This window comes from Apus apus, chromosome 13, assembly GCF_020740795.1.
Source record: "Apus apus isolate bApuApu2 chromosome 13, bApuApu2.pri.cur, whole genome shotgun sequence".
Classification (NCBI taxonomy): Eukaryota; Metazoa; Chordata; class Aves; order Apodiformes; family Apodidae; genus Apus; species Apus apus.
In genome coordinates, this window is record NC_067294.1 from 11,965,280 (window position 1) to 12,253,637 (window position 288,358).

Genomic DNA, 288,358 nt, shown 5'->3' on the forward strand with positions numbered 1-288,358 from the left:
TAAAATAATATTCTTACAGTCTTCTATTAGTGAAGCACAAAGACATTTGTCTATTTTTTGTCTCTTAGTTCTTCTATGGTAACAAGTTTTGTATTTTCTTGAGTTGCAAACACAAATTATATTTGGCTGTTATACAATTAATTGACTAAATAATAAAAGATAACACAGGTCACTTGTGAACAAGCCACAGGCAGTTGTCTGACAAAATCCCAATCATTTTGGGCTGTAAATAAAAACAAAAAGGTAAGAAAAATTGTGAAGGAAGTAGAACTATGAATGACTGGAGATCTCAATCATTTCTCTACAGGAGTAAGTGAATTGACAAAAATTGCCTTATACATGATGGCTTCACCATTCAGGAAGGGTAGACTCTATTTTCATGCCACAGATGCAATTTTTAGAGGCCTTGAGTAATACAAGGGCATTGATGGACACGGTCAGAATAGGCTCACACAATGTCCTAGGCTTCTCTCCCAGACATTTTATAGCTTTTTTGTTCAACAAGGACACTAATTTTCCATTTATAAAACCATCTGCTGCTTTAATATAAGGTGATAGGAAATAAAGGCATCTCAGGTCCAATCTATAAAGGGTAGGACAGAAAAAGTGTAAGCATATAATATTTTCTTCTTCATATATGTACACCACTGAGCCAACTTTTTTGCTAACATCAGATAAGAGTTTAAACAGCCTGTATGATAATAGCCTGTTTCTCAAAGAGGGAAAAAAAGGAGGCACAAGGCAGTATAAGTTTTTTCAAGAGCTCTAGTGCACGTCAGAGTAGAAGTAGTAAATACCCCACTTCAGTTCCCAGATCTATACTTAGCTTGTTTGATTTGGCCTCCTGACTGGACACAAGGCAAGTCAATCCCTTTCAAGAAAATACATTAAGAACAGGCTCGTAGTAGGCGCTGTTGTTCCTGCTAAAAAAGAAACTATAAAAATCTAAGGCTCACAAGCAGTTTCAGTCAACTGATGATTGCCAGGTAATAAATATCTTGTTCTAACATTGGCATCCTTAAGCACTTTTCAGTGAGTTGGGTAGAACCTTATTTGTTTAAAGTCACTGATGTGGTGGGAATTGTCATTCTTGACATGCCATCAGTATAGGTCAAGTTAGTTTAGAATAGTTTGGTACTTAGCTTTGGGCTTTTTGTGATCCATTATTATTCTGAACTGAAAAAGAAGCCAACAACCCCTTTTCCTGTGTTATCTGGAAATAATGAGCTTCATAAGAAAAACAAAAATGAAGTTCACCTTAAAAATGCTTTTGGGGAATGGAAACTTTGATTCAAAATGACAATTCTAATAATATTTCCCCATTTTATTTTTAGCTTTCTTCAGGCTATGGAAAAAACAAATTAAAAACAACAACAAGAAAAAAAAAATAAAATTATTTGAGCGGAAAGAATATAGAGAAATTGCAAATAAAAGGGCAGAAAGCAGCGTTTGCAACCCAGAAACCAAGCAAACATATGACATGAATGATATGTTCATACACTTTGTATTTAATAAAAATTAAAGTTAATAAACTTTTTGTGTCATAGATTTTAAAGCAGCTACAGAGCAGACTAAAGTTGTGGTTAACCACTTTCATAGTTAAAATTCTGTGAGAGAGGAAGGGACCAGCATTTTCAGAGACAAAGTTCAGAGCAAATGACACAGTATTTATGCAGTATTTATGATGCACATCACAAGCACAGAATCAGAGGATTAAGCAAGTTCTGAAAACAGTGTCTCATACTGATCTAGGAATTTGTCATGATGATGAGGAAAAACAGAATGTAAAGTTTTATGTACTACAGATCAGACAGAGGTATTGTCTTTCCTTGGAAAGTAAATCTACTCAGAAGCCATGAAGTTAAAGGAACACTGACCAAGTTATTTATTTAAGGAAATAACTGGGTAGGATAAGATTTTTGTCACATGAATCTAAGAGCACTCTAATTAGACATCTGTTTACAATTCAAGGTGAATGGCAAAATGTAAAAAAAAGTAGATCTATTTCTCAATGTATAAATGTATTTCCATAGAAAGACATGCTGTTTGGAATTTTATGTATCCACCAGAAGGAAGAAGAGGAGTAGGAAATTCATGACTCCATTAGTCAGGGTACTAGATTGTTAGCTTTTGTCTGTTTATTACTTTCAAACCTGAATGAAATGATTTATAATCTAATCTCCATATTTTATTATTTTGCCTTGCACATCTTTCACTCAAGTGGCTGACCGTAATTCCCTGCAGTCATTCTAATAATAAAAGAAGTCTGTTAATATGATTTCATCCATAGATCATTTAATATTCATCACATCTGGAAAACATAAATGATTTATGTTGTGAAAGTGGAAGAAAGAAGCCTGCAGCTCAGTTCAGAACTGAAATTTTCAGGTATTTTTAACAGTGCCTTATTATATCTTTATTATGCCAACTGACCTATTTTGACTTCAGATCATCTGGTAGAAAATGAGCTTTTGGGCAAACTAAAGAGCAAGAATTCAATATCGTATACATAAATTAGAATTTTGGCTGTTCATGATGTGCTTTCTTTATGTAGGTCTGATTTCATGACAGTAACTTGATTAATATACAAATGGGAAAGAAAAGAGATTCTATAAAGATGAAACACCAGAATGAAATCCTACTTCCACTGAATTTAATGAGGCCAGGATTTAATCTCTATCCTTACATTTTCAAGATTAACCTCTTAAAAATATTTAAAATATTTAGGCCTGATGGAATGCTGGATATTTTATATGTGCAGAAAAACCTCCTTCATACCTTGAAAAAATGTAGCTATGTTAAATACAAGCTCTGAATCCATCTTATAGGAAATACAGTATATACTGCAGGAAAAGGTTTGGATTACACATTCCTACTTAGATTCAATCATACAAAACAAGATAATAAAATGCATGGAAATAAGAGACAACAGTGGAGGTCATTGTGTGCAGGAATGGGTACGATAAATCTAACACTGAAAGCTGAACCTAGAAGTAAATTTGGAAAAAAAAATCTGAAACAATAATATATTTTGGTGGACATCAATCTAAATAATACTGTAAAATGTTTTTGTTGTTTGTTTTCTTTTTAAGTGCCAACTTTCTCTTTGGTGACTTTCTAATATTTGAATAAATATTAGTGGTGTTGTTATCCACATATCTGTACAAATAAAGGTAAAATAAAGCACATGGCCCAAGAATTCTAGGGCCGAACTCTTGCCTTAGTGATCATAGAGGTTTATTTCTGAAAATTAACAGTATCATAGGCCCTTGTATTTTCTCTTCACAGAGGGGATCTCAAGTAAATATAAGAAATGTGACTTTAATTTTGTATATAAACCTTTTTTCTGGGCTATGATTTAGTTATGATGTGAACTATTTTAATAAGCTATGTTTCAGAATATACTTGTGATTGTAGTTTTATGCACACATAGAATTCCTTGCATCATGTCTGTAACAATAACAAAAAACTGAGATTTGCCTCTCTGTATTCTTATACTTCAGATATATGCCCACCCTTTGATTCAATTTGCCAATGAGACAATAAAGATTACTGTTCCATTTTTTAGGTAGCCATAATTGAGACACAAATGTCAAGGTGTACTAAGCGATTTAGAGAAGTTATGTGTATATATTCAGATTATATATTTGCTAAATACATTTCTAATCAATAAACTTATGACAACATAGCTTACATCTGGACTACATCTCTGTTACAATAATACATCCTTACCTTCTCAATTTTGCCTCTTGACATGAAATATGCTGATAAGAACAAGTGGACAGCCAAGTAGTGTAAATTGAAATAGTAAATGTCAACATGATTCAGGCAATGTGAGCTATCATTAGCTGTCTTTAAACTGTTGATACAGAAAAACTGAATAAAGCACAGCAAGCATGTGGAAGAACCAAAAAGTGGATTTAGGCCTTCATGATCGCAAAAGTCTTTTCCAACCAAGGTGTTTCTATGATTCTGTAGTCCCTGAGCAATGTTATACCAACAAAATAATTCCTGATAAATGATATGGAGTCTGATCTGAAAAAGCCCTTAATTTTTCATAAACCTATGGTTTTTTTCTCAAAGATGGGTATAGACAAAGATTCAGATATTACAATTGCTTTCAATTAGAAACAGCTATAAGGGTATCTTGACTACCTACCACTGCATGTGAACTAAATCAGCTGAAGAACCTGTGGTTATATTCCAAAGCCTGTGAAATTTTGGAGAATATTGAGGACTAAAAAAAGGAGTAGGAGATGCTGACATCAAATGGAAAAGTTTATCAGATACTAAGGAAGAATAGGGAAAATACTAGTGGTTCTCATTTATGAGCTAAATTTCAAGTGGAAAATATTTGTTTTGCATTAGCCAGAAACACATGTAGCTCCGTGTTTCACAGCTTTCACTGCATGTTCAAAATATTTTAAGATTTTCAAATTATTAAGGAAGTCAAAAAAGGTTAATAAACTCACTTGTTTTTTTCAGTGTCATGTTCAGTATTTTCACTGGACCAAACTACAAGCTTCTGCATATTTTACAACTACACAAATATTACCTTTGCCAAGGTGGGTACTTTCTTTCTTACCACGTTCACTGAAACAACCTGAGCTTCATGTCATGGTTGCCAGCTAGCTGGGAGTAAAGATACTTCTTCACTTTCATACCTACTCCTCCCAAAGTCTTTCTATGGCTCACCATGTTAATCTGCTTCAGAGGAACTATCTGGAAAGAATGGACAGCACTAATAATAGGGTATAAATCATTCCATCCAACAAGAATGGTTGAGTTTGGCAGCTCTTTTTCATCCTCAAGTGCTTGACAAGGGTCTAAGTCAATGGAAATGCCATACAATGAGCTTTTGTTTACACCTTACATTTCCTAATTTGTAAAATACCAGAAGTACCAACAGTACAATTCTTTTCCATTTCCTAATTTGTAAAATGCCATAAACACAGGCAGTACAATTAATTTATTATTTTATTTATTTATTATTGTTATTCTCAATATCTGAGATCTCTAACAAAATAGGATGTAACATATGGCTTTTTGAGCAGTAATAAACTTAGCCTGGGGACTGTGTTTTGACTTGACATGTAAACATAAATCAAGAGAATAAGTGTAAAAAAAAAATTTGTGTGTAAAAAACCACACAGACTTGGAGAATGTTTTCAGATGCCGTAATTTTAGCTACTAATATATTAGAGTGTACTTAAGTTAGGATCAAACTTTAGAATCAAGTCAAGAATTTAATTTTTTTTTTCACTAATTTAATGTATTTTGAGAAAATCAAATGGGTGTGTAATGTAGTAATCACTAACCCTGAGTAATTAAGGCAGCCACAGTAGCAAGACCTTCATTCTGTCACTTTCAACTTGTCAGGACACTGTAGTCTTTAATTTCAGATTTCATTGGAGAGACCTACACTCAACTGGATTAAAATTCAGTTGGACATAAGTATTTTGCAATTTGTTATTTGGAAAGATACACAACTAACAAGCACAAATAACAATTTCTGAGGAGTCTCACAGTTCAGTTTCTTAGTGAGAAGAGGCAGCAATCTCTCAGTATACTGTTTTTCTGGACACAACTTTGGCTCCTTTATACTGTAGCACTTACTAAAGCAGTTGTACTTTTAAAAAACCACTCTATTAATAGGAAATATTAAGGACTCTGGAAATTAGATAAAGGGAGTTGTTTGATCAAGAACCCTGGACAATGCAACATTTCATAGAAAAAGTCAATGCCAAGAACTGAAGAAATTTATGATGAGTGGGTTCATTTTTGTAAAAACCTCCTGCAAAAATCAAAGATGGTAACTTAAATAATATTCAATATATAAAATATTTGTAACAAAATAGGAACTATGATTTAAGTACCTCAAAAGTCAGGAAAATTCATATTTCTCTACAGATACTTAATGTATTTTTATTAGAACATAAAAGAATACATACCTTTGAACTAATTCAAATTTAATTTTATAACTGCATATTATTAGAATATATAATTCAGTCAGTATAATAACCAAGGTTTAGCAGTATTTAATGGAAAGCAGGGCGGAAAACCTCTTGCTTAAGAATCCTAAGGGAAAAAATAGTACTTCTATAGTGAAGATGGTTCACCTGATCTCTAGAGCAAATTTGCACTATTACTGATATTTCTGATGTTTTCCCATTAGGTTACAACATACCTTAGGCCCTAGTGCTCCATCACCTTCAGATATGCTTTTCTCAGTGAAGATAACTGAATTCAGCTTTTTAGTAGAATGTAGTTGACTTACAGTAGACTTACTTTAAATTTTTTGAAGCAGATTTTAAAGTAGATTTTTATTTTTACTTTTAAAGTAAATATTTTTCTTATTTTTTTTTTAGTTGACTGTCAGAATTTTTTTTAGGAATTTTTTTTTAATCTAATTTTGAATGTGTTAAAAATTCTGTTGAGGAAAATATTTACTGACTTTTAAATATCTTTCTTCATAAAATGTAAGGAATGCAAACCTTCTGGTCTGTTTGAGACTGTGCAAGGCTTTGTCCTTTATCAAAGCTTGTGGCTTTGAAAGTCCTTTGCACAACACTGGGCAACTTACTATCCTTCAAGAAAATTAATTAATAAAGCTCGGCCTGAGATAATATAGCTTCCAAGATCACTCTTTACTCTACTGACCATTGCAGATTTTATTTATTGACCCTGTTTAACAACAAACTTTCAGTTTATGCACCTAGTTTAAAGGGTGGTGGTTCAAACCAGTAGCTCCCATTCAGCATCTGAGGTTTTAGACACGGATGCTTGGATTCACAGATGTAAGGTAACTCCAAGGATAGAAAACTTCATCTATAAGAAATCACTCACATCACTAGAGCCTAAGTATGTTTATTTACCAAAATGCAGGAAAAAACCCTATACTAAAAGTCATGTTAACACAGCTCAGAAAGAGATGGAGACTTCTTGTTTGGGAATAAAAATTTCAGAACCTTCATTGATATAATTAGTGGCGCTACATTAGTTACTGAAGACTCATTAAATTTACACTTTAGAATGCAGGAGTACATTGGACTTCAAAAATAATGTTAATAATTCTGAAGCCAGTGGATGAATTAACAGAAGGTAAAAATAAAAGTAGAATAGAAGAAGAATAAAATTGGATGTATGGAGAAATACCATAACGAGTAGAGTATGGAAACTCAAATATTTTTTTTTATATTGGAATAGACAAGCCAATGATAATTTCAAAGATATGTTTTGGTAAAATGCGGTGTTTAAGTAAGAGTAATTTTAGTTATAAACCTTAGTTCCAACTGTAGCATCCACTTTCACAGAGGATAATACCTGGAAAAACTGTAAAATGCTGGTTTTGTTTGATCCAATAGGAATCAGGAGTACTAATACGTAACGTTGTGAGAAGTAAACACACACTGCTTGAAACAGCTGCTCTCACCTGTTTTTTCTTACTTCTGTGTTCAAGTAGCCTTTAACCCCAATAACTATTTTAATTTTCCCTAAATAGACCTCAGAGTAGCTCAGTTAGCCAAAAGCCCCTGCTTTTACCTTCAAAGTTATGGCCTAACCACCTGAAACAGAATACTTTGAAAGCAAATCCACAATTTTTTAAGAACCCAGAGAGATTTAACTCTAAATATCATTGTAGCTGACTCATAAGAGAAGCTTTTCATGTTCAATTATGCTCTTAATTTCCTTATAATTAACAAAGATAAGAAGGGGAAATACATGCTAACATTAATTAGTCAAAACAGGAAAATGAAGCCACAAGTTTTCTGGCTTTCAAGCCAGACCAAGACTGAGGAGAGATGATGGTCATTTGTTTTTACTTTCTTGAAATACTCAGATGCCTGAACAGTTATTGGACCCCATTAAAAAAAAGATTGCCTGAGGAACATTACATTTGACTTGTCAAATTGGTACAGCAAGATGATGAACATGTTTGGTGTGAACTTATTAGCAGCATCTAATGAACTTTCTCATGTCTTCCTGAGCACCAACACTTATTGATGTATAAAGACCTGTAAACCAGATTTGAAGAAACTCTTATTCTGTACCTATTGGTAAAATATATGATGTTTCTGCCAAAAAAAGCATCACAAGTTGACATACCAGCTGGAAATACTTCAGTTTAGTATATTAAGTGCAACCCTGAAGAGCTTTTATAGATATGACTAATTCAGTTTAACTTCACTGTAAATTAATGCATTGGGACAGCCAATAGTAAAGCTATTAAAAGAATGAAATGGTGGCGGAATTGTGAAAATTCCTCCCTTAGCTGGCATTTAGGAAGAAAATTTCAGCTGCATGGGTCTCCAGTCAGTGTCAGAGAGAGTCATACATTACATTCAAATGGGCATGAGGTTTTTGGGGAAAGGACTCCAGGAAAACAGTTTCTCTTACCCACTGAACAGCATATGAAATTTACTTTAGTTACCATGACAAAAGGGATAATACTGCAATTAGAGAAAGAATGCCCCCTATCAGGCAAAAGCCTGTCCAAACAGATGGGCTTTCCAACACCCTCGAAGGTCAGCAAATCCTGAGTGTGTCAGCAATCATGATAGTTTTCTGCATTGCATTTAATGGACCTAACCTGTACATATATCAACAATTAAAAGAGAAGGCCTGTAAAGCAGCTATCCAAGCAAGCTGAAAAAAGAAACTAGATCCTCTCTTATTAAAGAAAAAAGGAATCTTTTTGGCCCTGACTGGAAGAAGGTTAATAGGGAGATTTAGGTCCACTGCATGCTATTTGAATTTTGTCTATAATCACAGAAAGCCACATTCCACATAGAATATTGATGGTTTCATATGATCTAATAGATGCTCCAGATTTATAGTCAAAGCAGGAAATTAATATTTAAGACAATTTACATATACGTGAATAGGAGACTGGGTTTGTAATTCTGAATCTTATTCTTTGGTCAGACTGAATGTGGTGATTTAATGAGCTAGATGTGAGCAATGCCTTTTAAGAGAGTTCATATGATGCAATCTTGCTGGAATAAACTCTCAAAGGCACAGGCGGCAGTAAATATTTAACTCCAAATACTGCCTTGATATTATAGTTTCAGTAAACAGAGCAAAATGTTGTTTTGGTTGCATTGATATAAATCTTATATAGCATTATTAAAATCAATGACATCAAGTCCACTGTAAAAACTATAAATAAAAACACAGTTAAAGGCTTTCATAATAGAGTTCTCCAGAATTAAGTATACAAAGGGTACCAGAAAAAATCTGGTATTTTCCAAACTGTAGTGATTTATAAATTTGTATTTTCAATATACCGCTTTTTTTAAACTTTATACCTTCGAATCAATTTTGCACCATTTCCTTTTTATAATGTTCTCCCTGGAGCTTTAAAAGACTTCATTTGAATGAAAACACCTACAGAACATGATGCTTAAGTCTGTTGCTCTAAAGTGAGGTTTTCTTGTCTCTTATTCTGTTCCTCTTGGTTAATCTGTCCTTACTTTCAGCCTATCTTTTTCTCCTCTCGTTTTTTCCATGTTCTTCCTTCATTTGCAGGAAAAAAAGAAAATAAAAAGAGTTCCTTGAACGACTAAAAACCAGCCTGACATCTCTGATAATTTACCATCATCTAAGACTCAATGAAGGCTGGAAGAAAATGGTAATCAACTGGGTACACTCTCTTAGGGAAATCTCTTACTCTGTTAATCAATACCATCCTTACGGTGTGGTCTGAAGAAAGTAAAAGGAAATTATTTCCATTTCTTAGCTGTCTGAAAGGATGCTCCCCTCTATATCTGTTTCTTCTCTCAACAGCTTGCTTCTCTTTTTGTCACAGGGAACCTTTGGATCTACCAAGCTTAACTTGGACATGTTAAAGGACGCACACTCACACCCATCCCTCCCACCTGACTGATGGAAAATAAGGAGGTGAATATGAACACTGGTGACAATATGTGTCACTCAATCTTCTCCAATATATGCCATCTGTGGTACAAAATATTTTCACTACTGGACCTTATTTCCTGATTTCTAGCCTAAATCTCAAAGCTATCATTTGTTCTGAGACAGAATGATTGTCACCAGCTTGCTTAATAACACCTTTGATTTGATTTACTGCACTAACTCATAGTAGTATCTCTGCTCTCTGTGTCTGTAAAGAAAAACAAGAGGGATTTATGTTTTATAATAATGGAAGTATCTCTGCATGCCTGATATCTCAAGCCAGGAATAAGGACTGATGTCCTTTAAAAGATTAATCCCTTCTGGTGACTCAGCACGAGGATGCAGTGCAGCCCAAGTTTTCAGTCCAATAAAAAGTCAGCTTTTTCCTTTTAATAAAATAAATCAATTGTACAGAAAACACTTTTGTACAGTAGTAATCAGATGTACTTTGCAAGGTTCAGATTGTTCACAAAAAAAAAAAAGACAGGAAGAAATGGCTCTGACAGATGAAAATAATGGCCCACAAACAATATTAGTGTCTTCTAAAGGAATCAGTAAATATCTAAGAGAACTCCTCCTGATGTAGAATATGTGGTCTTCCAAACACTTTAGACAGTCCTTAGTAAAGGCTAAAACCAGCTGTGCCTTCATTTGGAAGAAAATGCTTTTGTCTTGAAAGCAGAATGAACATCTTTATGTTAAAGTGTTAAACAGGAAAGCAAAGGCAGAAATTAATTGTAAGATTGTACAACGGAGGAGTTTAGTGGTAAAGTCTCAAAGGAAAACATCCTGGACCTGTGTTGCTGATCCACATACATATATATACATATATATATATATAGAGAGAGAGAGAGACACTGAAAATATGGTTGAATAGTAAAACATCTGTGCTAAATGTCTCATTGTAAATGAATGGGGGTGGGGGGATCCTGTGATGAGACCTTTCAGGGACAATACTGGGTTTAACTATTTGCAAAAAAACCAGACTAAGTAGATCATGACATTTCACCTCCAAAAAACCAAAAAAACCCAAAAAAACACCCAGAAAAAAACAAACAAACAGCTGAGGAGGGATATAAAGATAACAAAAGAAAAATATGCTATTTTAGTGTCTACATAAAGTTTTGCCAAAATCATAACGGAAGGGAAGAAATTTTTGCTTCACTTGATTTTTCAAAATCTGGTGAGTCCCAATTTACAATTATCTGACAATTCCCTCTGTACAACACTGTTCATTCTTCAGACATTATATTGTGTTAATTAAAATGTATGAATTAGCCTACAAAACAACTTGTCAAATTCAGGAAAGGTTTAAATTAGTTCTTTTAGTCACACAGCTGTTTTAAAGGAGGGGAAATTTACTTTGCTAATTTGATTGTCTCTGACTGAGAGAGATAAAATGGCTTCAAGTATTTTTCTTAAATAATTACAAATTTTGGTAAATACTTTCATATTTTGATTTACATCTTGCACTTCCCCTACTTTTCTCCCTTGCAAGAGCATAGACAGTGAAAAAAGAAAAGGCAACTCTGAGAAATTAATGAAATAATGAACTGGAATGGATACCTGAAATTCATAACAGATACTCTCTTCAAAATTCTTTCAAGTTAAAATACTGATGACTTTCTTTTATCCTTCCTTTACACAGAGGTAGCTTATGTTTAAAGTTCCATCCATAACAAATTCAGTAAAATATGTGAAGTTGTTAAAGCCTGAACATATTTGTGATGTCAATTAAAAATCTGGAAGTTACTTGTTCTTTATTCCACTTATTACAATGCTTTGTTTAGTTACAGATGGTATTAGCAACAGGTTTTAATATCATCCTCATCCTAGAATGGGGCAAAGACAACGTTTCAGTTTTCCCAAGATGGTTATGCCCCTAAAAGCTCAGAAGAGAAATACACCTTCAAAGTGGAAATATAAGTTAGAAATCAATCTGTGATGAGCAATCATTAAAACCCACTGATCCTCACTGAAGGTGACATTTAGTGACAATTCCACAAAATTTAGAACTGAGTCTTGAAACCAATTTTCCTTATGGTGTTCCAGGCACATTTTGCTGCTTGAGGGAAAATAAACTTGTGGCCCAGCTACAAGATAGCACATAAACTTGTGGCTCCGAAATAATATAAAGTAAACAATTACCATTCTCCTTCAGTTTTTTATCTTTCCCACTTCATTAAAAAAATTACTTCAAGTAAAAAATGTTAATAACTGAGGTTCTTCAGCCTATGAAAAAGTTACATAATAACTCAGGGAAACCCATATGGCAAAAGTTTCAGAGTTGAACGGTAGTTAAATTTGAATCACCCGAGATATCCTGAAATAAAATTAGTGAGAGAAAGACTGTTAAACATCACAAAGGGCTATTTCTGCTCTAGTGTGATTCATGCCAGACAACTCTTTTTTACTAAAACTAAATCAGGCCTAGCACAAAGCCAGATGAATTAGGCCAGCACCCTGGTGAAGGAAGGCTCCATGTGGCTGGTATTGATGCACAGGGTAATAAGGGTACACAGGGCGTACCATTATTATAATCTAAGCAAGGAAGGAAGAAGGTGAGTCAATGCACATGACGTGTCACAGTCACTATATATTAAAGCTTTATTATCAGGAAGGATTTTTCACACAATTGTAGAAAGACTTAGTATAAAACATTTTTTTTTTGTTTAAGATTTGTCTGACAAATCATTTTAAAGATACTTAGGGATCCAAAGGCATCCTGGTTAATATAGAAGAATGCTAGGGACAGCATTCAGACGATCCAGTAGCAGAATGGTATGTGTAAAGCTATACCAAAATAACTGTTTGACAGTAGGAACAGAATTGTTTGTCTGGGGTTCAGAAGGATTAAAACCCACCATATCTTGGTGGATCACTGCTTTAACTTCTCACTAAGAGTTTCAGCTAGAATGTCCCAAAGCACACATACAAAAATGCTAGACATGGCTTACACTTGTGCAGACAGATCTACCCAAATAGTTCTAGGTAAAAGATGAAGCATAATTGAATTTACTCACTTAGTGCAGTGTCACACCTTGACCCATGTCAGTCAGCCTCATACACTGTGGATCTTAGTCCCAAGCAAGCTGCAGACCTGAGCTAAATAAACACATTTTAAAAAGCAAAATGTTATAGGGCTGATTTTGTTTCCTACAAAATCCTCAACATTATTCATGCTCCAGTCTGAGTACAGTGAAAACACCTAACTAAAGTATATTTTCTTTCTATAGAAAATTGGACAAATTCCAGGATCACTTACAAAAATAATAATAATTTTTAAAAAGGATAAGGAAAAACAAAACAAAGAGGATAACTGATACAGAGAATTGGGGGATAGAATCATATTCTCTTGTCTTTTTATGTAAACAATTTTCAGTTTCTGCAAGTTATTACAAAACAAACCTTTTTCACTCTCCCTTGACCTGACCAGGGAGTTTATTTCAGTCTCCAATGAAAGGATAATTTGTATTAGAACACAGTCATTTTGCACATCACTTTGGCCTCCCTACCTCTTATTTCATGTTTCACACACCTACTTATACTGCCCCCTTCCTCTCACTTCCCTTTTTTTGAATGAGACTTCCAGATCTTGAAATCTCTCTCAGAAATGCACCAAGAACATATTCCTTGGCAACATGACTCACTCCAGTGTCTTAGTCTCATTAGTAAGCAAGGCAGATGCCCCTATACCAATGCTGTCTGTAGCACATACACTTTTATGTAACATCTCATTATTTATAAAAAATTGTATAATATCTTGTCTTGGGAATACAGCATAAATTTTTGGTTGAATGTAAGATTTGCTCATAAATGTCTTGTTTATTTTAGTTCGTTTCATGGTTTTCTTTAAATTTTGTCATGAATTATACTTATTTAGAAGAAAGTAAACCCCCTTTGGGACATTTTCCCCTGAATGCATTGCATATTACAAAATGTCAATGGCAGAATCTCTTACAGTGTAGCAGCTGACAGTCTGCATACTTTAATCAAGCCAGAAAGTTTTAATTATGCTGCTAGAGGCATCATATTAACATTTATTTTCTCTAATAGGAACTCTATGAGAATAAAAGAAAAAAAAAAGAAGAAAAAAAAAAAAAAAAGCAGAGCTTGCAGTTCTTTGCAAAAGAGAAGGAGGGCACTCCTTTGTTTTTTGAACGCAGCCAAATCTGGACACTATCACAATGAAACAATTATATAACTTTTTTCTTGTACAGCAAGGATGAGAAAATAATATGTTTGATACCATTAATTATAATGTTTTTGGATACTGTAACTATTCTAACAATAGCATCACCTTTAAATAAAATTCTCGTCCATACCCATTTCCCCTTTTCTGGCATTTAACACTAGGAGTGGGTAGCCCCATGCAGTTGGGAGCCATGCACCTGAACAAATACAGCTGTAAGAACAGCATGTGTCTTGCCCTATTTAAGCTCACCTTGAACAATGTCAAGGCAGGAGATTTTAGTTTGGGAAATGGAGCATCAAATATAAGGCCTCCTCAGATGCCTGCTTTGGAAAAGAAAGGGACTGTTACAAAATATCTGTTGGCCTTTGAAACAGATTAAAGAAAAAAAGCAAAACTCTGCAGTCGTCTATTGAGACAGATTTTCTCCTTGTCTGAGAAGGGTAGTAAAATATCTCATATGAACTTATTTTAGATTTAAACGTTATCCTATAATTGTAATGTAAGTCACAACTTCAAATATTGTTGAATAACATTTTTTATTATTATTTTGTGAAATATATGGAATTTATTATCTGCTTTTGATGGCCCATACGTTTCAGCTGGAGTTCATAATTTGCCTTGTGGGTTTTTTGTGAGGATGAGCTCATTAGCCACAGGGTTCCTGACTTCATTCCAAATCAGGTAGTTCTTCCTCTACGAATTCTCTTTAATCTTCATGGATACACTGTATTTCTCTCCTGGCCTGAAAGTACTATTTATGTAGCACTAATGTTACAAGCTTTTCCTCCTTGTTTCTGCACCATAGGTGGCAGCACTGTTTGAGTGAGAAAAATTATCTATATGTGATCAGTGATGGCTGAGGAGTTACAACTGGAAGACATATGATATTTAGGACTATTCATGTATGTCACAGCAGCAGGATAACTGGCAGTTTGGCTGAAACTGCACTTTTCATAGGCTTGTTGTTTGACTGAGTAAATAGATATAGCACATTTAAAATGGTATAATCACCCCAAAACAGGTAAGATACCACTGCTTGAAAAAGGCACTTAAATGCATTGTAAATAAATTACATAAATAAATTACATGGACTTTAAAGTCCCAGTTCCAAAGACACAACCTTGAAACTATACACTTGGGTTAAAGGGACTCTAGGTAGCACATAAACTGAAGAAAGAGTTCTTCAGACTAAAAAACAAAACAAAACAAAACGACAAACAACAACAACAAAAAACCAAACAAAACAAAAACAAAAAACCCTACATTTCTCTAAATTATGACAAACAATTAAGTCCTGAATAGTTAAGTGTCTTGTACCTTACTGCAGATGGCAAACCTACGCATTCCTCTGGCTACTCCTCTAAAGGTCTTCACAGAGTAACAGAATGTTACAGTTTGGAAGGGACCTCTGGAGATCATCAAGTCCAATCCTCTTGCCAGAGCAGGGCCACCACAGTATCTAGGGCAGGTCACACAGAAATGCATCCAGATGGGTCTTGAAATTCTCCAGAGAAGGAGACTTCACAACCTCTCTGGGCAGCCTGTTCCAGTGCTCTGTAACACTTAAAGAAGTTTCTCCTCATGCTGAGGTGGATTTTCCTGTGCTCTAGTTTGCATGCATTGTCCCTTGTCCTCTCACATGGCACAACCGAAAAGAGATTGGACCCTCCTTCTTGACACCGACCTGTCAGATCTTTATATATATTAATAAGATCCCTTCTCAGTCTTCTCTCCTCTAGACTAAACAGCCCCAGGTATCTCAGCCTTTCCTAATAAGACAAGTGTTCCAGTCCCTTAATCATCCTTATAGCCTCTGTTGGTCTCTCTTAAGCAAATCCAAGGTGTCTTGCACTAGTAGGTTTTAAAGCATACTGCTAGTAAACTAATTTCTTCTTCATAAAGAAATAAATAGATAAATAAACACATAGCAAATTACTAGAAACTGTTTTCTTTTTCAGGTTGGCCAGAGAAATATGGAGGTTTTTTTCCCCCTTGCTTTTAGACAAAAATTTAGTCATTGGAAAAGTGACCCAGATGTCATTCTCTTTCCTTCTATAAAGGTGGTGTTCAAACCTGTGTATCAATCATCAAAGAAAAATGCACAGATGCAAAGACAGAAGCATTTTCAAGCTTCCTATGGAAGCCGTGGCATTTTCCATATAAGAATTAAGAGATTACTTGTTGGGGGTTAGGGGGCAAAGAAAGGCTGAATACCGCTCTCTGGCATATGAATTACAGCAGGCAATCGGGAAGAGTAGTTCCTAGGCTGTCCTCCTGAATAAAAGCACAAATGTAATATAAAACAGTAAGAAAAAAAGTGAAAGAAAATGGATCCTTACTTAACTGTTGTCCATTTCTCTTCTTTTTCTTTCCATTCAAATGGAACAAATTCTCCAGCTCAGGCTGACTCCTGAGTCAAGTACAGTACAGGAGAGTGCAGTAACTGCTTACATAACAAACTATTTACAGCTGTTCCTATCTGGAACACAGGTGTCCCCTTTCGATATTTTTGTGGCTAGACAGACAGCATAATAATTTTTTGGAGATCATCCACAGCCATTTCATAAAGAGAATTTTTCATCTTCCCTGCCACTAATCATAGTAATCATCTTCCTCAATAACAAGCCAAGAGCTTGTGCCAGAGCAACTAAATTTGCTTTTACTCCTGACTCCAAATTGCTACTATGTTGTCCAACCTTCACTCAATCAAAACTTGTCTAAATGTTTAGTTGGACTTAAAGCAGAGCAAGGAATAATATTTTCTTCAAGATGTAGACTGGTTTCCAGATGTTGATTGTTAAGCAACACTGGATTCAACTGTGGAGAAGAACTACATTTTGAGATGTTTCTCAGGAGAGTGGGTGACAGTTATGGTGTAATATCATGTTTACAAAAAACCTAATCCTTTTGCTTAAGAAGTACCTCAAAAACACTGGTTATGTCAATGACAACATTTAAAGCGGCCCTCAATATTATCTCAGTTTTGATGAATTAAAAAGGAGGACTGAAAAAGTAATCTATGCTCGTAATGTATTTTTAAAAGGTGTCAAAAATAGCATTAATCTATTTGAAATGAATCCCCACTAGGGAAGTATAAGAACCAAAAAAAATAAAGTGAGTAAAGTCTTGATAGATTTGAAATTTATCTGTGACATTGAAAACTACAGTATATATAGGAGTATGTAAAAAACTGGATACTAATCAAATAAATTAAAATAACAGTGATAATATAACATAATTATTGTCTACAGTAACTTCCTTGTGCAATGTTCTGTATTTTTAAGAATAAAGATACTTAGTTTGTCCTAGAGGTATCATGTCTGAAGTCATGCTAGCTCAATTCTGTTCCATCCCTTACTGATTATAAATATTTTGTGATTTTCAAGTTATTTATCCCAATGCAAACAAGACATTTTCAAGTAGTACATAATTCATTGCCTCTGCATAGAATATATGGCTGCATTCTCTATAGGCTGCTTGAGATACATCTCTATTAACTGGGTTAGGAACTGAATTTTTGAACTCAGAAAATCTTAGTTAAACACACAGTGTGGCACTGAGATGGCTTAACTCAGACATCTAAATGCTAGATGTGTAAGTCTGAGATAGTCACTCCCAATCCCTTTAATAATTGAAGAACAGGCATCTTTAAATGTTCATAATTAGATCAGATAAATTGCATATCTCTGTCTCTCCCCTTTCCCCCGACACTCTACAAAGAAAGGAATTATCCTTGAACACTAGACATGTGATTGTCTTAAAATAATTACAATTTTACGTGTCACCATTATGCAGTGTTTTGTCCACAGTGTAAATTGAGAGACTACAATGACAGTGATTTTTTTTTGTTGCACAATAGTGCAAGAATGTCTCCGTATCTTTTCTATACTCTTCACTGTAAATACCAAATGTCAAAATGTTGAACTTACTAGCTGTGTCTTCATAGCCTTGGTGTCCTTAAGTGTTTTTGAGAGATTAGGATAACATTGAGAACAAAAGAAAAAGCTGAAGTAATTTATTGCAAGCATTAAAACTGCAGAGGGTATTACGCTGATAAGGGAATAGCCCTGGAACGTGACAAATGCAAACAAGGCAGGCAATAATGTAATTCAGATTTAAGAAATATTTATATGATAGGTAAATACTGGGGAAATTCTTTCATACCTAGTATGGCAGCTTTTGATATATTTTGCAAAGACCAAAAGGCCATTCTTGGAGATGAACCACTGCTCATCAATCCTCCATCCATCCCTCACATTTGTAAAAAAATTATTAATAAGAACAGGTAGAATCAATTGAAATAAACTATTTTATATATTTTTAAAGAGTGTACATTATGGGATGAATTTTAAGTAAGACAGCCAACTCAGAGAGGAGAAGGTTCAGCAACCTCCTGGGAAAGTGTACAGGAAGTGTCCTGATCAAAGATGGGACCAGGCTTTTATAGAATAGAGTGGATTGACTCCTGTCATTTAACTGTTTTGTGTAGCTCCAAAATCTCTTATTGGAGAATAAAAGAAAAACAGCAGAAAAAACAAGGAAGGCCCTGTTCTCACCAAACAAACTCTTCTGTTTATCTGTTCATTCTTACTTTAACTCCATTTTGGGCCTCCTTGTGGCTGGGCTGGGCTCCGTGTTCTTCCACACTGGAGAGCAGCTGGTGTTATGAACATCAACTTGGCCTCTGTTCGTACCTTGCAAGGCTGTCACCAGCTCAGAGCTTGCTAGGCCCTTTCCTTTCACAGGGGAATCCTTCCACTCCAGGCCTGGACCTGCAAAATTGAGAGATAAAAGCAGTTGAATCACAGAGGGAAACTGAAGCTGGCATATTGAGAGATGGAGTGTCCTGCTACACTAACAGAAGAAATTTAAAAGGTAGAAAATTCAGAAAAATACAAAACATACAAAGAAATTCTATCAGAACTCAAATGTTTTGCTTAATTGATAAAAAATCACAGAATAAATAAGTCTTTGAATTTCTGTCTGTCAGTGGTACTTCTAACAGCAACATCAAAACATCTCATCCACATCAATTAGCTGAAGCTCATGACACTATCCCTGCAAATGCAGAAAAGGATTGAACATGAGTGTTTTATAAATAGAAGCTGAGGAAACAAAGTAGTTAAGGATCTGGAGTTCCAACATACTGACTGCTGAAAATGCAAAAAACCTTTAACTTCACTGTTTAATTCATTTTTGTGCTGAGGTGAAAGGGCCGGTACTCTTCTAAAGTGATTTTTGGTCAGGTATGTAGCTTATTAAGCAGTTTTCTTCATTCCAGCCAATCATATTTCCATATTCTAATCTCTATGTAAGAAAGCTTATGTTTAAGAAAATGTGGCTATTGGTATTTGTATTCCCCACACAGTCAGAGAGCCCACATTATCTAGCTCATTACTGAAAATTGCTTTAGAATGTCTTCAGTATGAAAGGTGTCATTATACTATCAAATCTTACTCTAGTCTGCATTTCAAATTCTTGATTAAAACAGTATTTTGGGCTAACAGGTTCTCCATTAACATCTCACCTATATACTTTACCCTGAATAATTCTAAATAACTTCTTACAGCTAAGGAAGTTTAAGGCTGCCTAGAGTAATAGTCTGCTATTACTGCTCTAAACAAGGTATTTATTGCAAGATTGGATTCTATATTATGAAATATCATAATCAATCCATTACTGACAGTGATAGAATCTCCTAAACTTCCGTGGTGAATGCCAGCTATATGACTGGGGCATTCTTATCCATGACACACAGGTATCATAACTATACGTTCTTTAAACATACAAGCAGTAGATTTAGAATTTATTTATTCATAGAATGAAATAAAATTTTGATTACGCTAAAATATCATCAAATGATGCCTGTACAGACTGTCTTTGCAGTAAGCATGATACTTGCTTGCAGTTGCAAGAGCGTTGCTCTTAGTTTTGGGAATCCAATCACATGCGCAGCCTTAATGTACGTGTCTCCATTACAGGCTACCACAAAGATATGCCCAAAATAAATTAAGAAGTTTTTGACAGAAGATGAAGACCTGCTTGTGTATCAGTTTACTTGGTTTAAAATCATTTACTGTGGACTAGAAAAAGTTAAGTACCCCGAAGGACACAGTGCTAAAGACTGCCTTTGTTCTGTCCCTTGACAAAAAACTCCAAAAGCACTAATGAAACATCAAGCGTTTTTTTGGTTAAGAAAGCAAAGACCTAATTTAATTACCTGAACTCAAGTCTAGATGCTCGGAAACCCTGAATACCCCTGTATCTCAGCCCTACAGTTGAAGTTAGGCTTGTAGGCCGTTAAAACCAGGCTGCTAGGAGAGGCTCTGTGGTGAAGAGCTGCGGGGAACCTCCCCGCGCCTCAGTCCCGGGCTGCGCAGGGCGGTTACCTCAGCCCTCAGCCCCGGCCGAGCAACGGCCGCCCCACACCTGCCCTGGCCTGGCGCTCGGCTGACAGGGCCTCCCAGCCCGCTCTCCTCCGGGCCAGCCTGGGGACTGACGCTGCTGGCTCCGCTCTCCCTGCCAGGTGCAGAGGGTTGCAGACCCCCCAGCTGGGCTCCTTGCCTCACCTTCCCGCCGCTCGCTGCCTCTCCCGCAGGGCTGTGTGAGGGGCACGAGGGCTGCTACCTGTCCCAGGGCCTTGACGCAGGCCATGCCTGCCGCGTGCCTCCCGCTCACAAGAAGTGGCCCAAATATTCCAGGCTGTAGAAGATCCCCCTTTCAGCAGTAACGCAAAGGATTTTAATTCTAGGTAAAACCAAAGTGCCAGAGCACCCCAGACACTGCGATGCACCTCACAAAATTGCTTTCCTCTGCACAGGGGAAGCTGTAAGGAGGAACCTCAATTACGTTAGAGATTGGATCTCCGTATAGAGAAAGGCCCACATCCTGAAACACACAAGTATAAAAGCAGTACATTTGCTTAAGAAGGGTTTAATGCTCAATACAGCAGTGAGTAGGCAGAGGCAAAGCAGCTTCAGAAGTGATCTACAAAGTTAGGTCAGGCTTAGTTACCATTAGGTAAACATTAAGTAACTTAAATATGCATGTAAACTGTTTATCCAAATACTTTCCTCGTAACTTTACACAGAGAATGGTTTCTACTATTCATACAGTTGATTTCCAAATCAAATCAAAGGTGGATTTCAAAAATCAAATATGTGAATTCTAAAGGACAGGCCTTTTCCTCTTAAATAACAAGTCCCAGCTCTCCAAAGGAAAGAATTATCAAACCTTCAGGCAAATGTGCAGGGATGGCTGATAGCCAGGAAACTGCAGCTGTAGGGACGGTCAATAGTGGGAAGACTGTAGAATTGCATCTACACAGGTAAATATCTGATACCTCAGGAACAGATCTATAGAAAGAAAAAATTAGACATGCATTTAGCCTTGTAACATCACTTACATCAATAAACTTAGAAAATAGTACAGTTAGTAGGAACGTATCAGAGACATTTTGATCTATATCTGAAAAAAATGACACCAAAGATAAAAAATGTGTATAAATTTATGGCAGATCATAACATTCCAAAATCAATTCTTGCATATCTCAGATGAGATTTGCATTTTCAAAGGACTTTATGAATTAATAATTTTAAACACTTCACAACCTCTGGACAACAGTGCAGACTGGTTTTCACTGCCTATATGTGGCAAGGAGATCTATTTGTTTCAGGGTTAACTGAGGTTATAATATTTTTTGATAAAAGTACAGAGCAAAATATTTTCAACACTGAAGAAAGTTAAAAAAAAAGCTTACAAAATTTTTTTATGAGTTCAGCCTTGGTTCTGATGACCTTGCTCTAAGCACCTCAGTCTTTGAAATGGAGAACACAACTTAAAAGGAATGACAAATAAGTTGAGTCTTGTTGAGGTTCAAAGCTTAAAAATGCATATCTTTCAATACAAAGTGAAACATGGCATTTACTTGGTTTTGCATTATATTGCCACTGTACTGTTAATGTTTTCTGGCAGAGATCTTCACAATAAATAATTGATCTATAGATTTTAGTCAGAAGCAAGCAAAATATATTCAAACCATAATTCAAACCAATCAGATCTACTTTGTCCTTTGTTCTCAAAGCTAAGACATTTTTCTCCTCTCCGTAAATCCCTAGGTGCAGCATAGGAGCTAAATTCCCAAAGATTTACCTTGCCCAAGCAGACTCTTAGTGCTGACTAAACCCTGTGCCCTGTTTTGCACTGAGTTTGCACTGTGACTTGGTTCCAATTTGGTCTGAATTAAAATCCAGTGTAGCTGTGTAGTGAAGGAAGCAAGGCCAGCTGCTCACTGAGTATTCTATACATAAAATACAGTCAGACAGAAGCAAAGGAATCAAGGTTGCTGCTGTGAGAAAGCAGGGAAGGAACTAACAGTGCATAAGGGAGCTGAGCTGCAATTGTATTGCTACAGACTTTTGAGATTTCAGAATATTCCCACTACAGATTGCAAGAAACTAAAGCTCTCACAAAGCTTTTCATGACAAAGGAAAAAGGGGAGAGGAAGGAAAAAGACCAAATCTATATCTGTACTTTCTATTTGGTTGTTCGCTTAGGCTGGAGGGAACGTGCACTGCGGGTTTCAGTCCGCTAGATTGAGAGTTGGAACTTTGAAGACGGTTTTCCTTTCATAGCAACTACAATGACTCTGGGTAGGGAAATCCTTTGTTTTGCTCAGAATGAATCCCTTGGATAATCAGAATTTAGCTTCAGTACAGGAAAAAGGATCTTTGCACAAAAAATAAATGGTGTATTCCAGCAGAAAGATTCTGTTTCTATAAATTGCTCTCCTTAAAGAAAAAAATATTTAATCAGAAAATTCCTACTCACTTCTAGGAAAAATATCTTTCTTCATTCTTTTGTTCCAGTGGCAAACTTTGTCACTATAATTAAATGATTTGTTTCACAAGATAAAGCTCTTCTAGAATCTAGTACTGTATTTGCATTTCTATTAATTATTCTGATTACATGTTATCTTGAAAACACACTGCCTAAATTACAGCATTTATTTTTTTCCTACTGTTCATTTTGAAGGCATAATGCTTTATCTGTACAGATATCTGTGGAACTTCTAATAAGTAATTAAAATGTTTGGTTATTAAATGAAACTCATTGGTTCTACATTAAATTCAGAATTCAGCATTTGGTCATGTCCCTGATTCAGCGTTCAGAATCAGTTTGCTCTGTCCTGACACATTGTTTATTTTATGGCTGACCCTGAAAAAAGAGGTTCTGCAACAATTTCTATCAAGTACCTATAGAACAAAATTTCAACCTAACCTATATTTTAGTGTTTGCCTTCTTCTGACCATGAAGTAAAAAATCACAGTTCTCAGGATTAAATACAAGCAATCTAGGTGGCAAGGTATAATATGACATACAACTTACCTTATCACCCACCTCAAGCTTGAATAGCAATAGATGTAAAAACATGGACAAGTGAACACATTTATATACATCTCTTAACATCTTGAGTTGCTAACCTGGCAAGAATCAATAGCATCAAAACACTGACTGAAACTTTGATGAGAGTAACTATCATGGTTACATGGTATCAGTGATACTCTGCCATAGAAGATGTCCTCTCCCAGCAAAGTGAGAAAGACGGAAAGTATTATACATATGCCCACACTTCAGCCTTTGAATATAAAGTTGCATTTACCTGCAACTTAAATCAAATGTCCAAAATATGCCTAGAAAGAGTGGAAACATTATTGAATTTTACTGACTCTGTTAATAATAGACACCAATCATTTCTGATGTAAGGGGAAATTACAAACACTATATGAATATTTTTGTTTGTTTTATGAAAGATGAATACTTGACTCCTTTAAAAGAAGCTAGATTTTAAAAATACTCATGTTATTCTATGAGCAGAAGTCAAAGTATACACAATGTCTGCCTTTGTGTATAGTATTTCATAAAGTGATATTTACATCAAAATCTGAGCAGGGAACAAAAGCCTAATAGCCACTGTTGCAGCTCTCTAGAAGAACAAATATGGTGGTTACCCTGCTCCAAAGAATGCAAGAGGTATCACAGTCAATAAAAGAACTCAAGAATGTAACAGAAAATTAAGAACATTTAATAGAGTTGTTAGCTCTGCATGGGAATAACTGCAAAAATGTAAGGAGGGCATAATCACAATAATTCCTTTGCTCAGGTTATGTCTTTGCTAGCCTATTTCTTGATGTTTTCTTCATTATATGATTCTATGATTTTGTTTAGTACTTTAGAGCTTGGAACTCCCATGTCAGCCACTGAAAAGCAAGTTTTAGAAAATGAAGTGGGAACTTTGCTTGTCTGAATCAGAATCTGTTTGAAAGGCCACTTTTCTTTTTCTAAACTCTTCTAAACTTAGAAGTTAGTTTTACTAATTTTCTTCTTTCTCCCATTGAAATGTGGCAGGTTTTGAAGTACTGAACAAGTTGCTGCTTTCTGGAATTCTGAGGACAAAATCTCTCATTGCTAGGACAAATTAAATCAAGATTATCAACCAGGATGATATGTACAAAGATTTTTTTCCTTGACCTACTCTTGCTCATAGGAAGTTATTTACACAAGAGGATTATATTTACACAAGTGTATTCATTTTGCAGAAAAAGGTTTGGAGAAGCTTGCATACAAATAGTACCTATTGTTTGCTCCCCATATCTTAAATGCTAGATAACTCTGCTTTTACTAGTTATTTCTTGAATTATTACTGAGTAAATATTATGGCAGTGCAGATGTCTCTCTTAGTGTTAAAAAGCCTTTTTTTTTTCCTGGCTTAATGTTTTGTCACATTTCCAAGAGCAACTGGGAGATCCTGTGCAGTGGTGCCCTGACAATGGTGTCTCATAATACACAGCTGTTTGCTTCATTAGCTCATAATAGGGAAAAGATCTAAAAATATCTTTCCAAAGTAAAACCAAGTCAGGTGAAGTAATGAGTTTTTGTAATTGAAAATTTCACCTCAATTCCACACAATTTGCTTTTTAAAAACTAGTTCTTATACGATTTTATTTTTTTTTTAATTCAGCATAATGGAAAATTGAGATACATGGGAGAAGATAAAGAGACAGCCTCCCTTTAATTCTGGCAAAGTAAATTGAAACTTCTTGGCATCATCATTTATTATTATTTCATGAGGAAAACAAAGCATCTATGATTTTTTTTAATTTTAACAAATTATGAAAAGCTCTAAATTATTATTAATAAAATTACTTACAATTAAATAGTAGTGAGGTAAAATTGCCTAGATATAATAGTAGATATAATGTTACTAAATACCTTTCTATGTTTATTATTTCAGAATGTAAGCATTACTTCAGATTTTCAAGCTATTACCTGATATTAACATACGAGAGCCACTATATTATCTTTTTTGTGTAGCTGTTCTGGCATTGGCAAGTTACCCTCCACTTTAACAAAAAAATAATTTTGTTTGGTTGATTTTCAGGAATTTTTGTATCTTTCTTACATACTCAGTTATTTGCTAAATAACATATTTGGCAGAGGTTTCTCACTACTGTTCTAATAAGGAGTGAAATAGAGTTCCTGTGATTAAATTTGCTTGTAAGAGGATATTATTTTGTAAATCAGCAGCAATAAGGTCCATTGCAGGAATTAAATGACCACTTTATGAAAAACATTTCATGAATCATGGAAAGTAATCTCATTAAGGAGATAAACATAAAAAAAAAAAAAGAAAAAAAAAAAGAGTACAGCTGCATGTAACTAAGGTTCCCCATAATTTTAAAGGAAATATATAAAGCAATAATGAAAATGGACATCCACATTAAGTCAGGCATACATTTCAAGGGATTTACTGTCATGTATTAACATAATTTGTATTAATTCTTAGCGTAAAACAAAATTAGTATCAATAATCAGTTAAATCTTATGTAAATATTACAACTCAATCTCTGTGTTTTAAAACACTCTATAAGAAACCAACCTCAAATCATAATCAAACCACTTTAGCCTAACTTACAAAAAATAAGAGCAGGTAAGACATAAATGGTTGTAAATTGGTGCAGTCTGTCTGCAGGATGTGAGATCACACTATCACATATTTCTGAAGATGTGGTCTTTGTCTATCTTTCTTTAGGAACAGTGTGTGATATACCTATTTATTATAAATAGCACATAGCTCTTTGGTTTTCTGCAGAAACTATCTAGAATTCCAGAATGAAGTCAGGGAAAGCTATTTGTGAGAAAACAGAAAAGAGTAGCCCAATAACAAAGATAAAGCCTTCACATCGAAAAAGGACCTCTCTGTACATGCATGTGCAATTAATTACTAGTTCTGTTATGGTCAGCATGGCTGACAAAGTCTTCTCTTTTTAAAGCTAATACATCCCAACAGATTAAAGCTTTTGAATCTGAGGTAATCAGATAATGGTGAGAGAGAGCAGGAGGGTAGTGGAGAGTTCACAGGGCTGAGAAAAGCTGTCCTAACTCTCCTTCTGTGTGGAGAACACCCTACTAGTGTCCTCAACAATTCTAGTCTTTTTGCATTATCTTCCTTTCTGAAGAGCAAAAAAATACTATGTTTGATTGGAAAAGGTTATGAATCTTTTTTATCATGTATAGTCATAGACACCTAAAAAGAAAGATTTGTAATTGCTGAATTTACCTGGTCATGCCGTGTTTAACGCAGTCTGGGCATAAAAGACAAGTTCCATACTGCATCTAAATGCAGGGCTACTCAACTGCAGATAATAATTTATGTTTATATGTTATCTACCAAGATAATTGCTCTCTTTGCAACAATATTAATCATTGGTGTAATAAAATAGCTCAGTGTAAAATAAATATCTCAGTTCAATGGGAAACCATAAATAGGATAGCTATTAATTATTGTAAGTAAACTGGGCCTAAATTTCCCCTCTCTCTACATTCATTTTTTTTGTTTGGATTTAAATAAAGTAATTTTTCTCTACAATACATTCTAACTTCTTCATGTTCACTTGAATAAATTTGTCCTTTATTGTCAGCTTCACTGAGATCTTAGTGCTCTGCAGATCCTTCTGAGTCTCCAGGTGAACATTATGATAACTGCCAAAAGCTCTTTCTGGGGTTTTAGTAGCAGCAATAATATCAGCAGTAAATCAAAGATAATCCAGGAAATTCTTCTCAATGATCTGTTCTCCCTTGAAGATTTTGGGCAGGAGGTGAAATAATGGTTGGGACAGTGTCTTCCTATCTTATATATCATTTTAACTTGTTATCTTCACTTCTCTTGTCAAGTTTAAAAGTTGTTAGGCCAGTCAGATAGATTCAGCTGAATTCAGTTTCACTTAGTTTAGCTTTATCTTATGCCTTTCATATAAGAATGTCAAACTGCTTCAGAGTTGAAGATAAGAAATGAGAATGGAGTGTTACAATAAATTGGGTACAGTTACTCTCATACAAATAGAATATAGATGATTTCTGAAGATTTACTAGAGTCTGAAGAATGGGGGTCGTAATTGGGCACAGCAGGAAACAAAGAGAAGACAGAGATTTGAGAAAATCTTTCCAGAGCTACATGTGTGAATTTTTGTGCTAATACCTGTTCATTCTCCACTCGGAAACACACAGCTCCCATCTGTACTAACAATTCGTAATTTGGTCTTCATATTGGTACTGAAAACTAAGTAACACAAAATACCAGGTAAGAAAATTGCATTAATGTCACCATACACACCTCAATACAACATATATTTTGATTTTTTTTTTTCAGTAAAGTTCAGAACACAGTGCAGAAACTTCAAAATTTTGCCTTTCGCAAAATTAACTTCCACAAATCACTATCCTGTTGGTATCCTACTAATGCAACAAAGTTGTAAAATTCTGTTCTTAGAATTTTTGTGAAAAATAAAACTTGGTAAAGGAAAAATGAAAAAAAATAAAGAAGAGAACAATTAAATTGATATGGAAGCAAAAAAATTCTTTTTCTTGGTGTCCAATTGTAAATACTAAAAATAAAATAAAAATACTTACTATAAAAAAATACCGGAAGTAAAGAAACACTTCAGAAACTGATAGGATCATGAATGGAAAAAAATAAAAAGAAATGGGATTCAGAAATTGTAGGCACAGAGTCAAGGATTATTCTTAGGATTCTGAGAAAAATTAGGAAATCAGAGAGGAGGGATTTGGAATTTCTATAATGGCTGTTACTGTCAGTAAAGACAGCTTTGCAAAGGATATGAATGTGCACTGCTGCATGACAATCTCTAAAACATAATTAATTCTCCTTGTATAATTCATATTTGAGCAATTAATTCAGAACATTGTTATATATGTCTTAAACCTTCAAGAATTTTGTAGTACTAGACATCATTAATACTTCCTTTCTTACAGTTGACTATCCAGGAATAAGCCAAAGCTGAGTAAAAGCCCCAGGATTTGTCCATTTACTTACAAAAGTAGCTCTTCAGAAAGAGAATCCTGAATCAAAGGCCCTGCTCTGTGCTTCTCTAAGAAGCCTTATCTTCGTTGACATATTAGTTCAGGTATTAAATTTTATCACTGGACTTGCAATTGTTTCTAAATCTTGGACTTAGTTTTGGGTATTAGTTGTAATCCTGATCAGATTTCTTCTTTGCTTCAAAGTAAAAATAAGAAGAAATACAAGATTCAACAAGAAGAGGTAACACAGAGACATATCCAGCTGGCAGGTGGAATGAGCATGTTAATACCTTAAGGATGTTGATTCCTTCCTTTCCTACATCCTTTATCAGTCTTAGCTCCACTGGTGCCTCAATTTACCAGTTACTTGAAGCAACTTTGAAATGTGAGTTTTTGTTAAACAGACCTAAACCTCAAATCCCAACCAATGAAATTAATGATCTATCAGTCAGCACTGAATACCTCAAAACACAGGAAAAGGGGTTATACATTCAAGATGAAATACATGGAAATCTATGAAGAAAGTGTTTTATTATTTGAAGACTTACTGCAAACAGTTATTCCCAGGAATTGTGTTTGTTGCTCTACCTATTCTCATTGCTTTACTTAAATGAAACACATCCTAACTACATGTGTTTCCAACAGCTCTATCACTTTTCCCTGTTCTAAAAGATGAGTAATAGATAGAGAAATAATAAGTGTTTGTTCTGAAAGATCCTGCATCTTCATTGTTGTAAGGGACTTTGTGTGACATAAGCATGAAAGATAATGAAGACAGGTCACGGTTAAAATAAAGGATGAAACGTAGACAAATGTTCTAGAAAATACATTAAATGGAAACCAAAGTTACCTAACATGCCCATCAACCCTTGGATACATTATGAACTAGGTAGAAGATCACTTGATAGAAAATTGCAAGTAGAAATACTGATATAAAATTTCAATGCTAAATGGCTAAGTCTAAAGTGAAGTTTATAATTTGAACTTCAGGAATAAACATTCTGAGAAATTATGCACTAAAGCTGTTCCTGCTGCCAGAAGGTGTCTGTATTATTTCTGGGATCCTCAAGATAAAAGCTCCATTCATAAATCATTGTTTGAACAATTCTTGAATGAATGTACTTTGAAGTGGATTAATTTGTCACAAAGAAAACATGTAGAATTAACAAGCTAATACCATTTGAAGAACATGACTTAGCACTACTTGAAAGCAGAGCCATCCCTCCTAATACACAGTAGGGCATTTTTACATTACAGATTCCATTTTGGGTGTAATAGAATCAAGAGAAGATCAGGAAGTGAAAGAAGGAAAACAGCTGTGAGTGTAACTGCTCCTTTGATTTTAAAATGACAATATTTTAAAATTAAGCTATAACTTTCTATAAAAGAACAACTGAGCTGAAACATACTGGAACAAAGGTTTTGCTACAAAAGTGTGTCTCTTGAGTAGCCAAGGAGTTCTAACTGTTAAAAAAGAGGAACAGGAAAATTATTTTTCTTGGAGGGAGAGGTAAGTGAACATGGTGACAAGCCTTGACCTTTAATGCGTGGCTAAAAAAAATCTTCTAACCTTATAATAAATGTGGCTTAAGTAAACGATGAAAAACATTATATAAAGAATGTTCTTTCATCTTCCTTCCCGTTTTCACATATCAGTAAAATTTTATTTTTCTTTCAAAATACCTCTTAAACACCTCCACAATATTTTTATTTCAGTAATTCCTATAACTCCCACTTATACATTTAACACATACAGACTCTTTCTCCATTCCTTATGTACATACCTAATTCTCTCTTATCCCATAATTATTTCGTACTGTTCAATATTCTCACTATTTGTCCCAGCAGAAAACTCAATGTTGTGATTTAATGTCAGCTTAAGGTTAGACTTAGATTGTCAAGCCATGACTTCTACAGTATCATTTTTCTTACATAATTGGAAATTCAGTGTAATTTTTGCTATTATTTTGGTAAAACCACCTCTAGTGCATTTTGTTATGTAGCTGTGGCTCTTCAATGAGACAAGTTGGGAAGTTACCAAAAAAAACCCCTTGCTATAAAAGGAATACTAAAGTTAGCAAACTTTAAAAGGATTTGAAGGGGATTTGTTTGTATTCACATCGATGATTAATTTGCAACAACAGTATGAGACCAGTAGAACAAAACAATTGGTGTTGAGATCTAAACTTTTATACTACACATGCTCTGTGAGTTTTATTTTAGGCAAGATTCAGTCTGGCCCTTGGGACCACGTATCTACCATTCATGTGTAAAGATGTTAGCAGTTGTTTCTTTTCAGTACAATTTAAAAAAAAAACACAACAAGACAAAAATAGACTTAATAGGCTGGATGAAAGATGGTATTTCCAACGAGGGAGGAGGGAACCACTGAAAAGTGAACTGGTAGAATTTGAGCTTTTCTGTAAAAATGACATTCGGCAAACAATGTTAATGTTTAAACCCGATATGAAATAAAAGAAGCAGATGGATGTAATAATTCAGGTCCATAGGCATACAGAAGCTGCATGGCATTTTGGAAAATGTGCCGTTTGATAGTTTTTACACTTCTGGCTGCCTGTACAGGCTGAGAAAATCATAACACCAAGGCCCATCTCTAGAAATGATCCATATCCATGGCCACAAAAATCCCCATCAACAGTCAACTACAACTCTAACTATCAGGAAAAATAATAAAACAGTTCTAAGGCATTCACTGAAAAGCAAAAGAAAATTTATGATACTACTACCAAAGAAACAGCGTGTAGTTTTATAAAATAAGAAAATGGTTAATGTTATGAATATGAAGAAACTTGTTCAATTATTTCCTGGTGTCCTTTCCCCCATAGACAATCTTCTGGTTAATGCCCATTACTGCAAAACATTTCTGCAAATGTTGTAACTCAGAACTACAAGATTTCAAATTACTGCTATTTACTGGAGGAGGCTCCCCAGGAAGGGAATATCTGAATTTCCAATTTCAAGAGGTATCAGTTTCAGCTAGTTAGAATATTTTCAGGGTGTTTACAAAGCACTCAAAAACTTACGCATGAACACCTTCTGCCTGGATGTTGTTATCACTGACCAAAGATCTTGATGAGAACACACAAGTATCTGTAGGTAGAGTCTTCTGGGGGTCTCTTTTATCATAGAATCATAGAACTATTCAGGTTGGAAAAGACCCTTGGGATCACCAAGTCCAGCCATCATCCCTACTCTACAAAGTTCTCTCCTAAAACACATCCACCAACACCACATCCAAACAACCCTTAAAACATGTCCAGGGATGGTGACTCAACCACCTCCCTGGGCAGCCTATTCCAGTGTTTAACCACACTTTCTGTGAAAATTTTTTCCTAACGTCCAGTCTAAACCTGCCCTGTTGCAGCTTGAAGCCATTCCGTCTTGGTCTGTCGCTAATTACCTGTGAGAAGAGACCAGGAGCAACCTCTCTACAATGACCTTTCAGGTGGTTGTAGAAACTGGTGAGGTCTCCCCTCAGCTTCCTCTTTCTCAAACTAAACATTCCCAGCTCCTTCATGCTCCTTCTTCATAAGATTTTTTCTCTAGGCCCTTCACCAGCTTTGTTGCCCTCCTCTGTCCTCACTCCAGCACCTCCATATCTCTCTTGAATTGAGGTGCTCAAAACTGGACACAATACTCCAGGTGGGGCCTCACCAGTGCTCATTATATTTATAGCTGACCCCACAAGGAGAAGCTGAAATTTGTAAGCTTGAAAATTACTTCAAAGTACAGGTTTTAACACTACAACAGTTCACTTTTTTCCAACTTTAAATGTAATACATCCCTTCAGAGTGACTAGACAATCATCTCCTGAGTGAAACAAGAATTTACTGGTGTTTCTACAGTACTGACATGAAACCTCAGGATGTTTTTCCACAGCACTTAATCCTGATCTAAATCAGTGCTGCCATAACTCTGCCTTGATCTGGCTGTGCATTCTTGCTTATTCCTAGATGTCAGCACTCATGACTGGTCAATTGTGAGACGGATAAATTCAGACGCTAAAGGAATGTGGGGGGTATTTCTCAGCAATTTTAACTCTCACCTGGTACAATGCACAGACAACACAGAGGCAAGGACTGCTTGCCCAGAGACAAGGCTAGTTGGTGAAACTACAGTAACACATACAGTCTTGAAGAACTGCACACTTGGTGTGCATCTTTGCTCTTTATAAACAGAAAACCACATGTGGACGGCCAGTTAGAGAATCAGATCCAAAACAATGTACCTCCTTACAAATGCTAGCAATTTGGGTTGATATAGGGTTTAGGGTGAATTTATAGATTTAGATTTCACAAATCTCAGCAATCCTGTGATGGACCAGTGATATATGTGATACTTTTCAAAACACCTGGGAAAACTATTAGACATGTTATCAGAGGTGTTCACCTGTCTTGGATTAAGTTAAAGAGGTGACATGACAGAACTGTACAGGAAAAAGTTGAGGATGTAATGAAGGGATTCGTGGTCTAGAAAATTTTTTTACTCTGTATTTAATTACAGGCCTCTAAATAAGCTGACTACAGCAGTAAGACACATGTTACAGGTTTTTGGCTGTTGCTGTTTTCTGGAATGATGTTTCAATTGTTACAACAAAGCTTAGGGAGCTGACAGGCCAGGCAGAGCACAATCTATCTCAATATCTTCCTAAACAGTGGCAGCAGATGGAGGGCAAAAAAAACCTCAACATAAAATATTAAACATCACATGGCAGGAGCTTGAGAAAACCAGAGCCTTAAGGTGGATCTGCCCCACATTTCCTTGCAATAAGTATGCCCCCTACTCTGCATTCCAGTCTCTGAAGGCATGTTTTATTGGAACACAATGAACCAGAATAAAATAATTCTTGAAATAATGATGCCTTGTGGTCAGCTGGGTGCAACTGACTTTGGAAGAGCCAATCTGCCTTCTTCCCTGTGTCCTCATAAACCAGCTCCTTTTTTTTTTGCTGTTTAGTGGCTTTGAGGGCTGAATGAGTCCCACAGGGTTGCTGGTCCCTGGCAATGTCCCTAGCAACGTCCCTCTCTCACCTTAGGGGCTCGGTTGTGTATTTACCTCCTTGTTGCTGGTAGGAACCCTGCAGTCACCTCCTATGCAGCATCCTTTCCTAGTTTGATTTTTTAAAAACGTGCAAAAACCAGAGCATGCTCTATTTGTCTAAGGTAAAATTCCACCCCAACCTTCCTCCTTACTAGAATAGATGATCCATACCACGACAGCCACGGTTTCCTGCACAGCATCATCTTCTCTCCTCTTTCCTACCCAGCTGAGTCCTTTGTGCATCTGCTGCACATTAGACTCTGCGTCACAGTGTACACAAAAGGTCTAATGCCTATGTCAAGCAGCAGTGAGTCCTAAAAATAATAATCACAGATCTGCTTGGTTTGGGTTGGTTTATTTTGTCACTAGGGTTTTTCTTCTTTTTATTATTTTTTTTTTCCTAAACAAATAATCATATGGAAGGAAATCAAACAGATTAAATTATGAGCTAATTATATAAATATAGTTTCATTAAATAACAAAAGAAACAGAAAAAAAAAACAACAAAGAAAAAAACAAATTACTTTAAGGCAAATCTGTCAGTTTTTCACTGCAGGGAGCCACTTGAATCTGTGGCATTTTACCACCATATTTGATTCTATATTTATGTTTATTATTCCCAGCAAACAGGAGTTTCCCTGTTCTCAGCAAAAAAATGATTAAATTTATATTCTTGTAACATACCAAATGCAAAAGGTGCTAATCTTAGGGGGAAGGGAAGAATTTGAAAAAGAAGAGGGCTTAAAATGAACTCTGCCCTTCTGCTCTTGTTTTGTCCTCCAGCCAAGCATCCATTTTTTAATACCTAGTTAAAGGCTTCCCACTGCTGCTTATGCCTGGACCACCTGTTCCCATAATGCTCTCAAATCAGCAGGTTTTGGCACTGCATTAGATAGTTCATAAAAATACTAGTTCAACATCGGGCATTTAGGGTGAGCAGTCTAAACCACATGAACTGAGTACTGCTTCATTTCCATGAAAAAACCAATTGTTATAACTAGGAGGAAAAGAAGGGAAAATATTGAATAAATTTGATCATAGGTCAAGTTGGTGAAGCTGAAGAAGAGACCTGGAAGAAATGCCTGAAGTTTTTTTGTAGCATGAATGTTGCAGGGAGGGAGAAGGGGGCAATGAGGAGGAAGGAATGTAGATCACAATTTGTGGAGTTAAAGGAGTATTGGTGATATTGAATAAAGAAAAGGAAGAGGCAACTTGTCTACGGATAGATAAGACAGGAAGAGCAGGTGATAAATCATCTCGTACGAAGAGGCAATGAATGGTGTGTAAAAGAACAGAGTCAAGGGGGGAGGCAAATGTAAGTAATAGATGGCAAGCAGATTGAAAAAATCAGATAAATCTTGAGTGCTAGCTTTAAAAGTTCTCTGAATTATAATTTTAAAATCAACCTTCACATTTGGCCTCTGACAAAACTTTGTTATCCATAGGTATGTATTCACATCTGGAAGAGAATGTCCTTAAAGACAGTTACAAGTCTTTTATATTTAGCTCATGAGAAACTGTTCTAGCTGCAAAGTTGGAGCTTTCTTTAACTTCCTCTCTTTGCTCCCAATATTAGACTCTGTCTAACCACTCAAATCTCAGGCAGTAAGATAGTATTGCCATTCCAGGAGGAGAGGAGAAAGGGGGGCTCTTCCTGGAAGGAAGAGCTTTTCATTAATGCCAGTTACAGCAGCAGATTCCGATCTTTAGCACTTGACATCATCATGAAGAAAATACAATATTCCATATCTGAACACTCCAGTGTTCTTTGACATTCTGTCCACAGTGGTATTACCCCGCTGAAAACACTGTACACTGCCTGAACCCCAGCCTTTTAAACAAGCAATACCATGTCTGAAAGATTTCATCCACTAAATCTGAAAAGATTTTTTTACATACTTTCACAGCTTGAAACTGAGCTTACAACTTGATCAACTGCATACTTCCTGGTAAATTGAGAACTTTGCTTGGACAGAGGTAGCTTTCTCTGAAAAGAACATGATACTTAGAAAAGAGGTATGCTTGTTCTGAAACTTGAAGAGCGGTTGAGAGATGGATTAAAAAGACAGTTCTTTGTATAAAGTAGTTCAGGAAGGTGGAACCAAATGAACGATGGAAAACAATAAGGCTTTTATAAGCCATCTTGTACATGGCAGGGTTGGTACAGATCCAGAGCATATAAAGGCCAATTATCCCCTTGGTCATTCACTCCTGTGTCCCTGCTTGGAGACTCAGGATTATGGGCAAAAGGCAGGTCCAGTATACACAGGTGTGCACTGAGCTGGCTCAGATCCATGATGCTCAACAGTTTCATAATATGCTTCATGGTGTCTTCTTAGCTTAAAAAGCATTTGTAGTCCAAATGTTTTGTTATCCATGGGGACTTGCAATCCAGAAGAAATGAGGGACTTAGAATATCTTTTAAAACTGTTAAAAACTTTTTTTTTTTTTTAATGCTAGTTAAAGCAGAAAACTAAGTTTTTAGTAAAGATGTAATGAAACTAACACAACAGGAACCTAAACAAGTATTACAGCAATATACCTCCTACTTCAGATACACACCTTCCTTTGGCATTCTGCTCACATAAATACCATCACTTTATTTTTTTTTATATTTCACTATGCATCTGAAGTGGATGAAAAGAAGCATAGCTAAGTTTCAGAGAAGTTACTGAAAGAAATTCATGCAGGTTTGAGCCCTTTGTAACAGTGCATTTGCAGTCTCTTGTTATCCTGCAGAGAGTTACATTTATTGTGTGATCGCCATTTCTCAATGAAAATAGAGCTACAATACTGTCTTATTTTACTGAGGCTCAGCTGATACATGGTCATTTTGTTTGTCCCACTGCAGGGGAGACAGGACTTCTGCCCCTGTATTTCCTTTGGTTCCCATCCCTCAACTAATCCTGAACACTTGCACATTTCCTACACTTTTTGACATCGACAAACTACCAACTGTCTTATCCAATTTGCTGGAGCAAACCAAGGTGCTGGCAAGGCTTTCTTGAGTGGTAAATATCATCTCTGAGTGTATAACAGCTGAGAAGGGTGCCTCTAGCATCTGCCCACATGCTTCAGGACTATCTGGCACATCCACAATCAGTCTACTAGCAGGAAAATAAAATAAAAATTAAAAAACTCAACACCACAAGCCACAACACACACACAAAAAACAAGCATAGAGCTCTAATTGAAGTTAACTCTTTCTTTTAAAAAAAAGACAGAAATATCACCGTATCTGTTTCAAAAAGTAAGGTTAGCAATGAGAAAATCACTTATGCTACCCACACTCTGCCCCCTCCAAAGCTGCAAACATGATACAGTTATAGAGGAAGAAATTCTGTCAAATTTCATGTGGTTACTGTTGCTTGGGAAACCACTTCCTTGGTAACTACAATGCATTCTCAGCACGTCTCAATATCAATTTCTCTCTGGCTCTGAGACACACAAACCTGCAGTATGGTGTGAAGAGAGAAGAAGAAAAACAAAAAAACAATAACAAAACCAACCCGAAGGAAAAAGGAGAGAATGAGCAACAGATTTGTGGTTGCTGTAGTTTCAAATATGTCTAACTGAAAAATAATGTAATTGAAAACACATCTGGAAGTTGGTTTTAACATTGTTTGGAAAAGAAATAGGTGACACACATCATTAAATGTGTCTTGAATCATAAGTATGAAGTTGGAGATAAGTGCTCACGTGGCTCTGGAGTACCAGCACTCTGAGCCTGGTACAGATACTTGGCTGTCACTAATATTTTCTCTTCTCTGTTTCAGTTTATTGGGGCATTTTTTGCTGAATCCACACTATGCTTTAGAATTGATCTTCAGAAAACACCTGTTAAAAAAACCTCATTATTATTTTAAAAACCAGTTCAAAATAACATAATTGTAAAAAGAAGAGCTTGCAAACCCTTGAGATCTTTCACAGCCTGCTCCAGAAGCGTGGCTCCAGGAAGCCATGACACCAGGAGTTACTGTTGCTAAATCAGTGACAGTTTTATCATTGGTAGCAGCACATTTATCTTTCTTTTCAGAAGTATTTATTGGAGCTCTTTGCAGAGAATGCAAAACTTTACTTATGCATCGTTCTGTACCAAAAACCTTGCCTTCTGCTTACCTGGAACTCCCTGGTCACGCTGACATCAGGGCCGTGCAGGCAGCTCAGCACAGTTGTTCATGTAAACATACAGGAAATCCAATTTTTTATATCAAACAAATGGAAGGAATGCTCTAGTGATAGTCTTTTCAGTTTTGCTTTTCTAGGCCTTCTACAGAATTATTAGCGTGTCATTCTAGCAGCCCAAATTAACAAACAGGGAGAAAGAGAGAAAAGAAGGCTCTGAGAATCAGTGCCACGTTGTGTCCTATGCAAGATTCTTACAAGACAAAGCAGAGTCAGCAGCCTGGACAGTACATAAATGTGTGTGTAAAGGAGGTTTCTTTTTGCACAGACAGAAATGATCAGGATAGCAAAGAGGAGGCCAGCTCTCATTTGTTTTCATTAGCTTAGGACTGTGCGTACATCTAAGCAATCATGGAAAAAATAAGTAAGGGTAATATAGGAAGAATTTAAATAACGCCTGCTCTCACTGTAATAAACTATTCTTTTTATTTGCTTCTGTGCAAGTATATGGATGTGTATGGGTACAGAGACACAGACACACTCCTGCCTTTCCAAGGACAGTAGTGGGTCCTTGGGTTACTTTTTTGCAGACAAAAACATCAACTGGCAGAAGTTATTTTGCTCTTTTAGGAGGACCATCATCCAAAACCATTAATAGTGTTATTTTAACACCTTCAGTTCAAGAATGTCTTCCACCTACACACCAAATGCTGGAGAATACATTTAAAACATACCTCTTCCAGAAATCCAGTAACTTACTGAGTCAATGGAAACATTGGTGCTAAATTGTAATAATATACTTAATCCCTTTCCTGGTGCTGTTGCCTGGATTAAATACAGCAACAAATTAAGAAATCTGAAAATGGAAGACTAGATTTTAAAGCTTATTCTTTGGGAATACAGCAGGAAATCTGCAGTGTAATGTGGCTGGGGGGAGGGCAGGAGGGTTATTCCCATTCTGAGTACTAGAAAAGAAATGATGGAGGGATACAATAGATCTGCGTGACAGTAATGGAAAGGGCAGTATCTCTTTCCATGATCACTACTTGGGCCAGCATCAGTTTCTCATGAAGTATAGTCTCTAAGTTAGAAAAATAAAAGAGAATGTTCAGAGGAGTGGAGCTGATAGTATATTGTGGTACTGTTCCCATGTACTTGAAATACTTCTTCAGCATATGTTTGTGGTACCTCAGGAATGAAAAATGACAGTGGGAAATGCCAAGTCTTCCACATTGCTGAGATAGCACTTAAAATGTTTTGGCAGGTCTCCTTTCTCTCCCTGTGAAGTGTAATTCCTCTATCCAAAAGCACCAACTAGCCATTATGATCAACATTATTCAAATACCAATGACACAAAACCTCCAGCCTTGAACGATATTAATCTTCTGATGCAGAATTATTGATACTAAATTATTCTTTGATGAAAAACCTGTAGTTACATATATGCAAAAAAAACCTCCACAAAAATGCCAAAACCACAAAGGGAATGGGGATAACTGAGTATTTCTGATTAAAAATTAAAAAAAAATATATATTTACAAGGGTTTAATTCAATATTCCACAAGAGTCTCCATTCCTCTCCTGTCAGTACTGCTCTAGATTGAATTTAAATACTGCAGTCAGACTCCTTCCTGGGGCTGAACGAAAGAAAAATGCTTGGGTATATGAAGCTCATTTGTAAAAGTTTATCACTGTGATTTCATCTATAAATTTGCATCTTATGGAATAATTACATACTCTTGAGTAACACAATAATCTATTAATATATCAATTAATATATGACATAGGCTTCCAAAAGCATTTAAAACTTACCTCTGTGCCTACAGTTTATGGAAAAAAAATGCCATTTAGTTCATCATTAACAAAATAATGTCAGTATTAAACACACGAAAATACGCATCCAGTGTCATAAGATGTTAGAAATGCACCTTGCATGTGGCCTTTTTCAGTAAGCAACACACAAAATCAATAAAATCCAAGAATTCCTAATTATTTTACATTATCAGTTCCTAACTCACATAAAAAAAGTTTTGTTGGTTGTTACAAAATCAGGGTTCTAGGTTTTGCTGAACAATTGACGCACAGGGACATCGTGTGAAAGCTGCTGTTACAACCTTCTTTGTGGGTTATGAAATGAGGTGACAACAGGTACAGATCTGTGCAATAATCATACCATGTACTGACTGGTACTGAAGTTTATCAACTTGCAGGGATTTGAAAAATCTGTACTTAGAGACCTGTGTCATTGGTTATCAGAAGCCTTCTCTGTGTGGTTCCTAACGTCTTTCATTCTGGTATTTAAATGAAAATGAAAAAAATTATGTCCTCAAGACTGCAAAAAATTTATAGAAGATGAACCAAATCAAGGTTACATCTTTGAAGTCTCTATACCATGACATTCAACTTTCCCTGTCTCCAAATACCAGCTAAATTAGAAATTGCCAATTTCATTTAGACTACATTCTGTTTTTCTCACAGCATATTGAGTAATATCTTACCTCAAGATGGCCCCATCTAGTCTGGGTGGGAAGACTTACTAGAAATGCTTCCAACAAAAAATAATTTGGAAAAAAATAGAAGATTTAAAAAATCACTCTAGTATTATCTCACATAGAATCAGATTCTCTCTCTGTCAGTCTGCCTTTAAAGAGATAAATATTGCTACTTCTTGCATATTGCTGGCTGCATATTCAAACAAATCCATCTAGCTTCTTAAAAGTCAGTGTTTGTATTTAATTTCTCAGAGGATTCAGTCGTGTCTACAGTCCATGGAATTGAATTGAGATCATTATTCTTGCCTTCCAAACATTCATTTGCAGGCACATCAGGTTTTCTGGAATTTTTTTAAAAAGATGTTTGAGCGAGGAGCTCTTTCACCATGGAACGAATAATAAACTGTTCTTTATCTTTTACATGCTGCAAATCAAGGTATTAATTTATGTGACCTCAGTGAGCATTCCTTTCAGATGAGGTGCAATGTAATCAAGCCCATTTCCAACATTGACAGTTCCTGTTTGTGAAGCTTTCCACAGCAACCACAGAAATCTATACTGCTCGCTCTTCGATATTAGAATACAGTGATAAATTGTCAAAAGAAACATTTTTAATATATGAAAATCTTCTGAAGCATATTTGCACAGAGACAAATAATTAAGAAAGGTTGTTCAGAGCAAAACTGTGATGGAATAGTGGGGACTTCTAGTGGGAGGGAGGATGTATACAGAGCAGGGACAAATGTAATCTCTTACCTTTGGTGGAAATACTAATTGCTGGGATATTGGTATTCTGTGCCACTTCCCATACTTCTTTAAATATTCAAGCTAATGAAGGGTGATTTGGAACATTGCCCATGACATTAACAAATCAGGAAGAACAACATCTCAGACCTGGGGCTCCCAGCAGCTATTCCATTGTTGCTCTCTCTGATGTTTTCACAAACTTAATTTGCATGGTCTTAATTTGTTTCAGTGCAGAATAAAGAACAAATGTCAAAACTCTGCAATTTGAACAGAGCTTCTATTTTTCAGGCAGTCTTCCTATCATTTCTAAAGACTTCCCCTATGGCCCAGAGGAGTCCCATTCACATAGACAAAACCCAAAGACTGTCCCCACGGAGTACAGGTTTCCTCCAAACTAGGATAAAATGCAAGCTAAATGCTTGTCTAAATGCTAATTAAACCTTTCCCTGCAGCCACAATGAGCTCAAGCAAAACCAGTTTCAGGCAAGGAATGATTTGCACTGGACCAAGACCCTGTATGTCTAAACTGCAGCCAAGAAGCCACAGGTGGTACCTTAGAATCATCAAGAAAAGTAACGTGGAAAGTCCGGAGAAGACCACTGGGCAGTGGAAGCAATTTTTGCAGTGGTAAAGCAGGCATCTTGCAAGGAAATAGCCACACAGTTTTAATAAGACTTTCAATATCTTCTTCCCATGACCTCACCTGTTTTGACACTTGCCTCTCACCACCACACCACAGCTTCTTCTCTCTAGTCTCTATTAAAATGAATTTCCCTGTTGTCTCTACTCTGTGGCCTCCCTTTGGTTTTCTTCCCACTTGGGTGTACATTTCACCTTTCTCATTGATAAGTTTAAAGCAAAGAAAGTATAGTTGTTACATTTCTGCCCCTTTTGTTTTTCATACACTCTATCCATTACCATAAACCCTATAATTATTAGTAGGTAAAAATAACTAGTTTTTCTGCTGCAGCTAACTGAAGTGCAGCTGATCTGGTGGCACCTATAGGAGGCAGGTTTTTAAAAAATAATCATAATAACTAGCTGAAAGCATTCCAAACAATGGAATCTGCTTCTCCTTTGATGAGTGAAAATTGTCACCCCAGTTGGCCTAGCACACCCTGCCCTCTCTTTCTGAGTTAATAGTCTCAAAGGTCTCTTCGTGTCTGTTTGATTCAACACAATTTCATATAACTGGTGGCTCAGACCATCAAATATTATCAAATCACTTTCTGAAGCAAATACTTAACGCAAATAAGGCTGCTGCTAAGTATTATGTCTACCATTAGTTTATTTGCCTTTTTTGTTTGTTTGTTTCCAGCTTCCTGAATAACTCCATTAGAGAGCACTCTTATGACTGGACGTGTATATGACACTTCTGTTTTCTAACACAAATACTGAATGTACAGCAGAAAGTCAGCAATCTCTCCTCTGATATTTTAAAACTTCAGTAGCAGCCAGCTTAGATAAAGAGTGAGGAAAGGGAGATACAATAGAGACCTATAAAATTAGGCATCCTATGGAAAAGCTTAACAACAACATTCATTGCTTGTTGTAATAAAGTGACTAGGAGACAAATTCAAACCAGACCTGCAGTCAGCTGCTTGTCCCCAAGGTCTCCCAGGCCCTCTCTGTAAGCTTTCCAGTGGCAGAAAGCTACTACACACAGCAAAAGAATGCTGCCAAACCTGAATTTCTTATTGTTATCCCCTTCTACAGTACTGATACTTATGAAGGCTGAAAAAAGCCCTTTTTAGCATTCTTCTGGATTATTTTAAGTACTTCCTGTGTAATCATCAGATCTAGGAAAGAAAACCTTGTGTTTCTGAGCCTGACAAGATGGTTGAAAATGTTGACCTATTTTCCTACCCACGAGTAGTCCAAACAAAGAAGCAAAATGGTATTACATATCCAGTTGACTCCTCAGATCAGTAACTGCAGTCTACATTAACCTTTTTTTCCATTCAAAAGCTAACCTATGAAAGCTCTGGTTCTTCATTAAAATCAGCTAAAAAAAGCCCCTTTTTTACTATTCATGAACCTTCAGGTCATACATGAACTTTCCTGATGTCCAGTGGACTAAGAGGAGCTTATTAGCTCCCAGAATTAACACAGCCTGCAAGGAATGGTTCAGATTTTAATTCCTCAAAAGTTTTTGCCCCAGACTCTTGACATTTTCACTAACTTCATTTGAAATGGTGATATTTATATTGTACATTTCTTTGAATCTCATTTGGGTCTATCTTCTCAGTGCAACACTCTAAAGCCAAAAGGAAGTTGCAAACACCTGCATGTACCAAAGGGTTTTATTTTAGACAAACACAGAAATATATGATTAGGTAACTGCTTTAGTATGAAAATTATTTGTTACAGAGTTTGGCTTAACATGTATGTTACTACCCCTTCAGGTCTTCATATAAGCAAAACTTATTTAGACCCTACATTTTGAAAGCATGCTTTAAGTTCAATTCCAATGCACCTCTTTCTGTGCATCCCTGGTAACTTAAGTCTATTTAAAAAAAAAAGAAAAGTGGATACACAATGTTGGAAAAAGATCAGGATAACTACTGTGAGTTTGGAATTTTAAATGAAGATACTGAGATGTTTTAGATTCACCTTTGCCCTCGATTGGATGGTGAAAGAGAAGAAGAAGCATTCAGAGACAGTGAGGTGTCCTTCCCTTTGGTTTCTTACCTAACTCCTCAGTCCTCTTCTGTTCTAGAAAGAGAGAGGATTACTTTCTCAAGAAGGATTCCAATGGAAAACAAAGAAATAGGAGCTGGGACACCTTGATGTTTATTATTGCAAAGACCATCATTGTAGCGTAATTCTGCCTTAACATGCAGGTAAATGTAATATGTGGTGCCAAGACATATGGAAGGAAAGGACATACTTTAATCACCCATCTCTGTTTGTCAGAGAGTGGAAAATGAGCTTATGGCCCAGAAAAGTCCATTACCACTGCAGATCACTTTAATTACACAGTTTTCAGGACCAATGGATGCCATTCCACTTTCTCAGGACAAAAATTAGAACATAATATCATATAATATTTCAGTTTGAAGGGACCTATGACAATCATCTAGTTCAGCTGCCTGGATTGTTTTGAACCACTTACAACCAAGGAGATGCTTCTTGCCTGAAAGGAGCATAATTGCTGATGAGCATTTGCCCCCATCTTAAGACGAGTTAGGAAAAAATCCTTTCAATTTTAATTTGCCTCTCTTTTTTCCCTGTGTTCACTTATAAATGTCTGTTGCGTGGAATATTATCAGCTATTTAACCTTCAAAGGAAGCCACATAAATGAGCAGTATAATAGCCTTGCCATATATTTTTCTTATTATATATTAAAGCTTCACTGCAGAATTCCTGTAGATGTCTTGTATTTATTTATTTGTACTATATAGTAACCTGAAGGCATTTTGAGCCTAATTCTGATCTCTTTCTTCCCTCTAAGATGGAGAAACTTTAACAGGAAATCAGAAAGTTATGCTTTGTTTTAATTTCTTTTTAAAAAACCAGCTGGAATTTGGAAGGATTCTTATTCTCAGTGTACTTTAAAAATAAATAAATAAGGTCACATTTTGAAACTATACAAGCAAAGTGCCACTAGCTATATGTTAGGGTAACTTGTGTTTCACAGTCTTTTCTCTCTACTTGCTGTGCAAACTGCTTAGGAGCAAAAAAATCATAAGCTCCAGGAGCCAATCTGCCACTGTTGTCTATTTATGAAGTCTGATAGAATTTACATGGGCTGGCAGACAAAATTGCCCTTTGCATGCTTTGTCTCTGGGGGAATTTGGAAGTATGTCCAAGTTTTATAAAATAATGATAATCATACCATACAACAAGCACAAATAACAGATTTTCCAAGGGCTTTTTCTGAGCAAGTTAAAATGGTGGATGAATCTTAAAACAAAAAGAAAACAACCCATTTATGCATCTGAGTTAAAGTGGGTCACTCTGCAATGTAAAGCACATTTTTAGTGGATATAAATTTAGCAGCTCTCTGCAACATTATGCATGATAGCAGTCTTGTGATATTTCAAGTACAGAACAGGTCCCAGGAGACACCATGTAATTTATAATGGAATAAACATAATAAACTGTAGCAGTCAGAAAAGGATCTGGTTCCAGTGAAATAAGGCATATTGGTCTGTTTATCTTATGGGAATGTCCTGTTGAAGATTTAACTTGCCTGACAAAACAATGGGGAGGTAGGTTGGTTGGTAGGTAGGTAAAAGAAGTAGTCAAAATGAAATCTCTCCTTGGTCTTCAAGAGAGTAAGAAACAAAAAGGAAGAAAACAAATATGAAGGATCACAGTACACTTCTTCAGCTGACCCACAACTAGCATTCCTTTCCTCCAAGTGCATAGCAAATGCTTTACTGGTTTTTCTTCTGGCAATGCTTTATCACAATTGGTGCAGTAACAAAACCCAGTAATACCTGCAGGGCCACAGGCACTGCCTTCCTCAGCTATCTTGCAAATTAATTAGGCACCAGCTGTCTACAAAGGCACTATTTTCTGACATATCTGTTACTTCATTATTTCACACAGTCCTTGCAGGTAGACTTGGGGTCTGTTTGCTCTGCTCATAGCTACTGAGGACTGATACCTAAAAACATGCACAGAAAAATGAGAAATGATAAGCAGATTCAACATGCTCATTTCCAAAACATAGGTGTATTTAAGCAGGTCCACTCAGTGCAGAGGTCTATACATTCTACAGTTAATGAAAAAATTAAGTTAACCTGTTGCTACTTAAGGCCTCTAAACTTCATTTCTAGATCCTGACTTCTTATGGGCCCTTGGATCTCTGAAGGGAAAGTTCTGTTCAACATTCTCCTGTTCTGCCACTTTGTCCTTTGAAATAAGAGTAAAAATGCTCCTGTTACATCACATTTTTCAGTTATCAATTAATGATACAATTAAGGTGCAATGTGATGGGTTGACCATGGCTGGATGCCAGGTGCCCACCAAGCTGCTCTGTCACTTCCCTCCTCAGCAGGATGGGGCACAAAGCAATTAAGATGGAAAAATCTCACAAGTCAAGATAAAGGCAGTTTAATAAAGCAAAAGCAAGGGCTGTGCACAGAAGCAAAGGAAAACAAAAGATTTATTCTTTACTTCCCATCAGCAGTCCATGTCCATCCTCTTCCTGGGAGGCAGGACTTCTGGGGGCATAGTGGTTGCTACAGAAAAGAAACATAATAACAAATGCCTCTCCCAGCTGCCCTTCTCTGGGCTTTTCTTGCTGAGCAGACTTCATATGGCATGAAAAGTCCCTTTAGCCAGTTTGGGTCAGGTGTTCTGGCTATGTCCCCTCCCAAGATCTCGGGGGGGGGGGGGGGGGGGGGGTGCTGGAGAGACAGCCTTGATGCTGCTCCAGCTCTGCTTGGCAGTAACCAAAGCCCTGGTGCATTATCAGCACCTTTCTGGCTTCCAACAGAGCACAGCACCGTGAGGGCTGCCATAGGGAAAGTTAACTCCAGCCAGCCAGCCCCAATGCACACAGGTATTACAAAACTATCAGTGTGATCCTTAGCATCTAATTTAACAACAGTTGAGAGGTAAAGGGCCACAGTAAATCTTGTATAACCACCAGTTGCAAATTGTTTCCAGGTAAGCCTGCCCTAGACAGTGCCTTGTCCTTGATGTGTGTCTACAGGGATTTTGCTGCCTTCACTCTGCCACATAACAGCCAACCATTCTGGGAAAGCAGGAGACTTTCCTCACCAAGGAAAGAAGAGAGGGATGCCACTGCAAACATGAGGGAAATCCCTATCTGCCAGCACACCTGTCTAGCTGACAAATGTATTTAGAAATCCCAAAGCATCCTTCTAAAGTCACAATGTACAGAAGTGAGGGTAACCTTCATTTAATTCCTCACAGCAAAACAACCTGAGTGCAACAAACATAGTGCAAAGGGACTGGCAGTTTCATCGCCATTTGTGTTCATGGGTCCTACCTGTTGTAGCAAGCAGAGTTAAGGAGTCCAAGTCTGAAAAGAGATCACCAGGTGAGAACCTCTCAGAAAAGAAAACAATTTGCACTCAGATATTAAAATAGCATAAAAAAAAAAAAAATAGTGTTAAAACTGTTAAATAATGTACTAACATTATAGCATCATTTTTGCATTGTGGAAAATTTTTGTTTGCTTGTTTTTTTAAAGTTTTCTTTACATAAATATTTTATCCAGTTTTAAATCCAAATACAGTTTACAATAGTATAAAATATCCACATAAAACAAATACTATGCTTTCACGAGTAAATACCCAAAATGAAAAATATTTACCATACCTACAGTTCCAATGCATATATTTTCCATACATATTTTTGCTAGAACTAGGCTCACCCAGTAGCGTAAAGAACATTATGTTTTGTCCATGCAGCCACAACAGGAGAAAATAATTTAGTGTCTTCAAAAACCAAAGTAGTATCTGGAAAGGTCAAGTTTAGACATTTTGTTAATGAGACAAAATCAAAACTCATATATTAATTTTATGTATTATGAATTGCTGACAAAAACATGCTATCATGGTCTTTTAAGCTAGAAAAGTACTGGCACACAATTCTCATCCTCTTTCAGAAGTGGGTCTGAAACACAGAAACTAGCAGGAGGAATTCTGCATCTCTTACCAGCTACACAAGAATGGTGTGAGGCACAACACTACTTTTTATATTTTTCCAGTGTCCATATCACTGCTTCATTAGAACTGAATAATTCAGTTTAATTCTGGGACAAATGAGCAAAACAGACCCTGTTGTCAGCACCACACAGATTTTGCATCCAGTGCAGTTTCCAGGTTAGCAACACAGGAGTGCTTGCAAAGTTTGAACAAAACGTTTGCATTTACAGCCCAACAGATTTATCTTGTTATCACAGTTATTAAAAGAGAAAGATCTTCCCGCTCCTCTTCTCTCATTTCAACTACCCAAACATTTTTCAGGCTACACACAGCAAATAGAAGTACTTGTTTTTCAGCAAGGTGCTTGTTGTTCACCTTGTGAAATCCTTTGGAGCCTGAGCCTGCTCACCTGAGTAAAGGGAGCAGGATTTGGTATTTGGTTTCAAGCATCATCAGATTTTAAATGCTCAGAAGAAGTATAGACTTTTGCTGGTCATCCTTTACTTTCATCAACAGAAAGAGATTTTGCTCACCTGGCTTCCCTGGGAGCAACCTGAAATGGGAAAACCAGGTGATGGATGGTTTGGCTGCAGTTAAAAGACAGAGACATATACTATGCCAGAAAAGCAGCTTTCATTTACTTAAAAATCTGGTAGCATGTGTGAGAAAACATCCTTCACTTTCCATCTGCCTGTCCTTTCCATTTTTTTGTTTCTTCCTTCTGTAAATTTTTGTTTGGATCTCATATAGAGGGTTTTCCCCTCCTTCTCTCATCCTTAATTAGTTTGAATGTCAAACCTGTGCAGTAAGCACATCACTTTGGGTAGTAATGAAGGCAAATAAATAATGCATAACCTTTCTTAGAGAGATCTGGAGACCCTTCCAAAACCAATTAAGGCTTTTATGATTCCCTGGAATTAGCCAAGATCTTAATGCTAAATTTCTAAACTTGTGTAAGAAAGTAAATCTTAAAATTAAGAGGGGAAGAGGGAAGAAAAAAACCCTGTCCTACAGTCTTGAACCCTTCTAATTTTAAAGTGTGTTCTGAAAGGGGAAAAAGAGAAGAAAATGAAGTATGCAAGGCAGATTACACTTGTTGCTGACTGGGAGGGTATTAGCTGGATCTCCCCACACTGGGGTTCTTTTGCTTTTTGCTTTTTTGTTTTTTTTCCTATTTCTTTACTTTTTTTTGTTTTGCACGTTTTGACTTCAGATACCTTTTGAATGGTGACTAACAACAACAACAACAATAAAAAGCCTCAATCTTTCATAACATACAACACAGAAGAAAAGCAAAACCAATTCTATTTGTCTGCAAATCTTGCACCTTAATCTTGCTATCCTGACATGTAAGTTTAAGCCTGTTTATTATCCACATTCCTTCTCCTGTCAATGTCCTCTCACCACCAGAAACAATTTATTCACATGACACGTAAGGGGAAATACCCTCAAAACCAGAATGCCCTGGTATTTCCAAGACTAAATCAGCTTTTGTGCTGTCTTTATCACTGCATATCTTGCCCTTCTTGCTGCTGTCACAGAGCACAGACAGGAGTTCATTTCCTCTAACCTGTATAACATTGTGCTCCTGCACTGGCCTGTGATCTCTCTTTGGAGTTCCTTCATAAACATCAATGCCATAAAATTTCCACAACAACTTGAAGATCAGAGAATGATACGATCAATCAGACTCTTCAGAAAAGATCTTTGGAAACATTTAACAAGGAGATCTCAAAGCCACCAACCAGTTTCATGTGTGCTTTGAAAGCAGCAGTCTTCAGACGTATCAACCAAGCTCAGCAATGTGAGCATGTGAGGCTACACATCCCCACAGATGTACACATATCTAGCACCAAAGCAGTGACACAATTTAGTTTTTGTAGCATTTGTAAAGGAACCAAAGTAAGTAAATGGAAGACCCAGAACCTTAGGAAGATTTTTTTTATCTTGGCTATATTCTTTCTAGAAAAGAGAAAGTCTAAAAAAAAGTGAGCCCATCTGGAAGCATGCCCTTAGCCATCTGAGTGCCAAAATGAATGCAGTATGTCAGCTCTGACAAGCTGTCAGAAAGAAGGAAAAAATACTTTTGTTCCAAGAATAAGAGGCATTCAAAAGTTTTGCCCTGAAATAAAAACAAAACACTAAACACAAAAAACAGTAACAGGAAAAAACAGTAACACGAAAAAACAAGCACAGACCAAAGACCTGTCTGGGCCAGAGTCTCAGCCAAGGCACGCATAGCATTTACATAAGTAATTTACATCACCTGACCACCCAGCTCCCACTTCTGTGCATATCCATAATTTTTTAAAATTTATTTCTTGCCTACACTCATATGAACATCATAATAAATCAGTCACTCCAAATATCCTTTAAGAATAACAAGCATTACAAATTGATAATGTCATGCTGGTCATTAATTTTAATAACCAAATCATTTGCATTAGTGAACATACTTGCTATGTGGTTGCTTATGTTACATTTATTTAATGCTCAACAGCTCCAGAGTGTCAGAAGCCAGTGTCCATTATTAGATTCTTTCACAACTGTTCAACTGTTGACAGATGCATAACTTTATTCTTTAAAATAGCGATTTTCCTTTTGGAAGTTGAGAACTGTGTTGTTAGATAATTTCTGACACGTTTTGTTAATTTTATATTATCATGATATATTCCACAGCACAATTTACCAATAAAAACCCTATATTAATGTTTCAAATTTTCATTCAGGTAAACTGAATGAAGGCAAGGCCATGTTACACAAGTCATGAAGTAAGTGTTAAGCCTCAGAATAGAAGAAAAGGAATAAATTATTCAAATACTTGGCAGCACTAGTCTTATTATCGTGCAACTGGATTTGATGTAACACCTATTAGGATGTGATAACATGAAATGCATTTACAGATACAGAGACAGGTGAAAAGGTAGATAGACAGTTTGCTAGATTTCGATTTGGGAAGGATACACAGCAATGAGCATAAATATTTTTAGACCCTAAAATCACAAACCAGTCATAAAATTGAAATATTTTGCTTTCTAGCTTGTAATAATCCCTTAAAATAAGGACCAACAGTAGATCACACCTTGTAACAAAGCAACTGTCTGATACTTCAGTCTTTTTTCAGAACTTGGATCTACTGTTCAGAAGCTTTAGAGGAAGATGTGTTTTATTTTCAACAGTGAAGAGATGAAGTCACACTGACAGTCTGCAGTATTTTACTCCTCCTGTTCTGTGTCTCCTGACACAGAGCCAGCATCCTGCAACCAGCTCAGTACCAGATGTAAGACTCGTGGCTCTTCCCATCTTCAGTCTCTGCTCCTTCTCTGCAGAACTGGTGCTCTTTATCCACAGAAAAGCGAGACAGAACAGATAGTCATTAAAGCACTGCTGTTGTGGGGCTGGGAACAGAGAGTAGCCAGGTGAGCAACTTCAAAAGGAATTACCAACTGCTGTCTGCGTTGCCAGACAAAAAGGACGATCTGGCAGTTTTAGCCTTTGGCAGCTTTTTGCCTGATGGCCATTTGTTCCCTTTTCTGTGCTCCATCTGCTCCCCCTGGTTGGAGCAACCAAAGAACCAGGTTGTGGCAGAACCTGGGGGTATGTACAGCTAAGGCTACGAACAGACATCCTGCCACCTCCCCCATGTAGTGAGACTTGGGGTTTGGAATCACAACTATGAATCCCCTCTTATTAGAGCTGGGCTGGCATAGAAAAACAAAGAAATGAACAAACACAAACAAAAACCCAACATAAAACCAACTAATGGACATGAACTGTTCCCTCAGAAGAGCAAACAAACAAGTCTAATTCTGAAGCCTTTTTAATACTCAAGATCCCTTAGGACAGAAAGCAGGAGCAAGATCATAACATTTTATATCTTAGGAGCAGAAGAAGACACCTGGCTTCTGGTCCCTGCCACTGCTAGCAAAGTTCCCTACAAAACCTTCAGCAGATGGAGTACAGCAATACAGAGGCCTCATGACCATGTGTGACATGCTGCACACTCCTCCTGCTCTGTTAATCTGGGAACTTTTTATGCCACAGAACTGCTCCAATGGGAAAACTTGTTGAATCCACCATCCTAAAAGGGTCAATAATTTGGTCTTCCAGGATCTTTCCTGTTAGATGCTACCTAGGAAGAGCAAGGACTGGAGCTTGGGTCTTCCATATCTTAAGTCCAAATAGACATAAGACTGTTCAGAGTTTTTCTGTAAAAGGAAATGTCATCCCACTGCCAACAGCTGCCACTGTATTTCTCTAAGGAGGGCACCAGTAACAGATTCACAAGAGCTGACTCTGAGAAGGAGTTACCCAACTTCTGAGATTTTTCAGCTGTTCCCCTCCTTTCTGTATGTTCTTACTGACCAGCACTAAGCACCTCACTGTACCTGACTCATATTCCCCATACACTCAGCTCCCCCTGACTGCTGTAGAGGCAAATTAAAACCATGTTACAGCTGCCCCTTTGCATATTAACCCTACACCTCAAATGTCTCAATGCCCAACTTCCTGGTGTTCCTTTATGACCCAAATTCATAGATACTCACTTCAGATGAGAACTGTAATCTGCAACTTTGGCAAAAGAACCTGCCCAACATAACACAACTACATATACATCTTTTAGGTTTTCTTTATTTATATTTTTTTAGTTCAAGAATTACACACTAGCCAACATTATTATATATTTACATGCTGAAACTGGCTGCAATAATTTTAAATTCAAGAAAATATCTCTTATGTGCTACTCATTTACAATCATCATTTTACTACCTCATATATCCCAGAGGTTAGCAGTCCTTTTGAGAAAGACATGAAGATCTGATGCAATGATATCCACTAGTATTTTGCATTTTCTAGCCATTGGAAAATGTGCATTATGTGCATATAAGAAAGGCTACAAGGTCATTAGTAAGGCTGATGATTACTACATTATGAAGTAAATAGTACTAAGTAAAAAAAGATAAATCAGAACTGTGCAAAGACAGTACTAACAGAACCATTTAAACACCCATGCAAATAAAAACGTGATAGAAGTCAAATCATAGTCAGCTTGCTAGAATTAATCATGTTTCAAATGTTTTTTTTGTCTTCAACTGAAAGTAACAAAACAGACCATGAGCAACACAGCCTGGTGAGGATCTGTCAAATGGTGGTAACAGTGAAAACATACAAAACGTTATCAAATTGGAATAGATGACCTCATGTCTGAAAAACATTAAAAAAATACAACCCTTAGTATGAAAGTAGAGGTGAGATTTTTCATCATTTAAGTTTCTTTTTTTGTCAAAGCACTTACAAAGAAAATAATTTCTTACTTATGAAATGTTAGTGTTGCATATTCTTGTAGAGATTATCTATTTCAATTTTATATTAATGGATATTTAAATTAGTACTATTTTTACAAAGTAGAACAGGGCAGTATTTTTGATCAACATTCCGTTTGCTTCTTAAAAATTTAGACAAAGTTCCTAGTGCATTTTATTAAGCTTTACCTTTGGTGTTAAGCAGTGACTCATTAGATTTCCCTTTTAAACAATTTCTGGAGTGAAGATTCTTTGGCTTTGGGGGACTATGCTTTCTAACAACAGTCAAACTTCCTTTTTTTTATTTTTGTAAAGAAAAATATACGTCTACTATTAGATACCATAGGAGATACAGATTTCAGAAACAGACAGACGCCACATGCAGGCTTTCTGTAATGAAATCACCAACAGCTCCAGTTTTCACTTACCCTGGATTCCTTCACCTCTCCACTCACTGGAGCAACATAAAAGTGCCTTATTGTAAGTGAAAACCAGCCCCGTTTGTTTACGCTGAGTCCTGAGTGCCAAGCTCCCATCGTCTGTTGCCTGAACATTTTAACCACACAAGAATTGATTGTGCTAGCAATAATATTGCCACAACGGCTACTTCACACCACAGCACTTTCTGTACTGGTTTTATCTCTGGAATCCAAATCTGTTTATGCAAAAGGGTGTTTAAATTACTCTGCTAGAGCACTGCTATTATTGTACTTAGTAAAAAAAAGTCACTAAACAATTACTGTATCTATCGACTGCTCATTTACAGCTTATTTAATTATTTACATAATTTTAGGACACATTAACCTAAACCATAAGTAGAATTAGCTTTTTGCCTTACCATAAAGTACAAATTAGAAGTTAAAAATGTTTAAGAAATCTGATAATATTTACACACGTTCAGCTTAAGTTATGGTTGCTCACATTGTATGGTCTATGTACACATAGCAAAATGTTATGACCACTACTGATATAGTATTGTACCCTGGCCATCCCACTCTAGAAATAGTCAATACTTTTGCCTTTTTTTTTTTTCTCGGCTCCCCAAGGAATCTGTTGATTTTGAAAACTTACTAGTGGAAAATGTTGTTATAAAAAGAGAGAGAAGAAATAGGCAAGCAATGTGAGGACTAGTCTAATTTCAGATGCTAGGAGGTACAGTACTATCATCATGTCAAACGGTGCAATGCTCCTTATGAATTATAAGCACTGATCTGCTGATATAGAAATGCCCAGTTACCCTGTATAGTAAGTCAGTTGTTTTGTTTTTTTTGTGTTTGTTTTTTTTTTAATACATTATTATTTTTTTTTTGTCAAAAATATATTGATACACTGGTTGATGGCAGAAACAAAACTATCATCAGCTTATTCCTTTAACACGCCCACATGTGAATGTGTGTGCACATATACCCAGGAGGTGTATATACACACACATATGTGCATATAGACGTTTGGGTCTCTGTCCATATGCACACAGAGCTGGATAATGTTTAACATCTGTTCACATCTATTTAGTACCGTGTATAGTACAGAATTGGAACACAGTCTGATCATTATAGTGAAAATTAATTGAGCTTTAATTTGAATGCATATTTTTCTGAAATCAATAGGACTTGTTTCGCAGGTGTAAGACCACCACTCATTTTCTGTATACATTGTGCTTTTGTACCTTCCAGATTTTATGTCCTTGGTATTAGAATGTAAAAACTCTCTGAAGAATTCTGCTACATGTTGTTAGCAAAGACTCTTGTTTTCCTGCCCTGGGAATGAGAAAAGAAATGGTCACAATGTCATTGCTTGAGTCCTTCTTCCCAGTCATTAAACTGTGATAGGATAGAAACACAACATTCCTTATGCAAACACAGAAATATGTTGCATGAATTTCCAGTCCTGAAAATGTGTATCATACTTATTAGCAGTCATGTACAGTATATATTTACAGGTTGATCTCAAAGATTTCATTAAAACTGTGCCATGTTATAGTCATAATTTGCCCATGAATTTCACAAAGATGAAAAACACCTTAATTGCTGGCTATCATGTCTAATAGAACAACAAAATCTGCAACTATAATTATATTACAAGATTCATCTAAATTATTAACTTTGATATTTTGCTTATTGAAAATAATAGCAATTAACATGATTAAAAGGATCTAGAATATTATTTTTTACTCAATTCTAGACTAAAAGCAAATTTATTCTAGTTTACCTGGATGGAAGCACACATAGCAAACCCAGTACCTTGTGTATGTTGACAAAATTTCTCACTTTCACTCAAGTATCTCAGAAAAGGAGTAAGTGCTCACTGTGGGCTCCAGTTACACCACTTCCCTGACAGTGCCTCACCAGTTTTTCTCACCCCCACCTTTTTGTATCACAGTGTTAAGCCTTAGTACAAAATGATAGAATCCTTCTCTTTCACTAATTTTATACACCACAATCATAGCCAGAAGGACATAGTAAAACCAAAAGTGCTCCTTCCCCCCAGAAAATATAACTTTCTTAGTGACACCTGAGCAGAAACCATTTTCTTTCACTCTCTGAACAGCAACATCAGAGAGTATTATGGCTTGTTCTGTAACTTCAGACACATTAACAAGCAGTTCCAGGATTCAGTCTCTGTGGTTTTCACAATAGCTGATGCAGGAAAGCAATGCAGAGAGTCAACACACTCTCTGCAAGGTTTTAGACTGAAGTGTATCAACCACAAGCAGGCTGTGAGCTCCCTGGAGTCACACAACACTGCTGTGAAATTAAAAAAGGAGTTGGCAGCAATTTGTGAAATGGAAAAAAAAAAATAAAAAGCTTGTACAGAAGAATACTAGTAGATTACTTTTATTTATGATAAAAGAACTGACTTTGAAGAGAAAGATTGCATTGTGATGTGGCTACTTTACTTAGAATTGGGAAAAAATTCCAACATGATTCACACCTGTCAGTTGAAATTCCCAATGTATCAACAAAGCTTATTGCATTATGCATCAAATGCAGTCAGAAATTAAGTATATGAACAAAAAGCAACATTTTCACTTGGCAAGTGAATCCCATTAAGAAAGCCTGTCTCTACATATTGCAGAGTCTGAACCTGGAAGCAGCAGGTGAATGTACACACAACTCCCTTGAAAACAGCAGGACGTGTGTATGCCTGGCAAACCCCATTTCAGGCTTAAAATTATTCTCTCCCATTTGAAGCAAAAATAACTACATGTTATGCTTAAAAGAAAGTCAGAAATTTGGTGTATTAGTTCCCAGGACTGTTTTCCTCCTTTCACTGTCATTGTCTATCAAATGGGGAAAATAAATAAATAAATCCTACAGACACTTGTAAGGAAATTACTCTTCTAAAGCAAGAACAAAAAATTCAAAGAAAAATACTTTAGAAAATTCCAAAGGAATACCTTAATGAGGAAAAACTATCTGCCTCAAAAAAATCTCTTTGCTGTTTGGAAGATACTTGAATTCTTGTTTATTTCAGAAATTTGTACACAGATGAGACGTAGCATAGATACAACAGATGTGGCTTTTGCTTCATGAAATATTTTGTGTCAAACAACACTGGGGATCTGAATTAGTAAAAGCCATCAGGATTTTATATTCCTTATACAGTCCTTTCAATATCTTTTTCAATACAGAAGAAGGTTCCACAATGGATTAAATGGCAAAATCTACTTTGCCTATAACACTGAATTTCTTGTCTGTTATATTTTGGCTATAAAATTAAAGCTCTATGGAATAAAAAAACCCTTTTATTTAAAAAGTTTCCTAAAGCCAAACTGAAATTTGCTAGTTTTTCAATGGAAATCACCCTCAAGCAGGAAATGCTCAAGAGTGTAACTGAACTCCTGAAAGGATGGATACCAACTTTTTCACTTTAAAACAGTGCATTAAGGAGGGGGGGAAGGGAAAGTGAACTGGTATTGCCTTATCCAGACTGAAAAAATACCCTGTCATGTACTAAAGTACATATGCTCAGCTCTTCAGTGCTGAAAGAGGTACGATACCATTAATCCAACTGGATGTGAGGTGTTAAGCACAACAACAGGGGGAAGCACAACACTGAAAAGATTGCAAACTTGGAAGAAATCATACAACTCCACATAAGTATTTCAGTCTAAGTTATGTACTGTAACTGACAACATTCATCTGCACACACTTTGACATATTTATAGCCTTTCCTCTCCTTGGCCCTGTATTTATACTGGTTCTCTAGCTCTCCCTACCCTAGAAAGGCAGAGTACCATCCTTCAGCCACCTAAAAAATTACTATTTGGCCAACCAGTTTTGGCACTTGGGACAGATTATTTCCTTTTCCCAACACAAAACACCAGCATATCTACCCAGACTCAATGCATTTTTATACCATTGCTACATTCCTCTGTTGCTCACAACTACAGTCACGGTGACTGTAGGTATAAGTTCTCTCTTTAAAATGCAAACAAAACTAGTGCTTTTTGCTTCAGCTTCTATGCAAACACCCAACCCTAATATTATGAGTCAAAGGTTTAGTTCTTTCAATAAATACCAAGAAATACCTGAATATGGTTGGGAAACCTCTGACCAGCTTCATCTAGGAAAGATGATAGGCACTGCGCATTTTCAAGTTTACACATTTAAATTGTATCTGTTTCATAAACATGATAGCTTAGTGAACTCTCTTGAGTGTAGATGCATGTCTCAGAGATGCATGTTTTCCTGGGAATGGTACGAACTGCCGTTGAAACTAGAACTTGTTTCTCAAATGCCACTCTACAATTTGCATCACTGAATTCGAATACTCATTAAAAGAAAAAAAAAAAAAAAGAAAAGAAGAAAAACAAAAAGAGAGTGAGGGACAATGAGACAGAAGCGATTGTCAAAATCCTATTTTCCTTCACACTCAAAACGCACTTATATTTTGAGAAGGGAATATGTCCATACTGCTACTTAACATATTTAGGATTGAGCAGATACAACCCAAACGTTATGCAAACAGACCATAGAGTGGGCCAGCAACTAAGGTGTTTTAAAATAACTTTTGTCCTGAATAGAATTTTTCTAAGTCCCACTTTTGGCTGTACAACCGATTTGAAGAGAAATCCAGTTCTTGTTTTCCGCGTGGCTTTGTTTCTTAGTTCACATAATAAAGCCAATAGACAATATTGAAGAATGAAAAAACAACTGGGAAGAATATGCGTGACCATCGATCTATGGCATTGACATCAGTCAAGTCAGGGATGGTGATTTTCAGCTGAGACGCGCGTCTCCGTAGCCTGCTCTTCTTCTGTGCCACGTGTCGCTCCAGCGCGTTGCGACCAAAGCTGTGCCTGGGCAAGCCAGCTTTCCGGTACTGGATGCTTGAAGTGTCATAGGCCAGCATAGTGCTCCTAGGGTCCCCAAGCCCCATCACAGCCTCGGAGGCAGCCATCTCATTTTTAATTTCAAGTGTGCTCAACAAAATATTTTCATGAGGATCCATCTGTAAAATATAAGAAAGCGGATTTAACAGGAGAGAAAGGAAGCCCCGTGGGTTGCAAGCTGAAGCCATGCTGACAAGGGCTAGATCTAACATGACTGATTCACTGGATTTCAGCCTGTCTAAAAGACTTTAAGCATCGCCAAAACGGTATTTATTGCCATTGATCTGTGAGCTCAAGGAGCAATAAAGGCCAGTACACTATAATGGAATAAATAGCATTTCCCTAAACTCCGCATTCTGTGAGCAGAAGCGATACCTGGAAATGGAATGTATGCTCAGCTCCTGGAAGGAGGATTCTGCCACTGGGTAGGATATCTGGGACAAACAGTGAAGTTTTCTGGGGTTTTGGAGGGAAATAAAATGGAAAAGGGTCTGTTTTGTTGTTGTGTTTTTTGTTTTTTTTTTTTCTTGTTTCAAACGATAACTTCTGCTCTGACAATATCTTCAGGAATTCACAAGGTCTCTCTGCCTCACTGAAATGAGGCCCAGAGCACTGCACAAGAAAATGCAAATTACCAGTCCCTATATTCCAAAGAGGACTGCTGGCCCCTTGGCTATGTCAATACCTAGTCTGACTATGTGGAAACTCCACTCCCCAGGGCTAATGAATTTCCTGGAATAGTAGATATCTGCAATTTAGAGCAAAGGAAAACACATACAGTGTGTAATCACATCAAATGTACTCTGAACAGTTGTTTCAATGGGTCGCTTTAGCTACTATCTCTTTTTTAAAGGCAGTTAACTGAAAAAAAAAGAAGACTAATGCAATTTTGGAAAAATAAAAACCAACCACCTTATTCAAAGATGAGAAATTAAAGTCTACTCTTTGGCAATCTGGAGAAGATCTAAAGTATGGTAGGATAAATTCAAAATAATCCATTTATACAAAACAAAAATAAGGTTATTCAGTAAGTTCTAATTCTCCACCTTCCCTCTAAGTATATATTCTGAGTTGCATGATTACAGAGTATAATTAAATTTATTTTAAAAGCAACAATGGCTAATGAGCAGCTAATTAAATGCACTGACTTAGTGATGGTAATGCAGAAATACTCCAGGCCAAAGGAACGATAAAACTGTAACTTTTAAGAATAACTCATCCACATTATTAATTTATAATGTTCATAATACAGACTATGACTATGGAAAGTGCACAAACTGTGATTTTTGTGAATTTCTTAACAATAATATGGGCTTAGTCTATTCTGTAATATTTAGAAGCCAGCAGTCAGCAGCAGGTACCTCACTGCACTACCCAATAAAGCACCATATGTGCCATTATTAAAAACATCCGATGTAATACTTCACATGGCACGGTGAGAGAACCGGGTTGAAAACCAAACAGTTGGGTTTTAGTAGCATCCACCTCATAGTATTATGAACTGGTTATGAACTGGGAGGTCAGATACTCATAAAAGTACTTTGGACCTACTGAAACACTGCCATTTGAGTGATTACATATGTTCAAGTGATGCATAAAAATTGGCGTCACTGAGATGCCAGGTTTCCTTTTTTATTTTTATTTTTTCCTTTCTTTTTTTTCCCTCCAGTCTATGTGAGTTTGCACCCCTCTAATTTAATTAGATTTTAGATATAGGTTAAATGTACTGACTCCATGTGAAGCAGCCAAAATCATTTGGTTTCGCTTCCTTCCCATCAAAGCCACATTAAAACTTTCAATTTTCTAGTATGTGAGGGAAATAAATGTGGGGTTTTTTTGAGAAGCAGTGGCAAAATGGGAAAGTTGAGTTGGAACTCAAGCAAAATTCCTTTAAGAACTCTATAGCATGATGCTGAGCATGGTGAAGAAATTATGTGTCCTAGGCAGGAAAGCCATCAAATCAGTTCTCACCTGCATTAGACAAAACTAAGGCAAAAAGAGTGTTCTGCTATTGCAACACAAACAAAAGCAAATATGTGCAAAAGCTTTCAAATACATTTATGAAAATTCTCAAAAGAGCTTTTAAACTTATCTTATAATGAATGCAGGCATTTAGATAATTCTTATGTGATTTTTGGGTAAGGCAAAATTAGCTGTCATATTTGTTAGAAAATGTTGGAGAAATGATAAGACTTTCAGTATCCTGAAAACAAAAGCAATGATAGGAACTTGGCTTTTGTTGATCCAAAGGATGTCTAAAAGCAGTTAGGGGAAGTGTCTTACAAGAGGGGTGCAAAGCCATTTGGAAACAATGTTTTCCATAGTTTCACATAGCCTTAAGAACGGAACTTTGGTTGCAATGACATTAGGGGAGGTTTGAAATAACATCCACTAATGCAATGGGTTTTATCCCTTAGCCCACAACCTGGGCTGTTTTCACCTCAATGTTGTGCATTCTAAGATACTATCTTTGGAAAGATTTTAGTACCAACAAATTTGTTCACATCTTAAATCTTCTTAGGATGACTCTACTTTTGATCTACAATGATATTAGATATGTGAGTGCTGTTTATACACTCATTAAGTTTCTACACCTCAAAAATGCAGAAGTTACTTTGGTCTACTAGAGCTAGCTACAGACATGTTTTAGTGACAGGTACCACTCCTTCAGTTAACTTCTTGCTTTGATTCATTTGTCACTTGTTTTTCTCATTTCAGCAAATTTCTTAACACAGCAAAGTGCTGCAGGTATCTGGTAGCCCTGGCAGTAGTTAGTAAGGTTAGTGATGCTGAGCAGAAAAAACATTTAGCAATATTGTAAACTATCTTCTAGTGTCTTCTTCTGCACATATTGCACCAATATCAGGAGTTGGAACAAAGCCATTTTCAATTTTATAATGATTTTTCAGAAGAAATAATACAAAATACAGTAAAAATTAGTGATGGGCGAACCTTGAAGTACTAGAAAAGCCAGGTAAGGACTACAAAGTTCAGGTGCTTGTCAAAAACTAGTCTGGCCCTCCTGCACCTGGAACAGTGGATTGACCATAACAAGAACTGCATTTTTCATGGTATTTTGAATCCCCAATCTGAAAAATATCTGAAATTTCCAATCCAGAAGGTATAAATGAATATGAAAATAAAATAAAAACCCCAAAACAAACAGTAACTAAAAAACAAAACAAACAAACAAAACCCCTAAACAAAAGAAAATGCAAAATCCCAGACAGAAATTAACCTGACTTTTCAACCTTTGACAAAAGGTTCCTTGTCAGATTAGAAAGAGATGGGAATGTTATTTCCACCGAGCTGATTCACCCAACTCTAAACAAAACATGCTTTTGTTCCTAAGTGAAACCCGAGCTAGAAGGACAATCAATGACACGTTCTGTGCACAGCACCTCCCCTTCAGAAGGATCCCAAAGCGCTTTAGAAGCTTTAGAAAGAAGAACCACTTCAGTTCCCAGTGAAGTGCAATCACCTCTGAGGCAAAATGTGGTGACTGACAGTGCAGAACAACACACTATATTTTAGTTGAGGAAATGGAGAATGCTGTAGCCAATTGAAACTATGGGGTGGGTGAGTGGTGGTGGGGAATGTTAGGTAAGCAGAACAGTTACATAAATTGGTATTTGGCCAGATGCTTTGGGCTGAGATGGCGACGCTATAAAAAAGTGCCATGGGATCTTTAATGACTGTAAGTAGTCAGGACCTGAATTTTAAGTCTCTGAGGATAAAAACATTAGAAAACAGTGAAAGATACCTTTGTTGAATACATTTCTGGACAATGATATGTGCCAATTATTCTTCTGTCCTGTAAGTTAATAAAATCAAGACCAGTTTCCTTAGAGATAAGGCAGCTATTATCTTTCATTTAAAATTAAAGCACTCTAGGGTAATAATAGGACAGCTAATTAAAAGTTATAGGGACCTCTAAGCCAACAAATAGCATAAGAATATTCTGGCTTTAGAGGTGGTATTACAGTCTTGCCCTGCTCATCAAGGTAACATAACTTCATGATGTATATGTATTTTTTCCAACTGGTCAATTGACCAAGGAAGATATGATGATATGAAAACAACTGTTAAAATTATTCTGGGGGAAAAGTAAGTGCAAAAGTGGTTTCAAAAGGAGGTGGGAAAAGGTTAAAAAGATCTCTAGGTGCTGAGGGATTGTTCAACCATAGAACCAGACTCTTTATGGTGAACAGGAGAGTTCAAACTTAATGAAGAAATTCCCAGGGACAAGGAAGGGAGGGAGAATGTGAAGATGAAGAAAAAGCAGCAGCAAGTACCATGGAAATAAAAGGTGAATGCAGAATAGGAGTAGAAATGACCAGAGCTCAGCAACCATGCAAGAGGGTGGGTTTTTAATAAATCAATCTTAAAGGTGGATGGCAAAATATATGATGGACATGATATTCATTTATAGGTCCAGGTCAACTGCAAAAAAAGCTGACTCTGGAGCCTTGAAAGAGGCCATGACCATTTTGATGGCCTCAAATAATGAGAATACAGAGCGAAGTGTAGAAATGTTACCATTATATATTCCTCCTGCTACCTAGAAACTCCAAAATGATGGCTTTTTTTGAGGAATTCCTCTTACATTACTACTTCAGAAAGTGCAAAAATCCAGAGCAATTACAACTCACACACATATTCATAAGTACATCAGGAATCCTGCAAAGATGACCAGATCTTTGAAACTACTAACGTCTAGTAAATCAGCATCTTGGTGATTATGCTCTACTGTTATGCCAAACACAGCTCTATATGTATGAGGTAAATTTATATTGATTAATTAAAAAGATATAATATTGACTTGTTCACTTCCTCACATACTGTTAGTTTTCTGCTATAACCTTCAATTACAGGCAGGTACTGATGGCTCATTTTATGGCAGAATGGTGCAGAAGTCATGGATAAAGTAGACAGTAGGGCTGGAATTTCAGATGGAAAAATCTTGTGAAACAAACCAGCTGTAAATTCAAAGGAAATATTCTTTAGTTAAGTAGGGCTGCCACTAGCCACAAGCAAAATACAGTGAGTTAAACCAGGAAGGGAGAGCAGAAGTACCCAGTCAAATACAAAGATTAACACACACCTGAGATGAGGCCTCAGCATTTTTAGGTCCTGTGAACTGACATTCTTAAGAATTAAAGACAGGAATAAAGATCTCTTTCATAATGAAGACCAACATGACATGCCTATAATTTAATTCTTTTAGCAATTAACACCTTAGCATTATCTATAGCATAGTTTACCACCTCTTCCAGCTGACCTTTGCTTGTACACCAGTAACATCCTATTCCTGACTAGTCACAGTAGGTCTGGCAAGATTAGGTGAAAGTACAAAATGCACTTTATGTATAAGATAGACCTCACACCTCATCAGCAAGGTCTAAATTATTGATTAGGAACCACTGATCTGTGGGGTCTGCACTGCCTGCACAAGGCAATGTGTGGAAGGTAGACAGTCCTGTATGAGCTGCTGCTAGGTTCACTCTGGAGAAGAAAAGAATTCATGATTTTCAAATGGCACCTGCTTAAAGCTATACGATCATTTTTGACATGAAAAGCAAGTCTGCTGAGATAAAGCTATATGAATTCATAAAGCACAAATGCCTGATATTTCAAAACATCCATATGTGAAACAATGTCCTTAAGAATGTACCAAACACTGCATTTCCATCATCTGTACAAAACAATTTATTTGAACACTGTCATACCTGTTCATGAAACCACACTAGCGTGCACTGCCTCAGATTGCATTATACACCTAAAATTTGGGTCAGGCTGTAAAATAGGCAGTTAGAGAAGAGTAAAATCAGGCTGATTTATAAGTTCAGGTTACTTCGGTTTCAGGTCAGAAAATCCATAAAAACTGTAAATTCAATCAGCATTTTCTTTAGGTTCTTGAGCTTTTTAAAGCCTACAAATCTAAGCAAAAAAACCCCACAAGAGACCTGTAAGAATTAAAAAGAGAAACTGAGAAAATATGCAAGATCTGAACACAGAGCTTTATCACTGCTCTACTTTTAATTAAATTTCTAGGCATTCAGGTTTACCCTTTGATGTATGTTATTTCTCAATTATTATCATTAGGAACACATCAATAACTTAGTCCTAAGTATTGCAGGATTCTGAAGAAATGGTTGAAAAATATTATTTCTTTTGGCATCCATTACTTACACATAATATTCCATGTTTAAAGCATTGCAGAATGAATGTTGAGATAAAATGAAAGAGGGTAAAGTATCTTTGACTTGATGACCTTTGGATAACCATATCAATTTTTTTCAAACTGCTGCACAGAATCCCACGTCCTACACCAAAAATCAACAAGTGAAATAGGCAATCAGGACTGATGTTTGAATTATGGCACAAAATAGGAAAAATGGGTATATGTTTTACAAGTGGCCTGTCCTCAGCTTGAACCTTACCCCAACATCTTCAAAAATACCACAAAAACACCCCTGAGGTTCTTGGAGTAAAGAGGGCTAAATCACCTTAGCCAACCAAGAAAGAAACCTAGAGAGTGCACTGTGATTCTGTAGAAAAACATCTTCCTCCATTTCACTTTTGGCCAAGACAATTCAGTTCAATGGAATCTCTAGGAAGTGCAAGGAATAAATCCAGTAAGACTTTGACAGTATGTATGTAGTTTCCATTCTAGTTTGGCAAAATAGTTGACCATAACCTGGAAACAGATATCTGATTCAAGACATCAGCTTGTAACTTTACTGAAACAGATACTTTATTTAATGGGAGATAAAGAAATATTAAGGTTACTCATGTTTTCAAGTGATTTTTTTTCTTTTTTTTAGTAATTTTTTTTTTAATATTGGGAAAATCTATAGAATATATTCTAACACAACAATTCTGAGGTTTTTTAACTGTGTTGAATGTATTAAGTTGTTTCAGTTGAGGTAATCTTACAGCCTAAAGAGCAAACAACAATAAAGACAAAGCTTCGTAACTAACAGTTACTGAGAGACTAAAAGATAGGCAAAATCAATAAAAGAGGGATTTGAAATATGTATCCTCCTTCTTACCAGCCTCTGATATGAAGTTTGGATTACCTGAAATCAATTTCCCCTAAATTAGATATAACAGTGTATTGCTATCTGCAAAAAGAAACCAAACAGATGGTTATTTTAGACGCTATACATAAAGCAAAGGGCTTGACAAAGTCATCTTCTACATTATAATAACATTTTATCACTTAATGCCACTTGGTGTACACAACCCAGTGATCTCAAGATTCATGAGCACAACTAGGTTACATCCCCCAGCATGTAACATTTACAGTTACAATTTATTGTTAGGATAGAAATTGGCTGACTCCTGGCCATTCAATTAAACCTTGTCAACGTCTTTAGAGCTGATCTGTTTTGGGAAATCAATCCTCCAGGCAGACACGCCCTCTGCACTGCAGCTACATGCATTGCTTCTATTTCACTGTACAGCATTTGCCTTTTTTGTGCCTTATTTCCCCACAATCTGAAAAAAAATGATATAAACTGCAATAATGGATTTTTTTTTACAACCAAAAGCGTGTTGAATTCCGGGTCACTGGTGGGTAGCAGGTTTGTAGCTGCACTACAAAAGCAAAAGGGGTATTGTGCTTTAAGCACAGGGAGTGCAGAGGCACTGATCTTGCATTAATCAAACATGGCATTGGAAGGAGCGCAGCTGCAGAAAGAAAAGCTCACGCAGTTGAATTGACCTTTGTTCAGATGTCATGTGGAATACCACCATGGGTTGTGGAAATAAATCACCTTCTGACTGCTTCTGCAAAGTGCTGCAGGCTAAAACTGGAACTTCCTCAAACTTCACTGTCCTACAAAAACTCAGATTTCAACAAAACACAGAGGCTGGCCAAGCTCTCCGTGCAGTCATTGCTGATAGTTTCTTATGCAAGTCGTTCCTTAATAATGTACAAAAATAAACTTAGGAGAAAAGCCGAGCTTTTATAATCCATGCCTACTTTTATCATGTCCTTCAGTAAACTTCTGTGCTAGGAATACTTTCTGACCCTGGATCAAGAATCAGTCCTGAAGCAGTTTAAACTGTACTGCAAAGAAAAGCAAAAATCTCCTTGGAGGAGAAAGAGGATGAAGGCTTTCATTGAAATCTGGGCAGTGGCAGCATTAGCTCCAACGACATAGAGCTGTGGGGATTTGAGATTTTAGACTGGAACTTTAAGAGCTTCATGTTGCCTTAGTGTTTTAATATCTGTTCACTTTATAAACTGAGTCTGTGCATGTAGCCATTTAAAAAATCCCCTCTTTTTCTCAAAGTGTTCACAGATTTCTGCTTACACTCCATTTATACTAGAAGTTCCTCTACTGCACAGGGTGTAAAGTGCACTCCTATGCATCAATACTGGTTTAAGGTACCTTTGCAATAATTTCTCCTCACTATAGGTACATTTGAATGATTTCTTTAGATAAAAATGAACAAACATCACCGTGAACTGAAAAGGCTGGAGGCAAGCCAGCAGTAAATCACAGGGGAAATAAAAGCATGAGCCAAGCGTAAGCTAATGAGCATTGCTTTGGTGCAAGGTATATTATCCAGGGCCTGCAGCCCTGTTAATGTGTATTTACACCTCAGTCTGAAAATAGAGGAGATAAACCTTAGTAAAGTGGTGAAAAGAAATTTGGAAGCTGTCCTAGGAAATGGCAGGTAGCAAAGCAACACCCAGCCTGACTCTCTATGCCACTTCAAATTCTGCCATTGGCACAAAAAAACAGAAAATACTCAAGTCACTATGTTCCAACAGCACACATACGTGAGACAGTGAATCTGAAAAAGGGCACCTGGAGAAGGACGAAGCTGTGAGTTCCCTTTCCTTGCTAGACTTTGCAAAAGCCAGAAACTGTCCATCCTCAGCCTGCCCAGCTGCACAGGTGAAATAACTAGGTGTGCTCTCTTGTGAAAAAGGCAACTTCACAGTCTTGTTTGTCTTTGATAATGCAGTGGAGTCCTTTAAGAATGAAACATCTGAGAAGTGTTCAGCTTTTCTGGTTAAACTTGGTAAGACAGTTTTCCTTGGTTAAAAAGGTGTAAGGGGGAAACACAGCAGCTGAGAACTTCAAGGGGTAGAAAGTTAACATGGTAAGTACAGCCTAGGGCAGGTTAAGCTTCTACTTATTCTTTCCTTGTTATTTCCTCTCCTTTAGCAACTGTGTTCTAATTTGGATATAACAACAGTGGGTCAGCAGGGCAATGAATTGCAAAGATGCCTATATTTGTTTAAACTTTCTTAGCTTGCTACACTCTACATTCATTCTTCAAGTGAGCATTCCTATTGTGATTCAAATCTATTAAGATGCTGTTTCATCTCATTATATTATAGCTCCTTTTTCTCTACTTGGTAACCACATTTCTGATAGAAAAACATCATTAGTGTGATAATTTCCCTTGGTTGTGGCTTGGCACAGTGAGGCAGCAATACACTCTTAACTTTCAGGCGTGCTGACTGAACACCTTTCACAATACAAAGTACAGAGTAAATAATTACTCATTGTTTTAAAATAAACTCACTATGCTTTAAAAAAGTCTGTGTACAGAAAAAAACCACAACAAACACCCTTATCTAAATATGCAGAGGTTGGCCATGTTGGTTCACTTTTTTTTTTTAAGAGTGAATAAATCTGTATAAACATACTTTTGAAGTGTTGCATAGTGTCCTGACAGTTTTCCCCACTTTTCCAGAGGGAAATTTCTTTATTAATGCTCACAATAACAACAGCATGATTGTAAAATTAGAGACAGAGTGTTATTTATGTGACTTACATTACCGTGTACTTCAGGTACATGACCTGTACACTTACAGCATCTCTGTGCTTTAAGCTAGATGGGAAACACCTTGGCTTCAATTAGTACTGCAACTGTGGGCATTCTAAAACCACGTTCAGTGATGTGTTTACATTATGCAGACTGGATTTGAAAGAATAAAACAAACACAGAGTGTATTTTAAAAGTTAATTTGTGGTAATTAACTGTTCTAAATGTAGTTAAACTATAAATAATAAAAGAAAACCCAACACTAAATAATTTAGCAATAACTTGAACACCACCTGAATAACAAGCATGTAAGAACTAGAAAGACAGGGCTAGAAATGGAAGGCAATACGCACCAAATCATTATATTGTAATGCCTCTATAAGGTTCAATATCTGGGTTGAAAAAATGCAAGTATGACATCCTGTTTCTAGCTAATATTCTGGTAAGGAAACCATACTGATGTCTAAGACAAGACTGACAAGGTGCTCCCGTAAGAGATGAACCTGTAGCCCTTCTTTTAACAAGAGTCTTGATGTAGGAACTGATAGCAATACTCACAGTGAGTATCATCTCTGCTGCCTGACACACTTCCAGTCTCTCTTGCTTTGGAAGAAGATGGCATACAGCTGCTTTTCCATGCTAGTCACCCCTTGTCAAATGCACAGCTGGCCAGATGCAAGTAGCACTTCTTTACAGAGGAAGAATCAGCCTTTCACGCAGCCCAGTAAATTTACCATTGTCTTTACTGTGATACTTCTGGTTTCCATTAAATTACCACATAGCTGTAGCAGAGGTCTTCTGATCTAGCCAGAATAACAAATATGCAGATATTGAACTGCATTTTCACCTTACTTACACCTCCAGAGAAGTCAATTAATGTATGCAGTAGTCTGAAGTAAATGATGAGCAACTGTGGAAAAAACAGCAATGGATCCAAAAAGATGCAGCAACAGCATAAGCAGCAGGCTGACTGGGAATTTAGTAACACAGGAAAATATACTGGAAATACAGAGTGTGGGAGGAGATCAGACTGCAAATCCTCAACAACACAGAGACTAGAAGATCCATAGATCAGACACATAACAGTGATCAGCAGCAGCAAGCCCATTTAACCACAGTTCCAAGATGGAAACATCCAAGGTAAAAATATTGGATCCAACACCAGAAGCTAAAATTTTGAAATTAATAAAAAAGACACCTTGGCTACTGGAGTCTAGATGAAGCTTCTGTGGAATAAATCAATACTGAGAACAGCAAGAAGCTCATTATTTGAATTGCAATAAAAGAAATTAAATAAGTTTAAATGGCTGGAGGTCTACACCAGAAATGATTTGCTCTACACTGAGATCCTGGTTAGGCTGAACAGCTCCTTGAAGAAAAAGTCAGGCCTCAAAAAGTAGAAAACTTGAAGGGCTGTATCACAGTAGCTTGTTTTCCTGCCCCTACTTCCTTCTATCCCAAAAGGAAACAGAAACCAAAATTACAATTAGAAGACAAAAACCCTTCACGAGGCTTCTAGATCAAGTCAATCCAGACCATTTTTATATGATTACAGAATTGTCAGATTAAAGTTAAGGATTTTAGTAAAGTCTTTGATACATTATCTTAGAAGTGCAGACATCATATGTCCCAGTTATATGTACAACAGCCTTCAGGAAGACAAGCAGCTGGATGATATTGTGAAGCCAGAAGTGAGAATTTAGCCCTATAACATACCTGTTAATCATATGGAAGAAGCACTGACAATTAGGTTTTTATTAGATTAGCACCCTGAGCTTAAAGGAACAATAGCAAGAAATGTGCCTACAAAGGATCAAAAAGATGCTGATTATAGACAACATTAATTTTTTAAAATAGAAAAGTCCACACAATATAACTGCATAACCATGGTTACAGTATATATAGCACACTTTATGACACGTGGTAGGTTTTCAGGCAGAAATATGGCACTCCCAGGTTACCAATCCTTATGTCTACACTTGCAGTATTATGCCATTCAGAAGAGATTAAAAACCCTGGGACTATAAACATAATAAAGGCTTTTGAAGAAAAAATGCAAGACATGAGGCTCAAAAGGAGAGGTGAGGAAATGATGTGAAGGCTACCTCCAGTAAATGAAAGATGTCTAGAATAAGAAGAGTGCCAGTGAATTACCAGTAAGCAATAATATGACTGTTTACAGAGAGAACAACTAGGCTTGGCAAAGGCAAAAGGTGATGAGTTAGACTAAAGGAATAAACTGCTGAATGCAGTTTGAGAACCTTTAAGTGTGGGATGACCACACACACAGCTATTTTAACCTGGACCCACTGTAAAGAAAATTGAGCATGTCCAATAAGATTTAACAAGTCTGCGATAACGGATCTGCTGGTAATCAAGTCTGAATCTTCCCTGGGTTGTTTTAAATTTCTCCATGATTATTCAGGTTTCAGAATTCAAGAAGCAAATAAAGATTTGGGCCAAATCCCTCCTCTTTCTTTCCCTTACCCCAGCCAGGGTCAACAAGCTTTGAAAATGAGGGAGAAGATGAAGTATATCAAGTCACAATCTTCTGTGGGGATTCAAACAAAATATAAGCAAGATACTTTTTTTTAAGATTAAGGAAGTGAAACAAGGCAACAAGTTGTTCACAGAGGTGAACACAGAGGTGAGGAGATGCCTCATCCCTGGAAACATTCAAGGTCAGGTAGGACAGTGCTCTGAGCAACGTGACCTTGTTGAAGATGTCCCCACTCACTGCAGGGGGGTTGGACTAGATGATCTTTAAAGATTCCTTCCAATCCAAACTACTTTATGATTTAAAAAAAAAAAAAAAGCACCACATTATTGGACATTTAACACAACTATGACATGAAATTTAAAGAAAGATTTGGCCACAGTTCCATGTGGAATAGCCCAAGGGAAGCTCTGCAGCAAGCCTGATGGTGTTCACTTAAATGGGAGAGGCAGGCCATTCTCCTCCAATCCTCCAAGGGATTACATTGGCTTCAGCAGATACCACAGCCATGGAAGAACAGCTTCTGTTGTGCTTCTGTACTGTTCTGTAGGCTCTCTAGTATCTTCTGAATAATACTGAGCAAAACCAGAGAGACAACCAATGTCTGTGCCTACCCTGGAACACATCTATATCAGAGAACTCAAAAGCATATAGGGAGTATTTACTAACTTTTATTTTGCAAGTAGTTGTGGATGGATGGACTATTCCACACTTCTTCTCTCACAGCATTTACTAGTTTACAAAAGTTGTAAGAGGCTGTTAAATTATTTTTTTATTGGAATCTGTAGATATCTTGTAGAGATTTGCTGGTCTGTAATGTCAAAACAAAGATGCTGCCCTGCAAGCAGCAATTCCAACAACCATTCACCAGCCTTTTTTCAGTGTCTGTGCTGGATGCTGTGCAGAGCTGTACAGAAGTTTTCATCTTCATGTTTTAAGGTTTATTACTCCTGGTATTAATGCATTCTCACATAGAATCTGAAGTGACAAACATAAATTAATTGCACTGCATGTGCAATTACTAGAGGAATCTAGTAATATCACAAAAGAATACTCATTTAAATTAGTCCTTTAATGTTGGATCCCAATTTGAGATGAAGTCTTTGCTTAGTGCCATTTCTAAAATGCCTGCATTTTCATGGAAACCTCTATCTGAAGTAAATTCAACATTTCGGACCCATTTTTTTCTTGTACATTAAAACAACTATATAATACTTAGCCCTCTTTCACAGATAAAATATTCAGGTCCATTAAATATGAATCTGTTTTCTGACTGCTGGTCAAACAGTACGAGCAGTTGTCAGTTCCTTTCCTCCTTGCTAGAGCAGACTATGTACAGCAGGACAACGTTCTGTGATCACTAATATTTTCTCATCCTCTGTTTGACTATCTAATTGCTTAAGGGATTGAAAACCTGATTATCAGATACACTTATCTGGATACCAGAGCAGAACTGCCATGAACCTAGTATACTAAGCAAAAGGCTCAGTATAAAAAAAAATACAAATAACGTAAAGTTGTTCCCAGTACACTTTGTGTTAATCCTGTAGGCTGCTGAATTTCTGTAATAGTTATGGAAATTAATTTATCACAGGATTGGATTAGGATACTAGTCAGTGCTTTCAAATTCTACTTCCTGATTAGCAATTTGCCACTAGGCTTTGGCTATTCTGTTACATGGCTTCATGATTACATGAATAACTATATAGCAAATATCACAAGTGAATTGTATTAAAAAAATACCTAGAGGTGATACTCTGACATCTATGGACCTTAAATTTCCACTGATGTGTGAGGAAAGACTTCAGGTAAACAGATCTGGTCTCATAAAATTACCTACAGGGTTCCTTAGTTAAAAGCTTTGATTGTTTAAAGGGAAACTGATTTTTAAAAAATAAACTTGACAAATTAAATAAAAGCTTGCAACTTTTTTTACATTGCTGAAAAACCACCAACAGAAAGAAAAATATTTTAGGGTCTTCATAGACTTTTCAATGATAAAATGTGATCTATGGTACCGTAACATCAAAATTCATCTCATCATTATGTATTTGCCTTCTTTCATGTTTCTCTCAACAATTAAAACAAATAACAAAAAATAATTAATGAGTGAAATCTGAGCCATGACAGTGTAATCCTCCATCTTAAAAGACTATAAATTGTAACCTATAAAACTAAGTGTTTTATGCTAGCAACATAATAGATAGATTCTTCTTGTTCCAGAAAAAAAGGAATAAAATATTCTGTCCACAGGTACACTGTGGTAGTATAGAAATTCTAAACAAATATGAGAAATTCCACCACTAGAGCTGTATGAAACTTACTATTTCCACTTCATAAATAATCACTTGGGCTTTTTTTTATTTCAATTCTATTTTTTTTTTTATTCTGGTTTTGAGTTTCTCTTAAGAGCATTATGCTGAATTAGAAATTTAAAAAAACCAACATGTTCTCATTAAAAAAAGAAACAAAGGCGCCTCAAAAAAACCCAACCAACTGAAAAAGAAAACAAAAAAGCACAATAAACTTTAACTTCCCAATTTTTTTATGGTTGTGAAAGCTTAGAGATTTCACACTGAGAACATTCTAACATTCAGCACAGATTTGCCACTCTGTGAAGCTCATCCAAAATGGTAAACATGAAAAAATAACAAATGCTTTGTAAGTCTTCCATTCATTAAGGATCATCTCGGCAAATGTATTTTATGCCTCAATTCTCCATCCCCAGGGAATCATTTTTAGATTAAAAATTAAGTGCACAGCAAGTTGATGCTTTATTCCTGAGCAGTTTCTCATTTAGTATCCTGGGCCATTATATGCTGAAAATATACAAACTTTTCAAGCTTTAAACACTTTTGTATCTCAAAGATTTAAGAAAGCAGGTTAAATTCAGGTTTTATTTCCAATGTTCCATACAGCTCTTTCTGGAGTACCAGTTATAGCCATCATTTTGGATTTGTTCCTTTGGAAACAGATTAGACACATTTAACCCTACATCCTGACTGAGAAAACATCTCCCAGTAAAGCTTAACTGAGCACATGCTTCAGAAACAAGTCATGCAGTTGCCCAGGCTAGAGGGCAGCATTCCTGGCTCAGGCAGCGGAGTTCACTGCTCTGCAGAGCTCAGACAAAATCATCATAATCCCTCTCCACTCATCTTCTACAAGAAATTACATTTTAAATCTCTGTCTGGCAGAAGTGAAAGCCTGCCTTCCTGGGACAATATTAAAAATATATCCCCGTTTCAATGTACCTTATTAACATCCATTCGCAGCTTCTCGTTGTTGGCACTTGCAGCTTTTTCTGCCGCTTTCTTTTGACGCTGAGGGCCCCTGCCAAAGAAGATGTAGTTGACCAGTGCATACTCCAGCAGAGCCATGAAAACGAAGACAAAACATCCCATAAGGTACATGTCAATGGCTTTCACGTATGGAATTTTGGGAAGAGTCTCTCGAAGATGGGTGTTAATTGTAGTCATTGTGAGCACAGTTGTGATTCCTGAAAAAAAGAATTGGCAAATCTATTTCTTGAATCAATTTTAATTTTCTACCATAGTAGCTCGTAATTGCCAAATGCTAGAGCTGAAAAATTCTAGTTGTTTTTTCCTGGTGGAAAAACCCACCCTCGACTTCTGTTTATATTTCTTCTCTTTGACTTTATTTTTTTTGTACAGCAAAGATTACACCTGTAACAAACTGCATTCAAACAGTAGTTGGATTCTATGAGTATATTCATAACCAGCTAAACTGTAACCTTCTCTAACATGTCTAAGTTATGAGTTGCCAGGCTAAGGTCACTGTTACCTTACTTTCCTCCAGCATTTTCAGGATGTCTGCAGTCTTGTATTTTGGGAAATTGCTACATAGAAAGGCCTGGTAAAACTCAGCCAGTATCCAATAAAGTTAAAACGTCAAATTCTTGACTGTATCTTTTATGCTGATCTACTTATTTTATCTACATGAAGGCTGTACTAGCAGGAACTGGGCTGATTGATACAAAATTTGGTAACAGCTACTCATATTTATTTTTGTAACATGCTTCAGTCCTCTGATGAGGGGCACAGTGTACATGTGGGGTTAGCAATGAGATATAAAAGTACTCAAGAGACTAATTAAGGAAATGGTTTTGCTTTCAGAACGTAAGGCAACAGTAAGGAAGAAACTCCTAAATTTAAGGAAAAGTTAACTATACAAGCCTAGCAAAACATTATTTAATTCATACCTGAAAGGAAAAGCAATTTATAATCCATAACAGAGCTGAATGTGTATTCTGGACTGCCATGGGCAAAAGGAAACTAAATGAATTCTCTTTGGAGAAAAACAAGCAGTAAAAGAACAGAAAATGATGAGACAATTAGGCTAATTCTGGTTACAATGATTATACATTTAGCTAATTCAGACATGAAATCACTTTAATTTTTATTTAAACTGCAAAGATTTAAATGCTGATTCAAATAATACAAAGCTTAACAAGCCAGACATAAAAAGATCTAACAGATTTATTTTTCAAATCATGCACTAGCCACTAAGCCAGAAGCAAGAGAAAGCATCCAGCTAATGCACACTGCATGAGATGTGTAAAAATGCCTACCTAAAGCAACTCTTGCAGCTGAAGCATCATAATTAATCCAGAAGGAAACCCAGGACAGGATAGTGATCAGAATGGAAGGCATGTAGGTCTGCAGAATGAAGTAACCAATGTTTCTCTTAAGTTTAAAGCTGAGAGACAGCCTTGGGTAGGCACCTAAAAGAGAATATTTGGTATGGCCATAATTTGCTTGTAAAAAGCCTGGAAACATTTTCTGTCATTTTGGTTTTATTGTTTCATGCAACATCGAGTACACACAGACTTGAAAGATCCAGGATAATCAGCTGCAGAATTTCCAGCAAGAGTTTGGATTAAATAATGTCTTATTCTAAGGGTAAAAGGATGCTCTTGGTGCGTATCTGCTGGTAATCATAATATTCAATGATCATCAGCCAAAATACATTCCAGAGCATCGAAGCATAGAAATGGCTCTTCCCTGACAAGCTGTGCTTTCCCTGTTTCAGTGTGATCCGTATTCTAACCTTCTCTCCAAGCAATGCAACAGCTGCCCTTTGTCACTGGACACCAGAAATATTTTGATGTATGAAACACCTGTTGAATATGTGCCTAGAGATCACTATTCAAGTCCCACTTCTGCTTGTTTTTGAAGAATTTGGGATGCACAATCCTTCTATATCTATATATAGATATACTTCTATCAATATCTAGATAGTGAGTTTTTAAGCCTTTTTTTTTTTTCTAATATAGCTAGCAGCTTCAAGTAGGTAGAAAACATCACATAATAATAGCTTGATCCAATTCCTGTCTCTCTTGAACTGAAATGTTCTAAATGTTTCTTTTTTGGTTCTGTTTTTTTAAAAAATTATTGTTTATTTTATGAAATTAAATTTTATTTTCTACTCCTTCTCACAAAGCATCTTTTCAGCCTTCAGAAAGTCATATACTTGCTAGCATACACTAAACTACAAATCCTGTGGAACAAGGATTTTAAAGGTTTTACAGTGAAGACAAAATAATTAATCAAAAATACCCACAGCTTGGCACAAGGAGCAATCTAGGAAACAGTGAGAGAAAGATTCCTAGATTTCCTACAGGCTGGGTTGTTTGTTGCTGGGTTTAGGGTGCTGGGGTGTACAAGTGGCTTAATCAGTTTTCACAGAAAAGCAGAAAATACAGCTTATTTGACTGAGCCTTAAGATGACAGATTACTGTATCTTATTCATATGTTAATGAGTGATGCCTTAAACACTGTGAAAGCTGTATTACAACTTGTTCCTTTCAAAATTTTCAGTTGCTGCTCTAATTCATTCCTGTTTCTAAAATTTTTGCTCAGATCCTGAACTGTACATTAAGAATGGACCTGTTTCTAGAAGTCTTCCCCATGAATTCCCCTTTTAGCTTCCCCTCCACAAACCTGTAGAGAAAACAACATTCTTGGTGATAAGCTTGTAGTCTACAATGGAGAACTGTGGCAGTTCAATCTTTGTCACTCCTGTGACTGCATTATCACCTCCACGCCAGTAAAATTCAATGTCATCTGTTGTATAGCCATCTATAAAAACAGGAGTAAACAGTTAAGATCCACATCTCTTCTGACATCACGGAGAACAGTCCAGAGAATTAATTCAGAAATTAGACTCAAATATGTCTCTGAAACGAAATTGTTAATAACAGATATAAACATAAACCAGACACAGGTAGTTATAAATACTATTTCCAATGACAACGCTAGCTGTATTTTAACTTTGGGGACTTTAAACATCTATTATATCCATATATTAATAAACAAACCTTTAAAAACAAATTAAGACTATACACATCCCATATACAGACAGTAACTGTACATGCATCTTAAGGTAACTTCTGATCCCAAGGCTGGCTAAAACAGCATGGGTTTGCTGTCATTTCAGCCCCTGGGCTGAAAGATCAGCACTGGTAACAAACATCACCAGGTCACCAGGAGAGGCTTGGGTAAAGAGGCTGTTCAGACTTGTGCACCATGATCAGTGTAGGAAAGAGGACAGTGAAAGTAACACAGGTAAGACAGAACTTCAGCATAGAGCTATCTCATGGTATTTCCTCTTTATGCTCTGTAATGTGGCTATGAATGAAAAGGACCAACTCTAGTTTAAACCCATTTATATTTTACTTGTAAAACCAGCATAATTCTTTTTCTGAAAATGGCTTGAATGTGATAAAACAGAGGCACATTCAGTGAGGCTCTTGTAAGAAGCAACTGCAGGAGACATGACAGCCATTACTATGACTGGCAAAAAACCCACACAAACAAAAACCAAAACAAAAACCAAGAAGACAAAGACAGCACATGTTCACACATTTATAAAACATTTGCATTAAATATGAATCTGGGTTTGTCAAAGGGCAGCTGAGCTCACTCTCATTTTCCAGGGCTGATATAGAGAACTGATCAGTACACATCAGAAATGAATCTGCTGCAAAACCAGGAAATACGATATTAATGGTTTGTAGCCTTTTAGAGGTTTTTGTGGTTGAAAATAAAAATAATAACTCAGAGACAGAATAATGCCTATGACATTTTAGGAAACTGACATAATAAAATTATACATATTTGGCCTTGACTTTCAGTTTTCATCCACAGACAAAGGAAAAATGTATATAATAAACAGCATTTTAGAGTGATCAAATAGCACTTAATTTCAAGGAAGAATGCAGATTATTTATGTTGTGATAACTTAGAAAAAACAAACAAGAAACAGTAGCAGTGTGTGAGTTTGAAGATACGAAAACAGTAATTGTAAAAACACTGAAATAACTATAAAAATCTATTGACACACAAGAAGTTTTGAAATATTTTGGCAGTTACGTTCTTAGAGCATAGTGATAGCAATTTCAATTTTTGTATACATGACTCTCATTCTGTTTTTTCATGGAGCTAGCAGCAGATCTAAAGTATTTTGAGGGCAGAAAATGGAAAACTAATTTCAGGAATCAGAGCCATCTCATTCATATGTGACAGATTTTTAACAGCTCACCAACATCAAGAATTCAAGGTGGAACCTGCTCTTCTTTCCAAGTTGCTGACACTGACAGCAAAGCTGATGAGAGATTATATTTTTATAATTTTTTGTGAAATAAGTTCTTCCTTAATCTTTCCATTTACCCAGAAGTTCACTAGCTCTAGCTGATTACATCAGCCAAAGAAAAAAGAAGCTTGCTTGTATCTTCTAAATAAGCTTCAACAGGTGAGGGAGAAAAAGCTCTACAATGTGGAACATGATGTACTTGTGACATATTCAGAACCCCTTAAGAAACAGTTTAAATTCACATCAACAAATAGCTTCCATCAATGGTCACTGCTTTGTTTCCCCTCATTCTTTCTCTCTTGCTTCTCCAAGAGGAGAATTATAAAGGAATAACTGAACACAACTTGAGCTAATAACTTCCCATAATATTTAGCTCCCCTCCTCTGTTTGGACAGTGCTAGGAGAAAAAAAAAAAAAAAAAAAAAAAAGGCTAAGTTCCTCTGTACTGATTTTTTTTGAAACAAAGAATCTCACAGATATCATAACCTTTGCATTTGCTGTATGTTATTTGTTCAGAGTCTAAAATATGACAGGCCTGAAAAGGAGCCACAATTTCTGCTGACAGTAGAAGGCCCGTCCTCTGTAATCAAACAAGCACTAACCATGACTCCACAGTGTACTGGTGCCTCTTGCACATTTGTGATACAACAAAATATGTTCAAATCTGAATTATTAATCATCAGAATTCATAAACTTGTAGTCTCATGAAGATGTGTCAACATGTGACTGAACTTTGCCTTTCACTTACTGCACCTTTGCATAGGAAAATCTTCAGCACCCCACACAGAACTGTCTCAGATGAAGTTTACAGCACAAAATATTGTTGTATGTTGACCAAGACATGCTCTACTTAGAAATACACACTATTTTAGCACAATAACTTCCATTGGCTACACAAAGCATCCTTAGTTCAGCCAATTTTTCTATAGTATCATTCAATTTATGTCTCAAGAGTCAAATTAGAGACCTACCCAGGAGATTAGAATTGGTTTGTTCTCATGAGGAAACAATGTATTTTGCTTCTTAATTATGATTTTCTGAGACTGCCTAATTATATGAGAGCCTTCTTTCCCATCTCTCATTTCTTCAGTTAACCTTGTTCTCGTTTCTCCACAATATAAAAATAGCAAATGGTACATGATGGAAGACAAGAATACTTGAAAAGTTACTTTCCTTCCAAAGTGACCAGAAATGCTGAGACACTTCTAACCATTTAACATTTTAAGAAACAAGGAATACTTAGCCACATAATTGAGATTACCATGGTTTCTGAACTAACAGACATGAGCTGTGTAATAAAACATGAAAACCTTTGATGATACACTGTAATCTTAACTTGAGCTTTTTTGCATTTACTACTTCTTGCAGTACAAATTTATACTAAGTTCTGGCTCTGACACTGTTAATGTAACACCTTGCTAATGCCTCTCCTCTGCCCTAGGCTGTGGGCATGAATGTTTCATCCTGCCTGGCCCCATCCTCTGGTTCTCCAGTAGATACCTGCAAAAGCTGTATTCCAGCAAATGGACTTTGTTTCTGCAAATTGTCACCCCCTGAATCCCCTAATAATGGGAACTGGTGTCATGGGGCTTAACACTGCATGGAATGGAGCCTCTCTGCCTTTCTTGTGATGTACATAGAACAGTCAGACCTATTGGTGCAGCTTCTCCCAATGCTCCCAATGGAGAAGCTGTTTGACAGGAAGGGCAATTACTGCTAGCACTGGTGCACTGGCTGTTGACAAGTCGTTTCTACTCTCCGTAGGGTACTAGATTTTAAGCACTGCTGGATCTACTTCTTTTGCTTTTAAAGCAACTTTTTTTCAGGAAAATTGTAGAATAGGTATGATTGGAAGGGACTTTTAAGATCATCAACTTCAAACCCCCTGCATGGGCAGGGACATCTCCCACTGGACCAGGTTGCTTCAAGCCCCATCCAACCTGCCCTTGAACACTTCCAGGGAGGGGGCACCCACAGCTTCCCCAGGCAACCTGTTCCAGTGTCTCACCACCCTTACACTAAGGCAAATGGTACATGGATGGAGGTCATTAAAGACTGTGCTCATGGCGAGACAGGCTCACATCAATAAGACATTTAAAGGAAACACATTTCTTTCAGTAATTTGTCACACTTCTCACATTTCTCAGCTGAGAATTTGACACTGTGTGACAAGACCTGTTGGCAGGTATCAATACAAACAATTTCAGGAAGTCTCTTCAAGCTTTCATGAAGAGATTTCTCTCTCTTTCCAAGGCAGATAAATTATCCCAATCATTTCATAACATGGAGACAGACAGAAAACAATATTGTAGCAATCTGCTAAATGAACACTATTGTGTACTGCTAAAATACCCAAATTTAACTGGTTATAAGGCTAATATCTTCAAAACATCTGCCAGAAGAGAGAATGGGCCTATTCATGTCTCTAATGGATGTTTTACAGATATTAAAGTTCAGTTACTTGGAGCTATAATAAACTCCATCTGCAGGTATTTGTAACTCAAAACAACCCTACGTACAAGTTAACATTATTTAAAGACCAACCAACATAAAGCAGAAATAAGCAGTCTAGAAAGAATCTGTGGCTCTTGACAAGAAAAAGACAGAATTAACGTCAGTTTAATATGCCTAAATTATCAGGTCACATGTCAATAATGTAGAAAGTAAAGCATACTAAACCCAAAAATGCTGCAAGTCACTTTTGCAAGAATCTGAGTTTAGCACAAAGCACTATCTAATGCAGATTGTAAAAGAACTGTTGTTTTACTGTGCATTCAATTGTACGCAGAACTGCTAACAGGATGGGGAAGCTGATTGATTGCTCTTTCTTAAATCATTTCTGTATCAGCAGCAGCACAATCTACTTCACATTCAGAAAGTTCAGTTTCTCATTTCTGTCATGCATCACACAGCAGCAGCCAAGCCAATCAATACACTGTCCTGGTCATACGGCACCAATCCTGAGAGAAGCAAAGCATTCCCCACTCCAGTTAACAAGGACAGTGTGTTTGTCATGGCCTGTAATTCAAGGAATGACAGATGATGAAGCACTGTAGAATAAAAATAAACAACTAGTAGAACACAAAATACTTTTCATACAGAAGCCACAAAACCAACTATTTTTTTTCTAGTCTGTATAAGAGAAGGCAAAATTTGGAAATTATTTCAACAAAAACAACCTAAAAGGAAAGCTGCAGCATTAGTGGCTGAGCATGAAAGTATTTCTACACAAGATGGTCACTGGAAACACCAGGCAATGGAAAAAAAATAATCCAACTTTCAAAAAAAGCCTCAGGATTTTTCAGTAGGATTCACTGACTCACAATGCTTTTGTACACCACAGCTGGGCTATATTTTAGGCTGATACACAGATACACATCTACAGCGTGCACCCTATCTAGGAATTCAAGTGGTCCATGTTACTATTACTATGGCAGCAGCTGGAGACTAGAGACATTTGCTGATTTGTGGCAAAAAAATAATGACACAAACATGCAAAACTGTGAAAATGTGGCTGAACCATGGAGGATTTGGAGGCCATATATTAACTTCACTCTGCTCTGAACCATCAGCACATTGCCTGAGCATAGGTGGAACAGCATTTAGCAATACATGCATAGAACCAGCAGCACACCTGAGAGAAGGAGAACTACTTCAGCATTAACAACGAGACAGAAGGATCCTGTAGGGACCTGTCTTAATGCTAACCCTTTCTGCTCAAGCTTATCCAAAACAGTGTCCCTCTAGTTCCATCTTCTATCAGCCATTCTGGACATTGCCAGCATGCAGCACAATTTGGCCACCTCAATGAGATTTTTTTCTCAGCAGGTCTGGAGGGAGGCTCAGTGAAAGCAGCCATGGCACAACCTTTCAGATCACCTGTGGCCTTCAGCTCACCACTACAAAATATGAGAACACAGCTTAAAGAAGAATCTAGAATTAAACACTGGTACAAAGCAACCATTTACAAGAAGAGTAGCATATACTTTGTGGAGAATAGCACAGACTATACCTTACAATAAGCAAAAACCTATGGACTCCCCAGCAGGGAGTAAGTACCAAGCTACTTAATCTCTCCTATCTCTGCTGCTATTATTTGGATTTTCTTTGTCTAGCCACTGACAGTACAGTAGCATCCCAAAGTAAAATGGAGAAAGGTGCTGGATATATATAACAGAGGGAATGTTTTGATTAACAATATACAAAATATTCCTAGCTGACAGTCTTAAGAGATTTTTTAAAACTGCAGAGCACAGACTATCAGACTAATTGAGACACTTGACACCTACAGGTCCTGTACCACGAGATGAATGCTATACAGAAATACTAAACAAATGGTTAATCCTGGTTATGTAACAGCTCATGGAACACCTCTAGTAGCAATATTTATGTATTTTATTTATTTTTAAACATAGAACCACCAATTTCTCCTTTTCTCAATATTTTCCTGTACAGTTTTGCATTTGCACAGAGCAAACAGCAAAATTACTTATAAAACTATATGTATCATACACAGAACAATTTCAAATTCCAAAACCTTTCAGAATATTCAAACCTGGTTCACTTAGTCACTTCATTCTTCACTATCCACTTTTTAATTCAAAAACATAGCCAAAAAGAATAAGGTATAAGTGTTTCTTTGAATTTGCAGAGACCTTCAAAGCTTAGGAAAACACAAGACACTGAAACCAATGGGGTGACATGAAGGGGAGAAGGAAAGGCAGAGTTTTGTACAGCTGAACCAACTCAGCATCACAGCAACTGGAAAAAGCACACTGTACTTCTTGTCTCCTCTTTCTCACCCCTCCAAAATCCTGTCTTTCTGCATAAAATATTAAAAATCTTTTTACATTTCACTTCAAAGACTTTTTTCCCTAAGGCTCTGAAGATTTGGATACCAAAGAGGATGGAGAGTTTTCTGGCCACAGGGAAGCTCAGCTGATTTTTAGATTAAATCGGTAACATCCTCAAAAAACAATCATTGTCAAGTTGTACCATTGATTCCTTACTGGAGAGGCTGGCTGGGAAGAAAGAAATGTGACTCCATAATTACTGTAGGACAGTATACAGCTATTAAAAAAAGGGTGTTTTGATGGACAAGTGAAATTACAAAATTTATTCCAGGTTCAGAGTAGGCTCTTCATGGTGTTAGCAAAGTCAGCTTTAATTTTCATGTAGGCACTTCAGGCTGATTCTTGCTTACAATAAGCCTGGTAACTTCCAGAATAGGTGTCCTGGTGAAGCCCATTAAATGTCATTGCTGGCTTTTTCCCTAATGATCTCAGTGAAAATCTTTTGTACATTAAGACACTTGCTGCAAAATGCTTCAGTAAATAAATTTCCATTATTACAATTCTTCTAGGAAAAGAAAGAGAGGTCAGAAGCAGATAGGGAGACCTGTATCAGTGCAATAATACTCAAAAAACCTTCTCTCTCTTAGAACCTGGCAATCTTTCTGGTCCCATAAGCTCAGTTACTTCCACCAGTATGAATGATCTAAAAAGTCATTGGGTTTAACACCGTGGAGATCTTGCAAGTCGGTGTGTTCCTCACATAAAAGAGAGATGAGTGTGTGCAGCACAGTGGTGCCTGGTGATATGAAGCTGATGACACCTAATTAGGCAAAAGCAGGTGCAATATCATCAGAAGTATGCTCTTTCTGAGACTACAGCAACAACTGGCCATCCAGAGCTAGTCTCTGCAGAGCTATACACTGGCACTTTCTGTGTAGCTAGGAGTACAGACCTTTCCCAGATCTATGAGAACTGGCAAATCACACACAAGAATGCTTTTACTCTTTTTCTTCTGATCCTCATCACTCAGTTACCCTTAGTGCTTCCTGCAGACCAAATGTTATGTTTATGTATGAAACATCTGGTCCAGTGTTGTGGGGTTTTTTATTTGAAAGTCTACATTTCAGGAATTTCCACCACTATTGAAATTACTTACCTGACTTCTGTGGGGAAAAAAAAAATAATGTTAGATTATTCTACATTACATTCTACAGAGCACCTAGAAACATCCTATCCCAGAGCTGTGTCACAGTTTATATTGTCTAACCCAACTACTCATGTAGCAGAGGACCTCTTCTGAGGATAGGGTTGACAACAATACGCCAGTTTTGTGCATTGATTAAGTCTGGATCATCTTTGAAGGGAATTTTACTGTAGCTCAGGTGACATTAAAAAAATGTTACGTGATGAAAACATGGGTGGTGACTTGCTGATATGCAGACAGCACTAGACATACTTCTCACTTCCACTAATACTGAAATTATAAAGAAAAAAATCCTTTAATCTGTAAATTTCAAAAAAGCAAATGAGTAGACATTACGATTCTGCAGTCAAATTTTCCATTTCTGTATTAAACATACCACATTAAAAAGGGGTTCATGAACAGACACGACATTAAATATTAATATTAATAAATATTAATCAATTAAACATTAAAATTTTCAATGAGGCAGGGGAGGGGGAAGCTTAATTTAATTTGTAATTAAAAGTAGAATATGGTAGAATATAAAGAAGCTGAATATTAAGAAGCTCTGCATAATGGTCTATTTTCTTGCAGCTCAACTTGACTATCAACTATAGAGAAGAACCAAGAAATTTACTCTCATAAGAACAGATCTTCAAAGATGCAGTAGGAGGTTGCAATATAGAACCATCAGAATTATATCAATTGTTGCTGAGGAAAGAAACATTTAGGCATAAAAAACAAATTCCTATTTAAATGTGAATGGCAGCTGAAGTAAATATGACAAAAATGAATGCATCAATTCTTAAGTGACCTATTTCAAAGCCATTAAATCACAAAATGAATGGAACCCACGTGAAAACAACCATTTTGAAAAGACAAGTGCAATCACTATAAGCAGACAATGGATTTTTTCAGAGTAAGCTACAAAGTTAAAATATGAAGAATTTACTATGTTTTGTGGCCTAAGTAAAAGTCACTGCATCATCCATAACTATTTTCTTCCACGTTTAAGTCAATGAAATAAAGTCAAAGTTAAACAAAAATAATAAATATCATGCTTTGGCATCAAACGCTGCTTACAGGAAAACGTTTGTTTCACCCAGTTCATGAGATTTAACCTTTATGAGAATGTAAACACATCTCAGGCAGCTGGACTGTGGTAAACACACTGAAGGGCCAACTCAGAATGCCAAGAGATTACTCAAGGCCTACTTGGTCCTTCTACCATACACAAAAACCTGCAGTGGAAAAAGGATTATAATTAAGTGCACATAGTTGATACACAGGGCTGAAACACCTGAACAAAATTCAGTAATCATACGTCTCTGAAATATTTTTTAGATTATTATATAAAATCCATAAACAAAGAGATCGACAAGAGCTCTGTTTGACTGTGATATTTCCAGTGGGCTTGTGCAGTGTTCTGTTACTTCCTACAGGTCTGAACCATTAAAAACATGCATAGTATACAAAAATCAGCTTTATAGGTCTTTTAAAAGATCCACACTACCTTTTTCTTTTGCATAAGCAGCCTGTAACAACTGGATAATCTGACTGAGTTTAGTGAGGGCAACATCACCCATGAGAAGTCAGTCAGAGCTGTTCTGAATGAGTGGAAGGAAGCCACAACCATCTAAGGTAGTAAACACCACCATTCTGGTCTTACGCTATTGTCCTGGCCTCCTTGTTCTGTTGACAGCACATACCCTCAACCAAAGCCATTCTGAAGACCTGCCAGTACCTTGAAACTTATCTGCCTGTTTCAACCTCTGCTTAGGCTTCCCTGGGCAAGTTTCCTCTGCCATGCTTATGAATATCTGAGAAAATTAATTTGGTGGTATCTAACCTGCAGATTAGAGGAAATACCTGTATTAATAAGGACACATTTTCAAAATAACTAAACCCAGAGATTTTTGCATGCAGTCTTATCAACCGAAGAATCAAACAGGAAATCGTTTATGTGGTTTTAAATCAGGCATATGTGTAAGTAATTATTCAATTTGAAAGTACTGTTATCTTTTTGCATAATATTAGCAATCCAACTTGAGTGCAGAGGGAATGATTTTTGTACTTTGATGCAAATATATACTGAATTTCTTAACTGTATTACAAAAAGATAGTTCCGAGGATTGATCAAAATGCCCCAAACCTCAACTTTTTGCATAAAACTGAGAACTGTTTCTGGTGTTTGAAAGCAATTCTTAGTGACTGTATTCTACTCTGGAGTAGGCCACATTTCCAGGAACAGAACTTCTATAGTAAAATGTACACTGAGTGGGTGTAAATGAGAAATTATTTTTACTCTCACCTTTTATTAAGGACAAAGATTATGCGGGGAAAACAAATACTTACATTTGCACCTACCATTGATCTCATCATTGTAATCTGCAGTCAACCTCACGTTTTGAGCTGATCCCTACAATTTTATCTCATTTGGCTACATTAACTTGAAATTTATGCAGAGGAAAATTTGTGTTCAAAACAATTATATATACTCTGGAAGAGATAAAGGGGCTCAGACATTTCATATTGTTTTCTAACAGGTAAATAAATCTCCCAGTTTTCTTACTAAAGAGAAGATTTCATTGAAAGACTATGTAAGTTGGACTTCTGCCCTTTGATCTGTTTCAATAAGTTGGCCTTTTCAAAATTGGAAACAGAAGAAAGGGGTATATCCAAACATGAATCAATAAAGCATCATCTACATAAGCTCAATTTTTAATATTTTACAACATTTGATCTTTCATATAAGTTCTCCACAACCCATGATCAGCCTCCATTTTGGATGTTGATGCATATTAAAAAAAAAATGAAAGGAAAAATTAACAACCTGTGGCAACCTTAAGGTATTTTTATAAAACTGCATTAATATTCCACTCTGTTTAATTATTACATTGATGTATTAAATATCCAAGGACACAAAGAGAAAAATGTAATTTGAAGAAATCCCTGCTGTCAGGTGCCTGTGCCATTTGTTCTATTTAGAAAAATATTTATTCATTAAGATAGGTTAGCTTGCAATGTAGTATGAGGCAATGCTCTGAAATTTCATCTTCACCTGCAGTACCAGAAACATCACAGTATCTAAAAACCCCTCTACTTTTAAGTACAGATATGATTACGAAAGAATAAAACATTGCCCTTATTGACTGTCCAACAACAACATGCTAAAAGATGTCCTTGATAAGAGCTAGGCATCACTAAAACATTAAAAAATATGTTTTCACACATGTAGAATTAAGGTTGGTTTTGGACACTTAACTGAGCTTGCAAAAGTCAGCTTTATCTTAGCAATGAGAAAGTTACAATGAATGACTCTTTCTGAAGTCATCCACATATATAAATATATATATTTGGGAACTTTTTCTTAACATAGTTTCCTGTCTGAATAAATTCTCTGTCTTCTAGAAGGTTTTTTGAGGACGATTACATTTACCTTTGCTATGGACAACTATTCCTACAGAACCATGTGAATGAAGTTTAAAAGAATGTTAATTAATCACCCTGATCCTGTTAGAACTACATTAATATCTTCCCAAAGTTGCAATAGACCTGTAACATTCCTAGATGTCCTTTACACAGCCTGGTTCTCAGAATATTTTAGTGGGAGCTCAGAGGACTTTTCTGTAGGAAACCCTGTTGTGACACCTACATCAGAAAAGACAGCACAAGTTTGTTGGCACTATCCCAGCTACTTTTCTAGAATGCTGAAAGAGGCAAGAATAAATTATTTTGACACCCAACCCTCCAGGTTGTAGAAATGGTAAGCAAAGAAAAGTTGCTTGGTGGGTAACAAAATGCAAGTGTTTTAACAGGAGATCAAACAAGGCCAAAGAAGGAGAATGCATTTCAGCTCCCTGCATTTAACTGGCACAGGAGACTAGCCCTGAAAAGCCTCAAACATGCTGTTAAGCGGCCACCTGCTGTGAAACCCTCGGCAGAAGCAATCTTCTTTCACATTTCCTCATTAGAAGAGCTCCCTTACTGTAGCCCACTTTAAAGTTTTGGCTTATGTACCACTAAGCCACGTTAAATCCTACTCTCTGGGCAATATCCTCTTTTACTTGGTATTCTGCATTCCTCTGTGGTTCCCAGGTACCATCATACCAACAAGACTGCATTATAACATTTCACATTTCAGAAGTTTTTAAAGTTAACAAAATTGTCTATAGCTTTTCTAACACTCACTTTTCTTCTGAGTAGCAATAGGCTATGCTTCTTTCTTGAAGTAGCTGTGACTGAGATGACATAAAGACAACCCTCAAAGGAATTTCTCCCTGCAAGCAGAGTTTAACACTGTTGACTTTTTTTCTGTTTTCTTCTAGCTCTAGAATTGTAACTGTGTCAGAATGCAAATACGTATTACATAAGGTTGCCTCTTGGGCTGGAAAAGCAGGATATCTGCATGTAAATGTTCATTTAAAAGAATTCAGTACAATATTTTAACATACATAAAAGGGAATCTGCCTCAAGTCAGAAGTTAGAGCACTACAGTATTATTCTGAGATGCCCATGTGGACTATACCTCTCTCGTGCCTTTGAAAGAAACACCCTTCTTCAAAAAAACTATGAGAAAAATACATTAATAATACAATAATATATAATACACAATGCAGCAATGGAAAATGCTATTATTAGTAATTCATAATCACTATATTTTTCTGACACTTAAAACTGCACAGCTTCATTCTTGTAGGAATTATGACTCAAATACTGTTCCAAACTAAAAAAACAAACACAAACAAAAAACCCCGAAACAAACAATAAAAACAACAACAAAAAAAACCAAAACCCACAAAAAAACAAAACCAAACAAAACCCACCAAAAAAACCCCACCTAATCCAACAAACAAACAAGCAATTTGAAAATATTTTCACATGAGCCTAAGGTATTCCACACATGCTTTTGTGTTCCCTCTTTAAACTGCCTTCTTGCCTGCACATTTACATTCCTAGCATTTCCTTACAAGGCTTATTTGCATCATGCGTGTCAGTATCTGCATTTATATTCCTATTTGCTAACTTTGGAAACTGTTATCCTGGTGCATCTATGGGATTCATGAATCATAAAATTGTTATTTGCAGGGAACATACTGCTTCTGCATAGAAGCAAGAAGCTGAAAGTGCACTAAGCTCTGGTACTGTAAACATGAAAATTGGATTCCTCCCCTGCTCTGTAGCATCCTCAGTCTCTGTGAGGATGTCACAGCTCAGGAGCACATCAGTGCTCCTGGTATCTAACAGCCACCTTATCAACAAGCTTATTAAGCCATTTTCCTACCTGTGGTGCTTCCAGCTTTGTATGATATTTGAATTACTGCTGCAGACTCTTTATGTTACAAGTACATATCTTGTAGTATTTATGAGGAAATATTTTATTACTACTACCATCTAAGGAAACTATTTGTCTAATAGTTAGAATGAAAGGCCTGTTTTGTAGCAAAGAAGAAATGGGAATATGTAACACGTACCGTTGGAAGGCACAGAGCTGAAGATACTGGTGTGTCTCGTGAGACTTTTATCATGTCATTTTGTCACAAGTTAGAAGTAGGAACACTGAAAAGCTGAACTGTCCCAAGTGGTTTTAACAGCCTCTATAACTTGGAACATCTCAGAGAGCTGTTAGATGACTGCAAAGGCTGCAAATTCAATGCTTTCCTGGGCACAAGGTCTGTAGTTACATTCAATTTGTACTTACAGTGGTGAAATGGCTAAGAAATACCTTATTACCTTCCCTTTACCAAGCACTCATACAGGAAAAAAAGTTCCAGTGTGATTCCTGTTTTGTAAAGTACTAAGAGTTACTGAAACTAAAAAATTGCTGAGTCAAAGGGGAAGAAATAGGACACTTTTTCTTCAAGCAAAACAAAAACCATTCTGGTCCACAAACTTGCAACAATTAAGTGCTGTTTACAAATTGTGAGTAAAGACAGATACAAAGACATAGCTAAAAGGTTTCAAGTGAAGTAGCCCTTGCTGGAGGACCACATAGGCTAGACTGTTCCTTTAGATGGAACTCTCAGTAAACACTATACTACATATCATAAACATAAATACATGGGAACATAAAGGAGAGGGTCATTCCCAACCTTGGAAAACACAAAGCACCCGTATTCCTGAGGTCACAAGCACAGCAAATACCAGAAGCCCAGGAGAAACCCAGGAGCAGGATGGTGAGCAGCATCTCTCTGAGGGGATGCACCACTGAGTTTAAGCTCTGTGCTCAACCTCTGCATCTCCTGGAGCACACCCCAAATTCTCCTGCAACCTTACTGTACATAGAGCTGGAGATCACTGACAGAAAAACCTTCCAATACCAGAACCACCAGCATGCAATAGATTGACATCTGTAGAACAATTACAAGGACAAATGGGAAAAAAAGGGACTAATAGAATTAAATGCTAAGCAAATAGCAACTTAACCACAGGTAGGTATTCATAAGGGACAGTTTCTCAGCTTAAATTGTAAAAAAAAAAAAAAAGTCTATAGTGCACTAATCAAACTGTTGCCCTGTTCAATAACGCAAATGTATTCATGGCCCTGTTCAGTATAACTATTTGACTCATCATTAAATATGGAAAATAGCTTAAGTCAGTTATATCTCAACTGCATTTTCACTGCCTTTGTTGAAAACAATCTCTTAAGTGTGTACAGTTTTAACATGAGTGGAGCAGCAATTACACTTGTTTCATCTGTGTTCTGCAGTTACTACATGTCAATACTTCAGTCATTGGTGTTGACTGTATAACAATACTTACAAGTTACAAGGGTTTACACCTTTTAAAGATCTACCAACAGGCATTTTTCAGCTCACAAATGTGATCAGGAAGAATGCCACCCAGGCTAACACTGGGTACTTGCTTTCATTTGCTTTTACCATCACGACGACACTAGAAAGCATTAATAATAATCATCATCATATGAAAAACAGAATTATCAATGGAAAATTGCTTTCAGTTCAGAAAAGACTAGAAGTATTTAAGCACTTAAATTACAGGAAGACAAAAATCAAAACCAATTTGGGAAAAAAATAAAAATCATTACAACAAAGAAAGCTTGTCTTAAAAAGGAAAATGTATTAGAATCACATAGGGAAAAAAACAGAGGAAATAATTTTGCTTTCAAGCTGTCTGCCTCCAGCTTTGGTGGGTATGAAGTGTTTATGGCTCTATTATTACCCAAATCCAGTTCAATTACATATTCACAGTAAGTGCAAATTTATCTGTAGCATGTTACAAAGTGCTAATCTGTGAATGGTCTAAAGCACAGAGAAAAACAATTTTTGGTAGCATACTTCCAAAATATGTCTGCCTCATGAGAACAATGTTTCAGCTCAGTTCATTTTATAATCTGTCTTTATACTATATTCTCTTTTTGAATCAGTTTTCAGCAGGGATTAATTTGGGTTTTCTTTTTTTGAAGGAAATACTTTACAGTTCTACCTGTACATTCTCTTAAGACAATTCTCTAACAGTTTTTAGCCAAATAAAATCACTTAAAAAGACTAGGAGAAACCAAGAATGAGTTTTGTCCAATGGAGATTTCAAGGATTGTAGCTACCAGCATTAATCAGTTTTAAATCACTTCACAAATGATAAGACACTCTTTAGGGGATAAGGAGTATGTCACTTACCAATTAAATGCAACCATTTAATAGCACAAAGCAGCCTCACACAACAATTTATGGCATACAGCGAGTAACACAAAATCCAATTAAGAATTCAGGGAGAATTTAGCAGGGCAGAATTTAATTAGCAAAGATACAGTTTTGCCAGGAGACTGTGGCTAACACCTGTTCTGAAGTGCAAAGTGACAAGAAATGTGTACTAACAAACATTTGGGTTGTAATTTATATTATGTTTGCTAGATCCTTGTTTCCCTTAGACAGAGAAGCACTGCCTCACTGCCTCCTTGGACACTAGTCTCTCACTCATTCCAAAATTCTAATCCAACAGAAGCAATAGTGTTGAAATACTGAAATATGCTTTTCATATTTCTGCACACAGTTTTAACCCCACTTCTTAGCATCTTTAACTTTGCTAGTTTGTCCCTCTTAGAAGAAAACAAGGTCAAACAAGCAGAGAAGGTGAGCAGTGAATGCAATTGGCTTTCTCATTGGGATTCAACTGGAACGCCTCATCTAAGAGGATGGCCAAGACTACATTCTTAGCAACTTATACAGAACCACAAAGACTCCATTCCACTCTATTTGTAAAGTTCACTTGATATGAGACTTTTTTGAATCCCACTATTTATCTTTCACATTCCTGAAATAGCAATTAGAACATTGATTTACTTAAAGGCATTGGAACAGCACCTGAAATACAGATCGCTAATTTGTTTAAGTTTTCCCAAGAGCAGAAATCTTAGCAATGAACTGAAACAAATCACAAACAGAAACACCATCATTTTCTGTTATATTCTTCTGGTATTTTTTACTTGCTTAGGAGAAAGTTGGTATGTGTTTGATATGTATGCAAAACATCCATGGGAACACCATTCACAATTCTGGAAGTGATACCTTGTGAAGTCAAATAAGAGCACTTTCTACATCTGTTGTTACAGTTACCAACATCGTGAATTAAAATCCAAATTCAATTCTACTCTCTTAAACTACTGCAGGTCATGTTTTTCCCTAGATCACTCACAACTTCATTAGCATTAACAGCAAGTCACTGGACTGCCTCACTGGTGAAAAGATGAAGTCACCGATTAAGGCATTCATTATATCCATCAACATTATACTTACGAGTTAAAATCCTACCCTATTAACGATGAAAGGAAAAGATATCAGAAACCCAGCATTAATAAACCCCACTGTTAGTAAATCCACATGTAGCTGCAGTGCAGGACAAATAAAGCATCAAGATTAAAGCTTTGATAATTGCATAAAGAGAGAGAGAATGATTTTGAAAACCACACTCAGAGATTCAGGCAGCGTCTCTCAACAGAAATGCAAAGAGTCTTTCAAAAATGTTCACCCTGCCTCAAGGCTGTATTTTAAACAACGGAAATAAGAAGCACCATTACTTTCATTCTCCTTCAGCATTTTTTATTCAATATTGAAAATAACATTTAATCATAAAATGAAGGAATATGCTCTCTATTTCTTACAATTACTTTTACTGAAGGGAAAAGAAAGTCTTGTGATTTGGGAAACTGATTAAGTCTATATATTACTGATTCCCCAAACCAACTTCTATGACTTAAGGCTTTAATATAAGAAAAAAAATATTTAGAAATATGAAAAAAATAATTGAGAAATTATGTGGCTAGTTCACCAGTATATGAACATGCTATAGCCAGATTAATAAGCTTTCCTTTTTGGAAAAGTGGAAAAAGAGAAATATCTGGTACTAGGTATCATTTGATCTAATATACTACACAGAGTAGTGCTGAAGAAATAAAAGGGGAAGATGACACTGTTTATCATGAGGAAGGGTAGAAGCAGTTAATCCTTCAGCTAACATGTACAAAATCCCATGTGTTAATTATGACAGTGAAAATGCATTAAGGATCTATTAAAAAAGTTTCACAATTTCAGTGCAGCAATAAAACACGAGGCACTTTGTCTTCTTCTAGCAAACAAAAGGATACTGAAGATGTCAAACTATCTGGCTTTGCCTTATATGAATTTATGCATTATGTTCTGACACTTCAATGGAGAAGGTGTACATAGTGTCTAAGTGGAGTAGGAACGACTACAGACAAGCCTTTCTGCCTACAATATGACACAAATAATCATGTTTGTAACCTCTTTTCCATGTGGCATAAATAGGGAGAAATAATGCAAAAGGCCCTTGCAGAGGGGAGAAAGAACATGAACAATCAGATAATAATAGTGAAAAACATTTAGAGTATCATAAATAGCTTGGCTGGAATACAAGTGATCACAGGTACAGAGGATCTTGAGTGAAAATCAGAATGTTTTTTAAGTCCATCTCACAAAAGCATGAAAACTATAGAAGTTACTGTGTTTTCAGTAGTGGGTTTATTAAATATATATACAGTTTCAACAGATTTATTTTGTAGACATATTAGCTTTGTGAAGTCGCTTTTAAACTGGCATGAAAGTCTCCAGGGCACAAGGTGCTGCCTGAATGCTACTTGTTTGTGCACTGTGGGTTTTCTTCCCAATCCACTTCTCTCCTAGAGCATTTGGTTACCCTAGGTCTGCTCTCACTCAGCAAGTGACATTAATTAGTCACTGTAAAGTGGCTGAAAGCTGTTGATTAAAGAAATGACTCAATTCCTGTGTGTGCACCTAGCAAAAATCATAACCTGCATCTATAAAATCAGGTATTTTAACTCTTCCCAGAACAGAACTGCTTCTAAAACTGCAATATGTAGGAATCAACACTTTTAAGAGACTATCATGTGACTTAAAATTCCTTAAATAGAATTTCAGTTCCAAAACCTTGATTGCTAAGGAACTTCTGAAGAACAGGTATCTCAAAAGCTCTGTGGGGTAATACCTGTTTTGAGTAAAGACAAGAATCTAGCACTGGCAGTCCTCCTTCTGAAAAGCCCTCTCTAGACTTATTTTCCATTTGTCTATTGCAGACTTCTTTTAGAAGTTGCAATTTTGACTCCAGCTTTGCTCCAAATCTGACAAAACACACATCAAATAAAGAATTACAGCATAGGCTTCAATCTACACTTGCCATTATTGCCTTGTCTCCCACAACAGGAGGTTTATGTGGTGCTGATCACTATTGCTACCCTTCCCACTGTGCTCTCAGTCTGTAGCCACCCAGGTCACAAAGGGCTGTGACAGGAAGCCAAGACAGACTGTTGGTAACAGAGATCAGAAATTCTACTGTGTGCAACACACCACTCTGGGAGTTAATGCAACTAGGAACATATGTAGTTGCTCTGAGAGAAACATGTTTCTGAGGCTCAGGCTGGGAGTCACAGACACATGAAACAATTTCTACATATTTCTGTGCAATGCTTGAAGCTTATCTACAGACTGATACAGGCATAACCAGAGAGAAACCATAGACATATAAATATTTTTAATTGAGATGTAACTTCAAAGGGAAAGGTAAGAACATACAGACTCTTAACATTTCTTTCATCTAAGCTGAATGAATATAAAATAAAAATTCCTGGAAAAATCTCTCTCATCTAGTTCACCTTATTTTAACAAATCATGTGTTTCTTACACGCTTTTAGCTTTGTTGAAGATGGCTGGAGTGGATGCTACCCAGCAGTGTACTTTTAATGCTTTTAATTGCATGCAGTAACAATAGCATAATGACAAAAAAATCTCTCACAGTTCACTTTGACTGGTCAATAGTTTAAACAGCAAATAAATGCTTCTGTGGGAAGACAAAAGAACAATGAGTCACTTACACAAGGAGATCACCCTCAACTTGATTGACATACAAGGCTGTACTTAATAACTGAGCCTTTAAGGCAGTCATTCCACCTCTTCCATTTATTTTCTGTGCATTAAATTTCATAACACCTAGATTCCTGTATTAGTACACATATCATTCACCTAGTACTTTAAATAGACAACTCATGCTTCAGAAGAAATGAAAATGCTACCTCATGTTAGCTTACCTACATATATCCAGACACATATACACTGCATATATTTGAACAGACCAATTTTAAAGGTGTTTTTTTTTCCTATTGAGTATTTACAAATTCCTCTTGTTTTCTTAAGACATATAATGAACTACAGGAATAGTTTAAGAATTTGCAATAACTGCAAAATCAACAGTCCCCCACACTCACACCTCTCCCACATCCTAATTGATGTGCTTGAAAAAAACCACAAACTTGATTAATAGAAAAGAGTACTAATTCCAACTGTTGTGGTTGTTTTGTTGTGGCTTTTTTTCTGTCTAGGAGCAGCCACAATTAAGCTGGATCAGCTGTTACTGGAGATGTCCCACCTTATGTTACTTTTTCACATATATTTTTCTTCTTCCTCCTAATAATGCATTCCCTTAATAAGAAAAGGTTTATAAATGAAATGGGCCAAAGTGCTGTAAGAAAGCTGAAAAAATGCACAAGGAATAGCCTTGCATACATTTCTTTGGCTTTAACCATCACATACTTATCCAAACTATCAGATTTAAGCAATAAAAAAAATATTGGTACATGACATAACTGCATTGATCAGTACTCTTCCTTTTAGCTTTACTCTTTTGTAAAGAACTTAACATTTGTGGCTTTCACATACTGAAGAAGCAAGCTATATAAAATTCAGCCTCTCTGAAATAATATTTAAGTACCAGTGATCTCAAGTAAATATACTCTGCATATTCCACATCAGTTTGATATTTAACTCAGTAAAGAAGCAGGTAATAGCATAATCTCACTATTTAAATTTATCATCAAGTATCAAACAGAAAACATCATACACTATCTTATCTTATCTCATCTGTACCTTTAGTCCTGATTAGTTCTGACCTCTCACCTTTGCTGTCAGGGTTTACACTTCAGGAGAAGGAAAATAAAAGAACAACCAACACCAAACAAAAAAACCAAGCCCCAAAAAACAGAGCTCAAACCCAGACTAGAAATCAGACAAAAGCCCTGGCTGGCTGGTTGCGAAGATGACAAAATAACTGCAGCATCCAAACCAGTATGAGCTTGTTGCTCAAGTTGTGCTGCAAACTCTGACCTGAGGGTCCCTCATTGAAATATTCTAGATCCTTCAGTCTCTTTGAGCTCTGCTGTTATCAACAACATGTGCAACAGGGTTTATTCTGCTCCCCATTGTGCCTTTTTGATTTGTTTTTATGGCTTTTTTTTGAATTTCTACAAAGGAACGTCTGTTCCCTGTGACAAACATTTATTCTCTTACTTGATACTCTACAGTTTTAAAAGAAAAGACAAAACATTCTATGCCCTTGGTGAAGATCAGTTGTGACACAAATGCAACATTTTTTATTCCCCACTGCACTCACATTCTGATGTGCAAATGCCCTCAATATTCCAAGTGTTTAGTCAAGGTCAACTTCCTCCCCAGTAAAAAAAAAAATAAAAATAAATGCCCCAGTAGAACCATTTCAAATAGAAGGAGGCTGGACTAAGTGTTTCTGAAAATTACACTCTCTTAACTAGCGAAATTCATAGTATTTCTCTGTTTTGCAAGATTAAAACAAGACTTACACAGTCAAAGAAATGAAGAAGGGGACCAGTTCATGCCTCTTTTACATAAATGCAATCAGATGAAATGCGTTTGATCCCCTGGACTTCAAGATACCTGCTCTGTTCTTCAAATCTTGCTGATATTGATTGCTCGAAAGAATTTACTTGCCTTGAAAATATATAAAGAATACTGAATTACTCTTTTTAAAATGTTGTATGTGGTACTGATAGGATATAAACATTTTTAAGTAAATATATCAAAATATCATCTGTTAATTTTGTTCAAGCAGGACAGAGAGCATATATAGCCAATAAACTTCAGAGACTAATCAGATCAGTGTACTCCCATATAGTGCCTGGTGCTATCAATTTCTGCTTGGAATCTGTAAGAAAAGCAAGAAATATTCAGCTAAAAATAATGTATCAGAGACTCCAGTATTATCTTACTAAGCTGTTTGCACTAATGGGGCTGATCTGTACACAGTGTGCTTTCTCCTGGGGAATCATTGGGTGCCCACATCATAAAACATGATGTGGAAGAAGAGATTTTACAAAACCCACTTTATTTAAAGAGATAATTAGATGTAAAGGGCATAATGCTGATAGCAAGTATTGCTGATAATCTGAAAATACAATGAACTTCAGTAATTACTCCAGGGTAGTACCTTTCTCTATTAGATGCTACATTGTATTTCACTTATATTTCTCTTACTATGAGCAGCTTCTTTCTAATATTCTATACTGCTAACAACCAAATATTTCTAGACTACAACAGCTTCAAGTCTTACACAGGGTTTGTTAGCCAGATAAATACTGATACAGCAGAAAAAGAAACTATAGCACAGACAGACATCTTCACAGGTCACAGAAGTGACCAAATTAGTAGTAAATGTAGAATAAGAAATCTTGATCCATAAAAAGAAATGCATCTACTCTGAGACCTTACAACCTTATAGACATTGATTTATCTCCCACTATTATTAGCTAAAAAAAAAAAAAAAAAAAAAAAAAAGAGAGAGGAAAGTAAGAAAACATGAAAGAAGTGTAATATTCAGGTGCATACAGGGTACTCAGAAAATCACTCAGAACAAAAGTGATCTGCACACATATGCAGTAATAACTTCCACACTTTTTTAAAAGAACTAATCTTCTCTAGCAATGTATCAGATAGGATTTCCTCAATCCTGGGATGTATTTAAAATAATTATGAAATGCAAAACTTAACTTTTTAAAATAGGCTGGAATATGCCCTCTTAGACCATTATAACAGTGACCAGGACAAAGAGTGCCTGATAATTTGTGAAGATCTGAGCCCTTCCAACTCCTCTTCCTAACAGCATAAGACTGATGACAACTTTCCCTCCTGGGCACTGACACTTCCCAGGTGCTGGAGAGCCCAGCACAGTGGAATGGCTTTCATGTCTCCCCAGAGAGCACCAAGCTGTCTGGGACATGCCATCCCTCTCCCATGCCTACACTTGCTCAGCCAGAGACCTGCTGGGAAATGCCACTTCACCATCACATGCAAACGCTGCCTTGCTGTGGCAGCAACTGCAGCAAAGCTCTTCAGGCACAATATTTAGCACCAGTTTATCTTTTGAGAAAAAAATCTAGTAAAGAGACGTCTGCTTCCCTGTCCCAGGGTTTGATTAATTGCTGTAAGTATAGACACTGACATAAAGTATACTAGAAAGTATTTTAACTGCATCACCTGTGCAATTTTAACAAAATCAGATACATTTTTATGTGACATGAGTGATTTAATATAGCTTGCCACATGACAAATCACGTTCATCAAAAAAATAGTTGGATGTAAAACCTTCCATAACACAGAAATTATTTACACAGACAACCAATATGAATACTAGAAATTCACTGTGACTCAAACATTTTTTCACATAATAGCACGTCTATAACACCAAGCAGCACAGTAATCAAGTCCCTAGTTTATAGACTGCAACACATTGAAAGAATTTAGGATTCTTCTTCAGTGTTATGGGCAGGGCTTTTCAAATTCCAGTTCCACTGGAAATTACCTTGACTTGATAATTCCTGTATGAAATTCTTTCCCTCAGAGCTTCATCTGAACAAAGTTTTGTCTTCCCACTTGGGCACATCAATTGCAGTTTATATTGTATTTCTATAGTGTCTCTTTGCTGGGCTACACACACTAATGCCCAGAGCAGCAATCCATGAGAACAGAAGACAGCAGCAGTACAGATTTCCATACGAAAGGCTGCCAATCTTCAGCATACTCCAAACCGGATGCATAATTTCTCTTTTCATAAAAGTTTATAGAAGGAAAAGAAGTGCTCTGGTTCCAGCACTGATTGATTTTGAGTAAAACTTGTTCTTTGCATTGTTCTAAAAAGACTGTGACTTTCATTATCCTAATAAATTAACAAGGACATTTCTGTTGCAACCCCGTTACATAAACATCTCACCGGTAGAGATATATCATTAGATTATATTTTAAGCTCCCATATGTCACTAGAATTCATACGGAAATCAATGCAATCTTTGTGACAGATTTCTGTGGATTAACCAGTTTCCAGTTTTCTCTGACATTTTGTTAAAATTTTAATACTCTAAGCACTGTCGTTTGACATGTTTTCTGCCCCTACTTTTGCCAGCACGAGCATATGTTGCAAAACAGTAAACGTTGCTCTTTGTTTTATGACTTTTAGCAAGAAAAAAATATTTTGCACTGCTACTGCATATTGTTTTAAAAGTACTAAGCTGAATAATACTTTATACACGTGTGACACTTTTATAACAATCTTTTTAGATAGAACATGCTAATATTATGAAACTCACTGACTGTTTAAATACGCCATCTCTACCTTTCCCTATAACCACCACCAGCTGCTGACATTAATCACAAGACAGACAACTCCTTACAACTAAGGGGCAGGACCGAGTACAACACATACCAGAGAGGAATAAAATTATGTTTGAAGACAGAAAACAGACAGCTTCTTTCCACTTTCTGGACATAGACCACAGCTCACCCATTACTCAAGTGCACTGGCAGGGAAGATCCCAGGCATATCCATGTTTGAAGCAATAGTCTTATTCTGCCTTCGTGCTGAAGGCTGAAGTTTTTTCTTGAAAAATCTTAGTTTAAGAAAGATGACTCCCAGATTTGAAACAATGGATAATGAGAAACCATGTGGCACAAAGAATCCAAAACTAGATTTCTGTTTCATTCCTACATGCTCATCTTTAAATGCTGGAAATACTTGCTGCAATATGGCATCTTTAAACGATGCAGCACAGCATTCCCTCCTCTGCTGAGTCCATTTTGTAAAGAGAAACAGAACCATAAACATCACCATTTCTTCTTCATTCTGGCTTTCTTTGAGATATAAGGACCAGCTACAGTTAATACATAATTCCCAAATTATGATGCCCATTAAGCAGTAATATCAGGAGAAACCAGAAGAACATAACAAGAAAAACAAACAAACAACAAAAACAAAACAACCACACAAATTCTTATTTCCAGAGCAAGACAGCAAAACAGGCTTAACAGACATACATTCGTTCCTAAACAGCAATCCAGAACATTGCCAATTTCATGAGCACCCAATGCCAGGAGTAATAACAATCTGACATTGCTCAAAACCCAGAAATGCAACTATTAGTTCCAGAGAACATTAAACAACCATCTTTCAATAAGGTTTCATGGATTATAACATCATATGTTTTTATGAGCTTTCTCTTTCACCATCATATGCAACAGACACTGAAGCCAGCCCATGTCTGCAGGTAGCAATTTCTCCCTCAGAAAAAAAGAAACTGAAAAAACCCCACAACAAACCAAACCAAAAGAAACCCACAAAGAACACCTGTGTTCATTCTCTTTTAAGTTACTTTCGTAGCACAGCATAGCACAGAAGTTACACCCGTGATACCTTCTTCCCAGTGCTATCCTAGACAAAGACCTAACACAAATTTACAAATTCCAAGCCTAAAATGCTCAACCTGTTCTGCAGCTGCAACTGCCAAAAGATGTCCTCATTATGCATATTTAAATACTAGCCAATATGAACAGCAGTATACTTATTACTTCCTGGTCCTTGTATGCATCTCAAGGGAAAGTGTATGCCATCACATGCAGAAAGTGTAGTTGATGTTTGATTAGAAAATCAGTCAAATCAACCTTTACTCTTCTTGAGATCTGAAAAGGGAGGGGAGAGAAGGGAGCAATCACATAGGTTACATGCTGAGATACTTATTCTGGCTCTGCTTCAGACTGGTAGGAGGGGAAAACAAATACAGTCCTGGAGTAAAACATGTCAGCTTCTTGAACTGTTTTGGTTTTTAATCAACTGTTTATACAACAATAACTTCATGCTAGTGTATCCATCTGCCATTCATGCAAACACTATTTATCTGTGTTAAATAAATAAATAAAAATAAACAAATAATTATTAAATAAATAATAAATATATTAAATAATAATAAATAAATATTTAAATAAATAGCATTTTATACCTTCTTATATTTGATTCTAACAATGTGAAAATTTAAATAATCCATATCAAGCATATATGACATTTGAACTAGCTAGGTTAGTCTTCAGGAAGATGCTAACTTTTCTTCATGTTCAGAAAAGTAAATTCTGTGTAAGGCTTAAACTCCAATAGGCCACCTTTTCTTTCCTAAAATACCCTTAAAGTTACAGAACTTTTTTTTTTTTCTATTCTTTACTATCATCAGTTTTCAGAGCAGTCATACAGAGCATACAGATAGCTAAAAAATGGAAGAGGAATGAACAATAACCCTGTCCTATAGATGAAATATTCTACCATTAGCAAGATTTATGGAAGCACAATCAAGCCTTCATAAGCCAGCATATCCATCCTTGCAAAACAGAAAATTCCAAGATGTCTTTCTGATCATACAAGGATTTTTTGCTCTAGCTCAAACAACTTAAAATGCCACAATATGTAACTGAGCTGCAGACACCCTGTAAATAACAGCAAATAATTACCTCATTAAGAAAAACAGTTAAAAACAAAGAAAGCCTAAATTATATTTAAATGTGTTTAATAACTGTTGCATTTAATTTGAAAAGCAGACTAAACAGTTATACAAATTAGTATTTAGTTTTGCATTTCTTTTGGTATTGTAATGCTCTGTTGCCAAATGTGGCTACGTTGATCACTTCAGAAACATCAGTCAAGAAGAACTTCATGCTGCGTACACTGAAGCACCGATGCCAAAAGTTAGGAGAGTACTCAGTCACAGCAGACAGGTCCCCCTTGAGAACAATGCAAAGCACCAAAACCTGCTTTGCCCAGATGGCAATTCCGAGCAGCCTAACCCCACAGCTTTGATATCTAGCACTGGCTATCAAGAGGAGACTGCACAAGTTTCTCTCTGAACAGGAAAAACCTCATTTAGCCACTCTGTAACACCGATGATTGCAGAACGCTTCTGCAGGTCCAACTCTGATGACATTTTCCCAGTCTCATACAATAATTTGGAATACAAATGCATTTACTAAAGGCTCTAGGAATCACCATACATCAAAACCAACAGGTATTAGGAGACACCAGCAACATTCAGCTCAAAAGAGGTACCACCCACACTTTCAAACCATGTCTTCCAGTTGCAACAATGATGTCTTTAGATGAGAACGCCTCTTCTTACCCAAATGTTTTTAAATGGTGAGAGCTTTTAGTCAACATTTCTTTGGTCAGATTTTAATGAGAAATATGGACTTTGCATTTTTTTTTGGCCATTAATTCCTCATTCATATTGATCAGGAAACTACGCTGGCATCAGCCATTCCCATCAGCAGCAAAATCAGTTCCACATACTCTGTAGGATGCATTGGAGAAAATAACACTAAATTAAGATACTTCATCTGCAGAGAGCTGCAATGCAGTGGACAGATACTAAGATAACCAATGGGCTGAAAATAGTGCAGGTTAAAGTACACAGAGCTCCACATCAGCTCATCTGCCCTTCTTTTAGGCTGTAAGAACAGATGCACACTATCTGCTAATTATCTTCCGCTGTGCAACTGACTCTGATATTTTGCTCAGATATTTTTACTGCATAGTTTGATATTTTTATCACGATGGGAAAAACAATTTAAATAAGAAAAGATCTAACTAAAAGGCTTGCCTACTCATCATCTTCATAATTATTTAAGGCTTACATTTGGAAGCAGTTTGTAATCTATTCTGAATAATTCACTAGGGATGATAGTATTCAAGCTGATAGCTGAGCTTACTTCTTCAAAGGTCAGACACTCATTGAAGAGCTAATACTCATAAGCAAATTAGGAAATTTGGATATATATTTGTCAAGACAGAATGATAGCCTTTTAATAATAGCACTTAAATCAAGGTCTTATCTCCTTTTTAACAGAATGAGTTGATTTTTGGCTGGTCAAGCAGCCTCATGTGTTAATTCATGAACATGTGGAACCAACAAACATGTATTTTCAGTCCCAGCTGGAGTCTTCCTAGTGAGCTTTGTTCTACCTTCTGGCTAAAATACTTCCCACAATCATCCAAATCTCTGAAGGGAAAAAGGACTTTTTTCTTTTTACAAAAACAAACTCAAAACAAAACTACACAAAGCAAGCAGCTGCTGTACGTTGCCTAAATCACTTTATATTTAAGGAAAAGGTGCTGCATTGAAAACTTTGGTATTTTCCCAGTAAAAGAATCAATCATGTAATCACAGTATACCAGGTTTGAAGGGACCTCAGGGATCCTCTGGTACAACCTTTCTTGGAAAAAGTAAGTGGTATCACAAAATTACATTGTTTTTATATAACCTCAGAACCTTCTCATCTCCAGAACAACCATGTTAATATCAGACTATGAATTCAAGATAACGCTTTTCTATTCCAAGAAGAAACAAACTTCCAGAAGTGTTCACAGAAGCCTGACACAGTGGGAGGTGCTACCTTATAATCAAGAAGGAAAGACAAGTGCACCAGCCCTTTCCTCAGGAAAGTTTCTTCCAACTGCAGATTTCATACAGACAAAAAAAAAAGAAAAGATGCAGTACTCTTTATGAAGCAGAGAGAGAAAAGCTACTTAGAATGTAGTATTGTTTGATTGGATACTATCTCACAGGTACAGCAATACAAGAGAGCTTTTTTTATTATTACTAGCTAAGTCAATTTTTATTGTACCTAACTGCCTACTTTTCAGCAATCTTCATATTCTATCTGTAAACCAGTGAGTTTATGCACTGAAGAGTGAGCAAAAGTAAGACTGGTCAATTCTGTCTGACCTCTACCAGCACAGAAAGCTAGACAGCAGGCTTCTTCCCTTAAGGAGATCAGGGTGTCCCAGGGTAGGCTACAAGAACTAGCACTGTATCTTAAAAAGAAGAAACACAGTGACAAATTCCAGCAGGTTTGTTCTTGTCAAGAGTAATGTCTACTACTGTACTCATCAAATCTTACTCAAATTCAATATGAAGAAGACTAAGATCACTTCTCACTAAAGGTAGTAAACCAAACACTAACTCTGCCCCTGTTCACAACAAGATTTGAGAAAAGTACTACATTGGAGTTATGGAAGGGAAATAAAGCCATCTAACTCCTGATGAGATCCTTGAGTACTGCTGCTCAATGTGAGTAGCTATACTTTCCTAATCTCATAAACATACTCTCATATCAATTGTTAATATTCAGATTATTGTTTTTACTATGCCAGAGTCCATGAAAAAAACCCAACACACATACCCACATCATGTGTCCAGTTCTCCCCTGGTTTGTCTCAAGAAAGAGTCTCTCTCTAGACAGTTAATACTGGGCTGACTTGGTTTTCATTAAGCATAGTGACTGAGAGAGTGAGAGAGACATTTCTTTTGCTTCCAAGACAAAACACCAAATGAGTTTTATGTTTCAAAGCCTGTGTCTGACACGTACCTTGTCTCAGTACTCTACCTTGGAAATCAGTAATTTTCAGAAATACACATGCCTCCCCCATCCCCTCCCCAAGAGTATTTCATCTTCAGAATTAGTCTGTGGCTCCAACTTGGTTTTGCTGACTGCCAGCTGCAAAAAGACAAAAATCAGTGCTGCTATTCCTACATGTGCTTCTGCAGGGAATGGTACTAGTTAAAAAACTACTCTGCTCATCTGTTCTGATGAAAATACTATATATTTCAGGGCTATACATAGTTATTTTTTCCTCTAAAGGGTAATGTTCTTAAAATATTCAAAATATTAACTTCAAGAGCAACTACAGCTTTTGCCTACAACAGCACACATACAGTCAGAAATTATTTTTCTTAAGTTATTAAAACACTATTTAGATAATGCTAAAAATCTTGATTTCTTTGTTATTTATAGACTTCATTTAGCAATATCTCTCTCTCTTTCTGTATCACAGAACAGTTAAACAGAGAACCAGCACTGGAGTCTTTTCTTCTCCCAGCAGACTTTAAAAGATTTCTGTTTTACTGTGCTCAGAGTTCTGTTTTACTCAAATGAAACACACAGATACAACAGGTAAACACACTGGTTTATTTCTTTCAGAAATCTCACATGTTCAGCAAATACAATAAATTAATACAAAGCATTATCAGCAGCACATGGAGGGTCATTGTAAAAGAAAAAGAGAAGGCTTTGCTGTAAGTAGCACACTACAGGGTAAAATGCAAATTCTGGCCACAGTGAGGTATGGGGTTTTCTGCCCTTTAGCAAAAAATAAACCTCACTTCTGGAATCCCATTTTTGCTTAAATGAATAAAAACAGAGATAAGCAGAAGTTAGTGCTTGGTCAGTATGAGAACAAACCTTGATAAGAACTTAGATACGTTTTGCAGGAGAAATGTATAACACATTTACCTAATGAGCCTGTGGATCTTTCCATACTTGCAGAAAGCTGTAACTGAAAGCTGAAAGGAAAGGAATACTCTAGTTAAAACATGCATATAGCATCACCACCACCAAGTATGCTACAGCAACATAAGCCACTTACAGTATAAGTGCACTGCACTTGCAGCACTTTGATGCTCATCTTCCCTGCACATTCTTATCAGTTGTACATGAAGAATGAGAAGTTTCTTGGCCTGGACCCCACCCCCAGGACGTAATTCTGGCAGAACAGGAGTTACCAGCACTACTGTCTATATTACTCATTTTAGCTCTGCAAAGAAAAGAAGATAGAGAGGGATCATGGGTAAAAAGAAAAAGAAGCAGCTACTGTTGTGGCGTTTGCCCCTTTCCAGAGTTTCCCCAAAACAGTGATCAAATGTGTGTCAGGTAGGTTACAAAGGTCCAGACAAAAAAACCCCAAATGACTATAAGCAAAATTGAAAAGCAAAAAGATAACTTACCAGCAGTTCAGTATCACTCAGGTTGTCTCTGTGACGTTTTGGGATCGATCAATCTTCCTGAAGTAAGGTGTTGAAGAGACTTGACTGTTCCAGGCTGCGACCAGGAGAAAGAAATTCCTGTTCTCTTGAAGAGCCTCCAGTATATGCAGATGAGCTCCCACACACTAAGATGCAGGTGTCTGCTCTGCTTTTATGAAACTAGTTCACATAGCAGCCCACAACAGGACTGTGCCTTGAATAAGGGTCTCTGCTACTGAACACATACTCGCTTCTAATATATGTTGATTGTCAAGTAACTGCTTCAGAAAACAGGATAAAAGCAGTGATTTTACCAGGAATTGTTGTATGAGGTTCTGCAGAAAACATCAAATACTTGGATAATCATCTTTCACACATCAACAAAGCACCCAGATGGTAATTGTGGACTACTATTGTTACAAGCTGTTATTTCCAATGTGGTATAATCTTCTCTAGACCATGGTAGCTGTACACACAATGTCAAACTGGAAAGGTGTATTTTTAGACATATGGCTGAATAATGTCTTAAATCAATTCCTTCTTCTTCTTTTTTTTTTTTTTTCCCTGTTATGTTACCCTGTTATAATGTAAGGTAATTGCCTGGGCTGATGTAACATCTCAAATTGTGGCTACAGTCATGCTTCAGTCACAAGTTAAGAGAAGCCTGTATGACAGCAAATGTAAGTGCTGGATTGCTCCGAGTAGAAATATGACACAAGTCCCAAAGCTACAAACTAAAGAAATGCACTTCCAATATATTCCTGTAAAGTTGACTATTCACATCTGTGCTCCCTACACAATAAAGACAACATATATATAATGCAGTTACAGAATTCAGAGAATTGACTTTTCGATGTGTACAACAAGAAACATGTTACTGAGCCAAACAGTTGTAATGAAAATATTTAGATCATTACCCAGAAAAAAGAAACCCTATTCTGAGAGTTTTTAAATCTTAAGACTGAGAATTACAACGTATACAGAGACACTTGCATCTATAATGGTGAGATTAGCATCTCTGTAACTGAATCAAGAGATAAGGGACAGATTACACCACACCAGAAGATCATAAAGGGAAGGAATATGAGTTCTTTGAATCATTAATTGAAAAATGCCTTTGTCAAATTACACGGCCACTTGCACGATATATTAATTTATTCAGATCATTCTCAGGAGATTGTCATTAAGTTAAGAGTCTTACAATTTACTTTTTTACAATACAAACCATACAACACCTACATTCTATTTCAGACGAATAACAGTAAATACTCATTTCTGAGGCAGACGCAGCATGCCAGGGCAGGATAAACCAGGTACATGGCCCCTTTCCACAACTGCAATGAAACTTCTTCACTGGTAGGAGGGTGGAGCACTGGAACAGGTTGCCTAGAGAAGTCTTGCCCTCTCCATTCTTGAAGGTTTCAAAGATCAGACTGGACAAAGCCCAGAGCAACCTGGTCTGACCCAAGAGCTGACAATGTTTTGAACAGGTTAGACCAGAGACCTCCTGAGGTCCCTTCCATCCTGAATTATTCTTTAAGTATGACTTGAAATATAAACACATATTAATAATCTACTTAGTGACTTCTCTCCCACATAAAAAGCAACATTGAAAACAATAAAATTAATTTAATATATAAGAGAAAAAACAATAAACAAAAAATCCCCAACCTTTTTATAAATACAACGTTGAGAATATAATCTTAACTTACCTCAGCTACTTACATACCCCTTTCTTTACAGATCTTTCACAAAAGATTTTTAAGGCTACTTAGAGTAATAGCAGCATTATTTGCATTAAATTTTGACTCAGAACACATGCATATCATGAGAAAATTAATCTAAGAGTTAGAATTTTTCAGACATAAAAGATACAACTCTTGAACTTCCATCAAAATAGTTTTGGACAGTGTATCTAATACATATTGAATGCTATGAATGGTGTATATATCAGGAATATTTCTAGAACTAAAGAGTAATTTCCTTGTGTATTATTCCTTTTATGACTTGCACACCAATACATTCTATTACCAAATTTGCAATTGCATTTTCTCATATCAATTATAGTAGCGTTAGGCTCATAGAAAATCACAACTAGTTCCTCTAGCATTGCCAAAAGTTGAGTCATGCTATCACTGAATTATTTTTAAATGAACTATCAGTATTGTAAGCAACACTACCTCTGAACTCATTATATAGATTTAAAACACAGGAAAATGGGACTGCATCCAATAACACAAAGAAGGTTGTGAACTAATAGTGCCAAATAACATGAGTAACTGAACAAAATTAACTTTGTTTCACAAAGAAAGGTGCAATACACTAATCAAAGGAATGAAAAGATTGTGATATATAACTTTGCCAGTGCTTCAGCTCATTAAATTTCTTCTCTGTTTGTCCACCAAAGTAAAATACTGTTTCCCAGGCTTGTCTACATGAAAAGTACAGTTACCCAAGAAAAAGACTTGTCATGGCTGAAACATCTTGATGAGTAAAAGATATCTGAAGCCTCATATAGCACTGTGCAGTATTTAAATTTCAAAAGCTAAGTTATCCAGACTCATATTTGGTTTGGCCCTTAAAATTAGGGCTAAATAGTTAATAACCTATTTTTTTGAGATAAAAGGTTCAACATTTTGAAACTATTTCCTTTAGGGAGAACCAAAGGGGTTTTGGCACATCTTCATGAGTTTCTCAAATTACTACTCTTTGCTTCTTTGTCTTGAAAAGACACCAGGAACTAAATAGAATTTTATCAATGGGTAAAAGGTATAGAATTTATTTTGATTTCGCACTGGAAAACAGTGGGAGAGATGCTGGGAAAACAAAACAAAACAGTAACAGAAAAACCTCAATTGTCTTAGGAAATAAAATGACGATAGAAACATTTATTTTCACAGGTGTGTGATGATCATGAGATAACCACAGCCTCCCCTGTCTTCTAAAGACTGGAGGTCAAGTGATTCCAGTCTCTGATAAATATTACTGTTTCATAAAAGCTGTACCATGGTGAAGAAATAATTTCATTTTTAAAGGATAATTAAGTATTTAGGTAAAATGGTGCTAAGCCATTATTAGCTCTCAGTGCCACTTCCATCATTTAGAATGATGTAAAACAATGTATTTATAGAAGAAGGACTCAAACTTCAGAATTTTTGTTGGTTAAAAAAGAGAAAGGGGGGGTGGGAAGGATTATTCTCCCAACTCACTGCAAAGTCAGGTTAGCCATTATGAACCCAATGCAAATAAACCTCACAAGTCACCAAAGCTATTACAAAACCTACAGCTGTCATGATGATTGAAAAAAAGTATGACAAATTAATGTGCCATTAGGCCAAGTTCAAGAAGTACTGCCACCTTAACCCAGTGATTAGAAAATTGCTGGTATTGTACCTTCCAAACAATGGCTACTTATTACCAGGAACAACAGCCTCTGATGCCACACGACCCCTTGCTGGCAGGAAGATGAAGTGTGCCAGGACTGAGCATATTTTTTTGGCCCTTTAGGACACCTGTGTAGTTTCTACTCTGATTCTACAGTTAACAGTGATTGGGTACAACACTTAGATGCATCAGATAGCATGTGAAAAACCAATTGCTCTTGTGCCTAAACCAAAAGAGAAGAACTTGGCAGAGAAATTAATATTACTGATAGTCTCAACATCCACCAGATATTCTGTCTGAATTGTCAACTGACTGAATCAAGGCTTTAAACCATTTTAAGTACATTTAACTTCTAATAAAAATATAGGTACTCCAAAGAAAATAATAAAAATAAACAATAATATCAGACCACCCAGCACATAGACCTAAGATACGTAACAACATCACAGATGCCCTTTCCAAAAGCACTTATAAGTACTTATTTTTCTTGATGAAATCACTAGTTACAAGATGCTTGAAACAAATATTACCCCTATGGAAAAACATTTGCCTGAAGTATGAGAAGTTATAATAGATATCCTAGTATGGGGGGGGGGGGGGGAGGAAAGTGTGAATATTTACCTTGTAAAATTCATACCTTCTGGAAACAGGACTGTGAAGTGCCAACCCATCAACCCCATCAGCTTTTCATATTTCCACATAATTCACAGCATTTAAGATTACCAGAGTAATTGTTAGAAGTATATTTTTTCCTAATGGAGGGCATCTTTCTATAGCATCAGAGATACCTTCAGGGACATTTAGTGTTTCTTCAAACCTTCAGCAAATTAATATGGTGCTTTCTGAATACAGACTCTTTGAACTCGGCCCTTTTTGTTTCCAACAATCCCTTGATAAAAGGGTTTTGTGCAATAAGGACAAAGACACTGTATCTCAGATTGGATATAAAAGGCAAAATGCTATAGAAGTTTTAAAACTGTTTGCATTTTGTGTCTGTACCTTTACGACTCTATATAGTCTTCACATTCAACTGTAAAATGACTGAAAAAGAGAGATTCAAGCTATTAATTTCTCTGTGGAAATCCAGGTTGCCTATATTGTCCAGTTCTGATAAGCAGAGAATGGATATTGGAATCTTGGATTCCCTTTCAATTGAACTCCAGTTTGCTTCAAAGCATTAAGAATCTGCCACAGAGCTTCTGTAGAATTCTTTGCTCGTTTTCAAACAGTACATCACCTTGTTTGTGTTATAAGAGCTTTCAAGATGTAGACTGCTGCCAAGATGCAGTGAAATATAAAAAAAAAAAAAAAGAAAAGAAAAATGCCTTTTTTTTCCCCTACCTGAAGGTTAACATAACTTGGACATTACTTAAGTTCCAGTCTGAAAGCCTGACCAAAGTCCCCTGTTGTTGGGATCTTCTTTTTTTTAAAACTCACAAACACTGATTCACTGATACACAACTGACCATGATCATATGAGCTGATGGTTACTCTGAATTTCCTTCACCTCTTGAGATTAGCCAGAAGATTAATCTACTAATGGGGTTTCTCTTCAGCCCTTACTAAATTCTGCTATCTATAAAACTGAAGACGAGTCAAGGATTTCCTGTTCATTGCCACTGTGCACTATGCCCCTCAAAGTATACCTCTTCTGAAAATAATTGAGACAAAATTAGTAAGGACAAATAAAGAATGAAGTACCTGTCCCAAGGAAGCCACATGATAAGATGATACTACTGAAATGGATGGTGCGGGTACAGAGGTGGAATTCCAGATTAAGACATCCAAACATATAGATGATGAACAAAGAGGAAAAAGGAGCACTTTTATAAGGTCAACTTATAGAGGAATATTCTCCTTACAGGAGAGGGGGCCAGGATGCAAAACAGACTTAGCTGAAGGGACAATGGGGAAAGGACACTTGCTAAACTTGATAAATGGAAGAAATATTTTAAAAATGAACAATTGCTAAGATTCCAACCTTTAGTGGCCCAAAAGTAAAATATTTAGCTTTCCACTTACTGTGTACTTGTTGGAAATGACGTGTTTCTATAGTATCATCTTTTGCTGAACACCCCACTCCCTGGGGATAAGCAGAACCTTTTGCATCAAGTGCATTTGCCTCTAACCCAGAAAAGCCTTGCCTGGTCGGCTCCTGGAGTTCTACCATTTGTCCCATGTGACCTGATTATAACTTTGATCAATGGCCAGAGAAGCCATCTGCAAAGTACTCAAGGCTTCAGCAAAAGACATCTTTGATTTCTTTTCAGTGCCTTAAATGTGCTTGTAATGTCACCTTGAGCACACAAAGAAGACTACTGTTTCTCTTGTTGATGAGCTTTCAGATGATCTGATTAGAAGGCATTTGATACTGAGCTGCACTGCCACCGGGAGGAAAGATATTCTTTCATGTCTGTTCTTTCAGGCTTTTTCTAGATTCTGTTACCGAGTTTTTAATCTATCTTAGTGTGCTTGTGCTCTGTGGCCTTTTTGGCATGCAACATGAACACACACCAAAAAATTCTAATGATTTCTGATCCAAACACTCCAGACTGTTATATACATGAAATATCCTGGAAAGAATTTTTTCTCATTCATCAGCAAAGCAGACCTTCCTCCTCTGTCTGTGCACGCTGTTCTGCCTCTGACCTTTCCCCTGGTCGGTACATCTGAGAGGCAAGCTCCCTGTTTGCTGAGGCTTCAGACAGCAGGGCTTTAATACACTTTTTAATGCCACATCTTCAATACACTACGAAAAATGTTTCTGAGAATATGCTTTCAAGAGAAACTCAGCATGTTCTTTGTTCCAAAGCAACAAAGAAAAAAATAAAATAAAATAAATTTCTGTCAAAAGGCAGATAGTTTCTGAATTCTACCTCAGGAAAACGTAAGTACAGCTATGCCAAACACATTATGAAATGTCATAAGAAGGAACCGGTTTTTTGTCTGTGTGGCACCAAGAAAATGAAACAGAAAAAGGTTCAAACGCACCAGAAGAATCTCGAATAATTACATTAAAATATTCCAAAGAATCACAATAATTTCTCTCTGTTATGTTAGATGATGTGCAATATGTTATTTTATTAGTTTATATGAATTTGAACTATTCTTCAAACTCCCTTGTACTACTTTTTGTCTTTGAGCTCCCACTAGTCTTGTGGTTGATTAGCTAAGACATTTCTTTCAGCAATTACAACTCCAGAGAGGCAGGAAACAGCAGCGGAACAGAATTATTATAGAATATCATCATAAACAGCAACTCCTACTGCAGTGGCAGAGGTAGGGAGCGGAAAGGAGAGGTATTTTACTGAGTCAAGCCAATTTTCAACTAAAAAAGTTGCCTAAAAGTTGGGAAACTAAGAAATTAACACATAGGAAAATTTATTTCCCTCTTGTATTACATGCCTGCTATTCAGTGTGTTGAGAAATACCAAACGGAAGGGAAAAGTATAATAGCTCAGATTTGACCTCCTTGGAAAAGAACGGCCTGCAGGTTTAGAAGCATCATAGCAAAACCAAACTTTCAATACATTTTTGCCCTTTAAGGATAAAAAAGCAAAAAATTATCACAGATATGTAACTAGCTATACACGAAAAAATAGGATTTATATGTTCAAAACTGATACTCTTTGAACTAATGGGGAATAGTCTTCTGTTCCATTTTCAGCAGCTAATTTCACTAATACATGCATTCAATCCTTTTCCACCCTAATTTCTAATTTGCACATTTATCTGGCTTTATGCAAATCTAGATTAACAAAACTTTGATACTTGCCACAAATTTCAGTACACACAATGACATGTAGAAAAAAAAGTAAACCAGGCAGCTAAGAAACCAATCAATTCTGGTATCAATAACAAGATGAAGGTGGGAAGCGAAGGAGCAAAGAAATAGTGGATGGACATCAGAGACATTAACTTGTATGGAAATGGGATAAAAAACTATCAGGACTTAACTCAAAAGATGTGGCTAGACATTAATTCCTTTTAAACAAAGTATATCTAACCCACACTTTCTTAAAACATTTGATATCAAAGAATAGAAAACTGGTACAGATATATAAAAGATGTATGGGAAATTTTATTGCACTGAAAGAATATATCATGCTTAGTATAGACAAGGATTAAAACCAAAGCACTTCCTTCTTGGCATTAATATTATTTCGCATTTGTGTGTTAATGAAATTTCTAATGAAACTAATTCCACAGGCACTGTTAAGACAAAGGATGATCAGAACAAATATAGCAAGAACTGGATAACCTTGAGGACTGTAGCAATATTAAGAACACTGTTTTGTGTGAACAGTGTTATGAAATGCCATGTCAAGTGGTTTTAGTACTATGAAAAAAAAAGAAAAAAAAGAAAAAAAAAAGAAAACTAGAACCCACTGCTGGAAAATGAGTGAGGAAGGGAAAGACCTGACTGTACTTACTGTTCTGGGAAAGACTATGACCTGTGTATGTTAAGCAGTAGTGAAGAAAGGCAAAGGTGGATTCTGGAAAAAGGACAGGATGAATGCCATAGTGTAACAGCAGTTCCATCTGGAACACTGCTCACACTACTTGTTACTGCTAACGAGTTCTAGTTCAGCATTTCTCTTAACATACTGCTGTATGAGAAAGCTAAAAGAAACTGGCACATTCTGTTTCATGAAATGAAACCTATGAGAAACTATAACCACTTTCTTTAAATATGTCATGAAGGTCCCAGCAGACCTGGGGAAGGCAGAGAACTAAAAAAAAAATAAAAAAATGCTGACACAAGCAGTTAATATAATTTTTTATATAATTTTTTGCCTTCACAGACATGAAAACAGTTGGGATAGAATTTAAAGAACTGCTAACCATCACAAGAGAGCAGTGGTGAAAGAGACATCCAATAAGATCAGAAGGGCAAGAAACCAAGCTACTTTTAGCTTGCAGCTTAACCATCTTAAAGAAGTGACTGTAACTTAAGTTCCTGCACTGGATGACTCAGAAAGTCACTTTCAATCTTATTTATTCTACCTATCTACCAGCATTTTTGTCTGAAGTGATTAACAAAGATTAGGCAGACTCAGGTTTTTACCTGAACATATTAATATATATACATTTACATAAAGAGCAATAATTTTCTAAAGCAGCATGAAATGGTTTAAAAACATAGTTCAAGTATTACTTCTATCCACATTCTTTAACAATGTTTGTTACTGCAGTGACAGGTAGTCTATCTAGGTACAATATTCTGATTTAAATCCATTTTACTGTTGCAGTGCTGCAACAGAGTTAAAAGATCCACAAAGGAGCTCTCCTACGAGCATCCTAAGAGCGGTGGTAATTTAAACTCCTACCCTCTCAATAATACCATGAGTCCTGTGCTCTTTATACCAAGAGGAACAACAGCTTTGAGAGCTCAATACCCTGTTTGCCAGGATTGTTTCTTGAAAGATAACTGATCTGGCTTCAAAATTCTACTCCAAATGAGATTAAAGGGAAATTGCAACCCACATGTTAAGTCTGAATGAGAACTCCTCGAAAAGTGGGGACATAATTTAATTTTCAGTTTTATATAAGGATTGACCTAGGAGGTATTTCCTGGGAATTCCCAGAGTGGGTTCTGCAAGCATGACAGGCAGGGGATATCTAGTTTGTGAGTCTCAAGAAGGTTCAGGCATCTCAACAATGTACAGAGAAGGTAAGACTTTGCTGACTGTTTAACGGACACTGTAAACAGAGAGAAAGGAAGCCCGCTGACTTTCCAGCTTTCCATCTTAACACAGTTGGAGAAAATTCCAAGTCCTTGCTATATTAACAAGTATAAGACACTGGCAGAACAGCCGTATTCTCAGTAAAACCTCTGTAAACCTGAATGCAGGTACGCCAGGAGTTTTATCATACATGAAAATCAGCTTACTTTACTCATAAAAGTGAGCAGGTATGAAATTTGGAATCAAATATTATCAGTAGGAATTCTATAATGAACTGCAGAAAAAAAACCCAACAATCCCAAGAATCAAGATTTTATCCATTTTCAAAAGAGGAAAGTCCATAACCAATTTTGTTACCTGTGTATTTTAGCACACAGTCTGGATGAACTTTAATGATAAATAATCATTTTGGTCATTTTCTGCATGTAAATTATTTCAGACAGCAGTGTTTGAAGTTTAATTCAGAAAAGGATTTTCACACATCTTTAAATTACACTAAAATGAATGAAACCGGGACACAAATTTAAAACATATTCTTAAATGCTTTCGAGAAGAAAGGAGTTTAGCTGCACAAAGTTCTTACCAGACTGTAGCAAAAGCTATGATTTTGTACTTTAGTACACACAGAAATCCTGCATAATCTTTTATAATACAGAAGTTACTTCCAAAATACATAATGTATCTTAAAACATGCCATTAATTTCCATTTTGCTTGCCACATTCAATTTAATAATCTACCCCAGCTGAATTACCTGTGGTTATCCTGAAAAAGGAAATGCATCTTTAAATGCTGATATCATATTAATCAGAGTGCTAAATAATGCATGCTAATATTGTCTTTATTAAAGTGATCATGAATTATTTTTTTTCCTCTGATGTACTTAGGTTCCCTAAAGGTTTTTCAGTGAACAAAGATTTGAAATTTTATTTCACAACACAAATTTGTATACACAGAAAATAGGACAAAGACAGCAGCTATTAAATCAGTATAAGTAAGAGACTGTGTTGCATGTGCTGAAACTTTAATCACAGCAGAGGGATTCAGAAAGAAAAAACCACAAGCCACCTATTTCAAGGACAATTCTAACACCTTGCTGTCATTTAAAAATGGAAACAAGCTGCCACACAGTTCAGCAGTAAAGGAGGATAAAGTTCACATGAACTCCAACAAGGCATTTGAATGAGACTTTTAAACCTGTAAATTGCCCATCAAAACACAGAATAACTTTTGTTAATCCTTGTGCCACAAATTACTAATCCATCTGGAAAGCTGTTTTTTGCATGTGTTTACAAGGATGTACATGTCATCAGACAGAAAGGCAACCAGGTTAGTAGCATGTTAAAAGAGAAAAACTAGAAAAAAAGACAGAAATAAAAACTCTGAAGCAGTGGACCACAGAATAAGCAGGATTTGCAGAAGTACTTACAGCTCTCAATCTCCAGGGTGCAGTTCTGCTCATCCAGCGGGTATCTCCGTAGGTCCATCATACAAGCAGCTGTTGTTGTGATTCTAGGAGGGAAACAGAAGAGTTTGTTAATGTGTTTTGTTCCAATCTTTTCTTCATTGCACACAGTTGAAATAATAAAATATATTTCTACATATCCAACACTCCTGCCTGTTTTTACTGAAATACCATATCTTCTGGTTCCTTATAACCGTATACTAAGAGGTTTATGCCAGTCTGGTGGGTGAGCAGAGAGCCTCCCCTTTGCACACCATTGTCACAGTACTGTAAGCTTTAATCATCATAAAGCAATTTATCCTGACAAAATGAACCATGAACTGTGATTTCTTTCATTTTATACTGGAGGATTTCAAGCCAAAAGGAAAGGCTCAAAGAAAGGTGGCAGAAGAAAGAGGAACAGAGAAATACACATAATTCATATCCTGGGTTAATACACTAATTCCTTCATGAAACTTAAGTCTTTTTAATTCTGTTCCATAGTGCTTTGTAAATGAAGTATTATTTTACCTTCATGTTAGAAAGCAGACATTTTCAGGACTCTTCTCAAAACATTTAGACCCTATTTGTGCCTTCAGACGGCACCAAACCTACACACAAACATTAACATGTGTCAAGCATGTCTTTTAGTTGTTGAGAAAAACATCTGTGACATCAATAAATTTTTTACTGACAAGCCAGAGAGGCATAGGAGCCTGAGCTGAAGATGAACAAAAGCACCATTCTCGGCAGCATTTTGTTAATTTTGTTTCCATCAAGTATTAACAAAAATAAATTCTTAAACTTCATTTTTTTCCCCAAGAGCATGCTACACAACTGTGTAGTAGTTAAAAAATATTACAATTTGGAATCTGCCAGCAGTCAAAATATGTCCTGCACACACACAACACTAACACTGCAATATCCACCAGAAGCAGCAGCTGCATCTTTCTCTGATAATCATGAAATACTGGGTGACCAATAGTTTTCTTCTCAAAATACTGTCCCCCTCTAGGATGCTTACTGTCCTTTTATAGTAGATACTTGGTTTGTTAAATAACTTTTAAAAACTTTTTACATTCTTCAATCTGACAAGACAGAGAACTCTTTCATTTGGTGGACCTCATTCCTTCTCCTTTAGTACCTAAAAAGAGCTTGTCAGAAGCCAAAAACTACAATCGCCTCAGAAAGGCCCAAAATTCACTCAGAATGGACTCCAGCAATCCTTTCCACATGGCACTTAAGAAATATTGAAGTTATCCTTGCTGTCCTTTCTAACAATGGTTTAGTGTCTGTTTCAGAAAAAAATCCTATAATTTTTTTTCAGAGAAAACAGAACAAAAGTAGAGGCAAGTTATTCCTGTAAACCTTTATTAAGTCCTACCTCTTTCTTGTCTATCTAGACAGATCTCTTAATTCTACAATCTGATCATTTGTATATATTGGGCTTTCAGAGAAAATGAACATCTTTTGGCAGTAAGCTCTTTCTTCAGTTACTACTTAGGTACTCTCAGAATTGCTTTTGAAAATACTTTGTTGTCAATCAATGTGGGTCACCACTGATGCTTCAAAAGAAAGCTTCCTGGAGTGAACACAGGCTAGGGAAAAAAGTCCTTTGGCTCCAACAATGGAATTCTTCCAGCTTTTAACAAAACCAGACTGCTGAGGATTATATGTTTGTTGACATCAAATGCAAATGGAGCAAGTAGCAGCATATACTGTAAAAAAACCCCAATTCTTGGCAGTTCATACTTGGTTCCTTACTTTCAAATTTGGAGGAAAAAATATTTGCTTGTTCCAGTATCTGTGTAAGATTGATCATTTTGAGTAAAACTTCAGGTAAGGTGCAGTGAGGCCAGAAAAAAATCTACAGCTCATGCTTTTTGTTTGACTGAGATTTTTGTTTGGGAGGTTTGTTGTTTTGTTCAATGCCCTCAGTGTTTACGTACCAATGTGGACGTTACAGTCCTGCCTTTTAGAAGAATGTCAGTAGTTCATGGAGGAAAAGACAGGAACATAGATTTACAGCCAAGGTTGAAGTGCACAAAAGATTCGTGGTAAATACTAACTTGCTTGACTCTTAAGCTTTATAACCACCTTCTCTGCATTAAACACATTCTTCCTACCGGAGTCTACCAAACCAGGGGCTTCCACATAGAATCACAGAATCACTTAGGTTAGAAAACAGAGGCAAAACCACAGCTGTGATATCCCCATCAAAGTGTCTGTTCATACTGATGGTGGAGCTGAGCACTCACAATTCTGACATATCTTCAGCAGGATTTTTGAAGGTAACAAATACCACAAAAGAGGCCAAAGGAGGAGCTAGCTACAATAAAAGCTCTGCAGGGAACATTATCAAATCATTAAAAGACACAGCATCTTACCTCATCAGAAAGTAAAGAAAAAAAGTGGCACAGTAATGAAAGTGGCTGGTAGAAAAGTGTTTTCATTAAGTCAAAACAGTAATTTTGAATAGTGTATGTAATTAGACTCATTTTTTCATTCTTATCCATAATGCAAATCCATTGAATTAACAAGTTCATCCTTGCTTCTCTTCATACACTCCTCACCTTTTCACCCTGACTTTTTTCACATTTATGGTAAAGTAGAAAAATTTCTCTTTCATCTTCAAAATTATCTAAACAAAAATCTACTTTTGTTAATTCTTAGTGGTTTGCAATTAATGGTGAATAGTTAGACCAACTTACCAATGTGAGAAAACATAAGAATTAGCAGCTCTATACTTTTAAAGTCAAGACACATGACCTATTCCTTTTGAGACAGAGGAAGAACCAGCAGTTCATTATAGCAGTTCGGAGTGCTTGAAACAGGCATAAAGCCACTTCCTCAGAGCAGAGCTGCTTCCATTTTCATAAAAGGATTAAAAATATTTCTATACAGCCCGGACTAGTGTACAAAATATAACACTTCATTTTGCATAATATAACCTTGAGAAGAAACAATGGGAAAGTGAAAGCTTTTAAAACATAGCAGTGTGACTCAACACAGTACAGTCATTAGGGATGAGAACAGAATAACATTGATACATTTATCTCAGAGAAATACTGTGTGAAATGAAACACATTAAAGGACTGTCTCATACACTAATTTATTAATCTTCTGTTAAAGAGAGAGAAACTTTGTGATTTATTAGGATTCCTAACAATGCAAACTGGTCTTCAGCTTCCTCTTTAATGTTGTGTTATTTTGAATGTAGACTGCTTATGGAGCACCAAAAAAACCGCCAAACCAAAGCCTGAAGCACTAAAAAGACTAAATAAAGTATAACTAACTTGCAGGGAAAGTAAATAACACAGGGAAAAAATAATTCAGGTAAATTATTATTTCTGAGAAAGTTTAAAATCTGTCCTTGTCACCAAACCTTTGGAGAGGTTCTATAGTTCAAATAATAGCTGAGAATTGTCACTATACCTCTCATGGACCAAAGTTGAAGGCCATAAGTAACTTTTCTAAACTTATTGATGCAGAAAATAATATCTGTAACAAATACTATCACAGCACAGTTAATAGCTCTTATTTTTCAGTGTTATGTAGGGGACAGTTTTTGAAATCCCACAGCTTTTGTTTGTCTGACAAGTTCAAGTGGGATTTGAAATAAAAAATAGTAACTTAAACAGTTCTGACATCAACAGTGAAGAAAAAACAGCACTGAAAGACAGGAGAGCAACGCTAATGATGCAGGGAGATGGACAGAAACCAATTCCCTTTTGGAGCTGCACTGGCTCTTAAAAGCTGTGGGGAATAAGGAGCAACAGAATCTTGTTTCTGCCCTGGAAGAAGCAGTCCTGACCTGTAATTACAGGATTACAGACATTACAACTGATGAATAAGAAGATAACAAATTCAGATAGCTCATCTGAGTGTCAATATGTGAACCATGTAACACTCTCAACTCTAGCAGTGGCAGATCATTATATTATTGTGTCAAAGACAGAGCTAAAGCCCTGTAAAATACAAGGACTAAATCTTTCTTTAAATCCATGCACATGCCTCTTGTCAAAAGCGGTGTGAGATTCTGCTTCAGATTTGCGCATCTTAAGGCAAACTATGACTTCCAACTAACAACATCAGGAGCAAAGCAAAGAGCCTGCAAGGATACCATGCTCTATAACAGACTGCATCTCTTTATCATGCACTTTGTAAGAATCCTCTGTACAAATTGCCTTGGAGTCACAAAATCTCTGAATTAGTTACTGAAGCCATGTACTGCAGCTAAACCCACTGTTGGCTTCTGCTTCTTGGAAACAGTCCCGCTGTGTGACAGTTGGAAACATGGGATACAGCAAGAGCCAGTGGAACAAATTTCAAATGCATGGAAATCTGGGAACAAAACTGTAATGTGATATATCTATCTCCTGAACAATCATACTGGATTTAGAAATGTGTGTCAAGGTTGTCAGACAAATGATCCTTAAGGTCTTTTCCAACCAAAATTATTCTATGTCTCTACTTTTAAAAGACAATAGATTTCTTATTAATTATAGAGTTCACAGAATTCTTCTTTCTTGTGAATGTTCACATAAAGGATAAGCCTTTTATGATCACAGGTTAAGAGTTCACTTGAGCATAGGATAAACAACAGTGATATTTCTACAAGTCCATCATAATCTGAACATTTGGCTATAGACTGTTTTAATCTTTCAACTGTAAACTGTATCTAGAGTTTCTGAGTGTAGTCTTATAGGGAAAAAAAACAGAGATGAAATTACACACTCAGGCTGCACAGAATCTGTAATGCATTCTCTTCTGATTCCACTTAACATCATTTCATTAATAACTCAACCTAATTCCAACTTAGCTCATTTTTTCTTACTTGATTTGGGACTGGCTGTCTAATGACATGTAGATATTTTCCCCTCATTTTTATTGTGTGCAATAAAACATTTGGTAATCTCTGGAAGAACTAAGCGTATTTGTTAAAGCTAGAAGGCACATACCTAAAACAAGTTATGATGTTAAAACATTTTCTAAACGTAATAAGAAAATAAATTTGTAACTGATAAAACAGAGGGAGTCCAAACACGTACAGAAACTTCAACTTTTTAAGTTTTCCTGTTGTTTACACTGCTGTTAAAAGAAGCATACAAAAATTTTAAGAGCAAATCAAAACAGATGTGCCTCTGATCATTCTTGGGAAGAAACTCTGCATTTCTCTGCTGAAGGACAGGCAGTTGTGGTGTCTGCATGCCACCTGGGAAGAGCCATAGAAAACTAGAATTTGGCTATTTTTTTCATGGTAAAGGAATTCTGGATGAGAAGAATTTCATTGCAGGTTTTCATGCAATGATGCTCTATCTTCTGCCATATCTTTCCACATGTAGAAATTTAGAGTTGCTCTTTAAATCTGGTAGCATTGCCTACTATCCTGCCAAAACTCTGCCACAACTTCATGTTCATAATGTAAATCACTGCAAAAAGCACACATCAGTCCGCCATAAAATCTTCTGGCACAATAACATCAGGTTTAGACTGAAGTTTTTCAAGCCTTTCTCTGAAGCAATATGTGCTCCTCTAGAAGTTAACACCCATGTAACACAATGCACCAGCTATGGCAGAAAAGCTCAGAGGAGTACTGCATAATTTTAATATTTTATCACTGGGCAATGTAACCTCACCTTTCAGCATTCACCTCACTTCTCCTTTCAAAAGAAATAACAAATAAAATGAAAATTACAGAACAAACAGAACAATGAAACAATGTGAGGACAATGGCTGAGTGACTCAGTATGGAACAAACAACCTTGGAATAAAGAGCTAGCACATCTTCACTTATACAGAGTTTACAGTCCTTTTGCTTTATGACTATCACTGGAAATTTGAACATTTTGCCTTCAAATGTTTTACAAAACATGATTCTTATTCTGGTTGTGAAAACTGCGTGTCTATTTCACACAGATAATGTCAGCATTAAAATAAAAAGTGTCTTCTTTTAGCTTCTTTCCCTTAAACACTTATATTGCTACCACCCAAGACATGTTGCATACTATAAATAAATTAGATACATACAAAACATCTTTAAACCAGTTGTGTCCTCTTTAACAGGAAAAAAGGTCATCGTTCATAAATTTCTTAGAGAAAATTGTATAACTTAATGCACTTCAGAACATATGAAACAGCTTCCTCACAACTTTTGTGGAGGGGGCCATGTTCTAGTAATTCAATTTAATATACATGAAAGCATAATAAGATTACATTTTCTTAAAAAGCAGCTAACTTAAAATTCTGATGTTACATTAAATTTGATATAGACTCCCTTAAACTATGGAAGAGAGCTAGAACTTTCTAAGAAGACACATGGATTTGGTGGCTTTTTAATTAATTCTCAGTATCCGAAATAACTGGTGCAAAGTTCTAGTGAATATGGTGGACCATATATGTACCCTGCATTAACATCTTTTATTCCAGGATGATAAAGATACAATGCTTAATTAAATGATTAAGAACTAGGGAAAAAAGGAAATATCTGCTCCCCAAAATACACACTGCTTCAATACACAAACTGTGCAAATAATCTGCTGCTAAATGCACAGAAATAAGGAAGTACAGCTTCTGACAGGTACAATAGTACAAAATTTGCCCTCATGCTACCTTTTTATGTCTAAGACAATAACAACTGCAGTAGCACTACCACCCTATAGCGTAACGTGTCTTTGGAAGAACAATGTCTTGTTTCCCCCAGGATCCTGTCTTTGATCAGTAGATCATGTGGGTCTTAGAATTTAGCGAGTAACCTTATCCTCCCAACCCCTGAAACTTCTGCAGTGGTTGACCTTCAGCAACTGCTGGACACAGCTCCTCATGGAATCTGCTTTCAAGGCAGATGGTGGTGGTGGTTACACAAGCTGTAGCTCCTGCACCTTCCTCCACTAGGGAAGAACCTGAGCTCTGGATGACGAGCTTGTGCAGAAACTGCACTCACTCCTTTGCTATGTTCTTAATCAGTATTTTCTGTGACAGATTCCATCCAGCTAAATCTTTTCTCACAAAATGCCAACAAGAACATTACCAATTTCTTGACTATTCAGGAAGACATTTGAGTGGAAGGTATTTTCACCATTTTGAAGAAAGGAAGTTCTACTCAAGTTAAAAATTAATGTCTAAGTCAAAACAATCTTCAATTGAAAAGACATTCAGTTTTATGATTGCAGCTTATTTAGTAATTCTTACAGAAGAACTTAGATAAGAGCCCAAAGCTCCTATTCCTCTGGCTCTTCAGAGACAGAATAAGGCAACTTATATTCCACAGGGAAATGTCAATAGAAATAATAAATTTAAGTGGATTCCTCATAAGCAGAATTACTCTCACATTCAAAAAGGCAGAAAAAAAGTCTGTAAAAACCCTCTAGTGCAGACCTGAAATGATTATGTTTCTTTTAAGAACCTTTACAGCAAAGCAACAACCCATAAAATTCTAACCCTCAACAAATCCTGAGACAAAGGTAAAATTAACTCTTCCTGTCCTAAAGCAAGAGTCACACTTTAAAAGCAAACAGGGAGACAGTTAACAGCCAGAATAAAGGCAAACTGTGTAAAGCATAATAGAATGATAAGCACAGGTTATTACTTCTTAATTCAATTATGATTAGAAATTTTCTTCCACACAGACTGGAATGCAAGGATAGTTGTACTACCTCACTATGTAACTGTAGGACTTCAATTAGAACATTTACTGTCCACGTTTTTCCCCCCCCCCTTAACAGTCCACTATGTATCTTTCTAATTCTAGGGGGAAAAAAAGCTCACAAATACATAATTTCTTTCCTCTTCACTCTGCTCCAATAGAACTTCACCACTGCTAGGAATAAGCGTTTAAACACCCTCTCCTCATTTCATCTTCTCTTTTCTGTCTACAGACAACATGACATTCCCCAAAATGCCACAGAAACTTTGAGTAGCTTCTCAAAGTGAGTGGTAAAAACAACCACAGGTGATTTGCTTACCATGACAGTGAGTTGCTAAGGAAAAATCCTCCTCAGAGCAGATCTGTAGCCACAGCACCGTGTGCTAACACTGGTGCCTTTGAGTAACCACTATTATCCAAGCTATTTCTAGTACCCTGCTCATGTAAAATTTGGAGAGAGCATTGCTCTGGGATTCCTCTATCATGAAGTCTGAACAAATTCAGGTTGTTTGTTGGGTTTTTTCTCCTTTTTTTTTTTTTTTTTTTTCCTGTTCTGCTTTTACTGATGACAAAGAGGATGGTCTCCCATTCTCCTCTTGCTGAAAAAGGTGTAAAAAACAAATTGCCATTTACCACACACTGAGATCCAGAAAACAAAGCACGCCAAGCAGTCCCCAATCCACCTTCCCTCTCCCCTCATGCTTCTTATAAGCTTAACACAATGCAACAAGCAAAAAAGAGAATGAGAAACTGCCCATTTTGCACTACTATTGAACAACCTGATTAAATCAACTGTAATCATTCAGCACAATGAACCAAATATCCTTGTAATTGACTACTGTCATAAGATTAATATCTCTGGCTTTCCAAATAAACATTTCAGTTTTGCTCTGGCATTTAGGGGACAGTAAGAGACACGTACCCTAATACGTAATTCCACCCTACTGACATCTTTTCAAATACCACTGTAATATCAACTGTCAATAAAGAGGAAATAGAAACAAATCACAAAATTATCTTAAAGTTCCAAAACATTTGAAGTACTGCCCTCAGACTTTAGACTTGCTATGCTAACATATCAAAAATATCATTGGCTAGATAAAGCACATTGGAACTGATGTATAATTTCACTTTTAATTTTACTGAATGACCATTATTTATAGGTAGTAGGTGGTAATGCTTCACCTCCTTGTGGCAGTGAGAGGGGGGTGAAGCCCATATGCTAGATTATGAAGTTCATGACAGATTTTGCAGAGCTCAGAAATGCATTTTTCACTGCTACTGGTAAAACGAAGTAAAGGGATTTTATATTTCAGTGAGATTGAGACTGTCCATGCTGACATAAACCCTGTATATACAATATCAATACATGCAATATTAATTGCAAGCATGTTTGAGTATCCCTACCTGATCAGCCTCTCCAGAGGCTGTGTACAAGATTTTCAAAATGAACAAACAGATAAAATTACACCTGATCCTGCTTCTCCCCCACTCCCTGCCCAGCCCCTCTGTTTTGATTGCAAGCTACAGAACTTGATATTTTCAAAAACACATCTTTCAGGACTCAGATTCAACCCAAAGACAAAAGAAAATGGGAACCCTATTTTTTTAATACTTCTTGGAAATACCTGTCTTGCTATTTATGATGGGTATCAAGTTACATGAATGCATTATTTAAAAAAACAATAAACAAAATACCTTTCAAACATGTAGAGCAATTTCATCTAGTTCCCAAGTGAGCAGCCATATGAAAAGCACAACTGACTTCATTTTTTGTTCATATGCATCATGAACGACAAGCAACACAAATACATGCACACACACACACAAATATATTTAACAACACGAATAATTGATGCTTCTTAATTGTCCTTCCTTCATGCATCCTTTTTCTTATTTGCAGGGCTTCTCCCTGAAGTTGTATTCTCCTTTTTCTACTGCTAAATACTGTTTTACTGTTTCCATACCAGACTAATGAGAATCAGATTTCAGTGATTGAGAAGCATTACACATCATCTAGCTTGTTAGGCTTGTTTTTACACAAATCTTTATCATCAATAATTCATGAACTGTACTTCATTGCTGCATCACCCAAGTCAATTTATAGATTTAACACAGAAAACAAAAGCTGACCAAAATATTAATGCCATGAGACCCCAATTAATACCCAGCACTGATCTATACACTTTCATTCCTAAGAATCTTAATTTTACCATTATTTTTATTTATTTTCTTTACACTATTTGATTTACTAATTCCTGTAACTCATATGTTAACAATAAATCTACTATATCACCTCATTTTTTTGAAGTTTTAGTTTTTATAGCAAAAAGTTACCATCATATGACTTGGAAAAAAGTAATAAATACAATTATATTGAATTACATCTTATTTTTTTGACAGCTCTGATGTCAGTACATCATACACACTGCAGACAAACATATAATTGGCCAGTTTTCAGAACTATGTTAACACATGCACTTAGGAGTGTAGGCACATCAGTACTGAGGACCTACTTCAAACTTAACAGAGTAGTACAACTGACATAACACACAACAACCTGGAATGTCTCAGAATTAAAAGGGGTACTGTGAAATTAGGCGTAAGTCCTAAGCAGATGTGCATGTATGCCAAACTGGACATCAGATCCTGTACTGAGCAAATAAGATGCCATATATGACAAAGATGGATTAAAAAAAAACACACAAATATGAGAAAAGTATATGTTTTTCCATTCCAGAACAATATTCTGAAATTAAAAGAATAATCGCTCATTTAAAATGATTGCCAGAATTCTTAAAATTGGCTACAATTCATTCCAGTTTTTGTTAACCATGATTTGCATTAAAGTACTGTCTATAAAGCATGGATGAAAGAGATACTAGTATGTAAAGCCTCCTCTATGTACACAGTAAGAATTAACCCCTCAGAATGCAAAGCTACAGAACTTCCCTCTTCCCCCTGCATATCCAGAGCAACAGTGGGGCTTCTCCACTCCAATTAACAGCCATAGCTCTGGCTGTTTAAGCTGCCTTTAATCAATCACCTGTTTGCATGGTAGCTACACACCACATCTGAACATATATTCCCATGTGAACAGTAATAAACTGAGGACAGTGAATAAAGATTCTCAGCTATTTTTAGGCCTAACATGCAACAAACCAAGATTTCAAATGACAGAGTCTTATTAATGTAAATTACTTTTAGGTAAAGCTTCTGCAGATGGAAAAAAAGACAGGAAAAGACACATACAGACAATTTTATATATAAAATGCTACAGTGAGGAGTTGGGAAAGAGGATCCTTCTTATTCATATAAATGCTTAACACAGATCTGACTTAGACAAAACATGAACAGTTTATTCTGCACATTTTATTCTTAAACATTGAGATCTTTCCTACCCAGGTTAATCTGCAAGTAGACACCTGTGGAGTAAACCCATTTTGCAGTTATTTCTGGTCATACTCCCTCTTCTTCCCCTGACAGATTGGTCTGCTGACATGATCCCTGAGATAGATTTATTTTTCTTGTCAATGAAAACATAAATTACCTAAAACTGCCTCCTATCACATTCCAGATGTCATGTCTGGCCTCAGTGCTCTTCTCATCTATTGTATTAGGCTTATACCATCAATCCTCCACTTCATATCTGGTCCATTTTAGACAGCAAATACACCTAATACTTTAACACTTTGTACACCCAGAGCTATATCTTAACACTTCATGCTGCAGTGAAAGCTGAATCAATACATAAGCTATTTATGAATGATTTCTTCATATTGTGTACTTTTATAACATAATCTAGAAAACATGTCCCCTAGCGCTTTTCATGTTACCTTGGCTATACACAAAGATCTTTCTTCTCAAATTAACAAGTTATGAGTAGTTCACATTTGAGGTAGATGAGGAGTCAAGAGAAAAATATCCTGATTACTACAGGTTGATATTTGATTAGAAAATAAGTGCTTATCTCAGATATACTGGACCTGTCCTGAGGCTTTATTGCCTTTATTCGGGGATTTTTCAAAGTGATGTTTTTGCTGTAGAATGTGTATCTTCCTGTTTGGGGTTTTTTTCTTGATTTTTGGGGGGTTTTTTGTTTGGTTGCAGGTTTTTTGTGGTTGTTTTTTTTCTTCGGGGGGTTCTTGTGGGGTTTTTTTTGCTTTGTTTTTAATCTGTAAAATTACTCCCAGGTTTTACCTAGAAGTCTTTTATATATAAATAATAGGACAACACATGCTGAAACCCAGCAAATTAAAGTCAGAGCATCAGGAAAGCATTTACTTGATTAAATGCACAGGTACTGTGAGGTGAATGAAAACACTGCCATAAACCCCCCAGGTGAAAGCACCACGGGCAAGGCAGGTTCAGCACAGAGCCATCCCAGAGGCACAGCAGGGAGTTGGGTGGCTGCCATGTCCTCTTCTGCACATCCTTGCCACCCACTCCTGAGCCCAGCAGCAGAGCAATGGCCATCCAGCTACAGCCCTTTGGAAAATGTGGACAACTTCTCACAAAAGCAGGCTGTTTGTTAGACTTTGGAGGAGGGAATTTCCAGGGGAACAAAAATAATAATAATAATAATAAATTCCTAGGAAATGTAAACCTGATTTTCCATAGCAAAAATTTTAAAACTTAAGTTTGTTCCCTTATGTCAAATCTGGTGATTACCCAAGGAATCCTCGATTGTAAAGAGAACTGAGTGTCTTTTCTAAATGTTATTTTTATTTTATGAATGTCCACATGTCAACACTGTTATCTGATACCAAAGGATGATACGATTACATGATAGTTTTCATAAACCATCTGGCAAGAACACCTCTTAATTTTCTTAAGGTATAAGGACAGTAATAGTTTGCAACACTCCCTCCACCGAGGCATAATACTTATGGGAAAGACGTTTGAAGAGCTTTATAAAAATAACTCAAACAAGAAGTCTTAGCAGAGAAATGGACTTCAAGTCAGCACTGCCTGCAATTCAGGGACAGTAGAAGACCACACTGTAAAACGAAACAGCTGCACTTTGATGTACGAGCAGGTTTGTCAAGTGAGAAAGATGGAAAATCACAAGAAAAATATCTCTGCCCTGTCTTGAATTGCTAAGATAGTATAAGCCTCTCTCAGCATTCTTCTCATTTCACAATATTAATTTCACGATATATGTTCCCAACTATTTGGTTAAAAGATGCACAGGGGGAAATATCCATCTGTTTTGGGTTTTTTTTTGTTTGTTTGTTTGATTCACTGTTTGTTTTTCACTTTTGTTGTGGATTGTTATTTTGTTTTTTTTTAAATTGCCACAAGATTTCAGTATTTCACATACAAACTTAATTCCAGGTATTTCAAGCAGTGACCAAAATTCATCACTACTGTCACACACTACTTATGTTCATTTCACCTAGAGCTAGGGACTCTGCATAATCTATTTTATAGCTGATACCTCCTTTCTAACCTTAGATTAGAAATTGAGCAAATAATGTCAGCAGTTCAATAACTTTTTGTTAAGGTTAAATGTTTTCCCCCAATGTTACTCTAGGCTGGCAAATGACTGATGTATTTTTCAGACTTTCCAGGAGTTAAAATTCTCAAATTTATTAAGCTGAAAGCATGCGAGTAAGCTTGTGGTGCAATGGATCTGACTCAGCTTTTCATTGACTCAAATAGAACAATTTCCTAGTCATCCGGTCTTAAAAACTTCTCACTTCTTGGAACAGCAGAGAGCCTCCTAAATTCAGAATACTGACTCCTCACCCAGAGGACAAGCTGCAGATTATGCAAAGCCTTTGCATCTCCGCTGTTAAGTAACAGAAATCATTCATTGGGTTCAAGCTTAAAACTCTGTGTAAGAAAAACGTTCCTCTCAGGTCCTTTCTGCTCCTTTTTAGGTCACTTTTCACATTTCTGTCCATCTATAACTCAGAAAACCTTGACACTTGCCAAACATGACCCTCAAAGGCACTCCTGTCTCTCAGCATCACTCCTCTGACCCAAAGGCTCATCACTCCCTCACTCCCTCCCCTTGCAAGCAGCTTGAAGTACAGGGGCATCAATCCCTGTATTGCTATAGACAATAGATGTACTGGATAAGGAGACACCAGAGGTAGAACTCTCATTGACAGGAAAAGAACTGGTCTCTCTGTTTGCAAAAATAACTTTTTGAAAGTAATCATGAACTGCCTTTGATTGTACTTGCAACACAGGTTCTTTCCCAAACACATGAAGAGTGAAATGAAGCATGAAGACAAACCCCAATATTTGCAAATACTGATCAGGAAACCAGGAGTGATACTTACAAGTAAACAAGCCTTTGAATTATAAATTAGTAAAATACATCAAATCAGTGACTTTTATATAGAACAAACCCATTTGTCTGAACACAGAAACACCCATACTATTGTGTGAAAGAAGCAAGCGTAAACAATCTGGTGAGCAGGATGGCCATGACAGAAGATGACATCAAAGAAGATTTTAAGGACTTTTCTTTCTTAGTTGTGCCTAAATTATTATATTTTCCTGTTGTTTCTTCAATCCCTAGCAGTGAATAACTGTATGAGTAAGAAAGAAAAGGAAAACAATGATAAAGCAATAAAAGTTTTTACTTGACATCTCTCACATAGAAATCTCACTTGAATTCTAGTAATTTGAAAGAATGTTTGCAGTGAAGCTGAAATACTTGTAATTCTTAGCCTGAGTTCTAGCTAGATTACTGACTGATACAGCATGAACACATAAGGAATGACTTATAGTTACCCACAGAGAACAGACACTGAAAGTTTCATATGTTGTCAGAAGGAATGAAGATGAAAATTCAGGACTTCTGGCTGTGATTGCTGGAAAGTTTCAGGCAAAGCTTGGCACAGGTGTGCTTACAAGAAGAAAGCTCACATCCACATTCTGCCTCTTAGCAACGAGATATAATCTTAGTATTGGATTTAAAAGGCAGGTGATGAATCACAAACCTTCAGAAATAAGGAGATGGCAATACACCCTCTTTGCATGGTGCAAATGTCATGTGAGGAGGAGATGGAAAGGGAACTATCACATAGATAAGCCACTACCATCTGCACAATTAATAATATATGTTCTAAGCAACCAGGGAGTAGGAGGGAAAAGCATCATCTCTTATGACTATGTAGTCATTAGCCAAGATCCTAATCTTTGTTAGACAAATGAATTAAAACTCTCAATTTACTGAAGCTGTCACAGTGGCTCCAAAATAAGACTCTAAAAAATGGTTCCACTGGAGTTGGATTGAAATTATGCATTTTTGAAGGAGTAGTTAGTAAGCAGAAGCATGACTTCAAGATAAAGTGACAACCTAATCCTATTAATCTAAGGCAATCCTTCACCATCCCACCCAATACAAGCAATTTTTACAATAAGGAGGAAAAGAAAATAGAGCACATCACAAATTTTAGGGGCGAATGTTGACTTGGGGGATAAACAAGGTCTGTAATTGAAAGAAAAACCAACCACAAAACCACAACCGGCTTTCCAAAAGGTTTTGAGGTTGTGCAGACCTTAAATTAGGAAATAGCTGAACAGAAAGCCTAGATGAGCACACAGTGATGAGCCAGGACAACAGAATTAAGCAAAGCCAGAAGGGGCAAGGATCATGCATTTTCAAAACAAACACAAGGAAGCAGGAGAACTTGGTCAGTGCTAAGAAAATATTTGATCAGTTACAAACACCTTGTTATTTTAACTGGTATCACACTTTCAGGATGGAGAACAAAAGATTATTTGTCACACTAGGCCTGAATTACCAGTCTTTGAAAAAGCCCCTTTGAACATCCAGGGCTGATAAGAACAGGTGAACAAATAACTGCAAGGAAAAAAACTTTTCACTTGCTCATCCCTGTCAAAGCTAATGAACACAAATGAACCCTCATTTTCTGCTCATTTCTCTCAACTGAAATGGAATTTTAAAAGTCTGGAAGTATGAGGATACTTAGCTTGTATTTCTGATTTTCAGCCATGGGCACAGCATCAAGTTTGCCACATGCCCACAAACTGCAATATACAGATCCATTAACTGCAAACTAACATCATCTCCTGGACTCCAACATCCCACACTTTAACAGTGTCCTTCAGTCTTACTGACATGCAAATAATCTCCCTGAAATTATACTGTCTTCTCTACTACATAAAAACACCTTGTATCAGAAGCTGAACACAGAAGGCTTTGCAAAGTAATGATCTTGACTGTATCTTCAGAACCTCTTCCTTCAAAAGGAGGGGGAAGGGGCTGCTCTTTGTTTTAAAGCACAGCAATGCCCCTACAGAATTCTTTCTCAGATAAGTACTGCAGCTCTAGAAGGTATTTTCTTGACAGCATAAGTACCAAAGTTCTACGAAAATGACTAATGTCCTTTCTTATGTCTACTCTGTACCTCTTTAAGCATCCAATGGAAACAGAAGTCTCTTGTCTCCTCTCTGTTGTATGTAACATTTCTCCAGCAACACTAAGTCTATGAAGCAATATTCAGAAGCATTTCAGGATAACCATGTTGCAATACTTGTACATTAGAACTGTATGTGCTTTGGTGACCCTCGTGTAGAAACAGCCCACAGACTAATGCTTGCTAAAGATGCACAGTGCTTTATTCTCAGTTTACAGCCAAGAATGATATACAGTCTGGGAAACAAGTCAGAAATAATCTTGTAGTGTGTATAATAAAAAAATAAAAGGAGAGAGGGATGAATATTTAGTATGTGCCTCCTTGCCTTTGCCTTGCTTCCCATCTTGTGCACTGATTGTCATCTCTGCTTTTTACATACATGACCAAACAGAGCAGATATCAGCCATCTTTGAGAGAGAGAAATGTAAGATGAAAACACAGATTATGATATCTCACAGAAAAGTTAGAGCTCATCAGAAAGGTCTAAGAATGATTTACTTCCTCAGCTGACCACATATAAACATTCGGTAGTCACCTGAGTTCAGGGGTCTTCTAAACTCCATCCAAGTGGTTTTCATTGCCTGAAACTTGTAATATTGCCTGAAACTTGTAATATTTCCACAAAAGTATCTATGTAGCAGATTGTGAGAAGCTTTATGATCTTGTTAAATGAATATTTTGCTGGTCTCCCACATAAGCAGAATCACTCATAATTGTTTTAGAGTGTTTCTTCCTATGGAGCATCAGCTATATTGACTTGTTAAGGTACATTTTTGTTCTAAAACATACACCTTGTTGCTAGATATAAAAAAAAACACCAAAAAAACCCACAACCAAACAAAACCAAAGAAAAAACAAGCAAAAAAACCTGTAAAAAACCCTACACAAAGATCAATCATTGTTGGGTAATTTTTGCTAGCACTTCCACCAGTAACAAATGCCATGAAAACTGGCACAGCAGAGAAACTCATAAAGAGCAAATGACAAAAAAGGGCACAGACTTTGTGGATGGCAATATTGTAATAAAAACCATTAACACTTTTGAAGTTTACCCAGAGACCTCCAAACGGAGGTAGGTTTAGGATTGACAGGAGTAACACACTACAGGGGTTTAGAAAAGTTATGGTCCATGAGAGGGAAGCCTGCAAAATAAATGCTAGAGCACTTGGTCCTAAACATACTGCAGGAGTTTCAGTTAATGCAAATGAAACAGAGACCTCAAAGTGCTCCCCCAACAGCTACTCATCCCTTGCTTTTTCCATTCTGACACTAAAGAGAAAGTACCATAATATTTTTCAATATATTGAATAAATTTTTCATAAGCACTTTAAACAGGCTAAACGCTGGCATGCAATGCCTTCTACAGTAAAACTAACTTGGTCTTGCAGTGATTGTTAAGCTCTATCTCTACATTTTTTAAGTGGAAAAAAAGGTTAGCTTTGTAGTCCCTAGTGACTTTACAACCCTGCACAGGGCTTAGGGAAAAGTAGATTTTTCACAAAGAAAGTTCACATGCTTTATATGCCTTTCGCATTTCAGGAGAAATTGTTGGAGTAAATATTTTTAAAATGTCAAGAGTTTTAAACTACAGTCCCAAGGGAGAGACCCTTCACAGCAAATGAAAACATACTTAAAAGTTGAAATTATTTTCACACCATTTTGACATTCACTGTCAGCAACAGTCATCCAAGAACTGAAATTGTACCCACTGAAAGATGGCATACATATTAAATATATTGCATATGATGCAATTTAAAAAAAAAGTAAAAAAAAAAGGTAGTGTTCTCAAGGATGACCTATTGTACCATATGAGGATTCTCAAAATCAGAAGCCAAGGAGGATAATACATTCTGGCAAACCCTCCCCATGAAATGCTGAATGTGGATTTACAGTTCCTGAGTGAGAGTAATTTAGGGATCTAAACATGTTTTCCTTTTCTGGCAGTTGCCCAGAAATGAGAGTGTCCATAGACTACACACCATGGGGATCTATAGAGTATTGATTACAGCCTCTTGAAACATCTGCTACAGAGACTGCAGTTCCAGAGGTACCAGTCTCCAGGTCACATCCCTGAGATAATTGCTAAGGTCTCTTTTGTTCCGATGCTAGGAACAAGTCTGCATGTTGTTGTTTCCTTGTGATTTGATCTCACAGTCTCCTTCTGGCCCTGAGACATTTTTCCATCTGCTCATACAGATGGCATATTGAAGTGAATTTAAAATAATGCTCTACCCGAATTACATGGTTCTAGACCAGCAGAAACAGGGAGCGTTCTAGGAATGCCTATCCAGAAAGCAAAAAAGCACACACACAAAAAGCATTGTTTTCTCACACAAGAGATCTAGAGAAAGAAAAAACCCTATTCACAGAATGGCTAATGCAAGTGCCTTTATTCAAGCCTAAGGATCAGTGACAAGCAAGACTTAAAAGTGCTTTTCTGCAGACACTAACCTTACACACCACCCTGGCAACTGGAGACCTTATTTGGAAGCACAAAAACCCTAGAATTTCTTGTAACTTATCCTCGTTTCTCTTCTTCTAAGCAAGGCTGAATATTATTCCAAGAAAAGGCCTCCTCAACTGATTTGCACACAGGAGGCCAAAAGAAAATTAAATTTTTAGAAGAATAAAAAAATAGAAAATAGACCCAGGAAATATAGGGAAAAAAAAATATAAAAATTTACATTTTAGAAGTTTAGACAATTCTTATTCCTCAGGAACCATTTTATTATTTTGTAAATCTCAAAGCCAAAAGAGGATACAGCAGTGGGTGAACAAATCAGCTATTCTCTCCACAGAAAAGTGTGTTCAAAAATAAACAAATACTTTTTGAAAAAAATAATTACTAAACCAAGATATTTATCTTGAATGAAAAATAAATCCAAATACTTGCACTCTTCAGATTAAACACTTACTATGAAAAAGAAAAATTGCTCCTTTCATTGTAAAAGTAGCATTCAATGTCTTACAGTCATGTTCATAAAAGTGTACAAAAACAACTAGAAAGTGACTATTTCTGATCCACAGAAACAGGGGAAATAAAAGAGGCATAATTAGTTCTAAACACAGTGCTCTTACATTTAGTTTCTCACACATGCAAGGCTTTAAAATTTCACTCAAAAAGCTCTCTGGTCCTGTCCCTATTTATGACATTCATCTCAGATTTTACCTATTTTAGACAAAAAGCATGTGCAAGTAGACCTTTAAACATATATACATGTATTCATATATCAAGTGTGTATATATATATATCACATATTTATTCAGGTATGTATACACACACTTAAGATCCAATTGACTGAGTCTTGATCAGAGCATTCTGAGATTTTATCTATGTCCTGCCTATATGAAAATTTCCATTGTCAGGATCAGCAACTACCAGCTAAAATTATATGATAAAAGACATTACAGAAGGGATAGTTTGCAGTAATTCTAAATTATGCTAATATTTAAATCTAAATTGAAGGCTAAATGTTTCCTGACCTTTATTTGTTTTTGGAATATGCAATACCCTTGGAGCAACTTCAGCTATTACATGGTTCTGTAGCTGATGGAGTTTTTCTTGCTAATATAGTATAAATGTCACAGTGTGTCTGCTAGGCAATAAAACTCAGAATTTTTTTCACTTCATTGCAATGTAATAATCTCGGATAATAGGGCTTTTAATGGAAGAGATTCCTCTGACTTAAAGCTTTTTCCTTATTAAGCTTAATTGAATTATTCACAAACTAATGATTTAACAGCTACTTCATATAAAATAAAAGCAAAAGACTGTCTTGAATACTTGTCCCATACTTAAGATCTAATAAAGGAAAAGAAGTAGAAAGACGTATTTGTTTTCTTTCCGATAGGGGAGATATTAAAAATCCAACTACCTTCCCCTCCTGCTGTGGATGGAGGTTTTCTGGAACTATACCATTCCAAATCTTACAGCAAAATGCTTTTTAATCCAGAGTCCTTAGTTGGGGAAAAAAAAAAAAAAAGACAGTCAGTGAACTCATCATTATTCCAAAAATTGTATCATTCCTAAAATTGGCTCATTTTGTGAATGGGCTGCTATGTAGAAGTGGAACAATGTGATTCTAAGGAGAGTGGAACAGATTTGTATCTACAGAGCAGCTATCCCAAGGTGCATAAGAAAGCTGGCATTTTGTAATTCTTCATAACAATATTTGGCACTTATGTAGTGCTTTATAGCACCAAAGCATTTTACAAACGAATTAATCTTCACAATAGCCCTGCGAAAAGGCAGGTTTTAGCATTCCAATCTAATAAATGGAATAACTGAGGCAGAGGAGCTGTGTCATTTGCTTTACGTCACAAAGAGAGTCCAGGTCTTGAGTTTATATCTCATTAAAAATAACAGTACTAGTATTTCTGTGGGTCCTTCAATGGAACTATTTGCACATGGAAGGAAAACAGAATCTGGCCCACATCCTAGGCCAGAGCTGATATCATTTGGTTAAAATAACAATTAGTCCTCTTAAGCACCACGCTGGGATTCAAATTCCCTTCCTTATGCTGGGTCTATATACGTTGTGCAAGACAAGAGCTCTGGTAACTGACTTGTCCTGCCCTAGGATTTCCAAGTAACAAGACTGGGGTGGCAGTGCTTCCTTCATAATGCAGATTATACGTCGTACTCCAAATTCTGCATTATCGTGCAGCATTCTTCATAGGTAATTCAGGGTTTTTCAAGTCTTCCCAACAGCTACATGACTTTATTTAGAGACAATGTTATACTACATTTGCATTTATTTCTGCCTGTTTTCACGGAAGTTCTGCTTTGAACACCTGCATGTGAGATTTAAGGGGTTTTATAAACATGTAGGCATACTCTAACAGCCTTGATGATTTGGACACAGAAATCCAATTCATTTAATTTCTCATGCAAAACTGAACAACTGCCTGTCAGATTGTGAATTAACTTTGGCAAGTATTGGCAACTGAGAGTTCAGTAACTGCACTTACAAGCATGAGCACTAGCACAAAAATACTGCTCAGTTAATATAATGGAAACATTTGTTCACAGTACTGAGATTCTCATGTTCAAACAAGCCTTCCTCAAACAATTCACTTTTCACTTATTCTCTGCAATGCCTGCAGATGCCCTGTCGTATCAAGAAATATTGTGTTCTATGTTTACACAGACAAAACGAACAAAAAGAAGTTACAGCCAGAATTAGGGAAACCTATGTCTAACTGGGGCAAAAGAAAGCTACCACAGCATTTAATTTCTTGTTTTATTTTGAGACAAACTTCTGAAATTTTATATTCAAGAAAACATTTTGAGTCTGAAGTGCTTTGTCATCATATGACACATTGTCTTTCCACTGGGCCAAAAATCACTGGGGCTGAAAGAGTAAAAGGGCCTAATGTCTAAAATAGTTAACATATTTTTCAAATTACCATTTAAGATGTAAATTTTTGGCCCTCCAATTCAAGTAATGATTTTACTAGTGATTTGATTTCCTTGGCATGACATTTTCAACATATTCATGAAGATACACACCACATTTATAAATTTCTTTTTACAAATGGCAACACTACTTTGAGATTCTATCAGCTCAACCTGATACACTAGAGTGATAGAACAACATCTCACTGTATGGCTTTCTATTTCACTACATGGTATCTCATTGTAATACTTATTTTCTTTTCTCCCCTAAGGCTCAACAAGACCCCAGCCTCAGTGGAGGGCTGCACAGCTAAGAGAAGCATCAATGTGATGGAACCAGAAACATTTCCTCGCAGGATAGTTACCATGATTAGGACTACAATGTCCAAAAAGGCATCTTCCTCATTCCATAAAAGAAGCCCAGGTCCTATCTGTCAGTTCTGAAAGTCCAAAATTAAGACAGACTAAAATGCTCTGTTTGAGAAAATTTTTGCTAAGCATGAAAGGGCATTAAGAAGTCTTTGAACAACTTCTGTTCACTATCTGGAAATGAACTTCTCAGCAAAATGGTAGGACAGATCTCCCTGTCTCTTTCTTGCAGAGGAAGTCTGGGAATTAGAATATTTGAAATATTATATGCAGTCCAAAGATTAAAAAAAAAAAAGAAGAACAAGAAAAATAAAAGGAAAAAAAAGGAAAACAAGAAAAGTAGCAAAGTAAATAAAGGTCATGTTTTACTGAAGGATGCCTGGTGTGATCAATTCACCTCTTAAATGCTATGTTCTGAGAACTAAAGGCATTTAGACAGGCAATTGCTTTTCAACTGTCCATGAGATTTTGCAGATAATGAGCTGTATATGAGAGGTTAAATTGCTGACCCAGTCTATTAATACAACCCAAATGCCCAAGGCTATCTCAACTGAGCAAAGTGTGGGAGAATCTATTTTACTTGCGACAGTGCAAATTTCCAAGCAGCTGAAACTGCATGAGCAGACAGCAGAAGGCGCAGCTGAGACAACACAAAATCCAAGCACCCAGGATCGTTTGGGATTCATGTGACTCGGTGCTGGTGGCAAGAAAGGAGAGAACAAAGCAACACCGTCAGACACGTAATTCTGCTTTTTACAGGAGACTTAGGTTTTATCTCTGGTTTTATTTTAGGCTTTATTTATCTATGAATTCCTGCTGGTTGGGTTGGACAATTATAGCTGGCCGTGTATTAAATAAAATCTGGCAAGTAAAGCTGTTGGGCTTTCAAATTGGACCAGTCTTTCACTTTCGACAAAACTATTCTGTTTTACTTCCTTCTGGCTTTCTCTTGGCTGAAAAGGATGGAAATTTCCTCATCTCACAGGATGTGGCTCCTATCAGAAGTTTGGTGTATATTGTGTTTTTCAGCAAAACACCCCCACAAGCTGGCTGACCCTGACCCCCTGACCACACGTGTGTTATGTAAGTCAGACATTTTAACATCCAGAAGCTTAGTTGAAGTTTTGTCTTTTTGTGAGTTCTGACTGCATCTTATTCAAGCTTTGCTCAGCCTACTGTAAACTGATTGTTATCCTAGATTGAAATTTGGTTCTCTAAGCTTACCTTTCAACATACATTCTCAAATCACTAATATCCTATTGCAAGTCACACTAACAACCAACATAGTAATTTTCCCTGTAATAACTCTTCTTTTAAGACCATAGGTTGCAATTTTCTACCTCTTTACTGATTTAAGGATCTATTGAATATCGTGGTCTTGGCAGCATGAACTTTCTTGTCAGATAGAATCTGAAAATAATATGTAATAAAACATTTTTAAAATTGAAAAAAGCGAAGTCACATTTGTAAATGCCATTACTACAACTAGAATATGAAAAAACCCACATCATCCCAAAACAAATAGCTGGCAGCTATCCATCAGAAATAAAAATACTTCTAAACCTAAAAGTACCTAGTATGTCAGTTTATCTGTAATAAATTGGTCACAATTCAGTTATGCCCTTAACTAATGCCCGGTAGCAGTGAACAGGACAGACTATGAGGATATCATAACTACCATATGGATGCTTACATTCATTATTAGCCATTTCCTCTCCCCCTTTCAGTGGCAGCATAAATCAGGTGCTTACAAAACAGCCTCCTAGTCCTTCCTGAAATTTACCTTCACCATGTCAAACCTAATCAGATCTGACATGCATAGCATGCATGGGTTCTGTTAGAAAGACCCAGAAGAACAATGATAAGGGATCACTGCTTGCTATATCCAGAACAGAAATGAAAATACAGGGGCATAAAAGAATGGGACGATTACATGTATACAGTACCATTTTGGTAATAAAATTACTTGCAGTTCAATTAATTTGGTTACAACAATCAAGGTAAAAGAAACCAAATTCACAGAAACATCATGTGCATACACATTTATACACCCATGTTTATATACAGGTGCATGGAGAGGCAAAAGTAAAAATTTAAGAGAGGTATTTAAAGGACTCTCAATCCAGTAGAATGCATCTCAAGGTGAAGATACGCAACCACAAGTATAAGATAAAGTAAATTAATGCAGCAATAACAGTAGTGATTTTCAGAACAGGGTTTTTTAAATATGTGGAAATTAATATTAAGCAGGCATTTTTAAGACACATGGAAATTAATACTCAGGAGCCATTAAATCTATTACTACTGTGGACTTCTTAAGTCACATGAACTTTTAATTAATTTTAGATGAATTAGACAATTAAAGCTATTTAAAGCTATAAAAGCAAAACCTTAACATTGTCACATGGTCCAGTGAAGGCAAAAGCAGAATATGGCCAACCACATAATTCTGCTGTGTAACCATCACGTGTATTTGCCCCATTCACCCTAGTGTTTGATGGACAGATTAGCCAGAAAGCCTTTCTGAGACCTGATCTGCTCAATGTAAGGATCAGAAGATCCTTTGTGGTTTCATGACAAATATGTGTTAATAATTAGGAAATATAAGAAGGGGGCTTTGAAGGTAATTATCCAACTATGACAGACTTATATTGATATTCAGGTTTGTCTCTTGCCCTTGGCAATGCTGTCTGCAGTCCTCCTTGGAAGCAGGTTACATCCTGAGGAGAGACAGACAGAAATCTTACCAAGAGTAAAAGAAAAAAAAAAAATCAACCCAGAAATAGACATGTTTCTTTTCCAAATCATAATATTATGGCCTTGGAAGCAGAGATAGTTACAGATAACAAACACACACATACACAGACAAGATTTCTCTAAATCAAACTTACTTATCCAAATAACTGAGACCAAAGAGAAAGTCTTAATCCAAACCCAATTATCTACTGTGCTATGTCACAAATGCTAGAGAAAAACCCCTAACCATAGTTTTCTTTTTTTTCAGTCAAAGAACAAATAGGGTTATGTTTCCTCTGACATTCAGGACAGAATGGTTGTGGGAATTTATATAAGAGCAGGAAAGCTAAATGGTGACCTACCTACTGTATTTGTTCCTAAGTGCATCTTTCTAAATTCAGCAAATGACCTCAAGGACCATCCCTTACAGGTTGCAGTACAGCATAAGGTACAACGACAAAAATAAATATTTTTACTATTAAGCTGGCATTGCTAGATCCCCATTTCCATGCAAGTAAGAATAATATATTTTCTTATTTCTAAAAATAGCTGGGAACTTTAATCTGACAGTCCTTCCAGGACTAGAGGATATTTGTGAGTTCTACTTACTGTTTACCAACATTTTCAACACCAGAAATTATTGATTGTTAAGTAGAATGAGAGTGACTTGTCACAAATTGTAATTAAAAAATCAGAATTATTGAAAACATTAAAACTTGATATTTATTTCATAATTGAATTGTCTTAAATCTATATATATACCTTAAATCTATCTATATATTTTATATATATATACACACTATACCAAAATCTTTGTTATGCTCTTATTGCTCTCAATCCATGAATGCAAATGTGTGTTTGGTAGTTATTTTATATTTCCTTCACTGTAAACAAATGTGTTGTTTCACTGAACATTAACAAAAACTCCAGACTTGCTCTCAGCCGTTGTGCCAGAGCCTGAACTGCAGGCACACAGAAAACACAACTGGACACAATACAAACTGGCAAATACAATCACCAACACAAAAGAGCAGAATCTATAAATCAAAATTAATTCCATTTAGTTATATGTTGCAAAAGACTTCTCTACAGTTCAAGAAAGTATCTGGTCTGTGTTACAGTTCTAACAATAAAATATTTAGTTTCAGTTTCCACCAAAAAACCCAAACATTTCTGAAACTTGTAACAAAATTCTCTAGCTGGACTCATGGGTCACAGAATTTCCCATGCTGCTGCTCTTAAATTCACTTTCACACTTACCTACTGTGTTCATACTTCAAGAAGGTATACCTTTGCTATGTACCAGATGTAACTACTTAATTTTCTTGTAGTAGCTATCACATCCCTTTATTTTTCTTCTTGTAATGTAGAAAAATAGTCTGCCAGCCATAAGAGGTGATGCTATTCCTTCAATGTAGAGGAAGGTAAAGAGCCAGAAAGAGCCCAGATCTTTTTTCACCAAGTGGAATATGTTACAGGTTCTACAGTGAAGGATGAAATCAGCATGTTGCACATTAACAGAGTGCCTCAAAACCATGAAGTACCTGTTAAGGTAACATTTTCACACTTTTCACCCCCCTTTTCTGGAGGTGAATCACCATTTGGTACTGACTGCAAGAGTCCAGGGATCATTTGAAGCCTGACTCCAGCACAGAGGTGAGAGCGCTCACCTATTCTCTTCTACCTAAGAGCTAGAAGCCACCCGTCCTGAGAAAGCCACCTCCTGGAACAAGTGACTGGCTAAACTTGATCATCCCAGCAATGCCAAAAGTGTTAAGCCTGAAGTCCTAGGACAGTTTAGGATTTAGTTTTAGACATTTGAGTTCCAATTTAGGTAGGATGCTCTAAACAAAAGAGCATGTTTTTCTAAGGAAAAATATTAATATACATCAAAATTAGATACATTTGCTCAGCAGTCTCATTCATCTAAGTAGTTCACAGGAAGGTTTTCCAAAAACACCTGTACATTAAATCACAGTAACAAAACTAGAGGCATCCAGATCAGTGACTTGTAACACATGATCTAAATTAGATTTCAACTTCATGGTCCATGTTTGTTCAAGTGACAAATAAATATTTAAGACAATGCCACTTTCCTTTACAGCTGGATAGAAAATAACCAAGTTCAAAGTGTGTTCTTCTTGACATGATAATTATAAGCAGAAAATTGAAAAGTCTCGCTAAAAATGAAACGAAATACACTAATAAAAGTTTTAAGAAGTAGCTTTCCCAATTTTTTTTAAGCCAGTCCAGGCTTTCTTTTTATTTTTTACCTACTTAAACCATACTAAGTCAGTAATTTTTTGCAGGAATATATTTAAATCACTTTTTCAGTTGTTATTTTTTCTATAAGCACTGCTAAATATACATTTTCCCCAGTTTTCAGAACTTCGAGCGAAGTTCTTTTGATTTCTCCAGTCACTGCAGTCCATACAGTCATACATAACAAAAACATCAGGCTGAAAAACATTTGAAGTCCTACCTCATCTTACTGAAAATCAGAAAACTGATTCATGTGGGTAGCATACAAAACAATCTCATGTATGATCAAAAATATTTCTAGAACATATCAATTTTGTTAAACTATCAATCCAGCTGTCATATACTTTTTTCTTCTCTAATCCTTGTTTTATATTTTGTATTTTGATTCCTTTGACGAAGGAGTTCTAAAATGGCCTTTTAATGCAGAATGAGTATTTTAAATAGTATTTACAGTCTTATCTGTTCTTAATAGAAGTGTCTGAACTGTACTAAAAATAGCAGCTTACCTTCAAAATTTATATGTTAAAAAAAATAAAATAATCTTTATCCATCCTTAGAATACTTAAAATTGTTTCTGGAATACCATCAACTTATACAGAACACAGTAATAAAAATAATAGAATTTAAAAATATAAAGATTGAATTTTAATTTGAAGCCATTATTAAAAGTTTAAAAATAAAATACAGAAGAGTTAGAAAAGGTTTATACTCACCTGAGTCCATAAAGGACTGTCCCATCTGGATGCAAACGGATCATTCTGTTCTTCACAGTGACACCATGTACAAATGACTTCTTGTCATTCAGAAAATAGGTATCAGGAACCCACAGCTGATCAGCTACTCTGTTGTCCAGAGTAAGGTTGAGAGGTATCACATTATACGACAGCCTCTTATCCCTCCACGCTTGCTGAAAGTACATTGTCAAGGTATAGTCCTGTGATGGTAAAAACAAAACAAAAATTTTATTGAAACAGACAGTACACATATTAAAAAAAAACAAACACACAACAAACATCACCAACAAAAAAGCAAATATATATTTATTCATTACAACTGTTCTTAAAGCAAACATTTCTGTCCGGAATTTCCATAAGTAGATTTATTTATTTTAACAGTATTGATTATCTTGTATATACTTAAGAAGAGAAATGAGAATTCAGAAAAGATGGGGTGTTTAGATTTTATGAATTACTTGAGAGATCTCGTAACGTTAGTTAAAAACAAAATGGAAAACTATTTGTAGGCACTTGACAGTCTGCAACTTCTGTAGCACTTTACAAGCTTGGGAGGTTCTAAGAAACAGGAACATTCATGGATCTGAATTTGATCTCATAGGTCTCCACTGTATTCAATAGAGCTCTGGCTCAGGCCTTTTCTCTCTGAAGTCACAGCTACCACCCAAACAGTTCTCTCAATTAAAATATCTTCAAAGTCTGTTAACTTTCCCCTGGGCACTGAAATCAGTAGGAAGTCCCTGAGGTTTCTATGCTACATAGTTTCAGCCTTCTACTTAATTTTACAGATGAACTAACTCTGGTTACTTAAACAGAACAATTCAGAGAGCACAATTAAGCATCTGGGTAAATATCTGCTGTAATATGAATCTTGCTTTATCTTCATGTAGGCCACTAATGTACAGTACTTTGGAGATGGTCTGATCTTCTGGTGTTCTAGAGAACAACATAATTACAAAAATATAATTTTTATAAGAAGTGTTATACAGAGGCAGAATAATCATTATATGTTAGCCTATAATAAACAAAAACCATAAAAAAATCCATAAAGGAGCTGCATATCCAATCACAGATCACTGGGTCAAGGGCTGTAAAACAATACTGAAGGAGTATCAAAAGGAGGAGTATTCTAAAATAAATGTTTTGTTTTGCTACAGAAATCCTAATCAGACCTCAACCTATTTTGATTTAGAATATATGTAACATGGACTTTAATTAAACAGCGAGAAACAGTAGCTTGCAAAAGATTGTTTCCAAGACAAAGCCAACAAAAGCTGCTGTGATTATCAGCAACCCCAGGATTCAGTCACATCAGTGTGAAAGCCTGTATCCATACGTCAGTCTGAGGCACTTGAAAACAAGAAATCCCACCCAACTTTGAAAAAATAATCAGCCATGGTGACTACATCTCACAAACTAATTTCTAGCACTGCATAATGGAGAAAAACATGCAAGATATGAACATTTTATTGCATAAATTCATTATTGCAATAACATTTATTGCAATACGCATTGCATAAGTTGCAATATAAATTGTCATTAGCCACTTGATATTTTAAAGGAGAGACCACAATTAAAACTCTTTTTACTACAGTTGGCACAGAAATATTAATATTCCTGCTCAAATACCTTAAAAGCACCTGCCTAAACTGCATTTTATGAGCATTTTAATTTTTAAAAAAATTAATTCACACATGAACACTATACGGAACGTTTCACAAAACACAAAAGTAAAATGTTCTTAGTTTGCAGTTTCACCAACTAAATTTTCAAAAAAATCTACAAAAATGTCCCTCTAGAAATTAATACCAATGAAATTTACCAATTTGAAATTATGTTTTTACAGGACAGTCTAAGACTTGATAAACACTAAATTTCACAAAAGGTAAGTGGAAAAGTTACCTTCCTTGGTGAATGCTAAAACAGATACTATATTTTTTTCACTGCTATGCAGAGAGATGGCATTCATCCTACTTCACTTCAAGCCCTGCACATTTTTCTCCCTCCACTGATTTTCGAGCACCTAGAGCAATCAGTCCTAACCTATGTACATTGGTGAAGCACCTCCAGAAGTGAATTGAAGACAGTGTCAATAGCAAATTGAACAGAAAACAAAGAAAACAAATTTAACATTTATTACCCATGTTTAAGTATCCAGAGAACTGCTTTACCTGTATTTACTAATTAAATTGTTTATGCATAAATTAGGTTATTGCAATTATTCTTTTTAAAATGTACATGGTCCACACTTAAAAACATGCATTAAGGAGGGCCTCTGACAACTATGGGTATTCCAGCAGAGATCTCTAGGCAATGACACAGCTCCTAGAAACAAATTGACTCTGTCTCTTCTGCAGAACAGTGTGTTCTCAGATGAATCAGTATAAACTGTTTTTCTACAGAGATGTGTATTTCCATTGTGGAAATACTCTTGTTTTTTGTTTTTTGGTTTTTTTTTTAAATACCTATTTTCCCAGAAGTGCCCACATACATGAGCTTCAAAATGATTCTTCAGTTTTCACTGAAACAGGGAGAAATCCATGTTCCTGTTGAGAACATTTATGGCATTTCTTCCATGTCAACACAAAACTAGAATGGTAGTGCTGCCCCTTCAGTCTTCTTTCTATTTGTGATGCTTAAAGACTAATCACCTCCCCTTGATCTGCCTTCAGCCCTGTGCTGCAGTGGCTGGTGGAGGCACATCCACCCAGCCTGTCCACACAGCAGTGCCCAGCTTGGGGAGCATGTGACAAGCATCGACAAAACTGCAGGGATACAAGCAGGTAAACATCAAATAACTGTTTCCAACCATTTTACTATCAAATATATTTACCTGCTAACTATTCCAATCTGATGAATGTTAATGATCTGAAATCTCTTCCCCTCCAGGATCAGGATGAGAGTCTGCTTTCAACAACATTCCACCTACATCTGAAGCATTTTATTGTTATGCTTCATCATTGTTCTGCAGTATGATTCATAACCATCTATCAGAAAGCTTCCAATAATATATTTGCACTAAAAAAATTATTAATGTTCATTATGCTAATATATCACAACATAAAGTAGATGAGCTGTAGCAATTGCTTCTCTATTATCCTTGGAATGCTGTATTTTATTCCTATTCTAAGGAATAATCTACATGTATTAATATACAGTGTATATATACAGAACATGCTTTCCTCTACACCTCAGTAAAGAGGGAAAAGAAGAGGAGGAAGAAAACTAAACATGCGTGGCTCGGTGCATAAAAAGGAATTACATAAAACTGTAAATTTGGAACACTGGTATAGCTGAAAGAAAAGCCAAGTCTCCAGGCTGGAGTTCAGAATCAAACACACTATGTTCCAGAACCAGAGCTGCTGTTCCAACTAAAAATTATTTGTCATCTGTTGGCCCTAGTTTTCCGATGTGACTGGAGTTTCTGATGGTCAAAAAAGAACATCTGAAATATTATTTTTTATAAAACTCTCACAACCTTTTGAATTTAGGTGGGTTGTGTGGTTATTTTACAAAATTGTTATTAAAAAGAAATGTGCTTCAAGCTATATAATTCAAAGTATGAGTGATTAGTTAGAAAAAAAAGGAAAACCTGTCACATAAGCTGCAATTCATTCATTAGAAAGAAGGGAGGCATCTGTTCTCAAAACCTCAAATGAAACAGTAACTCAAAAAGATGATATGCAAGTTCAAAATATCCCACAAGTATCCCAAAATGCCGTATGCTTTAAGATTAAGAATATGCTTGTCTAGCAGAAATACTACAAGAAAAAAGTCTGTTAATCTCACATTAATTAAAGGAATTCCCCTATATTCTAAGGATAACCATCAAAACAAACATGCAAATAACTGGTCACTTTAGGAAGACAGGCACACAAAAGAAGTAGAGTAATAGAATTTTCTAGTAAAGGATGATTTTAATTTGTTAAGGCCTTAGCATCCTATTAAATTCACAGGATGGGATTGTTAGAAACTTAGTGTAAGTATGAAGATCAAACAGGACTGAAATAATTTGAAACCCATAGCACAAAGCAGTAATTACAAATGAGCTGAAAGAAATATGAAAACAAACCTCATTATGACAATGTCCTTCTATACCTGCACAGACAAGCTCCATAGGTTCAGATCATTTACAGTCCAGGCATACAGAGGTAAGTGGTACAAATATAAATAAGTTCAGTTACCCTAAGCACACAAAGCTTGAAATACTATATGAAATTCTGTTAGTATAGACAAAGTCCCAAGAAAAACCTAGAATATAAATATATATTTATAAATTTTAAAAATATAATTTGTATTGTTTTAATTACTGTTCCATAGCTCACATACATTTATATTTAATTAATTTTTTATCTATCCAGATGCAGAAATTTAGGAAGGGGAAAATGGATGGTTACTTCTGTCCTCATCTAAGAAAAGTTTCTCCTCTCTTCTTCGCCAGTTTAAGTTCAGCTTCCCAGATTTCTACTTCTTTGTCACACAATGAACAGAAAACCAGCAAATGTGAGACAAAATGAAACTTAATGCAAATTTTCCCATATGAACAAGAAAGTAATGAACTGGTTTTTTACTATTAGCATATTTATGGGTAACTTTTATCCTGAACGTTATCTTTGTGTGCCGGTTGTGTGCAAACACTTTTAGCTGCTGGAAACTTATATATGCTGGGAGATTTAAATTTAGATAAATACCATGGTTACAGACAGGCCAGTTTTCACTTAATGACCATCAACTTCAAAGATCCAAGGAAAGACACCCAACAGAAAAGTTTAAAATCTGAAAACTGACATTATAATAGATATTCTCTTATTTCATTATTATTCACAAATAGAAGGTTTTTTTAAGCCAAAAAAGAAAAGTCAGCTTGGACTTATTATTAGCTTGCAAAGATGAAAAGATAGGCCTTAGCTAAACCCACCCATGTGCCAATAACCACAGAATGTTTTTTGCTGTTTTTATATCAGGAAAAGGATCAAGGCAAAAAAAAGGAAATACATTTAATGAATGTTCACAACAATATTGGGAATCTTCGGCAAAAGACCATGCCAAATATAACTGTTTTCAAAGCATAAGGATAAAGTCCAATGTGAGAAAAACAACATTTCAAATATAGCTCTTCTATGTTACACAAAACAGGACTGATTCATCGTGCAGCTTAAAAATGTATACCAATACTTGTATTAACAGGGACATAACAGAGCTACTGACACTTTGGAAGTAATAAAATCAGGGAACTTTGGAGGAGAAAAACAAATAAGCAGAAGGAACATTCTGTATACTATAAATACAACATAAAGTTGAAGCAGGTATTTATCTCTACTTTTCAATAATGAATGGAACACTCATTTGGGGTTTGGCTGAAGTCCATTTCTCATCATTTTCCTGGTTATTCCTAACTTGAAAAATACTACATTTCCCAGTACGGTATTTTTTTAAGCTAAATGATTTGCTTCTGAAAATGCTTGAAGACTTTGCCTGTATTTATTTACCATGTACATTTTAAAGCTATCTGCTGATGACATATCTAAAAGTGCCATTCAGTAAATAATTAAAATTTCCATTAAGTAAATATTTAAAAGTATACATCTACACTGCAAAAGACATTTTAATATATTGAAAGCTATTATATACTTAAAAAGAAAGGAACAGATGTTAATTCTTCTCCCTTCTCAGACTTAAATGAAGCTGTCACTGACATGTGCAGTTTCTACTGTGGGAAGCATAAAATCTGTGTTATTGCTGAAATGATATGTAAAACCATCCAAACCAAAGCACTGTAAGCTCAAGTGCTTCAGCAGATTTCTTTCAAAATCAATGTCTTTCCCTGAGCGCTGACTGACGTTCCCCTCAATTCTTATTCCCTTTAAAACCAGCCACTGCAACAGGTTTGATTCATAATTACGTTTCTCAGACTCATGTCAAGAAAATTAACATAAAACTTCTGCTCTGTTAACACTGGAGACACCACAAAGTGACAGACGTAAAAGCAGAATGAACTGTTGAAAGAATGGGTGATACCAAAGAAGTGTCAAATTGGGTAACACACTTTTTCAAAAAAGTATCTTTAACATTCCAAAAATTTTACTTCAAAAAATGACAATGACATGAAGAACCTTATACAGAATTCAAGTTGAACATTCTTGACCTATTGCATCTCACTTCCCAGGCTGGCTTCAAATCCATTAAACACTCCTAAATAATTGTATCTCTTGAAATTCAAAGATAGTTTTTCTTGATGGGAATTGTATTATTTGAAGTCTATAATCTTTCAAAAAAAAAATCCCAACAAGTAAGCTTACCATTTATTCTGCAGCAACTATCCCAGAATTATTCATCAGCAATTCTCATTTCTCAACAGAGCAAACAAGCAAAGCTGGGCTATTTATCTCCTACAACTTCTCAGAAAAACAGTATTATTGAACCAAGCAAGAGACCTGTGTATGAAAGCCAAATGACTGTCAGCAGAGCCCGATCCCTACGCATAAAAATTACTACTGGTTATACGAAATCTGTAATAATAATCAGCTTTCCATTTCATCAACAAAAAAATGAATTTGTGTCTCCTTACCACTACTGGCAGTAGCCAATATTTATATTGGTTCTACACAGTGATTTATACATAGCATTGCAATACAGTGTCATTGTATTTCATGCACTGAAATGAAATAGAAGTTATGACCCAAGTTTCCTGTAACGTCAATTAGTTTAGCAGGACACTGTGACACTTGATTTTAATTTCTGACAAGTCACCCAGAGTGAACAGTGACACTGCACTTTTACCAAGCCAGCAGCCTGCATGTCATTCCAACCAAAAAGCATCCGCTGTCTTCTAGCTGTCTCTGATTTGCTGTCTCTTGATAATAAAAGGATGATTCATTAAAGTAACTTGGACTGAAGACTGTAACCTAACTGCTACTTGCTTAAGAAAGTCATGGATCGATATCTTCAGATTCTCCACTTTTGAAAGTATCTAGTCCTCTTGATACAGCATTGCAGGATTCTCAGCTGAACAATGCAGATGCCAAGTAAGGTGAATAAATGCAAACTAAACTTAAGGAAAGTTATGGAAACAGCATTTTCTGCCTCAGAAAAAAAATACGTGCTACTACTATTTAGTCATGTCTTTGAAATAGAATGAAATATTTTAAGGGACAAGAAATATATATTAAAAAACTTACATTTGAATTTCAGATTTTTCTTTACTTATGTATCAGAAGACATTTTGCAGAGAAGGGAGTTCACTGAGTTCACAGATTATTTCCTATGCAATCATACAATCCTACAGACCTTCAGAAATGTAAATACCTACAACAGAAATAATTTCTATTGCTTTTATTACTAGACTTCCCTTATTGTAGCCTATTAATAATAGTATTAGAAAAGAGTAAAAAATATTATTGAAAACACTGAAGAACAACAACAAAAAATTTAAAATTATAACTTCTTAAGCAGAGTGGAAATAAACCAGTGATTAAGAACTGAAGATCCAGCTGGAAAGTTTGTTGAGAGCAGATGGTGACCTAGGCTATTATTTTGCAGAAGAGATTCAAAAGCAAAAAATCAGGAATCGCTACTAAAAATCTGTGTTTCTTACTGATACTTGTAATGAAGAAAAAAAAAATAAATATTTTTCCAGGATAAGAATATAGTAATTAATAGTGAGATTAAAAACCTGGCTGAAACATGGAAGCCCAGGTTGTGTTTACGTGCAGAACTGAACTGTCCTAATATTTGGATGGTGCTTTTTTTTTTCCTGATGCTTTATAGTTTCCTGAGTTGCTAAAATATAAACAAAACAAGAACATATTTAGAAACAGAAAGAACTGCCAAATTAATGCTTATCCATATCACTATAATTAACGTCTGAGCAACTTGCAAAAATAAATCAAACTAATACATGCTCATTTAAAGCATATAATACTTGTTTTTAAGATAAGTATTTTGCAGGAAGAATACTGAAATTGATAAGCATTTCCTTTATTTATTTTGAGATACAGCCTTGCTTCCATCAGTCAAGGAGATGTCACTTCATGAAGTCAAGGAGACTCCAATGACAAAGGTCCCATTAATATGCCTCTTACTACACCAACTAGCTCTGTCTGCTTTTTAATTTCTAAAAGGATGTATAACAATCCTAAATTCCCCAGCTGCTAGCCTTGATCCAATAGAAACTGAGACTTAATGAGAATAAAAATGCATTTTACTACCAGAACACGTTGCTTATTTACATCTTTCACAGTTTGCCAGTAGAGGAGGCTGTCCATTACAAAACCTGATAAACCCTCATCACCAGTTCCAGTTCTTCCCTGGCTCATGCAATGTGCTGACATTTTAAGGCGTCCTATATCCCCCCACTGAACCATACACACCAGTGTTCTTTTTCCCTGAACTACTAACTATTATCAGCAATTCAAAATATTTCAGCCTCAAGATCTATGATCTCAAGTCCTGCAAACAGAGCATTCCCTGCACGAGGTCTAAACTTACAAATGTTATTATATCAGTAATTCCCCAAAGTTGAAATTAAACAAGCAAATTCCCAGTTTATCTCACTAAGCAGTCACTTCTGCCGCTTTAGTCTCCCAAAGAACTGGAAGCCTGTTTACTGTTTAGGGTGGTACAGCCAACCTCTGAGCTGTTTTGAACTGTGAAGTAACAGGAATAGTTTAAACGCTTACAAAACTTTTGAAAACAGCAACAGTAACATTCCCATCACTATATAAAACAAGCCACAAAGTTATTTCAATGAAAAAGTGTAAATTTAATTTTAATATTAAGAAGGTAAGAGAAATGGCTACCAAAATTGTCTTATTTGAGCTTCAGAAAGAATTTGTATGCTTAGTGCTGTCGGGCAATGCAGGATTCTAACCATACGGTGTCCCTTCTGCTGTCTCATTTAATTGGGCTGCCTGAGGATGCACCTCTCAGAAAAGAAAAATACTATATGAATATTTTATTGGATCATTATTACAGGCATAGGAATTTACTTTGCTATATTTAATTTGTTTTACTAAGCAGTTTATTTTGCTGGTGTTTCCATTCAGGTAAAAAGCTAGCTGTCTCCTCAGTTAGCAATGAAGAAGTTTCTGCACGATAACTTCCACCTCAGATTTTAGGATGCACTGTGGTAAAGTCACCAATCAGTCTAGGCAACCTTAATAGTTTGTTGTTTGTTTGTTTGTTTTTAATTTAGCTTCAATTGTAAGTAGTCAACAGGCAAGAAAACTCTGTTATATTAACATTGGAAAAGTGGACAAAATCAGAGTGCTTTTCTAATGTTGCCCTAAACAAAGTGTCTGGTAACATAACACAGGTAACTGTAATTAATGAAATTATTGCTTTCTTCAGTGTTTCTTGAAACTGAACATGGTCACATTTTCAGTTATTATATTTGTAACACTTCTAAAACTAAATAACCTAAACTATATAACTAAACTATATAAACTATAATAAACTATAAAAATAAACTAAAAATAAACTAAAAATATAACTATAAATAAACTATATAACTAAATAACTAAATTTATTTAACAATAAATTAAAATTTTATAGTAAATGTTTCAGATCCATTCACAAAGCAATGTTTACACTCATTAAATTCTCACAGAGAATATTGATTTAAGAGAGAGACAGTGAATGAAAGCAAGAGAGTTTGAGGAAAAGTTTTATTAAAAAAACATTTCCTCTAAAATTTAGATTTCATCTTAAAATTATAAAAGCAATAGGATACACAACATTTCCTTTAATAATGTACTGTATAACTGGAAGGAAGTTAGATTAACTGATTATGTTGGCTTATAAGAGCTGCTGACATCTCACAGACATTTACAGGAGAAAAACAACCAGGTAGGTGAATGACATACCCTGCTTTTATTTTGCTCTCTTTTTCTTCTACACAAACCCAGCTTCCTTCTCCCTCTCTCTCTCTCTCAACACATTTTCTCACACACTACCGATCATGCAAGATTTCAATGCTGTTTTTCTTGGTATATTAAGAAAGGTTAGGTAGGAGCCCCAGATACCTCATTTGCTTATCAAATGCATCTGCTTTGGAAACACAACTGGAAATGGTTCTAAGCAACTGTAATCTGTCAGTTACATTTAATGCTATTCTCCACTTGCATACGGAGCACCAGCAGGAACTTAGTTATGTTAAACACTGTCACAGATCCAACAACACTGTCTTTCTGGCCTGCTGGTTCCAGGAAGTTCTCTACAATGGTTCATTAATCTGTTAGTGACAAACTGATGTCTTGAAAGAAGCAATGTACTCTGGAGAGTACTAACCTTCCCCAGACACATTCCTATAAGCATTTATATCATGATCTAATACACACACCAGAGGCTACACACTGCACTTCATAGTGTTTCTTCCTTGTTTGCATGTAAGTCTTGTGGGAATAGTCCAGACACCTCAATTGAGTCAAGAATCGGTCAAGAACCTCTTGAATTCTGTAACCTTACGTGCACATTTCATGGGGTTTGAACAATGAAGAGCATGAAAAAAACAGATAGTGTCGTGTCACATAGACCTTTTCTTGTATTTTAAATGCTCTCCTCAGAACCCAAGATGTGACAGGCTGCTTCTCTCAAAAATGTCAGGCACTGCAGAGGGCTGCCAGCACTGAAGTAAAAGGACAGTTGTGAAAAAATACATAGAATTTCTTTCATAGTGATGACAAGCCTGTGGAAACTGATGGAAAGTTCAATTTGCATGAGAGCTCTACACTTCAGCAAAGAGAATACACTTAGTGGATACATCTTCCAAGAGAGTAAGTGATGTATTCAAATGAAAAAATAAATTGATATTACTAGGTTCTAAGGAGAAAAATCTGGGAAAAAATCAGGTGTAAAAATATTGCATCTTTAGTAGTCATTGCACCTGCAGTAGTTACACTTTAAGTTGTTCATGGTTCAGCAAAGCCAAAGCCTGTTGGAATATCTGACGGGAGAATTTCCATTCTCAGTGCCTCTATTTCCAAGGTCTATTTTTCTTGATAGGTACAGAAAACTTCATAGCAAAGAGCAGCTGCAATGCCCACAAGAACAAAATATCCCCAGTTTTCCAAATTCAATCCGCATATTTAATCTAAAAGAAATCAAGAGGAAATTAATATTGGAAAGATTTGCAGGGATAATGCTGTATTAGTATTTTCATATTTTTCTAGGAAAACTCAGGCTGGAAGAGACCTCAAGTGAGCTCTAGTACAACCTCCTGCTCAAAGCCGGGAGGTCAGACAAGGTTGCTTGAGGCTTCATCCAACCCGTTTTTGAACAAAAACCTTGACAAATTGAGATTTTCCTTTCTTCCTAGATAGGCTAGAACAACATTTCAATATCAATGACATCGATATTTGCCTTCGGAAAGAAACTGTGCTTCAAAACAGAAAAACCAGGATGGTCATCCTAACCCAGCAATGACTGCAGTTTAACTTCATTTCATTTGAAATCACCGTTTTCTGTTGTTTAAAGCCATCAAACACTGCTGCTTTTATCTATTTTGTTGAGTGAATTTTTATTCCAGTCTTTTGTGCCCCTTGCTCAATAATTCTCTCCCTCTTTAGTCTCACAACTATTTGACCTATTTAGAAATCACTATATTTAAATTCATTATAATAAATCACATCTACAGTATATTAGTTGAAGGTTGTAGATCTTAAGGGAAGACATAATTCTAATGAAAAGTACTTGTGTTTCCTCTTCTTATTCATAATTCTTCTTTCCAAATGTCTAAAGAAAATCAAAGTATGGATAGAGGACAGATAAATGTGTCTTACAACAGCACGATGACTAAAAATCATTAGCATGGACTAAATACTTTGACTTATAATCTGAAATATATTATTAGAATATATAAAATATTTTCACACATCAAATTTAGGTTCATAAACAAGCAGAGGTTGTCACAAAACCTATTTGATACATCTTGCTATTATAAACAGTTATATCCCCTCATCACATTACTATCCCAGTACCTAGGTTCATCCTAATACATTAAAAACAACAGTCTTTTAAAAAAAGAGTTATTATTAATTTCAAACATTTCAGAACCACCACTTATATCCTGTTTCTGGAAATATCTTTAATGATTTTACTCTAAGTGGCTTATTTATTGTCACTTACCACTTGCACATAAATTGGTTTGAAGTTTTGATTTATATTTCTGATCCATATTATTTGTTTGCTTTTTACTTTGTTACTTGTTGTAATATTTCTTTACTACCTGTACCAAAGTTCTGCTTCCTGTTACTACAGTATGTTACGGATGCTTGGGTTATACTCTAATTGCACTGGTGTCTCCAATGAAAACGTTGTGCCTGCCAACCCAGGCACAGAGACACATGGTCTTATCTAAGAAAACTGCTGCAAAATGTGGAGGGTTTTTTTTTTCAGCAGGGGTGGAGGGGGAAGAACAGGTAATAGAGGCAAGAATGCTTGATTTTTCCAGGTCCCTTCCAACCTGGGCTGTTCTATGAACATTTGGAGACAGGTACACTCTAAATTAATTGCCTAATTTCTTGTATTAGACAACTTGCTATTAATGTCACCAAATATTGCAATTAAGTACCTCTCTTAAACTATCTCCTCATCTCTGCAGTGTCCAAAAAGTCAATCCAGACTTCAGCTGGGCTATGGCATAACATCACTATTTAGGGCAGTTCATAATTAATGATCAGAGTTATGCTGCATGTGCTCTCAACCACACCTCTTCAGATACTAAAATTTGTATTTCCATGAATTCCTAATTTTTTGAGCTATTCAGCAAGGATAATATACAGCTGAGGATGCTCTCAAAACCTGTGAGAATTAAAGGCTCTTTACGTTACATAAGAAAAAAAAATAATCTAAAATTATAGCAGTTTGCACAAACGGAAGGCAAATACATACTCATGAACTTACCTCTCCTGAGTGCTTTCCAAAGGTGCTTTGAGCACTTTACCAAATCAATACAGAGAAGGACTTTGGGTTTTGTTTGTTGTTTTTTTTTCCCCTGTTGTTTTGTTTGTTTGTTTTTGTTTGTTTTTAACAAAAAACCACAACAAACCAAAAACCAAAACAAGAAAAACGCATAGGTAAATTCATAGGCTAAATTAGTTCATTTTTGCATTCTCCTGAATGCCCAAAGATATTAGGGACAAGATTTCACATAGGTCTGGTTATCCTGCATCCAGTAAAATCATGAACAAACTTCACTACAGAGCTTTTAAAAAAAAATAAATTCTATGTACTATTATATTAATACAGTCAGTCACAATTCCGAGCTTCCCTGAAATGGTGATACATATGAGCCATTTATAAATGGATTCTTCTTAAGATTCTATTTGACTCTGAGATTCTACAAAGATCCTTATTTCTCTAGATATAGTTGCAAGGAAAGGCTATGTATCCTATTCCATTTCTAATAACTTTATTTCAATTGCATATTATTTACATTGCTGTTCTAAGGTGTAAAAAAAAATTAACTGTTAAACAGTTTAACAAACTGTATTTCTTTTTAATTCCCTAGCATAAGTTTATTCTAAGTCCTTACATGAGTATGATTCCTTTAATACAAGTAGAACACAAAGGTGTTCAAATGAAAAAAACCACACTGCCATAAACCTCTCAATATGTATATTATTATTTTTTTCTTAACAGAACACCTCTGCTCTTTCAAGATGCATAACTGCAAATAATCATTTGGATGACTTACTCTGAAATAAACAACTCCATACCGTAGACCTCAACTTCTATGATCATATCACGTTGGTTTTAAGTTTTACCCTCCTCTTCTATCCCAACTGAGTTACAACAGAAAGAAGTACTGAATTACTAAACATATTCCTTAAGTACACCATGATGCTTTAGTACTACAAAACATGGATTTTCTTTGCTTTGGAACATGGCAAGACATGAACTGCTCACTCAGTGTGTTAGATCTGATTCATTACTTAGAACAGATTTTTAATCTGCTATGCAACCTTAAAGGGTGCTCTAGATATATATTTGAGTAGATTGTCCATGAGCAGTAATTTTAAAATCAGTACATGACTCCTCCCTCATCATTCAGAAATTATGACTCTGCACAGTAAGGTAAATCAGAGCAGTTCATCAAAAAAGTTCAAGAACAGTGCAATCTCACAGGTAATTTCTAGTTCATAAAGAAACCTCAGTGTATTAATTAGTTCCTGTTTATTTGCAGCACGACAGCAACTTTTTACATTCATCTTAGTTCAGTATAACTAGTCACTCTGCCCAGAACAGAACAGACAACAAAACAAAGGGGTAAAAATCAGGCAAAAGACTACTCAGATTCCAATCATTGGATAACTTACACGATACCCATAAATATTATCTATCATTAACAGTAAAAGTCACCCTTTTAAAAACTGGATGTTGAAATCTAATATTCCTGGCTACCAGCCATGCACAGAAAACAGACAGGGTAACACTGAAGCAAACAAATTTTTATTCATTTACCTTCTGTGTGAAATTAACTGTGCCATAAATTATGCAGAAGAGGAAAATTGTAATTGCATGTGTAATAAAGCTAAAAATTAAAGAGAAGCAGATGGAAAACTAGAAGTTCTTCTTTTGTAAGTGATAAGAGGATGATTCATAAGTATTTGACATTAGTTAAAATTACTTATGGAACAAATGCTTACGGAAAAATGTTCTTAGGACAATGTGCCATCACACAACCAGCAGAGAATTATCTCAATTAAGACCCCTAATCAAAAAGGGAAAAAGAAATAAACTAAGAAGGAAGGAAAAGGTCAAAACTTGTTTACTTGTCCTGAACTTCAGAGACTTGTATCTTAGCTTCCAGCATCAGGAATTGAGGGCACTATTAGAAATTCCATAGATCACAATAATTCACTTAATTTGAAGGTTTAAGGGTAATTCATACTGTCACAAAATGGTAATGCATTTCCTAAAGTCAGCTCAGCAGAATGTAGGAAAGGATGAGTGGGATGTAAGTGCACATGATCCATGAAGTTACCTCATACTGTTATAAGCAACCCTGAGAAAACGCTTTTTTAAGTCTACTTCTAGAGAAAAACTGAAATTAAGGCTAATTATCTCGTTCACACTTACACTGTTGCACATTACTTGAAATTCATTACATTAACATTTTCATACAAAGCAAAATATTTTAAGTATCAGGAATTATTAAAAATACCCAAATTTTTTTTTTTTTTTTCCTAATGTCATGTGTGAAAAATGAAGCTACCTTACAGATGATCTGACAATGCTTTTTGTTTTAGTAAACAGACCAGCCCTTCCATTATGCAGCCAAGGATTCTCCTCACACACTCTTTCCATGCAGCACAGGACCCAGCCTTGCTGTAGCAGGAGGGGATGGTGCACAGCAAGACTGAAGCAGTGTGTTGTGGTATTTCAGCAACAGATAGATGATTGGTGCTTCTCCATTCCAGCGTCAACAGCATTCACACTTTAACGCAGATCTTCTGACGTACCAGACAACTTGAGTTTAAGGTATCACTTAACTTCTGCTAGAGTTGTCCTCACACACATATACAGCATGTTAGTTTGGAGGTAAAATTCAAATTAGACCTGGAGCTACTAAAGCAGTAAAGCACATCTTAAATCTCCTAAGAAACTTTTGGTTTAAAAGGTACAGCTAGGTGTCCACATCTACTCATAGCCCATAATCTCTAGTGTATTACTGTTCACAGGTATTTAGTATGTCATCAGAACACACGCAGAAGTATTAATGGAAAATGTGAATAAATTAGTCCCTAATCTCTATTAACTGTTAATCAGTATTTAAAAAAAAATATCTGTAAAAGCAGCTTGTATATTGGGCTTCCTGTTCCACCCTTTAAATTGATCACTGATAATACAATCAGACTAATTTGCTCTTCAGTACTTTTTGGAGACAGAATATAAATGACAAAATAATAACATCTGCCACCATTTTGCTTCAAAATAAACAGCCACTTACGTTGTGCTTTAGAGTTAAAAACTAGAAGGGAGAACAAGAAGAATAATCTTGTAAATTTATTTTATTTTTTAAGTACCTTAATATTTTCCTCAGTTGTATTATTGAAATTTCGTGTCATGACATGAAGCTGTATTAACCTGCACAAGTGGTTATAGTGGTCTTACTTACTCAAATAACTTAATAATTTTATTTGCAATAAAATACACTGTAATAAGTATATTATTTCCTTATTCTTAGAATACACTTATTAGATGAGACAGGTTATCATAAGAATTGGGCTTCACTACCTCTTTGATAACATAGAAGAACTAGCAGTTGACATTCAAAAATTCACATTTAGAAGCTGTAATAGAAGAGTATTCTCTTGCTTCTTCAAAGACTAACAATCTTTTCATTCTTTTACATGAAACAGTGTTAATGGTGGAAAAATATACATACTTCATTCCCTCAGTACTGACAATATATTCACTGAGACATAAAACCTCAGCACTGAAAGAATCGATAGCTTCACATCTATGAAAAATGCTTGACAAAAAGAGATGACATCATTTACATTTGACTTTTTCTAAGATACTTTTTCTCTATTGTCAAGAACAATGTCGTGCAACACAGGATTTCCTTCATGTCCATCTGGTCAGCCTGACTGGTGGTGTAGTACCATTCTTTCCTCCCATAAAGGTAGCTAGCATTTTTTCCATGACCCTTGACAAAGTTATGAGAAATAACCTCATCTGACATTTCAAAGAAAACAGCATATTGACTTTGATGTCCTCAGATTTCTCCAATTCACTTCTCCATATTCCAGACAGGGTTATAGATTACAGGATTATTCTTAGCTTAAGTAGTGATAAGATGTCCATCTGTTTAGCTCTTAATATGGCCATCAGAGACCCAGCCTTGGTAGTTTTACTGCAGATATTTTATCTCGTACAGAAATGTACAAACCCAATACAAGTTTGCAAGATTCTGCAGCCAAACAGAGCAGCTTTGATTCTGGTCTTGCTTCACATTACTGCACACTTAGTCCAATATGTCAGTTACAACAGTTAGATTCACCTGTCAGCTCCTTTAAAAATTTTCCAATCTTTTACTCTGCCTCTGTGTAGCATACAATCATTTTAGGACAGGGAACAGCAATAGCACAACCTATAGCACATCACGATTTCACTCAAGTGTTCACTAAGTTAAAAAGAATGCAATGAGGTGCGTAACTTTTCATAGGGCCAGAAAGCCTTTTCAACGTGTAAAAGAAACCTCTAGATATGCATACCTAACAGCAAGTTACCTGTAAAAGCATTCTAATGTAATGAATTTCTGGTTCTGGAAGACACATTTTCTCTCTACTGCTCTAGATCAAGAACAACATCATTATGCATTGAAAGTGTTTCAGTAGAGCACATATGTCAAGCCAAAGTTGCTGAAATTTTCTTGTGATGAAGCAACTGTAATGGATATTTTTTAATATCTAGGGAAAACAAACCATGACTCAGTTTATTTTTCTACCTAGAGGGATTCAAGGATATTAAGAAATTCCTCCATATGCACTAATGTTTGGATGTTTCTACACATTCTTTTTAATTAGTTGTTCACATTTTTATTTGTATTTGTTCTTTCAGTAATCCATTTGCCTACGCAATCTCTTGTTCTTTTCCTTCTTCCCGTAAGACAGGATTTCAATTACTACCTCATGCCGTAACCAATTGAACAGCTTATGCACACCCAGCTCACAACATCCCACAACGTTTATGTAAAGCCAGTATGAGAAAATTGAGAACAGAATCCTGTATCTTATGAAAAAGAACCATACACCACACAAACTCTGTAAAACACTACTGTGAAAGCAACAGATACCAATGTTGTACATGAACAACCAGCTTAAATGTGGCCATAGCAAAGCTTTCAGAAACCACTTGGCAGACTGCTCCCAACTTTTCACATCTGGATTTTAGCTTTCTAATTAAAGTTTTCAGGTTTCCCCTCCCCCCCAAAAGCCTCATTGATGTTGTTCAAACCATAAGAAAATCTTTAATGTTTCTTACCAATAAAGCACTTCAAGAACTGTCCCAGCTCATAACCCCAATGAAGAAAAGATACAGAACTAACATCAACTTTGCATTTATATTTTGTTTTATGTGTAGAAGGAAACATTTTATGCCTAGACAATTTCTTTTTGCAATACTGTGTCACTTAAGAGATAATGTCAATGAAATAGTGCATTGTTGGGGGATAATGGTCTCCTGCTGCTATTAAATGCCAAGGCACAGCTAAGTCATTTATTTGCAAAGCAAGGGTTATTAACGTTATGATAATACTCTACTACAAATTACATTTCCATTATACTCAATAGGGTATGTTGATTCAATCATTTGATCCGATACCCGTTACTGCAACAGAAACCCCGTTGCTCAAACATGCTGATCTGAATTTGCAGCATTTGAATGGACACCCTACAGAAACCTGCAGCATTTGCAACCTTTAATCCAAGAATATAAACTTCAGCCAAACCTCAAATAATATTATACACATGGTTTTATAGCCTTTTTGTAGACAGAGAACCTAAGACTTGCTCCACCTTACACTAGAGTTTATCATAATGACCAGAAGCAGAAATGGAGAAATACTTACCTCATGAGAGGTATGCACTTCTACTTGGGTTTACAGCCATTCACTAGCACATAAGAACTTGGATGCGGTTTATACCAGTGGCATGAAAGTTGGTGTCCTTTCAACCTTCAGAATGAAGGTGGCTGTATGCCATGGAAGGAAGGCATTGCATGTGAGCATCATATTTCAAAGATTTCAAGTATCTAAAGTAGACTGTTCTTTTCTGTTGACTCATCGTTCATGCACTACTCATGGGGGCCTCAAAGTGGTAATAACTCTGAGATTTGTTTGAAGTCTCAGAAGCATAACTCAATCACTACTTTAAAAATTTATTTTCTGAATCTCTGCACTGAGATGAACAAGGAAGTCCTTGGAAATGCCCTGCAATCCTTTTTCACCCTGAGGAAAAAGCAAGTGATTTGAGCAAGGTTTAACACATGTATAGGTTGGTTATATCTTCAGATATGTTTTCCGTGTTCTTTAGATCGATGAAGATTTTGGGATGTCCTGTGGCAGTGCAGAGTAAAAGAAGACAGAACCGTGATGGCAGGGCTTGGTTTCAAATGCCTTGGTGCTTGTCCATAGCTCTTACTAAGACTGAACAACAAGAGCGGATAGACCTAGTGTAGCCAAAATGCTGGCTCAGCAACAGTCATCCCAAAATGACTAGAGAAGCAATGAAATTGCCCTAACTGTTGGATAATGCTGGGTAATACCTATGCAACATTTGAAGACAGTACAAAGACTCTCCACATTAAAATGGAAACCTATCAGGCAGTCCTGAGCATGTGGGCTGAGCTCCTTAGCAACAGCAGTGGTAACTTGACTCTTGCTGCTCAAATGACTGCCAGCAAGGCAGGTCTGCTCAGTGCCATTGGCTGGTTCATGGCACACAAGTGAGGGTACAATAGAACCTCTTCTGAGACACACAACAGGTTGCATGCTGGTGATGCAGCTGTGGCCAAGAGGCTTCTCAGAGTTTCCAATATCAGAAGATGCAGGCTGAATAATCTGAAACTTTCTGTGCATCACCTTGTAGCCCAGTATTTCAGCGCTGAGCATGCAGCTCCAGATTTAAGGAAGTACTACCCACTAGCTGGTTCCCTGCCTCCACAGCTGCTGAGCTAGTTTCCTAACAAAAACTTGAGAGAATGGATAAGCACCACAGTGCAATGCAAACTCAACCATGATTAGTTTGTAGAAAAACATAACTTAAAAGCAATTTACTAATTAAAACATGGATTCCCCTGTGGTCCAGCTGAATAAAGGAAAAATATTAAACTTGTCTCTAACTCAAGACAGCAGGCACTTGAGAATAACAAAAGCCTATCAAAAGATCTATTTAATGTTCTAACTACTAAAAAGATCTTTAAATTTGGCAGCTTGAAATACATGGATATCCATAGTAAAATGTGTGAAGTCAGGCACTGGAAGGAGAAACAAGACTCTTCTAATGATAACCGTATTAATTTCAGCAACTCAGAGGACCTCCTCAGAAATAACTAGGAAAGTGTTGATTTTTATATGCTTGCTTTCCAAATTTTATTTTGCTTAGTGTAACTGTCATCCAGCTACCTCTGTGTGTCATAGATTTCACGTTTAAAACTAAATGTTACTTTATAGCTGACAAGTTTTGCTTTAGAGGCTTCAAGTGTTACTGTATCTCAAAGAAATTGTTGCTTTTTTCTTTTAATTTATATCTGAATTATGAGGAAAATCTTGAGGGAACTTTCTCAATAAACATGAGCACTGGGTCTGTCACATGTAAAACCATCTATATAAACCAGTAACTAGGAGTAACATCAGCGCACGTCCAGTTCAGACCAGGAACCGTATGCATATAAAGCCAACACAACATAAAAATTTAAAACAGTCCTCCCAAGGATCTTCAAAGCATGCAGCCTTGATCTTCTTTATTTTTCTTCAATTTTTAATCCAGGAGGTCAGGCTCAGCCTAGGGCATTTTACCATCCTCTCTCTTCATTGCAGTCTCCTTTTCTCATTTGATGAGAAAGAGTGATCATCCAGCAATTTGGGCTCTAAACATCAGTTAAGTTCCTCTGCCTTCTACTACCTTCTTTCATAATCAGAAACAAAGCAGTGAAGACATTCTGTAAATTAAGCTTTATTTCCCTGCTGGGGGAGGTGTTCAAGTATTTTACTGGAAAACCTGGAAAAGCAAATATTTACTAGAAATCTATAAATTCTTAGTCTTATCTCAGCAGACGCTAAGAAACCATTAATGCTCTGGAGGTAGAATGGAATTGCATGTGCTGCACATTTGTGTTTACATATGTCTAAATAAAGGATTGTTATTTGCTTCTTTATATTCCCTGTGGCATAAGGTAATGTTGTAGCTAAAGAAAACAGCACCAGACAGACTTAAAAATTGATCTTACAGTTCATTCTACATTTTCCTAAAGGGCCTTTCATTAGAAGCACCTGAAGAGTGAAAGCATAATTTACCTTATGTAAGGTAGAGTTAATTATCCCACATTAGACCTCCAGTGACCAATCTATAAAATGTCTGGTAAGATCTTTTTTTTTTAATAGCAAAAGCATAGTCTAGCTATCGGTTTTGTTTCCCAAATGCTATGTGCAATTTCTCATTGGTATTTTTTGCCTACTTCATAAAAAAAATGACCTGATTGCCTTCAGATAAATACAGCATTACTAATGTCAGAGCTTAATAGATGGTAAGGAAGCGCATAATGATGCCAAAAACGCAAAATCAGCTTACAAGAATCTAAGAATTTCTACTTCCGCATTAAATTTAGTACATGGTGCAAGCAAGAAATGTCATGAATAAGTTGGTAAGGCACTAATAATAATTATTCATAACGGATCAGGACTATCCTGGAAAGCCCTAATGTCCTGGATGATAAGCTGTTGACCCTCTTGTAAGAACAAAATAAACCCCAAAAACCCCACACCAAAAAATCCCCAAATAACCCCAAACTACAGACAAGGTCCACACAAAACACAGCTGTAACAGTCCTGCAATAAACGTAAACATTTTCTGAAGACATCAACCGTGCAGCAGAGAATCACAAACCTATAATCAATCCACATTCTCATGACAAAATTAAAAAAAAATTATAATCAGTGGACACAAAGAAAGACATTCCTAAAAAACCCTGTCTGATCAGCAACTTATATATCCTGTTAATCATGATCACATGGCAAGACAACAATTAAGAAAAAAAGTTAGACTTTAAGAACGTCTGCTTCTTTTGGTTCCTCACTATTTTCCAGCATCATTATTTAAATAATTATGTGCAACATGTTCATCTTAAGCCATAACCATTATTCCAATAAATGTATCTGAAAACTTCTGACATAGTTTGTACACTGAATACTGAAAAACATATACCTTTTTCCACTCCATATTAAAAGGTGTGAAGCAGCAATAACCCCAACACATCACTATGCTTTTACACAACTAGAAGAACTATATTTATAAAAAACACCAAACAACCCAAAACCAACTGTGCAGACAACATATTTTATCATTTGATTTGTTGTCTAAAACCTTATGTTGCTTAAAAAAAAGCTAATAACATAGTTTCCTTTAATCAAGGGGCATTGTGATTCTACTGTAAACCAAAAGCACACTTGTGACAATACAGAGGCATCCACAGCCGACATATAATGGCACTGTTTTTTCAAACCTGCCTACTATCCCAAAAGGTTGTGAGGCAATACTTTTGATATTTGAATATTAATGAAATAAACCAGAAGGATTTAAATAAATATAACAGCTGTATTATAGCTCAGTACAACAAAAATCTGTAAGAACAGAGGAGGAAGTGCAGAGACACATTTTTCATTGTACCCCATTGCCCTGATAATTCTACTGCTTTCTAGTTTTTTATTCTTACTGTGTAGACCATCCTATTTGGCCATCACCCATTGATAAGATTGTTAGAGAACAAAGTGCCCTCCTAGTACTAAAAGAGGAAAAGAAGATTATTTTGTTCAGAGACTGACCATAACGTTACTACTTGCATAGCTGCAACTAAGGCAAGGCTTACCAGAATTATTTTCTTATACACATACCTTCTGATGAGAAGAGAGCATTGATGAGAACTTGCTCATTTTTCCAAAAATGGAACCCAACATTTTTTTTTCATATTTGTCTCATGTATTTTAAAAAGTCCAAAGCACTTACAAGAACTCAAAACCTGCTATTGCTACAGAAAAGTTTAAGTGGTGTTACTGATATAGTACAGAAAGAAATTCCACAATATTAAAAATATGTAATAGTCAAGAAAGGTGCAGAGACAATGACAAGTGCTTAGTTAAACAAACAAACAAAAAATATTAAAAGGCATATATGAGTTATTTAATAAACTCCATTATATAAGCTTGTAAATTGTCATACAGGAAAGAAAAAAAAAAGTCAGAGGACACTTAGAATTAAACTGGTGACCATATTTATGTAGGCATAAATAGACTCATTAAATCTTAAACTCGATGCCAAAGAACTTACAAGTGTAAAATAGAGCAGAATAATGAACCAGAATAGACCCTTAACACAGAGAAGTTGCAGAAATACCAATTCAAATATCCTTCCTCTGTTAAAATTACTCTGAAACGCAGATACTTGTCTCCTTGCTTCTGATCACATCTGAATATTCTCTCAAACTCCCATCATGATACAAATCTATCTCGCAGAGCGCAAAAGACTGGTAAGATTTTCCCTGCTTTAAATGAGGTGTGAAATTTCTATATAGCCTATATTTTATAGTATCATTTGGCCACTGGGAATCTATGCGGGTGAATAGAGAATTGCTGTCCTGTGCTATCATTATTTCTGTAACATGCTTAAAAGGTATCTGCAAAGGTAAACTGTGTCTAAAGCAATAGACAAACAAACCAAAGCTTGAGACAAGTATTTATAGAAAACCAGTGGTCAAAAATTCTCTTACCTATTCAAGTAAGACTGTCAGTTCATGTTTCCTTCTAACCAAATCTTGGCAGGAAGATGCAAAGCTCGGAATGAAATGCTTTTGTTCTTTCCAAAACCAGATGTTAACGCAGATTCTGCTTTGACACTGCAGGACTCGCTGACCCCCAAATTCTTACTCTAGCTACAATAACTGTGACCATGCACTGACATGAGCCAAAATGTCACCATATGATTAATTTTAAAAAACAAACAAAACAAAACCCTTTCAAAATTATGCTGAAGTAGCACAGTTATTTCTGTCATAGAGCCTTCTCAGGGTTGCAAGTAAAAGGCATTACAAGCTTTTCATCCTGTTGACTGTCTGAGAAAGGGAGAGTGATGCAGAAAGGACACTGAGGTGAAAAATTGGTTTACTTTTATCTAAGGCTTTGGATTTGTAACTTGCTATTAAAGGCATCTTAATACCTCCAAAAGCACTGAGGAGGCATACTGATTTCTCAAAAATCAGTAAGCTAGATGTTTCTGCTGACAAGCAGCAATTCTCTGCCTGAAGATTTTACATGAGAGAAGAAAGAGTGAGAATAAAAATGCATTCCTTTTTCAGTAAAGAAAGAAAGATGGAAGCTAACACTGCTAAACTCCCTGGCTTTTGGCTAGACAGAAAAAATTACTTCCACGCATCCAAAAAAAAACTATTATGAAATATAAAACCATCAGAGACATTAACAAATGGAAAACAAACGGTAGGTAAGATTGTATAAATTGCCCATCATAGATTTCACTTGGGTGACATCATTAAAGCGTCAAATCTTTTAACACGTATTTGAGATAGTTGTGCTCTTCCTCCAGTTCTGCTACTCATTAAAAATTACTGTTATCTTCCTCCATAATAATTCTTCATTCTTTTTTGAAAAGCCTCTATCAAACACCTTTTTTTTTCTTGTTCACGTTTTCTTTTGTTTTGTACTTCCTGAACTGCCTCTCTGTACAGATCCACCTATGTCCACATCAGCACTGGGAATCTTACAGCAAGGTGACTTGCATTTGCTACCGCCCAGTTTCTAGTAATCCAATTCCTTTTTCCAGTAAAGTGTTTCTGTGTAGATTTAAACACCTTGATATTCCAAGTTAAATTGTAATATATGATAGTTCAAAAAATAAATCTGTCTGTAATTAACTGCTTTATCGATAGTTACACAGTCATGCCTTTCCAGAAGACCACTTGCCTCAGATTCTTACTCTGACAGCAAAAAATGCCACAAATACTTTTGCCAATGGTTAGCACTCAAAAATTAAAGCCCTGATAGGTTTGGCACTGGCCAAACACATTACAAAGGAATGATCAAATGCCTCAAAAAACTCAGTTGAAGATTACATGTTTCAACTGTTCAGAGCTGCAAACGATACATCTTCACAAAGACTTTCATCTCAAACAACAGAAATACTGCTCTTTTCCCTTACAGTTGGTTTTCTCCACTGAACACAATAATCACTTCAGGCTGACACTCCATACACCACCTGTTTTTCCTCTTTCTCAAATTGCAGTCCTTAGTTATGTACCTGTTTGTATCTTCTAAAATAGGTTCCACTTCCTCATTCAAATTACTTCTTCAAACCAACTTCCTTGATGCCATTTGGTACTTTTCAGCACTGACCAGGTGACTGGATTAAAATGTAAACTCAAAAACAGCAACACATGCGATTACGTAGACAACAGAATGCTCCAGAAATGACCGTTTCCCTCAGTAGTAAGTAGAGATAGTTAACACTTTGTCTTTCATCTCAACAGACAGTTTACCCGACAAGGTTCAGACCATGTCAGGTAGACAAAAGAATAACTCAGTTCAAAAGAAGTAACCCTTGAAGCTAGGCATGGTTCTGACAGATACCTATGTCAAACTCATCTGCTTCTGAGAAGAACCTTGCAAATGTGAAAAAAACACATGCTCATTTAATCACAATTCTCATTTCCTATCAGAATATCCTTAACAATATATCTATGTAAAGGTGTAAGGAACCAGGAATAAGAAACAGGGAAGATGTAGGAAAGCAAACAGAAGCAACTGCAAATAGGAGGCAGTTAGCAGGTAACAGGCATATGCAGAAGGTGGGACAGCACAGGCAGGTGAACTGCTGAAGAAGCTTAAAAATCAGAAGCTTAAAGCAAAAAGCCAAGTCTGTTTTTCAGAAAGGTTGGCTAAGGGCTTAGCAAGAACAAATGGAGAACTAGAATCTTGATTTACAGTACACCCAAATTACACATTCTACATTCTGTACCAAAAAAGACTTAATTGCTCCTAATACCTCCCAATTTATAAGCAAAACATATGGGCAGGGAGGAAAAGATGCAATTTCCCGGTGAGGTAAGAGCTCCACATTCAAAATGGAAAAAATCCTCATTCCCAAAATATCAAATTAAAATAAAACACAAGAACAGAAAGATAATATAGCTGATGTGGTCAGTTATTAATACATAGAGCAAACAGACTGCAAACTGAAAACTGAGATCTGTCTCCTCACTCTCATCACATCATGAACCAGTTATACATTGCTAACAGAAAAAAAGTTTCCAATTTTAGTTAATTTTCTTCAACTTCATTCACTTCTTTAGTTCTTGGTTCACTTGACTTACTGACTGTCAAAAAAAAGCAAAAGCAGAATTGAGAAACAAAGCACTATTCTGACTACTAGACATCAGCTAAGTAACACTGATGACTAACAGAAGAAAATGGCTGCTGCTCTAAAATGAATGTTTCACAGTTTTTGGACTAATTTGTTTTCATATTCTTGGAAAATATTTTCATTGAGATACTATGAAAATCAAGTGTGGAAATCAATATAAGATTTTCTACTCCGAAGCCTATTTATGAAATGGAACCAGTCAACACCAATGCTGAGAAGTAGGTAATGGCATGCAGCTGTGGCCTAGAGGAACTGTCCATTCTAAGAGTCTGCTGTTCTTATATCAGCCACTTCAATTACACAGACTTGGCTTTTTTTTCTAAAAGTAGCCTTAAAACTAAAATACAATTATTGAGATACTGAAGCTTTCTTTAACCTCCCTTTGTAAATGACAGTAATTTTTAATTGCATTGCAAAAACTAATTTGAATTGTGTGCCCAAATCTTGAGCTTCTCAGGTGAAGCATTTTAACATACCACATGCTTCAGTCTTTACTCTCACTCTCCAGTTCAGTCCTGAGAGGTGAGAATTCCTGGGAAGCTCAATTCCCATAGTCTTCAGCACATAACATAAGGATGCCACACAGCTCTTGGTCCCTGAAGAAAACATGGGATTTAAAGCACAGATTGACAAAACCAAATAATTTCCCAGTAAGAATGACAATAATATCATCAGGAGAATTAATTAGGAATTATCTGACAACTCTAAAGAGCCAGAAGAGCTCTGGAGTGCAATATTTTTTTCTGGAAATTATGTTATATATGTTATACTGTGGTTTCCACAATACAGAAAGAAAATATTTCTTCATTCTCAGCCTTGTGTGGACTATTAATGGAAATTGTCTGCTGCCTGTCATCACAATGTCGGCTGCACTTTGCCCTAAACAATGAGCATGCCATAAGCTGGCTACCAATTTTAGCTTGTTCTATTAATTTTAGCTCTTTGGGGTTTTTTTCCTTATTTACTCTTACAAAAATTAATATTTTTTCAACCAGTTTCTTTCTAATAAATCATGAATGCTAAAAGAATGAGCTACCTTTTTTTGTTAGATGGTGTTCAGCTCCACTGCTGACTTTTTTTCTACATATTAAAATATGTGCTCATATGCCCACATACAGCTAAGCAATGTTGTCTACATTCCAGTTAATAAAGATAAATCAGTTGGCTAGAAAATATTCAAAGAAATGCATTCCTTAGCTCAGTGAAATGATATGGATTATTAGCGTGTAAGACAAATACATGCACTTCTGGAAAAAAACCTATTCACATAAATAGGATTTTACATAAAATAAGGTACTTCTCAATGTGAGGATGGCTATAATGCACAGTTCTAAGTAACATTTCATTACTTGTCTTGGGGTCTTGGATAACAGGCTCAACATGAACGAACAGTGTACAGCAGGGCGAAGAAACCAACAGGATGCTGGGCTGCATCAACAAAGATCAAGAAGTCATCGAATAGGCTGCCCAGGGAGGTGGTTGAGTGGGATGGTGATCCCTGGATGTGTTTAAGGGTCGTTTGCATGTGGTGCTGGTGGATATGGCTTATGGGAGAACTTTGTAGACTAGGGATGATGGTTGGACTCAGTGATCTCAAGGGTCTTTTCCAACCTGATTATTTCTATGATTCTGTGTCACTCTGCCAGGCACTTCTCAGACCACACCTAGAGTATTGTGTTCAGTTTTGGTCCCTGCTCTACCAAAACGATGGGACAGGTTGGAGAGGGTCCAGAGAAGGACCACCAGGATGACAAGAGGACCGGAGGACCTGCCATATGAGGAGAGGCTGAGAAAACTGCATTTGTTCAGCCTTGAGAAAAGAGGCTGCAGAGAGACCTTATTACCATGTTCCAGTACTTAAAGGGTGGCTACCAAGAAGATGGAGACTCCCTATTTACAAGGAGTCACATGGAAAATACAAGGGCTAATGGGCATAAGTTGCTCCTGGGGAGATGCTGACTGGACATAAGAGGTAAAATTTTCACCATGAGGACAGTCAAATATTGGAATAGTCTCCCAAAGGAAGTGGTAGCTTCCCCCACATTGGACAGGTTTAAATCTCAGCTTGACAGGGTGCTGAGCCATCTCACAGAAGCTATAGAAGCTATAATATTACCTAAAAAGGTTGGACAAGATGATCCTTTAGATCCCTTCCAACCTGGCATTCTATGAGTCTATGATTCATCAGAATATAATGATTCTAAAGGCATACTTATGGTATGTATATATGACTAAAGTGCCCTAAGACCCAAACTGGAGTTACTTTAAAAGCACAGCTATATTTCTATTTGGGGAATAAGACTAAGATAATAGCAACGCGCTTTTCAATGTATTTCTAGAAAAGCAGATAAGATTCAACTGCAGGCAAATACATTCATTTCACTCATATTCACTTCCATTTTATAAAAGTACATTAACTCTTAGCCTCCTAAAAATAACTTAGCATTTGTACAACTGTAGAATGCCGACATCAAAAGATTGTCATATTTGTCAAATTACTTTCACATGTCTGTTATTACCCAACTGAATTCCCTCATTCATTCACTTCACCATTTCTCTCTCCATACAACAGAATACCCTTCCACATGTAAGGTAGGACTGCATCAAGGATACTTACGTATCTAGGCCACTCTGACTTGCCCTCTACAAAGCATAAAAATAATCCCAGACTGCACTGAAGAAAGCATAGAAGTTACAGATATAAAGGATTTAAATATCTCATATTTACAGCTTTACGAAAATTTAAATAAAAACTCTTCTTCTCTGGAGGACCAGCATTCAGACACCAAACCCAACCTATCCTTTGTTGCAAGTGTCTCCCAAGACATGCTGCTCCCTGTGACAAAGTCTGTTGCAATTATGCTTTCTGATGCCTGTTAGTAACAAGATGAGTAAGATTATTTTAGCCATAGGATAATGGCATGTGGAAAGCTGCTGAAGCTGAAAATTATGTTCTCCCAGCAACTTGAAAGATAAATTAAATCACTGAACAACGACAACAAAGTACTACTTTAAGATAATCCTACAGAACGAAGGCTCGACCACTATCCTTAACTTGAACCATTTTTAAACAACTACATAACCAACATTTGTTGACCTAGATACTTAGCTTTGACTCCAGATGTTCTCATGTTCTTTGCTGCTGGATTTACTTTCTTATAGGCAGTATGAATGGGTACTCCACTGAAATGTCCAAAGCACTAGACAGTCACAGGACTACAGAAGTTTTTTTCACATTCTTTCTTAATGCTCTTATCCTATATTTTTGTTTCACTTCCTTTATTCAGTAATCAAGGTTTGAGGAGTGTTACAAAAAAAAAAATAATTAAAAAAAAAATTAAAAATGGGTTAACAGTACCTGAAGAAACTGTTAACAAATAATTACGTATTAGTAGTATTTAGAACATCATCCCTTTTTCTGTGCATGCTGACTAGAGAGCACTCACTGTAGCCTCTAACCTAAGTGCTACTGCTGCTACTTTTCTAGTTAACGAGTATTATGTTAATGATTCCTTCTGTGCTACAGCCAGCCAAGAACCAGGGCAGAAGCTCATAATCAGGAATTTAAAGTTATGGGAATACCGAATAGTGCACTTATAAACATCTTAGTGACAGCACCTCAAGGAACGCAGCTTTTAAATGGTTGCCCTTCTGTGAACACCTCTGAAAGTTCGAAGGATGAGAACAGTTTGATTATGATCTATCACTACAAGTAAACACATGAGGGCAATAAAGCAAATAAAGGACAGGAAAAAAATAGGAGTATAAAGAAAAATATCAGCAATACCACAGAGAAGATGAAATGCCAGTTATTTTATTTTGCCTGTATCACCTTCAAAGACTATTTTCATAAAGGAAATTATTATGGAAAACTGATACTGCTGCTATGCTGGAACAACTAGCTTACCTGAGTTCCACCTGTTCACTTTAAATCTCCTTCTCTTCTGCTATTCTGGTTCACCTTTAGAGAAATCATTACCATTTTCCTATTAGACAATGCTCTAGGCTGAAAACAGAGGAAGCGAAAAATCTCCGAGTAAGGAGAATAATTACTACTCTTTTAAAACTATGTCTTAAAAAAAACATTTTGAAAGTGCTCCACAGTTGGGTGCCCATAAACAGGAGGCAAATACGACGACTAGTCGCATAAAACATTTATAATGTAGCACATTAAGATCTCTTTGCTTATAAGGATTTTTCCTTTTAAAAAATTATTTTTATTTTTGCCAAGTTATGCTCACTTATAAAATAAATGACTAATATGATATTTTATTCTCTCTAGATATATTACTGCAGATGGCTTCAGGAACCAGACTGCCATTGAATTATATTTAGAAAACATGAAGTTTTTTGAGCCCACCACAGCAATTATTTTCTGCTGGTGAAGACTATGTTTGAGACAGAAGCTATGTGGCAAACTGCTCTTACCTCCATGAATAAAGATCTATGTCAATTCCAGATACGAATTAGCAATCAATATTTTTAGAAGGAAAATATTTGGTATCTCCTGTAATTTAGGAGCTGAGGTAAGGCAAACATTTCTAAAGTCATCAATAAGGGTAAGCAACCATGAAATTAAAGTCACATTTATAATGTAGTCACTTGGGTCAAATGCTGTGTCAAAGGTGTATGGAGGTGTTATGGTAAACAGAACTATTTTTTCACATCTCTTAAAAGATATATAAGTAGCACGTTGGGAGCTCAGGCACAAGGAATAGGGGAGCTAAACCATCAGAGAACAGTCTGCTCTCATACAAGCTTACTACTATCAAATGATTAACGAAGAGCTAATTCAGCCTTCCATATAACAGGGTTGGTAACAGTTTGGTAGGATTGAGAGGCCTTCTTGAAATCCATGCCTTCCCAATATTTTTTAAGTTTTCATCGTATGTTAGGATAATAAGCAAATATTGCCATCATACATAAAGAAACAAGGCAACAGACATCACAGTTAATGCCTATTCACAGTTAAAATTATTACTTAGCTTCATTCTCTCTCCAGTTCTTTCGTATAAGTTAATGTGAGGGTAAAAAGCCTCCTCCCTCTCCCACCTTAGCCAGCTGTAGGAGGCCCATCAGTATTTAAATATGCCAGATTTTAAATTGATACATTTGAAACTGGGGAAATGAAACATTACCATAACATCCGTCTACATCAATAAAGCATTCCAAGGTTTAACAGCACACTCAAGGTCATAAAGAATGACCTTTGAGGTCTGCAGATAGAAGGAATCAATCAAAACCTTAATTATCAATCACACCACTTTTTACATCAGACATTTAAATATGAGGTTTCTTTAGTATCAGGAGTAGAACTACTTAAGCAGGAAGGAAGAAAAAAATAAAATTCTAACACACACCAATGAAACTGCCCATAAAATTTAGCAGCTCCAGCCATGCTTTTGGAAGTCATAGACTTACTGGTGTTCCAAAATTACTGGAAAATAAGACTAATTGGTTTTGTTTGCTTTTAAATACAGAAACACAGTCCAAGTGAGATAAAACCTAGCCCCTCTAGTGGTAGATATTTCTACAGTGTAGAGTTTGCAAGTCTGCACTACTCTGTTGCTGGATCTGGAAACCCTTTCCTCACCAGTGAGCTTCAGAAGTAATTTTTGTTAGAAAATGCTACATTTAGCAACAGCCACACAGTGCTTCTTTTGCTTTTTCTAAAAGCTTTTAGACACATTTAAAAAATTAATCTTTTAGGGAGTCTTTCAGATAGCAGGGGAACTAGACTGCTGGTTACCACTCTGAGAAAAAGCGTGCAATTCATCTTCTTTGCCCTTATTACAAAAGGGTCATTAAAAGGGCCAGGAGCTGCTACTGCAAAATAAACCAAACCATAGCACTACATACCCCACAATTTGGAAGCTCTTATTATGCCACGTGTAAAAAAACTCATGAGACTGTCAAGCAAAAATTAAAAGCTGAAGTCAACTTCTACATACATTTTATTAAATCTTATTTCAAATTTGAGCAGCCTTATTGTCTAAATAGTCATGGAGAACTTAACTTCAAATATCTCAGGACCACTCTAGTTAAATCTAAATCCCAACTAAGCTTCCCAATAGCTAACAAAAAACAGAGATGAGTATTTAATTTCTCCAGAATAAAAACAAATAGCAAATTTAAATCTAGCCTGATTTTTGTCTAGAAATGTACAGAAGAGATGCAACGGAGCACTCATTCTACTGATATTAAGTGATATGGTTAACACAGATAGTCTTTCTCCCATTGCTATTCATATACAGCCAGTACAACTGGAATTATTTTTTCTTTTCCTTATGACACTTGTTATGTTGATCCACCAAGTCAAGTTCACCTCAGAATCAAGACCTTTCTCCCTTTTCCCTGGAAGAAACTGGTTGATGTTTCACTGACCTCTCAAAGAGTATTTTTTTTCACCTTGCATTTCCGAGAAACTACATCATGTGAATTCAGTAATCTTGAAAATGTTTCGCTTTGGTGTAAACGGTAACTTGCATGAGTGGTCATAACCTATTTCCTTTTTTTCTAGGAACTTAATATACATGGCCACCACAAAGGGAATAACAAGGGTTGACTAAATTTCCCATAACAAGTAAATTATATAACTTTTTTTTTTTTTTTCCCCAGAGAAAGTTGTTTTTCCTTCTTCCCATTTGGTCTCCAGTGTACCTGGCCCCTCTTCAACGCAGCACACTAAATTATTTAAAGCACCACTAATATCTAGTTTTTAAAATGGCTATATTGTTATATATTCTAAAGGTAACACTTTGCAGAAAGATAAGCTTTCTAAAAATAATACCAATCATATATGAAAAAAGTCTATGGAATCTGATTACTATAGTCGAGGTACTTCCTAAACAAATCCTTAACTAAGGAATTGTGAATTTTAAATACATTATTTCATATTTGCTACTCATGAGTCAGCTTTGATCTGTTAAAATAACATACATAAGACATTCTTTCCCCTCTCAAGATTTTTATTTCTATGTTATAAACAAAATGCTTCCTTTGTTAGTTTTTAAAAATGACATTAGGATGACACAGCAAAGTGGTGTGGGTGAGAATGTGTGGGAAGCTGATCAGAAGCACAACAAACTTCTTGCATGTTCAGAGAACAGCTGATGCCTCAAGGGAAAGTTGGAAAAAATATTCTGCATAGAAACTATTCTGCCTTTATGTCACATTTTATCTTTCTCTCCTGAGGTTCTCTATCACTGATAATATTTGCTGGGAAACAGATTTTCTTTCTTGATGATCGTGTGATCTGCCATTCACAAGCCAAGACATAATCCTGTTTATGACATGACTGCTGGTTGCAATGGAACACTTCCCCACCTCCTAGCTATATTCCATTTTGCAGACTGAAGCCAGCATGACCAAAAGGACACTGTTCACCAAAACGCAATCTTAACTTCTAGTACATGCTTATGTCTTAGAGAATCTGTGTCCTCAGCAAATGAAGATGTCAGGACAGAATATACAGAATTTCTTTTTCTATCTTGGGAAGCCCTCAGGTTGCCATTAGTGCTGCAATCAGTGCCATGATGTTACAGTAGTGTCCGCTAGATTGAAGCCAATGGTCAGACATTTACACTCTACAAATTCAACTTCATGTTTTGTTTGTAAACATGCTTACACTTGCTCAAACATTTTACTGCATGAGGCACAATAAACATAACAGACCTAGGAAACTGAATGAATGGGAACTCTTACACACAGACACAATAGGAAGAGGGAGAAACAAGCACTGCAGAGTCAGGCCAAACTGACTGAAATCAATGAACAACAAACAGTAAGAATGACATGACACAGTGGAGAAACAGATCAGCTGTGATGAGGAGAAGCCTGCAGTTCAGCTGGTGTTGAACACAAAGAAGTCCATGACTGCATTTCAGCATTCATACATGCATGCACTGTGTGCCTGTATTAGCCAACAGTGTGGTCAAACTGCAAGTAAAAAGTATGACATGAAAATTCATGAAGGGCACAAAGGTCACAAGGGCTGACTTAATCCTAGGAGACAACTCCCCTCAGCCCCCTGAGATTTGTTCTATAATCAGTAAGAAAAAAGGACAGTTTTCACAAGGCAGGATGGGCTCCCAGATGTGCTGCCTGCAATAATGTGGACCCAAACCAAACTTGAGACTGGAGAACGGGAAGGAACTAATTGTGTTATGGTTTATCATCCCACAGTAAAAGGATACAGTACTGTCTGAAGAGACTTAAGGGAGGAGGAAGCTTAGAACTGGACTATTGCACAAGGAAAAAAAGAACCAACCCTTTAAAGGCCATCAGATCTCAAGAAAACATCATGTCTCTTCATGCAAAACAGGAGCATGCTAGAGGAGTAGGGTATTCCAATTAAAATAAAATCTCAGATGTAACTTTTTAAGACAAATTTAAATAAACTCTAGATTATACAGTGGGCATTAAAAAGCAAAGGAATGTTTCAAATTCAAGACTTGCTGTAAGTTTCATAGACTTGATATTACTGACAATTCAAGGGCAGACTCATGATTCTGTTAAGGGTGCTTCAACATAAGATGAAAGCTGTAAGAAATTATAGACTTAAAATTGAACTATATATTTTTCTTCTTAAAGATCCATAAGACTGGTATGGAGTAAGACTACATTAAAATTAAAAAATGCTGATTTACAAAAAACCCATCCATAACCTACCTTCACCTGTCCTTCTCAGTTAAGCTTTCACGTACCTATTACTTAAAAAAGGAACGTGAGGTAAAATTCAAGTATATATTCTACTTATGTAGTCCAAATAACAGCAGCAATAGCATGTGGTTTCTCCTATCACAAAGTGATATATTTTACATCCATCTTTACCAAAACAGCTAGTCACACAGCCATATATATACGCTGGCTTTCTCTTCTAGACCTTCAAAATGATACAAGTTCTGCCAACCTACAAACATATATATATATACACCCACACTACTTAATCTCTCTTCTATTTTGAGTTTGCAAGATGCATCAATATACCAACATTCAAACACATTTAATTAAAAGCTACTTATTGTATTAATAGCACCACATTGTTCATTTTCCAGCTTAGTCCTTCATCCCAGGGCAAGTGACAGGAACCATCACGGAACCTGACCTTTCATTACAAAAGGTTAAACTACTGTAGTTTGTTACTTGTTTTAATGAGCATTCAGTTTCTTGGAATAAGTTCTAAGAGGAACAGAAAAACAAACTGGACAGATGCCTCCTTTCACTACCACCTCATTGGTTTCCAGTTACCCAGTGTGGTAGTCTGCATCCCAAGACTGAAAATTTAAAAGCCAACATATTCTTCTCTTCTGCCTCAGTGCACTCGAGATGTGCCTGCTTAGTTCTTAACTCCTTTTCTCTCTCCCTTTGTATAAATCACTCTTCCATTTGTTATCCTTCTCCCAGACCTCATGCAAAGAACATTGCAATTTGCTATTTCTCACCCACCTTTGAATTCCTGAATATTCCAGCAGAATATTCATCTCAACACAATCAATGCTAGTCATGGAATGTATCTTAGACAATTGCTTACACCGACACTAGCAGTAAAAACCAAAACCAACAAGTAAGCAAAAAAAAAAACCCACCAAAAGCATACACACACCAAAAAACACCCCCCCAAAATAACCCAAAACAAACAAACAAGCCCAAACCAAAACAACACAAAACAAAAACCACACAGCCAAACTCAAATCTGAAAGAGAATAATCTCCTTCAGGAGCAAAACTACTCTCTCTCTCATTTCAAGCCACAGTTTAGGCTCTCTATTGATAAAAAAATATAAATTAGAACAATAAATTATTCCTAGGCCATATCTGGCCATTTAATAAAACCACAGAAACACAGCTGAACACCATTACCTTGATGAAGCACACAAAGAGTTAAGGAGAGTCTTTCTAGGTTAATGAGTGCAGAAATTGTTTAAGCTATGCAAAATAATTTCTTATGATCCCTGTATGACCATATGCACCACCATAACTAACTAAAAAAAACCAAAAAACAAAACATGTAAATACTGCCACTGAACTGCTGGAATTACATTTTCACTTACTGCTGTTGCACAGCTCACATACCTGTATATCACAAGTATCCCAAATATCAAATCATGTTTGTTTTCCTAACCTAGCACAAAACTCCATGCTGCTATTCTATAGGGCCAGACTTACTTCCATAGTCCTCTTGTTCAAGATCTTGCCTGCCTTCTGAAACCAAGCTTTCCTCCCTGACACCTGCTTTCTAACTAGACCTAAGGAAATAAAACCCAGTGATTAAAGAAATATGATCTTGCTGTATGCCCACACAAAAAAGAAAGTATGTTGGCTATTGTTACTTTAGTTCTACTGTAGATTTTTTTATTGTAAAGATAATAAAAAGGGTGAGGAAATATTAAGAGATACATTTTCAAGGCAGAAATATTTCAAGACAATAAAATGTTAAGGTAAAAAGCTGAGTCATACAAAAATAATGCAATTTGTCTATTCTGTTATGTTACAACACTTTTTCTGACTTGCTCATCAGATACACAGAATTATTTTTCAATTTGTGGAAAACAGTCTGATTTCAAGCTTGAGTGAGTAGTCTGTAATGTATCATCTGAGCCATGAAGCAGCATTAATTTATGTATTAATAGTGCATTAATAGTATTAATCTATAAAAATCTATTTAATACTCTGTTCCCTATTATTCAAGACAGTGAAATGCAGAAATTGACTCACCCCTTTATTTCATAATTAAGGCTACCTGCAGTTCCTTCCTATTTAAGTTATCATTCAAATCAACAAAAAATTTCTTTGTTTAGAATGCTAGCTGCAATGAAGTCATGTATTCATGATGTAGAATTCCTGCTGTGCATTTCTCAATCCTTCCTTTTCTCCCAAGGTAGGATGAACTAGACTTGTAACTACGCAAATGAAATCATACTGGTTCTTCAAAAGCAACAATAATAAATTGCAGCTCTCCAGTATTTGTACTAATAAAAGTTTTGACTGATATTTGACAAGAATCTTGATGCTATGGTTTCAACATATTGCTTCTCATATTTCATCCTACATTCATTCCATCCAATAGTTCTGAATAGTAAATTCCAAGTGGCAAAGGTAGACACAGGCTCCACAGCAGCCAATCAGCACACTGACATGTTTCTTTTGACAACAAATACTCCTCAAGCACAGAACTCCGGAGAAATAATTTTGAAAAAACAAACAGATTTACTGTTGAGTTACAAACAGTCTCTAGCATACAGGAATGCACTCTCAAGATGGTGATGTAAGAGTGGTGGTTGCATTCATCAAGAAAGCTGCAACACAGCTTGGACAGAGAAGGAAATAAATAAATAAATAAATAAATAATTAAAAAAAAAAAACACAAAACAAACACACAAAAACAAAAACAAAAAACCAAGAGCTGTGATATCTTATCAGACAGAACCTGAGTGGAAATAATCATCTCTTCAGCTACATAGTGTTTTGGTACCCAACACTGACAAAGATTAAAAGGTTGTATATATTGAAGGCAATATATTATTTAACCACAATGATACAGTACCCAGTTAAAAAACAAAATGCTTTTTCCAATGTAATTTGCTAATGGATACTGAAATGAATAAATGCCAACTACTTAAAATTACAAAAGAAAAATGAATAGATTTACCTGCCACCAATAATACATGCTCCATTTGAAAATGTTCTTTAGTATGACTAATCAATGAAAAAAATACAGATGCACGTTCATTGTTTTCAAAAAGTTTAACTCAAGAGATAATTTAAGTTACATATAATATGTAATACTTCCTTACAAAAACAATTATTTCCCCATGAAGCAGATTAAATCAGAACCATTTTGTATAAAAGAGCAGAAATTTTGACTGAAATCTCATTTTGAATCTACTAAATAATTGCTGCTTTCATGCATTAACAAAAGCTGCTATCTAGTCAGCATATTACTGTAGCATGGATACCCATCTCTGAAATGTCAAATGCCATATCAAAAGTTCATACATCATTGTGTTCTCAAAAAGTCAATTCAATTAAAAAGATAATAAAATTTTAATTCTACACTTAAGATGTTGCATTACCATCTACCTCACCAAAGATGATTTTATGATTCAAAACAGAAAGGTTCATTTTTATTCAAGTAAAAAAAAAAAAAAAAAAAAAAAAAAAAAAAGGATGCCAGAAAGATATTGATGTCAACTAATGTCTTTCATTTATCAATGAACCACACGAGGCTCCTAATGCTGCCTTACCAGAGCATTTGGTTATGGTACAGTATGGTACAGCCTAAGAGCAAAAAATATATACTCTTACTAGGATTGGACTCATCAGCTTTTAAATATCCTTAAATCAAAGCTGCCAGCAAGGTGTTAATACTTTCTGGCCAATAAAGATTACTAAGGACATCCAAGCACTTGAAAAAAGTACCTATTGCCCCCAACCATTACAAGACTACTACCCTGTCCTCATTCACACTTGCTATCTAAGACATTATAGGAGCCATCTTGGACTGCACTGCAAGTCATTTAAGTACCCACAGATTTTACGTGAAGAGAGGGTAGAAACAGCCTCAGTGGGAAAATCAGCATCAGATTTACACATTTTAAGACTTAAAAACAAAGTCTAGCGTGAAACTTAGACTCACAAAAGCATTCTGCAAAGCCTGTGCACAGAGGCAGGTACTTTTAACAGCAATTTTGAATGCAGCCAGTTAACTAGAATTATTATGGATTTCTCTGTAAGTGGTCACTTGTGTCACATAATAGCAGATCAATGAAAACTGTATTCATTTCTAGGCATTTACGCTAACAAAAATTATTATAGTTAAGGGTGCCCTGGCACTTCCATTACAAATCTATTCTTCAAGGACTTACACATCAGCTGCAATAATACATTTTTGACTGAAACTTGATCTGAAAGGTCTCAGCTATGCTTAACTCAGTAAACATTCCTACACCTTTGAAAAGGCTTCTTTCAAGATTGAAAAAAGAAAGTAATTTGGCAAGTAATTTTTCTATCTACTGAGGTTGTTAAGCATTTCATCCTGAGCAGCCTAAGGTTGCATATGCTAGAAGATATGAACATTACATCTCTAAAATTCTATTAGGGATGAAATTCCTAAAAGCATCCCACATCACAAAACATCACAGCAACAGGACAGCATAGCAGACTGAGCATTCACATAAATTGTAGGAAGATTTCAGACTTCATTAAAGGTTTTGTTGGTCATTTCCGGACATTTCCTTCTTCCCTCTATGCTATCTAAAATAGTAAATCATTTCATAATAAGGAATAATAAAAGAGTTACACACGTAAATTACTTAATTTAGTTACTCAGTCTACTGGACCTTAAAACTAATCTTGTCTTACAAAAATTTTATGACTCCTTCAGTGCACATGTTGTCAAACATCAATTAACATTGTAACTCTGACACCCCTGAGGGAGCCAACAGAGCCTATTGGGTCAGGAGTTCTTGAAAGAAAAAAATCACAATGCTCTACAACTCCTCTGGAGCTGCAGGGCCTATTAACTCAAAAATACACTTTATAAAAGAAACAAATATGGATTACACAATGGACCTTAATGACTTCTGGACTGTTGGGTAATAACTGTTATGCAAATGACAACACATATTTACCCTTACAGACTATGAGGGATTAGCAATAATTTACTACTTCTGCTAAATGGATGCAAGAGTATAAGGGTTTTGTTTGTTCGGGTTTTTTTACAAAGTACCTTTTTTAAGGTCTATACAGAGAACAAACCGGTCTGAGCACTGATTTTATTCAGTTGAGAAGAAAGGAACTCTGTTCCATGTATTCAAAAATAATTTAAACTTCTATTTAAAATAAATAAAAATCTACAATAGAAATTAGAACCAGATTTTTAAAAGAGCTTTGCATCCATGGGATTGAATATTTTTTCAAAAGGCTTCAGTATCTTATTCAGATACTTAATTATTACATGTTTTAATCTGCAGATCTCACTGAGAAAAAAATGTCTTCAGTTCCTTGAAAGCAACAGGAACTCATGGCTACTTCATAGCTGTACACAACGGAAGAAGGTGAATGAGAAACACTTCTGAAAATCTAAACCACGAGAGTCACAGTTCTCAGACATCCCAAATAAATGAAGACCCACTAATATCTCTTTAAGACCTTCTTCTCATGTCAAATGGGTTCAGTGGGAGCTTTACCTAACTCTATGCTTTCTGTCCCATTTTTCTCCAAGGGTCGTAGCTACAAAAAATGTGGGGCATTTAGCACACTAGAGCCATTAGCCCTGTGTCAATCCAAAACAGCTTTTCAAGAAAATTGTCCATGATGACTCATCTCTGGAAAAGGTTACATTCCCAAGTTTCTGCCATTTTCACTATTTAGTTTCCTAATTCCCAAAGATCTGTACTGCACTTCCATTCGGGATTCCAGGTGAGCAGGCATGTTGTTCCTACCTAAGGGCATTCTGATTGGTTTACAATATTATACTTGGTTAAAAAGTAGATAAAATTGGTATGATTAAGTTACATCTAGCATAATAGCAAGCTACTGTAATTAAAAAAAACATTTCCAGTAACAGATGAGAAGACAAAGGATGTGTTGGCAGCCTTTCATTGGTTAATCCATAAAACGAGAGACCTCTATTCCTGGTCCTCTGCAACATAAGTACTGCTACTCACAACCACCACAGGATAATAAGCTATCTAGAATAGAGGTTCACTGCACCCAGGCTACTATGCAGCAAAGAATTCAAAACTCATAACTACAGGAAGGAGACATCCAAAAGCAGCAATCAAGACACTCAACTGTGAAGGAAAATGCTGGGTTTAATCCATTTTCACACAGTTACTTAGTTAATAGAAATGCCTAATCATTAAAAAAGAAAGAGAAAGTCCAGAGAGTAGGCACTGGAACAAGGACTTTCTGCTTCAAGCAGCTGGATTTTTAAAACATGCATTCCTTAGGGCAATTTAATATACCATTCAAGGCCAAACTTCCCAATTTATTTATTTTTTTACTAGTTCAAAATTTATAGAGCTGAATTTGTCTTTCAGTACAATCACAATGAATCAGTGGTTTGTCTATATCAAAATCAGTGGAAATACTCTGAACTGCCATATCTACCACTTGAAATGCAAACAGCTAAGTTCTTATTACTTGAAAACTAAGAAATTAATCCTTCAGTATTTACAGAATAAAAATTAACAGGATGTAACTTTGCTGGAGAAAGGTAGAAAGTTGCTGAAGATAAGACAGAAATGACACACTCTCCTAGTTCTTAAAGCCTGAGGACATGGAAAGAGCTCAAACCCTAATTGCTTTATCCAACCTCTGAAAACCTATGTTTAATGTGATCTACAAATGATATATTCAGTTGCATACATGTTGACCTCCTGTATATTTCTTTTCATATTTACAACAAAAAAAAAATTGTCTGATTGGGAAGCATTTACATATATAAGTGCAAAACTCACAGAAAAAGGACACATGCAGTAGATGTGATTCCAAGTCTGAGAGAATCTTTGCACTGATTACCAAATTTGAAAATACTTAGCCAAACAACTTGCATACAAAGATCTTCATAGGCAAAACCTATGAAGCAAGAGCACTGCTACTTCACAGCATGGTCTTCAGAAAGACAAGACTATAGCTGTCAATACGCCCACTGTCTCAGTATTCCTACAAGGTTTTTGTTACACTAACTGTTGTATGTCCATTGTACATAGCACTGCTGCCAAGAAATGTGAACAGGGTGGGAATTCCGTTAAAGGCACCGTCAGAATAATTACAATAAAGCAAAAAGGCTGATTCTATCCTGTTTGTATGTTTGTCAACCCACAGTATACCTACAAATTTAATGTAATTATGCATATTCATTTATTTTTAAATTACAGGTTACATCCACCCATAGTTGCCAATTCTTCAGTGTATATAGCACAAGTCATTCTACTGTTTCTACAGTCCTTAACTGTAAAGACAAACAAGATGCTACCTTCCATTACAAGGTTTTTATAAAATTACCTCATGGATTTATACCCTCATTTGAAATGAAGGGTCTAAATCTTGCTTACCTAATTCATACAGGCACTTGCAGAGACCTACAGCATTAACCACTAAAAGTCTACAAGGAATCCCATTACTTGAAGAAAAATAAAATAATTGTTACTATACAAAACCATATTTCAACACAGTTGAATACTAAAGGCTCTACTATAAACCTTGCAGTGGGCTGCACGGGGTACGAGGATGAAAAAGGGAGGGAGGAATAATAAGGATTTAGTCATAGTGCACTGACAGATTTCAGAGTCACTAAGAAGCACAAATACAAGCATTCGAACAGCTTCAACTTGTAACAAGTTTGCAGAGCAAACCATAGAAGTCTTTCATCCTACTACATGGCTCATCTATAAAGATTTTATGTGATTTTCAATAGAGAAGTTATGAAATAAAGCAGCCTATAGTAGTAGCTAACAAAACACACTTGATGTTCATACCCAAGCTTGAGAACCAAGACACTGCCCATAAAATATATTAAAGATAAATATATCCTTTCTTATATGGCAAGAGCAAAATTGCTTAAATATTTATAGCTCAAGACTTCCTAAAACCAGTAATTATTAATTCAGTTGTACAGACCACCTCTAAGGTGATCTCTAAGTTACTGACAAACATCCCCTGTTCTGCCAAAGCGAGCGATTAGATTGAAAAATTACCACCACCAATGAAGTAAGATTTTCTACTGATTAAATTTGCTCAACACTGTTGCACACCGAAAGAGCAACCCAAGTAACAAATTATATTTCAATATAATATTGACCTCTAAAAGAAACAAGATTTCATGCTTCTAGATATAATGTAGATACACTATATATACATAATATTTTATTGCTTACAAATTGGCTTATAACATTAGTTACAAACTCCCTAGACTCCTGCATATATGTTGTAGAGAAACCACATCATGCTGTTGCTACGTGTATTCTAGCACAACCAAGACAAAAACTCCAATCCACATGTAGCATACCAATAGGAACATTCTCTCTGGTCCCCAAGAATAAACATTTTGCTTGAACACATAAGCCTCTTTTTTTACATACCTTAAAGCTACAAAAGGAAAAGGCATGAATCAGAGGCTTGTAGTAATAAGAAATGGAAATCCATACTAATGCAACTTACTCCTGTTCGAAAATAAAGATCTTGTGATGTTATCCCAGATAGCAACTGAAGGAACAGGTGATACTGAGCTTTCAGAAAAAAAAAAAAAAAAAAAAAAAAAAAAAAAAAAAAAAGAGTTCTTACTTTTAAGATCTACATCACCTATTCTGCATTCAGAGAGGTGTCTGTAGACACTTGAGTATGAGTCAGTGGTGCACAAGCACAATAATTTTGCAAGAGCCAAATTCAAACTGTCCACCGAGAAATGCAATTTTGAGTGAAGTATATGCATCTGTGACATGGGGAAAATAATAAAACCAATAGTCTCTAGCAGCAGGAAGTATTTAGGAGTAAGGAAGCAACACCTTCCCAGTAGTTCTAATATTTCATTTTCCATGCATTTTCAGTCCTGTTCTCTCCTTATTCTCTCTGAGGATCATGTAAAGCAACATGTACAACTAGACTGGATTGACAAAAGAAGATATTGCTGTCAGGAACCATTTCCTTCACTTCTTTCTGCACCAGTGTATATAGGACACTTTTTCCTGTCTTTTGTTTTGTTTTCTGTTTTCTTTGCCAGGAATTTTCCACCAAGTTTTCAGTTTTGGAACTGCTGCACCCTACTTCCTTACCACTTAACTCCCATTTCTTTTTACATCACAAGCCATCTCTTTCCTTTTCACTTGAGAGGTAGCCACACAGCTCCTATTGTTTTCCTAATCTGAACGTACCTCACTTGAGCTTTGTCAATGTCCCTTACTGAAAATATCTCAAGAAAATAAAGAGATATTTTAATAAAACCAGCAGTGGGTCTCTGTTATCAAAAGTAACTGTAAGTCAGAGGTCTATCAGCAAATTACAGATGTGCCTGTACTTTTTTAGACTGAGAATATTCTAATGAGTACTATACCTACTATTTTATGCAACTCTGACATATCTCTAATGTAGAAGTGAAGTATAAAATAGAAAAGATTATTTCATTTATTTTTTCTGAGCTTTGAAGCTATTAGCTTCTGTTGTGTAAAACTTGGAATGCACTAATAAATAAACCTTTCACTGACAGATGATAACAGCTCCTTTGCTTCTCCAACTCCCACTTGATGGAAGGATCATGCACTCAATCAATCCTAATGGCTCCCACTAAAACAAGCCAATCTATTATATCTATTTAACTCCATGTATACATACTGAATCCATGTGTCAAAAATTGGTACTGTAATAAGCAAACAAAAACTTTACATTAGCTATTCTGATTCCTCTCTGGAGAATCCCAGTGACACACAGCATAAATATTTTTATTTCATTAAATATACAACCTATTGCCTCAGAAAGTGTGTACTTCGTGGTAACAAATAAATAAATAGATAAGTACATGGAACATTTCTCTCTCTTTCTAAGACATCCTGTACTGGAATCCCAGAATAGCCACAGATGAAGGAAAGAGAGGGGGGAAAGGAGAGGAAAAAAACTAAAAATAAAACAAAAAATTTGACCTATTTAACACGGAATAAGCCAAGACATTGAAACATGACTGACATTATCCATAGAAATCCTCATGCCTTATCTAGATAGATCAAATGCATAACATGTTATGCAGAATCTTCAGTGGTGTCTATGGAAGAAATCTCTTTCTGTACTTCTTAATTAGCATGTACCAGGTTTTAAACACAGTTTAGGGGAGAACTATTTGGAAGAAAGGGGAAAAATTAGAAGTCTTTGTTGCTGTGTTGTCATCGGATCTGCTCCAATAACAAACTGAGGAGATTAAATTATGGAAATGTGACATCCCACCTAGCACTGATTATTGGGGGGGGGGGGGGGGGGGAAACAAACAAACAAAACGATTAAGCTCTTTTTTTGGAGATATTATTTTCAATGAGTAGTTAGTATCAAGAAAAACAAAACTAAGAAGAAAATCTAAGTACAGTAAGGAACACTGTGAAACTCTCTTGAGAACACTGCATTAGACTCAACTGCAATAGAGCTAATCTTATGTGAGATCAAATTCATTAGACCAGGAAAACCATTTTAGTAGCTTTCACACCTCTCCATGTTTGTTCTCCATTGTTACCTGAGTAAGAGAAGCCTTAAGAAATTCTACAGTATAGCTAGCGTAAAGCACACCCTCAACAAAATGGCAGGGCCTGGTCCAGAAAAGTGTGTGGAATTAGCCATAATCGTTACTGGACTGCATAAAATCATTACCTGATGTCTTTTAGTCGTTTTGTTTTGGCTTGGGTTTTGGTGTGGTTTTTTTTGTTGGGTTGTCTTTTTTTATTTTGCAAATAAGAGTCTGAAGTAGTAATGACATTTGTCAGCTACCACATATACCTGAAACTCTCACTTTTCTCATGAGCATTCAGTGCATTCCCCAGAGCTGGAAAGAATTATGTTCACAAGCATCAATACTTAGAAGCCATTTTTTTAACACTAAGATATATGCTAGTTCAAGTTTCTGACTACAAAAAGTCAAACAGCTGAGTTTCAGATCTGTTGCATACAAGAAGAATTTGGAAGGCAGCTGCAAAGCCTGTTACACTATGAGTTTGTTTTGGTGCAAAGTATTTATCACCTCTTTAAGAATTCCAAGTGAGCAGTCATATTCTTGAACATCCTAAACACACATTTACTTTCTAACAGAGCAACTCTAAATTCTCCTGTTCAACAAAGTAAAACCTTCATGACACTGGAGACAAGACTTCTGCTGCAGAGCACCACAAAACATATGCTATTTGAAACGTGTCAAGACATGAATTAAGAGCCATGTTTCCAAGCTAAATCTTGGTTTGGAATTTCTTCTGTAACTGATCTGCTGTCACTTTTAATTGGACACCAAATGTCTAGAAATCATCAATAGAAACTATTGTAAGAATCTTCACAACCTTTTCACAAGAAAAGACAACATTTTGGCACTACCTTCCAGTTTTGAAGAGAATTTAACACTGCCTCAGTAGATCACAGTTCCACCAAGAAAACCCCATCATTACCACACTGCTCGTGGCTGTCTAAAAAATAACTGTACATCTGTCTCTCCTACCCATAGCTCTTTTAATGAAAAAACAGTGGTTTAAAACACAAGCACAATTTTCTTTTTTTGCACTTAAGGCTCCTGAAAGTAAAATACTAAATTACAAGCTTATTGAAAGTTTGGAAGCCCATTTTAGCCCCTTAGAAATATGGCACAAGTAATGTTGCTCAAGGTGAAATAATTCCATTGTCCTGGTACCTTGAAAAGCAGCAGTATTAAGCTCTCTATCACCAAGACCTCCCAGTCTCACAGTACAACCACCAGTGGCAGCATCCTCAAATTAGGTCAAGGGCTATATTTTACATTATGAAAAATCTCCTGTGCACCACACGATAAATTGTGTTTGAGAACAAACGCTTGACAATTCATTCAGTGCAACATGTCTGAGAACCCAAACATGCCACTGATGAATTAAACAAAATATTTTAGCAGTAGAAAGATACTAACACACTAATAACTTGCAAAATATTATTTTCAAATGCATCATTACAGCTACAGCAGTATCCCTAAAATGACATTTGTATTGAGAAAGGTGTTTCCTTTCAACTTCTCCAAGACTGGAAAGTTCATTTCAAGCAATAAACTTCTATCACTAGTAACAAACGTTTCACAAAATCAGTTTATTTTGTATCAGTTCCTGCTACAATGTTTCGGTGTCTTTGCTCTTTTTGTATAAACCCCTAAGAGTGTGAGGACAAATTTTATGTCCTTAACCAACTAAGACATAGGTTAAAAAAAAAATTCAAAACTTGACCCCAATTATTTTGAAATAAAAAAGCATTCAAAAATTTAGTCTAAACCACGAAATGCTTCTTCTACAGTATGAATCTGGGACTTCTCCAGTTTTCTCCACACTTCATTAGTCTCCCAGGTAAAGAAAGTGAAACACAGAAAGTGTTATTATGCTATGAACAAGTTAAGCATCTGAGCACAGGTCAAGCTACTTAAATGAGAGAAACCAACATCTTGAAAAATTAAACTTGTAAGATCACTGACTCAGACACGACCACACAAAACAGCATCAGACTACGCAAAAAATTACAAGCTTTGGATGCACACAGGAATAAAAACCGTCTTGTTTGCAGTGGAAAATGTGCTGCTGGGACAAAAGGGCAGAGTATTTTTTTAATGTTAAATATATCTATATATAAACCAGGAAAGGCACAAATACAGGTTGGCCAAGAAACGCTCCGCTCCGCTCCCCACGAAGCCGAAGAGGAGGAGCGGGGGGAGCAGCCTGCGCGCCCCCGCGGCCCGGAGCGGCCCCCTCGGCGCGGCAGCGCGCCCCGCCGGCGGCGGGTGCGGAGCGGGCGCTTGGCCGGCAGGGGGCGGCATTGCTCGCGGGAAGGCGCGGCGGGCCGCGGCTCGGGAGCGCTGCCGCAGGGACCGGCCTGGCCAGCGGCGCTGCCGCCTGCCCCGGCCACAGCGCTGGGGCGGGTTGTCACGACCCCTCTCCCGCGCCAGCACCGCCCCCCCAAGCCCAGCCGACTCTCTAGGAGGCCGTGTGCTCCGCCCCGGGGCAGGAGGCCGCGCCAGGTCTCCGCGGGCACCGCTCCGCCTTGGCAGAGGAAGCGACAGTCACCCCTCAGAAAGCGAGCAGCCCCAAAATCCACATACTCACCATATTGACTTCCGAGACCATATCTATACTGGCAATGTCTATGTTCATGCCAACAGCCACGGGGGGACCTGCAAACCAACAAGATGGTCCGCAATGTGATCTCCAAGTACTTAACTCATTCTTACCACAGTTAACCGAGACTCAGACAGGGTAGAAATGAAACGACGTCTGAACACAACCGGAAAGTCGGGAGGAAGGCAAGAAGTGTTGCTCACACCTGTGCCTGCCCACCCCCCTGGCAGCAAGCGGCAGCGGGCTCCCACCGGTCGGCGGCAACGTGCCGGAGCTCCGGGCTCGCCCCCCGCCAGCCGTAGCGCTGCTTTATGTAACGCGCACACACGTGCTCGCGGCGGGGAGCAGCGGGCTGTGGGGGTGCGGGGGCTCCCCCGGCCCCCAGACCAGCAAGTGCGGCTTCAGCACCGGCCTCCGCGGCCGGGGCTCCCAAACCCTCAGCCCTGGGTTTTTGCAGAAGGGGCGGCCCAGGGGACGGCGGCCAGTGAGCCCCAGGGGAGGGGAGGGGGGCACGGGACGCCCACACGTCCGAAATAAACAAGCTAGTTCAAAGCAAGAGCACACAGGGGGTTAAATGACATTTTTGTACCGGTTAACAGCACATCTTGTACTCAAAAATAGTAACTGCGATCACAGCCACATTAGGCTAAGAACAAACGTTGGGTAAACTTGAGAAATTTGCATCTCGATAAAACCAGTGAAACAAGGGCTTAATTACAGGTTAATAAAGTATCGGCACACACACAGAATGGGGGACCGATTATAAATATGCAAGAGATATAACTGATCACGTTAAGAGCATTCTGTGCTAAGAAATGTGAATAACAATGGGCTTAACTTTGGATCATCTTTAAAAAATGGCAACACACACACTCTCCAAAGCACCAGCACCCACAACACGTTTAAAAACCACGCACACCAAAGGTACACAGCCCGGATATGTCATCTCTCTTATTCAAAAACACTCAAATTACCTCCAAAATCTGGCCTCAAGCGAATGTCGTAGCCCTTCAGCAGTCTATCCACGGTCTCTTTTACCAGTGACATATTACTGGGGTCATTGACACTAAAGAAAAAAAGAATAATACTATATTATTTCTTATTTGTCAAACCCAAGCTGTACATCCCTCTCAGCAGCAGCATGCAGTGCAATTCAAAGTAAAGCTAAAGAGATACCTTCATCACTTACCTCTGTGCACACACCACGGCTATTATTAAAGGGAATGACCAAATCCCAAAGTAACCCTTCTTCCGGACTCTCAGCATCCCTTTAGCTTTTGATATGATTTAGGATTTCAGTGAAGAGAAGAAGAGATCCAACTTATTCTGGCCAGTGCAGTAATTCTAATGTGAAGCGCATGCGCACGGCGAACCACAACATCAAAAGGAGCAGTGGTTGCTGCTGGAGATGGAGCAAATTTCCTTGCCAAAAAAAAAAAAAAAAAAAAAAATTAAAGGGGAAGAAGGAAATGCATTATTTTATTTTATTTTTTTTAAAGAGAGTCATCCACGGAAGGATCGAGTATATTTGGTTGTCTTTTTTTTAATATAGAAAATAAATCACAGCAAGGAGACAAGTTTTAGGAGTTGCAGGGCACAGCTGATTCGCAACCTAGTTAAAGGGGGAGGGGGAGGCGGGGGCTGGACGGACTCGGATTAGACAGAGAGGGAATAGGTTAAAGAGGGAAATGCACAGCGCACGTATGGTGTCAGGGGCAGGTGAGGGGAAAGGGGGCAGCTTAACTTTTTGGTCCCCGGAAAGAACAGCCTGAAGCGAGGCGAGGTGCGGGCGCTTGCAATGGGGGCGGGCGGTGGGGGAGGAGGGGAGCTGGGCACCTACAGCGCTTCCCACGGAAAAATAAAATAAAATAACAGTGATGACTAATATTTTCTTGTAAATGAGGATTAGGCTGTGTCTTTCCTTACTGTGCTACCGGGCTCTGTTCCAGGGGCAGAAGCACGGGGCACGAAGGGGGTCGCTGGCTGCTGCCGCCGCCGCTTCCCACGGGTCATTTGCTGGTACTGGAGGGGTGGGTGCGGAGCGCCCTCAGCCTCGCGCCCTCCAGCCGGATCCGCCGGCACATTTTCCATATATCGACCCATGTTTAACCCAGGGATGCAAGTTCCTCAGGTAGAGCTAAGCCTGGCCACGGGGCTGGGGGACGGGGGTGCGGGGAAGAGGAGGAAACACAGCACCCTAAAAAGCAGTAAAGCTTTTAGTAACCATCTAGGTCTGATGTAGGTTCACAAACCCACTTACCTTCGTGGGTAAAACACCCGAGCTCTTCAAAAGCAATGTGTGATCCAGTTAATGCCTTGGAAGAAACCAGAGGCGAGCGGAAAGCTGATTTGGAGAGGCTTTTAGTGACATTTAAATCCTGAGCAGAAAAAAAGACACAGAAAGGAGAGAGAGGAGAAAAAAAAAAAAAAAACAACACCAAAAAAAAACCCCGAGAACCAACAAACACCGGAGTTAAATTATTCCTCGCAAATCTGCCTTGTGCTCGTAGGTCCTTTTACACCTCCACCTCATCCTCACGCACATACCCGCCCAGCCCCGCGGATCTGTGCTGCTCCACCGAGCGGATCTGGGCGTGCACACGTCCTCGGCCGGCCTGGGCTGCGCGGGGAAGAGATTTGGAACACTTGGGGCGTCAATTAACAAAAGAAATATTTAACTCGCTGCAGGAGGGTGGAGGAGGGAGAAAGAAGGAAACAAAAGGGGGAGGAAAAAAAAAAAAAAAAAGAAAGAAAAAAAAAGGTGGGGGTGGGGATAACGGTGAGGGTATCGCACAGAGTGCGAGAGGAGCTGGAGGAGCCGCTCACGCCCCGGCACAGCTCGGTCCCGCACGCTCACGGCTCAGGCGCTCCGGAGCGCCCTGCCCCGCCGCCCCCGGCCCGGCCGCTGCCCCAGCCCCCGCCTGAACGTCGTGGCAAGCGGAGGGAGCCGCTAGCCAGGGCGGGGGTTTGCCCCGGTGTGCTCGGTCCAGAGCCCACACACAGCCGCACCCTGACCCGGGAGCAGGAGCGGCCAGGAGGGGTGCGAGGACGGGGGTTGCTGCCCGGAAAGAGGGAAGAGGCGGCGGCTCCCCGGAAAGGTGGAAGGGCTGAAGCGGGGGCGGACAGGGAGGTTGTGAGGTGAAGCCTCACCTGGGGGAGCGGCGGGGCGGGGAGCGGGGCGCTGCCCCCAGGGACAGCAAGGCTGCTGTAAAAAAAAATAATAAAAAAATCCACATCAAAACCGTCAAACAGCCGGCGGCCCCGAAAAGCAGGCAGCCATTTAACAAGGGGAGGCTACTACCTCGTTCGGAGCGCTAAAGAGCGGGGAAGCCCCGCGCCGAGCACCGCAGCATCCAGCTGCCGCTGGGGCGGGCAGAGCCCCCCGCCCCGCAGCGCCTGCTGCCCGCCCGCCCAGCTGCGGGCCAGAGCTTCCAGCGGGCTGGACAAACCGTACCCCCCTTCCCTCCCCACCCCGTTAATGCCTTGAAACACCACATTGTTCATTCGAGATCAAGTAAGTATCCGCTTGGTTTTTTGGCTTCCAGAAAAACCCAACAACACAAGTCTTTTGGGGGGCTGGAGGGAATTTCACCGACACCTATTTTCACCACCTTCTGCCACTTGTAAAGACAGGAATTACACAGAGAGGAGAAAACACAGTTTTTCCAGATGAAACAGACACGATTTGTGTGTGTGTGTGATAAATATGAAATGTATCATTTGTGTATTCAAAAGAAAAAACACCCAAACCACTAAGTTGAAGAACGTTTAAGCATTTGTAAAAATTACACCTCCACCTCCTATTTTTCAGCTTTCTGTTCCGTGGCTGATGTTACAAAGCCACTGTGCCTGTTCACCAGTGGAGGCTTCTGTTCTCACACAGCAAGTCTGCTTCACTGCCAAACCTCATGAAATATAGCGCTGAAAGGAAGATGGTGGATATTTTGTGCAGTGAATCATTTTGCATTAGATGTATAATAAGCACTTTTTTTTTTTTCTTCTGCAATCATATGATAAGAGCAGGAGGTCTTGAGGTAAAAACACTTTATTCCTGCCCTCTGGAGCTCACCTGCAACTGCTAACTTGGGACTACGTCTGACACTGCTGATTTCTGAGTCTGTTATTAGTTACATTCACCCTGTCTGAACATGAACCAGGTATCAGCAAGAACCTAAGGCTGGAAACTGGTAATATTCAGTGCTGGACAGCCAGGAATTTTCTATTTATATATCACATAAAATCAAGGGCAGAAAATTACTGTATTTCAATGGGAATGTTAGAATAGTACACACAAATAATTCAGGCTATGCCCATAGAACTCTGTTTTTTGTTCTCTGATCTGGTATATGCAACTAATAATCACTAACTAGTAACACTCATCCTGGGCCCAGAGTATCATTGTGCCACATGTAGTGAAACCTGCTCTTAAGTCTGGCTATTTCAGCAAAAAGGAGTGGAAGATACCACAAACAAAGTCAGTACATACAGATATCATGGTGCATGATGCATGGAAAACTCATATATATTCTTGGTTTTCTGAAGTGTAAAGACTCTGTTGCACCATGCTTGGGATGATATGCATAAATTATTATATTTGCTAGCTGTAAATGCACCTCTGTCTATATGGGTCTACACCAGTAGCACTTCCAGGGGTATCACCATCATATATTGTTATAGAGCTCACAGTCATACAATACTTTATCCTTTGCAAATGGTTTCACACTTTGCTCTTTACTTTTGACAATACCACTTTTTCTCTTGCCACAGGGTTCTAGTCTATCTCTGTCATTTAAAATTTCTCAGCACCATCAAATTCGACCATTTATTTTAAGCAACTTGCCAGAGAAATCATTCCTCTCTTTTTCTCACTTGTGTCTGTGTGTTTGATTGAAAAGGAGAGGAAATAACTGGTGTGAACACCAGTATTGGCAAGATGCAGAACTGTTCATGTAACAAGTTTAAGGATTGCTGTCTAAGATTTTGGATGTCTTACAATGGGGAAAACAACCTGGTTCCCAGCTGGATATGATACTGCTAGGTCTAAAAATATCTCAGTTCGATTACAAGTACTATAATCTTGCAGAGAAGCCAGCAAAGATAGTAATATTTTAAATGCCAATGACAGATTATTTTAGCCTCAGCATTCAAGTTTGAGGAGTGCAAAGTAACACTCTCAAAAATTGAAATACTCTAAATGAATGGCCTAAAATCCTTGCTGACCAGTGTGTGTCATTATGCATGAGAGGGCTACAAGCAACATCTTAGTTTGTCTTGTTAACCCTTGACTGTAGCACTATATTCCTGTCATCACAAGCAATATCCCAGGTCATGTACTGAGAACTACAGTGGTTTTTTTCAAATCTTTTGCTATAGATGTTATGCATGATTATGCAAAATAAGCTTTCAGATGGAGTAAGTATTTCAACATAATTTCTTAAGTGATCTAGTTGTTTAAGTCAGAGGCAGAAGAAATGCTGATTTACTCTAGCTCAAGAGCAGTAGCCCTCTATCACAAGTACTGTGAGTATCAAGGGCAAAATCCCACTTGAAAAAAAACAAAAATCTTTTCACTGCACCTCAACAGGCTGGAATGAATACACTTCAATGAAGGTGATGCTTCCCGAGTATTTGGGCATTTCAATAAGATATGGTAGTATCAGAAACACTCAGATGAGAGTTGCTTCCATGTATCAGATAACTGTTTGTTCCCCAATATACAGAAGAACGTTAGTAATTTATTCTGGTATATTATTTCCATTTCCAGCTCCTAAAAAGCTGTCAGTTAATTTTAAAGAAAACAAAACGTACTCAACCTTGGTAGGAATTTCTCCAATATAACAAATATGCAATATACTTTATTCTGCTTTCACTTGTCATTTTAGGTTTTCAGATCTAATATGCCACAGCCCATACACCAAATAGTTTCCCATTAGCAGTCAGCCTGTCAACATAAAGATTACTGTTACATCCCATACACAGAAAAAAATAAAATTAGTGCAGGTGAACCTTGATTCCACTTCTCACAGGCAATGAAATTAACACTGTGTAGTGAAAATTTTCTGGGATTTTCTATTTCATATTAGCTTCAACTACCGTATTATCTAAAAGAGTCCAAAGTGGTAAAGATACCAACAAAACCAATAGTGTATGACCGGCCAGTTTTACTGTTCTTGGCCCTTAAAAAAAATATATGGAAACTTAATCTGGTATATTACTTAGGAAACAGGTAGCACTTGATCTGGCATGAATTTCATTTAACTGCAGGAAGAGCAAATGGGAGGGGCAAATAGTCTCTTGCTGGTTTACATCTTTATGTAGAACTTTGTTTGCTGGAGCTTCTATTTGTACGTTCTGTGGCTCAATGCATGGCATCCCACAGTGTTACAGACACTATAGATAAGAACTTTCTCCAGTTCAAGACCTAAGCTGTACTTTACAAGTCAATAGACTTTCTATATCTTGTAACAAAAAACTTTTCTGCAGCTCAGAATCAACAGATTGTAGATGTATGTTGTGGAAAGTCTTCTACTGTGAAATTGAATTATAGATTAAAAAAGAGAAATAAAATGTTGTACAAGACATCCACAGTGCTTTGATTGCAGACAATTGTTAGCAGCTCAGTGGGGACTGGAGTGAGATACAAAATGTCTGACACCTTGAATTATGATGGAATGAAATCTACAGCCCTCTTATCAAATCATGAAAGCATCACAAAAATGTATTTCCAAGTGGTGGAATAAATGAATTTAACAGCCATATAAGCAGCAGATTTTGAATTCTTCCATTTTTGCTACACTAGTACTTAGAAAATATCTACAGTGTATGCATCCTTTGACAGGAAGGCAGGGCAAGGCACAAGGAGGGCTTGCGTAGGTTAAGGATAGTAAAATACTTAAAAGTCAGCACAAAACGTACACCAAGATCAGATTATGTCACTCAGTGCCTAAATATTCTCCATCCTGTTTGTGTAAGATTCAGCCCTAAAAGCAGATTGCAGAAACCTGTTATTAAATTAATGGAGTGGCATTTGTCTGCATCAACTGATTGCAGGATTTGGTCTTCCTTTCTAAGCTCTCTTGGACAGAGAATTGGTTTCCTGAATTTTTTTACATTCCAGAATAGTGCTATAAACAATATCTGAGGGTTCTAAAACTGATAGGTTGGAAGCTTTTGATAAAAAACGAAAATTGTTTTCTTTTCAAAGTCATTTAGATTTAAACATCAGTCTTGGGTCTGTAATAACTCTATGCAAGTTCTAAGACTAAAATGGAAATCTACATAGTTTTTAGCTGGCTCTCTCTTATCTCAAAGGCCTTCACTACTTCAGAAAACTCCTCCTCATTATCACTGCCACATTGTCCCCTTACCTGGTCAGCAATGGTAAAAGAGAAGTCAGAACCAAGACAGGACTGTAAAACAAATTAAGAGAACATATTAACAGGTTAAAAACTTAATAATAGAAAGAGTTCAAGGAGATTTTCAGTAAGAATTATGAGAACACAAGTTTATATTTTACTGTAAAACAGATTAGAGCTATTTTATTTACTGGTATGCTAGAAAGGGAGATGACTCTGCTTTCTGCAAACATATAGTACTATTACTTCAAGCCTTTTTTGTAGAACAAATGTAAAACACACAGTGCCCCTCCTCACCTTTGACTTTCTTGCATGTCCACCCCAAATGTGCTTGTGTCAACATTCCTATTCTTTCCTTATTATCCTAAAACCCCAACTAATCCTAGTGAGGAAGACATGTCCCACAGGGATTCAGGAAACAAGTACAATTTTTATAACACAATTTGCCTCTGTCTGGTGCTTTCTAATTTTGTGTGTGCAGGCCAAATGTTTAATGAAATCACTACTTGTTATACATTGATCTGCTTCTATTTACAGATGCTAGAAGGTAGGCATTTCACAGACATCTTTCTGTTCAGCAGCAGTTACTGTTGGAATAGAATAGCTTTGCTGACTTGAGCATATTTTTGTAGAGCTTCATTACCCTCCCCAGAAAGAGTATTATTATTTCCATGGTATTCCATGGAAATAGACTGAAGGCCAGTCAAGATGGCAAGGCACTTGCCCAGCAATGCATAAACACTGTTTCTACTTACCACAGAGAAGACCTGAAGGAGCAACTTATATGGGTATGTACACATCAAAACCAGTCTGAAGCAGTGCAAGATAAGTAAGACCAGGCAAGTGAATGAATCACAAAAGCAAAATTTGAAAACAGAAAATAAACTTAACTGATGATGGAGTACACAGGTGTTGCAAATCAGTTCTAGAGGAAATTCTAATAATCCTGGGAAGACAATTCAGAATGCTAGGATCGGGGAAAAAAGACAAAACCCAAACCAACAACAAAACTAACTGGGGAATAATCCCTCTCAGGAATCTATATACAGAACAAACCTTAGTAATACCGTCAGTATTTTTCACTTTGTATCCAAGGATCTCTCTAAAATACCTCAATGTTTCTGTGGACAGTTATCTTTCATTCTCTTCTCCCACCCCATTTTATGCTCATACTTGGTAATTTACAAACAGTTAGGATAGGAAGAGATCTAATTCATGCATTTCTACAATATTATTATGCCAATTTCACAGGTGAGGTGAATGAAGCACACACTGCCTAGGCACCCAAGCAAATTCCTACTGAAATTCATGGCAAAATCCACATTCAGCTAAGGAAAAGCAGCATCAAAGCCCATCTTAAAAAGAACTAAATGGTAGAAAACTGGAAAGGTGCCTAAGAGTCATGGTTTTCCAGTAACTTTTTACAAATATGGTCTGTACCACATTGCCAGGGAAATTAAGAAGTATTTTGTATTTTTTATCTAATGAACTACAAGACGGAAATGAAAACATCCTCAGGTTCTTTGACTTTTTGAAGCTAAAGCTTCCAAAATAGAGGATGTGTCACAGTAGATAGGTCAGAGTCTGATACAAGTATGCTCAGTTCTCAAGCAATGTTATAGGGAGCTCAGAGGGGGACTGAAGCAACTGTAAATTCCCGTTTTTAATTTATTTGATTTGGGTGACCTCCTACCTAATGTCTAGAGACATATTGTTCCTATCCCCCCGTATGCCAACATAAGGTCTCTTTAACAACTAGTATTATTGATCACTCTTCCAGACACACACTTCAGTGAAATCTTAAACAGAGCAATAAAACTGTCTTCAGAGCTGATTGAAGAATTGTGAATTAACCAGACAGAGCCATTCACTCACTGGAAACAGAAGAACAGCTCTGGGTAGTAATACTAATCATGGTATTAACTTAGTACATTTTTTCTCACATTGAAAAAGCAGCTAGGTAATACCTATATTTGATGTTACACAGCAGACTCAAAGTACTGCTCTATGTTTTAGGTCTGAAAATGGCAATTTTGGGTATCTCATGCCACTGTAAGTCAGAATTAACTACAAATTTCACATCATTACGAAAAAACAAAATCCAAAAGTAGAGTATATAGTAAGACATTCCCTGTATAGTAAGATAATTATGAATTTTATTTATGTATTTAACTTAACTTTGGTTGCATCCACCTGTTTAGCTCACTATGAAAAATTAAGTGTTTCATATAACTTCCATAACAAAGCTTAATAATCCTAACTATACATTAGTAACTTCTATGTCCATCATGCCTCAGAGTTCCATTTCAAACAGAAGAGGACCCATCTTTCAAACGTCTTAGTTTCTCTCCAGTGACACTCTATAGATAATTTTCATCACCATAAGGCACCAAGGGTCATTTAAACATGTCAAGAAATTAAGGGCTAAACACTTTCTTCTCTACTTTTCTGAAGGTTAAAGTCCTGTTTAAATTTTTTCTGGTTTGATTTTGACCAGCTTCTTCCCAGCAGTAATCCCTATTATGACCTTTTACAGTAAATAAAATATTGAGTTGACACAGTCACAACTTATTGTTGAGGCTATGGATGAGAGTTGTTCTCTTTTCAGAGCAAGGCTGATAGATGTTGCTGTCATTCCTTACTTTTTTTTTTTTTCTCTGAACTCATCAGTTTTCTGATGATGCTTTATGAGCCCATAGACCCACAGGGGAACACAGCATATGCACAGGAGATTTATCCATTACTGCCACATATAATTCTGCATGAGTGACTTATTTTTTCTTAAGGTTATTAAAATAAAAAGTTTATCATCATTCTAATTTATACTGCCTCTATAATCAAAGTGATTCTTTCACCACTCCTTCACTTCCGACTTTGTTTGGAGGAAAAAAATAAACAACTACCTTCCATTTCATGCTGTTTAATTTTTTTCAAATATTCTCACAATAACTTTATTTGCAACAATAAACTTAACTCTTGGAAGGAATTCAAGCACTCCAATGTCATTGGTTTTAATATCCTCATTATTAACCGCTCCTTTCTTTTAGGAAAAGGATTTTCAAATTCTTATTCCTACAGCCTATACCAGAACAGAAAAATAATGAATAATACAGTAAGTCCTTTTGAAATAAATGCATTTGTACAGTAAGTTAAAAAGTAACAAAACCTGTAAAGACGAAACAATTTAAGGTAAGATTCACAGGGTTGGGGAGAAAGTTTGTACTTCTGAAACATTACAAGTATTTTCAGGCAATGATAAAGGACAAATACATAAACATGTCTATGGAGAGAATCAGAGTCTGTATAAATGTTTGGGCATATGTAGTGTCTTTACATTGCACACAGACAGTTGGATGTGCATTACTCTGATGATAATGACTCACTTGATGACTGCATACATCCAATACAGCACTATAATATTTTGAAGGTCAAACCAATTTATATTGTCTTTTCACACTACACTGAATATATGATATAGAATCAATGTGACATGAGAAGACCATCCTGTCTGTTCTCCCCACCCCAACTCTCCTGCTTTTTATTTCTCCATTAGATGAGCACTGGACTGGTACATAAAACTTGTGGTTCTGTGCTCATATTCTAATATGGTCTTTCTTGGGCCAATTTAGAACAATTTCTGCATAAACCATGTTGCGTATGTAAGGTCATATGTCAGAATCTAAATAGGTCCATACTACAGCATGATCCAGGTTGTAGAATGCTGATATAATCAAAAGTGTTCACTGGTCTTCAGAGAGATTAGGGCAAGCTGTAACAAAGTCTGCTAGGAAAATTATCATACCAAATATTAACGAGTGGGATGTCACATCACAACACAAATTGGAAAGACATTTTTGAAAGTAATAAACCATTGCATCTCAGAACAGCTCTTTCTGAAACATACAAGAGAACAGGCTACTCTTGACTTTGCTCTAAGTAACTTCCTGAAATATTTCCTGTAAATAAGTATGAATTAACTGCTAAAGAATAAACATAAGATAATTAAATTTGACATGTTTTGTTAGATCAAACTAAGCAGTAGTTGGCAACACTGAAATTCAGGAGCCAGATTCTTTTTAAATGGCAGTTTGAAGGAATGTGAAGTAAAAAGAACAAGCAACTAAAATCCATAGGAAGCAGCCTGGACACTATCTGTTATACAGTCAGGAAAGACATCTGAAAACTCTTGCATACAAAAAAAAAATAAAAAAAATTAAGTGAACTGGGAAGGTACTGAAGTGGATGAAATACAAAAGGCCTTGTAGCCACTTTCTCAAAATGGAATTCAAATCATGGCAGAAAGTAAGATTCTAAACAATAGCTGGCTAGGAGTTTACAATTCAAACGTGATTGCCAAAAATAAGCACAAAATACAGTAAAAACCAAACTTTTGAAGCCTAACAGAACACATGTGGGATGTCAGTGCCCCCCAAAGATCTTGCTGTGAGACAAACTTTTTTACTTAGTTCTTTGCAGATAGTGAATACAAGACCCCTATATACAGAAGTGAAGTTGAAAGCAGCTTTTGAGGCAATCCCAAAGATAAGAGATATCAAAAAGTATAGTAGCAGTGGATGAAATAGAAGAAGGAATCAAATTGTTATAAGAATTACATTTACCCAAGAGTTTGCAGCAACAAGCACTATCAGACAATCTATGAAACTCAAGAGTGAATAACTTCATCATGTATACACACCAGAGTAGGTTGTGAAAGATCTGTACTTGTCTAACTTCTCAGAGTTGTTTGGAAAATTGGTAGATAATATCCACAGAACCCCTCAAAGAGTAAGAATTTTCTTCCGGCTTAAGCCTGAATTGAGACATGTAAGGTCTACTACACAGATTTTAAGGATTCATACTTATCGTGACATTATAGTAGAAATCTCATGACAAGATGACTAAGACAAATAAAAAATAATATATATTACTACTTAAAAGTATCTCCATCAGTGAGATGAAACATCTGTGAAAGGCTGAAACTTTCTCAAGAATAAGTAGCTAGTCAAAAGTAGAAAGGGAAATACCTATTGCCCTCTTCTCCGTTATGAATTCTGGGCTGCAAGTCACAGGTGATCATAGGATAAGTCTTCCAAAATTGGTTGCATCATGTGGTTTCATACCTTCCTTTCAAGCTCTGTTGTTGACCGTTAAAGAGGATAGGAACAGACTACGTAAGATCAAACTATTAGGTTGGGTCATTCTGCAGTATGCAGACTACTCATGCAGGTTTTAGTTCCTGCTAGCTTTGCCATCAGACCATGGCTTACTCTTCCTCACGATGCATAATTCAGGAAAGATTTTCATTGATTAATATGTTTACAGTGGGCTACAAAAAGGTTTGTTACACCTATCCCACTGAATACGTTTTGATCCTTCAGGAAAGACCAAAGGAGAGCATTGCTTCTGAATTTGCACCTTTCAAAAAACACATCTAAACTACTGTACCTTTAGAGGGGCTCCCTGCAGAACTATATTTAGCCTAGGTATCAGGAACTCAGCTATAGCAGCATGAAACCCAGCAGGCACTAATTAGTCGGGCTTCTCAGAAAGCTCCTGCAGGTCACACTGAGCTCTGCGACGCTGCCACTCACTGCTGGTGCTCCAAATACACACTAGCCTAGAAGTTAACTTAGGCTTGTGGTAACTGCAGTACAGGAGACCACGTAAAAAGATGCATTTTGCCCTTGACTGCAGGTGTCAATGTGCTTGAAAACAAGGCATCAGGCAGATGAGGATGAATACGGGTTATAAACATATACTATGCTATGACATATCTTAATTATATCTTCTCTCAATATGTATACAGGCAGAATATATAACCATAATGTTTAATATTATGTACACTTCAAGCTGTTTCTTTGCTTCAGCTGGAAGTTGCATGTTATACACAAAACAACTGAATCATGAATAACAAAGGCATGTTATTTCTCTTAGAGGGGACTAGCAATTATTATGTACTTACTGTTCAAGGGTGTTATTTCTGTAAACAAGAAAGAAACTAAATGAGCATAGAATCCATCATTAGGAAATGGTCTCTTATTCAATTAATACACATTCAAGAGAACTCCATATGCATGTGCTCTAGTCAGTGAAGTACTGCAGGAAAATCGGAAGAGATGGCCCAGGGTGCAGGACACCCTGCCTTCTCTACCATATGCCTTCTAAATATGTTCCTCTGTGTCACTACACTCAAAAGGTAACTTGCTGGTTTTTGGCAGATTGATTCCAATACATTAAAAACATACAATTCCTAAAGAACAGGCTCTGCTTATTAAAAACAAACAAAAAAACAAACAAAAAACCCCAAACCAAACAAACAAAACCCAAAAAACTCCAAAAACCACCAAAGAAAAGCATCTTTACAGAAGCAACCAGTGAATTCTGGCAACAGAGATATACTTTCAAAATTGTGGTGTTGACCTTTACTTTCTGCAGTAATTCCATCTAATGTCCCATTACTTTCCAAGCTAGGCTCTCAACAGATGCTGAAAAAACCAAAGCTTAAAAACCTCAGATACTCCATGAAGCATGAAACATAGTAGTAGTATTTATTTGGATGAGGTGCCACAGGTGAGAGTTATTATAAATTTAAAGAGAGCATGCCATAGATTCATAGAAACCATAAACTGTTTTGAGGTTAGGCTAATCATGGATTAAATAATAAGTGAATTTTCAAGAGGAAGCTTGTAATATATTGCCCTTTTTTTGTTTTGTATAAGGCTAAAGGAAGCCTAAAGAATTCCAGTAATTAATAAGCAACTGGTAAGTCACAGATTTTAAATAAGCTAAAATTGATATTTTCAGTGTAAAGCTTCAACGTTGTTCCATGAAGCTGTGTAACAAATTGGGCAGGAAGTTTTGTTCCTAAAAAGTGACTTTTAAAGGCCCTCCAAAGAACCACAGAATAAGGAACTGTTAATTAAGAGAAGGGGAAGTAGAGGATAAGGGAAGAAGAAAAAAAGTGAGTTATATAAAATAGAAGTTGTATTAACACATTTTAAGAGGTGTTATAAAAAAGAATTAAGATTAAATGATGTGAACTAAGGATGGATAAAGGTAAAAGTAGCAATACATTAGTATCTACAGGTGATAAATGAGATTAAAAATTCAGGAGTTGAAACATTAGCAATTACTATCAGAAACTTTGATAACTGAAGAGGTATCAGTTGATTGGAAACCAGTGATTTGTTTTAGTATTTAAAACAACTTAAAATTATTTAAAATAGATACACATCTGCAAGTTCTGCATATTTTTACTGTGGGCTTTAGAAACAAAAATTTCAGTTTGTGTTTTATCTGTTTGCTTCCTAAACTTAAAATGAGTGGGAATTCTTCTTCCAACTGCTCATGGAACATCAATTTCTAACTACACAATGGATATGCTAAGAACTGCTTAGATTTGGGAAAACAGAATGTTCTAGTGCTTACTATTTCCTTGCCCAGCCATGAATCCCACAATACTTGATTCTGTTTTATCTGAACTTTGGCAGTCAGTGACATCTTAATTACTAACTGTCCTGAAAAGTGCTCTTAAAACCAGTTCTATGAATTGCCAAGTTTTGTTAAGTCCGATGGGTAGAAATAATAAAGAAAAGAAAAAAGAAAAAAGGATAAGTGGAAATGTTCTGTATTATTCAAGAAGCATATTATATTATATAATACATATTTTTTTTCTATATTAAACATGGTATAATACAGAATCTTTCTACAAGTGGCTGTTTCAAAATATGAGCAGAAAAGTCCATCTGCAAATAAAACAGAAAATCAGGGAACTAGTGAATATTCACTGGGTAATACAATTTATTTTCATTTTGGCCAAAAGAATCCATCAAAATCCATCACATACAATGTAAATGTTAACAAGATTTTAGTATTTAGAAGGGTCACTAAACATCTTTTTGCAAAGTAAATCAAAAGCTAAGATACTCCATGTTATGGTAAAGGGACTCTTAGGAAATTTTCAGCTAAAACCTGACAGGGATTCCTGCCAGAATATCATAACTCTTAGAAATTAATCACATCCATCTTAATAAATAAAACCATGTTATAAATTGCAGATATACGTTACTGTCTCATTGTATTCAAAACACCTCACATAGTATACAACACCTTTTATTTATCTTGACTTACATTCTAAAACAACCAAGGCTTTAGTTGTTCTAAAATAACATGATAATAAAATAGGCAGCGACCACTGGTAGCATCAACAATGTGGTGTGTTGCTGGAGACTTTTTAATTTTTTTTCCCCCACCTTGGAGAAGTAGCTTTCTGTTTCTCAACAAATGTGCAATTGGACATTTGAACATGAGGTTTTTGTTGTACATATACAGACAGATCTTCTGAACATTACAGTCCTCTCAGTAAGTCTCCACCTACATCCAAGGTCTGAAGATGCACGACATGGCATTTTTGCCACATATATTCACTGATATGTTGAGACCACGTTTGCACGTTACCAACACTGTGTTTTAATTTGCTGTCTTTTAGATCAACGGGTCCCTGGCCTTCAGACTCATCCATTCTTCCATACTCAGTTTCTCAAGTAGCAGAAATTCTCATTCATACTTTAAGAAAATTATTACCTTTAGCAATAGAAAATAATGTAAAAGGCTTCCCTTGGCACTATTAAAGAGACTGGTATTTAAAGACACTTTTTAGACTAAAAAATGCTGGTTTACATGTAAGCTATTTGCACACTCAAAATTACATTCCAGTTATTCCATGACAACATTAACACTTGGCATCTAATTTTTTTTCTTCCTCAGTTTTGCTCAGTTTTATCCGTGCAGACCTCTTTCTGGCTATTCGCATTTAAAGATCCTTTTGAGACCATTCTGAAAATGTAGTCACTAATGAGAGAGATTGTTAATAGGCCTAGTAGTCTGCTAGTAGCATATGGAAAAGTGAAAGAGTTTCCATCTGCCTACCTATTTTTATCTCTCTGTTTCTTCTCCTGGCCTTAAAGTAGAACTGTAACATTAGGTAATCTTCCTTGTTAGGGAATTGGGAAAGCAAACCAAAGTGGGAAGCTTCCTATGACTGCTGAGTGAGCAAGTCCAGAGAAGTAGCTCATCTGCCTGTTGCTATCCTTGTGCTATAGTCCATCATAGAATAAGCACTAGAGTCAGGTTAACTGACACCTTTAATTTTTTTTTTTTGTCAAATTCTTTGAGGATATTTCAGGTAAATAAAGATGTACACAAAGATGTCACATTAATACCAAATATATTAACTGATAAATGTTGAGCATCTCTTCAAACTTCATACATTTAGCTTTTGCCTTTGATCCTATCATAAATAAAGTGTGTTTGACAATTACTGGTGAGTATTAAATGCAGTAGATGAGGCTTAATCTCCAGCATCCAAGGTTACCTCTGCTAACAGGTACTTATTAAGCACAAGACAAAAACCAAGTAAACAAAACCATCTTCCATGGGAACTCTGCACACTTTACTATATTTTTTATGACAAAGACTATCCACTGCTTAGAATTAACAGATTAAAGTAGTGATAGTCTTAAACTCCAACATTTAGTTCAACTTAGAGAAGATGTTAATTATTCTTCAACACAACAGTAAAATTATAACCATTTCCACATTAAAACAAGAGGCAAACCACAAGCCTCAAACTTGGTAAAATTCTATTCTACTTACTCTGAATTTCTTGTCCTTAGGTTGACCCCAGCAAAAAGTTAGTGTGTCAGATCTAGATGGCCACGTTAGCTTTTGCTTTAGAAAAAACTGTATTATCCAAACCAAATAGAAATATTTAGTAGGCAGAGAGCTTTTGGAGGAAATTTTATTAAACTTTGAATGGGGGCGAGAAATACAAATTTGAATAACTGGTCATTGCCTGCCCTCACTTTTCTGTTGCCTCCTTTCTATAAGGGCAGAACGGGACCAAGGCATGATACAGTGTCCGCAGATGTGATGCTTCAGTGAGCCTCAGGAATACCCAACAATGGACTGAAGAAAATTTCTGAATTCACTCACTAGGTACTACTTGACCATGCCCGAGTGAGGCAGACATCCTCAAGCCATGCTTCAGCACCGAGCAGACCCATTTCAGTCAGAATAGCCATAAGAATTCACAGTTGGAATTCTGTAGCCTTTCTACTTGCTACAAAACAATGCCTGCTCATTACTCTAAGTTCTGAGTTTCAAATTAGAAACTGATGACATTTCTTAAGCACGAGTGGTTCTATTAATTTTAAGCTACCATAGATTATTACTGGTCTAAGTATAACTGTACAGAAAAGGAGGGGAAGGCAGGTATCTTTCATCCATTCTATAAGCAAGCTTTGGCTTTTATTTTAATATATTTTAGCAATATATTCAATAATTATTTGAATAGGATATTATTTTGAACATCAACCTAGCAATCAGGAATGTGTTTTTCAAATACATAAAAAGTAAAAATAAATAAATAAATAAATAAAAAAATACACACTACCTGACCAGTATTGCTTGCCTGGGAGCATGAACAATAGTAATTAGAAAAACAAACAAACAAAACAACACACTATCAAACACAAAGCTAATTCCAGAGGAATGAATTTTTCTCATATTGCAAATATAATATTTTCCCAGAACAATATACAGCACACACATAATAAATTGAAAGCTGGCTTTAGAGTGGCTCAGAAATCAGAAAGGTAAGACATTAATAGCAAGCAGCTACTGAAATATTTCAGTATCTCACCTATATTTTCATTAGTATGATGCAGTAATTGAACTCGCCTAACTTCAAGTAAAAGAGATAAAAATGTGCCTCATCTCAGAAGCCTCACAGACAAAAAACAGTGTTTCTAACTTGATTCACCTATTTCCTCTTCAAAAAATACTGCTATATGAAATAAGTCATCATACATTTGCATTCTAACAATGCCTGTCATCAAGTTTGGACAACAAGAAGCAGCTCTGCCCTTTCTTACATAAATCCAGTCAGGCAAAGATTTAGTTCATTGAATTGGGCCTGTAAGCAGTCTAAACACAATCAAAACATTGATACACATTCATTGGTTTATGGGTGATTTTTTGGGCCTTTTTTGTTGTTGGTTTTTGTAACCACCAGCAGCTGTTTCTACCAGTTCATCACAGTGATGCTTCCTAGGATGCAAATAGGAACTGATGCAAGTATGATCAGGCTGAGGATTTTACAGCTGCCTAAATGGGGAGATGACAACTGAAGTCAGGCATAACCTGCCAGTTAGCACTATTCCCACACCAGCCCATTTTTTTCCAGTGGGTGAGGGGTGACAGGAGAAAATTTCCCAGTTTAACTGTGCATTCAAAACACCATCTATTAAGTATTGTTACATCCTCACTGCTTCACACACAGCCATAGGGACTTGTTGCTACAAGCAGCACCTAACGTCCTGTGGAATCATTTGGTTAACAAACGTGCAGTTTAGGAGCAGCAAAGCACTGCAGCTTTTTATCTGGGATAAGCATTTCAGCATCCCCAAATCTTTAGTGCTTAACCTTCACAAATAAGTCTTTAAGGTATGAATAAGGTACTGAAAAAAAGGAAAAGTGTTTTTAAATGTATTTAGGTATAAACATATTTTGTAAAAACTTCCTCATGTCCAAATACCACTGATAAAAATTTATTTAAGAGCCTGGACATCTTTATAAATTGGCTCCAAGTGAACTACAACAAAGTACCCAGTCCTATCTACAACAGAGGTATGGTTAGTGGCACCACAAAATATTTGAAACAGTGAGCAACAGGAACAAAATTTTATGGAGAAAAGCTGAAGCAGGACAGCAAGAATCAGTGGAGAATGCTTAATTTCATGACAATTAATACTCCACGTAATGGAGAAATACAGCTTTAATAGATGTACTATACCAAATCATGAATTTAATAGTATAATAATTAGGGATAAAATAAAAGAAGTACAAGCTATAATGTTTTATGTGAAAATAAACAAAACACCAAAACCAAACCCAGGATAAGTTCTTGCAGAGGAAGATAACAAAATATTTTATTGACAATTAATTATTAGAAAGGATGCTAAGGAGGAAAGCTTACCAAGGGTAAACATTATAAAAATCAGAAAACTTAGGAAAAACAAACAAACAAAACCACAAATTAATAGCCCCAAAAAGTATTAAAGGAGATGAGGCAGAGGAAATGTCTTGTCTACTAGTGTTAATTTTCTAATAAATCATAGAATATTGGAGAAACTCCAGAAAATTAGGAGAGAGAATGTCATGCCCATACAAAAAAATGCCAAGAGGGATGAATCAGGTAACCACAGGCCAGATGCCCAACTTCAGTTCTTGGCAAAATAGAGAGCTGCTGCAACAGTCTGACAAATTAAAAGTATAGAAAAATACTAAATTCCCAGCTGCACAATTTTAGAGACAATTGAATTGTACAAAAAGCTTGATTTTATTATTTCAAAATATTATAAATTTGGTTGAAGAAGGTAATTGCCTACATGCAATAAACTGAACAACTACAATTCAGTATTATATTCCTTCCAGACAGAGAAAGGTAGCTGATTGCTCTGGAGGGTTAGCCCTTGAATTTCTGGAGTTGCCTACTTCAAAAGAATGAGTGACATAGCCACAGTGGAGCCAAGAGCTTGGAGCAACTGTGCAAGATATCTGTGTCTGGATGTCTATGCTTAATGTCTGACTGTCCAACTGGTCAGTAAACTTGTAAGAAATAGGACAGGAGTTCAGTTCAGGTCAGTTTTTCACAAAACAAATAATATTTAAAAAATGCATACAAAATTATTTTATCAGAATATTTCCAATTCACAACTTTGCTCTGCATATTTTTGGCCAACTTGGAGCAGGAAGGAAGACAAGACTTCTGCAGGCACCACTGAAAGCTCTGAAATTGGAAATCCGCATCCAGCTTCAATATATGCAAAATGGAGCAAATTACTTAAAGGAGAGACAAATTAGGTGTCTGTCTAGCTACTGGTCTTGAAATAGACTGAGAGGTAGCTTTCTTGTTGTATTTAAGTAGTCATTCACACTAAGCATAAAAGAGTTCTTTAACAGGACAAGGAGTAATGAAAGCCATTGGCTAAAAGCTATGGCCAGATAAACTCTAGCCACAAATAAGACAAAATTATTGTGAAGATGGTTCATAGCATAAGACAATTCAGACTGGAAGACACCTCAGTGGTCATTTAGCCCTATCTCCTGCTAAAAGCAGGGTCAGTTATGATGTCAGGGAGGATCACTCAGGGCTTTGTATAGTCAGGTCTTAAGAATTTGCAAAGGTGGAGACTGCAAAACCTCATCAGGCAACCTGTTCCATTGCTGTTAATTATTATCAGGGTTGAGCATAGAGGTGAAGATGTACTTAAGCTATACATTTTTTTCAGAATTGAAAAAAATACCTACAGTTATGAAAAAGGCATTGGAGTAATTCAAGAATGAAAATGAAATGCTACTCCTAAGAAAGTAGCAGCTAAATGAGATAGTCATTTTGCTTCATACTTATTCTTTCTTCCTAATACAATCATACAAACATCCTAGAGTACTCTGGGACATTAGCTCTTTGCAAGGTGATAAACTCTTCACTAAGATTAGTTATCAAACTTTTTTGACAGACAACGATAGTCAAGTAACATTAAATACTAAAAATAACACCAAAGTATAGGGGAACTACAGTATCATCCATGACTTTCTAAAGAACTTCTTGAGACAATGTTTATGTCATATAATTTGCCTTTTCGAAAGAAACTGAGAAATTTTGACATAAGGAGGCTTTAGTCACCAGTGAATTTTTGGTTGAAAACAAAAAAATGTTCCTGTGTTGCTAAAAACATGTAAGCAAAACAAAACTAAAGCTACTGAATGCATCACTTTTTAGCCTATCAGTCTTCAGCTATGTGAAGACAGGCTATTAAATAATTTTCTTGTAAATTATTAAGACAAAGACAAGGGGAGGAAAATAAGCAACTCAAGGGATGCAAATGGCTCTTATGCCTTTGACAATATAAAATATAAGACTACATCTGGTAACATTAATAATTTCTTACAAAGACTTCTCCTGTTCTAGGATTGTTTGTGGGCTTTTTTTTGTTTAGGGTTTTGTGGGGTTTTTTGCTCCTCCCTTTTAGTGGCAAAAGCATTTCCCATAGCAAACATGATCAGAAAAAAAGGAAGCAAGAAATAGCTTTATACATTAAATGAAGAGTTACATGTCTTGCGAGGGGAACCCAAAAACCACTATCGTTTCAATAAAAGTGAAACATTCAACCCATTACTCATTCTGATGAAACTTCTGAGGCATTACAGATGTACCACTTCATGTGGATTACTTTAAAAAAGAGCATCTTAAATTGTGACTCATGTAGTGCTACTTACTTTGTGCAACCTATGAGATGTCTGCCACTTGAAACTGCCCACGACTTTAATAATCAATTGGAGAATGCAGCCAATCAAATTTCACCCCATGATAGTTTCCAAGGTAACGACCAAAGATACTGACATGGACTGCATGCAGTGGAAAAAAAAATGCACAAAAAATGCTGCTGCATTTCCACTTTTTAAAATAGTTTGGATTGTGTATTATAAAATGCTAAAACCCCTTAATTAGTATTGACAAAATCAGTAGCATAAAACAAAGCAGAATTAAAAGACAGTAATGAAGCAATTCTGTCTTCAGTGACTCAAAAGGGCTATGGAGCCTTTATGTAGCTCTGTTTCTCATCAACTGCAGTAAGGATCCCTCCCTTCACTGATGAAACATGGAAAAATAGAGCAATGTCTCACTGTCACAGCTAGGACAACTCCTCTGTTTTGTTCCTGTAAATTCTTGATTTAGTTGCTATTGGTTTGCCAGTGATCCATGCGGAAGGGAACCGCCCTTGATGATGCGGTGTAAGCGAGTGATTTTTACAGAGAAGTATGTTAGAACTTGTCAGGGGGGAAAAAACAAAACACCAAAATCCAAACAGCAAAAAAAAAAACCAAACCCACAAAAAAACCCCAAACCCAAACAGAAAAGATCAATAGTATTTCAGTGTAAAGGAGTGCTTGTCAAATTAATCATGAGGAAGCCTCTCCTTCCCCTCTCTTATCTTATCCTGTCATTCAAAGCAGAACATGCAGGGGAAAAATGTTGGGGTTTTGTGTTTGGGTTTTTTTCCATTAATGCTGACACTAGAATGTCAAGTTTTACTTTCTTTAAATCAAAGTATCTGAGAGAAGCATGATCTTAGCAAAATAAATCTCTGGAAATCAAACCGAGCTTCTCTTACTTAAAGACTTAAACTTGGGATTTAGCAATATACAGGTTCTGTGACAATAGCACCGAGCATCATGCATTTCATACAATGGGACCTTTTCCAAGTGTTGTTATCAAGAATAAAGCACTTATATCTGATAATGGGCTCTGATACAGGAATGCTTTCCTGAGAAGCATCTTGACACAGCTTCTCTAATTTTGAAGTGTTCCTGATCCAAGATTGTCAGTCAAGTTTCTTACTACAAAGCCACACAGAGGTAAAGCATCACATTTCCCAGAATCTAATATGATCCCAAGGCTTGGATTTTCTTGTGAATTCATCAAAAACCAAATCAACAACAGTTATAAAAAGAACAAACCAGAAAAACCCAAACCGAAACACACACAAACAATAGAGTCCAGTCACTAGAACTATGTCTCTCTGCCCTCTGATTATTGTATCTTAAAGGGCAATTCTTTGTTGGCTAGAAAGAAATATTTCTTGCTCATGAAGAGAAATAATTCATGAAGGCATTTCATTATATTTTACATATTATATAATATTTTATATTATATACTAATACATAAAGTACTGAATGACACAAGCCCTTTGGTGATGCTTGTGAAACTGACTTCAGGCTCATAGAATAGTCTGAGTGGTTGGAAATGTACTACAGACCCAAATATTTTTAATTATTTTAGTTAAACTAGTTAGGTTATTAACAACAGTGCAGTTGTTGCTAAATATTTTAAAATGCAATAATAATTTTCAATTATTGAAAAATTTTACACTAGCACTCTCTAAGATAATAAAATATATAAGCATTAGAGTAGATCAGAAGTTGGCAATCAAGTTCTGATTTTAATTACATGCACTTCTTATTAAATCTTGCTGTAAAATAAAACAGTTTCAGAATACAACCCTAATTCATTTATATTCTATAGCCCTTGTAAAAAAGAGGCACAATGGAATAAGCTTCTTACTTTATGTAATAAACAGCTCTGTAAATAAAATGAAGCCAAATTTTGAAAGCAAGGTCCAGACAAAGAGATTACCATAACCTTTGTTTGCAGATGCAGGCAGGATAACTGCATGCTTAGATGGCTGCCTACAGAAATACCAGTTTTTATTTTTTGACTAAGAAATTCCAGTTTTGAAGTTGCACCCTAAAACTTCATAGAATGCAATAAAAAGTAAGATTTATTTTTATAGTCCTCATACTATACAGTAGCAAACAATAACATTTCTTGCCAACATAAACATGCAAATCTTCTACCTTGCCCATTTGCTTTATGTCTTCCCATCTACTTAGACTACATGGGGGGAGACGGGTTGGAAAAATGTGTTTATTGAAAATTCGTATGAGAACAGGTTGACCCAGATGTCTGTTACCAAAATAGATTATATTAGCTAGAATGGAGTGTGTTGGCTCTATGCAAACAGGAACAGCCTTATAAAAACATTGGCTCTTTTATATATATATATATATATATATATATATATTCTCATGCCGGATAAGTTAAATTCTGTTTCAAGTCTGTAAAATAAATACATTAGAAATACTGTTCTTTATACTACAAGCACAGAATATGACTCTCCTAGAAATACTATGCTTTGCCATCACTTTCTTTCAATGTAGAGTTATTGATCACTCTTGGTAGAGTAACAAAACAAACCAACAAGTTTCAGACAGTCCTGTGAAGTCATTCATGATTAAGATTATGATCTATCATGATTAGATGTCCTCTGATAGACCAGTCTAGAGCTTCTTGCATCTGGTCAAATCACCACTGCGCATAAAAGCGCAGCGGTTAATTCTTGTAGACTTAGGGTAATGTACAGTTATACTGTAGAAACAAAGGATAGGACAAGTCTTTGCTCTACAAACCATTGCAATGCTTACATTTAATCTAGCATATGAGAAGGACCCTCTGGATACCAAAAACACCAAAACATTTAAGTCTACAAAGACATTAAACCCTAAACATATTGCCATCTCCTCTAACAAAGACGATAGAACTTACTATATTTCATTTCCATTTTTTTTTCTTAACCATTTCTCATTTGCATTTACATTTAAATGCATCTCTGTAAGGGCACATGGGGGAGAAAGCCTATTTTAATCTCAGTAAATTAAAACTATTTCATTATTATCCATGGTCTTCCAATAATCAGCTAGCACAAGAGCTGCAAAGCCATAAGATCTGGGTTAGATAACTTAGAGTTGAGCATCATATGATTAATAATGATCTCCAGAATGTTTCATAGGGCCATCAAAGCACTTGGTAAACCAATACGTGGTCATTAGTTTCACAGAGGAATAAACAAATCAGAGAGAACCTCTTTTGGGTGTAAGCATCCAACAGCAGCTTATAGAGTTAGTATCTCTGTATATCACCCATAAGCTATTGCTCTCATCAGACTTTCCTCCACTCTTTTGTTTGCAATTGGTAAACCATTTACAACTCTATATTTATGTGTGAATGACGTGTGTGTATATATCTATATATATATTCCCTTCTAATTAAATCTTTCTGCAAGTCACAACTATTTAATAACCTGTTAATTATTTTATATATTTGTATGGATGCTGCTGGCTCACTTAGAAACCAGCAAGAGCTGTTGCTTTATGTCATCACCCTTTACACCTTTCAGGTACATCACTTAAGTTACCCTATTCTTCTTTCACTTCCTGAAGATTATCCCAAAGCCTTCTGGGAAACATGCACATATTTACTGGGAATACTCTCTTGCCATTTTATGCATTAGCTTTTCATTAATAATCTTGTAAACAGCATTTCCTTAATAAAATGCAAATACCAACAAGGCATGGATAATGTTGAAGCAATGTTTTGTGTTTCATATGAAATTCTATCTTAAAAAACCCTTAATGATTAATAATAAAAAAAACCTTCTAACTTGAAAACTCTATCAGAGTATGTTTTTGCAGGCTATAAGCTTCTGGGTTTTATATGAATTGGCTCATTTTAAGAATAGGTGCTCAAAAGAATAAGTAGAGCTGGCCTGAGACCACACTAGCACTCTCGCTAATCCTTCAGTCATACCTAACTTCTTCAGAGTGAAGATTTATATTTATTATGAAGCCCTGCATATTTTTCACAGACTTAACATATTACATTCTGCATTTGGAACCCTCTTCCACACATGCAGTCAGATCGTATCAAGAAAAACGAACAGTAATCTCAATTGAGACTAGAAAGACACTGCCCATTCCCCCCTTCTGTGTACTGGCGTGGCATCATAACAGACGGCTGTATAGAAAGATATGTTTCCCATTCTGTTGGTTATGAGTCATCTGCTAAATAAACCCATCAAACAATTTAGATGCTTGTTGTTTAACTGAAGTATCAGCAATGGGGGCTTTACTCATGCCTAGTCCTATATTATTCTGTAAGCTTAAAAAAGTAGAAAATCATAATGTGTGTGTGTATATATATACACACTTTTTTTTTAAAGAAGGCAAAAGAAAACCCTAAACACCAAGCACTATGATTTATGTGTCCTATTCTGTAGGGGTTTCTTAGAAAATTAACATAATTTGCTTCTACAAAGACACAGATACACTTAGTTTGGTATATGATATCTTAATTTCACAAAATATTACAATTGATATTCAGCCAGGAATGTTCAATAGCTTAATTTCCAACAGAGAGGAAAAATAAAGGAGAAAAAGGAAAGCTAACCAAAGTGCTGCACTTCTGATTACATATCTTACAAAATTATGTCAGTGAAAAGTAGTATGTACAGATACTTCTAACAGCTCACACTGACCTAATGTCACAATTTTGACATCCCCATTGAACAACAGTCTCTGAGCTCAAAACTTTTATTAATGAGGTCTAGTCTGAAACACATGACTCATTTCCAGTAGTAGAAAACAAAAGTCTGCCCACAGTTTTAATGGATTTCAGCTATTTAGCTGCCTTTGGCCAGATATTTGAAGTGCCTAAAGCTGTAAAAGATACATATGGGATTTGCAGAAGTGACTAAGTGAAATTCAGTGGGAAGTAGATACTGCTGACTAAATTGCCTTTAAATAATTCTGCTAAACATCTGACTGCATCGTCAAAGCACCTAAATAGATCTCCTCTTAGTAAACCCATCTCTTGGTCTTTAGCATTGCTAGTCTGTTCATGTCTAGTTGTTGCATTTTTTTTTGTTTGCACTCACAACAGCTTTGAGCTGTTAAGAAGCAATGGGTCATTTGGAAACATTCGAAGTACTTAAGAAGTACAGTGGCTTGCAACCTGGAAGCCATATTCCATTGAAGTCTCTCAAATTCAAAACCAGAATGGTTTTAGGGTTTGAATATATAGCCTGCATTGTACAAAAATGAAGTTTACATTTGGTTTCACTACTTCCAAATTAAAATATACTTTACTATTATTTGATTACATTAATTTCATCATCACTTTCTTGTGAACATGTCATACCAAATGGTGAGATTTTCACAACACACGTGTCTGAGAGGGCAAGTAACTTTTGGATTTCCTAGTTAAGTTCAATATACAAACTCATAAAGAGTTTATAAACTCATAAATTTTGTTCTAATTGGACTTTGTCTTTTGAGAGAGAAATAGGTATTAAAGCCATCTTTCTCACCAGGCTCTCCCCTAGGAGGTCTGACTGGCAGATGGGACTTTTTTCCATCCTTGCTGCAAGGGCTAGATACCCGTCACTCACCTCTTTACACTTCAAAGTCTCCTTCAGATCAGTAAAAGATACTGTAAAATGGGAAACAAGTAAAGGCATGTGCTCCTATCAGACAGATTTCATGAACAGAAGGGACTTTATTTTCCTCATTAACAGCATCCTTTGCCTTGTGTTACATGACTCAGCTGTGGCAAACTACTTTGGGACTTTCTGTCCTCCAGCCACTGGAAACTTGTTTGAGAGCTTGAGATCTAAAGGTAGGACTAATGCTGCTAAACCAGCATCAGCTTATATGTGGTCACTCAGAGTCAACACTTCACAAAAAAATGATGTAAAAGAAGAAACAAGTGTGTTGCCCAGAAGAAGGACTACTTGCAAGATAGGTATGAGAGACACAGAACTTGTAATTAACAAGCTTCATAATTTTCTAAGTCGCTTGCCCATCAAGTTTTGCTGAGAGATATCCAATTTGCTATAGGAGTTGGAGTTCAGAGTGAAAGGCAGCAGAAAACTGTTTGGAACTCAGTAAGGTGGATTTTTTTTTTTTTTTTAAATCTTTTAAAATAGATGTTTTAGTTTTATAAAAGCATTTTCTTAGAGGCATAACCTTCAGGCACCCTGCTTATAAGGTATGGTTTTCCATTCCAAGGCCTTTCTTATTCTGTCTTGGAGAAAGGGAGAGAAGCGGTGTCTAATGTTCTCTGAAGCTCCAGAAGAAGGTGTTAACCATTCAAAGTCAGTTTCTGGTCCTGCACATTTACCCAGAAAGCCCAGCTTTTTCCACTCATCTTTTTCAACCATAGGTACTTCTGCAAGCAACAAATGGAATTTCTGCTTCCAAGCAAGATGCCAGTCATCATCTGAGAAAAGGATGGCTCTAGAGATCTAAGGAATACTTGCAGTTTTTGCACACTGTCTAAATTGAGTAATTCCAACAAAAAAACCTAGTGCCGGGAAGGGGTGATTCTATTACAGCTTGTAAAACCAAATCTGATTTAAGTTTTGCTGTCATAGGTGAATCTCTGCTGTCAAATTTTCCCATGATCAAAAGATATCTGCTGTAAAAATGTCACTAATGAGAATGTTTCAAATAAAAAAAACATAAACCAATCTATTATGCACCCTAGTACTAGAGAAGTCTCCACACATTCACATTCCATGACACTACCAACTGCTGTAGACAGCCTTGTTATTTACCTCAAATACTTGAGTATTTTACTTTAGTACATCTCTGCATAATGCTCATCTTGAGCCCACTAATGAGCTTCATCAGTAACGTGGCACTTTTAGCAACTTAGAAATGCACTCCATTCTGCTCATGCCAGGGAGAAAAGTGGCACTTGAAATTGGACACTTTTGAGCTGCCACAAACTGGGGAAGGAAAGGATGGCCATGCATCAAGAATCCACTTGATTGACACAAGGACTTGAATTGTAGTTCTGGGACCCCGGAACATCATGGGGTTAGTTCTGGGACCCTGGAACATCACCGGGGTTTTTTTCTGGTTTTGTTCGTTTTGGTGGGTTGTGGGGTTCTTGTTTTGTTTTGGGGTATTTTGGTTTTGTGGTTTTTTTGTGGGGGGAGGGTTGTGGGTGCTTTGGGGTTTGTCAAAGTCATAAATATAATGGCAGGATAACTATGTGAACAAAGCATCTGTAACTTAACCTTTATGCATTACTAAAGTAAGAAAATAGACCAGTAGGGGAAGAATTACCTCAGTCTAAGCAACAAATTTAGAGGTTATGCAATGATCAGGAGAATCAATATGCAATTTTGAACAAAACCTTTGTAAGATGATAGAGTTGAGAATTATAACTTAATTACTGTAAGGGTAGTTTTCCCTTGAGTTATGATTTATGGAACATATCCCATGTTAGCAGATGCTTAGCAATCTTAATTGGGATAAAAAAACTTAAACAAGAAAAAATATTTCCTTCTCTTAGGCCAAAGTATTCTGTAGAATTCAGTGTGAATAAACAGCTAACTGGCATCTAAGATATGGGTGATAATTTGCATTTCCATGTCCAAATACCCATAAACATCTAGAAAATTATAACAATTAAAATAGTTTTGAAACCTGAAGACACTAAAAATATTGCTATTAGTCTTCATGACATCTGAAGACATGACAGTGTTCTAGATTTAAGTGTGAAAGACTCCTTTGTTCAGGATAGTACATCTTGCCTATAAAATATTCTAATCAGATTTAGTTCCTTTAATGGAGTAGAGTTATGCATGCAATTTAGAGGGCAAATTCATGACCTATCAAAACCTGGACATTTATCACATTGATAAATAAGTTTATGTACAAAATTTACTTGAATTCCTACTTAAGCTCAATTAAACAGTTTTGGTTTGTCTGGGAACAAACAGAAGGCTTTAAGCTGTTTGCAGTAAAAAGAAATAGGAGTTTTGGAAATTGACTTCCATATGACATATTGAGGGTTGATCGATATTCTCCAAAGGGAAACATTTTTATTGGCTTCAAATCAGGCCATGAACTACGGAACTTTCTAACAACCTTACTTCTTGGAAAAGGATTTGTATTACAGCACTAAGTTTGCAAATGAGTTCCTCTACTACACTTTGTTGGAGCTGAGAAAATTGAGAAAAGGAGGAATTTTTCTAAAAATGAAAAAAAACTAATATTTTTCTCGTAATAATTTCAGTTATGCATTATGAAAATGCTTCTTTTATTTGGAGGCTAAATTGTTAGTCTGAAAATACATACCTCCTTTTAATTAAAGAAAGTCTTACACCACCTATTTGGGTTTCTTCTCTTCCTCTTTCTTTCTCCCTCCCACCCCTTAAGAATGTGTAATAAAACTCTCTCTGTAACAGTAAACAACAAGGATTTACCTGACCATCTTATTTATTAACTCTAAAAGACATGTAAGAATCCAGTTGCATATCAGATCCTACATGATTCCTTATTTACTGAGCAGAATTGGAGTCTCTCATTTGGATTTTTGTTTGCCATTTATTCTAAAATGTAAAGTCCAAAACCTCAGAAACTTAAAACCTTTTCCCAGCTTCCTGCCTTCTCTTGAATAAGTCATATTAAATGGTTGACTACTTGATAAATATTTCATACTAGTTTATAAGTTTGCTTATAACCACAGAAAAGCTGTACACAGGTTTTTTTAAAAAGTTACCTTTCACACATTGTTAGGAAAAAAATCAGTAGTACTGAACTTGTGTACACCACCCTCTTGAAGTGGTTTGCTTCAACATCTTCATATGATGGCTGAGTTTCTGCAGACATTGAGTTAAGCTAGAACACTTTTCTGAAAGTGCCTGGATGGTCTCTGAAAACACTAGACCATTTTAGTTTTCAGTTTGGACATGTCAAAGCAGAAGAGAAGTATCATTCTGCTGATTATATTATTGAATACCAAAATAAAAGCAATGATAACATCCGTGCTGCTTTTCTTACACTGAGTTCTCTCATAAATGGTATGTTCACCTGCATTGAACATAAATATATCAGCATGCCAGCATGCTGAAATAAAGAATTTCCTTTATAGGGACTGAAGTACACATTTTGCATAGGTGTAACTGTAGACAACTAGTATTAAAGATATACACCAAAAAAAGTAATACATTTTTCATTTAGCCCACTTGCAATCTTCTTTTAGTTTTAATCATACTTTTATGCACTATTGGATCTATCCCAAAACATCCAATTTTCTTTTTCAATCATCATTGGCGTTATTCAAGAAATGTAGGCATTTATGCCCTTATATCACATTAATATCTGGAAAGATTAGGGGAAAACCAACAAACACTACCCATCACACCCCCAATCTGTTGTTAGAGGACTGAAAAAGATAAGGTAGTTCCTAAAAGGACTCCACAGATTCCAAGTTCAATCATCACTATATCCTATCTCCAGCTAATGATTTTACTGAACCACATTTAAGCTCTGTGTTTAATGTTTCATTAAATTTGATTATATATTTGTGCTATGATCCTGGAAAAATTTTAAAGACCCACTTCTTATTGGAAAAACTAGAGATGGTAATAAGATTTAGAAGTAGAAAGATCAGAAAAGCTTACTAAATCAATTTTAAAAGTTGCTAGCAAGGTATTCACAGATTGTAGATTTTGCTTGCTGAATGACACCATGCAGTTTCAGATTTAGATTGGGCAAGTTTTGCAGAGAGGGAGAAAATTGCCCACATCCTCAGTATACACTGAATAGCTCCTAGAAATGGCAAATATACAACTTTTTTAAAATTAGGATTCTGTTTTGAATGTTCTGCATAAAGACATGTATCTGCTAAAAAGAAAATTAATTTCCTCAGTATATACAACTCAGCTATGTACATAAATGCTGCTGTTGACAGACCCGGGCAGAATTTGAAGCTGTCAGCAATTTCAAGTAGGACTTTCAACATAGTACGCATGAATGACACTTTGCAAAACTAAAAATCAACCTATTAGAAGTGCCTCAGAGAACAGGAGTACTACTCAGGTGTTATCCTTTCATACCTTGCTGATTTGCACAGTGGTCAGATTTCAAGAGGGCTCTCATAAATGTTCTAAACAATGCTTCAACACACAGTTGATGCTTTGCATTAGTGAAGGCATGAATTTTCCTTATTTAATTCCTGAACAAAACCCACACTTCTACAAGAGCTGTTGTACTTTTAATCTTATGTTTCTCAGCTGTTGAATGCCAGTTATTGGGTATTAGACCAAGAATAGCTGCTTTTTGACTACCGACTGGTCTTGTTAATATTTTGCTGTGTTTTGTATTTGCATGAGTGAAAATCTGTAACATTATAGAGAAATAATCTGTCATGCCTTAAGTCATTGTCCTTTCAAAGGAAAGCCCCATTTTAAGGCTGCTACTCAGTCAGTAGATATGTAATCCTTAAATTTCAAGGCATGAACATTTTTTTCTTCAGGAAACATTCCATGCTTCAGACCACAAAATATATAAACTTGACAGCACTTCCCTACATAGACATATCTTTTTATCTGGCTATGGCCAGCTGAGGCGAGGCCTAATATTTGGTATAAGTTCTTGAAATAAGATAGAATTCTACATTCAATTTTGATGCACATGCAGCATTCTGACCTTGAAACCAGGACTTCATTGCCGAGTAGGTCAAGAGACACATATACATTAAGACAATCTGCATTTCACCGGGTTAGATAACACCCATCTTAGTTGATTGTTAAAATAAAAATAGACTGCAAAATTCAACACAAGGCAATTAGAGACCAGTATTATTTTCATCCTATCATAACCATCTTTATATAATTTTTACTTACTTTGATCAAAATCAATAAATTTGTATTACAAATGCACATCAAAACTGCAGTTTGATCATAGCTCAGATAGAAGAAAAAACAATACCTTGATCATCTTGAAATAAATAATAAAATTTTCAGACTCTGTTACAATTTAAAAAACCAAAAAACAACCAACAACAAAACCAACCAACAAACAAAAAGCAAACAACAAAACAACCCCCCCAGCATCAGGCCTCCTAATCACAAAAGTAACTCCTGTTCCCCTGTTCAGATAGAAGTAAAATGAAGCTGGGAAGTGCAAGCAAGAGTTGAGTCAGATAACTGGTTGGATGCACATGCAGTTGAACCAACATCCATATACATAGCTTTTACTCAGATAAAAATATTTCAGCAAAATATGGCACAGAGTAAAGGCTGAGCATAAAGATATTCTTCTTGAATAGTACTCTAAGTCAAATAGCACTTCTGGTGTACCATAAAAGAGTAAAGACCAGCAGCTGCCCTGCTATGAATTTTTAGTGCCTCCAGACCATGTGATCAGCAATAATCATGCAGAATAGTCACATAAATCTCAATGGGTCCAATGAACTGAAGATGTCAAACCTTATTTTATTCTTTACTTACAAAAAAAGGATTAGGGACATTTGTGCCATAAAAGTCAAAGTAACTTTGATAACAGTACAGAAAAATAACACATCTTTTATCAAGCCAATTTTAAAGCACTAACATCTCTACTTTTAAAAGAATTTACCAGTGGAATTCCACAAGATTTGCTGCTCCAGTCATAACCAAACTGTTAAACTTGACTGCTATTGCAATAAAGTAAATATTTTTGTAAATATGTAAATGCATATTACTACTCATGTTGTTAGTGTTATGAACCAAAACCAAATTAATAAAAAACATTGATGCCTTAATATTGATTTTCAATATATTCCATTTCTATTGCTACTCTCCAAACACTTGCACCTATGAATTATAAGGCCAAGGATGCTGAAAATAAGATAAGTGCATTTTCAGAGAAAAAAATATCAGATTTTCATGTATCTTACCTTAATGGGTTATTACAGTCAGTTTATCTTATGCATAAGTTAAACATTTAGCCAAGAGCTAAAGCGGTCTTTAACCACACATGCCATTGCAGACAAATTTGTAATGTGGCCTCCCCCCAGTAGATGGAGATAAGAAAACAAACAAAATTGATGTCTAGCAATCAATTTCTGTTCTATTTCTGTAGAACTTTCTTTGTTTTGTTAGGTATCTGCATTTGTCAAAACCATGACAAAATCTAGGTAGAGCAGCATTTATCTTTTTTTAATGTTATTTCTAAGAATACTTTCTCTCCCTCAGGTACTCAGAATATATTCAATAGGAAAATTTTTGAAACTGCATTGTGAGATAGCACTGGGCAAAAGAAGAGTCATTGTTACTCTGTTATTATTACACTCCATTCCCCTCCCCATTTTCTTCTACAATTTCACATGCTCTGTAATACTCTGTGACATAGTTTATTATTATTTCCTGTAGTTCATAGTGTCAGATGCTGATGATGTAGTTGTATTGCTTTCTGGCACTCCTGCTAACAGAGCAGACTGTCAGCAGCAGTATGTGTGTAGTAGGCTGGAGAAGGTGGGGAGGAAGCCGGAGTTTCAAACACACTGAGAGTTTTACTGAGTATAAGACTAGCTTTAGATCCAATACAGGAAGACTGAACCCAAATCACACATTTCTGCCCATTTCTAGATAGGCTTTGTGTAATACATTGAGAAGATTTGGGCTGTTTCTGTACTTTCTGGTAGATAGTATTATTGCAGTAATATGAAACATGAAGAAAATGGAGAACAGATACAAACTGCAAGAATGGAAATTCCAGCTAGATGAATAGGAATAAAAAGTGACAGGAAGAGAGGACAAACATTGGAACAGACTACTCTGAAACTACATCCTTGGAAACACCCAAAACTGAGGTAGATTTGACCTTAAGGAAATTGATTGGACTTTGGAGCTAGATCCAGTCTTGGAGCAAAAGGCTTGAACAGATGACCTCCAAAGGAGCCTTCCAACATAAATTCTTCTATGATATTTATGAAAGCATATTGCTTCTTTTCTGACCAAGGTCTGAATATATTCTACTTGGGGGGGGAAAAGTTAGTAAAACTAGTATCTTTGTTGATCAAATGCTGCTTGTCAGACAATGATAACTGGAATTATTTCCTTTGGTTGCTGAAGCTGACAGAAACTAAACAATACTCCCACAGACAGAATTTTTTACTAGAATTCAGCTGTTAAATCTGCCATTGATTTTCAAAATAAATTATTGAGGAAAGCTGGCAATTCTCAAGAGGTATTTGATTAACAATTTTCAAATCTTCAGTAGATAAATGCTACCCCATCAATAAAGGCTGTCATGCAGTACCACCACAAGATCCAATTGTACCAGGCGCTGTAGAAGCAAAGATTATCAACAAACCTCTGCAACCTAAATAATCCAAATCAGTAAGGCAGACAGATAAGAGAAAGGAAGGATGAGACTGTATCATCAAAACCCTTGAGCAGGAAAAGGCAAAGGGTTTTTTTGCAATGAATTTTGACATTTGAAATTATGATGGGCAGCAAAATCCAGGAACAGAGACACTCTCTACAAAATTTCCACCTAACTGCAGGCTTCCAAGAGGGCTATCTGGATCTGTGGAAAATGGGAGTCCAGATAGTAAGACATGGGAAGTAGGCATTCTCTCCAGAGCTGCTGTTGGAAGGACAGAAGCCCAAAGGCTTAGATTATGCTCCTCTATTTAGCAGACAGTGTGACTGCTGAGGACCTGGATCAGAAAAGCTTCAGAAGCCTATAGATGTTCCTCATATGAAGGCAGCCAAGGTTCTCTGTAGCTGAGACAAAACTTAAAGAATTTTCATGGAGTATTTATTTTTACAAAGAGATTTCAACATGAAATTTTATTGTAATCAGAATTTTTCCATTTGGCTATTACTATAATTTGTCCATCACAAGTGTGGACTTCTATAGAAAGTCATACACAGAAACAAATTTGAATAAGACCTGGGCCTTTATGAGACTATTCCATCTTCTCGTCAACTATAGTCTTCTCATGAGGAAAGATATCTAAATGCTAGTTCTCTCTCATGCATCTAGTATTCTTGCATTTATGTGAGCTTAAACATACGTGCCTGTAGAGCCACAGTCAAAATACTATAATTACAATAGTACATGCATGTAAGGACACTACTAATAATTTCAGATTTCACATTAGCCAAGCTGAACCAGAAATAGCTTAGGCTTCAAAGATGTAAAAATATGAGTCTGCAGAGACACACAACATTTGGCTGGCATATAAAGGTGGACAGAACTCGCTGGAGACAATGGAAGTTGGCAAAGGTTAACAGAGTTGGGTAATCTAAAATTATTGCTGTAGCATTTTTCAAACACTATTTTTAAAGCAAAGGCTACCAGGGTAATAGTTCAGAGTTCAGTGATAGTGAATTCTGTCCGATTAAACTTTGACTAACAAGTACCCAAAAGACAAGCACAGTAACACACTGTAGAGAGAGTGGAATTGACTTCTCTTGAAAATCTATTGGGCAGAAGCTGTCTTTTATGTCATCTAGCTCCCATACGTGTCAAATAGCAACCAAAATATTACAGTCTCATCATTTCAGAAATCATACACAACAGTTTTCATCCACTGATCATCCATTTCATCCACTGATCTCAAGGCATTTGCAGAGGGAGTCAGTATTCTTCTCCCTCTATACTCAAGCACTCAAGAGTTTAGAAAGCTGAACTTAGTTTGAAACCTGAAGTTCAACACACTGATTAAACTGAGATAGTGTTTGTATCTTACTATCTACAATTGTTATGTTTGCTGAGATCTACTGTGACATTGAAGAAAAATAATATTTAAGATTCAATTAGAAATACCAATACTGTCAGAAAAAAAAAGAGTGAACATGTCTAAATGGAAATAACATTCTTATAAAATAGTATAAGCACTAAGCAAGATTTTTTTAAATGCTATGAAAGCTTTTGTGAGGAATGGAGAAAGGATAGCTATAAATATGCAGAAAAACAAATTAAAAAGATACATTACAGCAGAGAAAAATAAATTAGTATATTCACAGATGCCTGCAAGCAGAAAGGAGGACACTGATCCAGAAATAATTATACTGGGAAATAGGATAAAGAGGATAAAAATAGGTGCCATTAAACTGTTATTTTTTTCTCCAGTTGTCCTATAACATAGTTTTTTGTTCACTGCCTAAACTATTCTTTTTATATTACATGTATTAATACATATGAAAATATGGCAGAGCTGATTAAGATTATTTACTTATATGGATATATAAATATGTTACTTACTATATAAAATAACTAATCAACACAAAGCTGCCAAAATAGTAGAGGAAATTGAAACCTTTTAGATGAACTAAATATATACTTTCAGATGGATTTGATTTTAGGTTGATAGGTTATTTCACTATTATAAAGTTTGGAAAGTAAAATTACCAGTGGCGAGGTGAAAGATGAATCCACTAGGAACAGGCACCTACCATTCCATCAAACTGTAGCTTTAATAGCAAGCATTCGAATCTATCTGCTCATCTGTGGCCTCATTTGATTGGAAAATAAAAAATACAATGTCCGTGCTAATGCTACAACTAATCCCTGTAAAAATTAACACGGGACAGCCTGTGCATAAAAGCACGTGGTGATTTTTTGTTGTTGTTGCAAGTAGACATACCCATTTATAATTAATCTTCCTACGTGTGACATAATGCAACTGCTGACTTAGACTTTCATTCTCAGAGGTTCAAAGCAAAATAGGAACCCAGCTCTTTCAGTCAGTGTCCCTGAGGTCTAGAGCTTTTCTGCATAGAAGTGTTCACTGTCATCTCTTCAAGTTGTTCAGTAAATTCTGCATTATGTCTCTCCCTCCAGAAGTCTACAAATAAGAACCAATGCTCAGGATCAGATTTTCTAATCCTTCATGTTTGCAAGAGTCCTGATGGTTATGTAGAAGTTGGAAGAGTTAATTAAGTAATAGGAACAGAGCTGGAATATTTGTCTAGAATATCATCTATATATGAAAACCTATCAAAAACTATCAAACTTAGCTCTTTACATTGTGTTTATTTATGCATCTTTCTATTCCAAGACCGAAAGGAACAACTTTTCAGTAAGATAGAAGTGTTAGCAACCTGAGAAGCCTCTGAGTGTTATATTTATTATAATTATAATATAAAATATTTCATTGTTTCACCACATGTCATGTCAAAGAACATCTGGCAAATACTTGCAACAAACAATTTCTCTATTTTCTCTTTCTCTCTCTGTCTTTCATTTCAGCCACTGCCAGATCCCCTTTCTAGTACAGGCTATAAATATCTAGAAAGCACTTATTCTAATTAGTGTGTCTATATTTTATATCCAGTGACAAATTCCTGATTGCAAGATGCTCATCTGAGAAATATTATTTTATCCACTGTAAAAATAGTAGTAAAGAATAGTGTATATATAGTACTGTAAATCTTTGAAGATAGAAAAGGTCTACAATAAGTGATAATTTTGAAAGCTGCTGCAAAAGAGAAGCAGATTTTAAACTCTTTGGAAAAGTGAAATTTTTAAACAGCAAATTATTAAATTGTTAATAGACTAAATGGCTTTTCTGTGAAATCAAGCAAATTATTTTAGGCTCAATATGTAGCAGATACACAGGCAATCTAATAGTCTTTTTGATTCACATAATTTTCTATATACATCTGCATTACATTTTTTAAATAAAACTGCATCTTTAAATTATCTTTTTACTCAGGATTTTACTGGAAGAAGGTACTTACTATATTTACTGAAAACAATTTACATATTTCTGTTGTGTTATGGTGTTTGTTTTTTTCCCCAAAGCTCATGCTGTTGTTTTGATTGGAGTTTTTAAAAAATATTTCTGTGTAAACAATGCTTAATTTTTACGCTAGGAGAGAGTGCAAAAATATGTATCAATTTGTGCCCTAAAACTTTTATATTAAGCTTAATTGACCAATATTTCACCCTTTGGTTGAGTTAGACAGCTAGTTCCTATTAATAGTAAAGCATATAGGGAGAATCATTGCCACAATGCACAGCAAAGTAACTAAAAGTGTTACGTTCTCTAAGAGGCCTAACAACATTTGCTAGAAAAGAGATAAATACAGAATCTTGGATGTAAATATACAGTGATTTCCCTACAATACAAGAAAGGACATAGATTTTTGCAGTATAAGCAATTAATAGCTTAGTGCATTCGATAGTCTGAAACGTTTGCAAATAGGTAAGCAAAATATTTGAGTATAAAGTACTTCAAAAGGAGATTTACAAAGGATATGTTGTTAAAGATGTTTGGAAGGTTAATCTTTCACAGTACTGTAACTTTGATGATGCTCCAATATAAGAGTGATGTAAAATAACCAGTAAATTTCAATACTCTTATGATTAATATGCAGGTTAGGTGAATACAAAAGTGAGAATAAGCTACTAGCTCCACAGGTAAAATCTGTGATAACTGCTATTTGTATTGTTCTTAATATGCCATGAGAGTTAAGAATAAAATCATTTTGTTATTCTTTTTACTAATACAGAGCACTAAACATAAATTTTAATGGTTGCTATAATGCAACCACATAATCTTTCCTAATAACTTCAAGCAACTGTTAAGAATGAACCTAATTAAGGAACACTTAACCAGTTTATCTCTATCTATGCAATCAACAACAGGAAATTTCTTATGTCAGAAGGAGCATTTTATGCAAGCATACAAGATAATCTCCACTATGTGAGGTGAAAGAAATTCTGCTATTGTGAAACAAAGGAAAATAAGAAGCAACTTTTAAGGTTTACCATATAATCCACTATTTATTTCCTTCTCCCCTTTTTTCCTGGGTTGATGGAGGGAAGAAGGAAGTGAAAGACTACCAGAGAGTTATAATTACATCAAAATTATTTGCAACACTAAAAGGGACAATTAAAATTTTTCATTTCATATGTTTATCTTAACTGATTTCTTATAAATAGTGCTCTGTAGTAGGCAATATTTAAAAGAAGGCTTTAACTTGTGACTGCCAATTTGGTTTCTGTTTAACTGAGCATGCAGCTACAAGCATGCACTGAAATGTACAATACAAGCATATGGACTTAGGAACTCATGCACTTAAATTCTGTATTACAGTTATATAACTGTTTCTGAGACATTATACGAAATAGACACAAATATAGATGAATTAATTTTACTAAAGTGCTTAGGTGAGCATCTATAGGGAAGTGATACAAACTTAATCTCTGATCACAGTCAAAGAATGTGAGCTACTGAGGATAATACTATTTATCAATATATTTCACAGTTACTCCAGAGTGAAATATTAATGTGTTTAGTGCAATAAAATCTATATTTAAGACATTTTGGGTTTAAACATGAATTTATTTTCAGAGTTATTGCAATAAATCAACACCTCTACATTAGTTTGTTAGCTAACATAGAACTCCAAAACCAGTGAACTATAGGATTCTGAGAGAAAAACATGGACTCTCTAGCCACATAAGAAGTCATCTAGGGCACATAACGACTCAGTAAGAGGCAAGCAAGTGCTCCCTCTCTCTCCCCCTTTTGTTGGATTTCACTCTTGCGTAAAAGCAAAAAAACCCCAAACCCTGAAGATTGCATAAGGAGTTAATGATCTCACCTTCCTTCAGGTCTAAAAAGAGTTTAAGTTTTCTAATAATATTTTTTGGAGAATTATCAATTATGGAAATATCAGTATCTGAGAAATGAGTTTATAAGATTACCTTTATCTAAAAATTATGTGAAAACACATTAAATTTAACCCTAAGTCTCAATAATAAAATCAACTTCATTAGTTAGTAGTTGGTAAAGACTTATTAAACACACACCTGAAAAGTAGGTTTGTTTAGGTTGATTTCTAAACGTCTACTCCTAAGGAAATGTGCTTAAGGAGACAATACATAATATTATAATATCTTGAATCTCTTATAAGTTTTGTATCTTGTGCAGTCTTGCATGTTTTTTTATCCAGACAGCTTTATCTTCATATCAAAGACAATTACATTGAATGTGATTATGCTCTCTTGGTAAATGCTTGACAATCTACCATGCATATGGCTAACAAAAGGCCAGCACAGATTTACTGGACCTTTTTCAATGCATATCTGGGCTCAGCATTTTCTCCAAACAACACAGAAAAGGACTGACCTTCAAAAAAGTAGAAAACTTCAGAATCTGCGGTCACTGGTTTTTGAAACGTGAAGAAGAATTGTAGGCTAGAAACCATGTCTTTCTTGTCAAACGTTTGCTGTAAAAAAAAGAATCACCACCATCATCACTATTATATAACCACAGGGATGCCTATTAGTTAACACTGATGAATTCGTTAAGCTTCACATCAATTCAGGTGTGGTGAAACTGCAGTTGCCAGGGCCTCCCACCTCAGGTGCAGCTGCTGAAGTGATTCCTTCTCACCTGGAGCTTGCACCTTGCACCTGTGCTGGAAACATACCCAATCAAAGGACCAATGTGTGCTGGGTCAACAGGCACATACAGAGAACTGGCTGCTCCTAGACTAGGACTAGAATACTTGCTGATGTAGACAAGGTGGCAAATTTTATGAAAGCTTCAGAAAAATAGGGACTATACAGTAGAATCTGACTCTCCCATACTATAACCATTTGTCCTGAGACAAAAGATACTATTCTCCTCTTGATAAATTAATGCTGAGCCTCATTCTTCAGTTGTGAATGGCTCTGTAAAGATTACCTATATTGAAACAATAATGAATTATTAGCACCAAGTACAGTTACCATAACCCAGTGAATCAGATATGCTGTCTGCATAGTATCTGTGAGGCACAAGGAGATAACATCCTCTTTTAAACCAGGTCTTTCTTTCAAAGACATACTACTGAAATAGCATAAGAAAACTGAGAACCTAATTACATAACTAAGATCATCAGATAAAGAATGAGCAGAGTTTCGAAATGTAAAGCATTCCTTTCCATATTCACATACAGATTGATCACCTAGCCATCAGCTTTAGTGTTGGTGAGCCTGCTTGAAAAAAGGTGACTGAAACACACAGAAGCACTGGATGGCCCAGACTGTTAAATAGTATTGCTATGACTCCCTGATTCCTTCTCCTCTGCAACTGAGAAGAGGAAACATTTGCTGCTATCAACCGAAAGTCCCCTTGTCGGTTGATATTGCAAGATGGCTGCTATGGCAGGTGATATAAATGCTAACAAAAGAGAAAGTCTTTCAAGAGCTGAGGCAATGTAGTGTTGCACAGCTTACTCCTATGTGGCTCCTACCATGTCTGTTTTGCAGTGTTTTGCCTCTATAGAACAGGGAGGGAGGCTATAGGTTTCAGCTTGGTTTAGGTTATTTGTAGACAGCAAGTATACGAGGCATCTAAAGACTGCCATCAGCTTCCATGGAGTGACTCATGGATACTTCACATTTCCCAGAAATCCTTTTATCATTATTATGACTGATAGAAATTGCTAAAAAATATCCCAAGAAACCACACAATGCTTATATCAATTTATACACTACACAGCCAGTTCCATCTGTACTTTGAAATGTCACTTACACACCTGCAGGGTAGGTGGAATTTCTACTAAGAACTGAACAACAGTCTGACCCATATTCTTCAAAAAATTTTAATGAGGAATTTGTTTAATTTGCTGCCCAGTAGATCTGCCAAACGCAAGCTTCCTTCCTTTACTGAAGTGTTTATAATAGATTGCATATAATGTCTAAGAATCAACTTGAGATTTGGACAAATATGTTACAGAGTCTGCCCGTTTGGACCTTTGATATAAAAGCAAACTCAAATTCAATTTCCAATGCATTCTGGCTAAAATATTTAAGCATTTAAAATGTAAAAACCAGAAAGTACATTTCTATATATGTTTGCAGGTGCATAGCTCAGATTTACATCAATTAGAAAATAATTTTTCACCATGGTCAAACTTTGTACAGGACAAGAATGAAGTAGGATAAAGACAACTTTAGCACAGAGTGCTCCCTGCGTTCTGAGAGCTGCTCTGTCCTGTGCCAGCTGCCTGTCTTGGAAGGTACCAATAAGGCAATCTGTGAATAGATGACTCATCCAAATTCAGTATTATAGGGGTGGGGTGGGATGAGCAGCATAGGTAGCAATATGTGAATATATTCTCCCTGAAGAGGAAATATACTAAAAGGGTCAACAGAGGAAACACTGTCTTGTGAAAGAAAGATGACCATGAAGGGACAGCTATCTGGCATGCATCTCATTTACACAGAATTGTACAGGGATAAAACTATTTTAGCTATATCTCCACACTGTATATCATCTACAGAATTAATTTCTTCACTGGGGAATAAATAGAGCTAGTTAAAAATAAAACAACTCCCCCCCCCATTCAGATATTCGGTCAGAATATCTATTTTTATTTCAAAGTTCCTCAGTTTCAAAAAGAAGTTTCTCAAGTTTTCATCTGTTGCAAAACACATCTAGTTTTCAACAACAGTATTCCCAACTGAAGCAGAATTACCATCTTTCATCACAGGGCTAATAACATCCTACAAGGTGCTAAAATTAGCAGCTGAAAAGTGTAATCTTACCACCACACTTAATTTGCCATTCTGTTCTTTGAAGCTGTTGTCCAGTTCGTGCCACTTTCTCCATGAATTTCCAAATTGTTTATTTGCTTATATACCAAAAGCATATGTTGCTGACAAGCCTGTTATAAGAAAGATAAACATTTCCATTATTCTCATGAGAGCTTTGTCTCCCAAGAATCTTCTCTTCTTGTCCCCATACTATTCCTTTATAAAGCTTGCTTAGACCACTTATAAAATCATTATTTCAAAATAATTTTTTCAGCTATGTTTATTCTCAAACTGGCCTGATAATGACAGTCTCATTAAAACTTGCTGGTGGTTTTATTTTCTTTGTTAAAGGAATTTGTGTGCTTGCTATTGTGGATATTTATCTTCATAATTATAAAACAAATACAAGAATATACAATTTTTTTTTGTTCTGAGAATTTCAAAACTACTGAGAAAGAGAATATACCTGTTTCACTCTTGAAAATTCCAAATACACAAAAACGAAACATTAACTGGAATTTCAAGATAAGTTAGATTAAAAAATCTATCCAAAGCCTATTTCAGCTCATGAAACCATCTAGCTCTCTGACAGACAATAAAGTCTCTTCTACTGTCTTTATCATGCAAAGGCTGTTTTTAGCTTTTTAGAAGGCAGGCTGGAAAATTTTTAATGGCATTGAGGGTTTTTTTTGCTTGTCTCTGACTCTTCTCTGCAAATTCCTTACAAAGAATATTATCATGCAATTTCCCTGCAGAGAAACCCCAGAATAAAATTATATGAATCATTCTAACTCTGCAGTCCACTTGCCCAAGTGATCTGCCTTGCTATCAGAGATCCCTGCTGCCATGCAAGAATTGCTGGGCTAGAAGCGAGATAATTCTAGACAAGTAAGGGAGTTCAGCAAGTGTTCAAGCTGCTGTATATGTATACTTCCCTATAGCTTCTTCAGCACACATATTACACTAAACTGGATTTGCTCTAAACATTTATTGATTCACTGCACTTGGATTCACATTCAGCTCCCAACTTCCAACTTGCACTCCTTTATTTACAGCACTCATCAATTAATTTCAACAGCAGCATAACACCAGAGCAAAGCCAAGCGCTGTGTGGCGGTCTGAAAGCCAGCTCTGGAACTGAAAGGGGAATGGCTGTGTAACACAATTGCTGTGTAACACAGATTACAGATTCCCATGCTAATTTACTTTGTTACTCCTGCAAAATTACCCTTTTCAGCAGGGCAAGCCAGCAGTGAGAAGCGTGTGCTGCGCTCCTTACAGTGGCCACACTAAGCCTGAATAGCTGAACATGCCACTGCTGGACCTTGCTTAACTGTTGGCTGGGGTTCAACACAGCTGTCCAGTTTGAGGACAAGTGTCATGATTTACATTTTTATTTTGAAGGCAAATACTGAATTGTGTATCTGTTAAAATAATCCCTTAAGCTTGCCTTATCTTAAGTGAAAAGGATAAACAGAAAGCAGTGTTTAAATTCCTAGCATTTAAACTCCTATAGCATTTCTGTTCTCAGTTTTGTTTTCTTCAAAAAGCACCTATGTTTTTCAGTCTAAACAACTTATGAAGTAGGCTTCCATGCTTGGGCATATATCTAACCCCAAATTTCTTATACCCTGCACTTACATACATGCTTCACTCATAAAACCATCATAGATGTCACAGAACAGTTTGTGTACTATAGGTCCAACTTGGTCCAAATAGTAAACGTGTTACTCTTCTCCAATATCCAGGGGGGGAAACCCCACACATTCAATTTCTCTGACTTACATCCCAGTCTACTCAGTGAGCAAGACAGACGGTTTCAAACATGGTTCATGCAACTAACTTTCACAAAAACAATTACTTTGCTTTTGTCTAGTTATTTTTTCCTCTGTATTACCATGAGAAAAGAAAATTGACCCAAATGCTTTATTTACAGTGTAGCTAAGTGGCATAGGTGCTACATGATTCATAGGCTTTATAAGAAGTAATAAGGTCACAAAAAATGCTGGAGCAGCTTGAACTTATTTTCCTTTAGGGGTGACTAGCTTAACACACTGAAGGAGGGGACAGTAATGATCCAGTCAGTACTTATCAGGACAAAATTAGTAGTGATAGACAAACCCAGTGGTTTAAAAGAGCTCCAATTCTAACAAAATTCCTAGTAATGCCCTGGTTTAAAGTTCAAGTGAAATCTGTGTATGCAACTCTCTAAAACAGCTTAGTATTAAAAAGAAATAAATCCAAAACCCTGAGCCAGAACCAACTTTTACTGTTCAATGTTCATATATTAACGTTTAGATATTCAAGCCCTGTCTAGAGTTCTGAAGGACTGATCATGAGGAAATATGTTGACAAAGGTCCGAAACCCCAGTAAATTGGAAACTGTAGGGTTCCCCCACCCCTCCCCAAGTTCTGATAATGCGGAAGCTGCATAATAATCTCCCTGTGAACCATAAACATAATAAAAGCTGAGGCCATTTCTAACATAATCTCTATCAGCAAGATGCCAGCGCTTTTCCAGATTTCCTAACGGGTCCCTGCTAATTCCATGCCAAAACTAGCAGTGGATTTCTTCCTTTTAATCTCCCCTAATGCCTTATTCGATTATTGTCACTGCTCTCCGGCCGCGGCGCGTCCCTTCAAACCCTAATTCCCCCACCGGAGCGGTCAGATGAGGCTGCCCGGCGGTGGCAAATCCTGGGGACACGCACGGCCACAGACACTCCCCGCCCCGGGCAGAGGGCGGCCGAGGAGCACGGGGGAGGAGGTGAGACAGCCGGACTCCGGCATCCTCACCCAGCGGAGCCGCGGGCCGAGAGGGGACGGGAGGATGAGCACGGGCACTTGCTGCAGTTGACGCGTCTGAGGGCAGCAGAGCGTCCTCGGACGTTCCCGAGGCATGGCTCTGCTCACCGCCTGGGTGTGCGTCGCCGTCAGGTCAGTGAACCCCCCTCCTGCCACCTTCCCCAAGCTCCCTCAAGCCCCGTCGCAGCCCGGAGGAGCCGGCGAGGGGGGCACCGGGCCCTCTTCCCTCCTTTCTTCTCCTCTGGGGGCCGGTTCCTCGACAGGCGGGAGTTCGGCGGGAGGGCCGGGGCGCGGGGCCGGGGCGGGGTGTGACGGCGGGCCCGGCCTCTCCTCACAGCCTGGGGCCGGCGCTGGGGGACCAGGGCGGCGAGGGGGACCTCTTCTTGGAAAACGTCACTCGGATCCTCGACAAGCTGTTGGACGGCTACGACAACAGGCTCCGGCCGGGCTTTGGAGGTAGAGGGGAAACTCCCGTCCCCTCGGGGAGCCTGCGGGCGCGGGGCGCTGTGGGGAGGGCGAGCAGGCAAGGGGGAGCGGGGTTCGCCCAAGCGGGGGGGGGTCGAAGATCCTGCCCCGGCGGGAGGGCGGCGGTGAGACCCGCCAGGCGGGCGGCAGGGAGGGCAGGTCTGCCGAGCCCCGCCGGCCCCAGGCTCGGGGGGCCGGTCCTGGTGCTGCGCTGGCACCGCGGCCTCCGGGGCCCCCAGCCCGGGCAGCCCCGCTCCGCTCCCAGCCCGTCTCCGTGTTCGCAGGCGCCGTGACAGAAGTCAAAACGGACATCTATGTGACCAGCTTTGGGCCGGTGTCCGACGTCGAGATGGTAAGGGCCCCCGCTTGCCGCCCCTGCTCTCCTTTCCCGGGATTCATTACGGTGCCATCTGAGTTTACCGTCATTAAAGCAGATTACGAGCCTTAATCTTCTTGACAATCTGTAGGGCCCATCAGAGCAGTTTGGCTGCAGCTGCATACGGCTATTTCCCCGGCAGAGTCAGCCAGGGCAGCCTCGTGGCCCAGAAGACAGTTCTAGACTCCCGTGGGAGCACGGACGGGAGGTTAAAGATGCCTCTCTAACCTCGTTAAGAAGATTGTTAGCATCTGTGGCCCGGCACATAGGCTTGCAGGAAGGCTGCACGGTAGACAGCAACCTACTGAGCAGGCTCAGGGGAATGGTGCCGTTTCTGAGGCAGCTGCCCCTTGCCATGCTGGGTGCCCCCACACGTCGGTCGCTGCAGACTTGAGTGAACTCCATCAAACACAGCAGCCGTCCCAGGAAAATGCTAAGCTACTGGAGTGAGGATGGCACTGCTGCTCTCATTCTGAAAGTTGATTTTAGTTGCTGTTTTTGCCCTTGTACGCTTTCTTCAATACCTACTCACCTGAGCCTGCAGTCTGGGTTGCAGGCAAGGAACTGTGGGGCCCCCGAAGTACAAACAACAGTTTTCCCACCTCTCTTCATCAGTCAATCTAAGTGAAGGCATAACCTTGCCTTGCACATTTGCCTCCAGCCAAGGCTTAGTTCCATTTACTAAGCAACTTCCATAGACTAATCCTGATGGCTTGTGAGAGTACTAGTAAGAATCCTTAAGAAAAATAACCTAGATTAATATTAACTTGACACCATGATCTCCACTCGCATCACTCCTTACTTTGTGAATATCCAAAGTAAGCTGCAGAAGTGGCACTGAACATGTCTTTTTCCTGGCAATGAAACATGGGTAGTTTGTTTTTGTGCTTTGAAAGGATACTAAATTAGTATTTTGTATTTCATTAGACCTCAGTCACTTTGAATTAAAGTATTATCTCCGAGAGGACGACAAGGGTTTTTCCTTACTCGTATCAAATTATCTGTTCACTGACTGCTTTGTAACTATTTTTTAAATAATAAGAAAAAGAGTATTTTTTCATACAACTGTTTTTTAAGTAACTACTTAGTGGTAATAGGATTAAGTGCTTAAGCAGTAAATCACATGTGTTCTTTCATGGAGTTACAGCAACTTGGGACTGCTGACCCCCCCACATAAGTCACCCACCTATTTATTTTCCATAGGAATACACCATGGATGTCTTCTTCCGGCAAACTTGGACTGATGAGAGGTTGAAGTTTAGTGGGCCAACTGAAATTTTAAGCTTGAACAATTTAATGGTCAGTAAAATTTGGACACCAGACACATTTTTTAGAAATGGAAAAAAATCAATTGCTCATAATATGACAACTCCTAACAAACTTTTCAGAATTATGCAGAATGGAACTATTCTTTACACAATGAGGTGAGAGCTTATTCTTCTGCTTTTGGTTGACCTTTATTTTTGATTTTTTTCAGCAGTGCTCCTCCAGACCATTTTTTTTTTCATTGTCATCTATTATAATGTATTCTAGACTAACCATTAATGCTGATTGCCCTATGCGGTTGGTGAACTTCCCTATGGATGGGCATGCTTGTCCATTGAAGTTTGGAAGCTGTAAGTTTTTCTGCAACTTTTAGTTTCTTTTAGTAATACATTTGGTTTACATGTATGTGAGAAGATTAGAAGTGAGATCCTTGGACACTACTTAGTGACAGCTGAAATTTTTATTAAATTTTTTATACTAGAATTTTGTTTTCTCCTCTGACACTCAGACAATTCGTAAGCATGGATTTGTTCACTGAAGGGTGACTTAAGGCTTAGTTTTTATTCTTACACATCTAGCAGTCAAAGTGGGTCCTTCAACAAATTTGAAAATCTGTGGTACATTTTTTATTATTACTTCTAGTTTTGCAAAATTAAAATAGTTGATCTTTGGTAATCAATTTATGCCTTTCATAGCAAGTTGAGAAGCAAAAGCTCGTGCCTTTTCAGGTCCCACCTCAACCATTCTTTCATTGCTAATTTTTTTTGCATTTTGTTATTAATGAGAGTAGGAACTTGCTGGAGCAGGGAACATGTTTCTGTGGGTAACTGAGCCACAAATGGGAGCATGCTACTTATTTATTCACTTGCTTCTAAATTACATAATTAATAATAGTCATTTTTCCTTCTTTAACTCAGATTCTTATCCAAAAAGTGAAATAATTTATACGTGGAAAAAAGGACCCCTGCATTCAGTAGAAGTTCCACAAGAGTCTTCCAGTCTCCTCCAGTATGACCTCATAGGACAAACTGTATCTAGTGAAACAATTAAATCTAACACAGGTAATGTGTAGTTATGTGGGAACTATTGACATGAGAAAAACATCTTGAAACAAATTACAGGATTTTTTCCATACAGAATCAAATTAGTTTAATTATCTTTTGCCATTTTAAAAAGTAACACCTTGGAAAGAATTGATAAGATAGCTTTTCAATACAGTCCCTTTAAACACGCAATTCTTCATGCAGTTCTTAAGAACTCCCCCTGCCTGTCTGCCCCAGTAAAAACAATACATAAAATTAAAAATACTCTCCTTTTCTGTGAGGTCACTTTTTAAAAATCAGCTTATTTTTACTATGCACTAGGAGGCCTGTAAGTGCTTTCCTCAGAACAGCATGTGTTGGGTTTAAGCCAATAATATTTACTCATATGTTGCCAAAATAATGCTGACATACTTGTCTCTTGACAGGTGAATACGTAATCATGACAGTTTATTTCCACTTGCAAAGGAAGATGGGCTACTTCATGATACAGATATATACTCCATGCATTATGACAGTCATTCTTTCCCAGGTGTCTTTCTGGATTAACAAGGAGTCTGTTCCAGCCAGAACAGTTTTTGGTATGCTGCCTTAAGGTCTTTGAGCAGCTCATCATCACATTTACCATTCATTCATTACTTTCACTGCTTGTTTGTTTTAGGCGAATATTCACTTCAGCTGCTCTATTTCCATCTTCAAAGGAAAATAGGCTACTATCTCATTCAGACATACATTCCATGCATCATGACTGTAGTCCTGTCTCAAGTTGTGTTTTGGATCAACAAAGAATCTGTTCCAGCAAGAACCGTGGCTGGTATTTGTGTTTTGTTCTTTTATCATTCTCTTTGTTCGCTGTATTGAATCCATTGTATTGAACAGCTGCTGTAATCCAGTGGGAACCGGAAAATACAGCTAGTAGGTTTCAGTGAACAAAAGTAAATACTAAAATTAAACCAAGTAATATTCAGTCTGCCCATGAGGGTCAATATTTTTTATTCAGAATGTTTGGTTAGCCAAACTTGTTTGTGTTGTTTTTCTTTCCCTCAGTATTTTTTTGTATGCAGGAAGGGACAACTGCAGAATAAATGCTAACGTCTCCATTTTTTAAAGAGGAATTTTTCTACTGATTTATTCTCTCATGAAACCAATCTGAGTTAAAGGTTTTTTAAAAATAAATAGTAAAATAGACACCTTTCTCAGTATTGTGGAAAATTAGCGATTTTGGCATTTTAAAAGAATATTTCAATCTTTATTCCAGTCTTATTTCTCCTAGGCACAGTCTGACTTAGTAGTCCTTCCTAATTTAAAATCTCATGGATTCTAAATGCCTTTATCTAAGAAAAAGAAGGCAAATTCCTTATGACAAAAAGACTTTCAAGTCCCCGGTAGAAAAAAAGCTTAAAATGGAGAAGTAAATCTCCTTTCTGCATCACATTGCAAATACTTGAATTATAAATATTCAGTTTTATTTCTAAATTCCTAAACTCTTGTTTGAGAAAAGATAAATAGTAGAATAACAATAGTGTTCACACCAGCTTCTCAGAAAAAAGTGTATTCAGTACATTTATTTCCCTCCAAAATGGATGCGGGTTCCAGTTATCCTTTGCAGATAATAATACAACAAATAGTCTGAACATTTTGCAAAGATAAATTAATGATCATAAGCACCTACTCTTTACAGACCTGCAAGTCAAAAAATGGGAGACAAAAACACCTGAAGGGGTACTTACACATTCTTTATAATTGTGTCACCGGGAAGAAAAACAGGTTGCTAGTATGAAGTTCCTTACGTTGTGTGTTGGAAGTTCCATTTAAATATGAGGAGAAACTTTACTTTGAGGGTGACAGAGCACTGGAATAAGCTGCCTGGGGAGGGTGTGGAGTCTCCTTCTCTGGAAATCCTCAAGACCCACCTGGATGCAATCCTGGATAACGTGCTCTAGGCGATCCTGCTTTAGCAGGATGATCTCTAGGGGTCCCTTCCAACTCTGACAATTCCGTGGTTCCATGTGGAGCAACACGTGTAGCTGTGTGTAGACATACATATGTGTGAAGTTTTAGGAATCATGGCTCTATCAGAGTAGAGTGAGAAACATTATTATTGGGGGCCTAATTTCAAATATGCTCTGAACCCATATAGCAATGCCTGTTATTTCACTTATTTAAAAGTCTTTATCTAATCTTTCTTATTCCTGGCAAAAAGTTCATCTATTATTTTGCAGAAAGATAGTCTGCTTCTACTTTCCTAGCAGGTCACCTTGGGATTTTAAAATTAATATTTAGTCATAAAACTTTATTTATAATAAAGTATCAGATAGGGAAAGGTATTGTTTTTTTTTGTTGTTGTTTCATTTTTAAGAAGAAAACATATTTCAGCATTTGCATTATGTAACAGATTCTTCAGAACTTACCAAGAAGTGTTCAAGATAGAAAGATGGGTAAACAATCATCAGTTATACAGTTTACCAACTGTAATTTTGCATTCAGTTTGATGAAGTAGTTTTCCACAGTGCAGAGCATTTCATCAATATTCACTCCACACTGAGAAGTCTTATCTGTATCTGTAATAGAACAGGAGTCTTACTCCTAAGTTTAAATTCCAGCTGCAGCAAGTTTTTGTTCAGACACAGAATACATCATTTTTATTACTAACTAGCACATGGACAGATTCTAATCTGATCACCTATCTTATTCAAAAGTTTGTTCTGGACCTTTGAAATTGAAATATATTTCAGCATACTTGTATTCATATTATCAAATGAGTCTGGCATATTTTTATACCATCTCCTATCTGCATTTCATTAAAACATGTGAAGTAATGACATTGGGATGTAGTTAACCTCAGACAGCCAGAAAGCTACATCATGTGAAAGAGTTGCAAAAAAATCTCTGAAAATAATCAAGTCACCCTGTCTTGATGCTGCAGTATGCAATGACACTGCATCCTTTCCACTCAGCACCATTAATAGCATACTGATTCATCATCACAACATGACATTATAACATCTTTTACTTTCCCACCTACCCTTTCCCAACTGCAGATAAGAGCAGGAGAGGGTATTCTCCACCTTACTGTCTTTAAATACCTGCACTTTTTACATTTTAGCAGGCATAATGATAAGCAAGCATGAGTCAGAGAGGCTTATATGTTAATGAACGAGTTTGCTTTTGCATTTTTTTGCTTGAATCAGGTAGCAGTGGGAAGAAGTATATTTCCTACATTACTAACACTGTACACTCCAAAACAGAATAAATTCATGAGCTCACATGAAGAACACTATTGGGCCTGTGAGCTGCATGACCAGATTTGTTGTGTGAAAACAGAGAAGCAGCTCTAAGTGGCATTTCTATAATTCCATATTTGTAACTATGGGTGCTTTCAAATCAAGATACTGTTAGTGAATCTTAAAAATGTGTCTGGTGATTAAAGACAACTGCAGAGAGGACTGAACTGTTATTACTGGAAATATTTGGATCATAGCCTACTAGCAATTGTAAAGCAGAATTGCACTGCTTCAGAGGGGGTTCTGTAAGCCATGATCTGTCTTGTGCAACAACAAAAGAAAGACAGGATCGCTGTTGGGAAATGGCAGTATGTTAATCTAGATTTCTGCTGAGCATTCTACTTACTAACCCCTCAAGTAAAGTGTCTTTCGTAGTTTGAGCCTGTTTATCACAATGCTAAGAAGTGACATGATGTAGAATGTTGTTAACTTGCATTTGCTCTGTTATTAAGGCAGTTTATTCAGAGTTCTTAAAAGCCAGTACACATCATTAACTGAAAAACACAGAACACTTAGCAGTCATGTTGGTTAGCTGGTAAACAGGATGACAGCTAAAACCGAAGATGAGTTGGGTAGTTGTTTTCTTTTTTTTAAATATATGTATGAATTTAAGAGTAGCAGAGTTGAAGCAAAATTCTAATGCCCGGATTGTTTCTCTTCTTTTCAAGGAATCACTACAGTTCTAACAATGACCACTTTAAGCATCAGCGCACGCCATTCTTTGCCCAAGGTGTCCTATGCTACCGCCATGGATTGGTTCATAGCTGTGTGCTTTGCCTTTGTCTTCTCTGCACTCATTGAATTTGCAGCTGTCAACTACTTTACCAATCTCCAGGCTCAGAGAGCAATGAGGAAGGCAGCCAGGGCAGCAGCCCTGGCAGCAGCACTATCAGCAGCAACTGTAACGGCAGAGGATAAGATTGTCTCGGTAATTGCTTGCTTTTCTGATAATAAGCATCATATAGCAAGAGGCAGCTGAAGTGGTGAATGTAAAACAATATTAAAATATCTGAACCTGAAGCAGGTTATGTAACCAAGTAATGTCTGTTTATCAAAGACATTGTTCTTATTTTAGAAAATGAGAATACTTCATTTATTCATACTATTTACATTTGAGATATGATTTGCTAGGAGAGATGTTTCTTTGGTGAGATGTTTAAGGAAAGCCACTAGACTGTTACCCATAATACTTCTCTTGAGCAATCAATGCTTTAGGCAATGTGATTGGGCACCTGTGGTTCTCTTGGTAAGTCTGCACAATTTGTAGGACACTACAATGGACTGAATATGTGCTTTGGCCAGATGATTATGGGATCACTGTAGTACACACCATAAGTGGTTCATCTGGAAGAAGAGGAATTAGCCTTTATATTAACTTGGTATCTGTTACTTTCCTAAATAAATTTGTTGGTGAAAGCTTGAGGAAAAAAAGAAATTTAAAGAGTAAGGATAGATTTTAGTACATAGGAAAGACAGGAGGGCTTTCTAGTATCAAAAAAAGAATGTCAGAATTGCCTGTCAATATTATTTCTTATATCTCAGACTAAGTAGTGAATACAATATGTGCTAACATATTTGTCATTATAGACCTGTTTTCAAATCAGTTTTTCTACCACCACATTTACCATTTTGAGAGGAATAACAGAATTTGGATGACCTTCTGCAAAACATTTGAGTCTGTAGTTGAATAAGGAAGTCAATATAAGAGTTATTGAATATAAGGGCAATGCCTTACCCACCATATAGTCATTCCTCTACATTTGCTTGTAAACAGTAGTTAACGTTACAACATTTAGGTACATTTGAACAGTTAAATTTTTAATTGATAAGTTCTAGATACTAGCAAAACCGAATCTCCACAGAATCTTGCTTCTAGTCCTCATGGAGCTAATCAGATATTCTTCACTTCAACTGGGAAGCATCATGCTTTTAAAACATACTGTATTTGGCTTACAATTTTATTAATATTGGAAAAATAGGAATATATTTTAAGATATAATGAAATAAATGCAGTTTAGCTTCACTAAATGTATAAATGCAAAAAAGAAGCAATTTTTTATACATTTTAACTCAGAACTACAACTTTTTTCTTTGTGTTTTTTTTTTTTTTTTTAACCAAAGTTATATAAATAAAATACAAAAGAAAGTCCAAAAATTTCTAAAGGGGCTTGGAAGCAAATGTTCTCAGAATCTTGCACTGATTTAAAATAACTGCAGAAAGGCTGATTTAGTTTTGGCAACATTTGCAGTGTTCATATCTACATTAATTTTAACTAGTAAATTTTATAATTATATTTAAGCCTTACAAAAAAACGAGAGAAAAAGGAAGTATGCATTTGCCAATATTTAGGACATACTTCCCTCCTCAGTGTCCTGATGCTTGACTGAAGAAGTACTCTGGACTAAACAAGCAGAACACCTCAACAGTAAAAGAGTATAAAATACTGTAAAGACTGAAGGAACTTTAAAATGTAATAAAACTTAACTTGGATTATTTTGTTGACTTTTTGCGAGGGCAAGCTCTCAGAAAAAATTTAAAGAGATTACTTGGCTTTATATAGCTTCAGGAAAATATTGATAGCTGCTACATAATGAGGAGGAATGACAGTTCTTCTCTTTTCTACACACACTTCCTTATTCAGATTTGTGTTAATTATAGGAAAGTTTCCAAAAAAGACCAAAAAAACCAACAAAAAACCTCAACCAAAAAAACCCTACTTTTTTTCATTTATCTTCCTCCTGAGTTAAATGAAAATGGTTTGGCCCGCTCTACACGTGCTACTGCTGGCAACTTCACAGCAGATGCTACAAAGCCACCACCACCCTGCTCCCCCACTTCCCCAGTCTCTAGAAGACAAGTGTTTAAAAAAATAACCCTCTGCATATTCCAAGATATACTAGAACACACTCCTGATGATTGTGGCGCCTCACGTACTCGTGGGCGAGGTTTACATGGTCTCTGTATCATTGCAGAGCAAGCTAAGCACTAACTACAAAACAGCTGTTGAACAAAATAATAAAAGAAAAAGAGAAATTCAGAGAAATTCACAAGTGTTTTATTAAGGGCTTCAGCCACAAACAAACACAGAGCCAAACTGAAAACACACTTTTCTCATTTTATAAATATTTTCTTGTCTGCTTCTCCAAGTAAAAACAAACAAATAAGTATCTATGAATAAAGTAAACATCTAGGAAACACACTGCAACCATTTCCTCAATAAAATTATTTACAACTAGTTAACAACATACAGATTTAGAAGAGTAGTAGGTCCCATGACAGGCTCTCAAGGTAAACTTAGTCTCTAAAACAGGCCACCGTGTCCACAAAATTCCAAGTCCTGTTCTTGCTCAAAGCTCATATTATCCAAGACAGTAATTTTCAAATCTTGTTAGTCCACAACTTTTTTGTTACAGGACTAGTTCTCTACAGGAACACATCTCTGCAATAATGGAAAAGGCAAAATTAATAAGATCATAAAAAAGAAGGGTACTTACAACTAAAGGAAAGTTGATGTAGTCAGGTGGCTTCTAGAAACATCAGCTATTCCTTTTAAAAGGTCCCATTCCAGAAAGGCATGCTGGGAAGAAGGACTAATTACAGAATAACAGATTTTAATATTTTTTAAAATGTTATTTTCTTCTTTCTTTTTTGTGTAGTGAGGGCAAGGGGGAAAGAACTTTTCTATGTTACCACATAGATGGATGTATTGCAGTCAGTGATATGATTCCAGCTGAAACAGACCTTAACTAGCTAATTTGAATGCTAACAATTTAATTAGTACAGGCTGATTGCATGAGTAGATGACCATTTCTTCAGGATTATCATCCTTTACTGAGCTTTGTACTTTTATAGCTATGTTACTGGTCTTAAGGAAGTTCTGTTTATAGAAGGCACATGGCAGAAAATGTAGTTTCTTTCTTATTGAAAATTTAGGAGATGTTTTTGAGGTTCTGATTTCCCCTTTGCCTGCCCCATACCCTCAGCTTATTCCATTTGTTTGCTTCTAAATCATCACTTTTCTTTCAATTTTTTTTGTTTGTTTTTTGATTGCTACAATGTCCAGTTCTTACTCTTTACCCCTTCGATAATTTATCTTACCTCTCCTGCTCTTCTTTTTGCCTTTTCTCTCCATTTACTCTGCCTCTTTTATTAAAAAGTTACTTTCTAATTCACTAGAAAAAAAATAATCTATTTGAATGTGAGTCTAATACATAAATTTTTTTTGGTCTACTTTAGTTGATTAAAAAAAACAAACCAACAACTAAAATCCTTCCATTCTCTCATACACAACCTGCACTTTGGTACCTTGTCTTTTCTAATCTGCTGATCTAATTTTGTATTTTTAATTAATTTTTGGTCTCTAAGGCAGGACAGTATGTTTTTCATCCAATTGTAATGCTAGTATTTTTATTTGTGATTTTTAATTTCATTAAAGTTGTCAGAATTTTATCTATATGAAAGGGCAGTTATAGGATAAAGACTAGTGAAAAAATCCTTGTTTTCTTCTTCATTTCTAGAAGTCAGATGGTATTTTTACATCGAGAAAATTTCTGAAGATTGTAAAGGTTTGGGCTATTCCATTTGTAAAAATAAAAGTGAAAAAGTGAGATTTGAAAAGTTTCATGGCTATACAGCTGCCAGTGGAACTCTTCTATCAGCAGCAACATTAACAGTAACAACATAGACTATGTGTTTGTAAGAATTAGTATCTTAAATTGCCTGAAGAGTGGCTAAAGAATATTGTGGTGGGAATAACATGGCTGAACTAGTACTTTTGGTATGACCTATTCTCCTACTTTGCATAAGAGAGGCCCAGGGTGCCAGTTTTGGTAGAAGTGAAAATTCAAAGGAGTTACAAAACAGTTAGAAGCTTTTGCTGCATGAGTGAGGGCCTAAATTCATCAAGATAAATGTATTCACAGTATATTCAGTTTTGGTCTTTTAATTCCAAATTAACTATGTTACCTGAAGAAAAAACAAACCACAACCCTCTTTCAAAATACTATCAAAAAGCCTCTTTCCCCTTCAGCCTAGTTAATTTTATATACGATCCTGTTTTATTCAAATGAACAAAACTTCTCACGGGTTTTTATACCGTAGCCACAAAACCTGTACACTCAGAAAAGAAAGATGGCAGAAGACCAAACTCTGCTGTACTGCAGTGCTAAAAGTGGGAGGCATTCTGCTCAAGTGACTGGGCTACACCAGTTTCAGTAAGAGGCAACAGCCCGACTCCATGCTCAGTTAACTGATGCCAGCCCAGCGTGCTGGCTCAGCTTCCAGGAAAGCGTCTCTATTCACCTCAGTGAGCTGAGAGCAGGACTTGGCTTGCTCTCTTTGTCAGCTGCAGGCAGTCCCTGCTTGAGGTACAAAGCTATGGGTGTTCCACTCCAAAATACGATGGCAACAAGCTGAGCACTCATCTGGACCCTGACAGAAACCTGCTTTTATTCCAATGGTGACCAAGCTTGTTCTAGCATGTCAAAACCAAACGTTATTTATATGCACATACATACAAAAACATGATGGAATTTAGGTCTTTACTCCATTTCAAACATGTATTTTCTGTATCAGTCATGCTGTTTCATTATTCTGGCTTCCTTTATCCAAGAATATCCCAATACTGGAAATTGCAGGGGAAGGGAAATTGGTGATACTGTCTAGAGTGCACCATTTGTAGTAAGATATATACATATACACACCATTTGTGAGATGGTCAGGGAGAGCACACCATAGATCCCAAGACATCATTCTATGTAAGAGACTACATGTAAAAGATTGTTGCAGAGTGGTAGCTTGATTATAGATATGTTCTAAAAGACCTTTTGTTTTAACAGAAAAGAGCACAAAGCAGTGGAGTACTGCTACTACTGGGAGGGCTTCCTTCTCCCTACAAATAGCCCTGGTTTTGTGTTTCAAAGTAACAGGGCTTGAGCAGAATAGAATTCTCAGTCTCTTTAATAACACTGCCCAACTGCAGAGCAGCCATATGTCACTTCAGTATAGAGGATTTAGTTCTAATTACGTCAGAATATACTGAGTATTTTTAATGAGTATCCTAGTGTAACCTAAAGGAGAGCAGTTCTGTTTGGATTATCAGCAACCCTTTATGAGATCATCCTAGAAACAGCTATAATACACTGAAGTCTTGGCTTTCAATTGAGTTAGGGAGACCTTCCTCCTCCTCCTCCACAAGTGCAGATGATCAAGTAGGCTGATAAAAATAAACAACAACTTTCAACTACATTGACTTTTTGTCATCCCAGTGAGGAAAGTAGATGCTGATTATTTGGTTCTGCCTGAGTTAAATACTTGCCTGATAGACAAAACCAGGACAGGGCAGTGAAGAAGGTTTAGAAGTAGCTGATACTATGCACCAAAACAAAAAACAAACAAAACAAACAAAAAAAAAACAACAAAAAAAAACCAACCAAGATTAATTGAATTTAGGCCAATGTTGTTCAAGATTGAAGTCCAATCCCAGTACATTTTTTGCAGGGATCAGTGAGACTGAAGTAAATGATAGAAAAAAACCCCAAACAAACCTCTCTAGTGCTGTCTGTGTAATTCTGTCTTATTTAGGCACTCAGAGTAGTAGTGGCAGAAATTTAGCAAAGTAAATGTAGAGACTTGGATTGTTCTGGACTGACACATAAATTTAAGAGCCAAATGTGACTTTGAGCATTTAAACCTGTTTAACATAGACAGAGGCTCTGTGCTAATTATATTATTTTTCTGAAATGCTACATGCAATTGTTAGGAAGACTACCACAGTACATTCACATGGAAAAGAGAATGACTTGTGTTCCAGTCTCTGCTCTCCTTAGCACTTACCTGTTGTATATGACAGCAATTTTAATACAATGGGCATGGTGTGTTTTCCAGAGTTATGCTTTCTGCCTCTAATGGCTCTTCAGATTTTCCATGCAAAGTAAACCAGTTTTTAAGTAATAAGGCAATAACCTTTCCCCTTGAACATCTTCACCTGATGGTTAGGTTGTATTTTGAGAGAGGTGAATTTCAGTCTCTGAAGGTTAAGAAAGAATTTTTAGATGGCTTTCCCATGCTCCCAGTGAGCAGTTTAACCTAAGGGCGTTAACCCTTTTACTACGGTAAACCACAAAGAAAACAAATTTGAATGTTATTCCTTGTAATATTTCTAGGACAGGAAATGTAAAATTCCTAAAGAGATGGCTAAAGCTAGGACTATTAATGACTTTAAACTGCGTTCAGCTCTTAATTATGCAGAATACTGTAAACACAGATGTTTGCAATGTACATGTTTTGAATCAGATGACACAGATGAGATATGTAATGTCTAAATTATAGTTAAAATTCTAAAATCTCTAGCATAAGATGGATGCTTAAACTGCACAGGACTGTAAAGACTGAGGTACCTTAGTGCATGCTCAAAAGGAGTTCCTGCTGCAAGGTGCTGCATGTGGATATTTTTAGCCATCACAGTGCTGAATGAAGGGGCTGAGCTATGCTTGACTCCCCCTTTGGGTGCTAAATCACAAACATGTGCTTTTATGTTTATAGTATGAATGGCTAAAATTACTCCAGCTATCTACCAATGAGATGGTCAGGGGAAAATAATGCTATGTAATTAATTTAGTATTCTGCTTTGTACAGATAAGAGTTTGGATCCTAGTTGTTATTTTGGATCCTAGTTGTTATTTGGTTTTGGTTTGGTTGGGGTTTTTTGTGTGTTTTTTGGGATATTAGCAAAATTCAATATCCTTAATCTAATAAATTATAAAGAAAAGGGGGCATAACACATTTTTTTTGTTAGAACTTTTGGAGTTTATTCTCACAAGCCTCATTTTACTGCATTGCCCGCAAGAAAGAGAGACATAAGTGAGTAAAAGAGAGAGATAAATAAGGGCATGCAGATATTAATTTGTTTAAAGGTAGCTAGTATCTGAGTGCATACATAAGATAACTCATGTTACTACTAGGTCATAAACTAAACTAATAGTGAGGATATGTATTTGCAGTACAAAGGAACAGAGGACAGTAAAGAATTTTACAAATATGAACTACAGAAATCTCTTGAGGAAAAGAAGCATGAGAACAAAGAGCATTCATAAATCACAGTTAGCATCCATATAAAAATCAGAAAAAGCAAACAAATCCATTTACTCCAAGGTTATATATGCTGTACTTTTTTTTTTAATCTAGAAGCCAAGCAATTTGCTTAGAGCATCCTGAGATATTCTGAGCATAAGCAAATTCTGGTGATACTGCTGAGAGCTGTGAGAGAGCAGCACCTTTGTAGAGGTGAGACTGCTTTGTGAGCTTTCTAGGGTAGCAGAGGGCTGAGCTGCACAAGCTTAATGGAAGCCAGGTTATACCTTGCCAGCCCATGTGCATACCAGTCTTCCTCTAGTGCAGCTTTATGGTATCTCACATTAAACAGTGATCTTGCAATCTGTTCTGTGTCACTGCATAGCTATATATAGTGACATTTTTAATTGCCTGATGGGACTAACATTTCCCATCAGTGCAAGAGTACTTCTTTGAATCAGGATTCAGTAACTTAACAAAATTCATTGTTTCATTAGATACGATGTGCTGTGCCTTAGGCTTCTTGTTGCTCTTGCTACTTGTAAAACAGTCCTTACTATTTGAGTGACTGGCTGCATGAGCTGTGCCAGAGAGGCTCCTTATTCCTGTTTTCTTTATATATTTTGCTGAAGTTTCACTATGTATTTGTAAGTAATTTATGTTAAAAGGAAAAGTTAAATTGAAATATGGTAAACAAATTACTGTATATGCTGTTCAGAACTCAACTGTAGTAAGAAACTGTATGTTTTCCTCTCGTTGCCTCTTCCTCTTGGATTAGCAGTAAATTGCAAGGAAAAATGAGTTGTGGTTCTGGGGCATCACGTCTGGTCTGTGGTCTGCTACCATGCTGAGAATCATTACCCATCTGACATAAATTTGAACTTAAAATTCTGTATCCTGCTAGTGGTGTACATAACTTGCTGGATGGCACTCAAGAGTGTTGAAGATGGTGTAAAGAACTATTCAGGGGCTTGCCTGAATAGGCTGAATAGGCTTGCCTGACACTTGTCCTTTCTGAATACTGGAATAGGCTTTTAGGTAGTGAGAATTTATTGATACCACTCCATTGATAGAAATAGACCTAAACTGGCCCCAGAGTGGGAACATAACCAAGCTAGTGCACTCCTCAGGTTCTGAGGGTGCACACTGACTCCAGATCTTCCTGTGATGAACTCATACTGAGATAATCCTCCTCCTGTAGCAATCCTCCTTGTATAGGAAAGAGATTTAATAAATATAATAAAATAATGACCGGAATTATACTTTTCTGAGTGCCTATTCAGATGATCACAACCATTTTACTACCTCTGCGTTCCAGAATGTTTGGTACTGAACATCATCCACAGATTACATCCTGTTTCTGTTCCACCTGCTATTAACTCCATCACCCCAGTACAATAACTCCTGACTCATGCTTGAATGATCCAGAGCAGAATTTGACCCACCTTATACCAGAGTATTGCAGCTAAAAAGGGCTGAGATTCACCTCAGCACTCACATTTTTAGATACCCCTCATTCTCCACAAAAAGTCAAACTGTTTTTCAGTAAAGCAAAAAACCAGGTACCTTGCAATTTCTACAATTCAGTTCAAAGCAGGGCATGCAAGGAAACGGGATGGCAACTTGAATGAAAGCCGTAGCCCAGGCTCTGTCAGTCAGTCTGTTTATAGAGTGGGATTATTATTATGATCAGTGCAAGTGGACGTGGATAACCCTCTTTCTGTTTCTGAGACACATCTGTAAATCATCCTCCATTTAAATCTCTCTCTTGCTTGCTGTGTTACTAGAAAATACAAAACCAAACATCTGTGTTCCAGATAGGCACAGCCCCAGAATATGAATGCCATTTAATATCCATTCAAAACATGATACTGATCATTTAATTGTGTAGATGGCAAAGTGGAAGAAGGAGAGATATGGCAAATGTTGATGGGTTGTGGGGGAAGAAGAAGCTAATAGGTGAGATACACACTTTTTTCCAAGGCAGTTGTTGGCTCCACCTTTTACTTAGACTAAAATCTGTGACGAATCCCTCTCTCCCTAATTTTAGTTGGAGACCAGTCCATTCATCCATGAGCAGAACTTGGCATCTTGTAGTAGCAATGACACTTGTATTGATACTCTGACAGTAACACTGACCACTAAAAGGATAAGTTCTATTTTAACTGTTTTGTGTCATACAGGAGATACCAGATGTGTTAGGCTGGTCTTTTTTCTAGAAATTGTGGCCCAAGTACAGGCAATGTATTTAGATGTATTTCATAAAATGCTTCTTTTAATGATCCATTCATTTATCTGGTTTCTTAAAATCTGTTTCCATGCATAGAAATCCTGCCAGACAAATCCCCAAAATGCTAACACTGGGCTGCATTTAAGGGGGTGGTTTTCACTAAATCTCTCCCAAGGTATGACTTTGGAAATAGGATATCTAACAGCATTTTGCTACCTTCATACCCTGCAAATGTTGATACTCCATTTAGCAATAGATCTATAGGCTGTTGTATTGTAAGTTATTTACATTTTTTGTCTTCCCTCATTAGCTTCAATTATTTGGTCACCTAGTTCTACTGGCCAAAACAGTTGCTTCTTCAACCCCAAGAACAGCCATGTATGTCATGGTGCCAGACAAATCCTGTGGCTGCTGCCATTCACCACATTCCTAACAGCAGTCCTGGGCAGTGTGTAGCATCAAGGGTTTTTAAATTTTCCTCCCATTTCTACTGCTGTGAAAGTGGATAACTGATACTGATATAGCAGAGAAGCAGCAATAAAATCAGAAAGTTTTGAGTAGAAAGGTAGAGAGAGGCTTAATAATCACAAAACCTAAGCCTTTGTATCAAAAAATCACCTTTTTTTCCCCTCCTTTTCTTTATTCTTCCACAGCGTTCTGACTCCAATTGTAACCTGAAGAAGCGAGTAAACTCGGTAACATCTCAGGCACCTCAGTCTCCTGAAGTCAGCATGACAGCTAATAGTGCATCCCAGTGTCAACCAGTGTCTGTTCCTCCACCAGCCCCACCACCGCCACCACCACCACCACCACCTATCGGAGGTACAAGTAAAATAGACCAGTATTCTAGGATCCTCTTTCCAGTGGCATTTGCGGGATTCAACCTGGTCTACTGGGTCGTTTATCTTTCAAAAGACACTATGGAAGTGAGTAGTAACATTTCTGAATACTTGCTTATAATATGTAATATGTTTACTTGACCTGATTTATTGTAATTATTAATTTACTCTTGCAACTCCACTTTACCAGTCCTTTCTGAGGAAAGTTACTGATAATGGCTTTCTCTAAAAAATCAGCTGTGGCTCCCAGCAGTGGCAGTCAGTACCATGCAGAAAGGCTAGTTGAAGATGAGGAATGTAAACATTTATCTCTATGCAGTGCTGCACTGAGCAGAGCACGTTTTGTAAGACAATGCATGAAGCCATTCTCAGCAAACAAACTAATCTTAAATCTTCTATTTCTTCACCTTCCTATTTGCAATAGGGGATGGTTGAATTATCTGTTAAAGCAATGCAGTGAAGGAGATAAGAACTTCAATATCTCCTAAGGTTTGCTTAGTGAGGTAATAAGTCTATCCCCAGAAGTTTGTTATTCATTCTAAACATTTATCCATAGTGTGAAGAATTAACAACTGCAGCATACAGTTTATGAATCAAGAATCCCTGATTTTACACATTTTAGCACTGACTTTTCCTCCCTCTTCATACAGTTGAACTGTTTTATGCAGATAAAGGTGCTAAAATCTTTGCTTTTTTAATTTTTTTTATCAGACAGTGATCATGTCTTTAGATATCCATGAGGTCCAGAGGAGATGTGTGCATTGCAGATTGAACATGTCTAGAATAATCAGTGATTAGCTTATCATTTTCAAACAGTCATTAAACTTTCAGTCTTTAATGCTTTAATTCTCTAATTTTTCTCTTTTGCCTCAGTAGACTTAATGGTGTCCTCTTCCTTTGGTAAAAAATGTCTTCATTTGCCTCTTGCCATAGAGTTTTTGAATCTCACTGTGTACTGCAGTCAGTATGATTGGTACATGTAGCTTTCTTTGGGACAACTAGAGAGATAATAATGGTATTTAGATAGTACTGAATGCACAAAGTGCCTTCCATCAATAAAAACAGAGGCTGGCGTGAGTGGTGAGCAGATTGTACCTTTATTTCCTGGATGAGAGGTAAAGCAGGCCAAGGGAAATCTCATGGACAACCAAGAGATGTTGCAGTTCAAACTAACAAGACAGTGCTGATCAGCTGGTTGGTGGCATCTTCGCTCTTCTTGAAGTCAAGGCTCTAATTTTGCTGATTTTTGCTACTAGTATGATCTGGAAAATGCTGTCTCTCAAAGATGGAGCCTGTTGCCAAGCAGCTTGTATGAAATCAGGAGAGCAGGAAGATAGGAGGCACTATCTGTTACAAATGTTTCTGCAGATGTCTCTCTTCAAGAGGTCACAGCTGCTAACTCCTGGCCACTCAAAATCTGCCCAATGCTAAATTTAGTATTTGTGCCAGAGTTACTGATCCTGCTATTAAAATATTGACTATGTGTGCAAATTACTTGTCTCAGTCAGAGAAGGGAAGTACCGAAAAAGCTTGTATTTAATCATTACAGCTTCTGTTTAGATGCCAGTTTTTTAGCTTGTGTAGCTTGTCCTAACTCCAGTGATTTCATTCAACCATTCACATTTTGGATCTAGAAATGTTTAGAACAGAGCTGCCTTTTCCCTTGGCAGTGATGAAATATTTACACTGAACCTTGTATATTAATAGTTATATCAGAACTAGGCTTTTAAAATACTTCTGAAGTCTAGGACATGGTGCTGACTAGAAATATTTTTAAAATGCCACTTTTGCAAGCTCACAAACTTGCTCATAAACTTAGAAATTATGTTCTGTAGTAGCCTTAGAGAATGACACAAATCCAGCAGCAAGATTTAGAAAACAGAACAGTATCGACAGCTGGGATGTTTCAAATTATGAAGAATATAGGCAATTATGTAAAATGTTGATCAAGCTGCTGTTGATAAATTACATTTTCCTGATGTGTACTCAGTTGTAACTAATTATGATTGTGATATACATTGCTAGGTTTCTAATTCAGTATGTTGTATCACTTTACCAGTTGTTACTTTCAAGGAAGAACAAGATTGGTTTAGCTTGAAAAATATACTAAAAGTATGTAAGCCTTTCCAGTGAAGCAGAGGAGATGCAGAAGTTAGGTGAGCAAAGCATGGCATGCTTGAAGGCCAGTTCAACTAAATCACAGGCTCAAGCCCAAAAGGTTAAATTTTAGCACAGTATTGCTCACATAAGAAGTTTATTTTCATTTAGAAAGTGCATTTTGTGCAGTATTTCTGGTACGTTAGCTTTTCTTTTTTGAGTTACTACTTTTAGTTCATTTGGCTTTTGTTTAAAAAACGGGGAAAAAATCTAATCAGTTGACTGAAATAACCACGTTTTTGTGCACACGTTCTTGTAGTTCATCTTTCTAGGGTTTTGATGAGTGTAGTTTGGAGTGCAGAACATCAATAACCTAAGTCTGTTGCCGTGGAGATTCCTAAACCAAACAGTTACCTCCTGTCTTTGGACAGTGCATATAGAATAAGTCCAGAAGCATTTCATGAATCTGCTTGTAAAAAGCAGGCTTAAATTAGGAGTGGAATCAAAGGTAATTTTCAACTCCTGTCATTATCCTCTGGCCAAACTCTTGGAAGTGCAAGAATAGATTTTTTTCTTTCATGTTCTGGATTGAGAGTCTCACCTAGAATGAGCAGCCTTGTTAATGTAGTGACACAGAGTTACATGAAATGAGAAGAGCTGTCCTAAGCTGTTGGGTAGTATGTCTGTCTGCCACTAACCAGTTTACTCATGGCCTAAGTAACGGGCCATGTGTTACTGAAATGAAGAAATAATTCCTGTATATTGTAGCTGATAATATTTTTAAGAACCTTGGGGCTTGAGTACTTTTCAAAATGCTTCTTGGAGAACCTTTTTCTTCCCCCTCCATTTGATTTTTTAATTTTTTTTTAAGACTTCAGTGTAATCATCCTTTCTCTTACTACACATGTAAACTAAGAGTCTGTCAATTACACAGAAATTTTAGGATTTGGAAGCTTGTAGAATGAAGAAGGTGTTTCTAATTGAATTTATGCTTTTAAGCATTTGAATATTAATTTTCAGAGTAGGCAGGATTGGACAGATAGCAAGAGTATCTTAGACTGAACTCTGCATTTGGACTTCATGAATATTGATTCAAGGCACTTCAGCAAACCCAGAGGTTTAGTAGCAAACTTTCTTTGTAAAATTAATCTTTTGCTATGTTTGCAAACAAAACAGCAGCATTCCCTGAATAAAAAAATAATAAAAAAAAAATATGAAAAAAAAATCCAAGTACAAATTAAGTGGTTCAGCTGAATGCATTGTAGATGTGGATGGGGATAAAGTTGTTTCTATTCTGCATTGGAACAAGTGGGAAAATGTTAAGTCAGCAACAGCCATCCAGCAGGCATCTATATACATAAAATGTAATACAATATTAGCAGCCTTCTAGTACCTGAAGGGGCTACAGGAAAGCTGGGGAGGGACTTTTTACAAGGGCTTGTAGTGAGAGGACAGGGGGTAATAGATTAAAACTGGACAAGGGGAGATTGAGGTTAGACATTAGGAGGAAATTCCTTAGTGTGAGGGTGGTGAGACACTGAAACAGGTTGCCCAGGGAAGTTGTGGAAGCCCCATCCCTGGAAGTGTTCAAGGATAGGTTGGATGGGGCTCTGAGTAACCTGATCTAATGGGAGGTGTCCCTGCCCATGCAGCGGGGTCGGAACTACACGTTCCTTAAGGTAATAGCATTGCAGGACAGTCGTTACATTCATAAAATACAGAATGAAGCTCATGCAGTTCTCTGCCTGCGTTTTGCTAGAGATAACATGTTGTTAGAACCTAATGTAACCCAATCACAAAATAAAAGTGGAAAAGGGAGTACTTGAAAATATGTATATGAAAGAATTCCCAGTTGAAATAACAGATGCCAGTTTTTAGAGCAGAGAAAGTGCCAATACTTGTGTGATAAGTTCATCATTCTCTCAAAAAGTTATATAACTGTAATGCTGACAGATACTTGCAGCAATATCACTTTGGCATTTATAATATGAAAAAAAACCCAAAGTATTAAAATTACTCTAAGAAAACTTGCTCCCTCACAATGTAAGGTCAGTTTGTAATTAATTTAGATGGAAAATTTGAAGATGTGACATTCCCATGATTTACACATGCAAAATGGAACAGGCATGTTTCCGTGATGCATGTTCCTCTGTAAGCTACAGCAGTATCTGCCATCCACAAAAAGCTCTATACAGTAAAAAACAAGACACATTTTGTCAAGATTAGCCAAATAGAGAAGTTCTTGAAAGCAGAACAAACCCACCTGCCTAATGAGAAAATGTCAAACAGCATATTTTTGTCTTTGTTTTTGGTTCTACATCTTGCTAAGTCCTTGAGCTGAATGCTAATTTATGACAACAACCTTGGTAGGTGAATTGAATGCTTAGCTTATTTTAAAATTTGCTTGATTTGGAATGCAAGCAGTGCCCTTTTAATAAGAAGAACACAAGTACTTAATCAAATTTTGCTATCATTCACAATGCATGTGATGTTCTTGACATCTTCTTACACTTTGTCTTTCTAAAGTAACCCGTCTCAATTTTTATATGTAACCGTAAATTACAGCTTTTAATGTAATGAAACATGGAATGATGGAGTGAATCAAAGTAAAGGAGGATATGATGCTCCAGTTTTGATGGTACACTTCAGAAAAACAAGCAGGGGTCAGCTTTTGTGTTTGGGAGCATGGAAAGGTACCAGGTTGCTGAATGTGCCGAGTCCTAGGTATGAATTGGCCACAAAAAACAGACTGTGATGGCCTAGAAAGAGTCACATGACAGACTGAAGGAGAAGATGAGATGCTGATGACACATGGGTCAAATGGGAAGAAACAAGAACAGACAAAAAAAAACTGGAGAAGGATTTAGCCTCAGTACGTTAATATTTGTAAAGCTTGCAGTGTGTATTTTTACATCATGTTTCAGTGTAAAGACTGGAAAAATAAAGTTCAGGAGAAAACAGTCATCGCCATACATACTGTTGAGCTTTGGTGATCCAGGTAATGAACATGAAATTCTAAGAGGATTCTTCCTTGTAATGCAGTTCAGTTTTCAGCCTGCTGAGTCAGTTAGAAATCAGGTGGTTTTGTTGGTTAATTTAGTTGTTAACAACCTGGAGATGAAACTTCTCTCTAAACTTCCCTTCCAGTTTTTTGAACCTACTGCAATGCATCTTCGAAATGACTACCTGCCCAACTGAAGAGAACAGCTCAAGGTCTCAAGAAATCACTGCAGGTCGGGTAGCACTGAAGGGACTTCAAAGGATTTGTCTATCCACAGGTGCTCTGTTTTCAAACAGGGAATATTTATATTGAACATCACCTGGAAGAAATCTCTGAACAAATAAAAAAGAAACTTTGCAGGGTTCTAACAATATTTTTGTGATTTTTCTTACCTTTATTTGACTATGTAAGTTCTTGTTAAATTATTTTGTTGAATTATCAAAGACAGGATTGTACATTTGCTCTAATTCTGTTATAAACAACTGAATGTTTTCATGATATATCAATAACAGGAATATTTTTAGCAAATACTTTTAAGGATTGGTATAATAAGCCTGATTCTGAACTGATACAACTTTGCGTGGTTTCCCTGAAAGGTGAGGAGCTGCACTGATGTGGAGCACTTGAAACTGACCCAAACTAATGTTAAAAAAATCCCATGAGAGGCAGCTGCAATCCCATCATGTTTTCATAACCCTTTTATAGAAAAGATGAACAATGAACTTTGATTTTCTTGAAGTTCATTTTCATCTCCTTAAATGTGAGATAATATTTATAAAGAACAAGACAGAAGAAAAAAAGAAAATTGAAGCTATTGTTTATATGCTTTAGCTGGTTAGTTATGATACTGTAACTTTTTTTTAAATGAGAATGAAATACAACTAAACTAATAACAAGGAATTTCTGGGCAGGATCTAGAAATGCAGGACTGAGATGTCAGGGAGTTTGCAGGCTCCAAAGCTGAATAGACAGAAAGATGCAGTTAACCATCAACCTAACTGCAGGCCTCCAGCTCCAGTGAGCTTCCTGGAAGCAAGTCTTGATAGCTAGTTAGGGAAAATTCTGCACTTCATCAGCTGATTCTACTGAACTAGCAAATTGCCTAGAACTTTTTCCAGATGCAAACTCCTGTCAGCATATTCAGAGTTTAAAGATAATATTTTAATTTATTTGTCACTCTCAACACAAACAGATGCAGGATTTCTTTCTCATATCTCATAGTTATCTATTATTTTATTGCATAGTCACTCTTTATCTCCAAAATCCTTAAAAATGTAATTAGTAAAGAGATACCTAATCACATCAAACCCAAGACAAATTTTTTGCAGGTGTAATAGATACTGGTGGGAGTCCAAAGCACACAAAAGTCATACATGCAGCCAAATAATTAAGGACTTCTTGCTTGAAATGTATTTTAGTACATTAAAATTCAATTGTTTATAACAGAAACATGAAAAGATGCATTGATTCAGGAAATTCAGTGTCTTTTGCTTTGTCTAAACATTCACTGTGATAAAATATTTAGGAGCTGACTACTTGACTCTGCTAAGTTGTCAACTGCATTCTTGGCACTATCACAGTTTAACTGTCTGGTAACCAGCTCAACCAGCTGTTTTCCTCCTCCCATTTCAAGAGGAGTCTGTTGCTTTTATTAGTGTAGTAGCTGTCCTCAGCATGTGAGATCACTTTTTGTACTCCCTCTTCTTTCACTCTGGAGAGCTTGGATGAGGACAATTTAAGTAGACTTGAGTCAATAATAACTATTGTTTGCACAGAGATGTCATGGTTGCAGTTTGCTTTTCCCAACTGGCTGCAGGCTGGCACACTTGGATGTATTTGTAAGTGCACTGAATTCTTTCTTCCTTTTGCTTCGAAGCTAAAATTGTGACAATTTTTCCCATTTTGAGCCTTTATGCACTATTTTTTTAAAAAATAATGTGGACACTGGGTATTTTATAACTTGTAATTACATCTTACTTTGCAAAAAGCAAGTTCTGCTGTAGGGACCTACCTGCTGTAGGTTTTTTTAGTACAGAAGTCTCATTATTGCTTCACTGAATAATTTTCTATTTTGAGTACATTAATATCTAGAAGAGTTTTCAGAGTACTTTAAAATTGGTTTATGCACAAAATAAAAATGTTTAAAGGCTATGGAAAAACAAGTTACACTAAAGAAGCTAAATTTTGTGTGTGATCCTTGTTTAAAAGAACTCTAAATATGAATTTTACAGCAGATGCAGAGACTGTCTAAATAGTCACTATTTCCTTGGAGCTTAGTATTTCAAGGTAAAAAAAAGTGATAACCTGCTGATTATGAAGCTATATCAGCACCTTAGAAATGTACCAGCAGGTCTTGGTGTTCAACAACAGATTTCAACATGACCACAAAGACTGCTTATCTTTTTTAAAGAAGATTCCCACATGGAAAAGATCAAGAAGGGTTTGTTCCCCACATCTGTTTGAATGACATAAGGGGAAGATTTATTTTTCCTATTACATGCTTTGTACAGACATGGCTGTATTCAATATTGATGTTAATAATGGTAAATTATATCTTAGAATGAATGTATTTACAATTAATGGACAGTTTTTAACAATCCTGGTTATGGCTGAGCACTAACCAATCAAGCAATACTGTTAAAAGAGCAGATAAAGAGAAAAGTTTTACATATATATATCTGTATCTATGCATATATACATATTTCTGTAAAAAAACAAAGAATGTATTTTTCTCTTTTTAATGCAAACGGAAATTAAGGGGTATGGGTTTCTTCCAGTATTTTGGATTGTATTGCAATAGGAAGAACAGGAGATAAGGTTGCTGTAAGGTGGGAATTTCTATCTGCAAAACAGGACACTGCAGGGGAAATGATGGGCAGTTCCCTTCAGCTATCACATTCTGCCAATACCTTATTCAACACTGATCAAACTGGTTTTCCCACAAACCCCTCAAAGGGACAGGATGCATCTTAAATTCATCTTCAGCATGTTCTGCTTGATCAGAAGTGCAAGAAATAGAAGAACTAAGAACACAAATGCAGAATTATACCTGATTACAGCAGAAGCTTCAATTACATGTTAGTCTTTATTACTATTGATCTGGGTTCCCCCCATTATTTTTTGTAGTTTCTAAACCAAATAAAAATCCAGCAGTTTTAAGATACAAAAACTAGGCAACAGCATGGTAGATCAGTCCTGAGATCATCCACTACTGTGTTCAAAGGACAGTCCTCTCCAGAAGCTAAAGCAAGAGTTGGATAAACTCTAGAAATGTGAAGCTGAAAGTCCTCAGCACTCTTGGTGTAGCCTAGTGTCCAATATTCTGGTATTTTGATGCATTCTGTCATGTTACTAACTAAATGCTTCTCTCTTATACATATGCAAACAAAATTCAGAGGTGACTTTGTCATTGCTTAGTTCATGATGTTCTTGTTTCTATTCCAGTTCATGACAAGAAGAGCATTCCTGATCTGCCTTTATAGAAGTCATTCTTGCAGGATTTTCCTCTAATCAGTAAGCAAGCAAAGCCTTTCAGCTCTGTGTAAATGCTGCCCATTGCCAGGCTCTGTGGAGAAACCTGTGAAGAAAAAAAAAAAATAAATCCTTATGCACAGGCAGAATGGGTTGAGGCTTGGGGAGTAGAATGTTCTTTTCTGCATCACTACTTCAACATCATCATCACTCAGCCATGGCTGGAGTGGTGCTTGTGTACAAAGAGTAAAGATCCATTCATTTTCAGACAGCAGTTTGATGCAAGTGATAGAGACCCGAGTGTCCACACAGTACGTTGGAAGTAGAAGTCAGTGAGAAAGCACAGCTGAGCCTCAGCCTTGCTTTCTGAGAGGCAAGTCCTGGCATAGGGTCTTTGAGCGAGAGAAACAAGGGAATCCAAAGAAAACCAAAGCATTCACACAATTGTAAAGTAGGAAACAGAATTCTCTACATCTTGAGTCCTTTTAAAAACAAACAAAAAACCAAAAGCAAACCCACCCTATTCTAAATCCTGCCCAAAGCCAAAACCAATGTGGTTTTCCAAACACCAATAAGGAAAATAAGCCAAGCTCCTGTATGTAATGTGGTTACACAAAAGTAAGACAACACAATTGGGTTTTCATCAAAAAGGTCATTAGTTCAGGAACACATGGTCTGGCCTCAATTATAATTAGACTATTTTTAACTCCATAAATAAGAGTAATTATGAAAGTTTGAAGGTACTAAATTCTATATGTGCCTTAATGAGCACTTCTTTAGGCCACATTTTGTTACATATTCAGGCACTACTGCAAAGGTTTTTCTTCTCACATCTGCTTTGCTTATAATAATGTTTCCCTAGGGCAGATAGAAATATTTTGTCATTTAAAACAAAGTAAAACTAACAACCTAAAACTGGAATACTTATGTCTGCTATTCCTGTAAGTTAAAGAAGCTTCATTACTGTAACAGAATGCCAGCTTTGCTTTGGTGAAGGCTGTACAGTGTGCTGATGTAAACTACATGGAGACGTGGTGTTATCAAAAGAGATGTTATGACATTTAAAGGGGGGTTCTCAGTAAAGAAATCACAGGTTCTATGTGCATGTGAAAAAAAAAATTGTTGTAAGAAAACAAAAAATTAAAGCTCAAACTGTGTTCTTTATTGACTGCTTTCACCCTCTCTATGTCCACACAGACACACACACACTCTCATTAAATCTCTCAATGTGAGCAAAAGCTTGTGAGAAGAGTGGTGTGTGACTGGGATATGGGACCTTCCATCCAGAGATTCCACGCATGGCAGCCAGGGCTCAAAGCATGGACTGAGGGAAGAGGTTTCCTTATCTTCTCTGTGAAATGCAGACCTAGCATGGAGAATCAGTACACATCATGTTACCTTTGGATTTTTCTGAATCTTACTTTGTTTAGTTACTTTTCTAGATAGCTTTTTTTTTAAGGAGTAAACTGCTGAATCACTCACAGGTGGAGTAAGACCATGGTAACACTGAATATAACAACCACAGAATTACTATTTTCACGTTATTACTTCCCGATTTAAGAAATAAAAAGCACATCAACTGTCTTGTCAGACATTCTTACTTCAAGTATAATCTGTCTCCATGAAAAAAAAAAGACCTTTTCTGATAGGGTGGGCAGAGCCCTTGCTGTGAGAAGTCTGTACGGGTCTGGCAGCTGGAGTCAGTCTTCATGCTTTTTAATAGCAGTTGAAGTATTTTCCAGGTAGATTTTTTAATCAATATGATGAAGCAGGAAGTCTTGCCCTTACTGCTTTAAGGGTTTTACTCTGATGTTGCTTCCAACACCATAAAAGTGGAGTAATTCTATGGAAGCAGATTGATTGAGAACAAAGTGAAAGGAAGTAACAGACTCAATTGGTGCCGTATCTTAAGCAGCAGGTTTAAATACTGGGTTTTAAAAACCTGTGTGATAGCTCATCTGTAATAGTAATATATTACTTAAATTTAATATGGAACAACCTATTACAAAAAGTAACATAAATCCATAGATCGAGGTGCCTTAAATTGACTAGCTAAAGAAGAGTGTCTACAGCTTTCAGTAATTACATGAGTTAAGGCAAATATGTCTTTAAATGCTACACCTAGGAATGCCTACTGTATTACCTGCTTGAAAGCATTAAACAAAACCCAAACCATTCTTTATGTTCTCTGTGAAGGCAACACCAGGAGATGAGAGTGAATAAAGGAGAAAGTCCTCAGGAGTTGAGGAACTCAGAACCCAGAAAGACCACAGATGCCTTTAAAACAAGCTTACTTACTTCTATTCTGCAGGCATACAAAAATTCTCAACCAGAAAATCCCTTTCTATGTTTGAGATTTGTTCATTAACAGCTCTTTCCAGAGCAGTCGCAGGAGTGTTATTGTGTGCTTGAAATAAATTAAGACCACTGGGTAAACGTGCTCGATTCAGGACCAGTATGCAGCAATTAAGCTAAGTGAGTTTAAACTATAATTCCAGCTGCACTAAAAGTTGCAGTCCTCATGACTCCAACATCCTGCCTCTATTTTATGCTTGAAGGCAATTTGTTCATTCTGAAGGTACCATTTCATTGGGAGCTGACCAAGGTGTCATGACTTGTGTGAGTGCCTTAATCGTCTGAAATCACCAGGAAAACATTCAGGTCAGTGATGTGCAAACACTCTTTCTCTCTACAAGTTCCATTTCAAGGTGCAGCAATCTCAAATCATCTCCTGTGACACCCTCACAAGAAAATAATTTCTGGAGACACTAAATTGAAAAAAGTAATTGTAAACTGTTCTGATTTTACTATTAAAGGAGAAGACAAAACTTCATTACATATCTCTACATGGGAGAGTTTGGCCACTGAGATTCTTTCAATAAATGCCACATGTAATGTCTCTGAGAACACACACTGACAGTAACAAATTCACATTCACTGTCTGAGCCATATTCTTTATTGGCCACACCACTCACACTGCCTTAAAGGCTGAAAAGACAGCAAAGGTGTTGGCATCGTTACAGAGAAAACAGGGATCAGAGAGCAATTGTTTTTTATGGTGTTGAAGGACAGTGGGACTTCCAGTTCCTTCACATGACTGGAACAGCAAAAATTGAATAACACTTGGATTTGAGCTCAAACCGAACACTTGCTGCTAAATGTACCTTAGCTCACATGTCCTGTTTCAGAAAAGCCAAAATGTCACATGAAACTTAGCATCAACAAAATCTGGAAGCAGGCAGCAAACAAGTCAGCACAATTCATCTTTATATTGTTTTCAGAGGAAAAAAGTTTCCTTCTAGAGACAGTAAAAGATTTCCTTAGAAATTGTCAGGGAACATTTTCTTCTGTCAGTTCTGATATTATGCTGCATATGTTTTGAGATAGCTAAATAAAAACTTGATAGGTTAGATCAATATTTGGCCACCAGCAGGGACACTACTGATGTGTCATCCCCACTTAAGCTATTAGTAATACAAGTGCTTTCCTTAGATGGAACACAGGTTCTTCCGTCTAGGAGAAGCTCTGAGTAAGGTTTTGATTTCTGTGAGGTGCTTGTGTCCCTCCAAGGCTCAGTTCACATCTGCACAAAGGAACTGCACTGAACAGCTGCAGCCTGACAGACACAGCCAAATGGCCTCTGTTCCAGACACTGCCTGGAAGGGAGGGAATGCTCCACCATTGGTGATGAGCAGCTCCTAGCAAGGATAAGAGGGGAATTCCATTATTTCAGTCATGGAATAACTTTCCTGAGTCTGCCTAAAAGTTTGTTCTTGTCTTAGGCAATGTCCAGGAATGTAACAGCCCCATGAAACTGGTTCACAGATTCTTTGGATGCTGGAGATGACAGCAGCTGGGTTTGTTTGTTTTGTTTTTCTAGTTAATTCAAATAAAAATGGTAGGAACAGCAAACTCTGCTGGTAATTCATTGAGTTATATGGGATAGATGTTGCAGTGGCTTTTATGACCAGGCTGTAGCTGTCACCTGCTGCCATCCCCCAAGCCATGGCTGTCATCTCAGCATTCCTTTCACAGATCTAGAAAGTGTGGTTCCCGAAGTCTCATTATTTCAAACAGCACTTTCTCCCAAAACATCAAGGCTACTTTCCTTCATAACACTAAAAACCCAAACTTGCTCTATACAATTAATTAATCTATTATTTTTCACATTAAGAAGTCTTTCTACATGTGGCTGAGTCACACAAATCACTATTATATTATATTTTTGTCAACTGCTGAATACATTACTCATTCATACATACCTATTACTGCTGAACCAGCTCTACAAATAGTGAAAACAGGTGCACTAAGTAGTTCTATTATGCCTTTTATTTTTAAAAAGAAAATAATTTGGGAGTGTGTGACTGTTTTGTGTTCATTTTAGGGGCTGCTCTTTGTAACTCTTGTTACATGCCCATGAAGAGCCTGAAGAGCAGCATATCCCTTGATGGCCACTCTAAAAGCAGAAAGTGTTCCAGAGCATGATGCCAGTCCTGTGGCTAAGGGCAGCCAAGCAATCACCTAAATCCCACAGCCCTTTGTGGGCACACAAGTCAGTCAAAGCTCTGATTTACTATAAGTGCTATGGACACAGGTTTTTGCAAAAACGTGGTACATGACACCAAGGTAAGCTAAGTTAATAATTACTTGAAGAATTTAGCAGGTCTTTTATCATCTTACTGCTAATTTAATAGAAATGTATATGGTTTTAATCGTACATATTTGTACTATGAAACACTAAATGTTGTTTTATGTCCATCTTACAATACACAGCTTAGGAAGAGACAATTTACCTCTTCGATATTATTAAAATATTTTCCTTGGGGGGAGTCAGATGAGTCCGCGACTTTTTATGGCACATATAGTATAAAAAATAATTAGCAACTTTTATTTAATCACTATAACTATCTTAACTATCAAAACAAGCTTTATCTGCTTCTAGGGACTATATCACATGGCACCTACGACACAGCCAATTAACTTTTCTCCATTAGCGCTATTCATCCACAGTTTTAGCACTATTTCAGTCCTCCCCTTTGCTCTCTCTCACAGCAAGTTCTTAACAGAGATGGGCGACTCAGAAGAGGCACTTTGGGACATGGTCACTGTCTTTCCATACAGTAGAAATGGCTTTTCCACAACAGTTTCTTTAGGAGTACATTTCTACCTTTTCACTTGTAAATGTTTTTATTAAAACACTTATGATGTCCCTGTCATTTATAGGACTTACATTATACACATACTTGCATATATGCATAGTTCATTGACCAAAAAGCTAGTTTTTTGTTGGAACCCAGACAGTCTTTCAGGTCAATAAGAGAGTTGGTGCTCTTAATAAAATTATGCTAGAGTTATTTTCTGTAATGGGCCAGGGAAATACACAGATTAATTAACCTCATGACAAAGTAATTATGCAGAAAATGCAGTATGTAAAGGAAATGTTTCCAGTCAGAACAGTTGCACAGGTAAATATGCTGAGAAGCCTCTACAACACCTCACCATGCTACAACTGGATTAAAAAATGTAATTAAACTCTCCAATACTGTATATCTAAACAGTGTATACATAAAAAGTGTGGACTAATTTCTGGCAAAGAGGTTGAGGAGGAGAGAGCTGGGAAGAAAAAAAAAAGGTACTTCTCAATGAAGAATAAAAATTTGAACACTTAATGTTTTACTGTAAAAAATAAATGGTTACAAGATTGTCAGAAACACATTTGTAAATTTTATTGATACCAAGGCTAGCTAGTTTTACTGCTGTGATTGTATGTTATAAAATACAGGATCTAGAAGTGCATTTCAGTACATCATGAGGCACTGATGAGCTGAAGGTTCAGCACTAAGATACAATCTGATTTTCAGTCTTGTTGGGCTCCCTCCCAGTCAGCCATCAAATGAGATTGAGATAAATTGGCTCTAAATAACTAATTAACTTCACTTGGTCTCTCTATGACCAGTATTTTCTCACTGGAAATATTTAAAGAAATTTCAAAATGTAATTGTCTTCTTGTATTGCTAAGAGCAAAGAGACTTACTTCACAAAGAGCTTTGGGCAAATTCCTGGCTGCAAATGTCACTTTGAGGAAGGTTCAAGGAGGCATTTCCTTAAACATGTCTTTTATACCTTTTTTTATCTGCTTGGCATCCATTTTGCACGTTTCAACCAAAATGCTCGATAGTTCATTTGTAATTGTCGTATTAGAGAAAGCACTTTTGTATCTACAGTTTATCAGCACCTTTAAGTTGAAATTATTATCCTAGTTATTAGTACAATAACAGATTAACCCTGTGGTTCATTACTAATCAAAACCAGTTCTATCAAGTAAACCTAATTTAATACAAATATCAAGTGTCTCTTTTTTCCTTTCTAAAAGTAAGTTAAATTGCTATAGCCATGGTAGTGATTGGATACTTTCAAAATATAGGCATATTTATAGTCAATTCAGTGGAACTGGAAAGCTTATTGAACACTATGTGGTACACCTAAAATGTCTCCACAGTGTACACAAACTGGCAGAAAACCAGCTTTCCACAGCCATCATCTTCTGCTTCTATACCTTCAAGCAGAAGTTAACTTCCAGTTTGGGGACATAAGGACCATGTAAATTTGCACATTAATTCCTGAAGTCTTACTTGAATATAATGGGGGTGGGAGGCAGAAATGGGGGGAGGATGTGAGCATCAGCATACATGCAAAATGAGAAAGAAAAAGAAAAACCAAAGGCCAAGTTCCTAGAAGTCTGATCTGGGGATCAAAAACATTACAGACTAACTTCTTATTTGACCATCTCTTACGATGCTTCCAGAGGGTGACTTTCCCCACTGCTGGAGGAATGGAGCAGGCAAGGAGCTGTATGATAATCCTAAACTAGCTGTGGAGACCCCCTTGGCAGCACTGCTCAAAAACTGCTCTGCCTTTTGGAATGAGACAAAGAAAGAGGGTACAAAATCCAGTATTTCTAAACCAATCAACATGTATTCAAAAATCTCCAAGTCAAACAAACACTATTTGGGAAATTAATTCTCCAGTAATTCACAAGCATTCTAAGCAATTCAGGATGCTAAACTTTACGCTGAGTTTTGTTCCTGCTTTAGGCTTGTGGCCTTATATTTCCATCTCATTACTTCCCTGCAAAATGTACTAAATTTGCAGTTGCTAACTAGAAGCTAAAAGCTGTTATGAAAGTCCTACTTTAATTAACTGAAAGCAACATTCACAGAGCTCAGGGGGCTTCACTCATTTCACTAAATATAAAAAATTGTCAGAGGTACTTGTTAACATGAGAAGATAATTATGGAAATTCATACATAAACATAACTTTCAGAAAAAATTTAATTCTGTGGCCTTACTAAAACAATGTGAGGTACTACTATTGCTAGTAAAGAGTTGCAAAGGCTGAGGAGGGGGTGGGTACCTATCTGCTAGGCTCATTCAGCAGTTCTGAGATATAACTGCCAAATTTTTCAAGTGTTAGAAAAAGAAAATTTATTTCCTGTATTTATCATTAAATTCTGTGTAACATATTCCACTTTCACTGTATCCTTAAAAAAGGAGATTTTCCAAAGGCTTCAGCAAGGCCAAGTCCCATTCATTTCTATAGAGCAGGAGAACTCCAGGCTGAGTTGGAGGAAGCTGGCTGCATGTTTCACCATTTTGTTTCCAACAGCACAAGAGAAAACTGTGAAAGTTTTCAAACCTAATCTCTGCATACTCCAGTCTTTCAGTTTCATTCTCCACCTGACATAGCTTTTGTTATGGAATTCTGAAAACTTGCATTTCTGTTAAAGCTTTCTTAAGATGAGACTATCAATGAGAAGACAATGTTCCATGCAAGATTATACATGTATTAAACATAACAGTTATTTGAGCATAATGTAATGACAGGTAGCACCCAATGCTGCAGTTACAGATCTTATTACTAGTTCATTTCAGGTATAAATGATCTAGTTACCTTAAAAGAAAATGTGATTGATTGTTTTGCAGTCCAGGTCACTTGTTTCCAAAGAAAATGGAAGTGTTCTCTGATTTTTTTGACTCTATGCTACTTGCCAAGGTCAGATGACTCAAGACTGAACAACAATAAGAATTCACAAGTTTCCTTCTCTGTGGTGTGTTTTATAATTACTAATAGACTGACAATAACTATACAAGGAGGTTTAAGTGCTGTACAATTGCAAAATAATACAGTTTACAGAGGGATAAATTTCACCTGCTCTTCTTTTAGCTAGAATTTTCGAACTTTCTTGTGCATACTCAGCAAAACCTGAATTGCTGTTTTAAACACCCAGCTACCTGAGAGGAGATCTGCTCAAACATCCAACACAGTGAAGAGCTAACATACAGTTTTCTTGAACCACCATCCACATACAGGTATAACAATCTGGACCAAGTTTTCAGTTACTCAAAAGACACCAGTAAGATGTAGTACATTATAGTACATAGACTAAACCAGGATTGAAGGTATTTGAATTTTTTCCCAGTGCTGTAAGAAGTCTCACATATGACCTTGAAAAGTTCATGATCTCTCTGGAATTTACACCTGGGAGCTCCAGAGAATGATGATTTGTTTTTTCTACATATATTGTGAACTCTTCAAATGGAGATCTTTTTTACATGCTTGTTACAGCAAAAACTCCCTAGTAAGTACCAAAACAATCTTTAATCTCCGAGTTCCAACAATATATAAATACACTAAGAATAATTTGAGTCTTCAAATCATACAAGTCAACGTCAGGAGACGTTCTATCTCATTAAAGAGAATGTCAGGAGCCTCTTCATCCCACTTGTTCTGCAGTTGGTGAACATTCATCCACCTCACTGTGGGTAGAAACACCTCTCACTTTCAGAAGATAGGATATTTTTATTCACACACTTATATGCAGCTGTTAATAAGAATGCAGTCACATCATTTTTTATTCTAATAGTGGGAGTACATAATCAGTTCAAGTACTGTACTAGTAAGGAGAATTCAAGACAAATTATAAGTCATAGATAATTACTATTAATAGAAAATACGCCTCAAGGAGAATGGAGTTATTAGATAAACATCATTGCAGTGCTTAGTAGCTCAGGAGTGGATAAAAGAAAGGAGAATTAGTTGCTTTGGGATTCCTCCACCCTGTAGTAGTTCGTGAAGGTTTTTTGTTTGGTTTGGTTTTTTTGTTGGAAAAGCCCTTTGGGATCACTGAGTCCAACCATCATCCCTACTCTACAAAGTTCTCCCCTAAACCACGTCCATCAACACCACCTCCAAACAACCCTTAAAACACATCCAGGGATGGTGACTCAACCAGACCATTAACTTCAGCCCAATGATCTCATCTATCCAAGTCTCTCTGCAGAGCCTCCCTGTCCTCATGCAGATCAACACTCCCGCCCAGCTTGGTGCCATCTGCAAACTTACTGATGATACACTCCATGTCCTTATTAAGATCAATGAAGATGCTAAACCAAAATGGTCCCAACACTGAGCCCTGAGGAACACCACTTGTGACTGGACACCAGCTGGCTTTGACTCCATTGACCACCACTCTTTGGGCCCAACTGTCCAGCCAGTGCTTGATCCAACAGACCGTGTGCTCATCCAGGCCATGAGCAGCCAGGTTTTTTATGAGAGTTCTATGGGGAACAGTGTCAAATTATTTTTGGAGGTCCAGATAGACAATATCCACAGCCTTTCCCTGGTCCAATAGTCAGGTCATCAGGTTATAAAAGGAGATCACATTCGTGAGGCAGAACCTGTCTTTCATAAACCCATGCTGACTGGGCCTGATCCCCTGGTTATCCTCTATGTGTCTTCTAATAACACTTAAGATGATCTGCTCCAAGACTTTCCCTGGTACCGAGGTCAGACTGACAGGTCTATAGTTTCCCATATCCTCCTTTCTTACAGATGGGTGTTACATTTGCTACCCTCCAGTCCATTGGGTCTTCCCCACTTATCCAGGACTTCCTCTTTAATAGTGATGACCTCATTCTGCATCCCCTCCCTGTCTCCTAGCTCCTGTGGCTGGATAACCATGGAGCAGCTAGTTCCACTGCTAAAAACTGAGGCAAAGTAGGTGTTGAGCACCTCAGCCTTTTCCTCATTCTTTGTTACTAAGATTCCCTTTGCATCCAATAAAGGATGGATATTTTCCCTAATCCTCCTTTTGCTGTTAATTAACTTATAGAAACATTTTTTATTATCCCTAACAGCTGCAGCTAGTTTGAGCTCTAGAGAAGAGGCATGAGAAACTACAGAACAGTGCCATCTTGAAGCAGCACAGTGTTTGGTATTGTGGCAGATGATGTAATAGCTCCTCAGCCAAAGCAGGAGCTCACACTCTTAATCTTGCTCACCTTTCTGCCTCAAGTGATCATTGTTAAATCTCTTACAGTGCTGCTGATGGTAACAGGAATTAGTTATGAAAAGCACGTTTTTGGGGATATGACCTAGCTGCTTCAGAGTTTCATTTTGATAGAAGTGACATGATTTTCTTGCTGTTTTAAGTTTATGCCCTGTACTGGAAGACATATTCCCGAGCCTGCTCTCCTTCTTCTCAACCCTGTTTCTGTTGGACACCCGGCTGTTGTTCTACTGGATGGCAGACACTTTTCCTTTACTTTAGTATTAAAATAAAATTAAGAAATAAAAATAGATAAATAATATTTCATCTTGAAAAGGAAAGCGTGATATTGAACCACTTGATTTGTTTGATATGATGGTATCATCTTTGATTGACCCACATTTCCTCCCAGCACCTGGTGGCTGGTTTGCTTTAGCAGTGCTCAGCCCCCTCTCAGCCCTGAAGGGACTGGCTGCTGGAACACACCACTGGAGCACAGCTAAGGTGGGAGGGAAGAGGCCAGAATGGCAACGCTTTTGAGAACCTGAAATAAAATGAATCAATAGCTGACACTTACTAGCACACACCCTGAAGTGTCTCAGTGCTAACACAGATTATTAACCTGACAGAGCAAATGGTTTTAAAATTAAAGAGTCTATTATATTGTCCAAACTATTGAAAAAGATTGCTTTTTTTAAAACCTTTTTACTGAGAGAAAGAAAAGGATCACTGCAATGTTTCTTTTTCTACACTGAACATATCTAGCTTTATTATGAGTCCTTCCTCCTTCTGTAACTAAAAGAAAACACATTTTTCCCCAGCTATTTTTTACAATGACCTGCAGTTGCTTTAGCCTAATCCCTTTGTGCTACTTGAAATCAACATGTTTACTGCAAACAAGAAAAGTTGACTTCATTGCAGCCTCTGTGCAGCAAGAGGAAAAACAATGGCAAACCAGACAGATGAGAACTGAGGAATGTGAGTAAAGGTTTTTCTGGCAGATACAGAGGAGACAGTAGGGTCTTTCAGTCAGGGGAGTGTCTTTGGTCAGCAACACCTATCCTGAGTTGTGCTGTTTGCTTGTTCAGTTGGAGTAAATAGTATAGGATTATATATAAAACTTCTGCTCTTATAAGTTCTTTTCTTCTGAAATTCCATCCTTAAAATACTCCCAGTGTTTCTGGCAATCAACGACATCACACTGTATGCTAATTCTTGACAAATTAGTCTGATTTCACACTGCTTTGCAGTCAAGGACTACAGAAGATGAATGTTGTCTGGCATTTCCTAGTCTGTACATCCATAGGTAACGTAAGCATATAGAACATTTTACATGTCCTTGGCTTACAAGTATTTCACATTTCACAGAAGGCTGCCCCATTATCAACTTACAAACCCCATTCAGTGTGATTTTTGTAAAAGCAGAAGACTAGGTAATTGTAGAAACCTGAGCACTATAGAGGATATCTAGGAAAAGCAGCATTACAAGTGTTCATACTTGGAAAAATGAAACCAGTGTTGCTTGCAACACTGTTGATGTACAGCTCACACAAAGATGCAATGAATTCCTGACAACAGCTGCCTTCCTCCTGATCCCCTTTTGAACATGGGTTCTTTCTAACAAACATCTGGGGGAGGATACATAGGCTCCTGGAATTACAAGTATTTAAAAATTGTCTTTTTTACTCCTCAAATTTCTCAAACCTTTTGATCTTCCTTTCTGCTCCACCCCCAGAGCTGGACAGGGAGTAACTGGATTGGCTGGGAGAGCAGGGAGCTGATCCCTGAAGGACACTGGCCTGCACAAGGCTGTTAACAGCTGAGAAGGAGCACTCAGGCAGCAGCAACATGGGATTTGGCATCAGCACTGTTTTCTGTGTTTTGTGAGTCAGAAACAGTCCCCATGGGAGTTGCACCATAAATCACAATCCATATAACTGCTTGCTTAGCCTCTGTCACATTAGATGTGACTCCCCAGACACAGTTCTGTGGCTTTTCTATCAATACATCAACAGAAGCCCAAAGGTGTGTAACTCCCGTTGTACGGACCAGCAGTGCCGAGCTTGGCACAGTCTGAACACCCTCTGTGTGAAGACACGTCTCAGAAGGGACATCTGTGAACTCAAGGGGGAGGCAATGATGGTCCTCTGCTGCCAGCTGGCCGAGGGGCAGCTGCAAAACATCTGTTTGTCCACCTGTGAGAGTCCTGGTGTCAAGCTGCTTCCAGAGCAGTGGGGGAAAGACACAAACCTCTATTTTCCAATTATACAATTGCACTCTCCTGTCTATTTTCCACTTGGGAAAACAGAGCAAGTTGGCACAACTAGAAGTTTTGCTTCAAGTAATGAACACCTTGATCAAATTGGAGTCTGCATTACACAACAGAAACAACAGTCCAAATGATTCTCAGCCTCTACTCACTGTAATGACAAGGGTCATGATGTCTAGTAATGTGATGCAAAGAAATTTAATAGCTTTGTAGCAGTGGAGAAATGACAGTGGGAAATGTTTAAAGCTAAAGGCCAGATTCCATGATAAAGAAAGATACTTATTTGTTTATAAGTCACACCAGTGAGAAGTGACATGATTTGTCTTTGAGACACTTCACAGGAGAGACAGTTCATGAATTCGGGAACCAGTGGTATGGCAGTTTTATTTATCTATTGGAGGTATCACAGACCACCCCAGGACATACACCCTTGTTTGTTGCCTTCCTTGGCCACAAACCTGGACAGAAGTTCCACAGTGCTCTGCAGTTCTACACAGAAACCCTTGGCAGACTGACTTATGCATAATGACACTGACCAGCTACACAAATAGATACTCAAAGTAGAACACGTAAAAGCTGGTTTTGTTCTTTGCAGCATGGGTATTCACCCAAATACAGAGCATTGAGAACCCTTTATTGCAGTTTTGGACCCTGAAATACTTCTCTATATGAAATACAAAGTAGAAAGGTGTGGCAACAAGGACTGAGCAACTTCATCAAGCCTTCTCTATAGTAATATTGCATTCAGACTGTCTGAATAGCATCCTAAAATTCTCAGTGATCATTCCTAAAAGCCTTAATATTTTAAAAATGCCATATTAAATACAGTTGTGTAGTAATGAATTACCTCCTTAGTTTGTTTTTTTAAAAAAAAAACAAAAGAAAGAAAACAACAAAAAACCACGTTCTACATAAGTGATACTTTTCAAGGAAATGAAAGCTTTTGAAACAGAAACTTGGACAAGTAAAATACAAAAGGAAAGTACTCAGCTCTTTCCACCAGTGACCTAGTCAGAGGCAGTAGGTCAAAAGCCTGAACAATGTGTGCATGTACAGAAAGTGGAAGGATCCATTTTTTAAAAAGTGAGGTGGAAATCAGCAGAAGAGGACGTAGTATTTCTGAATAAGCTCCCCTTTGAATCAGGGGGTTTCCACAGTCAAATCAATCTTTGGAGCTGAGCTTGTCAAAAGCTCTCAGAACCAGAATTTCAGGCTCTCACTGTTGGCATTTGGAGCTCTACTGCCAAAGGAAGAGGCTGACAATGAAGTGCTGTCATTCAGGTCATAATACTAAACTTTTCTTTCAGGAAACAACAAGCAATGTAACATATATAAATAGTTACAGATATTTAGCATTGGTTTGTGGTTGCTTTATGTTTATTTTGTTGGCTTTCTTAAAGATGGGAATATCTCTTCCAAAACTGGTGTTTGAAAAATATCCTCGCAAGGCTGACTAAAATTAGAATGAATAGAACTAGAATAAACACTTTTTTTGTATTAGTTTTCATCTGTTATTATTTTTAGCTCTCCATTTAACTGTGAATGATCATGAACAAAATTTGTTTCTCTTATTAATGATATAGTCTTCTTGCTCTTTCATGTGCCATCACTCAGATTGAAACAGAGTAATGAGGCTTTCAGAGCTGAGCTCCCATTTCCCACTTTCTTTGAGTACTGCTTCACAAAGCAGATTTCCTATTCGTGGAAGCAGAGAAGAGGAAGAAGCTTTAGAAATGAACCCAGGACAGGTCCAAGGGATGATCCTCTGGATGCACTGCCACCTCATAAAGCAAGGAGACTAGGGTAGGATGTTGGAGGAAGCAGTCTGAGCTACCTGCACCGAACAACATTCCAGAAGTACCTAATTATTATTTTTTCAAATAATTTAAGAATAAAAATCTTAATTTATACAGAATCAAGGAGCTGATGAGCAATAATGGGCCATGCTATACTTGAGTAATTCAGCTGGAAACCCAGCACTTCCAAGAGGCTGAGAAGCAGAGAGACACTCTGAATGGCCCAGAATGAGTCTAAAGGAGTTCACTTTTACACACCAATAACAAAGTGCTCTCTCTCCAAAACAAAACAGTCAGGCATATACGCTATTATTCCAGAATAGGTTTCTGGTAAAGATAAAAATCACAGAATCACCAAGGCTGGAAAAGGCCTTTAAGATCATCAAGTCCAGCCTATGACCAAACACCACCACATCTGCTAGACCATGGCACTACGTGTACCATCCAGCCTTTCCTTGAACACATCCAGGGACGGTGCCTCCACCGCTTCCTTGGGAAGTCTATTCCAGTGTCTAGTCACCCTCTCCATGAGGAAGTACTTCCTAATATACAACCTAAACCTACAAGTTAAATATGCAACATCTTGTTTTCAGCAGGGTCTTAAGCCAGCAAGAGTAGATGTATTAATACCACAAGCCTAAGCAAGATGTAACTGAAAGTTTTAGGTTAAGAAGCTGTTCCTACTCCTATTCATACACAGGAAACACATTTAAAAATCTACAACAGAGTGATTAGAAATCAAGAAGCCTACAGTAAGTGAAAAATTTTGAGAGAATCAAACTTATTCAGAAAAAGCACTAGAAGAATGCAGCTCTAAAAAAGAACAAAAATTAAAATCTGCAAATATTAACAGGAAGGCAGAAGGAAAAAAAAAGAATATCAATCACCATTCCAAAGCCTTGAGAAGGTGATTTCAAAGGAAAAAGGGTGATAAATGGATGACAACATGCATATTAATGAGCCCAAAGCAATTCTCAATTACAGTTCATTATCATTAACCATTTGAAAAGTGAAAACCAGATAAACAACTCAGCCTACTCAGGCGAGAGTTGAAAATTTCCTGGCAAGAGATGCTTCCCTCTCAGGAATTCTAAGTAAAGGCAAAGAGCCTCTAAATGTAACACTTAGGATTCAATTCAGATAATGAAAAAGACCTGGGGAAAGGGGAATTGAGTTGCATTATCCAGATGGACAAAAAGCAAGACCCAAAGACAACACACTATTAGAATACTCTGAACCCTCTACTAAATACCTCCTCCCATGCTGGCACACATTAATACTCCAGTCTGAGCACCAGGTTGCAGAGTAACTCCTCTGACCTCTCCACCCTCATTTAACCTTATCATCTCACACCCAGCCCTGCTCATTCTGAAATAATGCCCCATCAGCAGGTTTCAGCATCTGCTGATTGTTTTCTTGGTGCTCACTACAGTAGAAACCTTCCCCCAAAGACTGCTGACTAAATACAATTCCCATGCAACTGCATACATGCTGGGCATCTATTCACAGCACACACATTATAGGTTCAATGTCAAGAATTTCTTGCCTTGTAAGTATAAAGTGAGTCACCTGCCTTGTTTAGATCATGAATTAAGTTTTGGAAAGAACAAGGATATCAGAAGGAGATGGGATTTAGAAACTAAAAGAGCAAACTATGTGGGGAAGAAGAACAACCGTTTCCCACACTATGGCTGGCAGAGAAACTTGGCTTTCTCCTCTCTGAAGAGATTCCCAGAGTGCTACTTTTGAGCCAGCTTCTCTGCTGGCAAGAGGGGTGTAATTGTGCTTCCTCAGAGAGGCTGCCCTCTGCCAAGGCCATCTGCAAAGTGTTGTGCATTGTGGGTGCTGTGGCCACCCTGCATGGCACAGAGGTCTTGTGCATCACCTCCACTGCTCCTGCTGCGTTGCCCAAGAGTGGAAGGACCCCACTGCTACGGTGCAGACAGCACTTGCATGTTCAGAATTTCATAAAAAGCATAATCTGTTTCAAAATTACTTAAACTATACTCTAAATCTATTTCATTTGTATTCAAAACCTGAACTTCATCAACAGATAATGTCTAAGTTATTTTCCACCAGGCTTTGGAGCAGTTAGAAGTGGGACTGGGCCTGACTAACAACCTCTGTTTTAATCAGAATAGGTGTATGCAAATCCTACCTGTCCCTTTAAAAGCATCAAGAAAACAAGTGGAAAGTGACTCAAAAAGAAAGAGAAATCTTAGAAAAAAAGTAATGTCATTGAACCTGTCTGGTTTTAATATGGAATTATTGTTTCTCTTAATCAGTCTTTATTTTATTTTTGTTATTTTCAAACTTCCAACTTTTCATTAAGTCTTTGTGTTCTTTTTCCTCTATTGATATTAGAAAATCTGCTTTCAAAGAGTAGGAAGCCCTTTTGCTAATATTGGATATTTGCTGTACAGCACCTCAGATTGCTTTTTTTTTTCCCAAATCTGGTATTGTCTAGTCCTAGTCAGAAGTTCACAAGTGCCAAGACTTGGAACACAAAGGAACAAACCCACAAACTCATGATTTTTTCTAAAATTAGTAGAATCGATGCCCATTTCTACACAAATACTTCCTGCACCTCTAAATTACAATAATTTGATTTCCCAAACTTTTAGTACAGCAAACAGGAAATGTACAGGTAAGTAATTCAATATTTGCATTGGTTATGACAATTTAGAAATTGTACCCTGATATTAAAAGCATTTGATTAGTTAAAAAATATATATATATTCTTTTAAGAAATAATGACACAGCAGCTTCTGTGTAGTACATACATTTTATTTTTTATTTCTGTCTTGGAACACTATGAGATGTTTCCCCCTAAGAATAATCATTTTCCAAAGCAATTATTCTTTTGTTTTCCTGAAATGTAGATGGTCATTACAAGGTTTGGGAAACCAGAGCAAAAATAATTAATCTGGATGGAGAACTCTAAACAGTAAGACTTATTCATTTGTGAAGACATTCTTCAAACACTTAAGCCAGACTTAACCTGCCATAAGCTCTTTGACTGAGAAGGGCTCTAATGACATTTCTTTTAGCAATTAGCAGTACCTCTTTTGCATTCAAATGTGTTTAAGCAGGCAGAGCTAGGGAAGAAATCTGGGAATAAAGAAGCACACAACCTGTTCAAATATCACACTCATCTTGTAAAGTGCCTCCCTACGCACAGCAAGTCCACAATGCTCAGGTAAAAAGTGAGGAGAGAGCTGTAAAGTGACTTTCCCAAGCAGAAATTTTTACAGAGGATCATCACCATTTTGTATTTGTTCATTAAGCAATTTTCTCTTTCATTTGCAGGAGCACTACACGTATTCACACAACTTACTTGGCATCTCATATTTATGAAGTTTCCTTTACTCTCCCTACTGGAAATGAGATTTGCGTGACTCCTGGTAAGCAGGTGATTTGGAGAAATCCCAAATCCCGCTACCAAAGCCCCTGAAGAAGACTCACCAGCACCTACTAGTCTCCCATTCTTAAAGTCACTGTCACATGCAACATTAGAAAGAAGAAACAAAAGATCTCATCATTTATTTGATATGCAGGTTTTTCCCCTGCAGCTTTAAAGACATTTTCTGCTTTATTGCTCAATATTACAAAAATGCTACATTGATTCATTTCAGAAAAACATTTCTGTGTAATATCAACTGTTGAAAACTTCTTGCAGACAACCAAGCCAACAAAAGTTTTACCAGTAGTTTCAATAAGCATAAGCTGTCAAATTCATATCAAGAAACATATTTTGCTGATGTGCCAGCAAGCAATGTGATTATAGGGGTATATTACCCATCTGTCATTTCACTGCATTGCTACTGCAATAAAACATTGGCTTTAACTAAATGCTTTGATGTCATCAGCATCCAAGAAAATGGAGCATAACAAATGTGTGAATGGGAGACCTCTCCAATCTGGAAGTTAATTTGCATGACATTATGACCTTGTTTGCATTGCAGAATATTAAAATATTTCATTTTAGAAAACACTGGCATTTTGAATACCCAGGAAATGCAGCGCTGAGATCTTAATAGGTTATTATATTTCAGCTTCCCAAATTTTTTTTTTAATGGGTGCAATATGAAAGAAAAACAAACTCTTATTACGGGAGAAAGGGTCGGGCTTTTTTCTCTAAAGATCTAATATTAAATGTATTAAGAGAACAGTATTAAGCTACTGCTTGTCTTAACTGTTAATACTGCACTATATTTTAGAGGAATACACATGCTACCATTTTCTCTAAGAACTTACTTTGTTCAGGATAAATTTATTACCTGTATTTTCATCTTTATAAAGGCTGAATATTATTACATTCATTAGTGAATGAATATACTTAAACAAAGTAGGAACAAACTTGTTATCATCCAATAACAAAATCTTCAGCACTTACAGCTCCAAGTAAGCAATAATAGTTTGTTACCCTCAAAGACAACTAAAAGAAAAAAATAAACTAGGAAGAAAGTTTTAGCTCTTAGTTACTACTTGCTTTGGCTTGCAGGGATCAGGACCAGAACCTTTGCTGTCCTCCCCTTCCCAATTGCTGATTTAAGGTGACCAGGACCAGAGGTCCTCAGTTCAGGGCAGTGAAAGGCAAGTGTGTAGCCAAGAGAAGGCTGAGCTGCTGCCTGCCCCTAAGGACAGCAGTGCCTGACAACTTTCTCAAATGGATCAGTTTGGCACGTGCCCCATCCTGCATAAGATGCTGGCAAACCTGACTTCTCCATGGGAAAGCAAAGAAAGACATAGAAGGTTCACACTCACATTTAGTGTTTGGGATAGGTGATATTTTTATGAACTAGGCTCTTTTTCACTAATGGAAACTAAGCTCCAGAATTGCTTCAGGAGAATACTGTAAATCCTTCAACTCTATAAATCTTGCCATTGCATTTTAATATGTAACTGTTCATATCTGCATTTGGGAATTCATCATCTGGTTCAGGATGCAGCACATTTTCCCCAAATGCCCAGCTTCTAGACTGGCTGTTGGGAAAGCATTCATTCACAACACAGCAAGACAAAATTATACTCCTGCACTTTGACTGAGCGCTCCAAACTCTACTCCAAAAAGGGACAGACATCCTTAAGGCAGGAAAAAGATTATCTAATGGCATTCTACAGCTAAACCCACCTGTTTTCATACTCCTTCAAAAAGCACCCAAGAGCAACTCTTGCTTGTTAGAAAATGACACTTACTAAACCATAGTCTGATCTTTTCAAGAACTTAGATATGTAGAATCTTCAAATAGCTGGGCATAATGTTCTTATTCTTCCACTTATTCTTTTGCTTGTATTTTCTCCAATATGTTACCATGCTGCACTTAAGGAACATATTTCCAGAAGTACATCTGTGAGAGCAGAGACAAGTGCAGCCAAAAATCAGCTGGATCATTCACAGCCCTTGAATTAGAGGGGAATGCCAAGTCCCTGCAGGCACACGAGCACACACAGCCCAGTCCCAGGGGCAGGGTTATCCCTACCCGTTAAGTGGGATTCACACAACATGCAGATACATGGTGCACTAAGGGAGTCTACAATTTCTTACATCAAACTTAGTTATGTACCTATATCCCATGAGATTCTCTGCTACACAATTATTTAATCTGTAAAACAAATATTGCTGTCTTCAAACAAGGGGATGAGCATTTCATTGGAATCTAAAGCTCTTCTCAGAAAGCAGTACAAGTCTGATGAGGGGCTGGGAGGATGGGGGTCCTACTTGTAGTCATGCTGGTGACAGACCTATAGGGGTGTGCAGAGATGCACCAGTCTCTCTGCTTTCTGTTGTAGTTACTTCCCTTTTCACTCATGCCCTGTTCTTTTCCATGTGCTTCTTGATTTTGCTGCTTTCTAGACTGTTTACACCCTCTCCAAACTGCCAAGTATAATTTTTTTGATGGCAATATCTCCTCTTCCCAGAGGAAGTAGAGAGCCTAGGCCATTTGCTCTGATCTTTACCGTAGAGAGGCCATCAGGCACTAATTGGCTGCTAAACAAAAACCAATATTTTTAAGTTACTTCATTTTCAGAGGACACTGCCAATGCCACATGATCATGAGTTACATGCCGGACAAATCTTTCATTCAAAGGAAAAAAAATCCTTTCTACTCTTTATGAGCACCAGAGATGAGTTCTGAAATTTTGCACAACTTTTCTGCATTGGCTGACAGCTTGTGCCAGCAGGTCTGAGTTTATGTAAAAAGTGTGATAAATCCAAAGCACTCCACAGCATACAGACACCACCTTTGTGGACTGCTGGGTGCACAGTGGGAGTCGGCAAATGCTGGAGACTCCTGGTGTATCTGAACAGAACAGGAGGTGTGATTCACAGCATATCTAGAAGTGCTGGTCTTCCCCCACCATCTCAGTAGAACTCTAGCCTTTATCTCCACTCTTGTGTGGCCTGCTTCCTTGCAGCACAAGGGACTGGAGGGCTGGCTAGGAGGGATTGGTATGTCATTATCTGGGGAGACCTATGCGCAGCTAAAGAGTAGTGTCATGTCCTATAATTCAGGCATGTGTCAGTGCACTCGACCCATCCAAGCAGATGACATTCAACTTCTGCAGAATTTTAAGTGTTAGTGGAAAGGGGACTAGTAACATACATGTTGCTTCTGACTTTTGCAGCAACATCTGAAAGATAAGAGTCAGCAAGACCTTTTTTTTATTTGTGATAGAGCAAGACAGTTCAACCTGAAAGGGAGCAACTAGAGAAAATTCAGCCAAATGACAATTTAAAGAGGAACTGGAAAGTTTGCAAATACTCTACAGAAAGTTCACTGTGCACAATTCCAAGATTCAGATACTTCATAAAGCCTCTGAGGTTTTGCAGCTTATTGTCCCAGCTACATTCAGAGAAAAATATACTGACTGAATCAATTTTGAAAAGATCCCTTGAGCAGAGTGCAGTGCTGTACTCTTAGCAGCAACATGAAAATGGAGTCATGGCTGCTGCTTACTTCAGTGCTGTTGAAAGCATTATACCCACCTCATGAAAAGAGAACAAACTGGATGGGCTCTGAGGACTGATATGCCTTGAAGCACTTAGCGTTTGCTTAGCAGGTATGGCTAGCATGCTTGGTTTAGTAGTGTTCCAGGCAGACACTATTATTATTATTAAGAAATACAACACTGAAACCCTAACTTCCAAAGGACTATAAAAATAACTAGAAAAATTTCAGGCACCAATCTGTTAGGTACTGGCAACACACTTGGAGTTCAGTCAGACATACATACACAGATTTAGTGTTACAGAAAATATCATTTTATGCATTTAGGAGACATTTTCTGTTAGAAAAAAAGAGTTAGTCATTTATTTCTATTTTACCTGTTTTCTGCAAATAACATAATTGTGTCTGGTACCGACAAATAGAATGTACCTTTCCTTTAGGAGCAGATAAGAGTCTACTTGACAGGATTTTGTTTTGGAGAAGGAATTCTCAACCTCCTTCTTTCTAATGTGCAGATATTTAGGTCCTTGTGCTGGGCAATCCAGTCATCAACTTCCTAAGTCCAGGCTAACCCCAGGCTGTGGCCACGATAGGTTTCTCATACCAAAAGGCCAGATATTTAAGAGGGTCTTTGTTGAAATAGGTGATAATTCCAGATTTATTTGGTTTGGACACACTCAGTAGTGTTGTTGGCAGGTTATACCACTCTTTTCTTTGAGTCAACATACGTGATTTTTATCAATGCATTGCATGTTACTTTCACTTTGTTGGTTTTTTTGGGGTTTTGTTTTTTGCTTTTTTTCCTAGAAGAAATAGTCCCTGAATTTCTCCTAACTTTTCATTATTTTATTCCAGGTGGCATGGAGGTGCTTCTCAAAAACATTTCACCAGAGGAAATCTTTAGGGAGATAACACTACTGCTTCAAGGGCGTATAAACAAAACTCAGCTAGGAGCGGTGTGTGAGGAGCAAACCAAGGCTCTGTGTTGCCTTCTGTTGTGACTTGGGATCACTTCTTAACAAGTGAAGTTTCAGAAATTTGGGATAGTTTGTTTTCATTCAGAAGCCTTAGTGAAAACACCCATGTCACCACTTCAAAGGGTGCTTGAACCTGGTTTAGGCAGAAGCTTCCTTTGAGCTTCAGCTACTTTGCTTGGGCAGGTGGATCTGATGTCAGATACAAATTATGCCCCTGGGCAGATATCATGTCTGAAACCCAGGTGTTCTGTTGCCTCGGTATGGCCATTCCCCCCTCCCCCCCCGGCTTATATATAGGCAGAATATTTATGTTTTCTGAATCATTATTTTTCTTTGAAAAATCTAAAAATACCATTGCTGGAGGAAGCCAGCCATTTGAACTACGTATATTTAGTCTTCTCCAGCTGCTGGAAATGCTGATAGGATTTGAATTTCTTAGAATTTTGGTTTAGGCTGCAGGTTTTTTTCTTAGCAACAGTTGCTATGCAAATTATTCAGAGAGTATCTACTGCGATTGATACTGGATAAAGATTTGAAATATCAGATTCTTAAAAATCTTTGCTGTAAAACACCGAGTTCTTAACCGTTTCATGTGTTGAAAGTTGACAGCTATACCAACAGAATCACTTGCCCTTCCCTACTGCTCTTCAGCAGTGAAATCTTAATGCTTTCTTAATAATACACAAGAAAAAAAAAAAATAGGGCTTCTAATATTCCAAGTACTGCACAAGAGAGCAACTGAAGAGAGATGAAATTGTCCTTTTCTCTACTCTTTCATTGCTACAGAGGGCGCAGTCCTTTGTAAAGGGCAAAATGCTATTCCTGTCTAGTGGCAGTGACAGAATCTTGAGGGAAAAATGGGGAAAAAAGCAGAACTCCCATCTGGCATTAAGCCTGTTAATATCTTTGTAAAGTTTAACCCAATTTTGCATCTATTGCACAGACAAATAAATCAACCCATGACTAGGTTAAATCAACTGTGTTAGAACTGCACAGAACTAGGAAAGAAATAAATCCAAACTCCCAAATTTCCAACACTCAGTGCAAGTGTGAAATAATGAAATTCCTGGTACTGATAATCTTTCCCCAGGTCATTTCTTGAAGGTGTTGAATTTCCATTATCTGCTACTAAGCATTTATGCACAAGCATTTTGTATAACCCATCTTGTTCTGCCAAGAGTGGCAGTTGGAGAACTAAGCTAATGCTATCGCTGCCCTTTAGAAGTAGGTATTAGGTATGGGCTGAGTTCTGATCATATTTCAGCCTAGTTTAAGCAAGGCTTCAGTGTTTGAGCTTCTCAGCAAATCAGAGCTATAGTTGGATACTCAGTCAGGACTTTTCTTTCTGCTTCCAAAAATCCCATGAAGTTAATGCAAGTTCATAAAGAATAATTAATTACTCTATTGATAGATT

The 288,358-nt window shown here is 36.7% G+C and overlaps 2 protein-coding genes across 7 annotated transcripts; one reads left to right on the forward strand and one right to left on the reverse strand.

The window, feature by feature from the left end:
• Positions 1–52,158: 52,158 nt before the first annotated feature.
• GABRB2 (gamma-aminobutyric acid type A receptor subunit beta2) lies at positions 52,159–195,161 on the reverse strand. 5 transcript variants are annotated; one of them, XM_051631339.1, is made up of 11 exons: positions 194,795–195,161; positions 193,724–193,956; positions 193,509–193,600; positions 192,523–192,590; positions 144,562–144,782; positions 117,022–117,104; positions 76,438–76,575; positions 75,066–75,218; positions 73,729–73,973; positions 61,946–61,996; positions 52,159–58,301 (listed from the first exon to the last, which is right to left on the reverse strand). In XM_051631339.1, the coding sequence occupies exons 2-11, from the start codon at positions 193,798–193,800 to the stop codon at positions 57,954–57,956; spliced, it is 1,476 nt and encodes a 491-aa protein (XP_051487299.1). In that variant the 5' UTR covers positions 193,801–193,956; positions 194,795–195,161; the 3' UTR covers positions 52,159–57,953. The 5 variants fall into 5 exon arrangements, with proteins under 5 accessions (XP_051487299.1, XP_051487301.1, XP_051487300.1 ...); XM_051631341.1 differs by lacking the exon at positions 61,946–61,996; XM_051631340.1 differs by lacking the exon at positions 194,795–195,161 and having other exon boundaries at positions 193,724–193,958.
• A 43,387-nt stretch (positions 195,162–238,548) lies between these two features.
• On the forward strand, positions 238,549–265,785 carry GABRA6 (gamma-aminobutyric acid type A receptor subunit alpha6). 2 transcript variants are annotated; one of them, XM_051631091.1, is made up of 10 exons: positions 238,549–238,613; positions 238,819–238,937; positions 239,231–239,298; positions 240,526–240,746; positions 240,856–240,938; positions 241,506–241,649; positions 242,057–242,209; positions 245,581–245,840; positions 255,867–256,139; positions 261,297–265,785. In XM_051631091.1, the coding sequence occupies exons 1-10, from the start codon at positions 238,576–238,578 to the stop codon at positions 261,345–261,347; spliced, it is 1,410 nt and encodes a 469-aa protein (XP_051487051.1). In that variant the 5' UTR covers positions 238,549–238,575; the 3' UTR covers positions 261,348–265,785. The 2 variants fall into 2 exon arrangements, with proteins under 2 accessions (XP_051487051.1, XP_051487052.1); XM_051631092.1 differs by lacking the exon at positions 242,057–242,209.
• Positions 265,786–288,358: the final 22,573 nt, after the last annotated feature.

Excerpts from the sequence above, each read along its gene's own strand:
- GABRA6 (XM_051631091.1), top strand. The coding sequence starts at position 238,576 with ATGGCTCTGCTCACCGCCTGGGTGTGCGTCGCCGTCAG. Across the intron at positions 238,614-238,818 it reads TGGGTGTGCGTCGCCGTCAG|CCTGGGGCCGGCGCTGGGGG; the intron begins GTCAGTGAACCC and ends CTCTCCTCACAG. Across the intron at positions 239,299-240,525 it reads CGGTGTCCGACGTCGAGATG|GAATACACCATGGATGTCTT; the intron begins GTAAGGGCCCCC and ends TATTTTCCATAG.
- GABRB2 (XM_051631339.1), bottom strand. The coding sequence starts at position 193,800 with ATGCTGAGAGTCCGGAAGAAGGGTTACTTTGGGATTTGGTCATTCCCT. Across the intron at positions 193,601-193,723 it reads GCCGTGGTGTGTGCACAGAG|TGTCAATGACCCCAGTAATA; the intron begins GTAAGTGATGAA and ends TTTTTTCTTTAG. Across the intron at positions 61,997-73,728 it reads TGCGAATGGATGTTAATAAG|GACAGAAGAATAATTGGCAC; the intron begins GTACATTGAAAC and ends ATTAACTTACAG.